Genomic DNA, 288,358 nt, shown 5'->3' on the forward strand with positions numbered 1-288,358 from the left:
CTCCATCATATATTTTTAGCTCCTTTGTCAAAGACAAGTTGGTTATAGTTGTGTGGCTTCATATCTGGGTTCTCTATTCTGTTCCACTGGTCTTCATGTCTGTTTTTGTGCCAGTACCATGCTGTTTTTATCGTTATTGCTTTGTAATATAGTTTGAAGTCAAGTATCGTGATACCTCCAGCATTGTTCTTTTGACTGAGTATTGCCTTGGCTATTCGTGACCTCTTGTGTTTCCATATAAATTTCACGGTAGATTTTTCAATCTCTTTAATGAATGTCATTGGAATTTTGATGGGAATTGCATTAAACATGTAGATTGCTTTTGAGAGTATAGACATTTTTACTATGTTGATTCTACCAATCCATGAGCATGGGAGATCTCTCCACTTTCTATAGTCTTCCTCAATCTCTTTCTTCAGAAATGTATAGTTTTCCTTGTAGAGGTCATTCAGATCTTTTGTAAGGTTTACACCTAGGTATTTGATTTTTTTTGAGGCTATTGTAAATGAAATTGTTTTCATACATTCTTTTTCAGTTTGCTCATTGTTAGTGAAGAACCTGAATTTAGATAGTACTGTTTTTAATAAAACTGTTAGTGACCTTATACCTTAAAAGACTTAGGAAGAAAATTGAGTGAAACCATCTTTTTAATAATAGCAATCTACAAGAACACATGTGTCAATAAACCTAATTATAAAAGAGTTAAATGTAAATTACACTTGTGATAGAATGCAACAGAGATTACTGTTTATAAATTTTTCTTTTCTTGTTCTAAGGCAGAGACTAGTTAGGCCTGTTTGGGATTAGAATTTTTGATAACTTTTGAGAGCGTTAGGACACAGGGCACAGGTGGCTGGGGGAGCAACTGCAAGTGCTCTGGCTTCCCACCACTTCATGAGCTGTGCCTCAAGCAGGGACTGTGTCTCCATGAATCCCTATGGGTTTTTTTATTTGTTTGTTTTTTTCCTTTCTCTTCCTGCTCCTCATCCCCTGTATGGCTTGCAAACCCTCTCCCCAGGCAATACTGGCCTGACACCGCTTTCATTTGGCTCCACCTACCAGAGGGGACCCCATCCATGCCAGCCACCCTCTGCCTGTGTGGAGGTTGCTCTCACCTGTGCCAGAGAGGCCGGCTGGCCACCCCCCACTTTCCCCCAGCCCTGCTCCCAAGCTGTTTTCTTGTCCCTCCTCTTCCCCTTAGGCTACACAAAGAGTGCCCCTAAACTTCTAGCCTCTAAGTTTTTCAAAAAGGAGTCTCTCCAAATGCTGGCTTGGTGTTTAGATGTCTTTAGGATGGTTCTTAAGCCACTTTTATAAAGTTAATTGTACAATTGTCTCTCCTTTTTTTTCATTTTCTTAATTCCTAATCTTTGTGTAGCCAAATGTGTCATTTGATAGTTTTAGAAAATAGTCATAGGCTGTAGAACTTTTTCCTCTTTGAGTATATTGTCCTGTCTTTTAGTTTTAAGATTACTAGGACTAGGGCAAATGGCAGTAAACCTTTAAGCTTTGAGGGGCTTTGTTAGTTTCCAGTTTACTCCAGGTGTTTACAGTTAGATCCTGGATTTCTTCATAAAGGGGCTTTGTTATCTAGAAATGCAACCATCCAAATCCTGTCAAACCCAGTCATTTACAGAGGTACAGTTTAGAAGAGACCTTGAACAAGTCTAGAAACTGACACACTGCATTGAGCTATAGAGAACAAAGTTTTAATTTTAAAATAAAAATAATTGTTAAGAATAAAACTTCTAATTAAATTGCCTATTTAAAATACCCACACATAAGGACCCATTCTTAAACTCTTGGCTGTAAGTAAGCCTAACTTTATCAGCAGAGCACAGTTAAACTTAGAATGTTTTCAAATGTTATTGGACATCACATTTTGAATAATAATGGTAGACAGCACTATTAATACTATTAAGTCCTCCTTATCTCAAGCATATATTTAAAACTCATATTTTAGTGTAAAAAATGACATCTTATTAGTAGAGTAGGTTTTTCTTTTTAATTTTGCTTTTAGAGTAAATGAATTTTAAGTAAGTTACAATTTTTTTTATTACTGATAAACTTTATGGGTAACCAATGTCAAATCCTTAATGACACTGTTTTTATTTAGAAAACATGCTTAAGAAAATTTAAATTCATTTAACATTTAAAGACAGTAACAATTAACATCACAGCTACACAGATGTAGGTGTGCAGTAGTAACAAAAATCAAAGCTTTTAGAACTCTTACAAGCTTATGAAGACAGTGCCAATTCCCCAAATAGTCTTGTTTTTTATTGACCAAGTGTTAGTCACTTAGTATTAAAAATATAACTTTAGCCCTAAAAACTTGTCTAGCATTTAAATGAAGTTTAATAAATTTTATAAACAATTATACTGATAAAACATAAAATCTTTCCTATAAGCCAGTTTTTAGTATTACTAAGAGCAGAATATCTTTCACCTAGAATTACATGCTAGCTTTAAGTTAGTTTAGTAAATTTTGATTTTAAGAAATTAGATAACCTTTTAAGTTATAGCCATATTAGTTTTGTTGAACATTGAGGTTTTGTCCCTTTTTAAAAGTAACTTAACCTTTTTTAAAAAACTCCATTAATCTCCTTTTAAGATCAGATAGCCAGAGCCCAGAGGCTATTACAGGGAGTTTTAAAGTTAGCTATTACCCTAAAGCCTACAGTAATCTACATTAGCACAACAAACAGAAATTTTCCATCAAGTAGAGCAGGAACTGGGTTACAGGCGTGCACCTTCCTCCTGCCACTTTCGTTGTGTGGGACTGTGGAGAGCACACATGGCATGGTCCTGGTGGGCTACCTGGTGCTCTCCCATCTTGCCCCCAGTGTCCCAAACCTCCCTGACATTCCCACTGGTGGAAGCAGAGCAAGGTGCTTTTGCGCTCTGTCCTCCAGCTGACTCAGGCACTGGGAGCCTTCCAGCTGGAGACTGCTGGGCAGAGGACCTAAGCATGTGCACGTGTGCCACCTCCCTGGTCATGGTCCCTGAGTGTTACCACTGTGGGGCTGGCTCGGTGGGGCCTGAGCGCAAACCTGCTCAGGAGTGACGTTTGTGCCCCCCTCATCACCGAGGAAGTGGCAGCTGGCACTCCCAGCTGGTAGCACTGAGGCATAAATGCCTCCCCTTTGCCCTCTTAAACTGCCAGTTGGGGAGAAAGAGAGAGAAAGAAAACGAGAGATGGGGAGGAGGGCAAGAAACTCAGCCTGAAGCATTCCTAATTGTCCCCAGTCCAAAAGAAAGGACAGGGAAAGGGTTAGGGAAGAAGGAAAAGCATTTTGCAATTTGAGACAGCCTGGCCTACCCATTCTCCACATGCCCCAAGCCATGGGGGAAGCACTCATTGGGCAGACAGACATTGCCAATTGCCTCTGCAACAAGACCTGGAGGGAGGCCCACCTGCTGAGAGAAAGATGCTGGGTCCCAACCTGGCATTTCCCAGCTACTTTCCCTGAAGGCAGAGCTCAGCCCATTCCCTTGGCAGTGGAAAAGGAAAAACAAAAAAGAATAAGAGTGACCCTCTAAAGTATAGGGTCTGGGGCTTTACCATCTCTCCTGGCTGGCTTGCCAAATGTTGAAGGCAAATGGTGTTTTCAGAAGACCTTGGTTCTTGTGTTCCAGTGTGGAAGAATCCAAGCAGAACACCTGGGTGTAAATGGGGTTTTAAAAGGAGAAGGAAAATAAAAAGGGAACATGGAAGGGCACAGGTGGAGTCTGCCAGCAGAGAGAATATACTTTTCTTTTTCAGGTGCTTTTAAAACCTCACTAACCCATGGGGACAGTATACCCAGGAGATTCCCACCTAATAATGAATGAGTGGGGAGGGAATGGGAGATTCCTGGCCAGGTGAGGGTGGTCTGGGCCATCCCTGGGCAACCTACATGAGCCCCAAACTTTTTCATCTTCTAGCCTGCCTCAGAGTACTTCTATGCTTTCTTAACTGTGCTCTGTCTACCTCTCTGCCTTCCAGCACACACACATTCACCCTGGCATGCTTTGCTAGAATCATTCTGAGCTGTTTAGCGAATGCAAATAAATAGCCCATCCCCTGCAGGCTTCTATGTGCCTTTTCCTGTGCTTGGAGCACCAACCTGGTCCCACCACTTTCTTCCTTCTAAGCATCCTTCAAAATTCACCTCAAACATCCCTTCTATCTAGAAATCTGCCTTGACTCTTCACTTTTTCCCTCTTCATTCCAGGTTGGATTAGGGCCTTTCTACAGGGCCCTTCTTGTGTCCTCCTGCCTCATCCTCTTTGCCTCTGATCACTGGTGTGTGCCACCACAACCAGCGCTTCAACTGGGCCCTTCTAACACTTTATTCTTGACTCTCAGAGCCCCAGCTACACTGATTCTTACTGTTGCTTTACTTTTCTAGAGCTTCACTAGAACTGTGAGCATCTTCCGAATGCCCTTCAGAGCATGGGAACTGAAAACTTTGTACTCCCATTGCCTAAAATGATAACCTAGATTAAGAAGACAGTTAATAGCAGTTTGGTGAATGAATAAACAGTTGAATGAAAGAAAACAAAAAGAATGGGGCGCCGTCCTGGGGTGGGGGAAGGGGAGGTATGAATTCTACTACACTCAAATGTATACTTTTTTCCTTCTATTAGACTTCCCTTATCTGAGTCTCTATGGTCCAAAACTATTAAATGAAAAACTCCAGAAATAGTTAAGTTTTGAATAGTTTTAATTATTGAAAATCATTATAATTGTTCTATTTGAGAGGGCAGACCCTCTCACTGGGAAGCCAAAAAGTAACCCGATTTATCTTGTGGAGCCCCTCCAAAGCTCAGGCGTTCTTAGCACCGGGACATTTGGAATTGGGAGCGAAGATGGGGTAGAATGATGTGCACTGGTAGAAAGTGGGTCTAAGAAGCAGTTTTCTCTCCTGGGTCTGCTAAGCCAGACCCCAGGCATTTATCTATTGTCACAGCTGTTGAAACAACCTGTACTCCACACATACACCTCCTTGCTGTATTAATGATGTTCCAGGAGGATTTGAGGGTTAACTGTGCATGACTAATTCTTCCTATTTAACCTGAGCCCATCCTATGTTTCTGTATTTTCTAAATCTCCTTGATTTGCACACATTATCTTTATAATCAAAGAAAAACAAAATGAGAAAGAGGAGATTTTGGAGGTTGATTTGAAAGACTGTGAGTGCAGGAGGTAGTATTAACTTCAGGTATTTAGAGCAGGGAGTCCCCTGATGTACAGAAAGAAAGAGACTCATGTAAGTGGAACTCAGGGGCACATGCATTTTTCTTTAGGTTAATATCCCACAAAAAGCAAGAGCCCATGTCTGACCCTAGCCAGAAAAGAGAACAAAGACAGGAAGGGTCCTAAGAGCCTAGGAACCACACAAATAAAAAAGAAAGTTATATGCTATTCATATACCCTAGTCACAAGGTACACTTCACCAAATAAGGGAACAGGAAATTAGAAAAGGGGATAGCACAGGACAGACCTTGTTGAGGACTATCTTCTGAGTTCAGGACCCAACCCCTAGGGACTGAGGTCAAACCCAATCCTAACCTCATTGACCATTCATGCTAAAGAAGGCCAATAGAAAATGTACTTTTCCCATACCTACATAACATACTTAGCTGGACAATGCCCTCTTCAACTGAATAAATATCCCCAGACTGAGTAGAGTCTCTGGTAACCTGTTTGGGACTCCTCCCTCTCCCATGGGACCTTTGTCCTTTGGCTTAAACTTCTTGCTATATGCTTACCCTCCATTGTCCATGGACTGCATTCTTTATGCTCATGAGACCAAAGATCTTGGTGCGAATTGGGAACTCTCTGCCACTGAGCTAAAAAGAGTTGTGATTTAGCCAGCATAGCAGACCTGAATTTCACAAGATTCAGATTTCAACTTGTGTCTGCCTGCAAACAGTTGTCAGAGCCAGGCAAGAGACAGCATGACTCATGGCTCCGAGAGATGGGACAAGGTGCCATCTGCAGAAATATGGAGTCAAATTCCAGAAACAGGTCAGTGGGTTCCAGCCAGAGTTCAAGTTGTCTCACTCTTCACGGAAGGAATTCATCTTCAAGCTGTGACCGGAGGGCACATGAGGAAAGACTAACCCTCTAGAGTGATCAAGTCAGTGTCACCAAGGCATAGCCCAATGCCCCCAATGTCTCTGACCTTGAAAGCTGAAGCCACTTGACACCTCTCCAAGCACTTTTTCTTCCCCAGGCTCTGCCCTTACCTATATTCTCAGATCAATTCTAGAAGCTGAGACACAGGATATTTTTGGCTATGGGGAGTTTAGTATCCTCAACTCAGCCACAGACTTTTCTCAAATTCTTCCTGAATCCTATAACCATCCACGGACAACGCCTCACCTGAAGCCCCAAATCTATACCTACTCACCTAGATAACACTGCTAAGTCCATCTGTTGTTTTGTGCCCCTGGGGTCTTCTAGCAGTGTCTGAAGTCCAAGCCAGGACCTCAAACTTTCCCTGTTGCTGCTACTTGTGCTCTCTGATATGCCTTTTTAAGTTTCTCCAGATCCCCACATACCCAAAACCAAAGTCCTGCTTTGCTTAGGCACATGTGTGATTGACAAAGGCATTTAAAATAGCCAACATCAGTCTCACCCCTGAAGACTTGTAATGTTTCAAGAGTAAGAGAAATAAATAATGTTGCATCGGAGAAAACTTCCAGATTTGCTCAAGGTTAAGCCCAGATCTGGCTTTCTGCAAGTTTGCTGGAGCACTTCAAAGCCCAATGTCAATGACCAAATGTCCTAATGTCAGTAGACAAACTTTCCTGTTTCCCAACTTAGACTTGATTGGGGAGGTCCTATCTACACATTGCTGAGCTGGTTTTGCAATACAGTTTCTGAGAAGAGGCTCCTATTAGTATGAGTCATAATAATGGGATTGCATTTTTTATGATCATATATTATTGATTCTCTAGTAGTAACTAGTAAAGTGAATGTTAAAGACAGCCGGGGATTATTGGGTCTAGTTGAAGAAACAGAGAAAGAAACCTTCCTGGCCACTGTTATTCTGTGATATTATGTCTGGATGATCCAGGTGTAATCTGCCTCCACTACTGGATAGGCATGTGGCCTTGGGAAATATTTCTGTGTTTTAGCTTCTTCATATGTAAATGGTATTACTAATGGTACCTAGCTCTAAAGTTGTTAGAAGGATTAAATAAATTAACACTTGTAAAACACTTAGAATGCTGGATGGAATATAGCAGGCACTTAGCAAATGTCAGTTACCATTATTACTGCTTTTGTTATTGTTATTGTCTTTATTTGTGATGTTATTAGTTTTCTTATTTAAGTATTAGTAAAGTTTCAGTCTGGGAAACAACTGTAAGTTGTTAATGTAGGAAACTGAATACATATACTACCATTAGAAAGTTGTGAAGTTCTGGGTCTTAGTGTAGACTGCCAGGAAATGACCACCAGGTGATTCTAACTGACTGACTGGGGAAATTAGAACCTGTGAGCTCACCAACAGGACCTACTGGAATTATTTATCACTGCTGCAGTGACCACTACTACTTCTGCCTCTGAACACTGGGAAGCTGAGGCTGTGACCACCTAGCCACAAGCCAAGCAAGCAGGCCTCATCACCCATGAATGAATGAACTCTAGAAGGCTTTATACACAAAACACATCACCACAGTCCCACTTGCCAACACAAACATCCTAAGAGAGGCAGGAAGATGACTCCCCCTTCCCTCCCACCTTTCAGATCTCCTGAAGGGCCACCTAATGGTGGAACCTAATTAGCATGCAGACTCTGATAGTCTGGAAAGAGAAATTGTTAGTTTTTCAGCTGTCCCAACTAGAAGAAGGAACTGGAATACGGTGGAAAGAGTCAATCCACACAGTCCAATGTAGGAAGTTGTGTGCAAAAGTCCTTCTAAGCAGAAGACACACCCTCTGTATAAAGAGTAGACCACCAGAAGGGGGAAGTCATTCCTGATGACCCTGGGGAAGGGATTGGTCTCTTACATCAAATGAAAATAGGGAAGGTATGAAGAGACAAAGTAATCTCATAGCTGTTTACCTTCATCATGAGATTGATGTGGGTAGAAAAATGTCACTTAAGACAATACTGGAGAATATTCTTACAATGATTTCTAAACAAAGCACAAAAATCACAAGTCACAAGAAATTTTGTATGGTAAAATAAAAATACATGCAATAGGTTGAAAGAAAACATTTGCAATTCAAACAATTAAAACCCATAATATATAAAGAGCTCCTTCAAGACAGTAAGATTGTAACATTCAGCTATAGCAGGTTAACTAAACCCTTTTTCATAGATTAGTTTATTGTGCATTCTATAACCTCTGTCAGAAGAGCCTCTTCTCCCCAGCCACCAGTAAACCTCCAAATAATACCTTAATATGCTTAGTGACATCTCTTTTCCTTGAAGCTTTGACTGATTATCTCTGTGTTGGATAATTCTCCTTTAGGATGGAGACACCAATCTACCTGGCTGCCAGGACAACTGAGTCTTGCACTGGAGATTTTCCTTTGCAGAAAGACACTGCTTTGCCCAAGATTATACCTCTTCCCTGGGGAATCACAAATGCATGGAGTCCTTGCCTCAAGGACAACCTCAGTAAAGCCAGACCAGCTGTAGAAATGCTCATAGGACTGGCTGTGGTTTTGTTCAGCTTTCCCCTTGTCCAGCCAATCCTGCCTCCCTGACCCCCTCACAAGTGTTTTCCCAAGAGCACTTCCCAGTGAACCTCCTTCATGCCAACCTCAGAGTATCACTCTTGTTTTTCTGTGAAACTGAGTTATAACATTCTCCTACTAACAGTTTATAGATTTTCCCATAGTGATAGGTGTCTACTTGTTTCATCCATCTCAATAGTGTCCTGTTGTACAAACACCATAATTTAGTTGTTCTTTCCTTTTAATAGACATGCAGATCATTTCCAATGTTTTTGATGTCACAAGTAGTGCTGTTATTAATATCTTTTTACATCTCTCCATGAGTGCGTGTGAATTTCTCTGAGACGTTTCCTGTAGGTGGAACTGCAGAGTCAAAGGTTATGCCACTCCAAGTTTATAAAATTTCTCTTCAAAATTGTATTCTTCATCGACACTCTCCCATGTGGCACTTGCATCAAACCGACACTTAGTATTGTCAGGCTTCTAAATATTTGCCAGTCTGATGGGAAGGAAATGATATTTCACTGTTTTTGTTGTTGTTGCTGTTTGTTTGTCTTATTGTAACATCTTTGTGACTGGCGAGCTTGAGCATCTTCTTGTTTTTGTGGATGGTGGTGGTATAGTCCTAGGAATTACTTGTTCATGTTTCTAGCCATTCTTATTTTAGGTTGCTTGGCTTTTCTTATTAACTTGAGGAGTTATTTCTGTTCAGAATAGAGATCTTTTGTTGATCACATGGATTGCAAAATTATCTTCATCTCTGTTAATTTATTAAGATTTTTTTGAGCAAAGCATCCCTAATCCAAAAGCAGAAATAGGAAATGTCCTATTTCTGTCTATGAAGGTCAATATTTCTGTTTATGAGCCCACAACCTCATGCCACAAATGGAAAATTCCACATCTAACCTCATATGCCAAGTTGCAGTCAAAACACAGACACACTAAAAATATTATATGAAATCGGCTTCAAACTTGTGTATAAGATGTATATGAAGCATAAATATATTTTATGTTTAGATTGGGTCCACTTCCAAGACATTTCATTATCCAAATATTTTTTTAAAAGTCAAAACCTGAAATACTTTTGGTCCTAAGCATTTCAGAGAAGGGCTACTTCAATCTGTAGAACCTTTAATTCTTGAGATAGTTGAAGATGTTTTTATAGTCTACTTTATGGTTTATAGGTTCTAGGTGGGCAGGTCCAATTTCCTATGATAAGACCATGAAAATATATTCTAATATTTTCTACAAAAATTGTTTCATGTATAGTTTTTTTTCTCCACTGATTTCTTATGGTACCTCTACCATGTATCAAATTCCCATATATGCTGCCTGTTTGAGATTCACTGTTCTGTTCTATCAGTCTGTCTATTCCTGTGACAATTCCTCACCGCCTTAGTTTCTAAAGCTTTATAGTAAGTCCTGATAGGTGATATAGCAAATCCTTTTCTCTCACCCCCTATTACAAAATTATCTTTGCTAATCTTGTCCTTTAATTAAACTATATTAATTTTGGGGGGAAAGTATTAGGGATTCATCCCAGAGCCTAGAGCATACTTGAGCCGGGTTCCCAACCTCATGTTAATTTGGGGAATCAGCTTGATAAGCTTCACCAAAGTACCAACCACCATCAGCTTTTGGGAATTTGATTGGAAATGTTTTGAATCTACAGAAAATGTTGGAGAATTGACATTTTTAGATGTCTTCTTCTCTATGAAGATTGTGTATGTCCAAGTATGTACTAAACCAATTTTAGTATCTACTTTGTTAATATCTTCCAATTAAGTTTTATGGTTTTATTCATAAAGTTTACACTTATTTTGTTAGATTTTTCTTCTTTACTTCAAATTTTGACATTTTTGTAAATTATAATAAAATATTTGATGCTAGTATGTAGAAATACAGTTGCTTTTCATATGTAGATTTAAGCCTTATTGTCTTATTAATTCTAATAATTTGTATATTTTATTGAGCCTTAGCAAATCATATCATCTTCAAATAGTGACACTTTTTCTTAAGCATCTTTTTGTTTGTTTGTTTGTTTGTTTTTTGGTACTGGGGCTTGAACTCAGGGCCTACAACTTGAGCCAGTCCACCAGCCCCTTTTGTTGTGAAGGATTTTTTTTTCCAAGATAAAGGCTGGTGAACTATTTGCCTGGGCTGACTTTAAACTACAGTCCTCCTGATCTCTGCCTCCTGAGTAACTAGGATTACAGACATGAACCACCAGTGCCCAGCTTTTCTTTAGAATCATTTTACACCTTACTATACTAGCTAAGACTTCAGTAAAATGCTACAGAAAAAAAGATGATAAAAGATAACTTTGTTTTTAAAAAGATTGGTCTTAAGTTTTCAATATAAAATATGATATTTATTGCAGGGATTTGCTTGCTTATAGATCTTTTTTGTAGTACTGGGATTTGAATCATAGCTTTGAGCTTATGAGACACTCTGCTACTTGAACCACATCTTCAGCTTTCATAGATATTTTTTGTCAAGTGAAGAAAGTTCCTTTCTATTCCTGGTTTTATAAGACTCTTTTAAAAATCACGAATAGCTTTTGAATTTCATTAAATACTTATTTTCTATAACCATTGAACCCTTCCTTGGCCTCCAGTCTCAGTCTTCAAGGTGACACAGACTTATGTGAGATATGCTGGTAAACTCTCCAGTGCAGCTCCCTATGGGTTGTTGGAGATGGGACCAAGAAAGGCCTTTTGTGAATTCATCAGAGCTTTGCTAATGGAGGTAACTAGGGAAAATTCTAGATTAGTTCTGATTGACAAGTTGAGTAGTGGGCAACTGATATTCAGAGTCAGGAACTTTTTGTAACCTGCATTATGAGAGCCTACTAGAGAGAGCAAATAATCTCAATTTTTGAGATCATTAACTAGACACAGTGTGCATACCCTTAGTCCTGGCTATCCAATAGGCTGAGGCAGGAGGATCACTGAGCTCAAGAATTCAGGGCTAGCCCGGGCAACATAGTGAGAACTTATTTCTTAAAAAAAATGAAAAAGAGTGAAAATTGATATTATTGGTATCCCTAGTTCAAAGAGCACTGGCCAAGGATGCAAGATCCAGGAAATGAAAATTAGTTCAACTTGGACCAAGCACGGGCAATGTCTGCTCTTTGTGAAATCCTCTAACTTAAGTTTAATCAGGTAGAACAGAAATTTATTTCCATTGTGAAACTGATCAAGAAATGAAAAGAAGAGCAATCTAAGGCTTGCCTCTATAAAAAAAAAAGTACAAAACATGCAACTGGGGCCCATCTGGTCAGAGCAAAATAGGGGAGCACCCATTTCATGTAAAAGAGGATACAGAACACATTGATGCTCAGACATCTGGAAAGGAATGGGAAAGGGAAGTTGAGGTGGTTCATAAATGAGGCAAATGCCCTTAAAAGAGCATACAGAAAAACTTATCAATATGGTGTAGTGCAGTTGTGGCTGACAGAACAGAAGGCAGGAGCATCCTCAAAGCATAAGTGATGATCCATCATTCCAACCTACTTGGAGCATGGAAGGAAGATAGGAAGTGAGGGTGAGTATGGGTGTGGCAAACTTAGGAGGCCAAACTCCCCAGTGTCATAGTCTTGGTTCTCACATATAACCCTACAAACCTTGTAGTGGCATCAGAGTGGGAGGCCTTGGGAAATGCTAATGAAGCCCAGATGTGAAATATCACACTGGTCTAGGCTCCCTCATACCTTCAGGAAACCTAGAAAATACTACTCAGTTTTATACACTGCTTCACATGTGAGACTTTCTTCTCTCCTGGAGAAGAAACCAGAGAAAAAGGCTATTTCCACCTTATGGAGGATGAGATTCAGTTGATTCCCATTTCCCACAGAACCTATGCTCTATAAAGTTACCATGAGCACTGAATTTAGTGAATAAGGAAAATTGTTCCTAGAAGAAATAGATAGCTAGTTTCCTATGAGCCTCTGGTCACATTTTCCTCTACTTATCAGTACATAGCCTAATCTTATATGCATATTTCTGTTTAAAGACACTTTATTTAATATATATTGTTAATTTATTAACACTGAACTCACAGCCAACAGAATTATACTTCATACCTTCACAAACCTATGTAACTTGCTTATTTTCTCTGTAAGACACATCACAGTGTTCTTGCACTTAGGAACACTAGACACACTTCAGCACTATGGTGGCCATTTTAGACAACAAAATCAGTAGCATAAAAATGCAAAACATGTGTGTTCATAACTCCATATGTTGTCGGTTCTTCCTGGAAATTTATTCCTTCTCTTTCCTTTCAACTGACTTAGTAACAACTTCTCTAACAAGCTTCCCTTGACTTCTTTTTTTCCAACACAGGACTAACTCCCATGACACATTGGACCAGTGTTTACCACTTGGATATGAAATTGTTTTGTCCCCTTTTCCCTAGAGGATGTGATGACTAAGGGCCCAAATGGTTCATCTCTATCTCCAGGGTCTAGCACAGAATCTGTTAAAAAGGAAGTGTTTTGTAAATGCTGGATGGATGAATGGATGGATGGATGGATGGATTGACAGATGGACAGATGGATGAATAAATGGCCTGTTCCAAATGGCCTGGCCAGTGGATGTGGTATCAAGGACTCAAAACCAAGCTTTCTTTTCACATACTTTATTCTATATCTCCTAGCCAACCTCCCAGGTTTCCCAGATGACACCTGCTATAGATGGTGATGTGCCTGGAGAGGTACAGTTGCTCAGATGAGAGGTTCCATCTCAGGAGTACAGGAGGTAATTTGTCCAGTGGGGTTTTTGTAACCTGGACTGATTGCTGCAGAATCAGCTAATGAAATCCACATCATAATTAGGGAAAATATTCCAGTAGCAGTTTGGAGAGATAGTCATTGCCTAATTGTATTTTTCCAAAATATTTTAACCCAATGGTCTAGAAATATAATTGAGGATTATATTTCTAAAATTGCTTTTTTTGCAGAGATCTGGTCAGAATTTCAGTAACCATTTAATAATTTTGAGAGTTTATCAGAGGTTAGGCTCTATTCTAAAGGCTTTGTATATATTATCTGATACAGTTATCATAAAACCCTGTAAGGTTGGTCCTATAATGTGCTTTATTTTATAGATGAGGAAACTGAGGCTCATCTGGTTAAGAACTTGCCTAAAATTACCCCGGAAATAGGGTTGAACTGGAATTCCATCACTCTATCATAGTTTTAGCTGTCACCAAGGAGTGTAGTCCTATCCATTTTTCTATATTGCCTCCACAATTCTCAAAGGATTCATTCAAATACTCTGACAATGTTTTGTTGTTAATTAGTGCCAGGCACTGTTTTAGGTGCTGAAGATACAATGGAGAGCAAAGCAGAGTCCCTGTTTGTGTGGAACATACATTCTGGGAAGGGAAGAATCTGGTAATGAATAAACACATAAATCTATAATGCATTAGGAATTGGTAAGCGCGCTGAACAAAGGTGGAGAGTATGATAGGAAGCACTGTTAAAACAACAGATGAAACTGGATTGCAAGTTAGTAGTAGCTCATGTGGGTCCCCTGGGATACCCTCTGAGCCCAACATGGAAGTAGAGTTATTGGAAGGTGTCCTCGGGAAAGAGAACTGTAAGGAAGTGAGGACAGCAGGACTGGGCAGAAGAAGAAAGAAAACCACAATATGATTGTAACTGAGCCCTCAGTTGATCCTATAGTGAACTCTTCAGGTGAGGGGATGCTTCAGAGTTACCCACATTGAAGCAGACAGGGTCAGGCCTTTGTATCCCTGCACCTACCAGGTGTTGGCCCCAGCTGTTGCTTGAAGAGAGTAAACCAGCTCTCTGCGGCCAAGGGCAATGCCCAGCATGGAGAGTTTTTGGAGTCATGAGTATTGTTTCTGGACAGTGGGTAGAGGCTGTCAAGGATGTCTTATAGGGCTGTTAGCTAATGCAAAAGAAATTGCCTAAACCTCCATTTTCCATCTTCACAAGCTATAATAATAATACCTCTGAAAAAGGGCTGCTATCAGGATCAGGATGATAAAATGCTGGTAAATTAGCCTTTAGAGTTATAAAAGAAATTAAATGAATGAAGGAAACCTATATCATGGTTGTATGGACAGATTGTGTGTTGGGGAAAAATGATTTTGAACAGCCCAAGCCGATGGACAGAGACAAGACATATTAGAAAAACAACAAAGAATATAGATGTGTCCCATTAGTGCCAAGATCTATTTGTATTTATCTGGAGATAAATATGAAGGGGTACACACCAAATCATTGACTGTGAGTGCAGAGCAAGGCAGGACTGTGATTTGCCTTGCTCAGATGAAAGAAGATGGACACAGACAGGTTTGCAGCCAGATAGGAAGGGCATATGGCAGTGCAGAACACCAGTTCAGACAGGATATTAGAGGTCATTTTCTATCCAGACTTGCTTTTGTTCTGGAAACAGCGGACCTGAGTTCAAATCCTTGCTCTAGTTAATGGAACAACTTGGGAAAGTCAATGACTTCGGCAAGGCAATGTCTCTGAATCCAAATTTCTCCACCTGTAAAATGGGAATAACATTTATCTTGAAGAGCTATTGCAAGATTAGACATGATTGCCACAGGCACATTCACAAGAGCTACTGTCATTAGCCCTAAGTGGCCACTTCACATTTCTGCCACCTCTCTACAAGGAGTGAGTGTCAGAAGAACAGTTTTATTGACCCAAGGTACACACACCAGGATGAACCAGCTCTCCAAATGAGTAAGACTTCTGTCTACTTCTGCATGGGTAAATGAAAAATGATCAGCCTAAAACTCCTCGTACATCAATGGCTCACTTAGTTTTAAAAAGTTTTCCATCAAACTAGTGCATGCATAGTTGTTTGTTTGTTTTTTTAAGTACTATAATGAAGTAAAGCTGGTTCTTCTCCATCCTTTGATCCCACAGTCTAACTCAATGAGCTATCTTACCTTATCTCTGTATCTCTAAGCAATGTGCTTATTTCAGTATTTCCTGCTTTATCTCCTTTAGGGGCTACCCACTATCTTTCTCTGACAATCTGAACATTTGCCATCTTGTGCTGCCCTCTTACCCTCCGTCAGTCTGACATCATTATTTTAATATTTTTTGGTGGTACTGGGTTTTGAACTGAGGGACTTGTACTTGCTAGACCAGTGCTCTACCACTTGAGCCACACCCCCAGCCCACTGTTTGTAATTTAATTGGAAATTAGTGTTTACATTATAAGAGCTGTGTAAATAAAATTCTTTCATTCTTCATCATATTTGTTGTTAACTTGTCCTATGATTATTGTTTTCCAACACTTTCCTTTATTTATCTCATTGTCTCTTTTTTTGTTTCAACATAGAGGCATCTCCAAGGAGTACTGGTCTGCTCTCTTCATCTACTACACATTGTCGTACGCAGCTGCCATCTGGGGAATTCTCTTTGTTGCTCTCCTGGGTAGAATCCTTTATTGCTTGAATTTTATGAATTTCAAATCTTTTTTCCCCTCTTAGTTTTGCCAGAGTATGTCCTTTAAGAATGAGCTTGGAGAGTGTGTGTACGTGTGTATGTGTATTCTATTTAGATTGTTCTCTGGATTCCACAGGAGTTTGCAACTGGCTAATAGTAGGATTACTTTCTTCCTGGTAATGTACTTAACACCTCTGAAGTAAAACAGGTATAGCCAAAGAATTATGTATTAATTTATTTATGTAACAAACATGGACCAGAACTAAGTCTTTGTCTAGGGATCCAAAATAAATGAGGCAGGGTCTTCATTCTTAAGATTTTTTTTTGATTGTTTTTGTTGTTCTTGTTCTTATGAGAAAAATATATTAACTGGCAACGACATCATGTGGTCAGAATTATAGCAGACACATCATAAGAAGTGTCTAAAAGAGGAAAAAGAAAAAAATCGAGGGCATAAGCTAGCTTACAGATCTCTTAGAAGACTTCCTAGAATCAGGACTATAAGTTGAGCCAAAAATAAGAATGCATGTTTATTCATCTCTATATTATATTGTTACAAAATGTAAGCACCTGTTCTGGGATACTAAAACCCTTTCAGGTCCAGCAGCTGTGCCTGGATCTTCTTGGCCTTCTGGATTTTAACACTTCTTCCAGGACTTGAACAGTGTCTGACATATAGTTGGCTCTTAATGTAAGTCTGTGTAATGTCAAATGTGGCATTATAAATCAGTTGAAAAAAGAAAATACCTTTAAAAAATTGTTCTGAGATAGCTTATTGTACACACACAAATAAATAAATAAATAAATAAATAAATAAATAAATAAATAAAATTAGTCCCCTGCTTCACCTCATTTGCAAAACTAAATTCTATATGGCCTAAGAAAAAAAACCTGAAGTGTGTGTGGAGGGGCAAGGGAATGTAATAAAGGAATAAAGGAAGTGAACATGTTCAAAGTACACTATGCATGCATCTATGGAATTATCACAATGAAATCCTCTTGTACTATTAATGTATGCTAATAAAAAATAGAAAGGAAAAAAAGAAAAACACCTTAAAAAATTTCAAGACAGTACAAGACATTTATGACATTGAAATGGGGAAAGATCATTTAAATAGGGAAATTGTATAAGTCATATAATAAAGATTGATAAAAGTAGACAATATCAAATGCAAATTTCTGTTCAATAAAAGCATCAAGGAGATTTATCACAGGTATTGCCAAAGCTTTCTTGTCCACTGGACTTTACAGGTCATGTTTGTAAATCTGGTAGATTTTGATTCTGAACTATGTGACCTTGCTCTTTACTGGCCTTGTGAGCTTGGTCCAATCATGTCATCTCTCTAGTTTGCAAGTGTCCTCTTCAATAAAATGAAGATAGTATAATTTTGGAGCATTTCAAGATATAATGAATAGGTAGTTCTTAGCAGAATGCATAGTTCACTTTAGGTGCCTGGTATGCTGAGTGTTGGGACTTTCAGGACTGATGAACTATGATCTATTTAACTCTATCTTAGAGGACCACACTAACACAAGCACTTTGTAAGAACTGACTCTTAAGAACCAGCTCACAAGCCCACTGACAGTCTCCAATTATGTCTGCATTTGTTGGGCAATGGAGAAGTTGGGCTTTTACAGTGCCAGGTCTATTCTGATATAATGAATTTTTAATGTTTTTTTCTCCTAAGTGAGATAAAAAAATCCTTTCAAACATGGAAATAATTGGGAGATAAATTCAATTTTAAAAACTGATCTGTGGTCCTATCATTTACCCTTGAGAAACTTATAGTCTATTGAATGATTAAGACATAAACAGACACTGAACAATAAGGTGACAAGTGCTATCACAGTTCTCTTTATCATGGCCTCTTGTAGACTGAGGTGCAATGGGTCCCCAGTCTGAGGGGCCATCTGCTGTCCCCTCAGACTCCTCAGCGCTCCTGGTATTCACATGTGCTTTGTTCCCCAGTGACTTCTTCTACTTCCCTGGCTATGAGTACCATATCTATCCTGAAAATTCTGAAAATTTTATCATCAGCCAAGACCTGACACATCCACTCGGATATCTAATAGACCTCTAGAACTTAGTATGTGAGAAACTAAACTCTCAATGTTTTATGCCCTCAAATGAACTTCTCCACACTAATCATTTCAAATATGGCTCTCAACTCATTCAGATATTCTAATTACTCATGACAGAAACCGAGGACCACTCTCAATAACTCCTCTCACTAGTAGAAAAAAATCATGTTTCTTCTCCCATCAAGATACCTTTTGATTCTATCCATTTCTTTCTATCTTTTAACCACACTAATCTAAATTACTGTTGTCTCTCACCTGGTCTTCTGTTATAGCCACTTAACCAAACCTCCCTGAATCTCCTTTTGCCCCTGTTCCTTCCTGGTTTTTTATTGAAATCATTTAAAATTACAAATATGATTGACATTTTCTGACATGAAATCCTCGATTAATGTCCTGCTGTGCATAAAATTTAAATTTAAATTTCTTTCAGGTGCCTGTGGCTCACACCTGAAATCCTAGTTACTCAAGAGGCAGAGATCAGGAGGATCAAAGTTCGAAGCTAGCCCAGACCCTACCTCGAAAACAACCATCTCAAAAAAGGGCTGATGGAGTGGCTCAAAGTGGAGACCCTAAGTTCAAACCCCAGGACTGCAAAGTAATAATAATAACAATAATAATAATAATAATAATAAATTTTCTTACCATGGTCCATAGGCCCTAGACTACCAAGCCTCCACCTGTGGTCCTGCCCTACCTCATCCTCTTTGTTAATGTTCCTTCATTGAAATGAGCTTTCTTTCAATGTCCAAAACACAGTAAATTCTTCCAACTGTGACCATGGCCACATAGTCTTCTCTATTGAGCATCTCAGATGCCCTCTTGGCCCATGTTATGGTTTGAATCTAAAAATGTCTCCCAAAGGCTTGGTTAAAGGCGTGGTTGACAGCTGATGGACTTTTGAGAGGTGGCTGGGCTCTAACTTTGCCAGTGGATTAATCCATTAAAGAATTCGTAGCTGAATCATGGACTATTAGGAGGTAGAGCCTGGTTGGAGGAAGTAGGTAACTGGGAGTGTTTCTTTAAAGAATATATCATGTACCTGGCCCATTCCTGTCAGTCTTTCTTTCTCTCCTTCCTGGTTGCCATGATTGAGCAATTTTCCTCTGCCATACTCTTCTGCCATGATGCTTTTACCTTGCCACGGGCCTAAAAGCAGTGGAGCCAGCTGACCGTGGACTGAAATCTCTGAAACCACAGCCAAGATAAAGTCTTCGTGTAAGTTCCTTTCTCAAGCATTTTGTCACAACAAAAAGCTAACACAGCCCAGCTAGCCCATCTCATCATTTTCTGCCCCTCTTACATGTCATTTTCTGATGGGACATTTTCCTGTTGCCTTATCTAAATTAGATAATTAAAATTTCTAATTATCGTCTTTTTATTCTCCAATACATATATGTATTATTTTAAAATATCTATTTTTTTATGATTATTGTGCTTATTTATTTTACCTTAGAGAGTAGAAGTTCCATGAGGATAAAAATGATGTCAGTTTTGTTCTTTACTATTTTGTGTCTTGCTATTGCTCTGGTATACACACCATAGTAGGGGCTCAGTTAACATTTTAGCTGCACAGGAGATTTTATAGGGCATTTAAAAATATATAGACTTGGGGGCTTCAACACCTATCGAATAAGAACCTTTTGGAGCTCATCACCCCTGGCTCATGCCTAGAATCCTAGTTACTCAGGAGGCAGAGATAGGAAGCTCAACATTTGAAGCCAGCCCAGGCAAATAGTCCTCAAGACCTTATCTCCAAAATACCCAACACACACATACACACACAAAAAAAGGGGGCTAGAGGAGTGACTCAAGTGGTAGAGCACCTGCCTAGCATGTGTGAGTGAGACCCTAAGTTCAAAGCCCAGTACTGCCCAAAAAAAAAAAGAAAAAACTCTTTGGGAGGTGGAACATGAAATGTGCATTGTTAATGAACTTCACAAATGATTCATTCCTACATAACCCAGTTCTGGTGCTGGAACCAGCCTAGAGGAAGTGGCCCAGATTAGAAACTAGAAGGCAAGGGCTTGAATTCTCTCTATAAATTACAAAATATGGAACTTGGAGGAAGTCATTAATCTCTCATCCTTAGTTTCTTTTTCTGTAAATTTGGAGTAATAAAAAATATCTCCTTCAAAGTGTGTCTGTTAGACTCCAATACACAATATACTTAAAAACACCTAATAAATGCATATTAAAGAACTGTTAGAAGATCTCTTCCATGTAGGGCTTGCCTCCTCATCTCCAACAATCTAGCTGTGCAGCCCACACGTCTCATATGAGATAGGATCCCTTTCTTTGTACTTCTGAAGGAGGCTAATGATAATAATTCACAGAGCTTTTTGCTTTCCCAAGGTTTAGGCCATCATTACTGAGATACCATCCTACACTCCCACAGCCTTCCAGCCCATTTCCTGCTGGGGAGCAAACTGAATCTGGGCAGAGGCAGTGAAGCCTGGGGGAGAAATATGGCTTCACAAGGGTTGAGAGTCTGAGCAGTGACAATCAGGAATTGGGGGCCCTCTGGGCAGTTTCTTAATTCTGATCTTCCCATGCTGAATCATTTGATAACTTTCTCAATTATTTCAAGGTATGATAAAAGCCAAGAAAAGTGGATTTCTTAGCAGATATCTAATGAAAATATAAATAAAAAACTCTCAGATTGAAGCAACTTTCAGAATAATCTGTGAAAATCCTCTCTTCTCCCTGGCTCTCAGGTACCTTATGTGCAGAACAGGTGTGGGACCAGATGAAGGTATGAAAAGCCAAGCGAATGAACTCACCTGCCTGCAAGACAGCTGCTGGGGACACCTACCTGCTTTGTTGTGTTTGTGTACAGCACCAACGAGCACCCGGTTTCCCACGCCAGGGACCTTGGTTTGATCCTTCCACCCAAGTCTTCTTAATTTCCTTTATCTTGCCTTACTTCTCCATCCCTACCTGTCTGACTTACTGTATTAGAGTTTTCCAGCGAAATGGAACCTGACACATAAAGAGAGAGATGGAGGAGGGGATTTAAGGAATTGATTCAGATATTCATGGTAACTGGCCAGCCCAAAATCTACAGGGTGCTACAGTATGCTAGAGACCCAGAGAAAAGCTGATACTTCATTTTAAGTCCAAAAGCCATCTGCTGGTAGGATTCCCTCATGAGTGGGGAGATCAGCCTTGTTCTCTTCAGGTTTTTTGCGGATTGGATGAAGTCTACCCAAATTGTAGAGGTTGTCAGCTTTACTCAAAGTCTACTGGCATAAATGTAAGTTTCATTCAAAAATCCCCTTGCAAAAAACATCAAGAAAAGAGTTTCACCACATATCTGGGCACTGTGGCCCAGTCAAGTTAATATGTAAAGAACCATCACACCTATTTCCTTCTCCCATTATTTCTCACCTGGACTGTTTCTCCAGCTCCTAACAGTTCTGCCTGCTTTCATTCTCTAATTTATTCATCCATTCATTCACTTATCTGAAAATCACTTAAGTGATTTTCTGTGTTCCAGGCACTGTTCTAGTGACAGGGGATGTGACTGTGAACAAGATAAAGACTTTCCTTTTATGAAACTTATGTTGCTGGGAAAATGGCTGAAAAACTAGTTGACAAATATAAGCGAAATATAATTTGAGGTAATAGGAAGTGCTATAAAGAGAAATAAAGTTAGGTAAAGGGATAAAGAGTGACATGGGTAGAAAACTTTCTTTTCTTTAGGAGAATTAGGCAAGAGTCCTTGAAGGAGGACATTTTAGTAGAAATCTGAAGAAGTAAGGGTTGGAGCATATGACTCTTGGGCAGAACACCTGCCTGATGTGGAAAAGAACGGGAAAACACATGTGCAAAGGTCCTGAGGAGTAGACAAGCTTGGTGTGTCCCAGGAATAGCAAAAGAAGATCAAAGTGACTGGAATGGACTGAACAAGGGGAGAAATAATAGAAAATGATTTTAAGATTAGGCCTGAGACAAGATCCTATGAGCAAAAGAGAGAGCTTAAGGATGACTGTCCAGCTTTGGGTCTGAGCAATAAGAAAATGGTAGTAATGCCATCTACTAGATGGTGAAGACTTGGGAAGAGTGGGGACAGCGTGCAACATTTTAAGAGGTCTGTTTCCACCTATTTTGATATACCTAACAGATAGCCAAGGGCTGGAGTCTGGGGCTCAAAGAAGAGGTACAGGCTGGAGATAGGAATTTGGAGTTATCAGATGTTATTAAAGCTGTGGCCCATTTCCTGTTGCTAATAGCACAGCACCACAGACTCGGTGAGTTATAAAGAAAAGAGGTTTGTTTATTTTGGTTTACAGTTCTGAAGGTTCAGAGTCCAGTGCCCGATTTGGTGACAGCCTATTTGCTAGTGAGCAAGTGTGTATGTATGTCTCTGTCTTTGTCTTTGTCTCTGTCTCTCTCTCTCTCAATCCCCTCTTTTTTCATAAAACCATGAAGATTCGGTCATGGGGCTCCTCCTCGATGACCTTACTTAATCTTAATCACCTCTGTAAAGTACCACTTCTAAACAGCATAGATTAAATTTCCACCCTCCCCTCTTAATACCTCACCATGGGGATTAAATTTCAATCCAAGAAGACGTTTGGGGCACACTCATATATGTCCAAACCACCATAGAGGGTAAAGATGAGATGGAAGAAGAGATGAGAGCATTGAGCCATGGCTAGAGAACAGGCAGAGGATAAGCATCCAGAGAAGGTGGCAGAAAAGGCCAGTGAGGTGGAAGGAAAAGCAAGAGAGGATGGTGGGCCTGGAAGCCAAGAAAGCACACCTCATAACAAAGTGGGAGCCAGGCACCTGTGGCTCACACCTGTAGTCTTACCTAGCTACTGGAGAGGTAGAGATCAGGAGGATCATGGTTCAAGACCAGCCTGGGCAAATAGTTTGTGAGACCCTATCTTGAAATTACCCAATTCAAAAAAGGGCTGAAAGAGTGACTCAAGTGGTAGAGCGCCTGCCTACCAAGGGTGAGACCCTGAGTTCAAACTCCAGTACTACCAGAAAAAAAAAAAAAGTGGGAATAGTCACTGTGTTCGTGTTGCTTCTTTTAATGTGAGACTTAAATATATTTCTTGTGAATACTGAGGTAATTGGATTTTTTTCTGACATCTTATTTTGTAATTTCTTTCCCCATTGCTTTGTTTCTTTGCTTCTTTATTTCCCTTCTAATATGAATTCAATTTGTAACTGGGTTATTGGGAATCTCAAATAGTTGAGCGTAAACATGAAATGCTTTTATGTTTCATTAATGGTTGCTTCCAAACTATGCTACGTTGATGTACTCTTCCCACTGTGGCTTTATATTGGCACTGTGGCTGGATAACTTAATTTTCAACTTTTGGTTAATAGCATAGTTTAATTGTTTTTTAAAACTTAGTTTTGCTTGAGTTTCTTAAAACAAGGTATAATTTTTATTAAAAGAGTTTTGGCTGTATGAGGGTTTGAATTCAGGACCTGGTACTTATGAGGTCTTTATTTTTCAGGTAAGATCTTGTACTTTTTGCCCAGTCTTGAACCTCAGTCCTCTTACCTATGCCTCCTATGTAGCTGGGATGACAGTTGTACACCACAACACCCAGCTTGTTTGTTGAGATGGGTCTTGACTGCTAACTTTTTGTTCAAGCTGACCTCAAACCATGATCCTCCTTATCTCTGCCTCCAGAATAGCTGGGATTATAAGCATGAATCACTGCACCAGGCCTTATTAAAAAAAATTAATAGAAACTTTCAAACATGCACAAAACCAGGAAAATTCTATTCATTTTCAACTTTGATCTCTTACGAGGTGTGAAGTTCACCTCCTCTAGGATAAGGAGGAGGGTGAAGGGGTTCTTTCCCAGCTGCCTCCTCAAGGCTCTGGTGCCCCATTCAGAGATTCCATCATGTTCCTCTCTCTCCCCTCCTTACCAATTTCTTCTCTGAATGCATCTTCCATATCAGTCAGGGACTCCAAGGCGTGCTGGGGTCAGAAATGAGACTCTGACCACATGGCAAGTATCCCACATTTCTTTCCAGTGTTCTTTCTCTATTCTTCTTACTCCATCCTCTATCCTATCTCTAATTTTATTTTATCTTATTGACTGACTCATCTATTCATTTAATGTCTATGATGAGTCAGACACTGGCTAAAAGTGACCAACAGGCAGCCATGTTTCTGCCTTTACAGTGCTCGTTGTCTAGCAGGGAAAAGACATTAAGTACACAATGATACTAGAATGTGATGCTGCATTACACATTTTACAAACAAAGGTACTCATCTTTTAAGTCAATGTAGATCTCACCTCCTTCAGGCAGTCTGTCCAGATTCTCAGGATGATCTAAACATCATCTTGTGTGCTCCATCGGTATCTCTCTCATAGCACCAAGCACACATATCCCTGCTGGTTTACATGGCTGTCTTCCCCACAGTCAACAGTAGGCTTCTGAGCAGCAGGTGTCATCTCATTTATGTCTTACTCTCTAGCTCAGTTACTGGGACACTGTAGATTCTGTTGGGACTGGAGACCTAAGGCAGATGAGTGAGTATCCCATCCCCCCATGGAGAACACTATGATTCCTGCATCCTGAGAAGGAGTTGTAATTCTGCATTCCTGCATCCTGAAGAGGAGATACAGGGTCTCATAGATCAACCACAGGGCTGATGAGCAAAATGCTCTCAAAATTGTTTCCCCTCCCCCAATAAGGGGCGAAAAGACCAGTTCATCTAAGAAAGCCCACGAATCCATGGCCAGTGAAAAGAGCCCCCCTAACCCAGAGTTAAAACATCCATAAAAGCCCCATCCTTCACCTGAGCAGCGAGCTACTGGTTTCCAGGCTCTGCTGCACTGCTCTAGCTGTAGCCTTTCCTTTCTCTCTAATAAATCCTACTTTATATACCAGCTTTGGCTCACAAGTCAATCAGCTGCCTCAAGAGCCAGTTCTCTGGCCTGTGAAGGCAAGGACCCTGGACACCAGTCTGCAATACTTCAAACCAGCATATAACAATTCCAACAAAAACAAAGTGGAAGACTGAATGAACACTTTCTTCATTCAGTCCTTCTAAGCAAGGTCCCAATAAATAACACTGCTGAACAATTTGGGAACTAAATGAACAGTAACAGCTTGGGGCAAATGTCACCTTGACTATGGAGATGCTACCTTGGAGAATGGAACTTTGTTTGAGGGCCAAACGTGCCTACTAAAGATTCATAGCATTAGGCCAGGTGCCCACCCAGGTGAGGAGATATTAAGATTAAGAATCACAGTAGAAAATATACTGACTGTAGGCAGGCTTGCTCCCAAGAGGAAGATGTGGCAGAGCCAAACTGAGAATGCCCAATTATTCCCTAGAATTTCCTAAGAGAAATCACTCCACCTCCTTCATAGGCAGAGAGTGAGGAGAGGGAGAGAGGTTCTGACTGAACCATTAATTTGGTTCCTTCATAGGAAAGAAACACCAAGCATCAGAAAGAAATATTCCCATTATCAACTCTATTGCGCCAAGCATTGTGCTAGACCCTTTCATCTATGTCAAATTGTCTAATCTTCACCAAAGCAGAGAGAGATAGGTTCAGTCTCATTTTATGGACAAGAAGCCAAGGTTCAGAATGGCTAAGTCACTTATCTTAGTTTACAAATTGAGGATCAATTATGGTTGAGATTTATTTAGGTGCTTATTATGAGCTAGGTACAGGGATAAATTCATTAATCCTCACAACAACTCTAAGAAGTAGGTCGCAGTTTTCATTCTATTTTAAAAATAAGATACTTTACACCAATATCACACACTCACAGCTGGATCTGTCCCCCAAAGCCTGGGTTTTCAAAATTTCACCTTTGCTTCCAGACTACCATTCTTGCTTCAGAACATTGGAAGCAAATGAATAAACCACAGGATGTATCTGCATCCTTCAAGACAAAGGATTTCTACAACAGAGCTAAAATCTCCAAGGCTGGATTTGAATCTTGTCACTAGTCAGCTACAGGATTTTGAGGGTGGACTTGATTTACCCACCTGCTAAGGGGAAATCTACCACCTTCAAGCACAAATGACTGTCAGGAGATAGGCAAATGTTCTTCTGCACTGGCAAAACTTGGTTAAAGGATTCCAGGCATGTTGTCTCATGTCTCAGGCAAGAAGCAGGCAGAGGCTTTTCTCTTCTTTTGGAGGGCTGGTTCCTCTCTGGGTGTTTGTTTTGGCTCAGTGAGACCGCTCTCCAGGGCCTGGTCAGAGTCTAAGACTGGAAGGGAAGTGAGGGTCCTAATCTTAGATCTGGTCCAGTGAGAGAGAACAAAAGGCAAACTGTCAGCTGGGGGCAGGGATCTAGGGGGGACTTAATTGCTTCTGAGAAATTAGGAGAGCTCACCCAATCCTCCCAACAAACCTGAAAAGCCGGTATTACTTTGCATTTCAGAGAAGTGAAGATAATGAAACCAAACAAATAACCAGGCAGTAGAAAAGAACTGGAGAAGTAGAGCAGACTGGTGAAGAGGTCCTTTCCTCCACTCTGCATGTGGCCATGCCACCCCATAAGTGTTCTATCTTCTGTCCCACATCGGAGGAGAGAGGGGAATTCTGGATGTTGACAGTCTAGGTACAAAGCTGTAATATTATGCCAGATATAATAATATTATAATATTATATATAAGGGAAAGGGCCTGAGGTTGCCTGAGGTCCAAAGGCTGGGATTCAGGTCAGTCTGACCTCTATGTCAATGGGACCTCATTTCCCTTGTCTTATCACTTAAAGTGTTAACCAGGGAAAGCACCTTCAGCATCAGCAGGAAGTTGGTTAAAAATGAGGCATCTCTGGTCCCTCCCCAGGCCTCCAGGCCAAAACCTTCATTTCAGCAATACCATTCTACATCATCCTGAAGGTCCAGCTAAGCTCCAGGTTCTGTTTCCTCCACCACTGGACCTTATGTCATTGGTGTCATTGTTCTTGCTGTCTCAGCCCTGGGACTTCCTGCAGCATGCACAATTTGCATTGGCTTCCTGACTTCCCTTGCCAGGCACCTTGGTTCTTGGCCCTTCTCTCACCTTGTCTCCACCCCTACCAGTGAGCCCCTCAAGGGTACTAGGGTGTCACATGGTGTGCCATGTGCTCCCCACACATCAGAAACAACCTCAAAAATAACCTCTTTACTATTGCCTGCAGACCCCATTTCCCTCTGATCTATTCAGCAACACTTTAAGGTAGATATTATCAAAACAAATGAAAGACTTGCCCAGGGTTTCAGAGGTGCTTTACTTCAAGGTAACTATTCCTCCCAATGTTACCCTCCCTTCACCTTCTCCCAAAAAACAAAACCTCACTGCTAGTCTGGAGATACTGAAACATGGGTGCTGTGCATATTTTACATACTAGGCTTCCTCATGAGACAAATATATATATTTGGCCTAATAAATGTGTGTTTGGCCACATATTTGATAATCTGGAGACTATCTCAAGAGTCTCTTGAATCTCCAGCATCCCTGCACCACATGGTTATGCTGTACTGATTATTGCCCAGGGAAGTCACCTGGAACACAGAAGGCTATCAAGCACAAAAGAATGAAGTGTAGAAATAAAGTTGTATCTGCCCAGAGGGAAATGGGCAACAGAAAACTCCTTTGGCAGTAGGGTTTGGGGCAGTGGAAACAGAAGAAAGTACAACCAGAGGGACATCTTCTCTGAAACAGGAGCTGTTTTGTGAGTGAGTTTTGGGGACAATAGTGAAAATTCGTGTGTTCCTTCTCAAAATTTAGTTCTGGAAAATTCCATATTCCAGATTCAGCATGGCAGCAAGTCCAGTCCACCATGGACATGGTAAGGAAGTGTTTAAACATTATGTCGCAGAGGCTGCACACTAATTTGGGTAGAGAAATATAGCATTCCTTGAAGCACCAGGTCTGGGGACAGGAACTAGAATCCATAGAGAGCAGGGACCTCACAACTAGAGGGTAAAGCAGGACTGAAGCCCTTAGCCTCAAGGATCATGGGTGGCTGGAGGGCACCCAGAGAACCTGAGGACTTATGAACTCCTCAGAGCACCCAGGGCCCAGGCAAATCCTGAAAACCCTCTAGAGCCCCTTGAGAACTCTTGTTCCCTCCCTGATCTGAACTTTTTCCCACCACTTCCAGCACTATGGGAATGCAGAAACTCACACCTGTGCCCTGACACCATCTTGGGAAAGAAGGAGTGGAAGGTTTTTTGAATAAGGAGAAAAAGAGTATTGATGAAAGCCTTGTGTTTCAATCAGCTAGCAACCTTAACATGACTGAGTTAGGCAGAATTCAGAATATCCTTTCTTTGGCAAGTTAAAGGGTTATTCCCTACCCACATTGGGAGGAGGATGCAAGACCAGTTATTGCCAAGGAAAGTTTTATTATTTTTTACCTCAGAATTATGTACAAATTTTAAATTCTGCTTTCATTCTTTCACTAATTCCTTCCTTCTTCTGTTGCACACTTATAGAGCACTTACTTTCTGCCAGGCACTGAAAAAATAGATGAACAAGATTTTTCTGTTCTTAAAAAGCCTAGAGAGGGGTGGGAGGCCCTACCCATGATGCCAGTGTAAGGTAAGAAGTGGTTTAATAGGTGAAAGCCCAGGTGATCAAGGGAGCCCAGAAGAAAGCACAGGGCCTCAGCCCCACCTTCAGAGACAGGCAGGGAGGAGATGCTCAAGAAGATGGTGCCTGACCTCAGTTTCCAGAATGAATAGGAATCAACCAGGTGGAATAGGACAGTCAGAAATGGTAGCATTAATTCCTGTGTTCATTCATACACTTAACTTATACTTATTGGGTACCCACTAAACACAGAATCTGATTTAAGAAATGGGGATACAGCAGTGAAAAAAACAGAGGAGATCCTTGCCTTTGGGGCATTTATATTCTAGTAGGAGGAGAGAGATAATAAAGAAACTGATTTAATATGTAATATAATGTCAGACAGTGATAAGTGCGATAATAGAAAAATAAAGTTGAGTAAGAGAACACAGGGAGGCAATAAGAAGATGTGAGAGAAAGGCCAGAGGGATCATTTTGCCAGTAGAGAGAAGACTCTAATGAGGTAAGGTTTAAGTGGAGTCCACATGAAATAATAGCCATACATGTGACCACCTAGAGGAATGGCATTCAAGATAGAGGAAATGGTTAGGAAAAAATTCCCAGGTCTAGAATTTCCTCAGTAAGCTTTAAAACAACCAGCAGGTTAGCTCTTAGAGGATTCTGAGGGTAAGGAAGATACTATGCATGTGTGATGCCATAGTGTTGGAGATACATCAGTATACATTTGTCTAAACCCAACAAAAGTGAGCTCTAATGTCAGTTGTGGACTTTGGGTGATAAATAAATATCATGTAGGGATGATCCAGAAAGGCAAGCTGGAGCTGAACATGAAATGCTTAGTCAAGAAAGAGCTCAGCTCAGCTGAGAAAGGTGGGATTTATCTTGAGTGCAATGGAAGCAAATGATGGCTCTGAAGGTGGATAGTACAAAATTGCTATGATTGGATAAGGTCTTTGGAAAGATGATTTGTGGGCTTCTTGGGACTAACAGAGCAGAGAGTAGGAAGGTAGAGAAAGAGAGAGCAAGATAAAGGTACTGAAAGGCAATCAGAGGCTGATGTAGTCATTGAGCTGGTAGCATGATGATTTAGTGGGTGCAGCAACACTGGGGATGAAGAAGAGGGACGGAGTCAAAAGCTTGACTGGACTTTGGGTGAGGGAGAAGGAGATCTCACCCATTTTCATGGATCTAAACATCTTCCTTATGGTAAGGACTCCCAAACGACATTTCCGCCCCAGATCTCATCTCAGTTCTCATGTCCAGCTATGTCTTTGGCTTCTCCACTGTCTCTGGCTCCCTGTATTCCAAGGCAAGTCTTGATTGGCCCCAGATGCCTCTCTCATCCAGTCTGCCGCGACTTACGGCAGTACCATCCATGTAGCTGAGAAGTCAGGAAACTTAGGAGACTGTTAGGGCATCTTCCTTCTCCACGACAACTCCACTGCAAGTCCTAAAATTTTTAATGCATTTTGCATCTGTTCACATCTTACTTAGAGCTACAGCCACCATCTTAGCCACCAACTACTGTCCTCTCTTGCCCCAACCAGAAGTCCAAGCAGGAAACACAGAAGGTCATCAATTAAAGATATCAGAACTTCTACTTATTATATACTGTATCTTATTTATAATTTATTTTTTGCCTTATAGTGTACATTCCATATTAGTACAGAAATATTGATAATAACAGTGAGCACTTAATGGGTACCTACTATGAACCAGACACTATTTTAAGCACTATTCATGAAGTCATTCATATAATTGTCCCAACAACTAGATGAGGTTGCTATTGTTATTATAATACTTATTTTGCAGATGAAAAAACTAAAGCACAGACAGCTCAAATGCCCCAAGATCACATGACTCATAGCCATCTGTGACAGGTGTGGAGTTGGGTTGCATTTGTGCCCCTATAAGAAGGGATGCTTTGCCAGATCTGAGGAGGTGGTGAATTGTTCCACTTTCTGATGTCCCTCAGCTATTCCCAGCATGGCCCCAGCATGACGAGGCAATGGCCAAGGCATTTCCACCCAGAGCAGAGTGGTTCTCCCTTAATGGTGCTTTGCTTAAGTGTATCCCTTTAGGCTGATGGAGACTTTGCTTTATCTAGTGCGCAGCCTGGCAGCTTCCTCTGCCCAGTCCTTCCCTCTTCCTGTTACAAGCTCACTCAACAGACCTCTTGGTCCTGATTAACTCAGCGTCTGCTTTCCACTAGACTTGCTGAGTGTGGCAGAGCCAGGATTGAAAGCCCAGGCAGTTGAAATGACTCTTCTGAGTACCTCACACCCTGTCTCTCCTTCTGTCTTTGCATTTCCCCATGCCAAGCTGACATTTTTGGGTTTTGAGACTGATGTGTGTGTGTGCCCATGCATGTGCACGTGTGCATATGTACGTAAAATATATAAAAAAAATTTCCACTTTAAAAGCATACAATTAGGTGATATTAATCACACTCACACTCTTGTGCAACAATCCCCACATCTATTTCCCAACTTTTTTCAGTATTCCAAACAGAAACTCTGGAACCACTAAACAATGATCTGTGAGTGCTTTTTAGCCCCAAAAGTAAACACATCTCTCTCAAGACAACAGTTCTATCTTAGTTATCTCTATTTATAGTACTTCAGTAGTACCTGGCACCTACTAGGCACTGGAGACTACTTCTGAAATTGAAGAATTAAAATTCCTACTGGAATAATCATGGACAATTTCCTAGAAGAGGTGATATTTTATTGGAATCCTAAGATTTGAAAAAGATCTCAGTAGATGGTAAGGAGGAAAGGGCCATCCCAGGCCAAAAGAACAGTTGACAGAGACCAAACTCTGCTGGTTGCCAACTCAAAGTCAAGGTTCTCTGACTACAACTACAGTTTTGTTTAAGGTAGCACTCCAGTCAACAGTCACTTGACTGTTGTAGCCAATGCAACGTAAGCAACTGACAAATGGGAATTTCTGAGACAGGTTCACATAACTTACATAAGTGCTGATCTTTTTTTCCCTTCTGCTTTTGTTTGGAAAGTAGATGTGATGACTGGAGTGACACTAGCCATTATACAACCATTAGGTAGGTGCCAAGAAAATTGTGGAGTCCTTGGTCCTGGCATGGGACTACTAACTCTAGACTTCTGTATGTGCATGTGTGAATGTGCACATAACTCCTAACTGTCGTGAGACTCCAGTGGCTCACACCTGTAATCCTAGCTACTCAGGAGGCAGAGATCAGGAGGATTGTGGTTTGAAGCCAACCCAGGTAAATAGTTCCACAAGACCCTATCTTGAAAAACCCTTCACAAAAACAGGCTGGTGGAGTGGCTCAAGGTGAAGGCCCTGAGTTCAAGCCCCAGTACCACAAAATAAATAAATAAATAAATAACTCCTAACTGTTTTTTTTGTTTTGTTTTCTTTTGTTTTTGTTTTTTTTGGCCATTTGTAGTTAAGTCCAAGGGCAGGAAGGCTTGTATGTGAAATGAAGATGTGAGGGATAGTTTGGACAAAAGAATGCCCAAACAAGGCAAGTAGGCAAAAAGTACTTACTGAATACCCACTGTTTGTAGGAAATGCCCACCTGGATATTTTAGGTATACTCTGGCTGTTATAGAAGGGAAAATGAAGGAAATCCCATTTGGATTTTATCCCATTTAGATAAAACCCCTAAAGACAGGTATTTACAAAAATAAAGAGAACTAAGTTCTTTGGGTCCAGTAGGATACTTTCTTGTCCTCCTTGGGAAAATGGGATTTGTCTATGCAGTAGCCAGGAAACTTAGGGTTGGAAATTATAAAGAGCAGTCTGATCCCAGGTTGGAAGTCATAGATGCAAGAAAGAAAGAATGACGAAAAAGATACATTTGTGGGTAATAGTTTCACTGATTAGATAATGAACATTGAAGTGAAACATTAAAATGGGAACAGAAATAATAATCCATAGATTCAATGGCAATAGTCTAAATAGTATAAAGGTGCAACAGAAGGATGCCTTCTGAAGTCCCAATACATAGGCTCATCTAGTCACCTCAAAATGAATGATTGTGCTCACCCAAAGAGCACAATCTTAGAAGAAAAAGAAGCATGTTGGATAATTAGGGAAAACTGTTTGTTGAGACCGGATCTTGCAAAGTAGCCCAGATTGACCTCTAACTCTTGATCCTCCTGCCTCAGCCTGATGGAAAGTTCTTCTTTTTGGAAAAATTCTAACTAAATAGTGCAGAAGGAAAAATAGAATTTAGAAAAAAATCACCATTTTGTAACTCCCTAGTGAAAGAATGGATCTAGTCAACAATCATCAGTGATGGAAAAAAAAAATCATTAGATGAGGAATTGTGGAGCACTTTAAAATGGATGGGTAACTCTGGAAAAATATTTGGAGGCTTCTTAAAAATCTAAACATTGATCTACCATATGATCCAGCAATCCCACTCTTGGGGATATACCCAAAAGAATGTGACACAGGTTACTCCAGAGGCACCTGCACACCCATGTTTATTGCAGCACTATTCACAATAGCCAAGTTATGGAAACAGCCAAGATGCCCCACTACTGACGAATGGATTAAGACAATGTGGTATTTATACACAGTGGAATTTTATGCAACCATGAAGAAGAATGAAATCTTATCATTCACAAGTAAATGGATGGAATTGGAGAACATCATTTTGAGTGAGGTTAGCCTGGCCCAAAAGACCAAAAATCATATGTTGTCCCTCATATGCAGACATTAGATCAAGGGCAAACACAACAAGGGGATTGGACTTTGAGCACATGATAAAGCAAGAACACATGAGGAAGGTATGAGGATAAGTAAGACACCCAAAAAATTAGATAGCATTTGTTGACCTCAACACAGAGAAACTAAAGCAGATACCTTAAAAGCAACTGAGGCCAATAGGAGAAGGGGAACAGGTACTAGAGAAAAGGTGAGATCAAAAAGAATTAACCTAGAAGGTAACACACACACACAGGAAATCAATGTGAGTCAATACCCTGTATAGCTATCCTTACCTCAACAAGCAAAACCCCTTGTTCCTTCCTATTATTGCTTATACTCTCTCTACAACAAAATTAGAGATAAGGGCAAAATAGTTTCTGCCCGTTAGCGAGGGGGTAGGGGGGATAGAGAGGGGCCGGGGGGGGGGGAAGGGGGGGGACAAATGATCCAAACATTGTATGTGCATATGAATAAAAATAAATAAATTAATTAATTAATAAATAAGATGGATGAGTAAGGCTGAAGCACCTGAACCCACAGATCAACCTTAAAGATCACTAAGTCAGACAACTGAACATTTTCTGGCTCCTAATGAGATGTTCTAGGAAGCCATACAGGCCACCTATGAAATGTCCTTGCCTCTTCTCCCTAACAAAACACTTGAATTCCAATCTCATCAAGCTTCTAAGCCTAACTACCAGCTGACAGGAAGTATGGGGGGGGTAGAGAAATGAGGCAATTGGTCAAACACAGAACAGGAAATGTCTACAAGACAAATATCCCAGTGCATTCCTCAGGGCCCTAGCAGGAAACAGGTGGTACACTCAAACTAGGTAATTTGAGAAGAGCCTAATAAAAGGATTGTTTGCAAATTTAGGCAGAATATAGGGAGGAGGGTACAAGGAGGAAGCATCGAGCCCAGAGCTAATTACAACACAGGAGACTGTGTCTCTAGGGATGAAGGGAAGAAGAAAGAGGGAAAGTTACTGTAATGGAGGGTATGTGGGGATAGACTAGGAGGAAAAGAGAAAAGACAGGGAGAGAGAACCATGTGGACAGGGCCTCATTGCCGGGGCTGCAATTGGAGGTTAAAGGACTCCAAGGTAGCCAAGGAGTATTATATAATGACCACACTCCATTTAGAATAAGACAGAGAAGGGAATAAGACATAACTAATACATACATAAATAAATTCAGAATGTCTTCATTTAAATAACGGTATTTCTCAGCATAGAATTAAGTATTGATACATGAGGCATATTTTAAATCCAGGACTAACAAAATAGATTCCTGTATCCACTCTTGAACCGCCTTTCATTCTCCACCTAGCAGGCAGTGTGTTTGAGAACTACAAATTTGGCTTTGGGGTTAAAATTGCTTGAAACGCTTTAGTTGCCCTTTCAATAGGGATTTTCAATCTAATTCATAAAGCACTCCGTGACTTAGCACTCTCTTGCCCCTCCAGTCCTTCCTCCCTAAGATGGCTCTACCTTAGCCACATTGGACATCTCAAAGTGCTGCCAGCTTTCTTCCTACTGGATACTTACATATGTCGTTCCCACCCTCCCTAAGTTGTTGGACCTCGGTTGCAGGAACTGGAATCCACTCTCCTTAGATTAAGTGGGAAGGAATGTATTATTTCAGAGGATTAAATGATTTCAGAAGCCATGGTGAGCCTGGAAAATAAGATTCTAAAGCAATCAGAAGAGCTGCAGGTAGCTCTGGCCACCATAAGGACATCTACTTATTTGCCATCAATCAGCTGGCAGTCAAATTAGGAAGCTGTTCCTATTGCTGCTATCTGCCAGGATCCAGAAATGAGCCAAATCAGCAAGTAGACACCATCTAGAGACATAAATGACCAGGAAGCCGTCACAATCAAGAAGTACCACAGGAAAGCCAGACCTTCATCCGTGTAGTACTGGCCAGCAGAAGTCACAAAATGAGGTGACTTTGTTACTCTCACCTTCCAAATCCTGCAGGAGTGCATCTGATTGATGGAACTAATTCACATCCAGAACTTGAACTACAAAGAAATGTGGAAAACACAGTTTTTACCTTTTAAGACTATACATGCTAAACGGGGTCAGAGTAGACACTGAGTGCCAAGGGACCTGTAGCAGTTACTTTTTCCTCACTGTGAACAAGTACATGAGAGAAACAAACTTATGTTGGAATTACTTTGGCTCGTAGTTTCAGATATTTCAGTCCATAGTCCTTGGCATCCTCCATTGATTCTGGGCCCATGGTAAGGCAGAACGTCATGGTGGCAAGAGCATGTGGCAGAGGCTACATAGTGGAAAGGAAATAGAGATAGTGAGAGTGTGAGAGAGGAGCCCCAGACAAGATCTATCCCTCAAGGAAACGACCCCAGAGCCCTACTTCCTCCAACGAGGCCCCACTTTCTAAAGTTTGCAGAATCTCCCAAAATAGAATTACCAGCTGAGGACTAAGCTTTCAACACATGAATCTCGGGGAGGGGAGGGATATTTTATATATTTTATATTCAAACCATAACCACTGGAAGAGAATTTGGAGTGCTCTGCTGTCCTTCCTTTGGCCCAGCATTGCTTATCCTTAGGACTTGGTTTAGACTTTGCTTGTTAAAGAAGGCATTCCTTGACCTCCATTTTTTGTTGTTGCTTGTTTTTTTGAGACAAAATCTCACAGGTAACCCAGGCTGGTCTCAAACTTGAGATCCTCCTGCTTTAGCTTCCTGAGTGCTGGCATTACAGGTGATGCATGCCACCATGTCCAGATCGTCAACATCCATTCTGCTTATATAGTTATATTACCACATCCCCAGCCCTTTCTGAGACTACCCACTATTCCCCAGCGATTTTCCATTTCAAATTGTACTCACCATTCTTTGAGAACTTGTTTGTCTTCTCTGCTAAGTTCCATGAAAGCAGGTATTATATCTATCTTTCTCATTCTTGTATCCTCAGTAGCTTGCCCAGTGCATGGTACACTTGGTCTCTGCATGTGAAATGAATGTGTAGAATGAATAAGTAAGTTAATGCACAAAGGAGAGAATGAGGGCCAGTATTGTGGGAACAGTGTGAAATAAGATAATACAGACATTACTTGGAAGAAAGTCCCTCTGACATGGGAGGGGATTACAATCCTCATGATTTGTTTTGCGGGGATTGGATATACTATTTACAAAGTATGTCAGGTCTCAAATTGCTGGTAGGCCTGGACATCAGCTGGAAAAATCTATCACTTACTAAAAAACTAAATTTCTGCAGGACACGGTGGCTCAATCCTGTAATCACTACCTACTTAGGAGGTGGAGATCTGGAGGATCACAATTCCAGCCACAGGCAAAAAGTTTGTGGGACCCCATCTTAACCGGTGGCTGGGAGAAGTGGCATATGCCTGTCAATCCAGCTACAAGAGGAAGAACAAATAGGAAGATGGGCCCAGGTATAAATCTAGACCCTATCTCCAAAAATAACCAACTCAGAAAGAGCTGTCAGAGTGGCTTAAAGGTGTAGTATGCCTGTCTAGCAAGCATGAGGCCCTGAGTTCAACCCTAGTACCACCAAAAAAAAAAAAAAAAAAAACCCAAAACACACAAACAAAAAAAATCTGTTTCCTCAGCAGGTATGAATGGAACAAAGTTCTCCTGAGGGAACAGAATTTCCATCCACTGGTGTCTGTCTCCAATCTGAAGCAGCACTCCCCAGGTACTTAACTCTGAGGACACCAGAGCATGTATGAACACTTCTTGAGATTGATGAGATGCTCAAGAGCCACAAAGAAGCAGGATTGTCTTTGTTCAGATGTTGCTCAACCCTTAGAACAGGCTGAGTCCAGAGAAGGAGCACTTGCCAGATAGCTGTTGGAAGGTCTGACTTAAATGCAGACTCACTTCTCCAGGATCTCACCTACTAAACTGTGAGAATGGTGTCTGAGAGGCAGTCAAGTCATAATACTGAAAGGTTTTGCATCTCTGAAGAAAGAATCTGAATTGCAGATGTGTGTTTGGTGCTCTATGGCTTAGGCTCTGGCACAAAATCAGATTGCCTGAAGCTCTTTCATCTGAATAGAAGGGCCAAGGGCATGGAGGAGACCAAGGCTTTGCCTTAAATCAATGCAGAACTTATTTTGGGATTCCAGTCCCTCTACTTCTTGTCCAGTGAACTGAGTTTACAATTGAAAGTGTTAACACAGTGAGCTCAGAGTTAGCCAAGAGGGGCAAAGCCCGATGGGAGAAGCCATCTGCTACAGGGCTTGATTGTGATACCTGTTGTCTAGTGTCACACTTTCCCTACAAGTACATGACCAACAAGACTAAAGCTTACAAGCTCACATAGAAAAGAGGTAACAAGAAATCCACAATATGTGTGTATTTGTAAATATATAACATGGTTATTTATAACACATCAATAAATAGTTTTTGTGTACAGGCAAGATGTTATGCCTCATGTTTGACCCATTCACTCCAAATCTACCTCACCCTTGAATCCTCCTTCTTTCCTCACAAATCTATGACATTTAACATTTCCCTTTGGTGCCCATTTTTCCTTTGTTCCTACTTTCTTAGTTAAGAGGCAGAGCTCTGGAGCCAGACTTTCTCAGTTTGAATTCTAATTCTGCCAGTCACTGCCATGAGACCTAGAAAAATCAACTTAATTTTTCCCTGTCTCAGCTTCTACATTGTAAACTGGAGATTAAAATATCTCTAATCATATAGCATTGTTTTGAGAATTAAATGAAGTGATCCATATGGCATTTAAAGCAGTTCTTGATGTGTTGGAATTCCTCAATGATATTCGTTACCCTTCTTATAATTATTGTTATTAATATTAATGTGTAGGACTCTTATTGTTAAAAGCATTGTTGTCATAGATTTTATGCAGTAAATCAAATTTATGGTTTAAATGGCAGCTGGATCAAAACTCTCATTCTGCGGTCTAGGGCTTTAGCTACAGCAAATGAGCATAGGTTGATTTCAAGATAAGCTAGAAATAAAGAAATTGAATTCGCCAAACAAATGTCTGTATTTTAGAGAAAGGAATTTTAGCATTAAGTAGGTTGCCTTGAGCAGCAAGCAACCAATCCTGCACATACTAGCTTAAGTTAGAGACAGACAAATCAGTTCACAAAGCAGCTGTCCAACCTCAGGATGGATTTCAAGGCTGGTTGATTCAACCATGCCTTTATAGCCCTGGGTTCTTTTCATCTCTCTTTTCATCCTTTAGTAGCATCAGCTTCATTCTACGTCTGGTTTCTTTTGTGTTCAGATGGTGACTGCTATGGCAATTGGGCCACATCTGTCTTCTTTCACATTAAGTAAAAGAGAGAAAGACACTGGATTCCCAGAATGGTCTTTTTCTGACATCTCCAGGAGCCTCTCTTCATGATTACTGGGCCCACGTTGTCTCAAACCTCTCCATGTTTACCGCTGTAAAGGAGTATGGTGTTACCATGTTTTTCTTAGACCAATCAGCAGGTATGGAATGGACTTTGGAGATCCAACTAAATGGCTTTGGTAGGGACTATAAACCAAGGCTTCCAAATGATGCAAGGGTTTACAACTTTGGTGTTTCTTGAGTGTCAACAAACAGAGCCACTCTGCTTATCTACTGCCGTACAGCAAACTCAAGTGGCTTGAAGATACTGATGTCATACTATATTTCCCAATGTACTGTCATGAACTCAGGCAGGCTCAACTGGGAGATACTTCAGTTTCATATGGTTTTGACTGGGGTTACCCAATGGCATTCAGATGGCAGCTAGGCTGCTCATACACATATGCTTGGCACCCTGGTTGGGGCAGAGGGTTGGATTCAGCTGGACTTCTGTTCCTCTCCACATATGTTCAAGCTAACTCTCCATGTGACCTGCCTGGCAAAGTGGTTGGACTTACCATATAGTGGCTTAGTTTGCTACCAACCTATAAGTGACAGAGAAGTTGTGAAATAAGAGATAATGCCAACTGAGTTGAGGTGTTATCTTCAGTGCATGTAATTAACATAAAGCAATGAGCATGCACATTTTAATAATAGTTTGTTTCTCTCCATGCTCACTAAATAGATGTGTCCGTAATTTTTGAAACATTGATTTGAAGAGATGCATCTTTATCAACTGTTCAGAGTACCACATCATTGACTAGCCCTGTAGGAGTGAGTTGTGGGGCTCCTTTCCTCCATCACCCTTAGTGGGTCTAGGGAACCATCACGTCTCCCTCCTGCTATCTGATCTTTCTAACTGTAATCTTAACTCCTTCCATTCACCTCCATATTGTTTTCCAGTGTGAGTTTCCTGGAACACAAATCTGGTCAGACCATGGCCTTGCCTAAAGTAACTATTAGTTTTCTCTTGTCGAACAGATAAAATTCAAACTCTTCAGTATGGATCACAAGTTCCTTCACAAGTCATTTCTGTCCCAGGCCAAATTCCCCCATTCTGAGGAGGGCTCAGATCTTATCTCTCTTGCCTGAGATGTAGTAGGTACAGGAATTTGAGGAAGGAAGGGAAGAAAGGAGAAAGGGAAAAATGGAGGGGGGGAAAAGAAAGGAAGTTAGTTTTTTTTTTTTTTTTTTTTGGAAAAGTAGATTTCATTTCAGATAGGGAAAGAAATTAAACAGGTGTTTCATTTTGTGTGTGTGCATAAATATGTATAATAACTATGCAAATACATGCAAGAGCAACATCAACTCAAACTAAATCAATGGCATGTGAATAAATAATTAAAATTTTTTTCCCTTAATTTCCCCAAATATCCCAGATTGCTTTGTGCAATCTGGACAAGCGCTCTACCTACCACTGAGCCGCATCCTCAGGGCATAACATCTTTCAGTAGCTGGTTTGATTGAACCAGGACACAAGTGAGATTTACACATACTTCATTGATATCATTTAAGTCTTAATCAATAGGCAATCAGTTTCTCCCACTTTTTTTTTTTTTTTTGTGGCACTGGGATTTGAACTTGAGGCCTCCCACTTGGTAGGCAAGCATTCTACCACAAAAGCCACTCTTCTAGCCCTTTTTGCTGAAGTTATTTTTCAGATAGGATCCCTTGCATTTTAATAATATCCCATGCTTCCCATAGCATAACACTCGGTTCTAGTTTAACGTCTAACATCCTCTTGATCGTAAGGCCTGAAGTGTTAATGAACACACCAAATTCACTCCTCCTAGCACAGTGCCTGACATAAAGTCATTGCACAAAAAATATCAGTAAAATAAATGAATTGATTAAAAGCAATGGGATACTTGTCTAAGTCAAAAGGGATAAAACCTGGAAGCAAAGTGCAGTTTGTTCTCTGATGATGGGTATGTGAAGAGCGTCCTTGGAGAGTGATCACCCTGGCTTCAGGGTGCAGACCCACGTGGGTCTGGGCAATTGCTCCCTTATAGGGTTATGGCCCGGAAAGGTGGAATACTTTGCTCAGTCTTGATAGCCCTTTTATGTATCTAGTTTCTTATTTGGTATAAGAATTCAACCCTGCTAGTATTTTTCCCAGAGAGTGAATCTACTGAGGTGATACATGGACTGCCTTGCCTCAGCCTCCTGGAATGTGACCTCATTCCTTCCCCAGGCTGAGCCCCTCATTAATCAGCCTGCCCAGTCCTGCTCCGTCAGGCAGTCTGCCAACCTTTGCTGTTTAAGAGCATGGGTTTTGGAGACAAATATACCAGGGTTTGGACTCTAAATTCATTCCTTACTAGATGTATGATCTTGGAGAAGTTACTTCTCTATCTAAGCCTTCATCACATTCTCTGTAAAATGAAGCTAATAATAACACCTAATTCATAGTGTAAGGATTAGATTAGATTACCCACCAGCCTATCCCACAAAGATTTCAATAAATGCTGAGCATTACTTTTCTACTTCAGGATTTCCCTTGCCCTTGGCTGGTTATGAATTTTTCTGGGATGGAGCTGGAATGGAAGGAGAGAAGGGGGCTCTAGCATGTGCTGAGTAACCCATGATATGTCAGATTCTTTGCTGGCATGCCTGTGAGTGCTATCTCCCCCAGCTCCCATGACAAGCCCGTGTTGTGTGTAACATTCGACCCCCTCAGCAGTGGAAGGAATGCAAGTGGTAGAACGAACAAATTGGGGTTGAAATATGGGCCCTGACACTCACTTGCTGTTTGAGTCTGGACAAGCCCCTTTTCCTCTCTGAGCCTCAGTTTCCCACCAGTTTGGTACTATTCACCTGATAATACTTGCTGTGTGGACTATATGAGCTATCTCCATGCAAAAAGGCTAAGCCAGAGGATGCTCAGTAAATGAGTTTCTTTGTTACCAAGGATGAGTTAATTGTGTATAGGGCTTGAAGGATATGGGGACTTGCAGGAAGGGGCACCCTTGGGCATCAGAATGCTGGAGGGAACACTTCTATTACTCCTACCATGAGAGACCTTCTCTTTGGGGTGGCAAGAAGACTCAGTGTCTGGCTGTCTCCCTCTCTGAACTTTCTGGGCCCACGGCATGGGAGGTGATTGTAATGACAGAACAGGAAAGAGCCCATCTAGCATTTCTAAAGGTCAGCACACCTGGCCTTTAGCTCCAGCCCTACCACTTATCATCCATGTGACTTTGAACAAGTCCTATGGATCTCTCTGAGCCTCAGTTCCCCATCTAAAATGGTGATAATATCAAGTATGTTTTGGGTGTCTGTTGTTGCCTAATCAACCATCCCCAACCTTAATGGCTTATAACAACAATTATTATCTCTTAGGGGTTCAACAGGGTTGCTCTTGTTTGGGGGTCACATGCAGTTTTAGACAGATGATGGCTGGGGCTGAAGTCATCTGAGGTGTGACAAGGCTGGATATCCGAGGTAGACTTCTCACTCACACGTCTGGCACCTGGGCTGGGAGGACTGGAATGGCTGATGGCTATTTGGATACCTCTTTGGCCTCTCCAGATGGGTAGCTGGGAATTCTTCACAGCATAGTGGTCTTAAGGTGGTCAGACTTCTCATGTACCAACTGGCTTCCCACAGAGCAAGCATACCAGCAAACCAAAACACTTATTACTTCAAACTGAGTCTTAGGAGTCTCTGTGTCACTCCTTCATTTTGTTAGTTAGTCGTGAGACACAGGGCCAGTCCAGATTCAAGGATAGTCAAAGATTTGACACCATTTTTTTGTAGGACCGTGGACTAAACTCAGAGCCTCCCACTTTATAGGCTAAATACCACCTTTTTTTCTTTTAGTTTCTTTTTGAGACAGGGTCTCACTAACATTGCTCTGGTGGGCCTCTGACCTTGGTCATCCTGCCTTTACCTCCAGAGTAACTGGTATTACAGCTATGAACCACCATGCCTGGCTGATTTACCATGATCTTTAACCCACTATACCATATATCATACTGACCACACGGGGCTGTTGTGAAGACAGGGAAGGTGGTATATGGGGTTTTCCCGTACTGTTGCAAGTCCGTCTCTTCCTCTCTGCCCTAAATCAAGCCATTTGTATTTTTCATCCTGTACCAGTAGAACAGCTGCTCAGAGCACAGCTGCTGAGCTGCCTTCTGCATCTCCCCATCAAATGTATCCTTCACAAATGCTGCCTCTGTCTGTCCCCTAGTGCAGAACTGCCATTAGCAGCCAAGGCCTGCATGACATGGCTCCCAGTTATTCATACAGGGTGGATTGCCTCATACTCCCAACTTCCAGCTACAATATTCTGTTCTAGTGTCATTGTCTCTAACCATACCACTCTGGGAAGACAACACCCTGTCTTCCCAGAGTCCCCCTCTGTTTCCATCTCTACCCTAAATTCTAACTTTCTAGTTAACTTGCTCTCATATTTTAAGATTTACCCACAGACATTATCTTCTCTGAGTAGCCCATCCTGACTCTTGTCCTCCATGACTGCCCCATATACCTGTGGGATTCAAGTTCCCCTTGTGTGCTCCCATAAAAGTATGCTTAATGTAGACTGACCTTTTGCTATTCCTCAAAGAAACCAAGTACTGTCCTGACTCCAGGGCCTTTGCACAAGCTGTTCCCTCTGCCTGTGGTGCTCATTTTCTAGATGAGCTAAATACTGGCTTCCTCACTTCATTCAGGTCTCTTTTTAAATCTCACCTCCTCTGAAAGGCCTGATGGACCATCAGTCTAAAGTAACACACCCTCCATCACTCTCCTTTCCCTTCACCCACTTCATCTCAAAGTACTTACTCCATATTACAGTGTCTATGTATGCAGTGCTGTTGTGAAAATCTCTCCCAAGTCCAAGTTCAATGATGCCATGTTGGTAGCTTCAAATTGGCAACCAGGAAAGTGTTTACACCAAGGAAATCACCAAAGGACACAGTAAAGGCCTCTCTTTTTCTGGAGAATCTAGTGTCAAACCTCATCTGCACACCAGTGTGTCTTTGCATTTGTTTATTGTTTATCCCTCCCACTAGATTGTAGTTCTCAAAAGGCAGAGAATATACTCATGCTGTGTTCCCTGCATCCAATGAAGTGCCTTGCACAAAGTGCATGCTCAATAATGTTTGTTGGGAGAGGGAGGGGGCGGGAGGAAAAAGAGGGGGGGAGGGGGAAGGGAGAAAAAATGACCCAAACATTGTATGCACATATGAATAAAAGATATAATTAAAAAAAAAGAATTTTGAAATAGAAGAGACATTCATGCAGTAAACATTATCTAAAAAATAATAATAATGTTTGTTGAATGAAAGAACAAATGTGCAAACCAACCAATGAGTAACAATAAGTCACTGAATTATGAGTAAAACTCCTGGACAACAGATATTGGCTCTTTTTCACCTTTGGCATCCAGTACAGAGCCTGGCACACAGAAGGAACTCAGGAAATGTTGATAAACAAGTGAATGCCCTCGGCAAAGGGCTGTATGTAGGTCAGATCCAGCTGTACTCTTAATGAATGTAAAACACTGCACTGGATAGCTCCTGCTCTATTTCCATTATGTGCTCAAAACAGAAAGCTGCATGAGCACAGGCAGAGAACCAGCACTGGCCTAGAACGCAGAAGTGGGTTTTCAGCCCCAGAAAGGCTATGCTTGTTGAGTGACCTCAGGCAAGTCCCTTCCCCAACCTGGGTCTTAGTTGTCCTATTGATAAAATGAGGCAATTGGGAAGTGATGGAGTCCCTTCCAACTCACAAACTGGTTGAGTTTGTGTCTGGAGCTGCTCCAGGCAGTGCTGCTCAGAAGTAGGATAGGTGTGGGTAGAAGCTGGCTGAACCAGCAGACCTGGCCTCCTACAGGTACAGGTCATTCCCAGCATGCCACAGCTGGAAAGTGGCAGGTTGCTCCAGAACCTGGAAAATTGGTAGCTGTGGGACAGGTCCCTTTCTCCTCCTCTGTCTCTACCTCTGCCTAGAAACCAAGGCTTGTGACCCTCTTTCAGCTCCTCCCACCTGCCTTGGCTTGACACCTGACTTGGGCTTCCCTGAAAATAATTACATCTCCAGCTGCTTCACCAACTTGAGCTGGACATGGATGGCAAGGTCCCAAAACAGGGTGGGGTGGGGAGATGCTGTAGACCTTGGTAACCTGGGTTTATGTTTCATTTTTTTTAAAGACAAACAAGCTGGCTATGTTATTTGGCCAGCACCTCTGTCCTGTTGTTATTTATGTTGCAAGGATCATAAGTAGTTCACAAGAGTCAAAAGAGCCCAGTTTGGATACCCAAAGCTACAATTATTGAGCACTTACTGTGTGCCTGGTTGGTGCTGCCCTAAGCTAAAGGTTGGCAAACTACAGACCATTGGTCAAATTCTGTTTTTTTGTGGTTCACAAAAACAATGCGCTTTTGTACAGTGTTAAATAATTATATATGCACCTCTGTAATCTTGTTGAATTTTGATCCTTATCCCATAAGGCTTAAACTATTTACCCTTTTATTTAAAAAAAAAAAAAACAGTTTGCTAACCCATGGTGTAAGTATTTAGTATGGATTAACTACTCATCCTCAGAATGAAATGGGCTATTGTTATTACTCCCACTTTCTAAATGACCAAGCAGAGACATGGTGAGGTTGCATGATTTATTTAGGTCAAATAAGTCATAAATGGTGAAGGCAGGATTTGAACTCAGATAGTGGTTTCTGAGTTTCTTCTCAGGACAAACTGCCTACTGTCTTCACTAACTGGCTGGCTATGTGAAATGAATGAGTCATTTCACTGTCCCTGTTAAATGAGATAAAAGTGAACTCCATCTGAGGTCTCAGGTGAGGGAGAGAAGCAGAAAGTTTGTGAGATTCTCACTGGAAACTATATAGTACAGTGTTTGTGCACAGTTGTATTAATTTGAGCAGCAAATCCATAACTTGCCTCAGAAATGGATCCCGTGACTCCAAACAGATTACTTCTACTGTTTCTCCAGCATTCTTCAAGTTTATCTGCTCGAATTTCTCCTCAAATGCTATCTGTTCAGGTTGTCTTTTCTACCTAAATGTTACTTATTTTGGATGTCTCTTAAAAATTCAAATAGTATCTATTGGATGGGTTTTTTTCCCACCCACAAAGCTCGAAATACTCATCACTGAAAAAAAATTGAGAAAAAACAAGACAAGCTTAAGAACAAGTAAGAGTTTGCTACTGATGTATTCTGCAACTCCACGTAAATAGTCCATGTTAGTGAGAAAGACGTGAACTGTGGCCTATAATCCTTTATTGTAATTATTCATGTTTTTCTATGCCAACACATATGGTGGTACTTGCTATTCAGACTGTGAACATCTCAGACTCAGGAGGTGTAATTTGTCCGTATCCTCTTGGTCTGGTACAGGCCTGGCACATGCTAGACTCTCAGTAAAGGATGTCTGACTGGCTGGCTAGAAGGATGAATGAAGAGATGGCTGAACAAATGCGCAAAGAATCAATAGAGTAGGTGGGGAACAGAGGTTCAGGGTGCCCAGCACTTTGGTTCCTGGATGCCTTCTATTGACCACTACCCATGACCTTGGAGGGGCATTTGAGGGCAGCCTCATTTTTCCATCAGTCATAGTTTGAAAGGTTATAGCTGAAGTACAACTGGCAGAGTCAGGACATCTCACAACAAATAAGTCCAATTTCTCCCTGTCCCACTTAGGCCAAAGAAACAATGGGCACTTTCTTGCCCTTTGTCTTGGGCCCATGCATCCTGGAACTAGAGAACAATGAAATCTTCTCTTTCTTGCCTGCCTCATTCTTCTAGACTTCCTAACTTTTCTTCTCTCCCACTCTTCCTCGCCTCCACTTCCAACCCCAGTGCATCTAGTGACTCAGAACTGCTGATAGTAGTTCTGATAGTGAGTGGAGTCCAGTCCCTTAGAACACTCAGCACTGGACTGAGTGGCTGGAGATGACTCAGATGCATAGCAGCAGAGGCAGGAGGAGCAGGAGGGCCACTGGGGCCAGGAAGATGGTTCAGGTGTTGGGTGTTTGTGCCAATGGAAAGGGTAACTTGGGGCTGCCCTTAGCTTGGGGCTAAGAAAAGCATCTTCTACCAGGGATACTGGAAGGGTCTGTCCTGCTCTCTTACTTTGGATAAAGCACTTGCCTATACCAGGCTGCACTTTCTTCATTTTCACAGTGCAGCTCATTTCTTGTCTGCCTTCCCTAAAGAGAGAGGTTCAGATGTCAGATAGCAAAATTGGAAGTTGTTAGGTAAAATTAGAGCCATACCATTCCTTAGCTTCAGTTGAGAGACCATTTTCCTCTCATATGTTATGTTCTGTCTTAGCAGCAGTAGAAGAAAAAGAGGTTGGGATGTAATGTGAACTTGTAGACTAGTAGGTTGGAGTTGAAAACACTTGGGGGTCAGGAAATTCACATGGTCTGTAGCAGCATGGTGGTACAGAAAGCACAGAGCCTCAGAACTGGACACAAACAAATGTGAATCCCAGCTCTACCATTGATGACCTGTGGATATTTTGGCAAGTGCCTCTTTGCCTGGGTTTTCTTACTGATGAAGGGAGGATAACAAAACCTACCTCATTTAGGTGTTGTCAGGCTGGAACTGACACATGCTGAGCTGCTGACCCGTAATAGGCTCTATAAATTTCATGTAGGCATTACCTAGGAACCACCTGTCCCTGAGAAAGAGGAAATTAGGGAGGCCAGGGGCACTTTGGGTTCCTCCTACCTTTCTGAGAAGAAGTAGAGGTGAGACAATAGGAGCCAACCTGCACAGCTACCCTAGGATCTCAGGCTTGCATCTCCCCAACCACTTGGTCATGTGATGTCATTTGCTGGACTGGCTGCTGGTAGAAACAATGCCACCCAGAACCTAGGGAGTGAGGCTGGCCCACGAGGGGTGATGAAGGGATGTTTGACTAGAGAGGGGAAGGATTTCAGAGACAGGAGAGCTGGCTTCAAATACCCGAGGAACCAAGGAGTGGAGGATAAAAATCACTTATTCTTTATTGCTCCAAGAGTAGAAATTTAGATCCGTTTTTGAAAATTACAGAGGTATAGAACACTCTTAAAGCTATTGTATACTTTCTAATAAATTGCTCAAGACTGCAATGGGCTGTGTCCTGAGGCAGGAAGGATGCTTGTCTTTTTTTTTTTTTCATATTACAGGGTTCCTAAGTCCCTGTTTAGCACTGGGGCAGAATTTCTCTTTGAGTGGGAGACATGTCCTCAAAGATCCCTTTTAATAATTTTGAGGTACAGCAGAAAGGCAGGCTAGTTGGAGGTGGCAGCAGCACATGTGAGACCTCTTGTCAACTGCCTCTTCTGCAATACACTGGAAGTGATTAGAAACAGCAAACACCTGCACACCCCCTCAATGGGGCTTCACACATCACCTGGCTGGCCCTGGGAAAGGAAGCACCATGAGTCATTTCTGTGGGTGTCAGCCATGTGGCTGCCACAGGAACACAGGGAAAAGATTTCCCAATCTTTCTTCATTTGTTGCCAGATCTTTCCAGAAATTGTTTGCCCAGTGAGATTGACAACAAAAGAAGCACAAAGGTACTGGGTATTGTACTAGCTTTCCTCCTACCGTAAAGTCCTTGGAAAAGAAGCCAGCTACCTCTAGAGGGAGAGGCCAGAATGAGTGGGGCTCTATGGATGGTATATAACTCAGCACAAGGAAATCATGTAGAAAGCATAGGAGAATCTGAAAGGAACCATGACATACTTTCAGGTGGAATCACACCAACTTCTCTTTTAAAAAATGGAGTCAGACCCCACCCATCATGGGCAAGTACAAACAGAGGTGTATTGTCTTCCAGAAAAGTGAAAAGATCAAACATTCCCTGAGCATTCAGGACCCAGACCACTCCCAGCTTCTCATCCTAACATCTTTGACCTACTCTGGCTCATTTGGAGCCTTCAGCAAGAAACTAAATCTTGTCATGGGAAAATGTCTATGTAGCTGGGTGTGGTGGTGCATACCTGTAATCTCAGCACTAAGGAGGTGGAAGCAATAGGATTGTGAATTCAAGGACAGTGTGGCCTACATATGGAGACCATGTTGAAGAAGGAGGAGGAGGAGGAGAGAAAGGAGGAGAGGGAAAGAGAGAAAGAAAAATGTTTGTGTCATCATACCAGGGTTCAAATCTCTTTTCCACTGCTCCAAACTGTGTGACCTTAAGCCTCAACTTCCTGCTCAGGTAAATGGGGACAGGAATAATTATTTTATAGAGTTGCTGGAGATTATGAGGAATTTATAACATGATAATCAACAAATGGAGTTTATATTAGTAGAGAAGCTATGGAAATGGAGAAAAAGACAAGCAGAAGCAAAACCAGTAAATTTACCCCCCCCCCCAAATACTTCCTCTAAAACTTTCTTTGTGGGAATGATATAACATGAATTTTTTTTATTATGAAAATTTTAAGCAAATAAAAAAATAGAGTGTACTTAGCCCTTGGCTCTTTTGAATTCTGATATTTCCCAGTACCTGAGTCACATGAAGATACAGTTGTGTTCACTTTGTTTATTCCATTCTCTGCACCCTAACCCCATAGGACCCTGGGTCGGCTTCCTTTTCAATGTTCTGCTTATTGGGACCTCCTTCCTTCATCCTGAGCTGGCATTCACCATAGCTGACTTCCTCTCTGCACTGTCTGCATTTCTGGCTGCATTCTGCTTCCTCCCCAGCTCCACTGCCCTCAGAAGAGGAAGGACACCCTGCCTGGCCTTGCAGCACTGTCCACTGTCTCCAAAGAGGCTCCTACTGCAGCTGACTGTGGTTAGTCCAGAAAGAAGAGTGAGGAATCTTCCCAATGCAGCACTGGGCAGCCACCTCACCACTGGGTCCTCAAGATATATCTAAGCAGTAAGAGGTTATCCCAGTCTGGATAAAAGGGAACCAAGGCAGGTGAAGAAGCCGCCCAAGGTCCATGGCTAATCAGTGGCAGTGCAGAATTCAAATGCAGGCTGTTTCTTTACAGGCAGTTTCTTCCCTTCCCTTCCCAAGGACTGTTTCCGTATGTATAAGATAGGGATAAAAATATCTTCCCTGCCTGCTTCCCAGGGGCATCGTAGGGATTCCAGCAAATAATGGAGTTAATAGGACAAAGTTGCATCTGCTTCAGATATTCTTTGTATTCCTCCATTCTGGAATCAGAGGTTCTCAGCAGCTCTCCTCCCTAGCACCCCTTTTTCTCCACCTACCCCTGGAAGAGTAGTTAATGGCAAAAGCCCTAGAGTTTTTAGGCATGGGCTCACAGCTGTGACTTACTCAGTTAGCTTACTCAGTTATGAAATCAGAACTTTCTAAAAATATTTGTACAAGGAAGGGAAAGGAGAAATAAAAGAAAACCCCAGGAACCTGAGAGATCTTAATCTCTTTCACCCAGGTGCTAATTCCATCTTTGTTAATTTCTGTACACATTTGCAGTCAGGAGACCTGGATTCCAGACATGGCCTCACCACTTAGAAGTATGTGATGATGGGCAGTTTCTTCCCTTCTCCTCCCAAGGACTGTTTCCGTGTGTATAAGATAGGGATAAAAATATCTTCCCTGCCTGCTTCCCAGGGGCATCGTAGGGATTCCAGCAAATAATGGAGTTAATAGGACAAAGTTGCATCTGCCTCAGATATTCTTTGTATTCCTCCATTCTGGAATCAGAGGTTCTCAGCAGCTCTCCTCCCTAGCACCCAATTCCTTGGACTTGATCTTCAGCTGCTCCCATAATCACTGGCTTTGTGCAAAAGCTTTTAGTGACCTCAAAACATCCTTACATTTCTGAGACAGCTGATAGTAAAGCTAGGACTATTCTACTCAGTACATGCCAAACGCCGTGTTGGGCGTTTTGTATTCTTGAATCGTTAAAATAAATTATGGATGGTAAGTACTGGATTTTTGATTAATAAAATATAGTTTGTGTGTATGTTTTGTTTTAATATCTTATGCTCTTGAATATAAAACTCCCATGTTGGTCTTAGCCTCATACCAAGGAGAATTAGATAATCACTAAGAGTTTATAAAACAGAGCACAAGAGATCCAGTGGGAGAATAGTGTGTCTTAATAAGGTGGGAATCTTTTTTCACAGACATTGGGGAAATGTAGGCATTACTACCCCCATTTTACATTTAAGGAACTGGAGGGTCTGAGTGGTAAAATAACTGCTCAGAACCACACAGCCAGTGAGTGGTGGTTTGAATCCAGAATTTGAGGTTAAGTTTCACTGGATTCAAAGCCTGTTTTCTTTCAACCATGCTACATGTTTTGTCTGCAGAATCCCATGGTGCTCTTGTCCTCATCAGAATACATCCCTTCTTCCTTTAAGCAAGGCCAGTAAAAGTTTGGGATCAAGCATAAAAGCAAAAGTAACACTCAGGGCATCATTACCCAGACTTCCTTGAAATTGGGTGCATGGAAGGCAAGCTAGAGTACGGATGGAGATTCATGGCTGGGATGGGTGGTGTGACTTAGGCTAAGAGAGAAGCGCTGAAGTGTTCCACATGCACAATCCTGGGAGAGCATGTTGATAATGTAACATTGTGGCACAGCTCGATGTGAATTAATCCAATGCACATACTTAGTGCCTCTCATATATTTGCTAGTGCTGGAGCTACTGTGTTCAGATGTGGTTCCTTCCCCTTGTAAACAGCTGGCAAGCCTGAGTTGATGGAAAGCATTTGTTAGCTGTTTAAAAATTACAATTAAAAATACAAAGACGAATAGCTAATACATAATATCTTTTGGAACTTGGTAGGAAATGGAGGAAGAGAGTATCAGGGCTGGGGCTGTGTGGGTGCGTTTACTTAATGAACTCATTCTGGTGTTTGTATGCCTGTTGGGGCAAGCTTGGCAGAACCACAGAAGTTAAGGAGGTGGTTCAGGGGGATTTGGAGGTCATTTTTTGGTTTACTCCATCTTCCCACAGAGGACAGTGAGACTGGGCTCCTTTTATTCCAATCCTTCTAGTACCTAACATAGTTGAAGCTTAGAGACCTCAGCACACCCGCCCCAATAGTGCAGCCACTTGGCCCTGTCTTAGCTAAGAACTCATTGTATCATCTACACACATTCCTCCTCCACTGGCTTTCCTCTTGCCAGCCCAGGAGCTGATAGAATGATGCCCAGGTGGCTCTGCCAGTTAGAGAAAATTGTGACTAGTCAATCACTGGAAAAGTGAGAAGACAGGATAAATATTTTAAAAATACAAATGCATCACTTCTTGGCCTTTTGGCTAAGATGAAGTATAAAAACACAATATAATGTTTTTGCAATCTGAGAATTTTCAAAGCTTTGGCATCTACTGTCTCATCGATTTAGATTTGATTCTCAGAATCAATAAGCTATGAGATAGAGACGCTAGTAGCTATTTACAGGTGGAGACAGAAACTCAGAAAAGACAGGGTGTACTAACCCTAAGAGGCACAAGAGTAAGAAAGCACAGAGAAGAGGCAGATTACTAAGCCTTCATCAGGGAAGACTTCCTGGACGTTAGCCAAAAGCTGAGTAGAAAAATACAGTTATGCACTGAATAGATGAAGAAGGGGAGACTCCAGGTGGATGACTTTGCAAACACTTGAAAGCATAAGGAAGGCTGGAGCAACCTTGCTCAGGATAATAATAACAAGAGCTATGACAATGACAGAAGGTAACGCCTATCCATTGCTTACTACACAGATACTGGCAGATACTCTACCAGATGGTTTATTGACATTAATTCTCACATTTAATCTTATAAGGTAGGTGCTTTTTTATCAATCCCATTTTACAGATGAGGAAACTAAGGCACAAAGAAGTTTAGTAGCTTGCCCATCAGGTCATAGAGGGATGATTTCACATGTTAATTTAAGAAGTATGAATTTTATCCTGAGAATCATGAGCACCCCCCCCCCCACACACACACACTCTCTAAGCTTGAAGTATTCTTAGCAGAGAGTAGATGGGCAAAGTTTTCTCTGAGGAAGAATACACAAACTGAAGAAGGGGAGAGAAACTAGAAGCTGGCTAGGCTATTTGTCCAAGACCTGAGCAGAGAGACAGTGGGGATAAGAGCACAGGGGTAGCACCACAATTCCTGGCATTTGTGGATTAGAAATTGTCCCTTGCATCTGCACTTCCTCTACCTATAAAGACAAAATAATATGTTTCCATCTACCTGCCTCAGGAATTGCTTGAAAATTAATGGGGAAGAGGCCCGGCTGGCTTTCATGTGTCAAACAACACCCTTGTTCTACTGGTGGTGTGCATTAAATGCTGAATATATAAAATGTGCTTTGATGGAGGGCCTGGGAATAATTGTAGCTTGCTAATTATTGTTAATTTTACCACAGCTTTGGAATCCTGAACTTTCTCAATGATTCAAAAAGAGATTGCAACCCCTCCATTCCATTAAAGGAGCCACAGTGGCAGACCAGCAATTTCTCACAGGCTCCATTCTTTCATTATGTTCAGTGGTTCAGCTACTTACATGGGATACAGAAAAAGAAAAGCAATAATTTGCTCCTTTAGAATAAAATTGTACAAAGAACCCCTTGTGGTCTAGCTGGCTCTTTAAGAATTTGTTCCTTTTCATCGCTACACCAAATACAGACATAAATATTGTGTATGTAAGTGTGAGTGTGTGTGTAAGAAAGAAAGGAGTGTTTAACAGAACTTTTAACATAGTGGACACCAGAACAGCTGCGTTTACCTGTGATGTAGTAACAACTGCTTTCCTAATTTTTCTTCAGATTCTGCAGCCACTTTGTTTCCACAAATATTTATTTTCAGTCTCATAACAGCCAGGCAGAGAACCAAAGACCTCTCCCAGGAATCTGAGGAAAACTGATGGCTGTATGACTTTAGGTCTCTGAACCTCAGTCCATGCCTGTGGATCCATAACTGTTGGGACTGGTATGAGGCTGAGACAATGTTTGTGATGGCACATTATGCAAATGTGTGCTATTAGGAGAAATGGCGGGGGGGGGGCGGGGAAGACAGAGAGTAAAGGAACTTGAAGGGAGAAAAACTTGGGGAAGGGAGAGAGAAAAGGAGGCGAGTCTCGGGGCGGGATGGGGAGGAGCGCGAATGTCTTGAGCTGCACTTCTCAGTAAACCTGCTAAGAATCTGCCTGGAAGAGCAACCAGGACAGATCCCAAGCCAGAGGCAGCGCGGAGGGCGGGTCCTCCCAGGGTGGGGCCGGGTCCCGGCTGCCACAGCCACAGGTGAGTATCGGTTTTCCTCTGCCGGGTTTTCGGTCGGGAGGAGGAGGGGAAATTTCCCCTGCCCTGATCCTATCGCGGGCGGCGCAGGGCCGGCTAGGCCCTCCGTGGGACGGGGATGTGTCACCCAAATACCATTGGATGAGTCGAGGCGAACCTGCCGGGCCTGTCGGACCGAGTATAAGAGCAGGAGGGAAGCGGCCGGGCGGCAGACTGTCCCAGGCGCAGGAGCCGGAGTCCGCCGAGTCCTAGAGCCTCGTCCGCCATCACCAGGTCCGCGCTTCTCCGCCCCACCATGGCCAGGGGCTCGGGCTTCGCGCCACCGCCGCTGCTGGTGTTGCTGGTGCTGGTGGTGACTCGCTGTGCGGCGGCGCAGAACAACTGCACGTGCCCCACCAACAGGATGACCGTGTGCAGCCCGGACGGCCCCGGCGGCCGCTGCCAGTGCCGCGCGCTCGGCTCCAGAGTGGTGGTCGACTGCTCCACGCTGACCTCCAAGTGCCTGCTGCTTAAGGCGCGCATGACCGCCCCGAAGACCGGCCGCACGCTGGTGCGGCCTAGCGAGCATGCGATCTTGGACAACGATGGCCTCTACGACCCCGAGTGCGACCACGAGGGCCGCTTCAAGGCGCGCCAGTGCAACCAGACGTCGGTGTGCTGGTGCGTGAACTCGGTGGGCGTGCGCCGCACAGACAAGGGTGATCAGAGCCTGCGTTGCGACGAGGTGGTGCGCACCCATCACATCCTTATCGACCTGCGCCACCGCCAGACAGACCGCGCCTTCAACCACTCGGACCTGGACACCGAGCTGCGGCGGCTCTTCCACGAGCGCTATCGCCTGCACCCCAGGTTCGTGGCGGCGGTGCACTACGAGGAGCCCACCATCCAGATCGAGCTCCGGCAGAACGCATCGCAGAAGGCCCCCGGCGACGTGGACATCGGAGACGCCGCCTACTACTTCGAGAGGGACGTCAAGGGCGAGTCGCTGTTCCAGGGCCGCCGTGATCTGGACGTGCGTGTCCGCGGGGAACCCCTGCAAGTGGAGCAGACACTCATCTACTACCTGGACGAGAAACCTCCCCAGTTCTCCATGAAGCGCCTTACCGCGGGCCTCATCGCCGTCATCGCGGTGGTCGCAGTGGCCCTTGTCGCCGGCGTAGTCGTCCTGGTGATCACCAACCGTAGGAAGTCAGGGAAGTACAAGAAGGTGGAGATCAAGGAGATGGGGGAACTGAGAAATGAACCGAGCTTGTAGGTTGCCTGGTGAGGCAGGGTGGGGTAGGGTATCGGAGTGAGTCATGCTTCTTGATTCTTGGCCTAAAGGAGGCATTAATTCTCCCCAAACCTTACCCTCTCCCTCCCCTCTCCATACACATCAAGTTTGCTAGATCCTGGTTTCGGGGTCACTTATTTCTGCCTTCTGTCTTGAAGGAAGCATTTCTAAAATGCCTTGCCTTTTGGCCCAACAAGAAACCTGATCCCTCTTCTCCCCCGCCCCGCAGAGTTAAGGAAAGGATGGCGCCCTGAAATGTGTTAGAAGCAAGTGACTGACAGCACAGAGTTGTTTTCAAGTGACTAAGGCTCAAAAGGGTTTAGATGCAAGCAGCGTATTTACTGTCTTGGTTTAAGTTACTTGGCCTTCCCGAGGAGAAGAGAAGTTTATTAATCGGGCCCGTGTAGTGTCCTCATTGCCATAGTTTGTATCATCTGCCACATCGATAGCAGGATAGAAGCCGGTTTCCGCCACCTGAACACATTTTAGATGTCTTTGTTGGAAGCAGCGTGTATTCCTCAACTCACCTTTAGGATAGCTGGAATTAGTAATGTTTTCTTTTGTAAAATGTTTGTATATAAGCCGTCTTTGATAATGCTGCTGTGATTTTTTAAAAAAATGAATTTAATAAAATATGGGAAAGCCACAAACCAAAAGATGGAGTGTGTGAAAACTCCCTCCAGAGTTACACCACTTTTGTTTCCTCTATCTAATTTCTCAAGATTTGGGTTATTTCAAACTAACACTTCTTTGCACAAGTGGCCACTCCAGTATATCCAGAGCTGACCTAACTGGCCTGTATAAGTGCTCTTCTTTCTAAGATTATTTGGAGGGTTGGAAATGTTCAGTGGTAGAGCCCTTGCCTTGGATTTCATACCCAGAGGGTGGGGGTGGGGGAGATTTGGAAACCTCTTTTAAAGATGGAGGGTGGTTTGAGGGAGGAGGCTAAAACTAGCAGCCTTAATTGTGTGTATGTGTGTGGGGGGGGTGTCAAACTTCTTTGACTATCACTGAATAAAGCTTCCCACTAGTGATTTCTTTCACAAACCCTATCTCTGAATCCCAGCCCTCCTTTGAAATAGGAGGTACTATTCTCACTTAGCCCTTGGGCAAATTTCCTAATCTCAGTGTTGTGGCTCTAAGAGGTTAAACAACTTTCCCACACACTAACTACAGCTTGTCTGTAGTGACTCTATGATCTGGCTATGTGTGTATGGGTTGTTTCCCTAAGGTTTTATTAGTAATGTACTTTGAAGATCCTTTATTTTCTATTAGCTGTAGAAAAACAGCCATTGACTCCTTCATGCTTATCTCCTTTCCACTCATTCATATTCATTTATGTGAAACCAAGTGTGTCACTGTGGGCAGCCTAGAAGGTAAACAAGTTACTGCAGTAACTGGGAAGCTGCCCAGAGCTGGTGGCTCATACTTGTAATCCTGGCTACTCAGGAGGCAGAGTACAGGAGGATCACAGTTTGAAGCCAGCCCGGGCAAATAGTTTATGAGACTCTATCTTGAAAAAAAAAAAAAAAAACCCATCACAAAAATAGGACTGGTAGAGTGGCTTGAAGCGTAGGCCCTGAGTTCAAGCCCCAGTACCTCAAAAAAAAAAAAAAATCAGGAAGCTGATGCTACAATGAGTGTTGAGTGTGTGTAAAGGAGGAAGTGACTGGTATATCAAATATTCACAACAAATAAATAGATCCAGAACTTCAGTTCCCTCCCCGACCCCAGGAAAACATGTCATGACTCTCCTCCCACCTCACCTCTGCAGTCTATGCTGACTGTCAGAACTGAAGTACCATTAGAATAGGAGACAGCGCTAGTTACTGTCTCTTCACTGTCTCTTCAGTTTGGAGCTAAAGGTTTTGAATGCTAGCGGAATGAATACATTAACATCACCAAGGATCTCAGTGTCTGCTGCCACCCCAGCAAGGAAGGAACTCTTCCAGCCTCAAATGGGACTTCACAAGGGGAGAGGGCAGATATCAGCTGGCCCCTTGCAGTGGAATGGTGGCAGAAGTGCCAGAGGTTAGAACAGGTAACAATGAGAGTGAGACTCTACTCCCAGCTTCCTAGGTGCTTTCCCCTTCCTGAGTCACCCAAGTGCCTTAGCCGATGGGACTGTGCGATCCTCTGACCTACCCTCATTTCATAGGTGAAAAGAAAACATAACTTCTCAAGATTAATGTTCCTGTAGCATAGCTGGAACAAGAAAGCCTCGCTGTTTCAAGAGTCACTTCAAAAAACCACCACTGGACTGTCTAGAAAATAAACAGATTAGGGCTGAATGGGCAGTCTTCTATCAGAATGTCTTCTCTGTGTAACACTTAAGTTTCTGCAATAGTGCTAGACTATGACTCCCTGCACTTAATAGCCCTCACAGTTCAAAAAGCACTTTTGTGTGTATGATCTTTGTGATACTGATTACTGAGAATAACTGAAGTTAGATCCTGCTCCTTTGGATGAGGCAGTCATGTAACTCCTTTGTCTGCTCAACTGGTCAGTGAAACTACCAATCCCTCTCTATGTATGTGGCAAGAGCTCAGTATATTTACATTTTTTTTTTCTAATTTTATCCATGATAAACATGAGAAAACTGAGGTCAGAAGAGGTTGACTAAACTCATGAGTTCATGTCCTTTTGCCAAAGCCAGGGTTTAGAGCCTTGGCTTTACCTTCCTGGCTCAGGTTGCTATCCCATGGTTCTACTTTGAGATTGTGCTCAGGTCTCCTGACCCAGCTACCTTCAGGGCGCAGTCTCCACCTCCAGGATTCCAACTCCTTCTCAAATTTACCATTCACTGCTTTGAGCTCAGGCCTGGGGCTGGGCTCAAAAGGAATGTGAGAAGCAGGTGCGGCTCACCCAGCAGGTTGCAGCTTGTCTTCTGAGTCTCCAGAAGGCTCACTGATGTCCTTGTCTCAATCACCAGGGCTTTCTCTACTCTTGCAGTCTCCTTAGTTAGAGGAATTTTTAAAATTATCCCCTCCTCTTACATACTTTTTGCTTCATCATTTTCTAAGTAGAATGTTGAAGCTGAAAAGCAGGTCATTTAGTCCAATACCCCCATTCTACTGAAGCCCAGAGAGAAGGGGCTTCCCAAGTCGGGTGGAGTACTACTTGACAGTTTCAAAACCCTGATTCTATCCCATCTAGGGTTCATTCTGCTTGCCTCCCTATGGCCTCCTGTTTATTTATTTTTTCTTGGTCATTTCTGTTCTTAAATTGTGGTTAAATTGTGGCTTTGAATGTCACTTAAGTGGAGAGATGTTTTGGTGAAATGTAAAATGGATGAGCTGTGAAATTACTTGGCTGCTATATTCTTATTTGTAAAGTAGAACATGCAGACAGAAGACCTGAAAAGACTATTTACTGAGGTTTCACTCCTGTTTGAACTACTGCAAGTCACCCAAAGAATGTAGGGAAAAATTTACCAGCGGTGGCTGAACTCATTCTAGTAAACTATGAATAGAATTTCCACTCCACTTTCTTATGAGAACATCTCTGTTCTTAGACTTTTGCTGTTAGGGATGCAAGCACCACCTATTTACAGAGGTAGAGCCATGGCACCTGCTTTGTATAAAACAGCTATGCCCAGCCAGATGGCACACTGATCTTCAACTATGATGTGAGGGAGAAGCAAATGTCTATCATTTCAAACCACAGGTTAGTTTTTCTAAACCCCCAAATTCCAAATGCTGCAAAATCTGAAACATTTTGAGCACTGACATGATGCCACAGTGGAAAATTCCATACCTGACCTCATGTGATGAGTCCCAATCAAAACACAGGTGCCCTAAAAATATTCTAGATGGTGGTGTGGCGGCTCATGCCTGTAATTCCAGCTACTCAGGAGGTGGAGGCAGGAACATGAGTTACAGCTCAACCCCAGGCACAGTTAGTGAAACCCTACCTCAAAAATAAAACACAAACAAAGGACTGGGAGCCTAGCACATAGACTGTCCTGGGTTTAATCTCCAGTATAGAGAAAGAGGAAGGAAAGGAGAGAGAGAGAGAACAAATTTATCTTCAGCCTATGTGTTTAAGATATATGTGAAATACAAATGAATTTCATGTTTAGAGGAGTCATATTCCAAGATATCTCATTGTGTATATACAAATATTTCAAAATCAAAATCAATCAGAAATCTTTTTTTAATTCATTTATTCACATGTGTATACATTGTTTGGGTCATTTCTCCCCCCTAACCCTGACCCCCACTCTCTCCCTCCCTCCCCCCCTCACTCCCAGGCAGAACCTGTTTTGCTCTTATCTCTAATTTTGTTGAAAAAAAGACATAAGCATAATAAGGAAGACAAAGCGTTTTGCTAGTTGAGTTAAGGATAGCTATACAGAAATATTCGTAGCATTAACTTCTATGTACAAATGTGTTACAAACCATGTTGATTCATCGCTAACTGATCTTTGCACTGGTTCCTGATCCCCTTCTCATGTTAACCTCTGTTGATTTAAGGTTTCGGTATTAGTTCCTCTGGAGTGGGGACATCAAATGCTTTCATGTTTTGGGTTTTCTACCTATTCCTATATTTCCCATCTGTGCTCTCCCCTTGTCATGTGATCCAAGTCCAACCACATTGCTGCATTTGCCCTAGATCTAAAGTCTGCATGTGAGAGAGAACATATGATTTTTGGTCTTCTGAGCCTGGCTAACCTCACTCAGAATGATGTTCTCAGTTCCATTCATTTACCTGTAAATGGTAAGATTTCATTCTTCTTCATGGCTGAGTAAAATTCCATTGTGTACAAGTACCACACTTTCTTTTTGTTTGTTTGTTTGTTTTTTCTGCTTCCAAGAGTGTAAAGATTGGGTACTCCAGAGAAGCACACATGCCATGACGATTTGGGAGGAAAACAGTCAAGTAAAAGAAATGTATCTGAGTAACTTAATAGTATTTAGCATGAGTTTAGCTGTTCGTATGCATCCAAATGATAGAAAAGGAATATGGCCTTGTGTTTCACTCAGTCAAGAGCCTAGAATCTTGATGCAAAGAAGATCATAGTAAACTACCACATTTTCCTGATCCATTTATCAGTAGTGGGGCACCCTGGTTGTTTCCATAACATGGCTATTGTGAATAGTGCTGCAATAAACATGGATGTGCAGGTGCCTCTAGAGTAACCTGTGTTGCATTCCTTTGGATAAATCCCCAGGAGTGGGATAGATGGATCATATGGCAGATCTATGTTTAGATTTTTAAGAATCCTCCAAATTTTTTTCTGGAGTTGTTGCACCAGCTTGCATTCCCACCAGCAATAGATTAGGGTTCCTTTTTCCCCACATCCTCACCAACACATGTTGGTGGTGTTTTAGATGATGGCTATTCTAACAGGGATGACGTGGAATCATAGTGGTTTTGATTTGCATTTCCTTTATGGATAGAGATGGTGAGCATTTTTTCACTTGATTTTTGGCCATTTGAATTTCTTCTTTTGAGAAAGTTCTGTTTAGTTCAGTTGCCCATTTCTTAATTGGTTCATTGATTTTAGGAGAGTTTAGTTTCTCAAGTTCCCTGTATATTCTGGTTATCAGTCCTTTGTCTGATGTATAGCTAGCAAATACTTTCTCCCACTCTGTGGGTGTTCTCTTCAGTTTAGAGACCATTTCTTTTGTTGTGCAGAAGCTTTTCAATTTTATGAAGTCCCATTTTTCCATCCTTTCTCTTAGTTGCTGGGCTGCTGGGGTTGTATGAGGAAGTCTTTGCCTATACCTATTAGTTACAGAGTGTTTCCTACTCCTTCCTGTAGTAACTTCAGAGTTTCAGGTCTGATATTTAGGTCCTTGATCTATTTTGAGTTGATACTTGTACAAGGTGATAGACATGGATCTAGTTTCAGTTTCTTGCAGACAGGTAACCACTTTTCCCAGCAACATTTGTTGACGAGGCTGTCTTTTCTCCATCGTGTATTTTTGGCATCTTTGTCAAAAATGGGTATAGTTGTGTGGATTCATATCTGGGTCCTCTGTTCTGTTCCACTGGTCTTCATGTCTGTCTTTGTGCCAGTACCATGCTGTTTTTATTGTTATTGCTTTGTAATATAGTTTGAAGTCAGGTATTGTGATACCTCCTGCATTGTTCTTTTGACTGAGTATTGCCTTAGCTAGTCATGGTCTCTTGTGTTTCCAAATGAACTTTAGGGTAGATTTTTCAATCTCTGTGATGAAAGTCATTGGGATTTTGATGGGAATTGCATTAAACATGTAGATTGCTTTCAGTAGTATAGCCATTTTTACTATGTTGATTCTACCAATCTATGAGCACGGGAGATCTTTCCATCTTCTGTAGTCTTCCTTGATCTCTTTCTTCAGGAATTTGTAATTCTCCTTGTAGAGGTCATTCACATCCTTTGTTAAATTTACTCCTAGGTATTTGATTTTTTTTGAGGCTATTGTGAATGGAATTGTTTCCATGTGTTCCTTCTCAGTTTGTTCGTTGTTGGTGTATAGGAAAGCTAATGATTTTTGTAAGTTGATTTTGTATCCTGCCACCTTGCTGTAGCTGTTTATGGTGTCTAAGAGTTTTTGAGTAGAGGTTTTTGGGTCTTTAAGGTATAGGATCATATGGTCTGCAAATAGGGATATTTTGACAGTTTCTTTACCTATTTGTATTCCTCTTATTTCTTCTTCTTGCCTAATTGCTCTGGCTAGAAATTCCAGTACTATGTTGAATAGGAGTGGGGATAGTGGGCACCCTTGTCTCATTCCTGATTTTAAGGAGACTGGTTTCAGTTTTTCACCGTTAAGTATGATGTTGGCTGTAGGTTTGTCATAAATTGCCTTTACAATGTTGAGATACATTCCTTTTATTCCTAGTTTTCTTAGAGCTTTTATCATGAAGTGGTGTTGGATCTTGTCAAATGCTTTTTCTGCATCTATTGAGATGATCAAGTGGTTTTTTTTCTTTGCTTCTATTGTACCGTATTACATTTATAGATTTGTGTGTGTTGAACCACCCCTGCATCCCTGGGATGAAGCCAACTTGGTCATGGTATATGATCTTTCTGATGTGTTGTTGGATTCAGTTTGCCATTATTTTATTGAGGATTTTTGCATTGATATTCATTAAGGAAATTGGCCTGTAGTTCTCCTTTTTGGAGGTGTCTTTGTCTGGTTTTGGGATGAGAATAATATTGGCTTCATAAAATGAGTTAGGACTTATGATCAGATTGGGCCCACCCAGACAATCTACGTTAAGGTGATTCCTCTCCAGGTCTCTGACCTTAATCACATCTGCAATGTAGATCTGTAATGTAGTCCCTTCTGCCATGTAGAGTAACACATTCACAGGTTTTGAGATGAGGACATGGACATCTTTGGTGCTTATGGCATGATTCCATCTACCATATAGAGATAGACTACCACACCCCAAACTCATACTCTGTGCTATACTGCTTCTGTAAAATTACTAGCCAGGGTACATGTTGATATTTAGTTATTGTTATAAATTTAATGTATCTCCCCAAATTTCTCACATTGTAATCTCATCTTCCATTGTAAAGGTAGGTAAAAGGTGGGATTAGGGCCCTTTTAAAGTGGCTCCAGAGAGAACCATGACTCTCTGCCATATGAGGACACAGGAAAATGATGGCTGAATATGAACCAGGAAGCAGACCCTCACCAGACATGGAATGTGCTGGCACCTTGAACTTGGACTTCCCAACTTCCTAAACTATGATAAATAAACTTCTGTTACTTATAAACCACTAAGTCTGTGATACTCTTTAGTAGCCCAACCAGACTAACACAGTTACAAAAGAGAGCTCTCTCTCCCATAGCCCTGACTTCTATTCCCATTTTTAACTCTCTTTTCCAAAGAGGAAAAAGAACCCCTGGGAGAATTGCTCCTGTATTCCCACATAGGGTCATGTAGGAGGATGCCTGCCACATAATAAGCATTTAGGAAATATGCTGAGCCCATGGAACCTTCTCCAAAAAATCATATCCTAGGGCAAAAAGCAAGCCTCAGCAAATATAAGAAAATAGAAATTATACCATGCATTCGTTCTGATCACAATGCAATAAAACTAGAACTCAACAACAAAAGTAAAGACAAAAAATATGCAAACACCTGGAAACTGAATAACTCATTGCTTAATGAACAATGGTCATTGATGAAATAAAAGAGGAAATTTAAAAGTTCCTGGAAGACAATGAAAATGAAAACACAACCTACCGGAACCTATGGGACATAGCAAAGGCAGTCCTGAGAGGAAAGTTTACAGCCATGAGTGCATATATTAAAAAGACTGAAAGATCCCAAATCAATGACCTAATGATATATCTCAAACTCCTAGAAAAACAAGAACAAGCAAATCCCAAAACAAATAGGAGAGAAATAATAAAAATAAGAGCTGAAATCAATGAAATAGAAACCAAAAAAACCATACAAAGAATTAATGAAACAAAAAGTTGCTTCTTTGAAAAAATAAATAAGATCGACAGACCGCTGGCAAACCTGAATAAAATGAGGAGAGAAAAAACTCAGATTTGTAGAATCAGGAATGCAAAAGGGGAGATAACAACAAACATGGAAGTCCATGGAAGTCCAGGAAATCATCAGAGACTACTTCAAGAACCTATATTCAAATAAATTCAAAAATCTTAAAGAAATGGACAGATTTCTAGATACATATGATCATCCAAAACTGAACCAAGAAGATATTAATCACCTGAATAGATCTATAACATAAAATGAAATTGAAGCAGCAATCAAGAGTCTCCCCAAAAAGAAAAGTCCAGGACCTTATGGATTCTCTGCTGAATTCTATCAGACCTTTAAAGAGGAACTGATACCAACCTTCCTTAAACTGTTCCATGAAATAGAAAGGGAAGGAAAGCTGCCTAACACATTTTATGAAGTCAATATTACACTTATCCCAAAACCAGGTAAAGACACCTCCATAAAGGAGAGCTATAGGCCAATCTCCTTAATGAACATTGATGCAAAAATCCTCAATAAAATAATGGCAAACCGAATTCAGCAACACATCAAAAAGATTATTCACCACGACCAAGTAGGCTTCATCCCAGGGATGCAGGGGTGGTTCAATATACGAAAATCAATAAATGTAATAAACCACATTAACAGAAGCAAAGACAAAAACCACTTGATCATCTCAATAGATGCAGAAAAAGTCTTTGATAAGATCCAACACCATTTCATGATAAAAGCTCTAAGAAAACTAGGAATAGAAGGAAAGTTCCTCAACATTATAAAAGCTATATATGACAAACCTACAGCCAGCATTATACTTAATGGAGAAAAACTGAAACCATTCCCTCTAAAATCAGGAACCAGACAAGGATGGCCACTATCTCCACTCCTATTCAACATAGTACTGGAATTCCTAGCCAGAGCAATTAGGCAAGAAGAAGAAATAAAAGGAATACAAATAGGTAAAGAAACTGTCAAAATATCCCTATTTGCAGATGACAAGATCCTATACCTTAAAGACCCAAAAAACTCTACTCAGAAGCTTCTAGACATCATCAATAACTATAGCAAGGTAGCAGGATATAAAGTCAACCTAGAAAAATCATCAGCATTTCTATACAATAATAATGAATAAACTGAGAAAGAATATATGAAAACAATTCCATTTACAATAGCCTCAAAAAAATCAAATACTTAGGTGAAAACCTAACAAAGGATGTGAACGACCTCTCCAAGAAAAACTATAAACTTCTAAAGAAAGAGATTGAGGAAGACTATAGAAAGTAGAGAGATCTCCCATGCTCATGGATTGGTAGAATCAACATAGTAAAAATGTCAATATTCTCAAAAGTAGTCTACATGTTTAATGCAATTCCCATCAAAATTCCAATGACATTCATTAAAGAGATCGAAAAATCTACCGTTAAATTTATATGGAAACACAAGAGGCCACGAATACCCAAGGCAATACTCAGTCAAAAGAACAATGCAGGAGGTATCACAATACCTGACTTCAAATTATATTACAAAGCAATAACAATAAAAACAGCATGATACTGGCACAAAAACAGACATGAAGATCAGTGGAATAGAACAGAGGACCCAGATATGAAGCCACACAACTATAACCAACTTTTCTTTGACAAAGATGCTAAAAATATACGATAGAGAAAAAGCAGCCTCTTCAACAAAAACTGCTGGGAAAACTGGTTAGCAATCTGCAAAAAACTGAAACTAGATCCATGTATATCACCCTATATCAATATTAACTCAAAATGGATCAAGGATCTTAATATCAGACCACAAACTTTAAAGTTGGTACAGGAAAGAGTAGGAAATACTCTGGAATTAATAGGTATAGGTAAGAACTTTCTCAATGGAACCCCAGCAGCACAACAACTAAGAGATAGCATAGATAAATGGGACTTCATAAAACTAAAAAGCTTCTGATCAACAAAAGAATGGTCTCTAAACTGAAGAGACCAACCACAGAGTGGGAGAAAATATTTGCCAGCTATACATCAGACAAAGGACTGATAACCAGAATATATAAGGAACTTAAAAAACTAAATTCTCCCAAAACTAATGAACCAATAAAGAAATGGGCAAGTGAACTAAACAGAACTTTCTCAAAAGAAATTCAAATGGCCAAAAAACACATGAAAAAATGCTCACCATCTCTAGCAATAAAGGAAATGCAAATTAAAGCCACACTAAGATTCCACCTCATCCCTGTAAGAATAGCCATCATTAGCAACACCACTAACAACAGGTGTTGGTGAGGATGAGGGGAAAAAGGAACTCTCTTACACTGCTGGTAGGAATGTAAACTGTACAACATCTCTGGAAAAAAACTTTGGAGGCTACTTAAAAAGCAAACATTGATCTACATATGATCCAGCAATACCACTCTTGGGGATATGCCCAAAAGAATGTGACTCAGGTTACTCCAGAGGCACCTGCACACCCATGTTTATTGCAGCACTATTCACAATAGCCAAGTTATGGAAACAGCCAAGATGCCCCAGCACTGACGAGTGGATTAAGAAAATGTGGTATTTATACACAATGGAATTTTATGCAGCCATGAAGAAGAACGAAATGTTATTATTTGCTGGTAAATGGATGGAATTGGAGAACATCATTTTGAGTGAGGTTAGCCTGGCCCAAAAGACCAAGAATTGTATGTTCTCCCTCATATGCAGACATTAGATCAAGGGCAAACACAACAAGGGGATTGGACTTTGATCACATGATGAGGCGAGAGCACACAAGGGAGGGTGAGGATAGGTAAGACACCTAAGAAACTAGATGGCATTTGTTGCCCTCAACGCAGAGAAACTAAAACAGATACTTTGGGGCAACTGAGGCCAATAGGAGAGGGGGACCAGGATCTAGAGAAAAGGTTAGTTCAAGAAGAATCAACTTAGAAGGTAACACACATGCACAGGAAATCAATGCGAGTCAACTCCCTGTATAGCTATCCTTATCTCAACTGGCAAAAAGCCTTGGTCCTTCCTATTATTGCTTATACTCTCTCTTCAACAAAATTAGAGATAAGGGCAGAATAGTTTCTGCTTGATAGCAAGGGGGTTGGGGGGAGAAGAAGGGGGCAGGAGGGTAAGGGAGGAGGTGGGGGAAGCGGGGAGAAATGACTCAAACATTGTATGCACCTATGAATAAAAAAGGAAATGTGCTGAATTGAGCTGGTAGAAAAGGCTGCCAATTATTGAGAACATAGAATGTGCCCAAGCTTTAACTTACATATTTCACAGCAATTCATGCACACGAAGTATGTTCCTGTTTGACTGACAAGGGAACCAAGGCCTTAAGTAAGAAGTCACACAGCTGGTAAGGAGTGGAACTGGAGTTCAAATCCAGGGATAGCCTTCTCCAGAATTTGTGCTCTGAATACTATACTCCATACCACAGCACAGCAAATAACTGCATCCCACAACAAATAGAGATGATGTAATAGGGAGTCATATTCTCAGGGATCTAGATGGGATCCCTCAAAAGACCATTTGGGAACTTAACAGACTTCTTTTGCAATCAAGCATGTCCATGTGGACATCTTCCCATTATAATAACCGTCCTGGAATTATCCTCAGCCACAGCTACATTCCATCAGAGATTTCATTATTGCCTTTTATAGGGGCTCAAGAAGAGGATTATTGGAGGGGAAGATAAATTATGGTGCTAGGTCCATTTACTCTTAGAGAATCATACTGAAAATAGACAGCTGTGTCCCCTGGTACCACAGCAAGTCATTATCTTCCACTTCAGTGGAAATTCCCAGGTTCATGCTGTACAAGGAGATGAAACCAAGCTAGGTGAGAAGGGAAAGGAAAACGATGCGGAGTGAGTTTCAACACATTAACCATCTGACTAATACAGGCAGCTCAACTTTTAAGGCTATCTCCTTGTGAGGAAAAGGACTTTGACTAGATCAGTGGAGCTCTTTAGAAGCCTTGTGTTGAGTCTTATCCTAGCAGTCTTACTCCCTTGTTTTCTGGTATTGATGCAGGAAATTTTTTTTTTTTTTTTTTCTTTCTTTCTTTTTTAATTTAAATTTTTTGGCAGTACTAGCGTTCAAACTCAGGCCTTTGCAATTGCTAGGCAGACACTATACTGCTTGAACCACCATGTCCCACCAAAATGCTTTGATGAAGTGCATTCAGTATGCTACTGAAAATGAGTGATACAGAAGATGAGAAGAGATAATGAACTAAGTTAGCTGAGAAGGCTTTAAGTCATGGTTCTTGATGTCTAGCTATGTGACCTTGAATATGGCAATTCACCTTGAGCCTGACATTTGCACCATAAAATTGATCTAGTGATATCCACTCACTCTAGCTCATAGACCTTTTGTCTTCTTAGCTCACTTCAGCCTCATAGGCCAAGTAGCTAGTTTGACCTGGGGTGGCTATAGCTGGTGTGCAGCAGCCTCAAGTATTGTGGGCAGTCATTCTGAAGCAGTCACAGGATGGGCCTCCTTTGTTCTTAAATGTACAGAGCATTGATCATTCATTTGTTCCTTCAAGTATTTTTGTCTTATTTAATGCAAATATTGTACTATTTGGGGAATATATGACAGAGTGAACAGATACAGTTTCACAGATACCTGTATCTGTGATAAATGATGTTCATTTATCATTTTTTTCCTTACCTTGCATCCTCACAACCTTCTCAACAGGGAAGCATCCCTAATATGTGAGTCTTGGTGGGAGGCCAAATGGTCCTGCTTCCTAGCACTTAGGACATGTACGTATGACTTGGCTCAGCCAATTGAGTTTTCTTGCCTGGGACATTGATCTAGAGGATACCAAGCCATAAATCAGTTGAGAATTACTCACATTACAATGGGCTTTGCCAAGAGCATAAGTGTTCCACAAGTGCCAAATGTCCATCAGTGGAGAATATCTGTTAGATTGCCCATAACTTGACTTTGATCATGTTGCCTGCTGCATGTCTAACCTTACTTCCTGGTCATTTTCCCTGTCTGCTTTCAACCTCGCCATTGATTCTGTGAATTTACCACAAATCCTTCAACAAGTTATGCTTAAGCATAGCCAGAATCAATTTCTGTCATTTATAACCAAGAATTCTGACTAGTAGACTCATGCCCTAATGGAATTTAAAGGGTAGAGGAAGAGACAGTTTTTAACTGCATAATCACACAAGCAAGGGCACAAGTGAAATACAAGACACGTGCTTTAAAGAAAAAGAGCAAAGATGGGATTTCTGACCCAGTCTTCGGGGCAGCCATATTCTTAAGAAATTGACGCTTGATCTGAGATGCAAGCTAGGAGTAGCTGTTATTTATGCTTGAAGAAAAGCATTTTTTAGTCGGGGAAAATAGTAAGTGCAGAGGTCCTGAAGCAAAAGGTAGTGTGATTTAGGCCAGAGGGATGATCTGAGAGTAGATTAGCAAGGTGGAATGTAGATTTCAAGAAGGTTGGGGAATTGGGCTGTGGGCAGACTATGGAAAGCTCTATAAGCCTATTAAATCTTCTGACCTTTGTGCAAATGACAAAATCATGCCCTTTGTGCAGACAAGTTACAAAAAAAAAAAAAAAAGAGGCTCTCTCTAGTCGTGCTTAGCTTGTAAGGCAGGACTTGGCAAATGGGCTGGTAGGTACCTTTGGGTAAAGAAATAGGAAACCCCCCCCCAATGACATAGCCTTGCTCACTCCCCAGTGAAGATCATAGGAATATCATTGAAAACATTTTTTTAAATCAGGGGTGACATAATCAGATTTATGTTTAAAAAAAAAAATCCCTCTGCCTGGAGAATGAAGAATAGGCTGAAAAGCAGCGAGGGTAGGAAACAGTAGAAGCCCAATAGTAGGGTATTCCAGGCGAGAGATAAAGGTGGTGTGTGCTAGGGATGACTGATTGTGACGATGATGGGAAACAGTGAGAGTCTAGGAGGGTGTTAGGATACAAGTCAATAGGAATGGATTTTAGGTGAGGATAGTGAGGAAGAGGGAAGGTCAAGCGTGGCTGTGGGGTTTTGAGGTTCATGCTGGCTGGCAGGAAGTACCATTCTCTGAGGCAGAGAACACAGAGACAAGATCGTGTTTGGTAGGAGGGAAATATTTAGCAGTTTTGTATATGCTGAGTTTGGGCTCCCACCTAGGAGTCACATATAGAAGTCTGGCATTTTATGGGCTGCCGATCAGGAATTGGGAAGCACTGGTACACAAGCAACACTTAAATCCCATGGCTAGGGATGCAATGACCTAGGAATTAGGTACAGTACCATACTCTAGATTCCAGCACTTCAGGGCCAGAAAGAGTAGAATGAGCTGCAAAGGAAACTAATAAGGGTCAACACCAGACAAGAAGAGGAAGGGTAAGCCCAGACCAACACCAGGAGATGGAGAATAAGTCAGAGTTAGGCGTCACAAGCAGATACGGGAGGGAACCAGTGAAAGTCAAGTGCCAGACCAAGAGCACTGCTTTACAATGAACTCTAGGGTGTGCCTTAAAGGTCCTTGTCCACCAGCTGCCTGCCGTGTGGGGCAACTATTTGGAGAAAAACAGAGATTTGGAGTAAGCAATCTGAACTGTCAAGGTTTCCAAACAGCTTGACTGTGATCTTGAATCAAGTTACCTAAACTCCTTGTGCCTCTGTGTTCTCACTTGTAAGATGGGAACAATAATATAATTACCCTCTTGTAGGGTTGGTGAGGGAAGTAATGACCACAGTGCATGTTAAGCTCTTAGACTAGTTCCTGGCACACAGCAAGCACTTGTAAAAGATAGCTATTGTCAAGGTTTCTGACACCTGAACACACAGTGCCCTTGCAAGCTCCATGAAGGGAGATACTGCTGCTTTTCTTATTCACCTCTGTGTTCCAACCTGCAGCACAGTGCCTGGGGCATAACTGTTACTCAATGATTAGAGCTCATTGAGTGAATAGATGGATGAAGTAGGTGTAGCTATCTCTCCCAGAAGAGAAGTTAAATAGGGCCAAATGACTCTCTGACATATGGGATCACCTGTTCTAGGAGTTAGATTTCATATGCTTCTGTATATATATATATATATATATATATATATATATATATATATATATATATATTGCCACTCAAATGAATATTCAGAAGCAAAAGGAATAGAATGAAAGCTACTTAGCACTCTATGGTAAAATTTCTGAAGGAAAAGTAAATAGAATGCATTTAGATAATTAATGAGTAGAATAAATGTAAAATAATAAGCAAGGAAAAGACAGCACAATACAATATGCAAAAAGTTAATAAAGAACTTAGACTCAAATTAATTGGAAAAAAGATTGACTAGTTTAGGCCTCAACTATGTACCTTTGTGCTGTGGAGAGACAATAGAAACAAGCACTCAGTGTATTTAGACTCAGCCTTGCCATGCAAGGAAGGTCCCTTTGTTAGAAGAAAAATGTGTCCCCCTCAGAGCAGGGTACAGAGGGAGGTGAGTGGAGTCAGGCTTGGTTTCGCCTTTGTGCAGCACAGATGTGGAACAACCTTATGGGATAGCCCTACTGGAGCAGAAGATGGACTATGATCATGAAATGGACAATTTCAGAAAAAGAACTAGAAATATTACAAAACATCTTTAGAAAATATATCTAATAGTGCCAGTAATCAAATGAACTAACAACACAAAGGGATAAAAAATTTTCATTGTGAAATTAATAAAACTGGTGTTGAGGGCAAGAGATGCTGGTGAGGAGGTGTTAATTCATATAACCTTTCTGGAAAGCAAGCTGACAATATCCAAGCACTGTAGCTGTTTCTTGGGTTGATTTTCCTTGACTTCCCAATTCCTTATCAAGGAATTTATCTTAAGGAAGTGAACAATGATGTAAACAAAGGATCGCATACAAGATACATTTGTTCCCTGCAGCACTTTTTTTTAAAACAGGAAAAGGGTGAAAACAGTGTAAATATGTAACAGGGAGATGGTTATACAGATTCATAACTGCTTGAGAATGCAGAGATTTTCAGATTGTACAAGAACAATTTGGAGCTTATGTTATTTAACCCCCTCTTCAGAGTCTGTGACAGCATCCTATTGGCACCACATTTAGATTCACTTTGTGTTTTATTTTATATTATTTAATTCATTAATTAATTTTTGAGACAGGGTCTCACTATGTAGCCCAGTTTGGCCTCAAACTCTTGATACTTTTACTTCCTTCTCCCAAGTACTGGGATTACAGATGTGAACCACTTCACCCAGCTTGCATCCAGATTTCTGTCATGAACCTTACAAATAGTCTCACTAAGTGATGTAAATAGACTATAAATAGGCAAAGTCACTTAATGTCAGCTTTGCTGATGCACCAAACTTTCAAAAGCTTTCAATTGGGTTTGTGTATAAGGTATTGTGAGTCTGTATCAATTATGATACAATTCTTGAAGATTTTTAACATGAGAAAATGCTCACAATATACCGTTGAGCTAAGTGAGTAGAGAAACAACAACAAAATTACCTAATGACTCCACTCCATGTCTTTGAAATTGGGAAGAAACTTATTTTGAATGCAAAATTCATTGTTTTAAATTCAAATTTACTGCCTTCCTTTCTCTTTTTTTTCTTTTTTTTAAACATTTGATTAAATGGAGTGATCTTTTAATGGATGGAGAAATCCATTGTTTTAGTTCTGTCAGTTTTAGTTTAGGCTTCATCCTTTGAATAGTCTGCCTAGTGCAGGAGAAAAGGAAATGGTATGTGGCTATCTCCTTTGATAAGGCAGAGTGTGAGCCTATGGATAAGCAAAGGGAGGCCCTGAGTTTGTGGGAGGGGCTAAAAAGCCTGAATTGTTTTCCTTAAAGGTGGGAGAAAATAATGTTGGCTTCCATGGGAGCTGGTGTGGGTTGGGGAGAGAAAAGCTCCCTGGGAAGGAGATTGAACTGTGTGTTATTTTTCTGAGACTGCCATGCAAGGGACCATGAACTTGGTGTCTTAAAATAACATAAATGAATTTCTTATGATTCTAGAGGCTAGAAGTCTGAATTAAGTTATCAGAAGGATTGTTTTTTCCATGAAGAGTCTAGGAAAGCACCTTCTTTGCATCTTCTTGTCTCTAGAGGTTGCTGACAGTCTTTGGTGTCCCTAACCTGGGGTAGCAGAACTGCAGTTTCTGCTCCCTTGCTCTACCTGTTCCTCCTGTGTGTATCTCTGTGTCCAAATTTTCATTTTCTTTTGAAGGCACTGATCTCTGGTATGACCTCATTTTAACTTGATGACATCTGTAAGAATCCTATTTTCAACTAAGGTCACATTCACAGGTTCTAGGTTGACAGGAATTTGGGGAGGATAGTGTTCAACCTAGTTCAGAGTCCTGGTGTGTGACCTGACAAAATGGAATTCTCATCTCTATTTATCTTATAGGTTATGGCTGCTGAATGAACAAATCCCTTTCTGCCTTTACTCCCCAGTTTTAAGTTTAAGTCAGTTATGGAAGTGTGCTGTATGACTAGTGTTGTTTTTGTGGAAATTCAAGTCATCTCTATGATTCTGTGATATAAAAAGGGACCCTCCATGAGAACAGGCATCCTGTAAAAGAGATCCTGAGGTGGTAAGGCCAGGAATTGCTAAGGTGACCCTGATACTTTCACAATATTGAGGCTTTCTATCCATGAACATGGGATATATCTTCAGTTATTACATTCTTCTTGGATGTTTTCTTTAGAATTTTGTGCTTTTCCTCATGTAGATTTTATACATTTAGAAACAATTTGTTTTGAAGCACAGAGAAGAGGGCAACTTGGCCCATATTTCTGCACATGGTGGGCCCACTTGCATCTGCTAGCACCTGGATCTCTCTCCTACTGAGACTTTCTCTGCTCACTTTACTTGCACATGTAGAAGGCTAAAAGTGCCAGGAAATTAATCACCTCAGGGTAGCCTTCACCCAAAGACTGGTGGGAGATGGTGAATAAATAGCTCAGCTTCCTTATCCCTCAATTGGAAAGACTCTGAGGCCAACCTTTCACAGTGTCCCAGACTACACTCCATTTGTCCCATTTTAAACTAGTTTATTAATATATCCTTTACTCGTGCTATGGTTTTGATGTTGAACAATCCCCATAGGCCCATGTTTTAAACGCTTTGTTCCCAAGTGGCAATATTGGGAAGTCGTAGAATCTTTGAGAGGTGAGGTCTTGTGGGAGGCCTTTAGGGCATTGGGGGAATGCCCTCGAAAGGGACTGTGGGAAGCCAGTTCCTTTTGTGTCCTGGTCATGAGGTAAATGGGCTTTTTCTGGCCAGCATTTCTACCATGATGTACTATGTTCCCACAGGTCCAATCTGTCATGGACTGAACTTCCAAAACAAAACTCTCTTCTTTTTAATTGGTCTATCTCAGGTATTTACCATATTAACAGAAAGTTGAATAACATAATTGGCTTCCTTTGCTTTTCAGTCTTACTTATCTACTCCTGAACTAATGTACCTCCCACCCATTACTTACATTTTAATCCTTGTCTTAGAGACTCCTTCTGGGAGAACTCTCTGTTAGGCAGCATTCTACCCAAAAGAGTGACATGTGAGGTATAAGCATGGAAATCTCAAACAAATTTGGACCTGTGACAAGTTTGTCTAAATTGTTTGAGAATCTGCTGCCTAGTCTAGTGACCCAATAGTTGAAGAATCACCTGGGGCCTATAAACAAATGGATGCCATGGAGTAATGGCTCATATTTTACTTTGAGAATTGTGGAAGCTGAGGAATTGGAGACTGCTAATTTTCCCCAGAGCCCTAGTTCTACAAAGTGACTGGTACAGCATATACTCTATAAGTATCATTGAATGGATAGATTCAGTTGTTGTATTGAAGTGATTTATCAAAATTATTTCTAATGTATATTGTAAACTTTGGGTGATAATGATGTGGCAGTCTTAATAAATGTATCTCTTCGGGTAACAAAGAAGGCAGGGTATATGTGAGAATAGGAATGTACAGTATATGGGAATCTTTTGTATTTTACATTAAATTTTGCAATGAACCCAGAACTGATCTAAAAATAAAGCTTATTAATTTAAAATGTTCTAATATTTACTATGGACTAGAATGTGTTTATAATACATGCTCAAAAATGTTCGTTGAACAGAACTGAAGGACACCCACCTAAAAGCCAAAGAAATGCCTGTCTTTCTACAAGGCATTGAGCCCCCTGGTGGTGATTGTTGAGGAGGAGCCTGTTGGCGGTGGTTGTATGCACTAGAATTTTGGGGAGTTTGACTTTATTTTATTTATTTATTTATTATTTCTTTTAGTCATATGTGCATACAATGTTTGCGTCATTTCTCCTCCCTTCCCCCGCCCCCTCCCTTTCTCCTGCCCCCTTCCCTCTCCCACCACCCCCTCGCTACCATGCAGAAACTATTTTGCCCTTTTCTCTAATTTTGTTGAAGAGAGCATATAAGAGATAATAGGAAGGACAAAGGGTTTTTGCTAGTTGAGATAAGGATAGCTATACAGGGAGTTTACTTGCATTGCTTTCCTGTACATATGTGTTACCTTCTAAATTAATTCTTCTTGAACTAACCTTTTCTCTAGTTCCTGGTCCCCTTCTCCTATTGGCCTCTGTGACTTTAAAGTTTCTGCATTAGTTCCTTTGCATTGGGGATGTCAAATGCTATCTTGTTTTTTTGGGTTTCTTGCCTATCCTCATACTTCCCTTGTGTGCTCTTGCTTTATCATGTGATCAAAGTCCAATCCCCTTATTGTGTTTGCCCTTGATCTAAAGTCCGCATATGAGGGAGAACATTCGATTTTTGGTCTTTTGGGCCAGGCTAACCTCACTCAGGATGATGTTCTCCAATTCCATCCATTTACTTGCAAATGATAACATTTCGTTCTTCTTCATGGTTGCATAAAATTCCATTGTGTATAAATACCACATTTTCTTTTTTTTTTTCATTTTTCTTTTATTATTCATATGTGCATACAAGGATTGGTTCATTTCTCCCCACTGTCCCCACCCCCTCCCTTACCACCCACTCCGCCCCCTCCCTCTCCCCCCCCTCAATACCCAGCAGAAACTATTTTGCCCTTATTTCTAATTTTGTTTTAGAGAGAGTATAAGCCATAATAGGAAGGAACAAGGGTTTTTGCTGGTTGAGATAAGGATAGCTATACAGGGCATTGACTCACATTGATTTCCTGTGCGTGGGTGTTACCTTCTAGGTTAATTCTTTTTGATCTAACCTTTTCTCTAGTACCTGTTCCCCTTTTCCTTTTGGCCTCAGTTGCTTTAAGGTATCTGCTTTAGTTTCTCTGCGTTAAGGGCAACAAATGCTAGCTAGTTTTTTAGGTGTCTTACCTATCCTCACCCCTCCCTTGTGTGCTCTCGCTTTTATCATGTGCTCATAGTCCAATCCCCTTGTTGTGTTTGCCCTTGATCTAATGTCCACATATGAGGGAGAACATACGATTTTTGGTTTTTTGAGCCAGGCTAACCTCACTCAGAATGATGTTCTCCAATTCCATCCATTTACCAGTGAATGATAACATTTCATTCTTCTTCATGGCTGCATAAAATTCCATTGTGTATAGATACCACATTTTCTTAATCCATTCGTCAGTGGTGGGACATCTTGGCTGTTTCCAAACTTGGCTATTGTGAATAGTGCCGCAATAAACATGGATGTGCAGGTGCCTCTGGAGTAACAGTCTTTTGGGTATATCCCCAAGAGTGGTATTGCTGGATCAAATGGTAGATCGATGTCCAGCTTTTTAAGTAGCCTCCAGATTTTTTTCCATAGTGGTTGTACTAGCGTACATTCCCACCAACAGTGTAAGAGGGTTCCTTTTTCCCCGCATCCTCGCCAACACCTGTTGTTGGTGGTGTTGCTGATGATGGCTATTCTAACAGGGGTGAGGTGGAATCTTAGTGTGGTTTTAATTTGCATTTCCTTTATTGCTAGAGATGGTGAGCATTTTTTCATGTGTTTTCTGGCCATTTGAATTTCTTCTTTTGAGAAAGTTCTATTTAGTTCACATGCCCATTTCTTTATTGGTTCATTAGTTTTGGGAGAATTTAGTTTTTTAAGTTCCCTGTATATTCTGGTTATCAGTCCTTTGTCTGATGTATAGTTGGCAAATATTTTCTCCCACTCTGTGGGTGTTCTCTCCAGTTTAGAGACCATTTCTTTTGATGAACAGAAGCTTTTTAGTTTTATGAGGTCCCATTTATCTATGCTATCTCTTAGTTGCTGTGCTGCTGGGGTTTCATTGAGAAAGTTCTTACCTATACCTACTAACTCCAGAGTATTTCCTACTCTTTCTTGTATCAACTTAAGAGTTTGGGGTCTGATATTAAGATCCTTGATCCATTTTGAGTTAATCTTGGTATAGGGTGATATACATGGATCTAGTTTCAGTTTTTTGCAGACTGCTAACCAGTTTTCCCAGCAGTTTTTGTTGAAGAGGCTGCTATTTCTCCATCGTGTATTTTTAGCTCCTTTGTCAAAGATAAGTTGCTCATAGTTGTGTGGCTTCGTATCTGGATCTTCTATTCTGTTCCACTGGTCTTCATGTCTGTTTTTGTGCCAGTACCATGCTGTTTTTATTGTAATTGCTTTGTAATATAGTTTGAAGTCAGGTATTGTGATACCTCCTGCATTGTTCTTTTGACTGAGTATTGCCTTGGCTATTCGTGGCCTCTTGTGTTTCCATATAAATTTAACAGTAGATTTTTCAATCTCTTTAATGAATGTCATTGGAATTTTGATGGGAATTGCATTAAACATGTAGATTACTTTGGGGAGTATCGACATTTTTACTATGTTGATTCTATCAATCCATGAGCATGGGAGATCTCTCCACTTTCTATAGTATTCCTCAATTTCTTTCCTCAGAAGTGTATAGTTTTCCTTGTAGAGGTCTTTCACATCTTTTGTTAGGTTTACACCTAGGTATTTGATTTTGTTTGAGGCTATTGTAAATGGAATTGTTTTCATACATTCTTTTTCCGTTTGCTCATTGTTAGTGTATAGAAATGCTAATGATTTTTCTATGTTGATTTTATATCCTGCTACCTTGCTATAGCTATTGATGAGGTCTAGAAGCTTCTGAGTAGAGTTTTTTGGGTCTTTAAGGTATAGGATCATGTCATCTGCAAATATGGATATTTTGACAGTTTCTTTACCTATTTGTATTCCTTTTATTCCTTCTTCTTGCCTAATTGCTCTGGCTAGGAATTCCAGTACTATGTTGAATAGGAGTGGAGATAGTGGGCATCCTTGTCTGGTTCCTGATTTTAGAGGGAATGGTTTTAATTTTTCTCCGTTAAGTATAATGCTGGCTGTAGGTTTGTCATATATAGCTTTTATAATGTTGAGGAACTTTCCTTCTATTCCTAGTTTTCTTAGAGCTTTTATCATGAAATGGTGTTGGATCTTATCAAAGGCTTTTTCTGCATCTATTGAGATGATCAAGTGGTTTTTGTCTTTGCTTCTGTTAATGTGGTTTATTACGTTTATTGATTTTCATATGTTGAACCACCCCTGCATCCCTGGGATGAAGCCTACTTGGTCATGGTGAATAATCTTTTTGATGTGTTGCTGAATTTGGTTTGCCATTATTTTGTTGAGGATTTTTGCATCAATGTTCATTAAGGAGATTGGCCTATAGTTCTCCTTTTTGGAGGTGTCTTTGCCTGGTTTTGGGATAAGTGTAATACTGGCTTCATAAAATGTGTTTGGCAGTTTTCCTTCCCTTTCTATTTTGTGGAACAGTTTAAGGAGGGTTGGTATCAGTTCTTCTTTAAAGGTCTGATAGAATTCAGCCGAGAGTCCATCAGATCCTGGACTTTTCTTTTTGGGGAGACTCTTGGTTGCTGCTTCAAATTCATTTTGTGTTATAGGTCTATTCAGGTGATTAATTTCCTCTTGGTTCAGTTTTGGATGATCATATGTATCTAGAACTCTGTCCATTTCTTTAAGATTTTGGAATTTATTTGAATATAGGTTCTCAAAGTAGTCTCTGATGATTTCCTGGACTTCCATGGTGTTTGTTGTTATCTCCCCTTTTGCATTCCTAATTCTACTAATTTGGGTTTTTTCTCTCCTCATTTTAGTCAGGTTTGCCAGGGGTCTATGGATCTTGTTTATTTTTTCAAAGAACCAACTTTTTGTTTCATTAATTCTTTGTATGGTTTTTTTGGTTTCTATTTCGTTGATTTCAGCTCTTATTTTTATTATTTCTCTCCTTCTATTTGTTTTGGGATTTGCTTGTTCTTGTTTTTCTAGGAGTTTGAGATGTATCATTAGGTCATTGATTTGGGATCTTTCAATCCTTTTAATATATGCACTCATGGCTATAAACTTTCCTCTCAAGACTGCCTTAGCTGTGTCCCATAGGTTCCGGTAGGTTGTGTTTTCATTTTCATTGACTTCCAGGAACTTTTTAATTTCCTCTTTTATTGCATCGATGATCCACTCTTCATTAAGTAATGAGTTATTTAGTTTCCAGCTGTTTGCATGTTTTTTGTCTTTACTTTTGTTGTTGAGTTCTACTTTTACTGCATTGAATACCACATTTTCTTAATCCATTCGTCAGTAATGGGGCATCTTGGCTGCTTCCATAACTTGGCTATTGTGAATAGTGCTGCAATAAACATGGGTGTGCAAGTGCCTTTGGAGTAACCTGTGTCACATTCCTTTGGGTATAGCCCCAAGAGTGGTATTGCTGGATCCTATGGTAGATCCATGTTTAAATTTTTAAGAAGCCTCCAAATTTTTTTCCAGAGTGGTTGTACTAGTTTGCATTCCCACCAGCAGTGTATAAGGGTTCCTTTTGGGGAGTTTGACTTTAGAATTCAATGTTATGAGTTGCGTTTTTTATAGCAGCAAAAAGACAGAAATGACTCAAATGTCCATCAATGGGAATTACAAAGCAAATGACCTCATATCCTTTCCATAAAACACCATGCAGTGATTACAGTGGATCAAGTAGATATACATACATTGATGTAGAAATTTCTCCTTATATTTTCAAGTGATAAACTGGAAGTCACAGAAAATATGTGCAGTGTGATGTCATAATGTTTAAGGAAAACACCAAACTATACCCAAGTTCTTTGGTTATATAACAGGGAGACTCAGTATCAGTTGGGGTGTGAGGAGGAATAAGGTGAATTTTAATTCCCTTCCAGCTCTCAGATTCTGTAATCTGAAGAAGTGAAAGTTTATAGTTCCTTTTAAAAATATACTGCTTTAACCCATACAAGAAAACTATAAAACTTTATGGAAAGGCATAAAAGAAGACCTGGATAAATGGAGATACAAGCCAGTTCACTGGATTGATAGTCAACACTGCAAAGATATAAATTTTCCCCAAAGTAATATAAGGTTAACAACAACAACATAACCAAAATCCCAATGTGTTTTGGCAGAGCGATGAAAAATAGTTCTAAAATTCATCTTGCAGGTAAATGTGTAAAAAGAGCCAGACAATATTTAAAAAATAAAATTTTTATTACAAAGTTAGAATCATGTAGGAAAGAAGAAAAAGTCCAGAAGGAAAAGAAAATCCAGAAACATACAAGAATTTAGCATATAACCAAAATGACACTTTAAGACAGGATTATTCAGTTATTTTTGTGGTCCTACCCAGGGGGAGGGCACAGGCACGTGTCTTTTGTACCAGGTCTACTGGCCTGGTCATTCAGAAAATGTTTTAGCTAATATTTTTCCTCATATTTCATACTGAAGTAAGTTGCTAATTGATTAAAGACTTTAAAAGGGTTAAGAAAGAATGGTCATTAAAGTTTTAGAAAAAATATTAATAAATATATAATCTTGGGATTAAGACACATTATAAATATAATCTTAGACTGGAAACCACAATGAAAAATGGATACATTTGTTTATTTCAAAAAATTTTAAATCAAGTATACAGAAGACCCTTGATATCCATGGATATATAGTTCCAAGGAGACTGACATGTTGGAAAAGATAAGCATGCTCAGATGTACTGCATTCTGTACTATACTGTGGGGGCTGTATTCAGTTTTCCCATAACACCATCCAACTTCTGCTAAAGACATGCCGCCTTGTCAACAAATCTCAAATTTTACTTTATCACTTAAATTAAGCACATTAATGTTTACTGTGCTTTTTGGAAGGCACAGTTTCACAAAATTAAGGGCAGCAAATCACTCAGGAGATCACACAATGATTTAGACACAAATGACAATAATGTGGAACTGACTGAGAGCTTCTTCACATACACTGAGAGGCATAGTGTGCCTGAGGGATTTAAAATTTTTGTTTTTGAAATTTTTTTTGATTTATTATTTTTTGACTGTGCTTGGTCCAAAACCACATGTAGTAAATCCACAGAAAAGACAGGCTTACTGTATTTGTATACATGAATTAGCAAAATTGCAAGACAAACACCAAGGGGGGAAAAGCCTATATAAATGACAGACAATTCTTAAATACATACAAAATTTTTACAAGGCAATAAAATAAAAATGAATACTTAATAGAAAAACTGGCATTTGTTAAAAAAGAAATTCAAACAGTATATAAGAATGCAAAAAAGGAATTAAAAGGAATGCACATTAAAATGACAAGCAAGAACATTTCATCCTATCAATGTTTTAAGTATTTTAAATATTTAAAGTATTACATTTCAAGAGGGCTACATAGGAAAATGTTAGAAATGGTTATTTTGGTGTAGTAGGGTTAAAGGTGACTTTCTTTTTAAAGCTTTTGTTAGTATATAATAGTTGTATAGGGGGTTTTGTTGTAACATTTCCATTTATGAGTACAATGTTCCCTGGTTAGTTCATCACCACCATTATTCTGTTCCCTCAACTTCCCCCTTCTTAAAATGACTTTGACAGGTTTCAGTGTTCCACCTTCACACATATATAGAAAGTATATTGAATATGTTCATCTTCCTTTACCTTCTTCAGTCACCCTCCCCCCTTAACCTGACTTGTTTTACATTCCTGTCCTTCATTGTTTAAGTGTATGTTCTTGTTCAAAAGGGTTTCACCTTGGTATTTTGCCTGTACATATATTGTACTTTAATCAGTCTAACTTCTTTAATTTTCTTTCTTATGTTGCTTTTCTGTGGCGTTAATATTTTACTTGTGCAATAAGGAAATGATATTTTGTACCAACACTTAGAAAAGTACTCAAGTGGAACTTCTGAAGAACCAATCCCTGGGGAATAAACAAGGACAAATTAAAGCCACAGCCTTCCCCTCTGCTCCAGTTAGCCATGTGGAATTATCCTGGCACTAAACTTCAGGAACTGGGTCTTGCTGCCTGCTGTTTATTCAAGAGTGATAGGGATGGAGGCAGGAAGACAAGTCAGAAGCTGGTGCAATAAGAATCCAAGTGACAATTATGAAAATAGCACATTGGACCTTGGTGTGATTATTCTCTTCAAGAAAAAAAGAAAAGGGTAAATCTGCTCATGCCATGTGAGAAGAATGGTTGGGATGACAGAAAGTAAAGGAAGTAAAACAGTGGATAAAGGAAATGCCAAGCTATTTTTTGTTGGAATAAAACATGCAAATGGAGATGCTGAAATTCTTTAGGTTGGGGCGATTTCAAATTCACAACAAACCTTTTTAGCTGTGTGAAGTCAAGCCCAGCATGTATTCAAGAAGAATGATGAGCTACTTAGTCTGTCATGCACTGTGGCCAACCAAATATGCCACCCTCCTCAGATCCTGTGGCCATTTCACATGGTTCACAACCTGCATCTACATCAATAGAGAACGCCTGATTATTATGCTCAACTTCAGTCTAAAGCTGATATAAAACAAGGCATGTGTCATCATTCTTCAGGATTTCTCTCATTTTTAACTCAGGATTCAGTTTCCAACACTTTCTGTACGAGGATTCAATCAAAGTCTCTGGGTACCAAAGTGGCTTTCTACTAAAGAACACTGAGTTGTATTACACTGGGTTCCCAAGGAACAGATTGAGTTCAGTATTTGTGTGCAAGATTATTGGAGAGAGTCCTCAGGAACAACTTCCAGAAGAGAGCAAGGGAAAGAGCTCTGGACAGGAGGAGAATTAAAGATTCTCAGCCAATCCCAGCGAGAGCTTTGGAGTGGCCTTGCAGGGTTATCCTCAATTGAAGCACAGAAGCCAGGAATTTATATCCCTAATTGATGAGTTGTTGGGTAGGTGCTGGTTCTTTATCCAAGGGAAATCTCCCACGAGGCAGGCAGCTGCCAGAATGAGTACCTCTTTAAATGGGGATCTGGTGTGCAGTAGAGTGTCTACTCTGATTGTTATTACCAAAGACCAAACCACAGTGATGGCGTCATAAGACACCAATCTTCAGAACCCTTCATGCAACTCTTCTACTGTTTCTGTCACTTTTTCTCATTGGGACAATACACCCAAGAGTCAGCTTAAAGGAGAAAAGATTTATTTGGCTCATAGTTTCAGAGGTTTTAGTCCATGGTCAGCTGGCTCCATTGCTTTGGGCCTGAGAAGATGAAAAATGTTACGAAGGAGAGGATATGAGGGCCAAAGCTGCCTATGTCATGGCAGCCAGGAAGCAGAGTAACAGGAAGGGGACAGGAACAAGATATACCCTTCAAAAGCAAACTCCTATGACCTACTTCCTCTAACCAGGCTCCAAACCCTAGTTTCCACCACCTCCAAATGCTGTCAAATTATGAATCTATCCATCAATGTACCAATCCATTGATCAGGTCAGAGCCCTCTTGACTCAAAATCACTTTTCAGTAATTGGATCCACCAGCTGGGGACCAAGCATTTAGCACATGAGTCTTTTGGGGGATACTCATATTCAAACCTTAACACCTACAATGAATGGTCAGTGAAGAATGCACACAAATATAGCTAAAAAATGCGCACAAAAGGTCCTCACACCTCAGTAAGCTTTGCTCAGAATGGAGCATCTTTTCCAAGGGCTTATCCAAAGGAAATTATTCTTGTCAGTTTTCTGAATCCAGATTTAGCAAATAACTTTTGAGAATTGACAAATACAAATTTTCAAGTGTAGCAAGTCAATATAAATATCTTGATTCCCAGAAAGGGATCTGATCATGTTGTGTCTTAGTCTGGGCTCTTATAACAAATTATCATAGACTGGGTACTATAAGCAGCAAACATTTATTTCTTGCAGTTCTGGAGGCTGGAAGTTTGAGATCAGGGTGCCAGCATGGTCAGATTCTAGTGAGGATCCTTTTCCTGTTTTACAGAAATTTGATTTTTTTAAAGGTGCATGACAAAGATGGTCAGGAAGAGAAGCCTGACTAAACAAAAATTCATTGATTTGGGGACACTCTTTGGGATATGGGACCTTGACAAGGCTCAAGGAGATATGACAAACTCACTGCTAGGCGATTCTTAGAATCCTGAAGGATTCCATCCTGATGCTCCTTTCCATGCTTCAAGTATCAGATTTTCCCAACCAGGTCCTACATCAGCTTTGGCTAAGCATTTATTCATCTCTGGGGCTCTGTGACTCTTACTATCAAATCCTTTGCTTGCTCCTCTGCATTCCCACTCCACCACTTGAGGAGATGAGAACCTCTTTGTTTCCTACCAAGGAAACTGTCTGACTCACACTCAACCTTAGCTGTTTACTAATGGCTTTCGGTTTCTTATTATGCCTTGTAGGTTGTCAATACAATGTAGTAATAACTAGCTGACACCACTGTTTTATCAGACACTGTTCTGTCCATAACTTTTTTTATTTTTGCCTGAGTCATCACACCTGACATGGATTCTCCTTTCACTGAATCATTTCCCCCAGGTCAGTATCACTGAAATCGTCCATAACTGGGCCCACTATCTTGTGCCAGAGATGATTCACATCTTACATCGCGTGTAGGAGGTCATCCTCCTCCGACCACACGGGGGCGCGGTTGTGCCACCGTCTCGCTGGGAGGGAGTCCGCAGAGGGCCACTCTGGGCGGAGGATATCGACTTCCTGGTGTGGGCGGAACAAAGGGCGCACTGGCCACCCGAAGGGCAGGAAGTGAGCGAGTCGGCCTTTGGGGAGGGTGTGCGCTTGCGCGAAGGTCGCCGGAGGCGTCCCGCTTTTGCTGTTGAGTCGGTCCTCACGGTGACGCCTTTGCCCTCTTTTTGGAGTTGGGCGGAAGGGAGGGGGTGGAGTGTGAGAGTTGGGGTGGGCTGGGGTCGTGAAGCCGCGGCGGCTGGGGTGGCGCGGCGGGGGTCGGGGGGCGCGAGCGTCTGGGGGGTCGGGGGGCGGGGGCGCGTGAGGTTCGGTGTCGCCCTCTGCGTCCCCGTGCGGAGCCGGGCGGCCGCTCCTCCGGGGGAGGGTCGGGTCCCTCCTCTCCCACTCCGTCCCTCGGTCCCCGCAGCCTGGCCGTCCCCGTCAGCGGCTCCCTTCCTGCGACCCCTTCGTCTGTGCGACACCGTGCATGGCTCAGTTTTTCAGTGACAAACAGAACATTTCCCGTCCAAACAAACAGTTCTAGGGAGTTCGGTAATTTCTTCACTGACGTCTGCGTAAATCGCTCTGTGCTGTGTACATGCCGCCTGGCTGTAAGACGGAGCAGCGGCGTTCTGCAGCCTTGCAGCCCTGCACCAGGAATGTGAGTCCGGGGAGCTGAAGAGCCCTCTTTTGGAATTCGGGAGTTGATCAACCCGAGCGACTCCCACCAGGGCCCTGTGACTCTCCCTGAAAGGATCTCGGCTCCATACCCGTCATTCTCAGCCAGGGAGAGGGGTGCAGCGTGACATTTGGGAGCTTAGGAACCAAGTCTTCCATCATGTGTGTACTTTGCTTGAATGACTATTTTAAAGTACGGGTCCTATTTTTGCCAAGCTGACAGTTGTTTCCATAGAAACCAGAGAAGAAATCGTCATTTTCGGCAGGAGTTGTTAAAACCGTCTTCTGGGCTTCAGCTGTGAGTGTCACTGAGTGCTATTCTTGCTCATTCTGAGATGGTACTTAAAAAGAATTAAGGGTCTGAAATGTTCAAAGAAGCTAGCAATACAAATTGTTTAATTTTCTTACATCTTTAAATTTAGTAATGCTAGAAGTCTGCCAGCTATGTTTGTTGCCCTACCACAGTTCTTTGACGAGGATGTATTTATCAGTCCTAATTCTTTCTTAGGTGTTCTAGAGTCTAGTGATTGCCCCATTGAAAACATATAAATAGATTTCTTCCCCCATTCTTTACCCTATTTTAAGAATAAGCAGGGGATTACAGTTCATCAGCTACTATTTCTGTTCTTGATGACACTTGATTCCCAGTGATATAAATAATTTTAATTATAAACATATAGTGTTTAGAGCTTATGTTAACCTTCTGTCAGTAGAATACTTAAAAATTTTTACCCATGTCCTGAGAGACGAACAGTTTCTTGTCAAACAAGCAGAGCTAAGCAGTATGAATAGCTATCATAGGAAAACTTTCTTTTCTGAGGGCTGTGATTTAACCAGAGGCCCTGGGACTTAGAAGTGGGGGAAGGAGGGTTGGGAAAGTGTCTGGAGTAGTAGAAGCAGGCAGCATTGTGAGGAAGGTTATTGAAGCCTATGGAAAACCAATGGGAGGCAGGGCTTGGCAGTACAAATTTGTAATTCCAGCTACTCACTAAACAAAGGCAGGAGGATCATTGTCAGAAGCCAGTCCTAGTAAAGTTCATGAGATCCTATCTCAGAAATAATAAAGGATTCCGGGCATAGCAGAGTGCTTGGCCTTGGGTTCAATCCCTAGTATCTCAAAGAGGGAAAAAAAACCTAAAACCCAAATCAATGGGAGTTACAAAAATAGTTGCTAGGTTTGAGGTTTACAAAAGTAATAAATTCTGTAAAAATTTAAAGTGTTCAGAAATATATAAGATGGAAATACTTAATTCTTCATAACCACCATTCTGCCACCCCAAATAATCATAAATTAGGAGCATGTATGTCTTCCCTCAAATTCATTTTTGTGTATATTAGCACATTTTACTGTTACTATTTTTATAAATTGGCCAGACATTTTTGTCTGTTTTTGTTCTCTGCAGTATCCCTACTACCCAGAGTGGTGTCTGGCATGTAGTATGTACTCTATTCATAAAATACTGAATGAAGAATGAGTAACATCCAGAGGTTTAAGCCTGAGTGAGATATATGAATGTTTGATCAAGGTGGTCAAAAATTTTATTAAGTTGGTTGCCAACATTTAAAAATTGATAAATGTCACATAAAATCTGTCTTTCCTTGAAAATTTGGAAACATTTGATAACAATAGGCTCAAATTTCATTATACTTGTTACTCCTCCTTTATTTTATTTATTTTTTTGCAGTACTGGGGTTTGAACTCAGGGCTACACCTTGAGCCACTCCACCAGCCCTTTTTTTGTGATGGATTTTCTTGAGATAGGGTCTCACAAACTGTTTGCCTGGGCTGGCTTTGTACTGCAATCCTGATCTCTGCCTCCTGAGTACCTAGGATTACAGGTGTGAGCCACTGGTGCCCAGCTGTTACGCCTCCTTTAGATGGGTATGAATCTATGTTCACATTAGTGTAGCTTTGCTGATAACTCTTCTGCCTTGACTGTACAACTCTCCACTGACCAACATGACAACCACCAGTCACATATAGTATAGCTATTTATTTAAAATTAAGCTAACTAAAAGTTGTGTTCCTCAGATAAACTAGCTACATTTCAAGAGCTCAGCAGCACATGTAGAGACTGCCATATTGGACAGCCCAAACAGAGAACATTTCCATCCCTACAGAAAGTTCTGTTGTGCAGTGCTGCTTTAAACATTTGACTTTGCCTCCTGCTACACACAGTTTTTACAAGTAGCATTTATTGCTGCTATTTTTAAATCTGTGTATCTCTTCATTGTGACACAGATCCCTGTCTTTCAAATAAATGCATAGTATTTAGTGTAGGACTTTTTTTTTTGTTTTTTGTTTTTTTGGTAGGACTGGAGTTTGAAGTCAGGGCTTTGTGCTTGCAAAGCAGGAGCTCTACCACTTGAACACCTCTGGTCCTATTTTGCTTTTTTGAGACAGGGTCTCACTTTATAGTCCCTGATGGCTTGGAATTCTCAATCCTCCTGTCCCAGCCTCTCCAGTGCCCCACCATACCCAGCTGAGAACTTTTTCTTTTTTGTTGGTACTTGGGTGCTCTACCACTTGAGCCATGCCTCCAGTCCACTGTAAGACTTTATGTAAACTGTGGGGCTAGATTTTGTTTACTTTGCATTTGGAAAGATTGTTTTGGTACTAGTTTGCTGGATGAACTGGAAGGGGAAGACTTAGGGTGAAATAATGCAAGGTGGTTAGAATACAGTAATCAACACCTCAGAGCCTAGCCCAGGAAGAGCTAGATTGAGATATTAAGAAGGTAGAATTGACTGGACTGATGTAATATAGGCATTGATCTTTTGGATGTTAAAGGCACTGTAGAGATAATCCAGTGTGGTTTGGAAGTGATTTGCTGTTGAAAATTGGGAAATTTGTAAACTATTGAAGGAAACTTCAAGTGGTTCCAATGAACAGCATTTATAATACTAAAATGTTAACAAAGTGTATCTAAGTTATGTGAAACTTTCATACCATGTAAAAGTTTTAAATATCATTTATCTGAAAGATATAGAAACTCAATCAAGAGAGGTAATTATTTTAGAGATAAAGTAAAAACCCCTGAAGTTTAAGTAAATGCAGAAAGTACAGTGATCTCTTTAGAACAAGGAAGGTCTTATTCATATTTCTTCTCTCGCGTTCTCTTTTTTCTCACTTGTCTCCTTTCCACACATATATTCATCACTTTTGCACATCTACTTCTTTTGCAAAGCTTTTTGTTTGCAGTTTTTACTTTGTTTTTTGCCATAGTGCTAACTATAGACCCAACTTCTAGGAGCCTTATATTCCTATGCTGGATATAGTTTTACATACATTTTTTTCTGTGATAGATCTACTCCTAACTCTGACTAGTAGCAGACATCACTAGGCACACATGTGGCCTTTAGGCCTATCCCCTAAGTTGAGGCTGTGATTGGGCAAGTGTCTTAACACCTACCACAGTAAATCATCAGATTTGAAGTAAAGGAAAAAAAAATGGCTTTGTGTTATTTTTGCAGCTTGATCCTAGTAGAAGAGCTTAAATACACTTTTCTGCTTGAAACAATTGTTTTAACTATATTCTCTTTCTACATCTACCAAAGTGGCAGAAAAATAATAGTTGCTCTCCTTAACTATCCACTATTTTGGATATTCTCCCCACCTCCTTTTAAAATTCATATAGCACATAGCACGTAGGAACTTTATTGTATTTTCCCCTAGTTGTCTTACTTAGATCCAGTATTGGCTCCTCAATTAAGAGTATAACCTCCATGATAGCAAGGATTGTATTATATGCTGTTTTTGTAACTCCCATGTCACTTAGTCAAAGAAGAACGTTACTGGCTTCTCCAATACACAGTATGGTCTCATAAGATTAGAATGGGCTGAAAAATTTTTCTTGCCTGGTGACATTGTATCTGTTGTAATATTGTTGTGACACAGCACATTATTCACCTGTTTATTTTGATGCTAGTGTAAATAAAACTATATTGCTTTGTCATATAAAAGTATAGCCCATACAGTTAGGTACAGTACATAACACTTGATAATGATAACAAATGTTACAGGTTAATGGATTTACTGTATTTTTTTATTGTTACTTTAGAGTGTACTCCTGCTTATTAAAAACCAGTTTACTATAAAGCAATATGCCATGTTATGCCAGCAGCAACCTCATACATCTGTTAATGCAGTTAGGTTTGTGTAAGTACACTCTGTGATGCTTGCACAATGACAAAGTCTCCTCATTCTGCAGTTCTCAGAACATATTCCCATTTTGCTAGTTTTGAAATGATTTTAGTCTTAAATTATTTCACCATTTTTTCAGCTTGGTTTGAAAACAGAAAAAAAAAACTAGAAAGCATAAGCTTGGTTCAAAAACAGAAAAAACTAGAAAGCATCTTGCTAATAATGTCAAACTATTACAGATCATGCTGGACTCTAGTAATTTAGAGTTTACCGAAACTCAAAAACAGTTAACTTGAGTTAATTTTTACTTAGCATGACCTTTATTCACTTTATACTTTAATGATGATAACCTACATGAAAATACATTTGAGTAGTTTTCAAGTAGTCTAATGTATTGGACAATCCTATGTATCAAAACTGGCATCTTCAAAGTATCTTTTTAGGTAACATTGTACTAGCCAAAGTTGAGTTAGTTTCACATGCCCTCCCCAACTTTTATTATGAAGATTTTAAAATATTCTGAAAATTGAAAAAAGATTTACATATGACCATCACTTAAATATAATGATTGTTAACATTTACAGTATTGGCTTTATGTTCTGTGTGTGTGTGTATTTGCAACAGAATGTAAAAGTAAGTTATTTGAGGATATACTTCAATCAATATCAAGAATAAGATTTTCACCTACCTTCGTACAACATCATCTAAGAAAATAATCGTTACCTAAAATAACTTAAAACCAATCCATGTTCAGATTCCCCAGCTTAGCCCAGTTGTCTTCCAAAGCTGATTTTTTTCTTCCAATCTAAGATGTGAAGTTTACACATTGCATTTTATCTTTAAAAATAGTTTGATTGATATATAATTAGTAAACAGTAATTTGTACATAATTAAATTGTAGAGTGTGAAATAGTTACAGGGTTGTCCTGTTCTTTTTTTTTTTTTTTTGGCAGTATTGAGATTCAAACTCAGGACCTCACACTTGATAGGCAAGAACTCTACCACTTGAGCCACACTCCCAGACCATTTTTGCTGTAGGTTTTTTTTTTTTTTTTTTGGCTGTACTGGTTGAACTTTGGGCCTCATGCTTAGTAGGCAGGTACTCTACAACTTGAGCCACTCTGCCATCACTTTTTTGTGTTGTGTATTTTTGAGATGGGGGTCTCACTTTCATTTTGCCTTCTCTGGCCTCAAACTGATCCTTCTGATCTCTGCCTCCTGAGTAGCTAGGATTATAGGCATGAACCACCAGCACCTGGCTTCTTTAGTTTGTTTTTGATAGGGTTTCACACTTTCTACCTTCACCTCCTACATAGCTAGGTTTACAGTTGAATACCACCATGCCTGGCTCATTTATTGAAATAGGGTCTCACTAACTTTTGTGCCTGGACTGGTCTTGAACTGTGATTTTCCTTTCTTCTAAGTAACTGGCATTATAGTCATGAGTATTTGTTTTTGAGTGTTTTGTGTTTTTAAAGGAATTTATACATTTTATCTAAGATGTCAAACTTGACATTTTCTTCATGAGTTTTAAGAAGTTATGGTGCATCTTGGAGTTGTTTCCTTTGTGTTTTTTATGTGTGGTTCATTAAACTTCATGGGCTTGTGGGTTTATAGTTTTCATCAAATTTGGCAATTTTTGACCATTATTCCTTTAAGAATTTTTTTCTGTCTACTGCCCTTCCCCTTTCTTGAGGATTCCAGCTACAAGGATATTAGGCTACTCAGAGTTATCCCAGACCTCATTGATGCTCTGTGCATTTTAAAAAATTCTGTTCCTGTCTGATATGTTTTCAAGTTCACAGGCCCTTATTTCTACAAGGTGTAAGCTGCTATAAGTTTCATGAGTGGCACATTTTTAACTTTAGAAATTTTTTGTTGTTATTTATTTGTTAAATATAGGTCTTTTGTTTTTGTTTAGATTTTTTTTTGGAATAGGCTCTCCCTACTGTGTAGACAGGCTGGCCTCAAACTCACAATCCTCTTGCCTCAGCTTCCTTAGTCATGAGATTGTAAGCATGCACCACCATGCCTGGCAAATTTAGGCCTTTTTAAGAAATACATTCCATGTATTGTTAAAATGGGCTCAGATTTTCCTTTAGTTCTTAAAGGAAACTAAAACACATTCTAAAAATGTGGAATACAGTATGCCCACCTTATTCATGGATTTATTTAAATTAAATGACCAAGCATGGTCAAAATAAATCAATAAAACAATAAAAGGAAATTTGAAAAAAATTTTAAATTCCCATACATGCATTACTCAATATACATTAATGTGGAGAAGCTCTCAGTCAGTTTTGTGGTTTTGTCAATTATGTCTAAATCATTGTGTTATCTGCTGAGTGTTTGCCTGCCCTTTTTGTGAAAATCTGCCTCTCAAAACAGCAAATGGTCTCCCCAGAGGAAGGTAAAAGTTAATGTGCTTAATTTAAGTGATAAAGTTAAAATGTTAGGTTTGTGGAAAGGAAGCATGTCTTTTGAGTAGTGTTATGGGAAGAATGAATCAAGTATCCACATTGTAGTATTGAATTCTGTGCATCCTGAGCATTTGTGTTTTTTTCTTAACAGTGATCTCTTTGAAACCATGTGCCCACAGGTTCCAACGGTCTGCTGTATAGTTGTAATAACTACTTGAATATCCTTCTCTACTAATGCTGTCATTTGTTTTATTGTTTATTATTGATATTACTTCTCATTATGGATTACATTTCCTGCCCCTTGTATTCCTGGTAATTTTTAATTGTAAATTGTACCTTGTTAAGTGCTGAAGCAGTTTGATCTTTTTGCTTGTTGTTTTTACTATAGTTGATCTTAGCCAAAATGCCAAGAAGCTGTTGGGTATTGCTTTTCATCTTATGTGGGGTCAGAACAGCTTCCCGTGTAGGACTAATTTTCCTCTAACACTTAAGACCAAACTCTTCTGTGTACTCTACCCAATGCTCATGAATTACAAGTTTTTCAACTTCAGTAGGGTACAGACATTATACCCTGACCTTTGTGAGCCCTGCATATCCTCTAATCCATTCAGATTTTTCTTTCCAAGCTTCAGGGGTTTTCCTTACACATCAGCCCTAATAGGACTCAGCTGAATACCAGAGGTAGCTTCTATGCAGATGTTAGGTGTTTTCTTGTAGCTCTGTCTTCTCTTGTCATCTTCCCTGTAAGCTCTAGCTTCTTGGTCTACTGAAACTCTCAGCTTCATCTCTTTACTTTAGAAAGACCAATAGGTGCCACCTACATTTCCTCTGTCTGGGTTGTGAACTAGAAACTGTCCAGCCAGTAAACTGGGCAGTTGTAGCGCTCACCTTACTTGTTTTCCATCTCCCAGTCCTTCACTGCCTAGACTGCCTAGTGGCCAGTGTGTTGAAACCATTGCTTTATGTATTCTGCTTTTTTTTTTTTTTAATGTAGGTAGGAAGGTGAATTTGATCCCTCTTATTATATCTTGACCCCAATTGCAAGTCCCAGGAATTTATTTGAAGAAAATACATTTGTATTTGATTGGCAGTACTCAGGGCCTCATGCTTGATAGGCAGTGCTGTACCACTTGAGCCACTCCACAAGCTACATTTGTATTTGAAAGATACATTTTATGTTAGGTTTTTCTCTCTTACTACATACTTCTTCCCCCAAGTTACTGCCAACTGATACTTTCACTGTTTTTATCTTTTTCTTATTTTCCAAATAATTTTCTGTTAAAATAGATTTCCCCAACTGAAAATAAGAAAATTAAATGAAAAAATTCAAGTTTCTAAAGCATGCCTCTGGTTTGCATTGCAAAAGGTAGTGCTATAGGGGTGATGAGTAGAAACCCAAAGCAATTTATTCTGAGATGTGTTAAAGGAAGGACACCTATAGCTATTTCATAAGCACTATATTCCCAGTTTGATAAATAAATATTGTCTATGGATACTTACAGTTTATTTTTTGTGTTCCAGATAATCAAGCAAAAGAAAGATGAGCTTTATCTATGGACTGCAGTTTGCCACTAGAAATTATTTTCTCTCCCAATTTAATTCACTGGCCATCCGGAGAAAATGGAACTTACTAGCAGTAACTCCAGTGGACTGTCATCAAGTACAAAATCTCCATGTAGTAATTAAGTATCAGGGATTTAAATCCGTCAAACACTGTAATGTGACTTTTCTGCCTAAAAACTTTCATTCCTATAGGACTTACAGTAATAAAACAACAGATTGCCTCTTACGTGCCAACAGTAAGGAAATTTGGATGAATACTCATAAATGTACTTGGTGGAATGAGACTTTTCGAAGATGGGTACTGATAAAAGAAGTTGCAGTCATTCCCACTCATGTAGCCTCGTGTCCTCTGAGCTATTCTCTGGGAAAAGCTGCCAGGAGTATCCATACTTCTCCACGGGTTCAAGCTGCTCCAGTCCCCCTCTGGTTGATCATTCTGAAACCAGTGCAGAAGCTACTTGCCATCATCGTGGGCAGGTAAAATATTAAAAAATAACCTCTTGGATTAACTTACCAATTTTTATAGTCACATTTTGTCTCAACTTACACTAACTTAAAAGTTAAACTGTGATGTTTATGCAACTACACTTCTAAAAAAACCTTGTTAATCCTCACCCACACCATATTTAGCTCAAAATTAAGTTTCCAAAAAGCAAGTCCTACCCCAATTTTATTTGTGATTTAAAAATCTTGAAATAATTATGGTACAGAAATGTGATCTTTGAAAAATTACATACTGGTCTAGTCAGTTAAAAAATATAAAAAGAATCAGAAATATTGGTTATAACTCATGTATAAAAACAGTACTTACAAATGTTGTCTCTGTGGAATTTCAGGCAGTGAATCGTGAAACTGAGGAACTTATGTATATAAAAAAGAGCTCATGCTTAGCCAAGTTAACTCTAAAAAATATTTTTTTTCTATTCTGTCTCTAAGATATCATTGTTATTTTCTCTTGGTAGTCCTTTATAAAAAATTATCATTTTTATAGGTAAATAGTTTTTTTTTAAGCCCTGTTTTCCCCTTGTTTTATGAAGATAGAAGAAAGCTAATCCTTGTCTCTTCATAAAACTTTCCTAAATTTGTTAACTACAAAGATCCTTTTAGCCCTCTTCTTTTTTCCGTATTAACAAACCAATTTACATTTACTCAAAACTCAAGAACTTGTCTTGTAACATTTTGTGTTCTTTGTGATTTGGTGTTGACACTCAGAAAATATGTAGCTACATTGTCTCACAGATTAAGTAACAACATCACACTAGTTTCTTGGAATAATTAGTAGCTTTCTGAGTTCTAATATGTTCTTATCCTTGTACATTAGTTTTACTTTTGTTGTTGGTTTTACTGCTGTAAGTTAACTAAAATTTTTTCTTAGAGTATGTTCTGTATACTTTTTTTTCTGCATACATTTCAAATAAATACTACTGCCATATAAATTTTTAAATAGGAAATAAATATACTTCATAGTTTGATTTTTGGCCCTTCTGGTTCAAACACTTTGTCTAAAGGCATTTCATGTGTATCAGTGTGTTAGTCAGCTTTCAGTCACTGGCAAAACACCTGATCTAATAACTTAAAAGGAACAAAGATTTTTTATTTTGGATAAAATATTTTCAAAGGTTTCAGTCCATGGTTGCTTGGCCTATGGTGGCACAGTATATCATGATGAGATTGTGTGGGGAAAGAGGCCTGTTTACTTCCCAGTGGCTAGGAAGCCTACAGAGAGAAATGGGATGGGATAGGGGTCCCGATATCCCCATCAGGGGTATGCCCCCAATGTCCTAACTCTTCCTCCCACTGGGCTTTACCTCTTAAAGGTTTCACCACCTCCTAGTAAGATTGGCAACCAAGTCTTTAACACAAAAGCCTTTGGGGGACACTTCCAGGCAATAGTAGTTACTTAACGAAATTATGATAACTGTAAGAAGTTATTTTGTAAAATAAATTTTTGTGAAGAGAATGTTGTATGTATGCCAAATTTTTATTAAGGTTTCACAAATGAACTCACAAGGAAAAATTTTTATCCCATTATTAAAAACATTCCTTGGTGTCAAAAATGTTTGTGAACTCTGCTAAGCAGTTAAGAGACCTGTTGCCTGTTAGAAAATGGACCTCCACAGATATTATTTATAAAATACTCCATTTCCTTATTTTCAGTGCTTCCCATCTTCTTAGTGCCTTTCCTTTCTCATGTTCTAGAGAGGACAGTGGAGTTTCTGCTTCTGAGCAATATATACTTCTGAAATCAATGCTGAGGTAGTTTCCCTTGTGCCTTGCAGAAGCACTGGCAGATTGTGCCAGAAGTCTGAGGAGCAGTGGGAAGAATAGTAGTTAAAGGTATAGATTTATTGTACCTTTACCCCTCAGATGTTTATTTGTGCAATCTATCCCTGTTAAGTGGTGAAGTGGTCAGTCTCTGGAATGTCGTTTCCTTCATTGCCTGGTTTTCCTTTTATGATCTCTGCAACCTTGGACAAGTTGCTTGAGTTCTACATCTCAGTTTTCTATAACTTGGTTATAGGAAGTTTAAATTAAATGACATATGTATAATGACTAGAAGAGAACTTTGTGATAAATAGTCAGTTAATATTTAGTGGTTGTGGTAGTGTTTTATGTTTGTCCTTAAAGTAGTTGAAGAGGAAAATTCAGATGAGCATTGGAATTTTTAATCTATAACTTTACATAATCAATTAGTTTATTCTTTAGCTAAGAATTTTATAAGTTAAAAAACCTATTTTTACAGTGAAATATAAATATTCAAATGTTTGATGTAATAAAACCTAGTATTGCATTTAAGTTTTGGTGATATGTGCTGAAATGATTATTAGAACTGTGAATTTTTCTCTTTGCTCTAGGGGCATAAGGAAATGGTGGCAGGCACTTCCTCCTAACAAGAAGGAGCTATTTAAAGAGAGTGTAAAGAAGAATAAGTGGAAGCTACTCCTTGGTTTGAGTAGTTTTGGACTGCTATTTGTAGTGTTTTATTTTACTCACCTGGAAGTAAGCCCCATCACAGGGAGGAGCAAGCTACTATTATTGGGAAAAGAGCATTTCAGACTTCTGTCAGAACTGGAGTATGAAGTAGTAAGTAGTAAGAATTGTTTTAAATTAGATTACCTAAGGTAGCACTCAAAGAGAAAAGTTTCTTAAGTGTGAAAGATGCATTGCTTTTTATTTTAGTCTTTGATATGAAATTAGTACTTTTTTCTAGAAGGCCTCAGACCTTTCACACTGAGTATTCCCACTGCCTGCATTGCTTTTTCTCCATCCACCCCGATAACTCCTGTTGAGCACATGTCACCTTGACTGTCACTTTTTCTGGAGAGCCTTCCCTGGATTGTTCATACTGGGTTAGGCAGGGTGATTAGATGAGGCACTAGGGTTTCCTTCATTCAGACTGAACTATGCAGCTCATTTGTAGTTGTGCCCTGTGCCTGGCCATACTGCGGTTGGTTTGCCTACTTTTTTCTATTCTTTTCTTACTGTACTTTCCCTTTAAAACACTTACACAAGAGTAGCTTAATAACTATTAATATTAATAACTGTTAAGACCAGCATAATTATTTACGTGCTGGTCTGTCTCTCTTGTTAGACTAAACTCTGGGGTCAAGGACCTTGTTTGTTTTATCATTTTATCTTAAGGAGTAGCATAGCATTCAAATTAATGTTTAGGGTATTTTTGTAGAAGAATTATAGTTAGAATTTTTGTACTTTGAAAGTCAGGCATAAGAGATTTTTTTTTCCCCCCAAACATCAGTTCTGAATTTTGGCAGTTTTTTTTTTTTTGAGACAGGGTTTCACTCAGTAGCCTAAGCTGGCCTGGAACTTGCTCTGTAGCCCAAGCTGACCTGGAAATCACATTCTTCCTGTCTCAGCTTCCTAAGTGCTGGGATTATAGACATGTACCACTATGCCTGAATATATTTTCTGAAGCATACTAAAAAGTTGGAATTCAGAAGTTTTAACTCCTTGGAAAGTGTAATAACTCAGGTACAGATTTGACCCTTGTGAGTTCCACAAAGATGAAGATCATCATTGTGTCTCTAGTGCCTGGCATGTGCTCAGTTACTATTGGTTCAGTTGATGTCTTAGCCTCACTGGAAAGCTTCAACATGGTTGGGTCTTTATATCTTTTTATTCCAGATGAACTTCAGAGTTTATCAAAGGAAAGTTACCACAAAAAAAATGAAATAGCAATGGCTTCTCACTATAAAATTGTTATTAAGATCAATTTCTTGTAGTAGAGTGTATACAGAGATTTGAAATGTTTCTTAGAATTTAGTTTAGTTGGAGGCAAGTTTGAGGAAAATATTCTGGAAAGATTGAGACAAACCATGTCTTATAAGTGCACCTTTTGCCATTCATACTGCTAAGAAATTTAAAAAATACATGTATTGTAGACATATTTATCTGTACATAAATGCATGTGTATATGCACCATAGATATAGTTCTCTTTTTTATTGTTTACAGTTGTGATACCTGCTTGTTATGACAATGCAAACACATGTTCTTACAGAGATACTATAAAGCACTATAGCTTTATAATAACCTTATAAATTTATAATTATTATAAATTTATAGATTTATAATAATCTTAGCTCCTTCAGTTAGTAGTTTTTTGTTTGTTTGTTTCAGACAGTTTATATTAATGAATTATGCTTTAAAAATGTTTGGTAGAGCACCTGACTAGCAAGTGTGAGGCCTTGAGTTCAAGCCCCAGTACTGCAAAAAAAAAAAAAAAGCATGAATAAAAATGTTAACTGACATGAAGATGATTTTAAATTCATGTTCTATAAAGTCCTGCAATTTTAATGATTTTCATTAATTTATTTCATTGATTCATATGTGAATGAAATTTCACTTTTTTCTTTTTGATGGAACTGGGTTTTGAACTCAGGTCTTCACACTTGCAAAGCAGGTCCTCTACTGTAGCCACATGTCCGATCCATTTTGCTCCAATTATTTTGGCAATGGGGATCTTGGAACTATTTACCATGGCTGGCCTGAACTGCGATCCTCCTGATTTCAGCTTCCAAAGTAGGTAGAATTATAGATGTGAGCCACTGTTGCCTGGCTAAATTTCTTTTTTTCTCTTTGGTGTTGATACTGGGGTTTGAACTCAGGGCCTTGTGCTTGCTAGGCAGGTACTCTACAACTTGAGCTTACTCCCCCAGCCCAAAAATTTACATTTTATGGACATCAAAGTAATATTTTTAGAACATCCTTAATTTTCTCAGTATATTTGAAAGAATTTCTTGTGACTATCAGAAAAAAGTCTTTATATCTGAAGTGGCTAGTCTTTCTTAATCAGCGTCATATGGAGAAATTACTATGCCCATTAGTTCTGAGATTTCAGTAGTTTCTTTTCATTCTGTGTAAATAAAATACTTTAAAATTAATGAAATGTCTTTTTTGAGCTAAGTTAAATTTCGTATTAAGTACAGAGTTTTGTTTTTGTCTAGTGGGTTGTAAAATAATTTTCTTTTGCATCTTACTTTTTTATATGAAATTTTAGTTCTTTAGGTAGTGCTTTCTGTAATACTTAGGAAAGTAGAGCTAATATGTAAGCATTTTACTTGTATATAGGTTAATAGAAAAGAAGAATAAAATTTTGATTTCAGCATACTTAGTGTTAAATTTATTCCTTTGTGAGAAACCATGTTGCTTTTGTATGAATAATTCAAATTTCAAAAACTTAAGTGTTTAATATATGCAACTTTTTAATATTAATTAGCTAAATAACTCTTCATGAGGTAATGTAAACATTTTGTGGAGCTACATCTCGTTTAATAAAAGAATCCTTTTACTCTTCTAGTGGCTGGAAGAATTTAAAAATGATATGTTAGCTGAGAAAGATCCACGATACCTGACTGTTAAAGAAGTGACTCATCATCTAATTGAGTGCAATAAGGATATCCCCGGGATCTCTGAGATCACCTGGGTTATTCACGTTGTTGATTCCCCTGATATAAATGCTTTCGTGCTTCCAGTAAGTGAATGTTCTCCTATGCATTTTTATTGTTAAATTTGATGTCTTTTATTTGTTATGGCTTCCTAGTCACTTACATTATTGTCTTTATGATGCAGAATGGACACATGTTTATTTTCACTGGGCTTTTAAATAGTGTAATTGATACCCATCAACTTTCCTTCCTTCTGGGCCATGAAATAGCACATGCAGTACTTGGGCATGCTGTAAGTACCTAAAATGAATGTGTAATTGTTGAAATACTGCTTTGAAGTTAGCAAACTATATCTTTTAAGTAACTGAATCTTTTCAGTTTCTTTTTTTTTTAGTGATGGAATTTTAGTTGTTAGTAATTATCTTACACTATTACCTGAAAAAATGTGATTGGCTAATTTGGAGAATTTTTATGATCGTTGGTATTTGATGCTGAACAATTAATATTTCTCTTAAATACTATTTTTAACCACTTGTCTCTATAACTAAAAAGTAATTATTCTCAACCTCTAATTAATTTCAGATTAAAATTTAAACTTTACCTGATAATTAACATACTTGTATTCTAGTCACAAAACTGTTAGAAAGTGATATTACTATTTAAGTGGGTAGATTAGTTTTCTTCTTTTTTAAAATTCATTCTCAGAGGATAGCTTGAAGCATCTCTGAAAGTGTCTAGAATGATATGTTATATGTAATTAATGTAATGATACAGTGCCATCTTACAACTTGATGAGCTCTTTAATATGTATCTTCTTGTTCATAACATTAATACCTCATGAAGTGTGCATTTACTGTCCCAACACATATGAGGAAGCTAATGTTATAAAGACAACTGAAGAGACACAGTACCTGCACTTGGACTTTAAGCCAGGTCTTCTGTATGCAATTCAGTGTTTTTTCCATTCACTATAGTTACCTGCTTGTTGGCAGCACTTTTCTTACAGATTATTGAGATCAGGTTGATTTATACTCCTTTGATTACACATTTATTGAACTTAGTGCAAGTCCAGTGAAATAACATGTATTTGTTGTACTCATTTTTAATTGTTATTCATTAAAAATATAAATAACTCTTTTGTCCACATAATTAGAAGTATATTTTCTTTAATTGCAAGCATGAAGGTAAATAGTGAAAGGATTGCAAAGTGCTAAATCAGAAATGCAAATATTATTAACTTCAAATTGTTTATAGTCCTTCTAAAAGTCATCTCAAATCTTAAATTCTGTGTATTCCTTAGAGTAATAATAAGATGAACTGGGCCAAACTTGTGCTTTTCTGAAGCATGTATAGTAATTATTTTTCTGATTTCTAGGAAAAATTTAAAAATATTTTTCTTAAATATATACAAGAATAAATCTAAGGAATTGAAATAGTGTCATTATATGTACTCTAATAGCTTTCAAGTAATGGTGTCATACCTACAAAAATATATATGTTTCAGGCATTTTAGCATTTAAAATGCATTACCATTCAGTCCACTTGATTTCTGGCATCTGGTTCAGTGCCTCAAACTTAGCATAGTGTTGTCATTTCTATCAGTGCAAGAACAATAATTAGATGCAATGCAAAATGCAAATAAAAGTCTTAATGGAAAGTGTCTTCATTATCAACACACATTTCTCTTTGGAAGTCTCAATTTTGATTAAATTTAGCATTTTGTATTCTTTACTCTGCAAATATGCAGTTTTTTTTATTTCTAGTTTTCTAAGACTGTCTTATTGCCATTATATTCTTTAATAATTGATAGCAAGGACTTTCTGTTCTATAATGACTGCATCATTTTGAGTTTCACTCTTTCATGTTAAAATAATTCCATAATTGTTTTTCACAACTAACAGTTCTTACAAAGTGTGTTTTGTGAGGATAGATTATATTGGCAAAGGATATAGTCTAAATCTTTGTTTTTAGTTTTTGGCCATGTTTTATACATTCAAGTAATAAGTATATTGTTAGTATCAGTATTACATTAACATTTACTAGTCAAATTTAATTGTGAACAATGAACAATTCAATGCATTAAATTGTATCAGACATTACTAATGCCAAACAGCTATTGTTTGTCAAACCTTTTTTGGTTACTGCTTTTAGATAAATACAAAAACTCATAGAACCCAATTCTCTGGTGAGAAATAACAAAGTTGTAAAATTAAATTCATGGACAAATGAGTCATACTTTCATATATTAGGTCATAAAGATCAAAAGATTTTTATTTAATAAATCTCTGAATTGTTCTTATCTTAACCACTTTATATGTTAGGTAGTGCTGAGTCTATCCAAAAATATAATAAACACATTTGTTTGATGTTTAAAAACATATAGTGACTATATTAAAAACTGAAACTGGATGTGCTTGATTTTTGGTCCTTTCACTAATAGCTATGTGACTTTGGTTAGTTTCATTATAAAATGGGGATAATTGTACCTGTTTCACAGAATTGTTGTGCTTGTTAATGTAGGAAACAATAGTCTGATGAACCTGTCATTGTCTCTGACTCTTAGTAAATAGCTCAGTAAATGTTAGTTAAATGCATGAATGCATATGGAAGTATGTAAGTAAGGGAAAGGAAAAACAGATGAGAAGGCTGGCAGAGTAGCTCAAGAGGTAAGAGTGCTTGCCTAACAAGTGTGAGGCTCTGAGTTCAAACCCCAGTGCTGCCAAAAAAAAAAAAAAAAAAGAAAAGCATGGGAAAAAGGATAAAGACACTGATCTTAAGTTCGTGAAGGCCAATTAAAACACATGTAATTATTTAATGTGATTTACATGATAGCTAGAAAATGTAAATATGTACCATCTCAATTCATTAAATGTGATTTTCATTATTTTGATTATTCTCAGGCAGAAAAGGCTAGCATGGTTCATTTATTGGATTTCCTAGGTATGATTTTTCTCACAATGATTTGGGCCATTTGTCCACGAGATAGCTTGGCGATTTTGGGCCAGTGGATACAGTCTAAGTTGCAGGAGGTAAGTCTGAAATAATAATTTGAATTTATAATGGCCTGTGGTGAAGACATTCTGATACTACTGTGAAACAACAAATACCAGAAATATTTTCATATTTAGTACCCACATCATGAAATATTGTACTAAATTTTAGGGTATGTTTTCTTATTTTTAGAGAGATTCTTACATATGAGTATTTAAATTAAGGAATAGTACATCTCTCAAATGATGCTTAAGTGTGGATTAGAAAGGCTGAACAACTTTAGGCTAATGTAATTTTTTTTTTTATATGTGTTGGTCTTACAGAAAGAAAACTCAGGTACTGACCCTTCCTTTCATTCTGAATGACTGCCCCCTACCCCAGATATTTGCATTTTGGTGGGGAACTGTTCCCAGATTATAATGAGCATGGGATTGGCTGAAGCTGCTTTAGCCACTTCTGCTCACTCCCATTTAAACTAACATTGACTTATATATGTGTGTGTGTGTTTCATGGTGGTACTTGAGTTTGAACTCAGGGCTTCATGCTTGCTAGGCAGGAGCTTTTTCACTTGAGCAACTCTGCCAGCCCTGCCCTAAAAATATCAAAAGGACAGTTTTACTAGTATTTGTTGACTTTTGTTCTTAGTGCTTATGTGTCATGAGAATCATCTCAAAAATTTATTAAATCCCTTGTTTTATTCAAAATATTGCATTACTGAAAGCCAGTCTTGTCATCTTCACAACTGCTTTGTTAAGTGTGATTAATTATTTTATTTTACATCTTTCTTCCAGTATTTCTTCTTGTCCTGGAAGGTCTAGTTATTTAGGAACAGCTTGTTATTTGTTTATTTAATGATTTGTTGGAGCACCCATCAGAGTGCCATCTGGGTGCTGTTCAAAGATAATGTACAAAATTCTTTGAGACAAATTGCTTTTGAGCTGGATAACTAAGTCATTTATATAGTATTGTCATATCATTTGGCCTCATTTCTTTTGCAATAAAGGTTCTCAAAGGGAAGAAGAAAAAATGGTTATGGTTTAGGTTACAGGACCTTGTATTTTGAACTTCTTTTGGTCACTAACCTGCTGAGTTAATGTAGTTTTCCCTGTCCATATATAGATGCTTCGTTTGTAATGCAATCAGAAGATTTGACCATAACAAAGATATGTTTCACTCTGGAAATACTTGTTGAGTCTTGCCTCTGTAGTGTAATTCTTCAATTAACTAATTAAGCAGAAAATAAAATAAGGATGCCTTCTGCTTGAATTCTTTTTACATAAATCAAGGCCCCTCAATAATTTTGTTGGCAAGGAGACATTTTCTTCTCTCCAATGCCCTGCTCACTGTGTTTGGAAAGTAGAAAGGAATTCTGATAGTGAAGTTGTTATGGAATGGAAATTCATTTGCCATGAATATTTGCAGTGATGATTGAATGATAAACTTAGGCAATAGGGCTTCAGAATTATGTTCATTGTGGGGAGTTTAATATGTTCATTGTGGGGAATTGTTTTGTGCAATTTAGAATGTTTTGCAGCATATCTGGTCCCTACCATTAGATGCCAATGGCTGTCTCTCCCCATGGTTGTGATAAAAATATCTCTAAGAGCTGGTTGTGGTGGCACACACTTATACATACTTCCAGCTACTTGGGTGGAGGGAGGAGGATTTCTTGAGCCTGTAAGTTCAATACTAACCTGGGTAATATGGTGAGACCCCCATCTAAAAAAAATCAGCTGGGCACTGCTGGCTCATGACTATAATCCTAGCAACTTGGGAGACTGAGATAGGGAGTTTTGTGGTTAGAGGTCAGCTCAGGCAAAAAGTTTGCAAGACCCCATCTCCACCAATAGCTGGGCACAATAGTGAGCCTGTCATTCCAAGCTATGCAGGAGGCTGAGATTGGGAGGATTATGGTTCCAAGCCAACCTGGACAAAAAAGTTTGTGAGAACCCTCTCTCAGTGGAAAAAAAAGCTACAGTGGGAAGCCTAAAATAGTAGGATTGCAGTTCAGACCTGTCTGGGCAAAAAAAAAAAGTGAGACCCTATCTCCAAACTAGCCAAAGAAAAGAGGGCTGGAAGATGTGGCTTAAGAGGTAGAGCTAGCCTGCCTTGCAAGTGTGAAGCTCTGAATTCAAAGCCCTATTCTGCCCCAAACCAAAAATAAACAAACAAAACAAAGACAAAAACCTCCAAACTTTTACAAATAAAGGGAGAGCAAAAATCACAGCAGGTTGGGAACTACTGATTTAAAGCACTTAGCACAACTTGCACAAAGGATGGGCTCAGTAAATATGAATATCAATTTCATTAGTAGTTCGTGAAATCATCTGCAGGTCTAGGAGTTTGATACTCTTACTACAGATGAGGCTATTGACTCTCCTTTTAAAAACCAGTGTTTTTGATCCTACATTAGGGAATTCAGTGGAACACATGCAGACTGCCCACTGAGAGTGACAGCACTAGTTCATCAACTTGAAACATGCGATTGAGAAGGATGAACGTCATAGCCAACGGTCACATACTGTGGAGCACATTGATTTATGTTACTTCTAGCTACCTTTGAAAAACTGCTTCCCCAATTTGTAGCTCTTTTCGCAGAAGTCCTGCCTATTGATCCATCTCCTACAAACTTTAGTACTTAGTGAAAATTAGAATTCAACTGGAAAGCATTCTCATAAATACAAGTAATTAAAAAAATTAAAGTTATATCTATTTGTATTTTTTATTTGAAGTCAGAAGAAAATTTCATTTTCCTAGCCAATCAATACTTAGAAAAAGAAAAGAAAATTAAGATAATTTTCAAGGAAAGAACATTCTGATACATGGTTAATTTTCTTACTGAAATAAATCCTTTGGTAGTGTCACTGACTATTAGATACCTACATTTTTTTAGTTTGTGTCACTGGCTATTATATACCCACTTTTTAAAATTTCCATTTAAAATAGCAAGATCACAATGTTCTTTTGCCATATTAAAAGTTTGTATCAATAAGTTTTCTTAGGGAACCCTGTATTCAGCAGAGGAGATTGTAATTGGAGAAGTACAAATGAGCTAATAATACTACAGATTGTCCAGAAATTTGTAAATAAGACTTTTTCTGCCTTTTCCATGTTTTTAAAATATTAGTCTATAATAAAAGAAAGAAAGGCTATATTTATATATTGTATCATGTTGTTCTTTCAATGTTTATCATAGTATAGAAATTTTATTCTTGATTCTCCATAAAACTAAAATTCCATTTTGTTATTCCTTTTGTCATGAAATGAATTGCTTTAATGGAGTTTTTCTGCCCTGTTTCTCCTTAGTACATGTTTGATAGACCATACAGTAGAACATTGGAGGCTGAAGCTGACAAAGTTGGACTACAGCTGGCTGCAAAGGTAGAGTGATTAGTAGTAGTTGAAAATCCAGTGTTCTTCATCTAATACAAGATAAATGTGTGTTCCTTTTTTTTTTTTTTTACAGTACTTTTTTTTTTTTTTTTTATTTTTTTATTTTTTTTTTTTTCATTTTTCTTTTATTATTCATGTGTGCATACAAGGCTTGGTTCATTTCTCCCCCCTGCCCCCACCCCCTCCCTTACCACCCACTCCGCCCCCTCCCGCTCCCCCCCTCAATACCCAGCAGAAACTATTTTGCCCTTATCTCTAATTTTGTTGTAGAGAGAGTAGAAGCAATAATAGGAAGGAACAAGGGGTTTTGCTGGTTGAGATAAGGATAGCTATACAGGGCATTGACTCACATTGATTTCCTGTGTGTGGGTGTTACCTTCTAGGTTAATTCTTTTTGATCTAACCTTTTCTCTAGTTCCTGGTCCCCTTTTCCTATTGGCCTCAGTTGCTTTAAGGTATCTGCTTTAGTTTCTCTGCGTTAAGGGCAACAAATGCTAGCTAGTTTTTTAGGTGTCTTACCTATCCTCACCCCTCCCTTGTGTGCTCTCGCTTTTATCATGTGCTCATGTGTTTCATGGGCAGAGAATGGGAATTGGACTTTTAGCCCTTCGTATCAGTCAGTTTCACATTAGTACAACAAAATACTGGAGGCAACTCTAACAAGAAAAGGTTAATTTAACTCATAGTTTGGGAAATTCGAAGGCAAGTTGACTTCATTGGCTCAGTTCTGGTGAGGGTGGAAGATAGTGGCACATTATGGCAGGAGCATGTGTAGAAACAAATTGGTCACATCTAGAACTAGAGCAGAGAAAAAAGAGAGGACAGGCAGTATCCCCAGTCCCTTTCAAGGGCACATCTCCAGTGACTTAAAGAGCTCTCTATAGACCATCTTCTAAAGGTTCTACTACCTCCCAGTAAAGCCACCCTCGGACCAAGCCTTTACCATAATCGACCCTGGGTATGGTGTGGGTTTGCTTACATGTTGCTCAATCCATGGTGGCCTTTATACTGTTTGCAGTAATCTATAAAGTTTGAAGGTTAAGGCCCTTGAAAGAATATATAATAGTGATATTTACTTAGCTCTGTTCTGTATATGAGTATGAGACTGTATTATGCCTTTGACAGAATATCTAAGATTATATTACTGTAGCTATCAGGTTGTATAAAAAAGTCTTACTCTTGCATTGGAAAGCTTTGGGGTTTTTTTTGGTGGAACTAGGGGTTGAACTCAGAGCCTACTACTTGAGAGCTATGAACCCAGCTGTTTTTGCTTTGGTTATTTTTTAGATAGGGTCTTATGTTTTTACCTGGGGCTGGCCTTAGGCCATGATCCTTCTACCTATGCCTCCCACGTAGCTGTACCTACTCATTTATTGAGATACAGTCTTACTTTTTGCCATAGCTGGCTTCAAACCATGATTCTCCTGATCTCTACCACCCTAGTCGCTGGGGTTATAGGCAAGAGTTACTACACCCAGCCTGGAAAGATTCTCTTTTTTTGTGTGTACATAAGATTTTTGGTTATACACATGAAATTTGTAAATTAAAAATCTAAAACATATGGTTAGGTAATGTTTTAACCCCCTTTTAAAATGTGTGTCCTCTGAAGGCTAATGCTGTTTTTGATTTGCTCCTCTCCCTTGTTTCTCTAATCTATGGATGATTTTTAAGTAAATAAGACTATATATAACTATTCTGTCTTACCTGGAGAAAGGTTAATCCTCTGTAACTATGATTTTGGTTGAGCAAACTTGAGATTTTACTGCTTAAATAAATGGTAGAACAGGTATTCAGGTTATTTTTGCTGTAACAGATGACTTCTTTTTTTTTTTTGCAAAAAAAATGGTAGATCGATGTCTAGATTTTTAAGTAGCCTCCAAATTTTTTTCCAGAGTGGTTGTACTAGTCTACATTCCCACCAACAGTGTAAGAGGGTTCCTTTTTCCCCGCATCCTCGCCAACACCTGTTGTTGGTGGTGTTGCTGATGATGGCTATTCTAACAGGGGTGAGGTGGAATCTTAGAGTGGTTTTAATTTGCATTTCCTTTATTGCTAGAGATGGTGAGCATTGTTTCATGTGTTTTCTGGCCATTTGAATTTCTTCTTTTGAGAAAGTTCTGTTTAGTTCACTTGCCCATTTCTTTATTGGTTCATTAGTTTTGGGAGAATTTAGTTTTTTAAGTTCCCTATATATTCTGGTTATCAGTCCTTTGTCTGATGTATAGTTAGCAAATATTTTCTCCCACTCTGTGGGTGTTCTCTTCAGTTTAGAGACCATTTCTTTTGATGAACAGAAGCTTTTTAGTTTTATGAGGTCCCATTTATCTATGCTATCTCTTAGTTGCTGTGCTGCTGGGGTTCCATTGAGAAAGTTCTTACCTATACCTACTAACTCCAGAGTATTTCCTACTTTTTCCTGTATCAACTTAAGAGTTTGGGGTCTGATATTAAGATCCTTGATCCATTTTGAGTTAATCTTGGTATAGGGTGATATACATGGATCTAGTTTCAGTTTTTTGCAGACTGCTAACCAGTTTTCCCAGCAGTTTTTGTTGAAGAGGCTGCTGTTTCTCCATCGTATATTTTTAGCTCCTTTGTCAAAGATAAGTTGGTTATAGTTGTGTGGCTTCATATCTGGGTCCTCTATTCTGTTCCATTGGTCTTCATGTCTGTTTTTGTGCCAGTACCATGCTGTTTTTATTGTTATTGCTTTGTAATATAGTTTGAAGTCAGGTACCGTGATACCTCCAGCATTGTTCTTTTGACTGAGTATTGCCTTGGCTATTTGTGGCCTCTTGTGTTTCCATATAAATTTCACAGTAGATTTTTCAATCTCTTTAATGAATGTCATTGGAATTTTGATGGGAATTGCATTAAACATGTAGATTACTTTTGGGAGTATCGACATTTTTACTATGTTGATTCTACCAATCCATGAGCATGGGAGATCTCTCCACTTTCTATAGTATTCCTCAATTTCTTTCCTCAGAAGTGTATAGTTTTCCTTGTAGAGGTCTTTCACATCTTTTGTTAGGTTTACATCTAGGTATTTGATTTTTTTTGAGGCTACTGTAAATGGAATTGTTTTCATACATTCTTTTTCCGTTTGCTCATTGTTAGTGTATAGAAATGCTAATGATTTTTCTATGTTGATTTTATATCCTGCTACCTTGCTATAGCTATTGATGAGGTCTAGAAGCTTCTGAGTAGAGTTTTTTGGGTCTTTAAGGTATAGGATCATGTCATCTGCAAATATGGATATTTTGACAGTTTCTTTACCTATTTGTATTCCTTTTATTCCTTCTTCTTGCCTAATTGCTCTGGCTAGGAATTCCAGTACTATGTTGAATAGGAGTGGAGATAGTGGGCATCTTTGTCTGGTTCCTAATTTTAGAGGGAGTGGTTTCAGTTTTTCTCTGTTAAGTATAATGCTGGCTGTAGGTTTATCATATATAGCTTTTATAATGTTGAGGAACTTTCCTTCTATTCCTAGTTTTCTTAGAGCTTTTATCATGAAATGATGTTGGATCTTATCAAAGGCTTTTTCTGCATCTATTGAGACGATCAAGTGGTTTTTATCTTTGCTTCTGTTAATGTGGTTTATTATGTTTATTGATTTTCATATGTTGAACCACCCCTGCATCCCTGGGATGAAGCCTACTTGGTCGTGGTGAATAATCTTTTTGATGTGTTGCTGAATTTGGTTTGCCATTATTTTGTTGAGGATTTTTGCATCAATGTTCATTAAGGAGATTGGCCTATAGTTCTCCTTTTTGGAGGTGTCTTTGCCTGGTTTTGGGATAAGTGTAATACTGGCTTCATAAAATATGTTTGGCAGTTTTCCTTCCCTTTCTATTTTGTGGAACAGTTTAAGGAGGGTTGGTATCAGTTCTTCTTTAAAGGTCTGATAGAATTCAGCCGAGAGTCCATCAGGTCCTGGACTTTTCTTTTTGGGGAGACTCTTGATTGCTGCTTCAATTTCATTTTGTGTTATAGGTCTATTCAGGTGATTAATCCTCTTGGTTCAGTTTTGGATGATCATATGTATCTAGAAATCTGTCCATTTCTTTTAGATTTACAAATTTATTTGAATATAGGTTCTCAAAGTAGTCTCTGATGATTTCCTGGACTTCCATGGTGTTTGTTGTTATCTCCCCTTTTGCATTCCTGATTCTACTAACTTGGGTTTTTTCTCGCCTCATTTTAATCAGGTTTGCCAGGGATCTATGGATCTTGTTTATTTTTTCAAAGAACCAACTTTTTGTTTCATTAATTCTTTGTATGGTTTTTTTGGTTTCTATTTCATTGATTTCAGCTCTTATTTTTATTTTTTCTTTCCTTCTATTTGTTTTGGGATTTGCTTGTTCTTGTTTTTCTAGGAGTTTGAGATGTATCATTAGGTCATTGATTTGGGATCTTTCAATCTTTTTAATATATGCACTCATGGCTATAAACTTTCCTCTCAAGACTGCCTTAGCTGTGTCCCCATAGGTTCCGGTAGGTTGTGTTTTCATTTTCATTGACTTCTAGGAACTTTTTAATTTCCTCTTTTATTTCATCGATGATCCATTCTTCATTAAGTAATGAGTTATTTAGTTTCCAGCTGTTTGCATGTTTTTTTTCTTACTTTTGTTGTTGAGTTCTAGTTTTATTGCATTGTGATCAGATAAAATGCATGGTATAATTTCTATTTTCTTATATTTGCTAAGGCTTGCTTTGTACCCTAGGATATGACCTATTTTGGAGAAGGTTCCATGGGCTGCTGAGTAGAATGTATATTGTGTAGAGGTTGGATGAAATGTTCTGTAGACATCTACTAGGTCCATTTGATCTATTGAATATTTTAGATCTTGGATTTCTTTATTGATTTTTTGTTTGGATGATCTATCTATTGATGATAATGGGGTGTTAAAGTCTCCCACAACCACTGTGTTGGCGTTTATATATGCTTTTAGGTCTTTCAGGGTATGTTTGATGAAATTGGGTGCGTTGACATTGGGTGCATACAGATTGATGATTATTATTTCCTTTTGGTCTATTTCCCCTTTTATTAGTATGGAATGTCCTTCTTTATCTCGTTTGATCAATGTAGGTTTGACGTCTACTTTGTCAGAGATAAGTATTGCTACTCCTGCCTGTTTTCGGGGGCCATTGGCTTGGTAAATCTTCTTCCAGCCTTTCATCCTAAGCATATGCTTATTTCTGTTGGTGAGACGAGTCTCCTGTAAGCAACAAATTGTTGGATCTTTTTTTTTTAATCCATTTTGTCAAATGGTGTCTTTTGATGGGTGAATTAAGTCCATTAACATTAAGCGTTAGTACTGACAGGTATGTGGTGATTCCTGCCATTTAGTTGTCTTAGTTGTTTGAAGGTTTGATTGTGTGTACCTAACTTGATGTTACTCTCTACTGTCTTGCTTTTTCTTTTCCTGTGGTTTGGTGCTGCCTGTCTTTTCATAGTTAAGTTGTGTTTCACTTTCTGTATGCAGAATCCCTTGAAGAATCTTTTGTAATGGTGGCTTTGTGGTCACATATTGTTTTAGTTTCTGCTTATCATGGAAGACTTTTATTGCTCCATCTATTTTGAATGGTGGTTTTGCTGGGTAGAGTATCCTGGGGTTGAAGTTATTTTCATTCAATGCCTGGAAGATCTCACCCCACACTCTTCTTGATTTTAATGTTTCTGTTGAGAAGTCTGCTGTGATTTTGATGGGTTTACCTTTGTATGTTACTTGTTTTTTCTCTCTTACAGACTTCAATATTCTTTCCTTTGTTTCTGAACTTGTTGTTTTAATGATGATATGTCGTGGGGTCGTTCTATTTTGATCTGGTCTGTTTGGTGTCCTGGAGACCTCTTGCATCTGTATGGGAATATTTTTCTCTAGATTTGGGATGTTTTCCGTTATTATTTTGTTAAATATATTACGCATTCCCTTCGCTTGCACCTCTTCTCCTTCTTCGATGCCCATGATTCTCAAGTTTGGTCTTTTGATGGAGTGGGTGAGTTCTTGCATTTTCTTTTCACAGGTCTTGAGTTGTTTATTTAATAGTTCTTCGGTTTTTCCTTTAATTTCCATTTCATCTTCAAGTTCTGAGATTCTGTCTTCTGTTTGTTTTATTCTGCTGGATTGGCCTTCCATTTTGTTTTGCAGTTCTGTTTTGTTCTTTTTTCTGAGGTTTTCCATATCCTGGGTGGTTTCCTCTTTAATGTTGTCTATTTTTGTCCTGAGTTCATTTATCTGTTTATTCATCGTGTTCTCTCTTTCACTTTGGTGTTTATACTGTGCTTCTATGGTTTCCTGTATTTCTTCTTTTGCTTTTTCAAATTCTCTATTTTTGTTGTCTTGGAATTTCTTGAGTGTCTCCTGTACATTTTGGTTGACCATATTCAGTATCATCTCTATAAAATTCTCCTTGAGTACCTGTAGTATGTCTTCTTTTAAATTATTCTTTTGGGCTTCATTGGGTCCTTTGGCATAGTTTATCTTCATTTTGTTGGAGTCTGGATCTGAGTACCTGTTTTCTTCATTCCCCTCTGGTTCCTGTACTAATTTTTTGCTGTGGCGAAACTGGTTTCTCTGTTTTTTCTGTCTTCCTGTCATTGTCTTTGGTGTTGTTACTGTCCCTGTACTGTGTGCAATTAAGTATTTTCAAGCTTGTAATAATAACAATGGTAATATTTAGAATGGAAGGGTGAGCTGAGATGGAAAGCAAGAAGTTAAAGAAATGGGAAAAACAAATACACAGACTGGAAGGAGAAAACAGAACAAGGTATCAGACAAGAAGGTTTCAAAGGTATAAACAGGGAGCTTTAGTGTACTAATCAACAGTAAGCTGAAGAGACATTAGAGAGACAGAGAGAGGATTGAAAATCAAAAATAAAGATAAGAATAAACATAAAAAATAAGTAAATGAAAGAAAAATGTATATATAAAAATGTATTAAAATAAAATGAAAAAATAGAAAATTAAAAAAAACCCAAAAAACCAAAAAACCTCCAAGTTCAAATGCAGTGAAGTTTCAGTCTTCGTAATTTGGGTTTCTGTCTCAGTCTCCAATCCTGGAGATGGTGCCTCAGATGTTGTTCTGTAGTTGTCTCATCAAAGGGGACGCATAAAGTAGAACAAAACTACACACATGCACAAAAAAACCCCCCACCAAGTGTCCCAAGTTCAAATGCAATACAGTTTCAGTAAGTTTTTCAGCTTGCAGGTGTAATTCGGTTGTTCTCTCATCAAAGGTAGGGAGACAAAGAAAAGAAAAGAGTCTGGAGACAGTTCTGAGAATGGTATCTGCAGCTGTGGCTTGCCTGCCCGCTGCTGTCAGCCTGCTGTTGCTGGTCGCATTATTTATGCAGTTTTCTGGGTGAGCTTAGCACTCACCTGGCCTTGCAGGCTTTGTTTATTCAGATTTCTCCTGTACCTGAGCCTCTGCTACAAGCTTTCCCCTTTTCAAGCACACTGGGAAAGGTGACACTGCACCCACGTTCTCAGGCCTGCATGTTTATTTACAGCTCATGTGGGAGGTGGGTCTTCCCCCCTCTCCTGTGCAGTTTTCCTCCCACCGCCACTTTCACAAGCTTTCCTGCTCCTGATTACTGGGCGGTGCTGCTGCTCCTGCTGGCCATATTTGTTTACAGTTCATGTGGGAAGTGGGTCTTCCCTCCTCTCTTGTCAAATTTTCCTCCCTCGCCACTCTCACAAGCTTTCCCGATCCTGGTTGCTGGGCGTGCGCCCCTGTTCCCGCCAGAGGCTCTCTGGCCAGGCCGGTTTGTTTATTTATAGTCCCGGGAAGGGTTCCCTTCCCCCAATCTTCAGCGCTCAGGGCGCCCCACCCTCTTTCCCGTGTGTCATTATTGTTCTTATTGCTTATTACTCAGTTTCTCTTTTTTTCCCCGGCGTGGAGGTTGGTCTGTCCAGGGGGCTATGCTGCTCTGGCCCAGGCTTGTCTGTGGGGCTACCGCAGTACCGCGAAGCTCACCTGGTCCGCGTCTTCCCAAGCCGTATGGGCGCCGGTGACTGGTGGCCTGGGGGCCCTCCTGGTTACTCCGTTTAACGTGAAGTGGAGATTCTCTGCGCCAGCTGGAGGTGTGGAGGGGTCAAAGTTATGCCTCTTTTCAGTGATTATGCCTGCAAAGTGTGTCTCCAGTGTCTCTCCAAGATTTTACTATAGGAGGCTCACTTTCTGCTTCCTCCTTCTCGCCGCCATCTTGGAATCTCCCCTTTATTTCATTTCTAATACAGATCTCCCTCAACTTAATGGTGGGTTATATCCCTATAAACCCATCATAAATTGAAGACATTTGAGTTGAAAATGCATTTATGTTATGGTTTGTAACTTGTCCTCCAAAGGTCCGTGCATTAAAAAGGCTTGGTTCCCCAGCCTGTGGTGGTGTTGGGAGGTGGTAGAACCTTCGAGTGGGGCCCAGTGGAAAGAAGTTGGTTCATTGGGTCTATGCCCTTTAAAGGGACCTCAGACCCCTCCTGTTTGTTTTTTTTCTTTTTTGCTTCCTGGCTGTTCTGAGGTAAATAGGCCTCCTTTATCATATACTCCTACTGTGCTTCCATAGGTTCAGAGTAACAGGACCAAGCAACCATGGACTGAAACCGTAAGCCAAAATAAGCCTTTCCTCCTCTTAAGTTGATTATCTCAGGTATTTTGTCACAGTGTCAGAAAGCTAACTAATGCTTAGCAGCACAGTGCCCTATAAGGTATTCATGGTTTGCCCTCATGATCATGTGACTGACTGGGAGCTCTGGTTTTCTGCTTCTGTCCAGCATTGTAAGAGTATTCTGTCAGATATTGCTAACCTATGAAGAGACTGAAATTCAAAATTTCACATGTGGTTTCTTTTGAATGCCTATCATTTTCTCACCACCATAAAGTCAAAAAATCCTAAGTTGGGAACTGTGTATATATTTAAGGCTACACTTTTTCCTTTAAGATTATCTTGTTGTGTTGCTATGTTTGTTTTTCAGAACTGGGGCTTGAACTCAGGGCCTTCACCTTGAGCTAGTCCACCAGCCCTATTTTTGTAAAGGGTTTTTTCAAGATAAGGTCTCATGAACTATTTGCCCAAACTGGCTTTGAACCACGATCCTCTTGATCTCTGCCTCCTGAATAGCTAGGATTACAGGCATGAGCCACCTGTGCCCAGCTTGCTATGTTATTTTTAAAATTTAGTTTAAAATATGCTTTTGTTTACACTGTGGTATCTTTAACTCATGGATTATTTAGAGTTGTATTGTTTAACTTTTGAACATTTCATGATTTTATGCTTACTTTTTCTTTTCTTTTTGAGGCCAGGTCTCACAATGTAGCCCAGGCTGACTTTTTTACTGGCCTCATACCCCAAGCCTCCAGAGGGATGGGTTTACAGTATGTTTTGTGTTTGATTTCTAGTTTAATTACATTCTGATTGGAGAATACACCTGTTGGTTAGAATCCTTTGAAAATTGTTTGGTCTTGCTTTGTGACTCAGCATATGTGACCAAGATTGTTAAAATGGTATGCACTTGATAGTGACTTCTGTTGTTGTGGACTCAGTGTTGCACAGAAGTCAGTTTTGTCAAGTTTGTTAATTTTGATGTTTCAGGACTTCAGTGTTCTTGCTGAAATTTTTCTCTCTTTTTCTAGTTATTGGAAATGTCACAAGGAAACTCCCTATGTAGCTACCCTAAATAAACAAAAATGTTATTTTTTTTTTCTTTTACAAAATTGGAGAACATGAGGGTGGAACAGGTCCTGTCTGGGGGATTGGTATGAGTGGGAGAGGGGAGGATGTGGGGAAAGAGTGTAGGAGGGTGAATGTAGTGCAAATACTGTGTACACATATATGTAAATGGAAAAATGAGACCTGTTGAAACTATTCCAGGAATGGGGGTGGTGGGAGGATAAAAGAGAATGGTGGAGGGGGTGAATTCAAGTAAGAAATTTTGTACATGCCACACTGTACCTCCAGCACAATTAAAAAAGGAAAAAAGGTTAGTCTCTCATTATGGCTACAGATTTTTCTTTTTTCATTTTTATTATTTTTTATTTTGTATATATTTTTTTCTCTTGTTTTTTTTTTTTTTTTTGCTGCACTGGGGCTTGAATTCAGGGCCTCATTCTTGGTAGGCAGGTGGTCTGCTACTTGAGCCACTCCATCAGCCTGCTTTGTATATGTTATTACAACGAGTTTACTGTATGTATGTGGGTTATTAGATCTTCCTGGTGATGGAATGCTGGATATTTCATATAGGTAGTTCTGTTTGCTCCAAATGATATTTTTTTCCATTAGAGTGGATGTTCCCTGTATTTGGTGGGTTTAGAGTAAAGCAGATCACTTCATTCAGTCAGGTCCCTCACTGTCTTTGTCAGGTACCCCTCTTCAGAACAGTATTTCCTTCCAGGGAAGCCTCCTGAAGGCAAGGTGTGTGTACTAAATTCCTCCCCTGTAGTGGTGCTAAATTCCATTTTTTGTTCTCATAGCACCGAGACTGTTGATGTTGAAGTTTCCACTCAGATTTTTAGTTACTTTTTCTTTAATTTCTTTACCCTGGGCAGGGTTTTGTTTTTGTTTTTCTTATAGTACTGGGGATTGGCCTCAGGGCCTTTCACATACTAGGAAGGCACTCTGTCACTTGAACCATGCCCCTACTCCATTTTGCTTTTAGTTTGATTTTCTGATAGGATCTTATGCTTTTGCCTGGGTTGGGCTTGAACCGTGATTCTTCTACCTTCTCTTCCCAAGTAGCTGGAATTACAGGTATGTACCACCATGCCTGTTTGTCTTGGCAGCTTAAGAATGGAAAGATGCCTTGGTGAACTAGCATCAAGTGTTGGCTCTATGTCTACCTTGTCTTGTCTGTTGAAGCTTTAATTCTCAAATTTGGCTGTCTTGATGAGTCCTGTTATTAAATTTTGGTTCTCTAGCACCATCAGACTTCCAAAAACTTTCCTTTGCTCTCTCTTTCTGCTTGGATCTCTGTCGAGTTTTGCCAACATTTTCAGTCTCTCATTTTTCATTATTTAGAATTCAACACTTTAGTGAGTGTTTCTTTTTTCAGGGATTTTTGCTTCTCCATCTTGGCTGATTTGGTACTCTCTAAACCTTTGAACAAATACTCTTTATTTTGTCTGGATTTTCTAATTGTATTTGGCAGGAACATTGGTTTATTACAAGCTACTTTACCACTCCTGTAAAAGGAAGTTCCTACAGTCTTTTAAATAGCTACCTAAAACTCTGTAGTAGGGAAAATAAATTTAATTATTTACCTATTTATTAACATTTGGACTATTTCCAGGATTTTTTATTGCTATAAATAATTTTGGAAAAGGCATCCTTATTCATAATGTTCTTAACCTCCATGAGGTTTTTTTGTTTGTTTGTTTTTCTTCCTTTTTTTATTTTTCTTTTTTGGAGCTGGGGATTGAACCCAGGGTTTCATGTATGCTAAGCAAACACTCTAGCACTGAGCCACATCCCAGTCCTACTACATGGGCTTTAGTACTGTATCATAGAAGTATAATTAAGATTGCTAGAATTTTCATTTTCATTTTGAAAAGATACTCCTGTTTATTCCAAAGTGTCGCTACCAAATCTCACAAACAACATGTAAGAATGCCTTTTTTTCTTATACCCACATCAGCACTGTTTTCAATTTTTAAAAAAATTTTTGTGAATTTTGAAAAAATACCTTGTTGCTTTTTGAAGTTTACATTTTCTTACTTCATGGTAAAATTAACAAAGTGTCTGTTTTTATTGGCTGTTTCATTTTACCTATTATATATTGCCTTTTATTGTGTTTTGTTGATTTTTTTTTTTTAGTAAGATTAGGGTTTGAACTCAGGGCTTCACACTTGCAAAGCAGGTGCTATTCCACTTGAGCCATACTTCCAGTCCATTTTGCTCTAGTTATTTTGGAGATGGGGTCTTGTGAACTATTTGCCTGGGCTGTGAACAATTTGCCAGGGCTATCCTTGAACTGCAGTCCTCCTGATCTCAGCCTCCCAAGTAGCTAGGATTGCAGGTATGAGCCACTGGTGCCCAACTGTTGGTTAGATTTTTAAAAATTAAGTATTCTAGGATCTATACATGGAAGTTCTGAATCAGTAGATGATGAAGCTCTGTTCTGCAAGTGTTTAAGAGCAGCCAGTGATTCAGATACCCAGGTAAATTTGGACATTACTTACTACTTTCAGTAATAAAATTCCAGTTTTGTGTTTTGGGGTGACTTAGTAGATTCAAATTTCTGCTTTATTTAAAATAATGAATTTAGAGAAGTTAGTGAAGAAATGCTGATATTTTCTTGGTTATTTATTACTTACAAGCTATTTTTTAAAAGAATGTACTTTGATAGGTAAAACTAAGAAAAAGATATTGCTACAGATGTTAAGTCATAAATGTTTAGTGATAGAGGTATTATCTTTGTTATGAAACACATAGGATAGAAAAATGCCATCTCTCAAATACAAGTATGTGTTTCCTGTCAAAAAGAAAAACAGTGTAAAAGTCTCCAACATTATATTTATATTGCTATTTTTTCTGTCATAGCACTTTTTTTTTAAGATAATAACACCATTATCTTCCATTTAATACTTACTATGTGCTGGGTGTTTCCATATACTTTACCTAATTTTATCTGTCTTATAGTAATTCCATGAAGTGGTTGTTACAATCATAATTTCCATTTTATAGACGAAGGAGCTAAAGCTCACGTTGACCACTTTCTTGTTCACAGGTATGAGTGTTAAAGCTTGTGTGATTTCAAGGTCTGCCCTGATTACTTTCTCCAGTCAACATATCTACCTCTGTGTTGTCATGTCCCAGGCCTATATATTTATCTTGTTCTACTCAGTAGCATTTGATACTACTAACCATAGTCCATTAAATATACACGCATATTTGTATGTGCAGTCAAACATTTCATGATAGTGTAGAAAGCTAGTAATTATTATAAGCTTATAATAGAAAATAATATCCATCTTTTCCTTGTCCTCAAAGGTAACCATTTTAAAGTCTTTTATCTCTTTATTTCTATATTTCTATGTAATATTTTTATTTTATAATATTGATTTGTTAAGTTTAGATATTACGTGTTGACTTTTCATTGTGGAAGATTTAGTCTTTTATATTCAGACTAATGATGTGTTTGTACCTATTTGCCATATGTTATGCCTCTTTGGTTAAGTAGCTGTTCAAGTTCTTTTTTTTTTTTTATTGGAGTAGTAATTTTCTTTAGAAGGTTATTTATGCATTCTGGTTACAGTCATTTGTTGGATATGTGATTTGGAAATAGTTTTTCTCCACCATGTTTTGTCTTTTCTTTCTCTTTACGGATTTTTTTGTTTTTGTTTTGTTTTTGCAGAGCAAACATTTTAATTTCAATGCAATCTAGTTTGAGGAATCTGAAAGGAACCTCCATGCCATTTTCCAGCACCCTGCTTCCTTATGGTTTCTTAGTCCACAAATTCCAGCCACTTGTACAACTCTCAACTCCTATCTCCTAACTCTGTAACCCAGTGAGACTTGCCATGCTTTGTTTGGCTTTTCCTTCCCCACATTGTGGTCAGGAAACTGCTGCCCAGCCAGAGAGCAGGGGTACATGTCTGAATCACCTTGAGTTTCTTCTCTCAGAGATCATTATTCTGTTAGCTTGTTATTCATTGTCTGAAAGCATTTGCTTTGCCTAGCTCCATAATTATTTATGATGGGAAGGTAAGTCTAGGACCAGTTATTCTATCAGGGCTGGAAGTCTAAATAAGTCCCCAAATTTGTGATTCATGATTATCTGTATTTAATAAGAAATATATTTCACTAAGAAATTTGTCAGAAGCTTTGTGTAGGTTGGCATAATGAACTTCACTGTCAGATTATATGACAGTGAGCTTTGGGGAATCTTCACATGGAATATATATAGGCTGTTTCTCTGGCCATTTCAGTGTCTTTGCAGATGAATCTTATAAAACTAGTTGTCATTGTTTGGGGCTTGGGAGGGGAGAAGGAAGTGAGATTTTCCCATTCACTATGGTTACTTCTATTTCTCTACTGTGAATCTTAAACCTAGACCTTTCTGGGGTTCCCAAGGTGTGTGGGATTCTTATCAACTGTCAGAGGAGCAATGTGGTATAGTGATGATGTGTGGGCTGTGCAACTAGACTCCAAGTTTGAGCATCTGCTTTGCCAGAGAGAGAATTAACCATGTGATCTTGAGCAGGTTATATTTTCTTTTATTATCTCAATTTTCCTCTCTATATGATAGGAGCAGTAAGGACTTTAATAGATCTTTGAGTTCTTTCTTCTCCACATGATGATAGGCAAATCATTTAACCTCTTCAAGTCTGTTTTCTAGTCTGAAAATGAAATAAAGATAGTATTTATCTCAGAGTTATTTTGGATATCTTGGACTTGATTTTTATATGTGGCCTTTTGGACATTGATGCGTCAGACTTGTGTGTGTGTGTGTGTGTGTGTGTGTTGCTAGAGATTGAACCCATAGCCTCGTGTGTGATAGGCAAGTACTTTACCACTGAGTTACATCCCACCCCACCTGCCATCAGGTCTCTTGACTTGTTGCCATTTAATATTCAAATCATGTAATATAAGTCTTCTTTTTCTAATTCTCTCCTCATTAGGCAACCTTCTGATTATAGCCGGGCTTCTTTTGTCACATGCTGAAAGAAAGAGAATGTGCTGACCTGAGGACACCAGTGCATTGTGCACTTGGTAGTTCTTACAGCTATAGTTACCCTTAAATTAGTAAGTTGGCATTCTGATTTTATGTCAGTCTTGTGAGCTTGGTTAATGGGAACTGTTCTGGAGAGATCTATTAGTCATGTGCTGTTTATTGAATTTATGAACTTTCAAGGCTCAAAGCCAAACAGAATATGGAAAATTGACTAAAATGAAGTTTCTCATGAGGGCTGTTTCAAAATAGGCAGCTCCCCTTCCCTAAGGTGCTCTCTGTTTTTGCTCTGCTGTTGGATGTGAATGAGTTTGAGTTTATTTTGCGTGATTACTTTTTTTGTTTTTGGTGGGATTGGGGTTTGGATTCAGGGCTTCATTCTTGCAAAGTAGGTACTCTACCACTTGAGCCACTCCTCCAGTCCATTTTGCTCTGGTTATTTTGGAACTATTTGCCCTGGCTTGCCTTGAACCATGATTCTCCCAATCTCAGCCTCCCAAGTAGCTAGGATTACAGGTGTGAGCCACTGGTACCTGGCATGTGATTACATTTGTATAGCTTTAATTTTTTTATAGTTTAAAAGTTTTATTATTTTAATTTTTAATTTTAAAGTTAGCAATAACTGGTAGGGATGAGGCATGAACTGATAGACTAGCTGTCTAGTTATCAGCTGACCAAAAGATAGGGATTTGATTTTGTTGGTTGTGCATATTCATTTGTCATTGTAAGGAAAATTTGACATTTTACAGTCATTTCAGAAATGGCTTTAAAAAATTTCACAAGCAACTGAACCATCCATTTTCATTTTTTTAAATATGTTACTTGAGTTTGAGAAGCTAGTTTTCTTTTAGTGGTTCTAAACTGGGAGCAGCCTCCTAGGAGGGCATTCTTATGATTGTTTTTGAATATTACAGTGATTGTGGGTGGATAGTTTGTTTAGTGGGTGGAGACTAGTTATGATAAATATCCTAAAGTGGCTTGGAATGCCCTCACAGGGAGGAATTGTCCAGGCGCCAGAGCTGATAATGCCCCTTCTGGGAAACTTTGCTGGTTTCTTCAAGTTTCCTGAGATAACTATGCCCATAGCACCATCTAGTGAAAGAATTAGGTAAGAAACAGAATCTATTTTCACCACAGAAATAAGAGAAAATTCAAAATTTAAACTTTATTTGAAACAGTAGATTATGGAGTTACAGACTTTTGGAGCAAAGAGGAAAAGTGGAACTAACTTAATCACCTTCTCTTTTATTGGTAACTAGAGGCCAAAGAGGTGAAGTGATTTATCTAGTATCATGTACCTAGTTAGTAGCAAGACCTCTGGCTCCTGTTTTCCCAGTTAGTACTCTGAGTTTCATCACAGTGAACAGTCTTTGTGTTTTATTTGGGTACTATATTAGTAACCCAAATAGGTTCTTGTCTTAGTTATTCACTTAACGAAGAAAATATCTCATTTAATACATGTGTAATAAAGTAAAACTTTCATGTTGTATACATTGTACTTACATCTCATTTTGGACAGAGTTTTATTACCCAGATAAATGAGTATTAATTTAATTTTTTAGCTGTTGTGATTTTATTATAAAACTCAGTATTGAGTCTTATGGTAAAAATTTACCTAAGGCAGAGAAAGAAATATACATAAAAATTTACTTAAAACTTAATTTTTGTATTTATTGATGAACCGACATGCTAAGAATCAAAAGGTGCAGAAAATTTGGTCAAAAAATTTAAAATTAAATGAACCATAAAATCATACATTTTCCATTTCTCTTCTGTGTTGGGTGCATAAAGGTGTTTGTTTTTTTTTTAACCCTGACTGTGGTACTAGGGTTTGAACTCAGGGCCTTGTACTTTACACTTGAGCTGTACTTCCAGCCCCTTAAAGTATTTTTGATAAGTCAAGTTTTCTTTTCTTTTCTTTCTTTTTTTTTTTGTGAGAAGGATTGGCAAATGCTGAGAATGGTTTAACTGAAACTATCTTGAAGTTATAGCATTCAGTTGGAAAAGCATAGTTTTAAAATACTAATTGGAAAAATGTTTAGAGAAGTGGGTTACAAAATAAAGTGAGTTTTAACAAGTGATGCCATCAGCAGCATTGGAAAATGATGAGCCTGTGAAAGCGTGTGAGCTGAAATGAACTTGTTTCCTTGTAGATGATGATGAATGCTAGTGACTGCTGGTATCAAAAGTAGTGATAACAATAATGATAAGCAATGTTTTTCCATTTGCTGGGCACTGTTCTGAGTGTGTTACATATGTTATTTCTTTTAATCTTTGTTACTGTCTTGTGAGGAATGGGTACTATTGTCCTCATTTTGGAGATGAAACAGAACAACAGACATTTGAAAACTTGGCAAAAGCCTGGTGTAGTGGCTCACATCTGTAATCCCGGCTACCATGGAGGTGAAGATCAGTAGGATTGTGGCTGGAGACTAGCGTAGGCAAAAGTTCAGCAAGATCTATCTTAACCAGTAAGTTGGGCATGGTGGCACACTACTGTCATCCTAGTTACTGTGGGAAGCATAAATAGGAGGAGCACAATCCAGGCTGGGCTGACAAAAACGTTGAAACTCTGTTCCAAAAACAACTAAAGCAAAAGGGGATGGGGATGTGGCTCAAGTGACAAAGACCTGAGTTCAAACTCCAGTACTGCCAAAAACCAAACAAAACACCTGGCAAAGATCACAGGTAGTAAGTTTTTTTCCCCTTACATCCAAAGTAGAGGTATAATCATTTCTGACATGGTACTTTATTATTTCAATTTTCTGGAAACAATTTTAGTCTTCTGCTGTATTGCCTCTATAAGATAGCCATTAAGGTGATGTTATATGGTTGATGGACTTCAAATACCTATATGAAACAGAACTAAATAACCTTTTGCAATTGCTTTAAGTGGGATGGGGAGGGGAGTTGAGGGGGAGACATGATGAGGGGCAATGTAAATAATGTACAATAGAAGTCTAATCAGAATTGTCACTATGAATCCCCTACATAATGAATATATCCTAATAAAAATTCGTACTAATAAAAAAATAAATTTGCCATTTTTACATGTATTTTGGGCCCTCTAAGTCTCATGTTATAATAATCTTTGTATATTTTTCTAAGTCTAGAAGTTCAAATACCCTTAAGCCACAGTAACTTTGTAGTAGCATCTCAGATTAGTTTTATCTACCACATGCTATGTGGAATATGGAAAAGATGTCAGAATGACTGGGGTAAGTGTAGGGTGTTAACAGCATTCAAAACAGATTCAAAACTGCTAACACTAGGATTTACCTCTTTGAGAGGGTGATGGCTGACAGTAATTTTGTTGGAGGGGCTAGTGAATAGAAATAGCAAAATTCAGAGACAAGTTTTCATCTTTCTTTTATTTATCTATTGTTTATTTATTTATTTATTTTGCTTGAGGCTTGAATTCAGGTTTGCCAGGCAGGTGCTGTTTGAGCATACCTCTAGCCTCTTTTGGTTATTTTTGATATAGGGCCTTGATTTTTGTCTGGTCTGGCCTGGATTGTGAACCTCCTAGTTTATATGCTTCCTGCTGTAGCTGGAATGTATACATGAATCACCATGCCCAACTTTTTCTATTGAGATTGAGTCTTGTGAACTTTTTGCCTGTGCTTACTTTGAACCACAATCCTTCCAAACTCAGTCTCCCAAGTGACTAGGATTATAGGAGTGAGCCACCAGTACCCACTCACCTTTTATTTCTAATGAACATTTAGGTTACAGGTAGGCTACAGGTTGGCTTTAACTTGGTTTATATCTGTCTTTATATTTTTCTCTGGTATTGTTTTAGCTTTGGGAAATGTTCAGATTATAAGAATAGCTCTTGTATTACAATATTATTTATGAATATCATATCCCACTGAATTTCCAATTAAATAGTATTGAATTCTTTGTCAATTAATACAGTCTCTTTGCATATTGTATAGGCTGTGTTAAATTTGTTCCTTCTTATAAAATGATATCATCACCTATGACCAAACATAGCATTTTATAATTATCATAGACCTTTGATTGCTTATGAAGGGAAAGGAGGAGTAGTAATACTGTTGACTATATTCTGGACTGGTTGCTTTTCAAGAGTTATATATTTTATCCTGATGATCCATTGCCATAATTTCACGATCCAAATGCATCTAAGATTCTTGGAGACTGAATTATTGGCCCAAAGGCCCAAATTCTGGCACTATACTACAGGGTTAAATTGTGGCTTTGTCGTTAGCTTGGTGATCTTCAGCAAGTTACTTAACATTTATGGGCCTTGATTTCTTCATCTGCTCAGTAAAATGAAGGAAATAATAGTACTTACCTCAGAAGGTTGTTATGAGGATTAAATGAGTTTATATAGTGAGTTAATGTTTGTAATATACTTAATATAGTGCCTGGCACATGTTGTTATCTAACCGATTATTAGCCAAGTAAAATAAGTAACCGTATTTTGAATCCAAATTTTTCTGGTTCTAAAACCTGTGCTTTTTTAACCATTTCAGTGCGCTGCCTCAAAAAGGATTCTAGGACCAATGTATTTCACTGGCATATATTTCTTGTTTTTCTGGCTAGTTGTAGTCATTACTAGATCTATTTTAAGAAGGAAAGGTTGACTAGAAAGAATCTTAACTTTCCTTTCTTCATAACTTCCAGATGGTTAATAAACACAAGTTCCTTAATGTTTGTTATTATTTTTATTGAGACAAGTGAGTTAGGCATATGACAAGCTGAATATTTAAAAAATATTTTCATTTTGGTATATAATTGCCATTCTTTTTTCTCTTCTTGAAGTCTACCTTATGAAAATTTTAAGTATATCTTACAATATTAACTATAGGAACAAGGTTGTGTCACAGATTTCTAGAACTTAGTCATTTTGCGTAGTAGAGTTTATGCCCATTGAATAGCAACTCCTACTCCAAGCCCCTGGAAACTACTCTTCCACTCTCTGTTTCTATGACATTGATTATTTTAGGTGCCTCATATGAGTTAAGTCATGAGGTATTTGTCCTTCTATGACTCATTATTTCACTTAGCTTAATGTTCTCAGTGTTCATCCATGCTGCTGCACATGGCAGGATTTCTTTTTTTTTAGACTGAATAATATTTTGTTGAATGTTTATACTGTGCCACATTTTCTTCATCTATCCTTACATCTGTCAGAATTTAGTTTTTTTTTTCCCCTACTTTTTGACTGTTGTGAATAATGTGGCAGTGAATGTGGGAGTGCATATCTCTTTGAGATCCTGTTTTTCAACTCTTAGGTAAAATACACAGAAGTGGTATTGCTGAATCATATGGCAGTTCTATTTTAATGTTTTTGGAGTAATCTCCATACTGTTTTCCATAGGGACTGCACTGTTTTACATTCCCACAGTATAAAGGGTTCCAGTTTCTTTACAACCTTGTCAGTGTTTATCATTTTTTATTCCCTTGGAATATTGGAGGTTGAACTCAGGTCTTCGTGTTTGCTAGGCAGGTGCTCTACTACTTGAGTTACTCTGCTAGCCCAACAGCGCTTATCTTCAAAGAATTTTTTTTGTAATCACCATCCTAATAGGTATGAGGTGACATCTCATTGTGGTTTTGATTTGCATTTCCCTAATGATTAATGATGATGAAAATATTTTCATATACCTGTTGGCTGTTTTTATGTTATTTTGGGAGAAATGTTTACTCAAGTCCTTTGCCCATTTTTAATTGAGTTATTATTTTTGCCCCTGAATTGTAGGTTTTCCTTACATATTTTTGTTATTAATCATGTCTGCATCATATATGTTATATGCAGATATTTTCTCCTATTTCATAGGTTGCCGTTTCACTCTGTTAATTGTTTCTTTTGCTGTGCAAAGTTTCTTAGTTTGATAATAGTTCCATTTGTTTATATTTGCTTTGGTTGTCTATGCTATTGGTATCAAATCCAAGAACTCAGTGCCAAAACCAATGCTATAAAGTTTTTCTCTTATATTTTCTCCTAGTTTTACAGTTTCAAGTGTTCCATTTAAGTCCTCAATCCATTTTCTGTATAAGTTGTGGGTTCAATTTAAATCTTTTTTCCATATGAATATCCAGTTTTCTCAGTCCATTTGTTGAAAAACTACCCTTTCTCTATTGGATATTCTCAGTACTCTTGTGGAAGATCTGAATTTGAGTGGCTTAATTTTGGGGCTTTCTATTCTTCTCTTCTATAAAGATAAATTCTTTTTCTCATTTCCTTCCCATTTGGTTTCCTTTTCTTTTTCTTGCCTAATTGCTCTGGCTAGGACTTAGTATTAAGTTGAATAGAAATGGCAAAATTGGATATTCTTGCCTTGTTCCTAATATTAGAGGAAAAACTTTAAACATTTCATTGTTGAGTTTAATGTAATACATGGCTTTTACTGTGTTAAGGTGTATTTCTTCTGAACTTAATTTGGTGAGAATATTTTTTTAAATCATGAGAGGATGTCAATTTTGTCAAATTTTTTCTGCATTTAGTGAGATCATACTTTCTGTCCTTCATTCTGTCAATCTGATCTATCACATTTACTAATTTACATGTGTTGAACCATTCTTCCATTCTAGAAATAAATCCCACTTGATTGTCATGGATGATCCTTTTGATAGATTGTTGAGTTCAGTTTGCTAGTTTTTAGTTGAGAATGTTTGCATGTATGTTCACCTGTGATATTCTTGTAGTGTCTTTTCCTGAGTTTGCTGTCAGAGTAATTTGGCTACATAAAAAGAATTTGGACATGTTCCCTTTGAATTTTTTTTTGGGGGGGAACATTTGAGAAAGATTGATATTAGTTCTTCTTTAAATGTTTGGTAGAAAAATCTTCTTACATTATTGATCTGGTTGAAAAAGATACTTCATATAATTTCAGTCTAATAAAATTTGCTGAGATTTGTTTTATGCCCTATTTGTTTTCTCTCCTATTATGGAGAATGTGTTGTGTGTGCTTGAGAAGAATGTGTATTCTGTTCCTGTGCATATCTGTTAGCTTCATTTGTTCTAAAGTGTTGAAATACAATGTTTCCTTATTAATTTTCTGTCTGGACAATCTGTTCATTGTTGAAAGTATGGGGTATTGAAGTCCCCCATTTTTGTTATAGTTCAATTTATCTCTTCCTTCAGATCCTTTAATTTTTTTATACATTTATACATATACATACAAATTTACAGTTATATCCTCTTGAAAAATTGACTTTTTTTCATTGTATAATTCTCTTCTTTTTCTCTTTTTTCACTTTTAGACTTAAAATATATTTTGCCCAATGCGAATATAGCTACCCTGCTGCTCTCTTTTGGTTTCTATTTGTTTTGAATATCTTTTTTCTGTCCCTCTACTTGTCCTTAAAAGTGACATCAGTCTCTTATAAGTAGCATACAGTTTGGATCTTGTTTTATTGATTTTTAAAAAATCTTGTTTTATTGATTTTTTTTCTTTTATTATTCATATGTGCATACAAGGCTTGGTTCATTACTCCCCCTGCCCCCATCCCCTCCCTTACCACCCACTCCACCCCCTCCCTCTCCCCCCCACCCCCTCAATACCCAGCAGAAACTATTTTTCCCTTATTTCTAATTTTGTTGTAGAGAGAGTATAAGCAATAATAGGAAGGAACAAGGGTTTTTGCTGGTTGAGATAAGGACAGCTATACAGGGAGTTGACTCACATTGATTTCCTGTGCATGGGTGTTACCTTCTAGGTTAATTCTTTTTGATCTAACCTTTTCTCTAATTCCTGTTCCCCTTTTCCTATTGGCCTCAGTTGCTTTTAAGGTATCTGCTTTAGTTTCTCTGCATTAAGGGCATCAAATGCTAGCTAGTTTTTTAGGTGTCTTACCTATCCTCACCCCTTCCTTGTGTGCTCTCGCTTTTATCATGTGCTCATAGTCTAATCCCATTGTTGTGTTTGCCCTTGATCTAATGTCCACATATGAGGGAGAACATACGATTTTTGGTCTTTTGGGCCAGGCTAACCTCACTCAGAATGATGTTCTCCAATTCCATCCATTTACCAGCGAATGATAACATTTCGTTCTTCTTCATGGCTGCATAAAATTCCATTGTGTATAGATACCACATTTTCTTAATCCATTCGTCAGTGGTGGGGCATCTTGGCTGTTTCCATAACTTGGCTATTGTGAATAGTGCTGCAATAAACATGGGTGTGCAGGTGCCTCTGGAGTAACCTGTATTGATTTTTTAAAAATCCATCCAGTGACTATCTTCCTGTTGGACATTTTAACCCATTTACAACTAAGGCAATTATTTATAGGTAAGGACTTATTATTGCTACTTTGCTAGTTGTTTTCTAGTTTGTATGCTATTTATTTCTTCCTCTCTTGCAATCTTCTTTTGTGGTTTGATGGTTTTCTGTACAGTATGCTTTGAATCCTATAAAAATAGAATCTTAATGTTTCTATTAAAGATTTTTGCTTTAGGCTTAGGTAGAACACCTTATGCTTATAACAACCTTTTTCAAGCTGATGACCACTTAACTTTGATTATATTCAGCAGCTCTACACTTTCATACCCCCTTCACAATTTGCAAGTTGATGTTAGAGTTTACATCATTTTGTAATGTGAATCCTTTGACAAATTATTTTAGCTACAATTGTTATTAATAATTGTGTCTATTAATCCTCATAGCAAGGATGAGAATGTCGTACACACCATCATTACAATTTGAGAATATTCTCAATATGGCTTTGTTTTACTGATACCACTGGCATTTGTCTTTTATATGTTTCATGTTACTAGTTAGCAGCTTTTCATTTCAGTTTAAAGAACTTCCTTTAGCAGTTCCTATAAGGCAAGACTACTGGTAATGAACTCCCTTAGCTTTTGTTTGTCTTAGAAAGTTTTTGTTTCTTCCTTATTTCTGAAAAACAGCTTTGCTGGATAACGTGTTATTGATTGGCAGGTTTTCCTTTCATCACCTTGAATATATCATCATCCCACTCTCTCCTGGAGAAGATTTCTGCTGAGAAATCTACCTAGAGTTATATTGAGACTCCTTTTTTATATGATGTGTCTTTCTTGCTGCTCTCAGGAATTTTATTATTTTTTTTTTCATTTTTCTTTTATTATTCATATGTGCATACAAGGCTTGGTTCATTTCTCCCCCCTGCCCCCACCCCCTCCCTTACCACCCACTCTGCCCCCTCCCTCTCCCCCCCCCTCATTACCCAACAGAAACTATTTTTCCCTTATTTCTAATTTTGTTGTAGAGAGAGTATAAGCCATAATAGGAAGGAACAAGGGTTTTTGCTGGTTGAGATAAGGATAGCTATACAGGGCATTGACTCACATTGATTTCCTGTGCGTGGGTGTTACCTTCTAGGTTAATTCTTTTTGATCTAACCTTTTGTCTAGTACCTGTTCCCCTTTTCCTATTGGCCTCAGTTGCTTTAAGATATCTGCTTTAGTTTCTCTGCATTAAGGGCAACAAATGCTAGCTAGTTTTTTTAGGTGTCTTACCTATCCTCACCCCTCCCTTGTGTGCTCTCGCTTTTATCATGTGCTTATAGTCCAATCCCCTTGTTGTGTTTGCTCTTGATCTAATGTCCACATATGAGGGAGAACATACGATTTTTGGTTTTTTGAGCCAGGCTAACCTCACTCAGAATGATGTTCTCCAATTCCATCCATTTACCAGCGAATGATAACATTTCGTTCTTCTTCATGGCTGCATAAAATTCCATTGTGTATAGATACCACATTTTCTTAATCCATTCGTCAGTGGTGGGGCATCTTGGCTGCTTCCATAACTTGGCTATTGTGAATAGTGCCGCAATAAACAGGGATGTGCAGGTGCCTCTGGAGTAACAGTCTTTTGGGTATATCCCCAAGAGTGGTATTGCTGGATCAAATGGTAGATCGATGTCCAGCTTTTTAAGTAGCCTCCAAATTTTTTTCCAGAGTGGTTGTACTAGTCTACATTCCCACCAACAGTGTAAGAGGGTTCCTTTTTCCCCGCATCCTCGCCAACACCTGTTGGTGGTGGTGTTGCTGATGATGGCTATTCTAACAGGGGTGAGGTGGAATCTTAGCGTGGTTTTAATTTGCATTTCCTTTATTGCTAGAGATGGTGAGCATTTTTTCATGTGTTTTCTGGCCATTTGAATTTCTTCTTTTGAGAAAGTTCTGTTTAGTTCACGTGCCCATTTCTTTATTGGTTCATTAGTTTTGGGAGAATTTAGTTTTTTAAGTTCCCTGTATATTCTGGTTATCAGTCCTTTGTCTGATGTATAGCTGGCAAATATTTTCTCCCACTCTGTGGGTGTTCTCTTCAGTTTAGAGACCATTTCTTTTGATGAACAGAAGCTTTTTAGTTTTATGAGGTCCCATTTATCTATGCTATCTCTTAGTTGCTGTGCTGCTGGGGTTTCATTGAGAAAGTTCTTACCTATACCTACTAACTCCAGAGTATTTCCTACTCTTTCTTGTATCAACTTAAGAGTTTGGGGTCTGATATTAAGATCCTTGATCCATTTTGAGTTAATCTTGGTATAGGGTGATATACATGGATCTAGTTTCAGTTTTTTGCAGACTGCTAACCAGTTTTCCCAGCAGTTTTTGTTGAAGAGGCTGCTGTTTCTCCATCGTATATTTTTAGCTCCTTTGTCAAAGATAAGTTGCTCATAGTTGTGTGGCTTCATATCTGGATCCTCTATTCTGTTCCACTGGTCTTCATGTCTGTTTTTGTGCCAGTACCATGCTGTTTTTATTGTTATTGCTTTGTAATATAGTTTGAAGTCAGGTATTGTGATACCTCCAGCATTGTTCTTTTGACTGAGTATTGCCTTGGCTATTTGTGGCCTCTTGTGTTTCCATATAAATTTCACAGTAGATTTTTCAATCTCTTTAATGAATGTCATTGGAATTTTGATGGGAATTGCATTAAACATGTAGATTACTTTTGGGAGTATCGACATTTTTACTATGTTGATTCTACCAATCCATGAGCATGGGAGATCTCTCTACTTTCTATAGTCTTCCTCAGTCTCTTCCTTCAGAAGTGTATAGTTTTCCTTGTAGAGGTCTTTCACATCTTTTGTTAGGTTTACACCTAGGTATTTGATTTTTTTTGAGGCTATTGTAAATGGAATTGTTTTCATACATTCTTTTTCCGTTTGCTCATTGTTAGTGTATAGAAATGCTAATGATTTTTCTATGTTGATTTTATATCCTGCTACCTTGCTATAGCTATTGATGATGTCTAGAAGCTTCTGAGTAGAGTTTTTTGGGTCTTTAAGGTATAGGATCATGTCGTCTGCAAATAGGGATATTTTGACAGTTTCTTTACCTATTTGTATTCCTTTTATTCCTTCTTCTTGCCTAATTACTCTGGCTAGGAATTCCAGTACTATGTTGAATAGGAGTGGAGATAGTGGGCATCCTTGTCTGGTTCCTGATTTTAGAGGGAATGGTTTTAGTTTTTCTCCGTTAAGTATAATGCTGGCTGTAGGTTTGTCATGTATAGCTTTTATAATGTTGAGGAACTTTCCTTCTATTCCTAGTTTTCTTAGAGCTTTTATCATGAAATGATGTTGGATCTTATCAAAGGCTTTTTCTGCATCTATTGAGATAATCAAGTGGTTTTTGTCTTTGCTTTTGTTAATGTGGTTTATTACGTTTATTGACTTTCGTATGTTGAACCACCCCTGCATCCCTGGGATGAAGCCTACTTGGTCATGGTGAATAATCTTTTTGATGTGTTGCTGAATTCGGTTTGCCATTATTTTGTTGAGGATTTTTGCATCAATGTTCATTAAGGAGATTGGCCTATAGTTCTCCTTTTTTGGAGGTGTCTTTGCCTGGTTTTGGGATATGTGTAATACTAGCTTCATAAAATGTGTTTGGCAGTTTTCCTTCCCTTTCTATTTCGTGGAACAGTTTAAGGAGGGTTGGTATCAGTTCTTCTTTAAAGGTCTGATAGAATTCAGCAGAGAATCCATCAGGTCCTGGACTTTTCTTTTTCGGGAGACTCTTGGTTGCTGCTTCAATTTCATTTTGTGTTATAGGTCTATTCAGGTGATTAATTTCCTCTTGGTTCAGTTTTGGATGATCATATGTATCTAGAAATCTGTCCATTTCTTTTAGATTTTCAAATTTATTTGAATATAGGTTCTCAAAGTAGTCTCTGATGATTTCCTGGACTTCCATGGTGTTTGTTGTTATCTCCCCTTTTGCATTCCTAATTCTACTAATTTGGGTTTTTTCTCTCCTCATTTTAGTCAGGTTTGCCAGGGATCTATGGATCTTGTTTATTTTTTCAAAGAACCAACTTTTTGTTTCATTAATTCTTTGTATGGTTTTTTTGGTTTCTATTTCGTTGATTTCAGCTCTTATTTTTATTATTTCTCTCCTTCTATTTGTTTTGGGATTTGCTTGTTCTTGTTTTTCTAGGAGTTTGAGATGTATCATTAGGTCATTGATTTGGGATCTTTCAATCCTTTTAATATATGCACTCATGGCTATAAACTTTCCTCTCAAGACTGCCTTAGCTGTGTCCCATAGGTTCCGGTAGGTTGTGTTTTCATTTTCATTGACTTCCAGGAACTTTTTAATTTCCTCTTTTATTGCATCGATGATCCACTCTTCATTAAGTAATGAGTTATTTAGTTTCCAGCTGTTTGCAAGTTTTTTGTCTTTACTTTTGTTGTTGAGTTCTACTTTTACTGCATTGTGGTCAGATTGTATGCACGGTATTATTTCTATTTTCTTATATTTGCTGAGGCTTGCTTTGTGCCCTAGGATATGATCTATTTTGGAGAAGGTTCCATGGGCTGCTGAGAAGAATGTATATTGTGTAGAGGTTGGATAAAATGTTCTGTAGACATCTACTAGGTCCACTTGATCTATTGCATATTTTAGATCTTGGATTTCTTTATTGATTTTTTGTTTGGATGACCTATGTATTGATGATAATGGGGTGTTAAAGTCTCCCACAACCACTGTGTTGGCGTTTATATATGCTTTTATGTCTTTCAGGGTAGGTTTGATGAAATTGGGTGTGTTGACATTGGGTGCGTACAGATTGATGATTATTATTTCCTTTTGGTCTATTTCCCCTTTTATTAGTATGGAATGTCCTTCTTTATCTCATTTGATCAATGTAGGTTTGAAGTCTACTTTGTCAGAGATAAGTATTGCTACTCCTGCTTGTTTTCGGGGGCCATTGGCTTGGTAAATCTTCTTCCAGCCTTTCATCCTAAGCATATGCTTATTTCTGTCACTGAGACGAGTCTCCTGTAAGCAACAAATTGTTGGATCTTCTTTTTAATCCATTTTGTCAAATGGTGTCTTTTCATGGGTGAATTGAGTCCATTAACATTAAGCGTTAGTACTGATAGGTATGTGGTGATTCCTGCCATTTAGTTGTCTTAGTTGTTTGAAGGTTTGATTTTGTGTACCTAACTTGATGTTACTCTCTACTGTCTTGCTTTTTCTTATCCTGTGGTTTGGTGCTGCCTGCCTTTTCATGGTTAAGTTGGGTGTCACTTTCTGTGTAGAGGATCCCTTGCAGAATCTTTTGTAATGGTGGCTTTGTGGTCACATATTGTTTTAGTTTCTGCTTATCATGGAAGACTTTTATTGCTCCATCTATTTTGAATGATAGCTTTGCTGTGTAGAGTATCCTGGGGTTGAAGTTATTTTCATTCTGTGCCCGGAAGATCTCACCCCACGCTCTTCTTGCTTTTAATGTTTCTGTTGAGAAGTCTGCTGTGATCTCAGGAATTTTAAAGTCTTTGAATCTTGATAGTTGAATTATTATGTGTCATGGTTTGCTCCTCTTTGGGTTGATTTGATTGATGACCTCGCACCTCCTGTACCTGAGTGTTGGTATTTACCCTCAGATTAGGGAGATTTTCAGTCATTATTTCTTGGTTTTTTTTTTTTTTTCCTTTTCTCCTATTTCCTTCCTTCCACTTTCCCTTTCCTTTTCCTTTTCTTTTGGATAGTAGTGGGGTTTGAATTCAGCCACATTTTTGCTAGGCAGGCACTCTACCACTTGAGCAGTGCCCGAAATCCTTTTTTAGTTTATTTATTTTTCAAATAGGATTTTGTGCTTTTTTCTGGGCTGGTATTGAACTGCAATCCTCCTGGCTCCACCTCCCAAGTAGTTAGCATTATTGGTGTGAGCCACTGTGCCCGGCCCATTATTTCTTTATACTGTCTGCTCCTTTTTCTTTCTGCAACTAAATTTATGGTCTCTTGATGGTGTCCCATAATTCAAGTGGGTTTTATTCTTTTTTATTCTTGCTCCTGTGACTGGAAAATTTCAAATGCACTGTCTTCCAGTTCACTTATTCTTCTGCCTAATAGAGTCTACTGTTCAAGATTTTCATTGAATTTCCCAGTTCAATCACTGTATTCTTCATCTTTAGTATTTTTATTTCTTTGTAAGACTCTGCTGCCCTTTTTCCTGCATTGTTTTCGAAGTTTCATTATATTCTTATGCTTCACTGAACTTTATGACTTTTTCTGAATTTGCTGTCAGTCATGTTATAGATCTCCATTTTTCTAATCCTATGCCTTACATTGTTGTCTGTGCATTAGAGGAGCACTCTGTTCTGGTGTTCATAGGTTTTCTTTGACAAGAATAGTGTTATTATTTAGTCTAGCCTGTGAATTTGTAGGGCCAGCTGGTGACAATCCCATGATGGCAAAGCTCATTGTGTGTTCTCCAGTTGACTTGGTGGCTTCCAGATGGGCTGGTTACAAAATATATTTTCTGACTGGGTAATTCCACTGTTTTGGATCTGTAATTGGGCCAGCTTATAGTCTGGACTCTAAGGTTAGATGGAGTTAATTGCTTAGTATAGGTAGGACCAAATGCTTGTGCCCCTTAAAAATGCACAATTGCGGATTGCCTCTCTGTCAAGTTGCAGTTGTGGAATGGGCTTTGGCTGAGCTCAGTGGCAGTTTGATCTTCTGGATCTACCAGGTCTCACCTTCCCTAAAATGTGCAGAGATGGGAGTTTCCCAGCCCACTCAATGTTATTGGGTAGGCTTTTGACTGCAGAACTACTGCTTGATTTCCTGTATCAAGCTAGTTTAGCCCCTGCTGCTTTGAGAGGTGCTGAGATGTAATTGTTCCATCCAGGTGGGGCCACTGGTAGTATTTTTTGGCTGGGTGGAGCCTTTGCTTGACTTTCTGGGTCAAGAGGTCTAGCCCATTCACTTCTGCCCTTCTGAAATGGGCAGAGATTGAGCATGGCCTCCAAGCCTGGGCAGGGAGACCAGTAGGCTAGGTTGTACTTCCTTCCTTGCTTCTAAAGGTGACATGCTCAGCTTTGCAGATAGGCCTTGAAGTTGGCTGATATTTTGATTAGATGCTATAACTGACAGGAACACAGAGGTACTGAGATTTTGTTGATCGTTGTGATCTCTGTCACCTTTCTTTGTTTCTACCTGACCCTGTGTACCTTCTGTGAATTGAGATAGGCGTGGGCTCCAGGGAAGCAGGATGCCAGGGAAGTTGGATGTCTGTGGACCCAGGAACATTATCTCTAGTGTTGTACAGATTTGGGGAGGGGGAAACATAGTCAGAGGGACCTTTGTAATTCAGATTTCATTTAATTTTGCAGATCACATGTATTATCTTAGGCCTTTTTTTAAGTGTTAGTGTTTAGAGAAGGATGTTCCAATATGTGTATGGTTGCTAGTTGAACTTTCTGTTGGAGGTTGCAGAGCCTGAAACTTCCTATTCTACCATCTCGTAGAGATCTCGTACTGAATGTTTTTTAAAAATAATTTTAGTTTGGAATACTTTTGTAGTCTATTGGGGTAATTATTTTCTTCTTATATTTCTGCATATTAAATGTAACTTTAAAGATTGCCTTCAATTGTGCGACTTAGAGATTGAATAGGAAAATGTTTTGTCTTTTGATAATACTTGCATGCTGAAATCACTAGAAAGGTATGCTTTTGGTTTGTATAGCAAATAAACCTTATATAATTAGATATTCATGAAACCGTAGTCTAGTGAAATGTTTTTCTTCTAGTTTTCAGTACTTTTTTTACTCTGCTACATAAGTTGTGTTAAAAATGAAAAAGATTTCAGATGGAATTTTTCATGTCATTGCATATTTATATGAATTATTTTAAATTAAATTGATTGTCTAGGCTTATGTTTATATTGCTATTAAGGAACATTTTCCTGTGGATATTTGGAATTGACACATAAATAATATTTCTATTATGTGTGGAAATATATATGTTGCACACATATTTTATACCTGTATAGATATATACCTATATTTATATTTGATGTATATGTTTGTCTTACATAGTCCTGCTTATACACACATATATATGTATGTCCATATCTGTGCAGCAGGATAAGATACATTGGTCCTTTTAAATTTGAGAATATTCACAGTTCTTAAAGAATTATACTACTTTGATTTCCGAATGGAATTTGAGTTTCAAATTATTTTTTCCCTTCATTTTCCTAGGATTTGAAATGTTTTAATGGAGTTTGATAAGATATGATATAGCATAGATGTTGACTAGCTGTGTTAGCAAGTGGATATATTGTTTTTTTGGTTGGCACAGTCATAGTGTTCTAAGGCCTTTTAATACCATATTTTGGCAGTGTAATGTAATTTTTTCTTAGTTTTAATCAAAAGTAAAATAGTTGGGAAACAAACACCATTTTTCAGTTACATCTTATAGAAAGAATAACTTAAGAAATATGAAGGAATTGAATAGACTTACAAAAATATTAAGTCTCCTTATGAAGTATTTGAAATAATTTATGTTACAAACATTTTAATGTAATTCAGAAGTAAAAATTCTATTTTCTTTCTACTTTAAATTGGTTGCACTCTTAGGGCAACTACTGCTAATAGCTTTTTGAATAGCCTTTCAGAAATGTTATTTTCATGTGTGTATGTGTAGGTATGTATATGAGGGTATGATGGAATTGTGACTGCACACATGATCCATACTTATCCTTTTAAAAAAATACTCTTATAAGATATATTGAATGTCTTAAGTATATTCTTTTTCACATACATTGAGGAAAAGTAGATAGGTTGCTATACATTAAAATATAACTATTTTTCTTTCTAAGTGTTTATTTGAAGACTTGTAGTTATTCTAGTGATACATATTAGTAAAATTTTATTAGTGCAGTTAATCACAGGTTATATATTAAAACCTTACTTTTTATGAAAACAGAAATTTAAAATTTATATGATATATCTTGCATTAATACATGTTGTTAATGTCCATCATACTGAAAATAGTGGGTTACTTTGGGTAGTAGGATTACTGTGAACGTTGTGTGGGAGGAGGAGTGAGAAGGGAGGGTTGTATTCTCTTATTTCTATAATGCAATACTTGAGTCTCTTTTTCCTTCCCACCCACTTGGGATTGAAACTAGGACCTTGCACATACTGTAATTGAGCTACATCTCCAGCTTGAAGTTACCTTTTTTTTTTTTTTAAGAGCAATGAAGACATTCTACTTTTATTAAAATGATGATACAACATGAGAAAATGTTTATTTTTAAACATACAGTATCATGCAGGTTTTTTTCTTTCCATTAGTTCTTCCTTCCTTCCTTTTTTTCCTCTTTTTTAATTTTTAAAAATTTTTATTGAGTCAGCATCTTGCTGTGTAGCCCAGTCTGGCCTTGAACTCAAGATCATCCTGCCTTATCCTCCTGAGTATTGGGATTAAAGGTATGTATCACCACTCCTGGCTGAGGTAAGTTTTTAAAAAAATGTCTTTACAACTGAACTCATTATGTGCTTTAATTAATTTTGATTTTAGGCTTGTGTGGATGTAAGAGCCAGTTCAGTATTTTGGCAACAGATGGAATTTGCAGAAAGCTTCCATGGTCATCCCAAGTTGCCGGAATGGTTATCTACACATCCTTCTCATGGAAACCGTGCTGAGCACTTGGATAGGCTTATACCACAGGTGAGCTAACACTACATGAGGCAGGATCTTAGCCTTTTGTATCATTTATTGTTAATGCTGTTATTTCTTTTCCATAGAAAAACAGTTATAGTGTGTCAGCTGTTTCAATTACTATAATTATAGACTATCAGTTTTCAAAAGATTGGGCTAAAAATATTTTCTGTACTTCTTGGGGAATAAGTTTCTATGTACACTTGACTTTTCTCAATAAAGGTAATCTGACTTTTAAACTATTTGATAAAAGTTTAACACTTGAGGCATATCTCTTCAATATATTGATAATATTTTAACCCTTTCCTTGATGATATAAGCTTTTTATTAAAAATACCAGTTAATAACTTGTACAAAAGTTTGAGTTAAATAGATATTAATTTCAATTGTTTTCTTAGAAAAACTGTTCATATTAGTTTACTTCTGGTTATTTCTTGGTAAAGACAGAGGGACATAAGGCTCTTCTTTCATAGAGTTAATGGGTCAATGTGAAGCACCACTACTAGGTAGAACCAAGTAGTTTCACTGTCCTCTGAAAATCTGTTGATTTGTTACATCATTCAAAACATTTTCTGTGGCTTTCATATCAGTATAAAATGGATGTCAGTGAGACAGACACTACATTCTCTTCTGTCTCATTTGCCTTAAGTTGATAGTTGGTTGTGAAAGCAGAATATTCTTTAGCCATTTAGGAACTAGTACTGAGTTATTTGCTTAAGGACAGCACAGTAAATCCAGTTGTATTATAGAAATATCATTCAGTGTGACTTCAAATTTAGCTCAACAGATATTGGGTACCTGTTAAAAGATACAAAGAAAAATGAGATTTGCTTCTTGATATTTGCTTGATGCTAAGATAAGTACAAAATGATTAATATAAGGAATATGATTATCATAAGGAAAGTAGAAACACTGATACGTAGTTTTAAGGAAGAAGACTCTGCATCTAGTTTGGAGGAAGAACCAAGTGCAAGATTTATTCATTCATTCATTTGATCAGTATTTATTGATATTTATTGCTTTATTGATACTTTTATTGGTAATCTACCATTCAGCTCTATTGCTGAATGAACAAGGAAAAGAGTCACAGACTTTTGGAGCTAGCATTCTAGTTAGGTAATACAAATAACAAACATATAGTATGTCAAGCATCAGTAAGCATATTGGGAAAAAATAAATTAGGTAAAAAGTTATAGAGAGGGATGGGCAACAGAGAAAGGGTGCTGTTCTATTGTCAAGGGAGACCTCATTGAACAGGATCCAGAAGAGAGTAGGAGAGCAAATCCTGTGGCTATCTGGAGAGAGTGCCTTTCAAGCTTGAAAAGCAGCTAATGCAGAGAACATGTTGGAGTGTTTAAAGAAGATATGGGTTGAATGGAGTACGTGAGGGGGGAGAACCATTCAAGATGAGGTGCAGAGGGACCAGACCATGGAGGATCTCCTAAGGTATTGTAAGGACTTGACATTTACTTCAGGCTAGTAGAGCATATTGAGCAGAGGAGTGACTTGATGGGACTTGTGTTCTGTAGGGATCACTGGGATTGTAGTGTGGAGAATGGATTATAGTGGGGAAGCGGGGGACACAGGCATTTAGGAGGCTTTTGAAACAAGGCTGGTAAGAGATGGTGGTGGTTTGGACCAAGAATATGGAAAGAGAAGAGGGGGAGAGGAGTCGGCAGATTCTGGGTATATTTTGAAAGGAGTTTTATTAAAAATTTAAGCATACTTTGTGCCTTTGATGAACATTTGGCAAAGCCAGGTATAGCTTCTCATCCCCTGCCTTGATTCATTTGGGCTGCTTAATTCATTTGGACTGAATGACTTATAAACAACAGAAATGTATTTCTTACAGTCTGAGAGACTGGTATCTGGGCCTTCCCAGTTCATAGACCACACTGGCTTCTAGATATAACTGGTGTCTGGGCCTTCCTGGTTCATAGAACTCTGGCTTCTAGTTGAAACCTTATGGCAACAGGGGCAAGGGAGTTCTCTGCTGTAAGTATGTAAGTGTTTTGGAGGTAACATCTTGTGTAGTCCAGGCTGGCCTTGAACTTATGATCCTCCTGCCTCAGCCTCCTGAGTGCTGGGATTGTAGACCTGTACTACCATGCCTAGCTTGTAGTGTGTTTTATAAAGGTACTGATTCCACTTATGAGGGTTTTACTCTCATGGTCAGATCACCTCCCAAATGCCCACTTCCTAATATCATCACTCAGGTTTAGGGTATGAACACATGAATTTTGAGGGACACAAACATTTAGTTGATAGCAACACTTAACCAAATTTTATTTGTACTCTTAATTTAAAGAAAAAGATAAGAGGAAAAAAAATAGCAGTGAAAGTTATCTGAGGTAATATGTGCCAATTATTCATCTTAAAAGGACAGTCTAGGCCTAGGAATTAGTCATCAGTAATTGATGTACTGAGGGTAACCCACTGTAAGAGCCGCCTTGGTGCTACCCAGGACCAACAGACTTTTTAGCACCTTAGGAAGGCTTAACTTATCTCTAAAGTCACAATAAACATATAATTTCTCTTAATATTTACTCAGTGAAATTCTAAAAATATGTGGCCTGTTTAAATTAGATAGTGAATCCTGCTAGCTTTAATTTGAAAACTATCCTAAATTCTGAACATGTCATTTCATCAAATTACTGAAGATTTTCAGAGAGATAAAAAGTGCTTTAGAGAAATCTCTAAAATAATAATGAATTGGTTAGTGAGTATGGAGAAAAATGGTTGGAGAAACAAATGTTACTTGGGAGCCAATGTTGAAGAAAAACAAGAGGTGTTTTTTCTTCTAAAAATAAACTATCCCTGTTTCAAACTTAATTTGAAAACCTTAGATAAATTTCTTATATTTCCCCCCCAAGTGATTAAATTCAATTTGAAAGCAATAAAAGTCTACTACAATATTGGGACTGATTCAGTGGTTGATGTGAAACTGATAGTGCAAGAATATGTTGTTAATTAGAATACAGAGTCATAATGCAAAGATTAGAATTCCCTACTATCATAGGTCTAATTTCTATAATGAAAGAAAGCAATTCCTCAGGCAGTGTGTGGAATTATATGAGTCTATATACTATTAGGAACTACATTTTAAAATTACATGTTATTTAGGATTTTTTTCTAGTCAAGTGAGTACAATGCTATATTTTACAAAAGGCTCCTGACCTTTGATGTTTTTTTGACAGATATGGCTTAAGTGATGTGCATCTCAAAGGTACTTGGGTAAGTAGCAGCGAGCACAGACAAATCTAGATCAGAGACAATAATTTCAGATGATTTCAGAGTCACTCCAAAAAGGTGATAGTTTCAGCAATGAACTTGGACAAGCGAGACAAATTCATCTAGGAATTGAGTAGAGAACAAGATGCAGGGACAGAATAACTCCAGAGAAGTTTTTTTCCACACTTAGTTGGTGGGAAGAGAGGATAAGAGTGTATTATGCATCAGTTCATAGGAGAAAAACCAAGAAAGCAAGAGTCTGTGGTTCTATAATGAGAATACAACTTTTGGTAATTTTAATTTTGAAATTTAACTTACTGAAGATTGTCAATTTCTTGTTGGATTCCTTGAATATCATTACAAAAATATATCCTTTGTTACCATAGTATATCAACATTTAAAGTATTTAAAATTTAAATTTATGCATTCAGTAGCTGTTTATTATAATTATGAGCCATTTGTAGATGTTCTAGGTGAAGTGAATTAAATAGAAATCTACACCATCATAAAACTTATTCTATAGTAAGGGGAGGTGGATAATAAATAGATGAGGTGGGAGAGATGTTGTTTCGTGTCTCTTCTTTTTTATTTTTCTTTTGGTGATACTGGAGTTGAATTCAGGGCTTCATACTTACTAGACAGACAATCTACTGCTTATTGCTTGGGCCACATACCTCTAGCCCTCTGGTTATTTTGGAGATAGGATTTTTTTTTTTTTTTTGGTCTAGGCTAGCCTGGACTGTGATCCTTCTGTTTCTTGCTGTCACTGGGATAACAAGCCTACACCACTATGGCTAGCCTTTTACCATTGAGATGAGGTCCCACAAACTTTTTGCCTAAGCTGACCTTGAACTACAACTTCAGCCTCCCAAATAGCTAGGATTATAGTCTTGAGTCAACAACACCTGGCTTGGTGTCTCTTCTTATAAGGTCATGAATCCTATAGGATCAAAACCATATGACCTCATTTGACTTCAATTACCTTCTTTAGGCTATAACTCCAAATATGTTCATATTGGGGGCTAGAGGATCAAATATGAACTTTGATAGGAAACAATTCATTCTTTAGCAGACAGGTTATATGTGAGCAGAGATGGGAGGGGTCCTGGAATAGCAGTTTCAGTGGGGTTTAGTCAGAGAAAGTGGCCCCTGTGAGGACTTTTGCTCAGAGATGGAAAACTAGTGGAGGATTCTGAGCAGAAAACTAGAGGAATGGCATGATCTGGCTTGTGCATGGAAGGATGTGATCTACTAATCCTTCAGGGTAGTACAGTTATATAATTTTGGAGTACTTTGACATAGTATATTGTTCAGAAAATAGACCAGTTTCTTTCTTGTTTTGTTTTTAAATCAAGATAGCACCCCCAAATAAGAAAAAAAAAAACCCTTGCTATTTTTTTAATATGAAATCCATGATAAAGCAAGTATAAAATGCCTGCTTAAATATAAATCCTACAATCCACTAGCATTTAAAATAGATAAATATAGGTTTGTAGTAATAATATTATTTGTTGTTAATAAGCTGATATGTTATAATTTTATTTGCCTAAAATCAGTTAAATTTAGGAAATACATCCCACATATTCTGGTTACCATAACAACTTGGGTGAAAACTTGAAGAACAGATGTTGTATCAACCTGTTGATGTTTAATAGTATGACAGTTTTAAAATTATAGTTATGCTGTTAAGACTTTAAATTCATGTGTATCATAATTTGTCCTTGAAAGATATATCATTTTTTTCAATAAAAATTTTTATAAAATATGAGTAGATGTGAATAAGGGAAATTTACTAGAAAGATTTATTTAAAAACTGAAAGTTAGATCGAATCTTTTATTCTCTTCTTCTCTCATCAGTTCCTTCTTTCTCTTTTACTTTGTCATCCTTCTTTAGGGGAGAACAGGAATAGAAAATAGATGTATAGGAAAAAAATTTAATTTGGAGATTTTAGGATTATGTTATATAATAATTTGAATAGGATGTATTTTTAAATACTTTGAGAGATGACAATGCCAGTTTTATTGTAAATTATTGTTTTTAAATCTTGATCAGATTTATTACATTAAATTTTTAGATATCTGAATCAGTGGCAGGTTATAAATGCATTCATTTTAATATCATTTTAAATTCTTTGAACTTTCAGGAAGCTGGGGGTTAGAATTCATATGTAAATTGTTCTTATGCATTTATAATTGGACAAAGTAAATGAATAAATCATTAATATTATATCTTGAGCAGAAAATATAAGTGTTTAACATTGCTGTGAAATGTCACTGTTGGCCAGGGTACACAAACATACACTGTTCACCTTACAGAATTTCATTTTGTCTGACATAGAGAGTATTGAGGAAAAGGCAAATATCATAGCAGCAACTGTAATTGAATTGGCCTCTGAATCATATAAAGCCAGGAAGCCTGACAGTAACATTGTCTAAAACCTTAAAAAAAACATTATGGTGCATATGATATGTATCTACTTGAGGCTGAAATGAATGGGCTATTAGAAAAAAATTGCTTTTTGGGGGGAAGGGAGAAAAAAGCCATGATATTTTTAGAAAAACATGTTATAAAATAGAGGTGGTTTTTTTTCCCCCTTGAAATATCTTGCTTTTTTTTTTTTTTTCAAAACAAGGTTTTAATCTAGTCACAAAGCCTCTCTGGTATTAATTTTCCTCCTTTTCCTTTTTTAAATTAGACTTAGTTATTATCATTTGTTGTATAAATAATTTCAGTTTTACTTGATGTTCAGTGCTTAGAAGAAGCCCAACATGCACCAGTGGTTGTTTCATAAATACTTCAGTTGTTACTTGAAATAAGCATAGCCAGTGCTTTTTAAAATGAAATACATGTATGTTTATTATTTGTTATGTTAACCTTTGTAAACAATTATTTTATGGGGTACAACATGATGTTTGATATTTGTATACAGTGTGGAATGGTCAGATCAAGTTAAATTAATACATGCATCACTTCATATACTTCTTGGGGGGATGACTACCCAAATATACACTCTTAGCAATTTTCAAATATACAGTATTATTAAGTATAGTCACATGCTGTACAATAGTCTCCAGAACTTACTCCTCCTACCTAACTGAAACTTTGTCCCATTTAATCAGCATTTTCTCATCCCTCCACCTCTAACCTTAATACCTGGTAGCTACCATTCTTTCAGTTCTATTTATTCCACTTTTTTTTTGGTGGCACTGGGGTTTAAACTCAGGACTTTGCACTTGCTAGACAGGTGCTCTACCACTTATGTGACACTTCCAACCCTGAACTCTACTTTTTTGGATTAGACTTGTAAGAGAGATCATTCAGTAGTTTTCTTTCTGTATCTGGATCATCCATATTCTTACAAATGACAGGATTTCACCATTCTTGTGTTAGGAGTGGTTGACTATGATATGTTTTTGTTTAAGAGCTTTAGCTAAGCATAGTGGTATTCGTCTGTAATCTCAGCAGTTGGGAGGCCGAGGCAGGAGTATTGCGAGTTTGAGGTTAGCCTGGGTCACATAATGAGACCCTGTCTCAAAAAACCCCAAACTAACCAAAAAACAAATGAACAGAAAACTTACCTGAATATTTTATCATTCTAAAGGCACTTCCTTCTATTAGGCCCCCATTCTTACGTTATTTCCTGCTGTTGTTGGAAAAATGATAGCTCAGGGAAGGAATTAGCAATGAATTCAGTTGAATAGTGTGAAAAATTTGTGGATTGGAGTCATCAATCAGCAAATGATACAATGCTACATTACCATGATTACTTACTATTAGCAGTAAATTGTGCTCAGATTCATGGGTGGCATCGTAAAGAACAAGCTACTACCTCAGAGAAGGAAACTTTGGACTCCTCATCTTTGATTCCCTTCTTCTTTCCCTTTGCATCCTATCCATTTGAGCATCTTTTGACTTCCTTCACAGTGTATTAGGTATCTGTGTCCTTCACCACTTCACTGCATCTTTACCACTGCTACAACCTGGATAAGTCACCATCATCGTTCTTCTAATTCCTTCAGCCATTGCCTATTTTAGTCTCACCATTCATGTTCCCTTCAACTCCTGCTTTCAGTAATAGCCAGAATGATTTTTTATTGCACTTTTCTTGCTTAAAAACTTCCCAAATGCCTTCTCATCTAATTTAAATAAGAACTAAGACTCCTTACGCAGTCTTCAAGTCACATAATGGGGCCACTGCCTATCTCTCCAACTTTATCACCTGTCTCTCCAGGTTTTTCTTGATTCCAGCCATTTTACATCGAACTTGTTTCTTTATATCCCTCTACTTTCCAATTTCCCAGCCTTCAGAGAATCCTTCCCTCAGTCTTCACATGAATGTCACCTCCCTCAAGAGGCTTTCTCTGATCCCTTATTGTCAAATAGCTTTTCTTCCATGCAGTCACCCTTCATTTTCTGACACAGTGCACTCAGTGCTGTTGAGTCTCTTCATGTGCTTAAATAAAATGATCTCGCTTACTGTTTCTTTTCTGTCTTCTATCCTAGAATGTAAGGTCCCTATTCTCTGCCGTATCCTGTGGGTTTCTCAGATGCCTAGTGAATATTTAAGTGACTGCATGATATGTAATAATAGGAAAAATAAGCAATATAATAGCAGGATAAAAATAGAAAAGTTGGCAATAGAATTGAATGGCACTTCCACTCCCTTAGAGAGCATTAGCTTGTAGGAAATTATAGTTAGTAATAATGGGGAAAGCATGCTCATAGGAAGTAGCAGTGTAAAAATAGTAGTGATCTTAGGAGTCTTTTAATTCTGACCCAGCCACCTAACTTTGAGAAAGAAAATTTAACCTCTGGTTTTCTTCATTTGTAAAACCAGGATAGCAATATCACTAAGGTTTTGCTTTATGTACTGTGCAGGTAAGGTCTTGTCAGCCTCTTCCTTTCCTTGCCTCCCTCCTTTATAAGACTGTTTAGTGATAAATACTCTACACTATAACATTAGTTTATATAATATCAGTTCACATCGTAACATTAATTTGGGTAACAGATGTATTACCTGGCATAGTGCAAGGCACAAAATGAACAGTCAGTGTCTATTCCTCTCATTTCTTGTTGGAATCTTTAGGCTAGCTAATTCCATATTTAATTCAAATCTTCCTCAGCTATAATTAATATATAGTAATAAAAAGATAAAGTAAAACTGCTCTGGCCGTACATCAAAAGACTGTTAATGGGATGTCTATGCATATTTTTAAATTAAAATATATTTTTGATATGTATATGTTTCTGAGTCATACATTCTTGTTCTTAGAGTACCATCTTACTTTCTCATACACTGTACATTCTTAAAGAATGTTTTCCTTATACCATTTATCATAATGACTTATAGCTAGTATTCTATAATGTTTGTTTAAACTTCAGAATGCACTTATTAAGTGTCTGTTATATGCAGTGTGTAGCATTAAACACAGGAAACAAAGTAAAGGAAATGAAAGGGAATATTCTAGCTGTACATTAAGAAAACATTGCTTACTTTTGAAGAGAGGAAGGTATATTTAATATGATAGATTTGAATTTATAAAAAGAAAAATATGTTGGTACTGTGAAATGAAAAAAATAGGGGATGGAAAGAAAAAAAACCCAGAAAAAGATGTTACCAAAGTATCACATAAAATCTTTTGCAAAGTAGATATTTTGATAGAAATGTATAACTATGTAACAGAATTTTGCTTGATAGGAAGATGAATCAGTTTACACATGAAAAATAGTGAAGAATATATAGTTCTAGCAATTAAGGAAATGTAGCTCAAACATCTCCAAACTGCATGAATTCAGTAAAAATTTATTTAAGAAATGTATCAGATGGTACAAAAAAAGTTAACATAAAAAGCATGTTGGACAAAAGCATTAAAAATTAAACAGTTTCTAATTCCAGCTTTTTTACTTCCATCCAACTTTTAAAACATTTTTAGATAATAACCTTATTTTTCAGAGCAATTTTAGGTTCACAGCAAAATCAAGAGAAGGTACAGAGATTTCCCATATACACCTGACCTCATATACAGCTTTCCATACCATCAGAATCCTGCACCGGCAGTACATTTGTTCTAATGATGAACTTACATGACCCACCCTTATCACTCAAAGTTTACAGTTTACGTTAGGGTTCCCGCTTGGTGATGCACAGTCTATGGGTTTTGACAAACGCATAACGAATGTATCTGCCTTTACAGTAAACAGAGTAGTTTCAGTGCCCTAAAAAAAAAAAAACATTCTGTGCCTACTCATCCCTCCCTCCAACACTTGGCAACCGCTGTTGTCTTCATAGTTTTGCCTTTTCTAGAGTGTCATATTGCTCTCTTAAAAAAAACCCTAAATATTAAGACTTTGTTTTTAATTTTAATGTTTTCCATGTATCCAATTTAGAGAAGTAGTTCTCTAGGGCTAGTTACTTAAAGTGACTCCACCCCCCTTACACTGGTTTGATGGTAACTATTTCCAACTCTATTGTATGATTTTTTGTTTGTTTGTTTTCCCACAATATCTAAATAACACACTTAGATTATTGTTTCCTAACTTTTCAGTTTTAAGTGTTCTCTCTTTTCCCCTACAGAGAGTCAGAGTTAAGCCCTCTCTTAACCACTATCACACACTGTACATGTAACACATGCGTCTGTCTCTCCTCAAGTGATTGTACTGTGATGTTGCTTAGATCAAGATTTGCTTCTTTAAATTGCTCACAGTAGTTATAGTCAAGTCACATAGTGTCTTGTGATTACTTTTCCTTCTCCTGCAGCATTTTATTTTTTCTGGAGCTAAAAATTGTCATGATTTTGATTTGTTTCCTTTTCTAGTTTATTAGCATCAGTTCTACCCCAGAAGGTCACAGTTGTGTTTATCCTTTCTTCAGTATGTTCTGACATGTTTTCCTTTTGTTGAAAACAATCTCTTTGAGAATCCTCAGATCTTTGCTTACCTGACTAGTCATTGTAAGGGTCAGCTCAAATTTGACTGAAGCCATTGTGCTGTCTCTAAGACTTTTATCCTCAATAGGGCATTTGGGTAGTTGTTGTAGATACAATTGCTATTGTTTTAAAAATCTTATTTGAGCAAATCATGAAAAGTAACTGTTTATCATGAATTTATCCGTGGTTCTCTTTTGTGTATTGTAATTATTTTTATTTTAAAAATACAGTTTTTTTATATTTTATTATTTTGTATAGAGAATTGTTAGGAATTGCATTGTATTCTTTTTTTGTAGGCTCTCAAAATTAGAGAGATCTGTAATTGCCCACCACTTTCTGGACCTGATCCTCGATTACTATTCAAACTGACTATGAAACAGTTTCTTGAAGAATCAAAGGAAGAAGACATAAATACCACTGTTAAGAAACAGAAAATAGATACTGTTACCATTCAAAAGCAGGAGCAAATACCAGTAACATTCATAGTTGGGAAAAGAACTGGCAGTTGAATTAAAATTCATGAGATTTAGGATATGTGAAGAATATAGTAATCATTACCGCTTTTTGTTACTTTTTAAAAAATGTTTGAAATATTTAGGGTTAGATCATGTATATTACAGATAGTATCTAAATTTTAGGTTTTTATTTTTCATAAAATATTGATGTATTTTAATGTATTTTAAAATATCTTCAGTGAGCAAAATGTCACAGAATAAATTTATATTATACATTTTACTCTGTCTCATACTTGCTTTTGGTTTGGGAGCCAGACCCCTAGTGGATGAGAAATTGGAACTGTTGTGGAGAGGGTTCTAGCCAAGCCTAAACTGGAATTTAGAGTCTGGATAGTTATGATGAACTGGGAAACTGACATTCTGAAGGTAGTCTGTTTACAGAAAATGGTTTGCATTGAGGTAGAATTATGTGGAAAAGGAGTAGAGGATTTCCTGATTGTCACCTACAGAAAACAAGGGAAATGGCTACATGAAAAGGCTGAAGAAACCATTTTCATAGAGGCACAAGAAAAGCTGTTTATGGTCCCTGTGACAAAGTGAGTAAATAAATGGGGAAGAGGGTCATTTTCATATTATGACAATGTGTTACTATGAAGTCTTAGCAGAAAGTCTTGTCATTTTGGTTTCTCAGCAGTACTCAGTATTTCATTTTGGGAATTTGTGGGGTTCTCAGAGAAGACATCCACTCTGTTTTTATTGAGGACTCCACCGGGAGAGGGAGGAACAAGGTGCTGACCCAAGTTTCTCTCCCTGATGAGCATACATCAAGTGTGCTGGAAGAAGATGATGAGAGAATAAGCACAAGACATCCCCAGTGATGCCTAAAATTCCTATATTATATAAATGTGGAAGTAATTTAAAGTATGAGTTATTATTTATACAGTATTACTTGCACTCCAAACTCAAAGTATAGTGACACTTAGGTCACATTCCTAAGGACATTTTTCTTGAGACACATATTAAATAAATACCTTCTTAGAGAATGAAAGAAGAAAGAAACGACTTTTAATTGAGTATCTACTATGAGCTAGACCCTATATTTCATAATCTTATGAAGTAAGACTTTCTATGATTTTACACTGATAAGCAGGTTTGGAGAGGTTAAATAATATACTCAGTGTCCCTCCTAGATAGGGGAGGAAACTAATGGTTGGTGGAATTAGGCAAGTTACCCAAGTATGCACTTCAAGAAAATGGCTGGACTGGGACTGGAACTAAAGGACCCACTGATTTGTAATCACCTGTCCTTTCTGCTATACTGTGTTCTTTGGAGAAGCAGGTATTACCTACATTTTTTTATCTGAAAATCAAAACTCAAAGATATTAAGCGATGTGGGTCCAGCACTACTCAGCTCTTAATGGCAGCACTGAGATTCAAGCCCTCATTTTCTAACTCAAATGTCTGCTTCTCATCCATTTACTGCCACTTCAGTTGGCAAATTTCATAAAGGTAGTGATAGTGAGGATGGAAAGTGTGTATTTCCCTTTACCCCTTCCTTGTGAACTACAGAGCCAATAACTTATCTTGCATAAAAACACTCATTTTAGTACTCTATGATGGTGTGGTTAAAAATATCCACTTAAACATGTTCATACATGTGAAGGGTAAAATTCCTGTTAATCATCTCATAATGTGTTTTTATTCTGGCCTAGAGAATTCTTTAATCTATGATGAGAAATATCCTTCATTCATTTCTGGGAAGAAAACCTCCCACAATACAGGACAGCTGTGTTCTGTCCCTCCACAGGTAGCCCTATGTTAGGCCAGCGACTTCCAGCCTTCTAATCATCAAGGCCTCCTTTTCCTAGCTCTGCATCCAAGAACTCTTACATGACTGTTTTCTGTCTCAAATGGTTGAGATGTCTGGACTCATGACCAGGGTCTCTCACTGCTCTGGCTGTTTAGGAGTGAAGACTTCTAGACAAGGGGTAGAAATCACCATGTCTTCCTTTTTCCAGCTTTCAGAACTTACATGATATCATCAGTGACAAATCAGAGCCTCTGATTACTGTGATTCTCTGGTATTATTAAATTCTAGCCAGAGGAGAAATTTGTGGTTTTAATTTGGGTGGCCTAATTGCATGAGCGAAAATGTAAAACTTTTAGTTAAGCTCTTGGAAAATATTAAGCCTTTTTGGCAGATTCCTACTGCCCATCTTCACAGACCACAACAGGCCTGGGACCTGATCTCACTACATTGGTCCCAAGTCAAATTTGCTTCCCCTTTTTCAGAATATATAAAAGCAAAATTAATATGTATTAGTTTTGAACATACTTTTGTAATTTAGAGATGGTAGTTTTGAGAGGATACTGTTGTTCTAAATTAAGAATGTATTTTCTAAACTAACTTGTTTTTTCACAGAAACAAATTCAACTTAATTTTTTCCACAATTATTTCCTTCTGATGTTGTTGTAGAGAATTAAGGGCAACATCACTGGTCTCATTTTTTTTTTCCCTTTGGGAAAATGGGATAGTAACATTTACCTTGTCCAGTTCCCAGGGTTATTACAGTTTTAAATACAGTAACATACCTATGCTTTGTACAACATCCAAAGGATTGTGCCCATGCTAATTCTTACATGCTAACATTATTGATTGAGTAAGGGAGTTTATTTTGAGAAAGACAGCCAGTTGCCTGATCTGTTCCTACTTGCCCTGGTCTGGAGAGTGCTCCTGATTCCCATCTTATTTCTTCTATTTTGATGCTTAACTTGGAGAAATAAGGCCAGACTTTAGGAATCACTAATCCATTCTCTAGATGATGGGCTGAGAGAATGGGAACTAATATTTGTTGAATGCTAATAAGGGCAAGATCCTACAACCTTTCTCTCCTTTTAATCCTCACAGCAACCCTGTGAAGCATTGTTTATTCTTCCAGTGTACAGGTAAGAAAAAGGGAATTCGCGGTACCACATAACTCAGTTTGCACAAATAGTCCAGATCTATGAGATGCAAAGACTTTAACTGTCTAACACACTTTCCTTCACATGAAATGAAGGAAATGTGAAATCAGTTGTCAGGGCAGCAAGGGAAACATTTACTGGGGGCCCTTGTTTTGTCTGGTGTCTAAAACGTTTCTTCTTGCTCCATAATCCCTGAAGCTTTCCACTGTCTCATCTCTCAACAGCAACTGTTTGCAATAAGCCGATCAGCTAACTGAAAGTCAGTCATGCAGAAGGCCCAGTAACCCTCAGCAACATCTATTGGCAAATAATAAGTGCTAATGAACTCAAACCACAAACTGAAAGAGTTAATGAATAACCATGTGAATAAATGAGTGCAAAGAAGGAAACAGTAAGAGTTACTGAATGCTTGCAATAGTTTTGAGTGAACTTTACATATTAACATAGTAAAGAGAAAGACTCACCCATGTGTACAGGGATGTCTCTACTCCACCCCATACACCCCATTAAAGCCTAATATTCCTTCAGTAAATATGAATGTGTGCATTGAATTCTGATGTTTTTATTTTTTAAACTTTTTAAAAATTCTTTTTAATTTGCACAAAGTAATAGGTTTCTTTAACATTTTCATACAGGTATATCATGAATATTGATCATTTTCGCCCCCCATTACCTTCTCCTAATGCCCTTCCTCTTCCTGAATGATCTCCTTTCTATTTTCATGGCTTTTTAAAAAAAACATCTAGATTCTTCATGTGAGAGAAAACATGTAGTATTGGTCTTTCTGAGCCTGACTTTATTTTGCTTAACATGATGATGTCTAGTTCCATCCATTATCCTACAGCTGACATAATTTCATTCTTCATGGCCAAATAATACTCCATTGTGTACCATATATAAAATGTATGGTGTGTGTATACGCATACCATGTGTGCATGTATATATAAACCACATGCATGTATGTATATATTCGTACACACACACATACACACACACATAGACACATCCCACATTTTCTTTATCATCTGTCATTGGAAATCTATGCTGATTCTTACTTGGCTGTGGTGAACAGTGCTCTGATAAATGGATATGCTATTGTTTGATGGCTTTGATTCCTTCATGTATATACCCAGGAGTGGTATAGCCAGATCATATGGTAATTCTGTTTTCAGTTCTATTTTTAGTTTTTTTGAGGAACTACCTTACTAGCTGGCTAATTTACATTGCCGCCAACAGTGCATAAGGGTTCCTTTTCTCCCCACATCCTTCCCACCATTTATTGTTATTTCTTTTCTTGATGATAGCCAGCCAGTCTGATTGAGGTGAGATAGAATCTAAATGCAATTTTGATTTGCAGTTCCCTGATGGCTAAGAATGTTGAACATTTTTTCGTGTGTTTATTGGCCATTTGTATTTTTGGGGGGAACTGTCCAACACATTTGTGAATTTATCGATTGAATTATTCTTTTGGTGTTCAATTTTTGGAGTTCTTTATATATAAGTAAATAGCTGGCGAAGATTTTCTTGCATTCTATAGGCTGCTTCTTCCCTCTGATAATTGTTTTCTTTATTGTGTAGAAACTTTTAAATTTGATGCAATTCCATTTGTCAGTTTTTTATATCGTTTCCTGAGCTATTAGAGTCCTATTCAGAAAGTTGTTACCTACATCTGTACCTTGAAGTGTTTTCTCTAGTAGTTTCAAAGTTTCAGATTTACATTAAGGTCTTTAACCTATTTTGAGTTGATTTTTATACAGATAAGTGAGAGATCTAGTTTGTCTTCTGCAAGTGGATATCCAGTTTCCCCAGCACCATTTGTTTAAGAGGCTGCCTTCAACATATATTTTTAGTACCTTTGTTGAAAATCAGGTGACTATAACTGCATGGGTTTATTTCTGGTACCTCTTTTTCTTTTCTTTTGGTTTACATGACTATTTTGTGCCAGTACCATGCAGTTTTTGTTACTATGGCTCTGTAGTATAATTTGAAACCAGGTATTGTGGTACCTCCAGCATTGCTTTATTTTACTAAGGACTGCTTTGGCTATTTTGGACCTTTTTTGCTTCCACATGAATTTTAGGATTGTTTTTTCTGGTTGAGTGAAGAATTCTATTGGAATTTTGGTGGAGGATTGCATTGAATCTATAGATTTCTTTTGGTAGTATAGTCATTTTCACAATAGTGTATGGATTCATGAACATGGGAGATTCTTCCATCTTTTAATGTCTTCTTCAGTGTTTTATAGTTTTCATTGCAGAGAACTTTTATCTCCTTGATTAGATTTATTCTTTGTTTTTTTCCTGAGGCTGTTGTGAATGGGATTATTTTTTCTGATTTCTTTCTCAGCCTATTCATTATTGGCATATAGAAAAGCTACCGATTTTTGTCTTGCTAGTTTGCTGAAGGTTGTTTATCTGAACTAAGAATTTTCTGGTGGTGTCTTTAGGGTCTTTTAACTATAGATTTGTATCTTCTGCAAATAGGAATAATTTGACATCTTTTCCTATTTGCATTCCTTTTATTTCTTTATCTTGCCTTATTTCTCTGGCTAAGAACTCAAGCACTATATTGAGTAAGAGTGGAGAGACTCTTATGTTGTTCCTGACCTTGGAATGATTTCATTTTTTTCTCCATGACTACAATGTTTGCTATAGATTTATTGTATACAGCCTTTGTTGTGTTGAGATATGATCCTTCTATTCTTTCCTCAGGGCTTTTGTTATGAAGGGATGTTGAATTTTGCTAAAGGCTTTTTCTGCATCGATTGAGATAATCATGCAATTTTTGTCCTTGAGTCTGTTTATGTGTCTTGTTAGGTTTGTTGATGTGCATATGTTCAACCATTTTTGCAGTCCTGGAATAAGGCCAACTTGATCATGGTGTATGATCTTTTTAATGTGCTGTTGAATTCAGCTTGCAGGGATTTATTGAGAATTTTTGCTAATGTATTCATTAAGAAAATTAATCCATAGTTTTCTTTTTTGTGTGTGTCCTTATCCAGTTTTGGTTATCAGGGTAATACTGATTTTGTAGAAGGAGTTTGTTTTTGTCCCTTCTCTTTCTATTGTAGTGTACTTTGAGAAGCATTGAAGTTCTTCTTTAAAGGTCTGGTAGAATTCAGCAGTGAATCCATTTGGTCCTAGGCTTTTCTTTGTTGGGAAACACTCTTCTTCAATTTATAATTGCTCACTATAGCTCTCTCTAGGTTGTTTATATCCTTTTGGTTCAATTTTGGGAGGGCACATGTGTCTAGAAATTTATTTCTTCTAGATTTTCTAATTTATTGAAATATAAGATTTCAAAATATTCCCTAAAGATCCTCTGGATTTCAGTGGTACCTGTTCTACTTCTAATTTTGATAATTTGAATCTTCTCTCTCCTTTTTAGTTCATTTTGCTAAGGGCTTTTCAATCTTGATTTACTTTTGAAGAATCAAGTCTTTGCTTCAGTGATGTTTGTATTATCCTTTTAATCTCCATTTCATTATTTCACTCAGATCTTTATTATTTCTGTCTGCTAATTTGAGGTTTGGGCTTGTTCCTACTTTTCTAAGATCTTGGAGGGGCTATCATTAGATTATTTATTTGAGATTTTTCTGATTTGGGGGGCAATACTAAGGACTGAACCCAGGGCCTCATGCTTTCTAGGCAAGAGGTCTACAACTTGAGCTATACTCACAGCCCTTGCCCTCTCCCTGATTTTTTAGTGAAGGAACTCATAAACTTTCCTTTTAGAATTGCCTCTGCTATATCCCAAAGGTTCTGGTAAGTGACATTTTCATTTTCATCTGAATCTAGAAATTTAAAGTTTTCCTCCCTGATTTTTTTTCAGTGACTCACTGATCATCCAAAAGTGTATGTTCAGTGTCCATGTATTTACATAGCTTGTTTTTTTCCCCCACAGCATGGGTTGAAAAATAAATGCTTTATCAGTTTGCATGTCTTTTCTTGCCCAGGGGCCATGTTAATCTTCTCTGTATCTTTTCAGTTTTAGTGTATGTGCTGCTGAAGTGAGCACATGTTTATATAGTTTCTTTTGCTGTTTATTTCTAATTTTATTCCATTATCTGATAAGATACAAGAAACTATTTCAATTTTCTTGTATTTGTTAAGATTTCCTTTGTGGACCAAATTGGAGAAAGTTTCATGGGCTACTAAGAAGAATGTATATTCCACAGATGTTGGATAGAATATTCTCTATGTGTCTGTTAAGTCCGTTTGCTCTATGATGTAGTTTAACTCTTAAGTTTCTTTGTTGAATTTTTGTCTGGGTGATCTATTGAGGACAGTAGGGTATTGAAGTCACCCACTATTGTAACTTAAACTACCTGTCCCTTTATGTCCAGAAGTGTTTGTTTTATGAAATTGGGTCTGCCAATGTTTGATGCATATATATTTATAATCATTATTCTTCTTGATGGATTGTTCCCTTTATTAATCTGTAGTAACCTTCTTTATTCCTTCTGACTAACTTTAGCTTAAGTGTGCTTTGTCAGATATGAGTGTAGCTACTTCTGATTGCTTTCATATTCCATTTGCTTGGAATTTCATTTTCTATTCTTTCACTTTCAGTCTGTTTATCTCTTTCCCAGTGAGGTGAGTTTCTCATAGACAGCAAACAATTAAGTCCTGTTTTTTAATCCTTTTAGCCAATTTGCATCTTTTAATTGGAGAGTTAAGACCATTTACATTTAGGGCTGTTGTTGGGATGTATATACTAACTTCTCCATGTTTCATCATAGAGTTTTGCTTGTTTACTGAGTTCATGTTTGATTTTTTTTCTACTTCTCACTTGATTATTCTCATGAGATCATTTCCTGAACTCTTGACTTGAATATATCTTTATTCCTCTTCTGTAGGCAGTATTCCCTTAGGTATCTTCTGCAATATTGGGTTAGTGGTCATAAATTGCTTCAGTTTATACTTAATATGGCAGGTCTTTATTTCTCCTTTAATTCAAAAAGATAACTTTGTTAATAATGGGAGTCTTCGTTGGCAGTTATTTTGTTTTAGGTTTGAAATCTATCATTCCATGCTTTCTTGTTCTTTACAAGGTTTCTGCTGAGAGGTCTGCTGTTACTCTGATATATTTGCCTTTATAAGTAATATGATACATCTCTTGTGGTTTTCAGCATTCAAACTGGACTTTTGAATATTTTTCTGACATTTTAATCTTTTCATTATCTTCAGGTTCATTTATTGAAGAGTCATGGACTATTAGGGGAGTTATGTTGCCTTTTTCACATTTATTGTATTTCTAATTTGCAACTTGTGCATCTATTGGGATGGATATCTCTTCTGATTTTATATGGCAGTCTCCTTAGTGAGCAGCCTTCTCTTGAGGGTTCAATCCCCAATATGACTCAGGAGAAAATAAACCACCATAACAGCAACAATACCGAAAGAAACAATGTATAAAAATATAATTAAAATCAACTAAAGCCAACTACATCATCACCAATAACCCTAGAAAAGGAAATGGCAAAAATAACATGGAATAAACTCTTAAGGTAAATGAAAAAAGCAAGGTTAAAGAAAAGAAAAGGAAAATGTGAGGAAGAGAAAAAAGCAAGAGATTAAAAATCTGATTATAAATATAGAAAAATATGTAAATAAAATTAGATAAATGTAAAAAGAGGAGTAAAATAAAAACCTAAAAGTTTTTTAATAAAATAAAAATATTAAAGATGTAGTAAAAAGTAGTAGTAAAAAAGAAAAAATAAAAAGACATGGGGAAGCTTCTTTCTGAGTTCTCTAGTATTAGAATCTGCCAGGTATGGGTGTGGTGAATTCTGGCTGGCATCTATTGTAGTTCCTATTATTTGTGCTGGTGCTATGTTTGAGCTGAGGGTTGGGCCATCAAGGGTCAGTTGTCAACATCAAGGTAGTCTTCACTTTAGAAGTGTCCCTTCTTTGTGTGCCAGGAGCTGCTGCTACCCTAAAGGGTTCTTTGTGTTCTGTGGGCAAGGTTCCCACTTGATTGACAGGCTTTCCAATTTGTGCACTGAAGGTCAGCAGATGTCTAAAGCAAGGGCTGTTCTCTGAGTGCATCAGAGTGGGAGAAGCAAATAGAGTATTGAGTTCAGCAGTGGAGGGGGAACACTGATGGAAACAGGCATTCTGCCTGCCTATTGAAGTGCTTTCAGAACTTATTCAGCAGTACACCCCCTTGCAGGAGGTTGGGGGTTATCCACCAGAAATCCAGTTATTCATTAGATATGGGCTCAGAGCTTTCAGTCCTTCCAAACTGCAAACCATATAGGGCATGGAGGCAGCTCTGAAAGCCATGCAGTCACCAACCGTGGGCTTACAGCTCTTAGACTCTGCAGTAATGCACAGGTAGTGGAGCTTGTTCCTTGCCAAAAAAAGGTGAGGCAACTGACCACCTCACTCTCCACAGCCTGAGATCCCTGCTGCCTAAACTTCTTACTGGCTCCATGTCTGACCTTCCCCCTCTCCATGACTGCCTCTCTTGGCCATCTTCCACCAAGGTGCTGTGGCAGGGTGTCTCAGTACTCCCTGACTTGTGATTGTTTATTGTTTTTGGATCCCCAGGGTAGCTCACTCTCAAACAATAGGTCCTCTCTAAAGATGGAACCTAGCTAGAGCTCTCAAAGATATGAGGAGTGAAGCAATGAATTTCCAGTATTCTACCTGCTATGTAGAAGGAATCACTGTCATACCAAATTACCCCACTGGATTTAAGGTTTACAAAAACTGTGGGCTTACTCCGGCTTCCAAGCCTGCTAGTCTGTTGTCACCAGGGCTGCTGGCTTACTTGTGGCTGCAGCTTCAGTTTTCCTATCTCACCTGCTCCCAATCCCTCACTCAGGAACCAGGTTTGGTGCTGTTGACTGTTTCCTATTCTTCATGCATCTCCTTTGTATTTCTCCATGTTTTTCAGCTGTGGTTATCACCTCTTTCAAGATTTTCAGTGCTCTTCTCTTTCTTCATAATATAGTCTGTCCTTTGCTGCCTTGCCTTTTCTCATTCATGGATTCACACAGGAAATTTCTAATCCACTATCTTACCATGGAAGGCTCTTGGTACTAATGATCCTCTGACATCAGAGACTTATTGGACTTTAATGGCTACCCAAAGACATTCAGGCCACCAGTTTTGACCTGAACTAATCACAATGAATTAACTCTTCCTCTCAGGAGAACTAATTTAGGAAACAATTGAGGATTTGAGTTTTGAAGGTATGGGTTCAAATCTCACCTTTCTTTTTGGCTGTGTGATGGAATAAGTTACACTGACTCTCAGAACATTAGTTTGTCTTCACACTGTGATACAGAGGTAGAAAGAGGTCTGCTTCTGCACCTACCAGATTGTACTGAAAACTTCTTTTGGTCACAGCCTGGGAGCACCTGTAGGGCAGCAGCTCTGTCATCCTTATCTCTTTTATCCCCACTCCCAAGCACTGCTGAGAATGTTTCTCAAATCAGTATAAAGAATAGTAACTAGTATTGCCTTCTTGTTACACTGACAGATTCTTCAGTGTGAATCTTACTAGGTCTGCTAGGTAGACTAATTCATTTTTAGCATTGCCCTGAAGATGTGCCCTTAAGAGCTCAGCCTCCATAGTCAAACAGACCTCGTTTTGGAACTGATAGATGTTAGATAGGTTACTTTACTCTCTGAGACTCAGTTTTCTTATTTTGGAAAATGAAGATAATCAGTGAGTGGTCTGTGAGGTCATGTCAGGACCTGTGTGTGCTGGGGCTCAGCACACTCCCCAGTGTGTAAGAAGTACTGTCAGGATCAGAGTCAGCATTCAGTATTGGTGTCAGGATCCTGGAGAGATCATGCCCACTACCTCTTGATTATCTCAGCTCACATCCTGCTTTTCTTCCTGAGGGATTTCTTTGGTACTGCTGGATATCACCCAGTCACAAACAGCACCAATCACAAGTGCAAGGGTTCACTCCTTAAGGACATTCCCCCATCTTGTGGGGTTGGAATCAGTGAATATGAGCCTCGGCCTTCTTATATTCTTGGAATAGTTTCGAGGTATGTTCTGTAATTTGTCCGAGGGTGCCCTGTTGAGAAGAGGTACAGGGCCCCAGAGTTTAATCCACTTGCCATGAATTCTTCATTGGCTGTTCTCTTTTCCCTATCTCACCTCCATCTCTCACAAATGCTTCCTGAGATCACTGACGAATGAATTACTTGGAGCCCATCTGCCTTACCCCCGAAGTCTTTCTTAGGGCCCATTTTTTCCCCCATTTTTTCTTTATTCATATATTCATATGTGCATACATTGTTTGGGTCATTTCTCCCCCCTTCCTCTCCCCTGCCCCTCTCCCAGACAGAACCTGTTCTGCCTTTTTCTCCAATTTTGTTGAAGAGAAGACATAAGTAATAAGAAGAAAGACAAAGCATTTTTGCTAGTTGAGATAAGGATACCTATACAGAGAGATTCCTAGCATTGCTTCCATGCACAAGTGTATTAAAACCCAAATTGATTCATCACTACCAGACCTCTTCACTACTTCCTGGTCACCTTCCCATATTGACCTCTATTGCTTTAAGGTTACTGTATTAGCTCCTCTATTGGGGACATCAAACCTGGTCAAGTTTTGGGTTTCCTACCTATCCGCGTTCCTCCCGTATGTGCTCTCCCCTTAGCGTGTGAGCCAAGTCCAACAATATTACTGCCTTTGCCCTAGATCTAAAATCCACATATGAGGGAGAAGATATGATTTTTGGTCTTCTGAGCCTAAGTAGCCTTGTTCAGGATGATGTTCTCAAGTTCCAGCCATTTACTTGCGAATGATAGGATTTCATTCTTCTTCATGGCTGAGTAAAATTCCATTGTGTATAAATACATTTTCTTAACCCATTTGTCAGTAGTGGGGCATCTTGGCTGTTTCCATAAATTGGCTATTGTGAATAGTGCTGCAATAAACATGGGTGTGCAGGTGCCTCTGTAGTAACCTGAGTTGCATTCCTTTGGGTATATTCCTAGGAATGGGATTGCTGGATCATACGGCAGATCTATGTTTAGTTTTTTTAAGAAGCCTCCATATTGTTTTCCAGAGTGGTTGCACTAGCTTGCATTCCCACCAGCAGTGTATGAGGGTTCCTTTTTCCCCACATCCTTACCAACATCTGTTGGTGGTGGTGTTTTTGATTATAGCTGTTCTAACGGATGAGGTGGAATCTTAGTGTGGTTTTGATTTGCATTTCCTTTATGGCCAGAGATGGTGAGCGTTTTTTCATGTGTTTTTTGGCCATTTGAATTTCTTCTTTTGAAAACGTTCTGTTTAGTTCAGTTGCCCATTTCTTTATTGGTTTGTTGATTTGGGGAGAGTTTAGTTTCTTTTTTTCTTTTTTATCACTGTAACCATTTTTATTTTTTCTTTTATTTCTCTTTTATTATTCATATGTGCATACAAGGCTTGGGTCATTTCTCCCCCCTGCCCCCACCCCCTCCCTTACCACCCACTCTGCCCCTTCCCTCTCCCCCTCACCTCCTCAAAACCCAGCAGAAACTATTTTGCCCTTATTTCTAATTTTGTTGTAGAGAGAGTATAAGCAATAATAGGAAGAAACAAGGATTTTTGCTGGTTGAGATAAGGATAGCTATACAGGGAGTTGGCTCACATTAATTTCCTGTGTGTGTGTGTGTTACCTTCTAGGTTAATTCTTCTTGATCTAACCTTTTCTCTAGTTCCTGGTCCCCTTCTCCTTTTGGCCTCAGTTGCTTTTAAGGTATCTGCTTTAGTTTCTCTGTGTTAAGGGCAACAAATGATAGCTAATTTTTTAGGTGTCTTACCTATCCTCACCCCTCCCTTGTGTGCTCTCGCTTTTATCATGTGCTCAAAGTCCAATCCCATTGTTGTGTTTGCTTTTGATCTAATGTCCACATATGAGGGAGAACATACGATTTTTGGTCTTTTGGGCCAGGCTAACCTCACTCAGAATGATGTTCTCCAATTCCATCCATTTACCAGCGAATGATAACATTTTGTTCTTCTTCATGGCTGCATAAAATTCCATTGTGTATAGATACCATATTTTCTTAATCCATTCATCAGTGGTGGGGCATCTTGGCTATTTCCATAACTTGGCTATTGTGAATAGTGCTGCAATAAACATGGGTGTGCAGGTGCCTCTGGAGTAACCTGTGTCACAGTCTTTTGGGTACATCCCCAAGAATGGTATTGCTGGATCAAATGGTAGATCAATGTCTAGCTTTTTAAGTAGTCTCCAAATTTTTTCCAGAGTGGTTGTACTAGTTTACATTCCCACCAACCGTATAAGAGGGTTCCTTTTTCCCTGCATTCTCGACAGCACCTGTTGTTGGTGGTGTTGCTGATGATGGCTATTCTAACAGGGGTGAGGTGGAATCTTAGTGTGGTTTTAAATTGCATTTCCTTTATTGCTAGAGATGGTGAGCATTTTTTCATGTGTTTTTTGGCCATTTGACTTTCTTCTTTTGAGAAAGTTCTGTTTAGTTCACTTGCCCATTTTTTTATTGGTTCATTAGTTTTGGGAGAATTTAGTTTTTTAAGTTCCCTATATCTTCTGGTTATCAGTCCTTTGTCTGATGTATAGCTGGCAAATATTTTCTCCCACTCTGTGGGTGTTCTCTTCAATTTAGAGACATTTCTTTTGTTGAACAGAAGCTTTTTAGCGTTATGAGGTCCCATTTATCTATGCTATCTCTTAGTTGCTGTGCTGCTGGGGTTCCACTGAGAAAGTTCTTACCTATACCTACTAACTCCAGAGTATTTCCTACTCTTTCCAGTACCAACTTTAGAGTTTGGGGTCTGATATTAAGATCCTTGATCCATTTTGAATAACATTGGTATAGGGTGATATACATGGATCTAGTTTCAATTTTTTTCAGACTGCTAACCAGTTTTCCCAGCAGTTTTTGTTGAAGAAGTTGCTATTTCTCCATTGTATATTTTTAGCACCTTTGTCAAAGACAAGTTGGTTGTAGTTGTGTGGCTTCATATGTGGGTCCTCTATTCTGTTCCACTGGTCTTCATGTCTGTTTTTGTGCCAGTACCATGCAGTTTTTATTGGTTGTTTTTGATTTGTAATATAGTTTGTAGTCGGGTTCTGTGATACCTCCTGCATTGTTCTTTTGACTGAGTATTGCCTTGGCTATTCGTGGCCTCTTATGTTTCCATATAAATTTAATGGTGGATTTTTCAATCTCTTAATGAATGTCATTGGAATTTTGATGGGAATTGCATTAAACATGTAGATTACTTTTGGGAGTATCGACATTTTTACTATGTTGATTCTACCAATCCATGAGCATGGGAGATCTCTCCACTTTCTATAGTCTTCCTCAATCTCTTCCTTCAGAAGTGTATAGTTTTCCTTGTAGAGGTCTTTCACATCTTTTGTTAGGTTTACACCTAGGTATTTGATTTTTTTTTGAGGCTATTGTAAATGGAATTGTTTTCATACATTCTTTTTCAGTTTGCTCATTGTGAGTGTATAGAAATGCTAATGATTTTTCTATGTTGATTTTATATCCTGCTACCTTGCTATAGCTATTGATGATGTCTAGAAGCTTCTGAGTAGAGTTTTTTGGGTCTTTAAGGTATAGGATCATGTCGTCTGCAAATAGGGATATTTTGACAGTTTCTTTACCTATTTGTATTCCTTTTATTCCTTCTTCTTGCCTAATTGCTCTGGCTAGGAATTCCAGTACTATGTTGAATAGGAGTGGAGATAGTGGGCATCCTTGTCCGGTTCCTGATTTTAGAGGGAATGGTTTTAGTTTTTCTCCGTTAAGTATAATGCTGGCTGTAGGTTTGTCATATATAGCTTTTATAATGTTGAGGAACGTTCCTTCTATTCCTAGTTTTCTTAGAGCTTTTATCATGAAATGATGTTGGGTCTTATCAAAGGCTTTTTCTGCATCTATTGAGATGATCAAATGGTTTTTGTTTTTGCTTCTGTTAATGTGGTTTATTACGTTTATTGATTTTCGTATGTTGAACCACCCCTGCATCCCTGGGATGAAGCCTACTTGGTCGTGGTGAATAATCTTTTTGATGTGTTGCTGAATTTGGTTTGCCATTATTTTGTTGAGGATTTTTGCATCAATGTTCATTAAGGAGATTGGCCTATAGTTCTCCTTTTTGGAGGTGTCTTTGCCTGGTTTTGGGATAAGTGTAATACTGGCTTCATAAAATGTGTTTGGCAGTTTTCCTTCCCTTTCTATTTTGTGGAACAGTTTAAGGAGGGTTGGTATCAGTTCTTCTTTAAAGGTCTGATAGAATTCAGCAGAGAATCTATCAGGTCCTGGACTTTTCTTTTTGGGGAGACTCTTGGTTGCTGCTTCAATTTCATTTTGTGTTATAGGTCTATTCAGGTGATTAATTTCCTCTTGGTTTAGTTTTGGATGATCATATGTATCTAGAACTCTGTCCATTTCTTTAAGATTTTGGAATTTATTGGAATATAGGTTCTCAAAGTAGTCTCTGATGATTTCCTGGACTGCCATGGTGTTTGTTGTTATCTCCCCTTTTGCATTCCTAATTCTACTAATTTGGGTTTTTTTCTCTCCTCATTTTAGTCAGGTTTGCCAGGGATCTATCGATCTTGTTTATTTTTTCAAAGAACCAACTTTTTGTTTCATTAATTCTTTGTATGGTTTTTTTGGTTTCTATTTCATTGATTTCAGCTCTTATTTTTATTATTTCTCTCCTTCTATTTGTTTTGGGATTTGCTTGTTCTTGTTTTTCTAGGAGTTTGAGATGTATCATTAGGTCATTGATTTGGGATCTTTCAGTCTTTTTAATATATGCACTCATGGCTATAAACTTTCCTCTCAGGACTGCCTTTGGTATGTCCCATAGGTTCTGGTAGGTTGTGTTTTCATTTCCAGGAACTTTTAAATTTCCTCTTTTATTTCATCAATGACCATTGTTCATAAAGCAATGAGTTATTCAGTTTCTAGTCGTTTGCATGTTTTTTGTCTTTACTTTTGTTGTTGAGTTCTAGTTTTATTGCATTGTGATCAGATAGAATGCATGGTATAATTTCTGTTTGGTTATATTTTCTGAGGCTTGCTTTGTGCCCTAGGTTTGATCTATTTTCGAGAAGGTTCCATGGGCTGCTGAGAAGAATGTATATTGTGTAGAGTTGGATGACATGTTCTGTAGACATCAAATAGGTCCATTTGATCTATTGTATATTTTAGAACTAGGATTTCTTTATTGATTTTTTTGTTTGGATTACCTATCTATTGATGATAATGGGTGTTATATTCTCCCACAACCACTGTGTTGGAGGTAATATATGCTTTTAGGTCCTTCAGGGTATGTTTGATGAAATTGGGTGCATTGACATTGAGTGCATATGGGTTAATAATTGTTATTTCCTTTTGTTGTATTTCCCCTTTTATTAGTTTGGAACGTCCTTTATCTTGTTTGATCAATGTAGGTTTGAGGTCTACTTTGTCAGAGATAAGAATTGCTACTCCTACCTGTTTTCGGTGGCCATAGGCTTGATAAATCTTCTTCCAGCCTTTCATCCTAAGCATATGCTTATTTCTGTCAGTGAGATTGGTCTCCTGTAAGCAATTGTTAGATCTTCCTTTTTAATCCATTTCATCAAACAGTGCCTTTTGATGGGGGAATTAAGTCCGTTAAAATTAAGTGTTAGTACTGATAGGTATGTGGTGATTCCTGTCATTTAGTTGTCTTAGTTGTTTGAAGGTTAGATTGTGTGTACCTAAGTTGAGGTTACTCTCTGCTTTCTTGCTTTTTCTTTCCCTGTGGTTTGGTACTGCCTGTCCTTTCATGGTTAAGTTGGGTTTCACTTTCTGTGTGCAGAATCCCTTGAAGATTCTTTTGTAGTGGTGGCTTTGTGGTCACATATTGTTTTAGTTTCTGCTTATCATGGAAGACTTATTGCTCCATCTATTTTGAATGATAGTTTTGCTGGGTAGAGTATCCTGGGGTTGAAGTTATTTTCATTCAGTGCTGTGAAGATCTCACCCCAAGCTCTTCTTGCTTTTAATGTTTCTGTTGAGAAGTCTGCTGTGATTTTGATGGGTTTACCTGTGTATGTTATTTGTATTGTCTCTCTTACAGCCTTCCATATTCTTTCCCTAGTTTTTGAACTTGTTGTTTTAATGATGATATGCCATGCGTTAGTTCTACTTTGATCTGGTCTGTTTGGTGTTTGGAGGCCTCTTGCATTTGTATGGGAATATCTTTCTCTAGATTTGGGAAATTTTCTGTTATGATTTTGTTGACTATATTACTCATTCACTTTGCTTGCATCTCTTCTCCTTCTTCAATGCCCATGATTCTCAGGTTTGGTCTTTTGATGGAGTCAGTGAGTTCTTGCATTTTCTTTTCACAGGTCTTGAGTTGTTTAGCTAATAGTTTTTCGGTTTTTCCTTTAATTACCATTTCATCTTCGAGTTCTGAGATTCTGTCTTCTTTTTGTTCTATTCTGCTGGATTGCCCTTCCATTTTGTTTTGCAATTCTGTTTTGTTCTTTTTTCTGAGGTTTTCCATATCCTGAGTCATTTCCTCTTTAATGTTGTCTATTTTTGTCCTGGGTTCATTTATCTCTTTATTAATCATGTTCTTTGTTTCACTTTGGTGTTTGTTTTTTCAAATTCTCTATTTTTGTTGTCTTGGAATTTCTTGAGTGTCTCCTGTACATTTTGGTTGACCATATTCAGTATCATCTCTATAAAATTCTCACTGATTACCTGTAGTATTTCTTCTTTTAGATTATTCGTCTGGTCTTCATTGGGTTCTTTGGTATATTTTATCTTCATTTTGTTGGAGTCTGGATCTGAGTATCTGTTTTCTTCATTTCCCTCTGGTTCCTGTACTAATTTTTTGCTGTGGGGAAACTGGTTTCCCTGTTTTTTTTGTCTTCCTGTCATTGCCCTTGGTGTTGTTCATGTACTGTGTGCAATTAAGTATTTTCTAGCTTGTAATAATAATAATGGTGATATTTAGAATGGAAGGGTGAGAGAAGATGGAAAGCAAAGAAGTTAAAGAAAAAGTGAAAAACAAATAAGTAGGAAAAAACAAAACAAACAAAAAAAGTTTCAAAGATATAAACAGGAGAGATTGTACTAATCGACAGTAAGCTGAACAGGCGTTAGAGAGACAGACGATTTAAAAAATAAATAACTGAAAAATTCTTCAAGTTCAAATGCAATAAAGTTTCAGTCTTAATAATTTTAGTGTTAGCCCTTCAGCCTTCAATCCTGGAGATGGTGTCTCAGAAGTAGTTCTGTTGCTGTCTCATCTTAGGGGAAAAAAATACAGAAAAAACAAAACAACACAAAACAAAACACCACAAAGTGTCTCATGTTTAAATGCAATAAAGTTTCAGTAAGTTTTTCTGCATGCAGGTATAGTTTGGTTGTTGTCTCATCAAAGGAAGAAAGAAAAAAAGAGTCTGGAGACAGTTCTGTGAATGGCTGCTGAGGCTGTGGCTCACCTGCCTGCTGCTGTCAGCCTGCTGTTGCTGGAGGAGTTATTTATGCAGATCTCAGGAGTGAGCTTAACACTCACCCAGCCCTTCAGGCTTTGTTTACTTAGAGTTCTCCTGGGCCTGACTGCCACTGGTACAAGCTTTCCCCTTTCCAAGCACACCGGGGGAGGTGACACTGCACCAGCTTTCTCAGGCCTGCGTGTTTATTTACAGTTCACATGGGAAATGGGCCTTCCCCCCTGTCCTCTGGAGTTTTCCTCCTACCCCTACTTTTACAAGCTTTCCCGCTCCTGGTTGCTGGGCGTGTGCCGCCACTCCTGCCTTCTCCAGCCAGCTTGTTGTGAGTGATTTCCCCTCCTCCCCTTCAGTGCTCAGGGTGCCCCACCCTCTTTGCTACGTGTCTTTTTTGTTGTTATTGCTTATTCAGTTTTTTTTTCCTTTTTTCCCTGGGTGGAGGTCAGTCTGTCCAGGGGGCTGTGCTGATCTGGCCGAGGGTTGTCTGTGGGAGTACCGCATGCTGCTTAGCTCACCTTGTAGTATGCGTCTTCCCAAGCCATCTGGACACTGCCATCTGGCGGCAGCACGGGGGCCCTCCTTGTTTTTCCGTTTAACATGAAGTGGAGATGCTATGCCCAGGCTGGAGGTGTGGAGGAGTCAAAGTTTTGCCTCTTCTCGCTGTTTTTTCCAGTAAGGTGTATCTCCAGTGTCTCTCCAAGATTTTACTTTATGAGGCACACTTTCTGCTTCCTCCCTCTAGTCTCCATCTTGGAATCCACACCATGACTACCATCCCATTACTCTGTTGAGAGTTCAGTTTCTTAAGTTCCCTGTATATTCTGGTTATCAGTCCTTTGTCTGATGTATAGGTGGAAAATGTTTTCTTCTACTCTGTGGGTAGTCTGTTCAGTTTAGAGACCATTTCTTTTGTTGTCAGAAGCTTTTAAGTTTTATGTAGTCCCATTTGTCCATCCTTTCTCTTAGTTGCTGGGCTGCTGGGGTCCTATTGAGGAAGTTCTTGCCTATACCTATTGCTTCCAGAGTATTCCCTGCTCTTTCCTGTGCTAACTTCAGAGTTTCAGGTCTGATATTAAGGTCCTTAATCCATTTTGAGTTAATACTAGTACAGAGTAATAAACATGGACCTAGTTTCAGTTTTTTTGCAGGCAAATAACCACTTTTCCCGGCAACATTTGTTGAAGATGCTGGCTGTTTTCCATCATATGTCTGTGGCACCTTTGTCAAAAATCAAGTGGGCAAAGCTGTGTGGATTCATATCTGGATCCTCTATTCTGTTCCACTCGTCTTCATATGTGTTTTTATGCCAGTACCGTGCTGTTTTTATTGCTATTGCTTTGTAATATAGTTTGAAGTTGGGTGTTGTGCTATCTCCAGCATTGCTCTTTTTGCTCAGTATTGACATGGCTATTCACGGTCTCTTGTGTTTCCGAATGAACTTTAAGGTAGATTTTTCAATCTTTGTGATGAATGTCATTGGGATTTTGATGGGAATTGCATTAAACATATAGATGCTTTTGGTAGTATAGCCACTTTTACTATGTTGATTCTACAAATCCATGAGCAAGGGAGGTCTTTCTACCTTCTATAGTCTTCCTCAATCTCTTTCTTCAGGGGTTTGTAGTTCCCCTTGTAGAGATCATTCACATCCTTTGTTAAGTTTACTCCTAGGTATTTGATTTTTTTGAGGCTATTGTAAATGGAATTGTTTCCATATATTCTTTCTCACTTTGTTTGTTGTTGGTGCATAGAAAAGCTAAAGATTTTTGCATGTTGATTTTGTATCCTGCCACCTTGCTGTAGCTGTTTATGGTGTCAAGGAGTTTTGGGGTAGAGGTTTTTGGGTCTTTAAGACATAGGATCATGTCATTTGCAAATAGGAATATTTTGATAGTTTCTTTATCTATTTGTATTCCTGTTATTTCTTCTTCTTGCCTAATTTCTTTGGCTAGGAATTCCAGGACTATGTTGAATAGGAGTGGGGATACTGGGCAACCTTGTCTTGTTCCTGGTTTTAGGGGAAATGATTTCAGTTTTTTTCCATTAAGTTTGATGTTGGCTGTAGGTTTGTCATATATATAGCCTTTACAATGTTGAGGTACATTCCTTCTATTCCTAGTTTTCTTAGAGCTTTTATCATGATGTGGTGTTGGATCTTATCACAGGCTTTTTCTGTGTCTATTGAGATGATAAGTAGTTTTTGTCTTTGCTTCTTTTAATGTGCTGTATTACATTTATAGATTTGCATATGTTGAACCACCCCTGCATCCCTGGGATGAAGCTGACTGGTCGTGGTGAATGATCTTTCTGATATGTTGTTGGATTTGGTACATAGGGCCCACTTTTGAGGAACCCAAATTGTGAAGTTAGCAAACATTGTTAAATCCACACAATTAACCCACTTTATGTAGGGAGAAATTAAAGTTCAGAAAGTAATTGGCACCCATTTACATAGCAAGTACCTCTAAGAAGCCTTATCTTTTGAGGTTGTTTTGAAGTAATGAGTCAACTCTATGACAAAAATGGGCTTTATAGCTGTAGTATTGTGCACATGTTGCCGTTTGCCCCTTCATACTGCCACTTCTTCTAATGATAGTCATATCATTAGAATGTGGTCCTATGTGATACCCAGAGTGGATGTAAACATGCTCAAATATAATAGCTATTCACTCCTCTTTCAAACCACACAATCTTTCCCCAGAGAAGCCTTGTAGTTTGAGCCTATTATTGGTGATTCATAGACTCGATGCAGAGTGACCCTATTAGCCACCATGAAGTGGGAGTTTTGACTCGAAAATCATAGTCTAGGCATAGTCATATTTACATGCATGTGACAGCTTGTCTTGGAGCAAGAGAAGTTTATTTAACAGCCAGAACAGATTGTAGATAACAATCTACAATGGCCTTGTCCAGAACACAGAAATCTGTTGGAAATGAATGTGAAGGAAATGTTGGTTGGGAGGACAATCCAGGCTTGGGGAGGCCTGCTTAGCAGCCCTTAAACTCACTCTCCAGAGGGCCTTTGGGTAGGTTGTTTTGTAGATGGTGTCATTGGGGCGCAGTATGATCAAGTCACTAACAAAATGAGCAACAAGAGCAATAATAATGGCTACACTTTATTACTGAGACCTCTTTCAAACCAAGTTTTAAAAGCACTTGACATACAGTAGTTTGTTGACTCCTGCCAAAATTCTGTGAGGAGGTGGTCATGAATATCCCACTTTATGAATGTGGTGCCCAGAGCCCAAATTGCCTAAATGACTTGACTCAAACCTCATAGTTAACATTACCTTGGCCTTCCAAGCTCCTGTTACCCTTTTAGAGACTCTAAGTAATGGTAAGTTGGTTCTTTGACTGGTTGGTTCATATGTAATGCATAAAAATACAGTATGTTGTGAAAAATATCTTTTGATCAGATAGGCTTTAGAAAATTACTTGTCTTTCCTGGGACTCCTTCCTTTCTTACCAAACATTCTGTGATACTTGCTCCAGGCTCCATGAGAAGGCAGTGGGTTTATACAGTAGGTGCCTGGCACATGGTTAGTGATCATTACTTGCTATCCTCTTTCCATCTCACCTACAACTTATACTCCACCTGTATTCAAAGATGATTTAAAAAAGAAGGATTAGGGCCAAAGCTTGAGGTGATTCACTTCTTGCCAGCTATCTATTTAATAGATTCTTTTGTATGAAGCACAGGAAAGTAAAATGGGTCTTGTCTTGGGGATGGTACTTGTGGGAAGGGGGAAAATATAGGGAAAGGGTGAAGGAGGGTGAATATGGTGGAAATATTGTATACTTATGTATGAAAATGGAAAAATGAGACCTGTTGAAATATTCGAAGAAGGGGGGAGGAGCTGAGAAAGGAGAATGATGGATGGGGTGAATGACTAAGATACATTATAAGCACTTTTGTGAATGCTACAATGTACCCGCAGTATAACAATAATATACTAAAATTTTTAAAAATTAAAAAAAACCCAAATAAAAACTTAAAAGTTAACCTATCTCATTAAAAAAAGAGAGATTCTTTTGTAAAGAAGAGAACTTCAAGAGTCAAATATAAGTAGGCATTTTCAACAGTTTTTGTTTTCTACCCCACTCAGCATTAAGTAACAATCAATCTTCACCCACTCTCGTCTCTGTGTCCTTTGCTGGTAAAGCCTTTCTGAATTGTTTCAAACATGCCTGCAGAGCTGGAGAGCTCCCTGCACCGTAGCCCCAGTGACATAAGAATGACAGAATTCCCATGTTCAAGCTCAGTGGCCAAAACTGGTTAATGACCCCCTCAAAAGGAACTGCTTCTCCCTCTTTTTACCCAAACTGTTGACAAGTTTCTAGGTGAAATTCATGAAGAGTTCTAATGATAAAAGTAATAAAAAACCTAGCTAAAAATAAAGTTGCATCTGGGCTAAATATTCCAAGGACAGGAGGCAACCAATTCTTGGAGAAGACGATATAGTGAAGGACTACTTTACTTCTATTCATTACTGTAGGCAGTGGTCACCCAGGTTGCACATTGCAAATCTCCATAGGGTACCACTCACCCAGACTGATGTGCATAACACCACATGGAGTTATGTAGCTAAACAGTCTGACCTATATGCCTTTATCTTTTCTGTTCGAGAGTATGCTTATCAAGAACATCATTAAGTTTGGACAGAAGTTCTAAGTTGCAGAAGAAATGACCAGAGGGAACCTGGATACTTTTATACTAACATTTATAATAATAGTAGTTAACACTTGGGAAGCAAAATATGTCAGGTAGTCTACTCAAAACAGCATGTATCATCCAATTTTGCACAATATAATGCTGTTGTTGCCCAGCCAACTATATCCTCTTCCTTTCCTGCAAGCTTCATTTTGCTTTGTTGTCAGTGTGCCCTGCCTGAGAGACTAAATTATGAGCATCTAAGTTCAGTCATGGCAGTGCTGTTCACCAACCAGTGACTGGTGTAGGAACAGGCAGTGTGACCCAATCTGAACAATGAGAAATAAAGCAAAGCAATTATTTTTCAGGGGTGGAAGCTATGGAAAAGGCTGTTATTTGGGGTCTAAGTATGAGTCTTTGTTTGTACTTATGTCTTCTTCCTATTTCTGCTTTCCCTAGAAAATTCTGGAGGTACTATCCTAGACCTCAATATTGCTGAGTTGCTCGGCCAACCTTGGTACTTCCTCCCTTGAAGGAATAATTTCTGGGGCCAGTAGTCACAGAAAGGCACTTCCATTCATTTCTTGATATCTGTGTTGTGCTGTGTTGTCAAGAATCTATAATCAAAGCTCTAAAAAGCTCCTTGGTAATACTTTCCCCTACTAATTGATTATTACTTTACTTGCACCCAGAAATATTTCTATGAATAAGATATTGGCTCCATTTTACAAATGAGAAAACCAAGACTTAGGAATACTAAATTACTCTCCATATGTCACACAGTAGGTCTGCCCAAGTTTAAGATTTTCCTCCTCCTATTCTGCCAGGGGCAGTATAAGGTCCAGGGTAGTTTTATTTCATGGGCAATATAATAATAAGAGCTCTCAACACTGGGCAGCTGGCAGAGTAAGTTGCATTGGAATTTTTCATGCAAAGACAAGACAACCATCCATCAGGGTTGCTGGAGAGGAGAGTCAGGCTCTATGTAGAAGATGAAGAAGATGGACCATGAATGAATGAATGAGAGGCAAATGTCACATGAATGTGTTCCAGAATAGAACCAATTGGATTCAAAGGATAGGTTAAAAAAAAAAAGAAATCTTAGCCAACTAGATTTTCAGTATGAAGATGAATATTCAGGCATCTGTGCTCGAGGAGAGGGGTCTGATGGCTCTGCTTCTGCACCAGTGGGCAATAGAGGGATGAATGGTAAGATCAGGCCTAGGTCTCCATCAGAGGACCAGCTGTGCTGCTTCTTAGCCGTTAAGCTCAGTCTCCCCTTCTGTCAAATGGGAGAATGAGCTCAGTGTACTCCACAGGTCAAATAATCAAATGAGATGGTGGTACACTTCCAAAACATTTGCCAAAGATGTACTATGAGCCTTACTTTCTGCTGAGTCCTCATGTCTGTGTGAGCTGGAAAAATACTTAAATTTAAAATAGTAGGTATTTATTCTTAAAAATTGTCCAAGTCCTCCCTCCCTTCTACCCTACCAAACGGGGTAAAAAGGACCCCATCCATCTATTTTGAAGTAAATTGAGCTCTTATCCAGGAAAATAGAAGAAATGGCTGCAATGGACAGAGTTTCCAGCAAGACAAATTCCCCAATGGCCTCTCTCTGCCACAGCTCAATAATGGTGTTTGCTATAAATCAGAGAGCTTCTTTATCAAGTACCTTGGAAGCGCTTGGGACCGATTTAGCCCTGGAGTGAGATTAATCACAAATGCTGCTTTAGAAAGAGTGATGGGTGTGAATAAGAACGTTTGGTGGAGATCACTCTAATTCATCCCGATTGAGATAGCTGGAGTTTGCAGAACCAAGGCTCTTAAGTTTTAAACATTTCTCATTTTGAGAAAAATTACTGGATCCCTAACAATGGCCCAGTGGAATGGGAAGGAACTAATGTTTTTTAAAGTACTGCCTACGCTTATGTCATCTCTTTTAATCCCCACAACAACTCCATGAGATAGGGCTGGTCACCCTTGTTTTGCAAATGAAAAAAATGAGACAGTGAAGTAACTTGTGTAAGGTTATGCAATGGCCAAATGGATTAGATAAGAATGAAATGCAGATTGATGTTGTTTCAAAGACTTGCCACAGAGTTTTCTAGAGCTTTGATTGTAGATTCTTGGCAGCACAGCTGAGCATAGATATCAAGAAATGAATGGAAGTGGCTTTCTGTGACTCTTGGCCCCAGAAATAATGTCTGAGACAGTCCTATAAGACCCTGCTTTAATGACACTGTATTGTGATCTTCTCTAATATCTCATTTTTTATAAGATAGAAGATGAATGAATGAATGAATGAATGTACCCCAGGCAGACTTCCTCTCTGCTCATGTACAGTGTAGCAGCCATGGAGAGGAAACATCAGCATCAGTTCATTCTTCAAGAGAACACACTATGGAAATGTGTTTAATGAATGCTCCAGCTGCCACATTTTCAGGTCCACTGTGATGTTTCACTTGGACTGCTCTTGTCCATCCACTGAGCACAGCAGGGGTGTTGGAGGGAGGCCATTCTTACCATACACAGGACACCTTTAATGGGAGGTGTTAATGGAAACTTGGAACTTCCCCATTGGTCTGGTTGAGAGTTTCTTAGAACTGCACTGCAGTCAGAAGCTCTTCCTACCCCAGCCTCTTTTTTCTTTCACACATGTCAGACCTGCATCCTGGTCTGAAGTTCATCCTACCTCTCCTGCTCCCCTCCTTTATCATTCACAGGAGTTTCTGCAATAAATCTTTTGCACACCTAATGCCATGTTGATGTCTGCTTCTTGGAAGATGCTAATGGACACAGTGATTCTGTTTCCCCAAACCAAGTGTCTGTCATCAGGAAAACAGATCAATACTATGATACTGTCATGTAACTGAAGACTACAGATCAGTGAAAATGAATGAATGAGAGACGGAGGCAGCAACACAGATGCATCTCAAAACCCATGTAAAGCATAAGCAGAAATGTTACATACATATGGTATGCAATGCTTACATAAAGTTTTAAACAAGTCAACAATGTAATACATTATTTGTAGATATAATATGTCTACAAATGTACAGAAGTACAAAAACACACCAGGGATTGATAAACACCAAATTCAGGAGAGAGGTTACCACTGGGGAGAGAACGAAAGAGGCTTTGAATTTAAAGCGACATGGTTGCTATACATTTGTTTGTCATACCTATGCTTATTATATACCTGAAGTGTTTCAGAATAAAATGATTTGAAATTGGCTGTGTTTTGGAAAGTTTTAAATACATGTCATCACATGTATCATAAAGGCCAGCTATTGTGGCCTTTACTGCACTGAGTCACAATTGATTTATTTTATACTTGTTTCTATTTTTTCTCTCCTTGACCCTCACTGGACTACCAGCTCTAAGAAGACTCTCATTTCTGAATCTTCAATGGCTATGACATCAGCAGGAGAGATTATGTGCTTACTGTGTCTTTTGTTGTATTTATGTATTTATTGTGGTACTGGGGTTTGAGCCACTCTACCAGCTCTTTTTTTGTGATGGGTTTTTTTTTTTTTTTTGAGCTAGGGTCTCATGAACTGTTTGCCTGGGCTGGCTTTGAACTATGATCCTCCTGATCTCTGCCTCTTGAGTAGCTAGGATTACAGGTGTGAGCCACCAGCACCTAGCTACTGTGTCTTTTAATATACAGGAGTTGAGAAAATGGGACACTGGGAAGAGATATGGCAGGTAGAGCAAGATGGTAGAGCACAAGAAACTGCTTTTTCAATATAGCCAGAAAGGTAAAGGTTCTGCCTTTGTTGTGTGCTGCCACATTTGGGCAATAGGTCAACAGCGGATTGACTGAGGCCAGGTCAGAGTGTCTGCCACATTTGAATTCCTGTTACTGTGCCAGATACTTTGTTATATGCAACATGTGTTTTGTTTTTATATTCACATTAATTTGAAGACTTGAACATTATCATCTCTTTTTACAGATAAGGAACTGAGGCTCAGCAAATCTGAGAATAGCCAGAGCCACCCAGCTGCTGATTAGAAGAGCCAGGTTCATACCAAAGTCTCTCTGTTCCCACTTGCTTTCTGGGAAGCACTGTATCCAGGAATGGTATCTGTATTAGAATGTGAGTGATAGATCTGCTGTGCAGTCACTCATTCATTTACCAATGTACTCATTTACTCATTACCTCCTACACTCCAGGTGCTAGAGTATATCAATAAACAGCATGGTTTGAGACCCACCCTCAAGGAACCCCCAGCTAACTGGAGGTGCAGGTGCAGAAAAGGATGCCAGTGCAGTGTGAAGAGGCCTGCAATAGGTAAAAGTCAGGGGCTGTGGCAGCACAAACAAGTGGAGTGTCTCCCCTTAAGGGATGTCTAGGCTTCCTAGAAAAAATAACCTCTGAAGACTAGTGGTGGGTTGTGAGGAGTGGATTATGAGAAACCTATGAGAATTTGACATAAGCACAGCTATGCCCAATAATTGGCAGACTGAGTTTGGTGTGGCCCCAGCCACAGAAGAGTGCAGGATGCAGTGCAGCTGCTTTTCCTAAGTTGTTTATCTTCAGAGAAGTAGGAAAGCAGGTTTCCCTTTTTTTTTTTTTTTTGATATATGAGACTTTTTTTTTCTTTATTCATTTATTCACATGTACATACATTGTTTGGGCCATTTCTCTCCCCTGCCCCCCTCCCCCTCTCTCTTACCTACACCTCCCTCGATTCTAGGCAGAACCTGTTCTGCCCTTTTCTCCAATTTTGTTGAAGAGAAGACGTAAGGAATAATAAGAAAGACAAAATATTTTTGCTAGTTGAGATAAGGATAGCTATACAGAGAGGTTCCTAGGATTGCTTCCATGCACAAATGTATCACAGCCCGAACTGATTCATCTCTACCTGATCTCTTCACTACTTCCTGGTCACCTTCCCATATTGACCTCTATTGCTTTAAGGTTACTGTATTAGCTCCTCTGCAGAAGGCACATCAAACACTTTCAAGCTTTGGGTTTCCTACTATCTGCATTCCTCCCGTATGTGCTCTCCCCTTAGCGTGTGAGCCAAGTCCAACAACATTACTGCCTTTGTCCTAGATCTAAAGTCCACATATAAGGGAGAAGATATGATTTTTGGTCTTCTGAGCCTAAGTAACCTCGCTCAGGATGATGTTCTCAAGTTCCAGACATTTACTTGCGAATGGTAGGATTTCATTCTTCTTCATGGCTGAGTAAAGTTCCATTGTATATAACGCATTTTCTTAATCCATTGTTAGTAGTGGGGCATCTTGCCTGTTTCCATAACTTGGCTATTGTGAATAGTGCTGCAATAAACATGGGTGTGCAGGTGCCTCTGGAGTAACCTGAGTTGCATTCCTTTGGGTATATCCCTAAGAGTGGGATTGCTGGATCATATGGTAGATCTATGTTTAGTTTTTTAAGAAGCCTCCATATTGTTTTCCAGAGTGGTTGCACTAGCTTGCATTCCCAACAGCAGTGTATGAGGGTTCCTTTTTCCCCACATCCTCGCCAACATCTGTTGGTGGTGTTTTTGATGATGGCTATTCTAACAAGGGAGCAGGTTTCTCTTGTTACAGTGTCACGCCTCTCCCTGAGAACTGTTGCTCCACCTCCTTGTTTCCCACTGGATATAAAAGACTGGCTGAAGCAGGCTTGAGGCTTTTGGATGGGGGATTTTGATTGGCTGCCACTGATGCTGCTGCTGGCAGCTGTGTGTCTCCATGAGAGCAGTTTTCTGCACCGAGAACTTTATACATTGGCTTTAGAAAAGGTAAGCTAAAGAGAACATGGGACAGTGCAAGTCTAAGGACTGAGACCTAAGTTATGCTAATGCAGTTTTTAGACATGGCTGTTGTTTGCAAGTCTGAGCACTGAGACTTTAAGAAAGCTGAAGAGAGAACATGGGACAGTACAAGTCTGAGAGCAAAGACTAACAGAGATTGTACTAAAGAAAAACTAAAGAAAACATGGGACCTTGTGAGTCTAAGGAAAGAGACTTTAAAGAACAGAAAAGAGGACTTTAGAAGCAAGGTTTTAAAGAATTGTAAAGGAGTAAGGACTTAAAGAATAGAGAATAATAGAGAAAAGAAGCATCAAGGCTGTTGTGCATCTCCATCTGAGCGCCCAGCACACCTGGCCCCAGCTTTATACATGTCTGTCTTCTGTCTTTTGTCCTTTCTGCATCTCCCATCGCCCCCAGTTAGCCCCAGTTAGGTCAGTAGTAACAGGAGCTGGGAAAAACTCACTTTAGTGGCTGAGGAAGATTGTCCCTTCAAAAAAGGATAGCATGCCAGGTGCTGGTGGCTCACACCTGTAATCCTAGCTATTTTGGGGGTTGAGATCAGGAGGATCGTGATTTGAGGCCAGCCCAGGCAAATAGTTCAAGAGACCCCCATATCCAAAATAATCAGACTGGAGGCATGGTTCAAGCAGTAGAATACATGCTTTGCAAGCACAAAAAAAAAAAAAAAAAAAAAAAAACTTCTCCAAGGGTTGAAAATGAGAGGGCAGGGTTCAAGGGGTCAACTGACAATTCATTCTTAATGTTCCCTACATCTGCTTTCCAGGGTCAGAATCCTTGGCTTCAGGATACCTACCCTGAGTCTGCTTCTACTCAGACCTACCTCCCAATCTGTGTTAGTTCAGGTGCTCTGAAAAAATAGAAACTAAAACAGTATTAAACCTTCAAGAATCTTTCAGGGTAAATGCCTGTGGGGAGATGTGAGGAGGAAGCCTAAGGAGGCCAAAAAAGTCATGATGCAGGTCTGACCCCTATTGAAGGAGAGAGGAAGAGAAGGAAATGTTTTAGGAATCTTAAGGAAACCTTGGTAGTGCTGTCTGGGAGTCCTTAACCCAAAGTTTACAATAAGAGAAGTCCTGTGTCTCCAGAAAGGCCCCTTCCTGTGTGTCTCTGCTTGGCTACTCCATTGGCTAGGAGTGACCAGGGGAAAGCATGGCACAAAGTTGGTGTTGGGACAGTTGGTTGTTCTTGGGATGATTGGTTAGTTATGTTCCTTGAAGGTGGGCATCCCAGAGACATCAAAACATAAAAGCTGGGCACACCTACCATTGCTGTGTGCCAAATATACCTGAACCTCACTCTGTCCTTCTCCTTACTATGAGGCTTGGTTTAGAGTCCTTCCTTTCCCATAAAACTTTACAGAATGATTGGTTGCACATTTTTTTGTTAATGCCATTTCTTCCACTAGATGGAGAGTTCCTGTGGGAGTGAGCACACTGTCCTGAATCTTCAGTGTCTGTCATGATGGTTGACCCCTGTCTTGGTAATGGCCACTGTGTAGTCTTATGCAGCGGTGTGAGACTATGGTCTGGCTGATGTGCTGGATGCTGAGCTTCTGTGCTGGGGGTGGGGGGAGGTGTGCTGAAGGAAGCAGTGATCTGATTTGTATTTACACAGTGTTACTGACAGATGGGCACCATTGAGCTATACCTACCTAGAGAATGGTTTGTTTCTTCTCTGACCAAATGTGCTTTGTTGGCTAATAGCAGCATTGCCAAAGAACTGGCTTTAAGCTATATTCAAAAGCATAGGTGCAGGGCCTCACTATTAGCTACTCCCATAAACTTCTGTAAGGGCTATGGATCAGCCCTTCTGAGTCTGTTTCTACCATAGTGACATGAAGGGATTGGATTCCCACTTCTGCCCCAACACTAAAGAGACAAGGGAGCTAGGTGTTTGGACACTGCAGGTGTGAAAACACAGGCTTCCCCATGTGGAGTTCAGGAGCATCACATCCTTGCCTGGGCTCAGGTCAGCCTTGCCATCACCCAGATCAGTGCTCACCTCCTCCTCAGACCATGTTTGTGACTTCTCATATTTCTCCATTAACTCTTTGGTTAACAAACTGGTGATATTGGTGTTATTATCTCATCTTATACAAAAGGGGAAAGCCGCTCAGAGGTAACTTGCCACACAGCTCGTAAAAGGCTCAAACACAAATCCAAACAGTGGAATTCTTACCCACCTTCATTTTTGTGGTTTATAATTTTTCTCTGCATTTCCTGTTTTCCTGTTTTTGTTCCCATATAGAATATAAGAACCTCAAAGACAGGGAACTTGATTCAACTTCATTCCAGTCCTTACCAAACACAGCATGCACACAGCAGGTGCTATCCAAATGCTGCCTAAGTAAAAGTGAACATCCTTGAGAATCAGCTGCGTCATCTGTCAAATGCTGGGAAAACCCGCATGAACTCAGACCAATCTGTATGCACAGTGACGTACACATGTATATGTCTGTGCATACACATGATGTAACTGATGTAACAGCTTTAAGAAGGCTGCTCCACGTTGAAAAAAAAAAAAGAACTACCTTGTGTGCCTGGCAATTGTGGATTTGCTGGCCCAGATTCTCTCCTTCCTGGTTTCTGCCCTGTGTTCTTTTCTGTTCTCCAGTTCCCCTCCTCCAACCCAGGCTCTGCATCCCCTGTCATTAGTACTTGATCTTCAACTCTCTCTCTGGGTGTAGGATCCACTTGCTTGGGGTTGTACGCTCAACCTCACCCATCAAAACCTTCCTGTGTCTTCCTAGCTTTGGTCTATTCACCCCTGATCTTTGAGACCCAGCCCACAGATAGTCCCAGCAGGTAGCTCCCTAGCCTGTTTGGTCTCATATTCCTGAACAATATTGAGACACATAGCAAGTATTTGTATAAACTCTCGTATATCTGTGAAGCCATGGATTTTCACAGGTGGAGCCACATGGCCATACAGATCCATGTCCTCTGGGCCACGTGCAGAAAGAGGGAGGGTAAAAGTTAAGAAGGTGAATATGATTGCTGTACTTCCTATACAAGAATGAATATAGAATTTTTAAACCTGTTGAAATCACCATAAGAAGGGGACTAAGGTAGAAAGGAGAAAAATAGAGGAGGTGAGCCAATTTGGGTTATAATACATATATACATGAATATGTCACAAGGAAACTCCCTGTATAGCTATCTGAAACAAACAAAATGTCATTTTTTTTTTCTTTTACAAAATCAGAGAACAGGAGGTCCGAATAGGTCCTGTCTGGAGGATTGGTAGCAGTGGGAGGGAGAGGATGTGGAGAAAGGGTGTAGGAGGGTGAATATGATGCAAATACTGTGTACTCATGTATGTAAATGGAGAATGAAACCTGTTAAAACTATTCCAGAAATGGGGGAGTGTAGTATAAAGAAGAATGATGAAGGGGTGAATTCAAGTATGATATATTTGATATATTGTAAGAACTATAAATGCCACAATGTACTGCAGCATTTGTGCCTTTGAGAACAGACTCAGCATTTATATGCAAACCCATTTGTGTTTTGTATTCAGGATGTGCCCACAGGTACACACACACACACACACACACACACACACACACACACACACACACACACACAGAGACTGTCAGCATGCAAATGCACCTCATGTGGGCACATGTATCTCTTAGAGTGTGGATAGCAGCACGTACAGACCCAGTACCATATGCCCTGGACAGAAACACTCACACACAGCAAACAAGGACCAGGAAGGCAGCCACAGCCAACTTCTCCCCAGGGAGCCACATTCAAATAGATCCCACCGCAGCTCTTGGCCTTTCAAAGACATGAGCTCACACTTCCTTGAGGCCAGCTCTTCCTTTGTCAAGTTGTCTGGCCTGAGCAAGGTTCCAGAGCCTGTGGTTTAGTCCTCCCTTGGTGCCCCTATGACAGCCTGTCACCTCCACACTCAGCCCCTCCTCGGGAGCTCTCTGCTCTCAGTGGGGCAGGCACTAAGGCTCAAGGTAATTAAATCTGTGTCTCCTTTCACTTCAGCAGCATTGATCTGTGCAGGGACACACTCTGACTCCAAACGAACCAAGCTTTTAATTTCCGGCTGGAACACACTGTTCTTAGACTTGTTTCATATGTGAGTCATTAAGAGTGAAAATTGCAGCATGTTTTCTCTTCAGAGTATGGTGCAGCTTTATAAAGCATTTTTGCCCCACTCACAATCATCCTGTGGAGTAGGTAGTAGATGGACTCCCCCATTTTATAGTTGAGGGAACTGAGGCAAACAGAGCTATCACTGCCTTCCTACTATGTGTCAGGCACTGTCTTTTATTTTCAGTACTGGGGTTTGAACTCAGGGCCTTGTACTTGCTAGGCAGGCACTCTACTGCTTGAGCCACAACATCAGCCCATCTGTCTTAAGTGCTTTGTGAGTTTCAATTTTTTCTTTTTTTTTTGGCAGTACTGGGATTTGAACTTAGTGCCTCATGCTTGCTGGGCAGGTGCTCTACCACTTGAGCCATTCCACCAGCCAAGTTTCAATTTCTTAGATCCCTACAGTAACATTGAGAGAGATTTGTTGACCATCATCCCTGTTTTATAAGTGAGGAAATTGAAGCACATCGGGTTAAAGTAATAGGCTAAGTTTACATAGTAAGTGGTCTAGCTGATTTTATGCTGTCTTAAGTTAAAGGGATGTGATACAGGACATTTGTCTTCTGGGTAGAAATCTAAAGCAATGGTCTGAGCAAGGTGATATGTGCCAGTAATCTCAGCCACTTGGTAAGTGGAGATCAGGAGGAGCATGGTTTAAGATCAGCCTAGGCAAAAAAGTTAGTGAGACCCTATCTTAACAAACAAGCAGACATGTGTAGTGCACACCTATAACCCCAGCACATAGAAGGCCTTAGGTAGGAGGAGTGTGGTCCAAGACTGGCCTCAGCCAAAAAGTATGAGACCCTATCTAAAATATAACTAAAGCAAAAAAGAAGGGTTGCAGGTGTGACTCAAGTTGTAGAGTGCATGCCAAGCAATTGTAAGGCCCTGATTTCAAACCCACGTACTGCCAAAATAAACAAAAGCTAAAACAATGACTTCCATATTTTTTCAAAGACAATAGAGGTTTCTCTCTTGCTATGTAGTATGTGAAAGAAGTGTGCTTCAGTGACTGGCAGTTGTTTTCTATGCAGTAACTTTGAGACGCAGGTTCTTTCCATCTTATAGCTCTACCTTCACACACCTAGCAAGCACAAAGCCCTGAGTTCAAACCCCAGTACAGCCAAAAAAAAAAAAAAAAAGAGCTCCAAGGTTACAAGGCCCATCTGTGTCAAACCACGAAAGGAGAAAGAGCTTGAGAGTTCCAGTAAAAGTTTCATGGGCCAGACCTACATGTTCCACTTCCACTCATGTCCTAGCACCTAAAACTTAGTCATGTGGACACATCTAGATACAAGCAACAACGTGAAGGTAGAAACCATGGCTTTGGGCTAGAGGTATGGCTCAAGAGTGCCTGCTTGGCAAACACAAAGCCCTGAGTTCAAACCCCAGTATGGCCCCTCCCCCAAAAAATTCATATGAAACCATGGCTTTATAGCAGCTCAGGGTTGCAGGTCTTTCCAGTTTTCCTTCTGACTCCCCATAATCTGACCACCAATGACCATATACATGGTTTTCATATCCCATTCATTCATTCTACCCTTGAAAGATTCTGTTCTATACAAGCACTGTATTCACTAAGAAATTTTGTTGTGCTATTTTAATGAGATTTTTTAAAGTTTTGAAAACATCTTGGAGTATCCTGAGCCTCCAAAAAGTTACTATGGGTTGAGTTGCCTTGGGATTAAGGGGATCCAGGTTGGAGATCCTTGGGATATAGAAGAGATCTCTTCAGATTGACCTGGGCCCAAATCCTGACTCTGCCATTTACCCCTTGGGTAAGTAACATTACTCCCTCCCCTAGCCTTGGTTTGTTTACTTGCAGTGTAAGATGGAAACAATATAATTAAAGGGATAGCAGCACAATTGTGGATGCTCCAGGATTCCTCAGAACCAGGAAGGAAATATTTGTAATTGTCAGAGGCATGATAGAGCCAGCAGAAGAATATGAAACCAGTTACATAAATTGTGAACTATATGTCAAAGTTCTATTTGTCTCCAGACAAGATGAAAATCAGCACATTTCTCATCAAGACAGAACATAAAAACAGAAAAAAAGACGGTAGGCTTTTGGAATAATTCAGACACAGAGTTCAGTCCCTTCACTGGTACTGTTTGGGACACCTACTCCATGGTTCATCTCATCCTGCTGGCCTGGATGTGTCTCTCTCTCTCTCTCCCTTCCTCCCTCTCTCCTCCCTTTCCCTCTCTTCATTTGTTTAGCAGGTGAGCTGGGGATGGTTTCAATTTCTTCCTTGGGTACTGAGATTACATGAAGTTACCTTCAGAAGTAATTCCTCACTGAAAGACTGAATGACTTCCATTCTTGAGTAGCTCTGGCTCTCCAAAGCTTCCATCTCTTGTGTGTCTCCCTTTTTGATCTCTCCTTTCTCACACATCCCTGCATTTTCCTTTCTTTTAATTGCTTCAGGAGAAGGAGCAAAAGACTCAGTCCTAGTAGGAAACCCAACAACTGGGCCCTTGAGCAGTGGTCTTCAATCTCAATCTTTTTGGTCCTGTGCCTCCACCAACAATGGAAATTTTGAGTATCCAGTACCAGCATGCGCACATTTCTTTATAAAAAATTGCATTGTTACTTCTGTAGTAACATTTTAAAACATACACAAGTGGAGATTTTTAAAATGAGTATTTTTAAAAGCATGAGATAAAAATAATTTTAAAATAATTTATTAATGAGACAAATGTTAGCTCACACTAAAATATTATGCTTTTTAAAATCTTGATTTAATACTTTCTGAAAGTTATTCAAAGGTCTAGTCCAAAGTTCAGTTTATTCCACAGGTTGAACTTAATTATTGTTTTAGCTGTGGGAAAGGACCAATAACTAATTTCATTACAAAAAAGGTCAGGAAATTATGAACCCTTGTTTTTGAAAGGTAATTGCCTTTCTCATCTTTATTTTGGGTGACTCTTTTAAGCACCAAACTAGTGAAACTCTGGTACAGAAAATTTTCATCATCTCTTCTCAACACTACTATTTTAGAGAATATAATATGTATCTGCACTTTTCCTGTGCATATATCAATTACAAAAAGAATGCAACAAAATATTGAAAGCCAAAAATCGAGTAAGGGTTCCAAGGATATCTTTTCTCCATGTGGGGCACTCACACTTTCCTGCAGGCTCTGTTCCAGAGAGCTGGCAATGAAGGGCATCAGTGTTCTTCTATGTGTCATGTCTTAGTGAACCTTAATGCTATTGAAGTTTTAAGTATGTAAATAGAAAGGCCAATACATTTCTCCCCAGCACTGTCATGAATTATTATATGCTTTCAGGGCAGACCAACAAATTTTGGAATCCAGGCAGAGAACAATGGAATTCAGGACCATAGACAGCTACTTACATGTGTGCAGGGCACCATATTTCCAATAATATGCTTTAAGACCTATCAGATAGGGTAGTTATGAGACTTAATTAAAATGACATAGAAAGTGCACAGTGATTCTTCCTTCCCTCTCTACCTTCATTTTTCCTTTCTTCCTTCTCCTTCTCTACTGTTCAACCTAAAAAGGGTTGAACAGTGCCAAGTAAAAGGAAGGAGACAGGGATTCCAAGTGGATGTTTTAGATAGAAATAAAAACAATGCAATTTTGGAAATGTTTCTAACTAGAAGAGTTTCTGCTACTTCCCTCTCCAAACACAACATCCCAGTTGGAAGAAAGGCTATGTGCACACTGAGTTTGTGTTCTATCATGATGAAGGTAATGTGCCTTCTTCCTGGCCCTGTCCCCACATACATGCTTTTGCATTGCTGTATACCCCAATGCTGCCAATGTATTCACCCGATGGGGCGTGGTCCTTGTTACCCTCTGGTATGACCAAGGCTCCTGGGTGGTAAATGGATACGTACGTGCCCAGACTTTGTGCCTTCAACTCTGGGTGAACCACCTGTGACCTCTGCTCAAAGGGAGATCTGGGTACTTTGCCTAGTTCATGTTTTTGGTAGTTTTAATATATGTCCACAAATTCTTTGATATTCCTGCTTTCAAGATGTGGAGTTTCAGTGTGGGTTGGACTGAATGACTTTCTATTTCTCATTTTTAAGATTATATCCATTTTTAGTTTTCCTTTTTAATTGTCATATAAAACTATGTTTATCATGTATAACATGATGCTTTGAAACATATGAACACATTGTGGAAGGACAAAATAAAGTGAAACTATGTATGCTTTACCTCACATAGTTGTCATTTCTGTGGTGATTATCTTCTTAAACCTACATAAGACAGGGTGCAGAGATTAGTGAATTTCTTCTAATTAATAGAATATAGCAGGACTTATGAAATGCCCTTTGGAAGATTAGATTATAAAAAGACTGTGGATCTCTCCCTCTCTCTCTCTTCTCCACAGGAAGCCAGATACCATGTCTTAAGTGTACTCTGGGTGACTTCTGAGAAAACCAGTGCCTCCTGACAACAGCTTCATCACTAAGACCTCTTTAAATCAATTCTCCTGCCCCATTAGGCCTGCAGATAGTGCAGCCCCAGCCAAAAGCTTGAAACAACCTGGTAAGAGACCATGAGCCAGAGTCACTGTGCTGAGTTGCTCCCAGATTCCTGACTCTCAGAAATTGAGATAATAAATGTTGATTATTTAAAGTACTAAGGTTGTGTTATTTTTTATGCAATAGTAATAGTTAACTAATACTGTGTTTAAAATCCCAAGCCCACTCTTTTTGTTTACCACTGATTTTAATGTTTCCCTCCTTGAGTTTTCTAAACATATGATGTGGGGAGCAGAGTAGGAGAAGTCTATGAGAACTTGACATAAGCACAGCTATGCCCAATAATCTTCAGGCTGAGTTGGCATGGCCCCAGCCACAGAAGGGGGTGAGAGCAAAATGCAGCACAGCTTCTTTTCCTAAGATGTTTATGTTCAGAGAGTAGCAGTGTCACCACCACTCCCACCGAGAACTGTTGCTCCACCTCCTTGTTTGCCATGGTAATAACTTTGCTGGAGGTGGACGAGGCTGTTGCTGCTGCTGGTTGCTGTGTGTCTCCATCCCAGCCTTCTGCACTGAGAACCCTATATATAGGCTTTAAAAAAGCTATGCTAAAGAAAGGCTAAAGAAAACATGGGACTGTGTGGGTCTAAGGACCAAGACTTTAAGAGTTATGCTGATATAGTTTTTAGATTTTATACAGGAACTCGAAAAGAAGTAAGGGAATAGAAAAGAGGTAAATGAGGCTGTTGTGTGTCTCCATCCAGGTGACCCCAACTTTCTGCTTGTTTGTCTTCTGTCTTTTGTCCTTTCTTAATCTCCCAGTTAGGTTTCTAGGAAAAGCTTGCACAGGTCGCAAGAATATGATTTCTGCATGCATTTCATATTTCTGGTTCTTAACTGCTATCATGTCTTTTCTTACAGCTCAGCTTCTTTATCCAAAACACCACCAGCTACCATATACTGAGCATCTGATTCATTATAGGGGTGCTACACACATATGCTATCTCACACTCATCTCTACCAGAACATGAAGTGACCATATCATTATCTCTAAATAATGAGTAAACTGAGGCTCAGAGAAGTTTTAAAAAACTGGCCCACATTAATATCAAAACTTTGTTATATGCAAGCTACCTGCTTCTAACCACTTTGCTAACAACAGCTTTGATCCTGGTAACTTTCACTTACTTACAGATTTTTAGGAAGGGCAAAACTGAGTTCAAATCCTGTCTCCAAAAATGGCTATACTACCAAAAGCAATCTACATGTTTAATGCAATTCCCATCAAAATCCCAATGACATTCATCAAAGACATTGAAAAATCTACCCTAAAATTTATTTGGAAACACAAGAGGCCGAAAATAGCCAAGGCAATACTCAGCAAAAAGAACAATGGTAGAGGTATCACGATACTCAACTTCAAACTATATTACAAAGCAATAACAATAAAAACAGCATGGTACTGGCACAAAAACAGACATGAAGACCAGTGGAACAGAATAGAGGACCCAGATATGAATCCACACAACTATAACCAACTTATTTTTGACAAAGGCGCTAAAAATATATGATGGAGAAAAGACAGCCTCTTCAACAAATGTTGCTGGGAAAAGTGGTATCCATCTGCAAAAAACTGAAACTAGATCCATGTTTATCACCCTGTACTAGTATCAACTCAAAATGGAACAAGGACCTTAATATCAGACCCCAAACTTTAAAGTTGGTACAGGAAAGAGTAGGAAACACTTTGGAAGTAATAGGTATAGGCAAGGACTTCCTCAATAGAACCCTAGCAGCTCAGTAAGTAAGAGAAAGTATAGACAAATGGGACTTCATAAAACTTAAAAGCTTCTGACAACAAAAGAAATGGTCTCTAAACTGAAGAGACCACCCACAGAGTGGGAAAAGATATTTGCCAGCTACACATCAGACAAAGGACAGATAACCAGAATATACAGGGAACACAAAAAACTAAACTCTCCCAAAATTAATGCACCAATAAAGAAATGGGAAACTGAACTAAACAAAACTTTCTCAAAAGAAGAAACTCAAATGGCCAAAAAAACACATTAAAAGATGCTCATCATTTCTAGCAATAAAGGAAATGCAAATCAAAACCACACTAAGATTTCACCTCACCCCTGTTAGAATAGCCATCATTAGAAACACCAACAACAACAGGTGTTGGCAAGGATGCACGGGAAAAAGAACCCTCATACACTGCTGGTGGGAATGTAAACTGGTACAACCACTCTGGAAAAAAAATTTGGAGACTACTTAAAAAGCTAGACATTGATCTACCATTTGATCCAGCAATACCACTCTTGGGGATATACCCAAAAGACTGTGACACAGGTTACTCCAGAGGCACCTGCACACCCATGTTTACTGCAGCACTCTTCACAATAGCCAAGTTATGGAAACAGTCAATATGCCCCACTACTGATGAATGGATCAAGAAAATGTGGTATCTATACACAATGGAAATCTACTCAGCCATGAAGAAGAATGAAATCTTATCATTCACAAGTAAATGGATGGAACTGGAGAACATCATCCTGAGTGAGGTTACCCAGTCTCAGAAGACCAATAATCAAATGTTTTCCCTCATATGTGGACTTTAGATTAAGGGCAAATACAGCAAGGGGATTGGACTTTGGTCACATGATAAGGCGAGAGCACACATGGGAGGTATGAGGATAGGTAAGAAACCCCAAAACCATGATAGTATTTGATGTCCTCAATGCAAAGGAACTAATACAGAAACTTTAAAGTGACAGAGGCCAATAGGAGAAGGGGATCAGGAACTAGAGAAAAGGTTAGTCCAAGAAGAATCAACTTAGAATGTAATACATATGTACAGGAAAGCAATGTGAGGAATCTCCCTGTATAGCTATCCTTATCTCAACTAGCAAAAACCCTTTGTCCTTCTTATTATTGTTTATACTCTCTCTTCAACAAAATTAGAGATAAGGGCAGAACAGTTTCTGCCTGGAAGCGAGGGGGTAAGGGAGGAGAGGGAGGGGGTCAGGGGTAGAGGGGAGAAATGACCCAAACATTGTATGCACATATGAATAAACAAAAAAAAAATCCTGTCTCCACAATTGATGAGCTGACCAGTGTCTCCTTTCTTCTAAATGGGAAAACAGCATCCACCTCAAAGGGTTCTGTGAGGGTCAGAGGAAGAGCAGATAGAAAGTGCCTGAGTGTCCCATTAGACTGGTGCTGTGATGATGGTCCTGTTCATCCAGTATGGGAGCCACTAGTCTCACATGGATACTGAATACAATGTGTGGCTAGTACAAATGTGCAACTGACTTTTTTTTTTAAATTGAAATCAACTTAAACAAGTTTAAGTTTAAGAAGCTTTGTATTAGACTGGGCAGTTCAAGACCATAATCCCCAGGAAGGCAGGGGCTAGGCCTGTTTGGTTCACAATGGCATATTCAACACTTTGCACAGTTCCTGGCTCAAAAGAGTCACCTGTAATGACTCATTGAGTGAATTTAGGAAAGAGTAAGTGATCCATCTTGGGCACTGAATAAATAGCATCTATCAGCTAGGCAGAGCATTGATCTTCAGTGGGCCTTTCTTGCCTCCTTCCTACCCCCCTCCAACAACAGCCAATTATGCTCTCCTGCAGAAATGTCATTTGAGTTCCAGAAATTGGACAGAGACTAGATTTCAGGTGACTGTGGGGGACAGAGGAAAAGAAGCCCCTACATCTTTAATGGGCCACCAGAGGACAAGTAGCACCCCCCCATCCCTCCAACACTGTCTAGAAAGTTTGTCTCTAACAGAGACAGTTAAATTAATGATGAGGCTCAGTGACAGGGAGGCCAGAGCAGTCCCTTAAATGTCACCTTCGTTATTTTTCAAGCCAACAGGACGACTGCCTTCCCCGTTGGCTTCCATGTTGTTATTGTTCTGCCTCAGGGTGGAGGGATTTTTTCCCGTAATCCCTACAACGTGAGCTGTGTAAGTTCAGCAAGGGCAGGAGGCGAGATGGCACAGGCTGCTTAATAAGGGGTTTGGCTGTCACTGAGTTGGAGCTATTGTGCAGACATGAGGAGGTAGTGGGTGAGGGTGACCTGCTGGGGCTCCCCTCCATGCTATCTCTGTGATACAGCATCTGTCTTTCTAGCCTTGGGAGTGAGGGAGTACTGTCTGACACTCAGGCAGGTCTTCTCATACTTCTTTGCTGGATCAATATTCCAGTCTACAACGAAACGTGGCCTGGCTGGGAGCAATGAATTCTGGCCTTGGGGCCAGGAGATGCAGGTTAGAGTATGAACTCTGACATTACTGTGTGGATAACTACCAACAATTCATTTCCCACCCAGGACCTCAATTTTCTACCTTGCAAATGGAAAAGGCATTGGACACAGCAATCCAGAAAACCCATGTGAGCTCTGCACTTGTCTAGTGGCTGAGAGTGTGGACTCTGCAGTCTTAAAATCTGAAATGTAGGCCCTGGCCCTGCTCCTTCTGAGCTGTCATTTAGCCCCTCTGGGACAATAATAATGTAACCCCAAAGGGATGCTGTGAGGATTAAATGAGATAATGAATTCAAGTGATCTCAACTCTGGCTGTATATTAGAATTAATTGAAATGCTTTTAAAAACTCCCAGCACCCACACCTAACCCCCAGAAATATTGACTTTGTTGTCTGTAGTGAGGCTTGAGTGCTGAGTTTTTAACAATAGGGTTTTCAGCTGCTTCCGAATCAGGTGCTTTGAGGCCTGTGGAGGGCTGTGCATATATAGCAGGAGCCTACTAGGTTTAGTTGACTGAATGGATATTTTAGACATCGTTTTTTGTTTTTGTTTTTGTTTTTTTGTCACCATCCTCCCTTAAACGTAGGCTCTTTGGGCCTAAGTTACACAGGGCAAAAAATGGTGCTAGGTTTGCAAAATATGGATCTCCATTGATCCTCTCCCTCCATCCTCCCTTACCCTTCCACAGTCTGCATGCTCCTCTGTTGTTGTCTGTGCCTCCATTCCTGTCCATCCTGCTCCTCTGCTCTGCTTTGGACCATCATTATTGCGTTTCTGGATTCTTTCAGTAGAAGGAATCTGCATCATCATCCTACCGCTGGTAGGCAACTCAGCACTCCCAGCTCTCAGCTAATTAGTGAGACATTGTGATTCTGAGTGCAGACTCGATAGCCAGACAGTCTGGGATCTAATCCCACCTAAGTCATTTACTAGTTATCTGATGATTTTCATTTTTTATGTATTTTTATTTTTAATTGACACATAGTAATTACACATATTTCTAGGGCCCAGGATGATATTTCAATACATGTGTACAATGTGCAGTGATCAGGTCAGGGTAATTGTCATATCCATCACTTTAGATATTTATCACATTTGAATGGAGAACATTCAAAATTAATTGTTGTCAACCATAGTTCTGCGACTATGCTACAGACCATTAGAAGTTATTCCTCCTATCCAACAGCTGCCCTGTACCCTCCCTCCTTCACACCCTTCCCAGGCTCTGGTAACCACCATTCCATTCACTGCTTCTGTGAGACTAACTTTTTAACTTCCATAAGCAAGAGCATGCAGTATTTGTCTTTCTGTGCCTGAATCATTTCATTTAACACAGTCCCCCAGTTCCACGGGATGATTTTCTTAACCTCTTTGTGCTTCAGTTCCCTCACATGTTTGGTGGGGATCCCAAAGACCCCATCATTTGTTTGAAGTCAGCTGTTCTTCCTCACTTGACCCTTCTTATAGTGTTACCTAGCATTAGAGGGAGGGAAAAAATGGAGGAATTAGAAGTATTGAGCACAATGGTGAATGTTTTCTGTACCTGATGTAATTTCATCTCCACAAAACTAAGTGATATAGATATTTTCATCTTACAATTGACAAAAGTCAGACATAGAAAAGTTGCTTAACCTGCCTACAGTACTGCAGTGAGGGGAGGCAGAGCCAGAGTCCAGACCTCAGGTTGGGGGTGGGTTGTGTCTCTGACTGTTGCAGAGCCATCATCCTTTGGGGACATTCTTCCGCTTTCATTGACCTTTAAGCTTTGGGAAGGATTCTGGTCACTCCAAAGTGGGTGGCATAGAAGGAGACAGAGACACCCACTTGCTTAACCACAGCTTCTGAACCAACTGCCCAACAAATGACAGATATCAAATTAGGAGACACATTTGTGGCTTTTCGTTTTTTAAGAAAAGGCAGTTAGGAGGAAACAATGCACTTAGGTAGCCAACTGGAGATTCCAAGCAGACCATGAAGAATTAAATGCAGTTGCATTCATTCCTTGTGTGTATCACTTTATGGATACCAGAGATGGACAGCTGGTTTCTGAACAGCTCTGAGTGAAGCAAATTGAGAACAATTCAGTAGATGTTTGCTAAACTATGCTATCTCTCCCCCACCTCATGATGACTTCACAAAGTTGTTCCAAGTTCTACCAGTGATGCCTACCTGCATTTGCTGAGGACTTTCTGACTGCTAAAGCCTGCTTTGCCTGTCCTGGGCTGGGCCTGGAGTCCCAGCAAATTCAGGCTCCTTAGAAGCTGCCCTTGACTGATGGCTGATGGGGTTGGCATATAACTACCCCAGCTGCCTTCCCCTCTGGGGGTGCAGAAACCCATCTTCCACACTCCTAGTGTCTACCAACAGGATACAGCTCCATTTAGCACAGTGGTGGCTGTTTTTAAGTATGCACGCTCTTGGCTGTCTCCCTGTCAGGTTCCTCTCCCCACAGGTTTTTCCTGGGCTCCTTTCCCCTTTTGAACTTTGTAAGCTTGACTCAATCTCTCAGAGTAGCTCTGAAGAACCCACAGGTAGACCCTTGCCTGATTGGTGCCAGGTGATGGAGAAACAGGTGTAAAAGACACCTTTTCTCCGAGGAGCCCATGGTCCTATGAAGGAGTGGGAGAGCGAAGTATCCGGTATTGTTCAGCATGGTAAGGTCACTGCTTAGCTGCCTGCGGCCAGAGGCAGCTCCTGGGCAGGCCAGAGAGTTCTGCTGACAGGGAGGGGAAGGAAGGACAGAAAATTCAAGTTTTACAAAATAGATAGAAGGCAGGAAAGGTGTGGGACAACCTATTTCCTTTCCTCAGATGGGAGGAAAGCATTTGACTGTTACAAACTGGAGAATTGTCAGGAGTAGGAGAAACTGACAGGATCTCTAGGAACAGCCTATGACAGAGATGCCAGGCACAGCTTCTGCTACCAGGGCTAGGAGAGGAAGGAGAACTCAGCAGCAGCAGGAGCAGGAAGCTGGCACCCTGAAGCCTGGAGGCCAGTCTCCTCTCCCCTGCCCCTGAGTGTCCTTCACAGACCCGCCCAGCATCCTCAGCCAGCCCCTTCATCTGTTGGCAAGCTGTTCTGTAAGACTGTGCTGCCTCCTGCTAAAGGTGAACTTTGAGTCTAGTCAGTCCTCCTCCAGGCATCTGGCAGCAGGCTTCCTTCCCCTGCCTTGGAAGGCTCCTCTTGCTCTGGCTGGTCCTAGTGTGTCTTCCTGCTGAGGCTCCTGTGGCTACCCCCAATTGCAGCTGGCCCTACAGTGGGATATGTGGTCTTGACTTTGTTCCTGACAGGGAGCTATGTATCAGTAACCTGGCTGACCTGACAATGAGTTCCACCAGTGCCTACCCTTGCTACAGCTCTGGCGGCAGCAGCTCGTTAGGCCTCATTTGGTCCAGTTGTTGAATAGCGCAGAAGTAAATACCTAATCCCAAGCTAGAATTGTGATGCTGAAAAAGTTGAGCCAGGCCTATTGATTTATCTCCCCTAGATTTGAAATTAGAAACTTGAAGATACTGCTGCTAGTGTTCAATAGCCTTGAGAGCTCAAAACTTACATAGGTCACAGTTGGAGGGTGTGGGAATCATGAACAAATTGATACGGAGAGCAGAGTAGAAGGAGGCAGGCCTGTGAGATAAAGGCTGGTTCTCAGTTCCCCTGAGACCTGGCTCTCCTGGAATTTCTATCACAGTTTCTGTGAGAGCTTTGTGAACCCCACTTTAGCTGGCTCAAGAGGGATTCTCCTCCCTACAATCCCTATGAAGCAGAACCCATAGCAACCTCTTGGAACACACCATTCCCCACTCCCTGCAATGAGCTACAGGTCTGTGGAGGTAAAAATGGAGTCCCAGGACACATAAGAATCTCACTCCAGGGTGGCTATGATGTCAGGTTTCAAAGTCTTTGCAGCATGCCTTTGGTTATAAGAGCAGGGGAGATGCAAAAGAAGAGGAAACTTGAGAAGTGGGATTCCATGAAGTAGTGGAGATTGCGATAGATTCTGCTTAGGGTGGAAGTGGGAACACGTTCATTCCCTGTTATTATTACTGCTCTTATTATTTGTAACTGTTGTACGAGTTTCTATACAGTCAAATTGACTTTCTTGTTCTGGATGAACAGGTATAACTTTATGTAACCACTGTCACAGTCGGAACACAACGGCCCATGGCCTCCAAACTCCCTGTGCCCTCTGCCTTGAAAGCAGCTCTCTCCACATCCTTATGCCTGGCAACCACTAACTGTTCTTTGTCCCTGTGGTTCTGCTTTCTCAGAATGTTATGTAACTTTTGACTGTCTTCTTTCACTTAGCATAATGCCTTCCAGATCTGCCCATGCTCTTGTTGTTTAAGTGTGGATATACCATATTTTAAAATTCAGTCTATATTGTTTCCAAAATTTGTTAATTGCAAAAAGAACAGTTACACTCTTTTTGCCGTGGCTTTTATGTGAACATAAGTTTTTATTTCTCTGAGTTAAATGTTTAGCGATGTGACTACTGGGTCATATGGACAGTGTGTGCTTACACTTGTGTGAAACTGTTAGGCTGGTTTGCAGACTGGCTCTATGACTTCGCATCTCCACCAGCAATGGGTGATCGTGCCAGTTGGTTCTTATCTTTGTGAGTGCCAATTTTTTTCAAAGCCATTTTAATAGGGATGTAGTGATACCTCATTGGGGTTTTTATTTGTGTTTTTCTAAAGACTGATAATGTTGACTATCTTTTCATGTGCATATTTGCCATATGAATAACTTTTGGGGAATTGTCTGATCAAATCTTTTGCCCATTTAAAAAATTTCATGTTTGTTTCTTACTGTTGAGACTTGAGACTTCTTGAATACAAGTCCTATGTATGTGAGTTGCAAATATTTTCTTCTACTCTAACTTATCTTTTTTTTTTTATTACCCTATTTATCAGTAATTGTCTCTGTCTCTGGTCTTTTTCTCATTAGGATGTGTACTTTTATAATATTTGAATCCCTTTAACTTTCTTATGTTTAGTATTTTTACGATTATGTCTTTTTTCTAATCCTTTTATACTTTGCAGTACTTTTTTTGGTGGTATAGGGGTTTGAACACAGGGCTTTGTGCTTGCTAGGTAAGCACTCTATTGCTTGAGCCATGCCTCTAGTTCTTTTACTCTTTTGTTTATTTCATTTTAATTTTTAGTGCTGCAGATTGAACCTAAGGCCTCATACATGCTAAGCAGATGCTCTACCACTGAGCTATAACACCAGCTTTTCTTTTACGTAAAAATTAAAACTTTTTATTTTGGAATATTTTTAGATATTCAGAGAGTTTCATATATCCTCACCCAGCTTCCCCTGTTGTTAACATCTTACATTTTCATGGTACACTTGTCAAAACTAAGGAATTAACACTGGTACAATACTATTAACTAAATTACAGACTATATTTGGATTCATCAGATTCTCCACCAATATTTTTCTTTGTCTATTCTAGGATCCAGTACAAGATTTCACATTGCATTTAGCTATCATGTCTCCATGGTCTCTTCTTTCTCAGGTTTTCCTCATTTTTTCTGACCTTGACAATTTGATGAGTACTGGTCAGGTTTTTTTTCTAAAATTTCCTCCAATTTGGGCTTGTCTAATGCTTTCTCATGTTTGAGTGAGGTTGCATCGGTGATATGTCTCCCTCATTGTGTCATTTCAAGAAGAACATGGTGTCAACATGACTTGCCACTGCTGGCTTTGACCTTGATTACTTGGTTAAGACTTGTCTACTGCATTTTTCCACTGTCAAACTAGTATATTTTTATTTTCCATACTCTGTTCTTTGCAAGTTCAGGCCACACTCAGGAGGGAAAAATATATGTGCATTGATACACTTGATTTGACTTACTGTTAGTTAGGTTTATGCTAGCCATCGAAGATACAGACATGAAGTACGTAGAGCTCCTGCCTCCCAATTCTTGGGTTTGACAGAAAGCAAATGAATTTTCAAATAAATATTAAGATAGTAGAATGAGTGCTACACAGCAGAAGCAACCAACTGCTTTAAAGCAGTTTTTTCTATTTTCTGTTGCTATAACAAAATACCTAAGGCTATATAATTGATAAAGAACAAAGCTTTGTTCATGAGATAAGAAATCCAAGAGCATGGTGCTGGCATCTCTGAGGGCCTTCTTGCTGCATTGTAACAAGGGATAGGACTCCACATAGTAAGACAAGCAAGCATGTTAGCATGTGCCCTCTTCTTTCCTTATAAGGCCACTAATGGCATCATGGGGACCCAACCTGGTGACCTCATCTAATCTTAATTACTTCTCAAGGCATCAACTCCAAATTCCATTAACATATGACTTTAGGAATTACTATGTCAACACACGGGCTTCTGGCAGACACATTCAAACCATAGCACAGGCTTTCTGTACGAAGGCATCCTGGTTTCAGGAAGTTGTCTCTATGGGGGCATGTAGATTTGGGGTAAGCAAAAAAATCCTCACCTTTGAAAGGACATCATACACTGAGAAGCTGGGTTGGGAAGTCAAAGGTGCATGTCTGAAGGAGCATTGATGGTTTTTTTTGTCTCTGATCTTGGTACCCCTGTGATTTCAGGATAATGGTGTGACTGACAAACACTTCTCAAAATAATCTTTTAAGTTTAGGGAATTCATATTTGGTGATCTATCTTGTCCTCACCCATGGGATGGATTCCATCTGCCTGATAGTCTATCATTTGCAAAACTGTAGGCTTTTGTCTAAGGACCCTTTGCAGCCACATCTAGGATGGGGTGGGGATAAGCTAGCTCCTACCGATGTTCAGGTCCAAGATGAGTCAGGTCCTGAGATTTACCAGTCATCTTCGAGAACTTTTTATCTGCCTCTTTTTTTCTGGATTCTAATTCTTGGGGGGAGGAGGGGCTCCAGAGTCTCCCTATTCATTCCCCTAACACATTATACATAGCTTGTATATATATATATATATATATATATATATATATATATATATACATATATAGCCTCTCCCTACACATTCAATCATTTATTTATTCATGTACCTGTGAAGGCAATGCAGAAGCTGTCAGATTCAAAATGGAGTTGCTCTTGTCAAACCAAACGATAACAAAAAATAAATTAACCTAGGAGGTTATGAAGGAAGGGTTCTTACACGTGGCTGCCTGGTAGTAACCATCACAAAAGAGTGGCAGAACCACAAGCTTACATAGAAACCTTCACAACTTTATACAACAGTACTTCTGTAAGGACATCTGCCCAGCAATTGTCTGTTCAACTTTGGTGTAATGGTACTCATTATTAATCATTGTGGTAAAGGATTATTGTTTCAAAATATCCAAAGTAATCCTCCTTTTTACCTTAAGAACTTCTCCTTGCCTCAGTCTCTTTCCAGGCATATAGTTTACTGTGGTGTAGGAACTCCCATTGCAATTCTATCTCTTTCCTTTGCAGTGCTCTGGTTCTTCCCAATAAACATCATGATCCTTTGGAGAATCTCTCTCTGATTGTTTATTTTTAGATTGATATATGCATGGATGCATCCAAGTGTATTTCAGCTGAATTCTACAGCAGACCTTGGCTTCACTATTCCTTGCCTCTGAAAATCTTGTTTTGTCCATGCTAGTCTCATTCCTCTACTTCCCTGACTGCACCTTCTATTTCTTTTGCTCACCTCTTTTTCTCTACCCTGTAAGCATGGATGGCTCACCTTTGAACTGTTTTCACAATCTGCCCATCTCCTGCTTCCTTTACTCTCTTGTCCACTCCTGAGATGGAGGAGGAATGCCAGGTTTTATTCTGCCCCTTAGCCTTGCTATTGGTACCTCAATTCTAGTAGCTGGCATTTTTGCCTCATTTTTGAGACTCTAGTAGGATTCTTAGTTATAGTCATTTATTCTGCTTATGTTCCTTATCTTTAAATTTCTCCCTTGAAAATGAGTTGGGGCTTCTCTGTTCCCATTCTCTTTTCTCCTCTCATATTTGGTGCTTCTTCACCTGTAGACTCAGAACCAGGACCAGCCTTGTCTCTTGGGGCACAGCAACACCCTCACCCTGAATCTGGTCCAGTCCTCATTGTATGTTTCAGATTGAGAAAAATTTGGAGTCAGATTCATCTGTGCTCTGGCCTAAAATAGTATGAGACAAATTGTGCAATGCTCTGACCTCAACTTTCTAATGGCAAAATTGATTCTGGCTAAAATGTTTGTCTTCTACCTTGTTAAAACCATCCTGTTTTGTTTAGATATTAACATTCACAAACTCCTGGAGAGGAGGATTGAAGCTCCTACTGGGTTAATCTTGATTAATCTGTTCTCTTGCTAATGAGTAGTTTAGGAGTAGGCATGTGATGAAATTCTAGCCAATGAGGTGAGAGGGGGCTATCTGCTGAGCGGCATTAGGAAAGGACTTCTTCAATGAAAAAAGGAGACTCTAGGGGAAGAAACACACTTTACTCGCTCAAAACATTGTCCCCTCTTGTAATGCCTGGAGCTGTGACAGCAATTGCATGAGGCTGCACAGTGCAGATCAAAAGGAAAAGCCCACACCCTGAGGGGGACATCAGGGCAGAAAGGTGGGAAAATCTAGTTCTAGGTAACATTGCTAAGCCACTTAACCAACCCTGAAACTGTGCCTCCTTTGGCTTTCTTATTGCACAAGATCAATTTCCTTTTGTATAAGTTATCTTCAGTTAAGTTTGCTACTACACACAATGAAAGCATCAGATATGTGGCATAGTGTAATGTCTATCTTGAAACACTCAAATGAAAGAGTTTCTGCTCCTCCTATGGCTCTCAGCCCAAATATCACCCCATCAATGGAGCCTTCCCCGATTGCCCATACTAGCTCATATTATCCTGCAATGTAGTTGTCACTAGCACCAGGTATTTTTATCTTTCCTTCTTTTCTTTCATAGCACTTGTCAAGAGTTTGCTTACCTGATTATTCACCCCCTCTTTTGCTAATCTATAAGCTTTGTGGAGGCCATTGTGTCTTTCATGGCTAGCACAGTGTGCGACATGTAACTGATCCTCAGAAGACGTTGGTTGAATGAGAGAATGAATTAATACATGAATATAGACTGATGTCTATATCACTTAACACTGGGAACACATTCTGAGAAATGCCTGTTAGGTGGTTTAGTCACCATTAGAACATCACTGAAGGTGCTGACACAAACCTAGACAATATGGTCCATGCACACCTAGGCTATGTGGTAGAGACTATTGTTCTCCCATCAGATATGCAGCCTTTTGTTGACTGGAATATTGTTTTATGGCACATGACTGACTGGATGTAGAAAAAATAGGGTGCATAGCAGGAAAGTTTACTTTCGTTTCTCTCCCAAGACTGAAAAGTTGATCAACTCTCCTGTTTTTTTCATTTTGACAAATGACTTTGTACCCAATCACTGGCTGATGTATTTCAAAACAATTTTAAATTTACTTTGAAAGGCACCATTATTTCCTCCCTCAGGAGCAGGCACTATTCCAATACCCCACCCCTTGCTGCTATTCTTTTAGCCTCTATGACAGCTAAGCAAGCCCCTTCTTTGATTTTTCTTCCTCTGTAGGCTCCAGGTGACTGATCAGTCATTACCTGTGACTAATGACCAGGAAGGCTGCTGAACCCAGTAGGAATCTGGCTCTCTCACCACTGAGCACTCAGCACTTGGCTAATGAAATGAGGGAGATTTCACTCCCAGAGCCATTCTCACGGGATGTCCAAAGAGTTGCCCACCATTCAGTAGGGCTCATGGGAGTCAGGAACCAGAATGCAATGGGGCTTGGGAAGAACAAACTGGAACAGCTTGCCATGCCTCAGGAGTGTTTTGGAAACAAGCCAGAACACCATGGTGATTTACTTTTATGAAGCATTAGTTTGCATAGAGGGTGAAAGCATGGGAGTTTAGAGAGCCACAGTGAGAGGCAGAGCTTACCCTTGGCTCTCTCTTACCCACTGACAATGATAGCATCAATAACGATAGCATCAATAACAACAGCAGTGAAAACAGGCTCAGAGGCACTGGAAGTGGACTTGTCAGCAAGTACCCAGCTCTAGTTACCTAGAGCAGCCTTTCTCTGATGGTGTTTTGCAGAGCTTAAATCTCCCAGATGCTCTTTGCTGAATGGTGGTTCCTGGATAAATGTCAGAAAACAGTGTACACTATCTGCCCATCCTTCCATCTCCAGCCCTTTTCAATGCACTTTGCTCAGCAAATGTAAAGATCCTTGAATTTTTAAAAAATCTCATTGACATTGTTTAACCCAGTGTACTGATACTCATTTCACCAAGGGAACTCTTTTTTTTTTTTTTTGTAACTAATTTTCAAAACTGGAAGAAAGATATTTTGGAAAATGCTGATCTGAGCAAAGCTTGTACTAAGTATTGTTGTACATAAAACATTCATATACATATGCATTTACTGAACAATTCATGCATTCATTTATTCATGAAAGATTTATCATGAGACTACTTTTATAATTTAATCAGCTAGAAGCAGGGGATACAGATTTGGTCGAAAACTCCATGAAGTTTGTAGTATAGTAAATAAAAAAAAATCAAATAACAAATTTCCCAATTGATATCTTAATTACAACTGTGCTAAGAGCTAAAATAAAGAATCATGAGATACATGTAAATATGAGTGTAAGGGAGGCCAGGCATGGTAGTACATATCTGTAATCACAGCTACATGGGAGACAGAGATGGGAAGACCACAATTCAAAGCAGCCCAGGCCAAAAAAAAAAAAAAAAAGTTAGTAATCCTATCTCAACAAACAAGCTAGGCATGAAATACCAGCTACACAGGAAGCAGAGGTAGGAGGATGGCAGTCTGAGGCCAGCCCTGGGCAAAAAATGTGAGGCTGTATCTGAAAAATAAAAATAAGTAAAGCAAAAAGGGCTGGGGGTGTGGCTCAAGTGATAGAGCACCTGCCTCTAGCAAATGTGGGGCCCTGAGTTCAAACCCCAGTACCACAACCAACAAAACAAGAAAGAAAGAAAGAAATCCAAAAAGAATGTAAAGGAGGCCATTTGGGAGCAGTGGGGGAAGCTTTGTCTAGGACTGAGCATGTCCTGTGATGAGTGGTTGTCACTAGGCAAATCAAGATGGTTAGTCACTCTGGGGCACCATCTAAGGGAACCCTGGCAGATAGTAAAGTCTGATTGCTGGAACTGCTCACACCAACTTGAGCCTGACTGTCACTACTGGAGAGTGGAGGGGAGAAAAAGGGAGATGGCTCCTTAGCTGGGACTGACGAGAGGAGTGATTGCCCTGGCAGCCTTTGCCAGGTGTATGTGCTTGCTAAGTTCAAAGGATTTCATTTCTGTAGGGGAGCTGGAATTCATCACTCTCTGAAGGAAGGTTTCTAGAAGACAGGAACTCTTTTTCTGGGATGATCTTTGGGCACAACCAGGTTTCCCAAACCGCCAGCAACAGTGACTTTCCACAGATGTAGAACAGGAGAGTATACCCAAGCTAAGCTTGGAGACAAAGCACAGATGGGCACATCTGATGCTGCAAGACAGTTCTTTCTCCAGCGTAAGGACTTCAGCCCAGTGGTGTCTCCTGCTGTCCGGCCCTGACATGGCAGGGCCAGACAACCTGGTGCTTGGTCTCTGCAGCCCCAAAGAGCAGGCTTGGGCAGGTTTGTGCACCTTGAGTGAGCCTCATTACCTGCTGGGGTTTCAATGTCTTCATCTGTAAAGTGGGAATATTGATATTCATTCCATCCAGTTGTTGGGAGTTTGATAGTAATGATATTTACAGAATTTAATGAATTTACCATACACAAGGAAAGGGGCCATGTGTTTACATGTATATTCAATCCTCACAAAGGCTGATTTTATCTTCTATTTTACAGATGTAAAAACTTGGGGCTTAGAGAGGTTGAGAGACTTGGCCAGGGTAGGGTGACCAACTCTCCTGGTTTAACCTGGACTGAAAACTCCACATCAAGAGCAATCCTTAGCCCAGGAAACTCGTGATTGAGTAATGTAATGTAATATATAACATACATATGCTATATATTATTTAATTATATACTATATAATTGTATATTATATAATATGTAAGATACATCACATTTTATGTATAACAATGCTCATTACTGCCTCAACTTCCATTTAAATATAAACCAAGTTCTTCTAGCCATCTAAGAAAACCCCTTTCCACTAATGACATTCAACTGACATTAGTGCTGCTCACAAGTATTTGATAGTTTTCTTTATTCTGCTCAAGTATGAGCAGGTGACTTGTTTTGACCAATGAAATGTGAGTGGAAGAGCTAACAACTCACAGCTGTCTCTGCTCTGCAGTTATTTGATAAGAGCACAAAATCTGGAGCTAAACCATCAGGTTCAAGTTTCTGTCTTGAAGGGCTGTGTACTCTTGGGTGAGTTACTTAATGTCTCTGCCTTAGTTTCCTGAGCATGAAAAGGGATACTCCCTTTCTCACACTGTTGATGTGAGGATGACACGAGTAATGCACGGAAGGTTCTTACAACAGTCTGGCACAAACTCTAAGATTGGCTATTCTCATTTCTCCTGCTTACTTTGTCTCTAAAGTGGTATGATGACACATAACCGAGATACTAAAGTTGTCACAAAAGATGACTTTAAGTAACATATGAACAACTAAAGTCCAGGCATGCTGAACAATTTTTTCAGTGTCACGTGAGGCTTTTTTTTATATATATATTTTTGCCCTTTATCTAATGTCCGCATGTCACATGAGGCTTAATGTTGGTGTTGGAATAAGAATTAAGATGGAGAATTAAGAATTAAGTCTCCTCTTACTATTTGCTGGGCGCTGCATTATTTCATTTAATCTTCACAACAAATTAATAAAATCCTGATATTCCCAATATGGAAACAGAGTGAAGAAAGGTGAAATGAAGTTGTACAACAAGTAAGCAGTGGTAGAGTTAGAAGACAAAGAGAAATTAGGGACAAGGATGTAGTTCAGGGGTAGAGCATGTGCTCAGCATGCCTGAGGGCCTGAGTTCCATGCCAGCATTGAAGGAAAAAAAGAAAGAAAGAGAAAAGAGGACTTAGATATTTTAGGATGAACAATTATTTAGCAGCAAAATAGTAGCTATGTTTACCATATGGGAACAATGAAAAGAGCTGGTCATTAATTTCTCTTTAGGAGAGTAAACATGGTCATTCATTTATTCATACAAGTGTTACATACAGCATACGCCATTTTCTACTTTGCTTTTTAATAAAATGAACTTTTAATTTTAGAATAACTAGACTTTCAGCAAAGTGCAAAGGTGGGTTACCTCTGATAACCCTTTGCCCAACTTTCCATAGTGTTAATGTTTCATGTTGCCATGGCACATTTGTCAAAACCAGGAAATTGATATTGGTACAGTCTTGTTAACTCCAGACTCTATTCAAATTTCACCAGTTTTCCACTAATGTCCTTCCTTTATTCCAGATCCAATCCAGGAGGTACCAAATTTAAGTGAAAAATGTCTTGGCAATGATGTATGCTAGTGAATAAAGATTTGACAGGGTGGTATAATTATAGATGGTATTTTTCTTTCTGTGTTCAAAATTATATTCCTCCTATCACACTGACTCCCTGGGAAACACTACCATAAGAAGGCTCCTGTGCTGTCGGAAGCTGGCATCATCCCACGCAAAACAGGTTGGGAATTAGGAAAGTCCTGATATCACCTCCTGGACCATGGGGCAAGGATGAGGCATGTATGTGAGTGTTGGAGAGACAGGTGATGTGGAAAGTAGAGCTACCACCATTGTCACTGAGGGGAAACAGGTAGGAGATACATGAATTTAAATTCCGTCTTGTGAGTCCAGTGGATGATAAATCTAAATGTAACTTCAAATGCTTTTATCCAAATCTGGGCTTCTATGATTCTTAAAACAAGCATTGACGAAATATGCCAGGCCCTCTCTTGGTTGCCTTATTATATGCTAGCTCCTGCAATCCTCAAAATAAGGAGTCCCATTTTAAAGACCTCAATTCTTATTTTAAATCTCAAAAGAGTGAGAACAGAGAGGCTCAGTGACTTGCTCACAGACACACAGCTTGTCAGTGGCAGAGCAAGGATTAAAACAGATTTTTCTGAATTCATTGTTCTTTTATTTCTCCAAGTTGTACTCTATTGACATCCTCTCAATAAAAGCCTCTTTGGAACTTGGCATCAGAAGGAGGTCTTGCTATTCTGCTGAGCAGTTAGCTAAGGGGCTAAAGAGGTACATTTGGAGGGAACAGGAAGGCTTCAGGAAGTACAGTGGGGTTTTGTAGGTGGATGTTTGTCACCATGATTGTTGTAGTAAATCTTTTGCCTCAAGTGGATATTTTGATCTCTCCCTCAGTTGAGCCCTATGGATGAACCTCATGTCATGTCTTGGTTAGAACTAGCATTCTGGAGGCTTTGGAGGGGGCCAACATTTGCATGAGTGAGCTGGGCCCAGTCAGCCTCTACATCTGTCGGGGGGGTCCACTGGGGACTGGCCAAGATGAGTTTTTAGGGACAGATACTTGAGAATCCTCCAACTTGGCTTTGGGTGCACACATACCAAAACAAAATAAATAAAGTGAGATACAAAGACTGGAGGCACCACAGCGTGCCCTGTTTACAAACTGCTTTAGCTCCTTCTGGGTTTATTTGATTTTCTCCTTCACTGAGAAATGGGGAGACATCAGAATGACTTACATGCCAAAGGAGAACTCCGGGCCATCCTTCAGCCTCTGTCACCCTCCCAGTCCCTTTCGTGTGACAGGATGCCCTCAATTACTCTCTCTGGAGGGGTCCCAGTCAGAAAGAAGATGGAGCCAACCATCTGTTACCAACTCCAGTGAGCAATTTAATTTCCTCTTGTTTCCAACGAGGAGGATTTTGTGAGTACATAAACTCCCTTCAGTCCTAGTTAATCAGGAGCTTGCTGTCTGAGGAGGTGGAGACCATCAAGGCAGAGACGCCCACTGGCCAGGGCCCACCAGGAGGGCACCTTGCATGGTGATGGAATAACCATGTGAGAGAAGTTAAGAATGTCAGAGAAACTTTCTTAGAGATCATCCAATCTGACAGCTGCTTTTATAAAAGAGTGGACTATGCCGGAGAGGTAAAATGATCTGTGTAGCTGAGCAGATCAGTTAGGACTTGAACTAAGGCACCCAAGTCCCCAGTCTCCCTCTTTTCAACATTACACAAGGTAGAATGAATGAATTGACCACTTGCCCTGGGGATTAATCTCTAGAGGTAGGACCAGCGAATGGCAATCATGATGACAATAAAAACCACAGCAAAACTATGCTTTATGTGACCAGCACTGTAGGATAGTGTGTAGTTAATAGAGTGGGTTCTAGAGACAGGTTGCCTGGGTTTGAATTCCCATTTTGCCATTTATTAGCTGTGTGACCTTGGGCAAGTTCCTTGATTTATGGAACCTGACACTGTCAGATCTCTGCAGGTGCCCATCCCTGCAGAACCTCTTAGCATTAGCATCCAATCCAGTCCACCTTTCTATGGCCAGCAACTGCAACTTTTTTGGAGTGTTGCTAATAAGCCTTCTAGAACCTACTTTGTCAGTGTGCATTGTGGGGTCAGTCTCCTGGGGGCTGCCTTTGGCCAATAAATGACAGATGTGGGGGTATCAACGCCCCAGTTCCCTTACCTCTGGACTGGGATAATTCCCAATCAGGTGCACCCTTTCTAGTTCCCCTGCAGGCTTAAGCAGTTACCCTTGGCAGTAGTAGCTTGTTTAACAATGCAGTCATTGGCTGCCTTTCCTCTTCCCAATGTTACCTGTGCTCTTTGCACCTCTCCATAAACTATTTGCACTTAAGTCCTTGCCATATGATCTGTCTCTATTGGGTTAGTCCAAGCTAATACAGTATCTCAGCTCTCTCTTCTATAAAATGGCAATAATAATTGGGCTAAAAATGCAGCAAACAATGCCTGACCCTTAGTGAGAATGCAACAAATGTTCACTATGTGTCTGGATAAGTACTTATCTCATTGATTATCTCATTAAATTCATGCTATACACATGCTTATCTCATTGTACAAATAAGATAATACAAGCTCTGAGAGATTAAATAATTTCCTCAAAGCCATGAAGCTTAATAAGGATCCAAAAGACAAATCCGTCTTCAAAGTTTCTTTTATTTTTGCTGCTGCCAGGCAGGAGGTTTTCTTCCATACTCTCAATCAGGGTCAAGGGTTCCCCCTCTGTACTCCTAAAACCTGTCACAGCACTGGTCCTTGTATTGAAAGGGCTGCCATGCTGCTTGTACTTTTCCCTTAGGCCATGAACTTTTTGGAGCCTGTGACCTTGCCTTGGACATCTATGTAATTTCAATTTGTACCATGGTGCTCAGCACATAGTAGGCTTCTGGTGAGTGCTGAATACCAAAGTCCCCCTTTATCCATAGTTCCACTTTCATTTTCAGTAACCCAAAACGAATTAAAACAGTAAATGGAAAATTTCAGAAATAAACAATTGATGTTTTAAATCATGCACCATTCTGAGTAGCATGATAAAGACTCTTGCCGTCCCTCTCCTTCTCACCAAGGACATGAATCATCTTACCAAGGACATGAATCTATACTACATATGCTTCCTTCCCATTAGGCACTAGTAACTGTGTTGGTCACCATACACATGTGTGTCATGATATCACAGTGCTTGTGTTCAAATAACCCTTTTTTTTTCATTTTTCTTTTATTATTCATATGTGCATACAAGGCTTGGTTCATTTCTCCCCCCTGCCCCCACCCCCTCCCTTACCACCCACTCCACCCCCTCCCGCTCCCCCCCCTCAATACCCAGCAGAAACTATTTTGCCCTTATCTCTAATTTTGTTGTAGAGAGAGTATAAGCAATAATAGGAAGGAACAAGGGTTTTTGCTGGTTGAGATAAGGATAGCTATACAGGGCATTGACTCTCATTGATTTCCTGTACGTGGGTGTTACCTTCTAGGTTAATTCTTTTTGATCTAACCTTTTCTCTAGTTCCTGGTCCCCTTTTCCTATTGGCCTCAGTTGCTTTAAGGTATCTGCTTTAGTTTCTCTGCATTAAGGGCAACAAATGCTAGCTAGTTTTTTAGGTGTCTTACCTATCCTCACCCCTTCCTTGTGTGCTCTCGCTTTTATCATGTGCTCATAGTCCAATCCCCTTGTTGTGTTTGCCCTTGATCTAATGTCCACATATGAGGGAGAACATACGATTTTTGGTCTTTTGAGCCAGGCTAACCTCACTCAGAATGATGTTCTCCAATTCCATCCATTTACCAGTGAATGATAACATTTCGTTCTTCTTCATGGCTGCATAAAATTCCATTGTGTATAGATACCACATTTTCTTAATCCATTCATCAGTTCTGGGGCATCTTGGCTGTTTCCATAACTTGGCTATTGTGAATAGTGCTGCAATAAACATGGATGTGCAGGTGCCTCTGGAGTAACAGTCTTTTGGGTATATCCCCAAGAGTGGTATTGCTGGATCAAATGGTAGATCGATGTCCAGCTTTTTAAGTAGCCTCCAAATTTTTTTCCAGAGTGGTTGGACTAGTCTACATTCCCACCAACAGTGTAAGAGGGTTCCTTTTTCCCCGCATCCTCGCCAACACCTGTTGTTGGTGGTGTTGCTGATGATGGCTATTCTAACAGGGGTGAGGTGGAATCTTAGTGTGGTTTTAATTTGCATTTCCTTTATTGCTAGAGATGGTGAGCATTTTTTCATGTGTTTTCTGGCCATTTGAATTTCTTCTTTTGAGAAAGTTCTGTTTAGTTCACATGCCCATTTCTTTATTGGTTCATTAGTTTTGGGAGAATTTAGTTTTTTAAGTTCCCTGTATATTCTGGTTATCAGTCCTTTGTCTGATGTATAATTGGCAAATATTTTCTCCCACTCTGTGGGTGTTCTCTTCAGTTTAGAGACCATTTCTTTTGATGAACAGAAGCTTTTTAGTTTTATGAGGTCCCATTTATCTATGCTATCTCTTAGTTGCTGTGCTGCTGGGGTTCCACTGAGAAAGTTCTTACCTATACCTACTAACTCCAGAGTATTTCCTACTCTTTCTTGTATCAACTTAAGAGTTTGGGGTCTGATATTAAGATCCTTGATCCATTTTGAGTTAATCTTGGTATAGGGTGATATACATGGATCTAGTTTCAGTTTTTTGCAGACTGCTAACCAGTTTTCCCAGCAGTTTTTGTTGAAGAGGCTGCTATTTCTCCATCGTGTATTTTTAGCTCCTTTGTCAAAGATAAGTTAGTTATAGTTGTGTGGCTTCATATCTGGGTCCTCTATTCTGTTCCACTGGTCTTCATGTCTGTTTTTGTGCCAGTACCATGCTGTTTTTATTGTTATTGCTTTGTAATATAGTTTGAAGTCAGGTATTGTGATACCTCCTGCATTGTTCTTTTGACTGAGTATTGCCTTGGCTATTCGTGGCCTCTTGTGTTTCCATATAAATTTCACAGTAGATTTTTTAATCTACTTTAATGAATGTCATTGGAATTTTGATGGGAATTGCATTAAACATGTAGATTACTTTGGGGAGTATCGACATTTTTACTATGTTGATTCTACCAATCCATGAGCATGGGAGATCTCTCCACTTTCTATAGTCTTCCTCAATCTCTTTCTTCAGAGGTGTATAGTTTTCCTTGTAGAGGTCTTTCACATCTTTTGTTAGGTTTACACCTAGGTATTTGATTTTTTTTGAGGCTATTGTAAATGGAATTGTTTTCATACATTCTTTTTCCGTTTGCTCATTGTTAGTGTATAGAAATGCTAATGATTTTTCTATGTTGATTTTATATCCTGCTACCTTGCTATAGCTATTGATGATGTCTAGAAGCTTCTGAGTAGAGTTTTTTGGGTCTTTAAGGTATAGGATCATGTCGTCTGCAAATAGGGATATTTTGACAGTTTCTTTACCTATTTGTATTCCTTTTATTCCTTCTTCTTGCCTAATTGCTCTGGCTAGGAATTCCAGTACTATGTTGAATAGGAGTGGAGATAGTGGGCATCCTTGTCTGGTTCCTGATTTTAGAGGGAATGGTTTTAATTTTTCTCCGTTAAGTATAATGCTGGCTGTAGGTTTGTCATATATAGCTTTTATAATGTTGAGGAACTTTCCTTCTATTCCTAGTTTTCTTAGAGCTTTTATCATGAAATGATGTTGGATCTTATCAAAGGCTTTTTCTGCATCTATTGAGATGATCAAGTGGTTTTTGTCTTTGCTTCTGTTAATGTGGTTTATTACGTTTATTGATTTTCGTATGTTGAACCACCCCTGCATCCCTGGGATGAAGCCTACCTGGTCGTGGTGAATAATCTTTTTGATGTGTTGCTGAATTCGATTTGCCATTATTTTGTTGAGGATTTTTGCGTCAATGTTCATTAAGGAGATTGGCCTATAGTTCTCCTTTTTGGAGGTGTCTTTGCCTGGTTTTGGGATAAGTGTAATACTGGCTTCATAAAATGTGTTGGGCAGTTTTCCTTCCCTTTCTATTTCATGGAACAGTTTAAGGAGGGTTGGTATCAGTTCTTCTTTAAAGGTCTGATAGAATTCAGTAGAGAATCCATCAGGTCCTGGACTTTTCTTTTTGGGGAGACTCTTGATTGCTGCTTCAATTTCATTTTGTGTTATAGGTCTATTCAGGTGATTAATTTCCTCTTGGTTCAGTTTTGGATGATCATATGTATCTAGAAATCTGTCCATTTCTTTTAGATTTTCAAATTTATTTGAATATAGGTTCTCAAAGTAGTCTCTGATGATTTCCTGGACTTCCATGGTGTTTGTTGTTATCTCCCCTTTTGCATTCCTAATTCTACTAATTTGGGTTTTTTCTCTCCTCATTTTAGTCAGGTTTGCCAGGGGTCTATCGATCTTGTTTATTTTTTCAAAGAACCAACTTTTTGTTTCATTAATTCTTTGTATGGTTTTTTTGGTTTCTATTTCGTTGATTTCAGCTCTTATTTTTATTATTTCTCTCCTTCTATTTGTTTTGGGATTGGCTTGTTCTTGTTTTTCTAGGAGTTTGAGATGTACCATTAGGTCATTGATTTGGGATCTTTCAATCTTTTTAATATATGCACTCATGGCTATAAACTTTCCTCTCAAGACTGCCTTAGCTGTGTCCCATAGGTTCCGGTAGGTTGTGTTTTCATTTTCATTGACTTCTAGGAACTTTTTAATTTCCTCTTTTATTGCATCGATGATCCATTCTTCATTAAGTAATGAGTTATTTAGTTTCCAGCTGTTTGCATGTTTTTTGTCTTTACTTTTGTTGTTGAGTTCTACTTTTACTGCATTGTGGTCAGATAGTATGCATGGTATTATTTCTGTTTTCTTATATTTGCTGAGGCTTGCTTTGTGCCCTAGGATATGATCTATTTTGGAGAAGGTTCCATGGGCTGCTGAGACAAATGTATATTGTGTAGAGGTTGGATGAAATGTTCTGTAGACATCTACTAGGTCCACTTGATCTATTGCATATTTTAGATCTTGGATTTCTTTATTGAGTTTTTGTTTGGATGACCTATGTATTGATGATAATGGGGTGTTAAAGTCTCCCACAACCACTGTGTTGGCGTTTATATATGCTTTTAGGTCTTTCAGGGTATGTTTGATGAAATTGGGTGCGTTGACATTGGGTGCGTACAGATTGATGATTATTATTTCCTTTTGGTCTATTTCCCCTTTTATTAGTATGGAATGTCCTTCTTTATCTTGTTTGATCAATGTAGGTTTGAAGTCTACTTTGTCAGAGATAAGTATTGCTACTCCTGCTTGTTTTCGGGGGCCATTGGCTTGGTAAATCTTCTTCCAGCCTTTCATCCTCAAATAACCCTTATTTTATTTAATAGTGACCCCCAAATGAACAGTGATGCAAAGGAGGCATCAGAGCACAAAACCTGGGAGGACAGGTTAACTGTGGTTTTGTGTGTCAACATTGCAGTGTATACAGGAAGAAACATAGTGTGTGGTATATGGGGCTTGGTAATATCCTAAGTTGCATGTCCATGTCCCTTGCAGAAAAGGGGAGCACTATAAATGAGAACACAAACCCAGGCAGCAGTAAGCAAACTAGAGAGGCTGGCTGAGGGTAAATCCCAGGACAAAAGTCAGTCTGCATGTGGATCTCATGATGTTCAGGTTCTACCAGGGAGTACCGTGGAAATGTCCCCCCAAAATACTCATCTCCCTGCATCCTGCTGCAGAGAGGATTTGTAAATGTGGCTAATGAGCCTCTTGGAGGTTCCAAAATTCCATCAAGGAATCTTGTCCTTGCTAAAACCTTGTCAGGAAGACAAGGATCTCCCAGGTTACCACATAGAGATAAGTGTTAATCCAATCATAGCAATTGCTCCATTGTTTGGTGTGCTGCAGTGACATAAGCAGCTTTCAAGGACTGGTAAAGATTGTGGGAGAAGTTGGCAGGAGACAAGAGGGGAATGAAGCTAGAAATGCAGAGACCATCTACTGAGATTGGTAGTCAAAATTGTACCCAGATCTTTTGGGTGCTTACATTATAGACTGGCCTCAGCAGATTGCTTAAGATTCCAGGGTCTGAGTCAATACCGCCAGAGGTTTTTTTATTTTATTTTTTTCCTTTGTGGTGCTGGGGATTAAATCCAGGGCCTTGCACATGCTACTTAAGGGCCCAACCACTAACCTACACCTACAGTCATTATGCCTGAGTTGACTCCTGCTCTGCACTAGCTGTATGATCTAAAGCAAATTATTCATTCAGTACTTCAGTTGTCAACTTTATAGATTGGGGATAATATCTAGCTTCTTCCCAGGATTATCATAACTATTAGGATGCAAAGTACTTGAGACAGTGGCTTACTGTGCAGTAAGCAAGTAGTCAATTGCTAGTTTCTAGCAGATGTTGAATAAGACTGAAAGGAATAAAGAGTGGACAGTCTTTGCTCAAGAAGCCAAGAATCTAGGCCTGAGGTCACTAAACTTTTTTGCTTACATACCTGATCTATACCAAAACATCTGGGCACATTACCCCAATAACTGTTCCTTTGGAAGGGAAACAAATGATAAAACTGGAAGATGCTGAGAGCTCCAAAAAGCAGTGTGTAGTCTAGCTCTGGTGGGAGTGGAGGCCAGAAAAGTCAGAAAGTCTTCCTGAAAGCATAATACTGAAGTGAGTCTCCTGGGGTACATCAGAGGTAATTGAGTAGAGAAAGTAGGCGGGGGCTTTCTGGGCTGAGAAAAACCTGGGAGAGCTGTTAGAGAGTTACTGAGAGGTGTGGTAAGGCTACAAAATTGGGCACATGAGTGGGTAGCAGTGGCTCTGTTGCTTAAAGCCATCAGTACTTCCCCCATCGCTCTTAGAACAGAGACCAGAATCTCATACACACCACACTGAAGTCCCAGGTCCTGGGCATTACCTCCTTTAGTCTCTGCACCCTACTCTGCTCTGGACATGTGGGCTATCTCAGGCTGGCTTCTCCCAGCTCTAACGCTGAACCAAAAATCTCAGGTCCAGGTGGTTTCTTCTTCAGGTGTCCTCAGAGTGAAATCAGGGGAAGCAAGAGGGAGGACAGAAAGAAGTCAAGCAAGAGTGTGATTTAGGTGACATTCCAGACTCAGCTTGACCCATGGGAGGCCCAGTCTGAAAATGGTACCTGGAATTTGTCCTGCTTTATTCTTCCATGCCAGTTACTGGCCGTAGGCACCTGAGGAAGATGTAGTCCTCCAGGCACTGCTGGCAAGCCCTACAGGTGAGGAGCCTCTTGTGCCCAGGGCAGGTCTCAAGGGTACAGGTATAAGGTAAGCTCCCAGCAGCAAATGATATGGGAAAAGAAGGGAACCTAGAGCACGTGTGTGTGTGTGTGTGTGTGTGTGTGTGTGTGATGGGGCAGTGCCCTACACTGGCTTTCATTTGGTGTACTCCTACCTGAGTGTCTTTGGCTTGCTGCTTCACTCCAGAGATCCACCCTCCCTTATTCTTTCCTGGTACTTCATAATGGCTGTAATTATGTAGATAATTAACCTCTATATTGGAGGCAGAACTCTCATTCACAAATGATGGAAACAACTCCAACTAGCTAAAGTGAAACAAGGGAAGGTTCAGTAGCTGCTGGAAGGGATGTGGGGTGTGGCAGAAGAAATGGAAGGACTGCAGCCACCATTACCTCCACAGACCATTACCTCCACACAACAGGCCCTTTCCCTCTTTGCCTCCTCTTTAACTCTGTTTGATTTCCTTTTCTGCTACTGCCCAAGTGGAGAGGACATTGTCACCGACATCTCTATCTAGGTCCATATCCCCACAGCTACCGCAAAAGGGTGACTCGCCAGTATGAGCCACAGCCTTCCCTCAGACTCACTCCATTTTGGGGAGGAGGTAGTCTACTTTGATTGGCACTCAGCAGAAGGTGGAGCACCACCATTTGCAGGGCCCCAAAGTCACATTATAGAAGGGACAGTGCTACTCCTTCAAGCAGGGGATGGGGATGGGCACACAACCTTTTTGTGTCTTTGATGCTGTATCCCCCACTAATACTTACAGATATGTCCTTATCAAGTGTCAGTCACAGACCTAGGTAATAAGGATTGTCAAGTAACAAAATGCTAATTTCTGCTTACGTTAGAGCCTGTACTATAATGGGAGAAGACAAGCATATTACTAATTGTGAATGCGTCAGGTGGTAACGTGTTCTGGAGAAAAAGCAGGAGACAGAGCCTTGAGGATGCTAAGGGAACACTATGTTCTATGCAGGGGTGTGGGCAGGTCAGAGATGGCATCTTAGAAGGTAGTGTGAGCAGATGCCACAGGGTGAGGGCTCTCCTCTGCCACTCTGAGAAGTTAAAACTGAATCCTCCTGACCCACTTTGTCACTCTCTCCATCCCTTCTTTCTTTCCTTCCCAGTTTTTCCTTAAATATGATTTTTAGACTATATCAGAATGCCCAATGGGGACAGATAATTGTTAAAAATGCAGGTCCCCAGGCCTCTCCCAGGACCCACAGACTCAGAATCTCTAGGTTAAGGTCCATGAATCTGTACTGTTAATGAGCTCTCCAAAGACTGATGAGCACTCAAGGTTGAAAACTACTATCTGATTCATAGGAGGATCTGAAGAGAGTTGATCTCATTTGTGTTTTAGAAAGATAGCTTGGAAGTCTATGTTGAGACAGGCTGGAGACTCAGAGACAGAGAGAGAAACTGTAGTTGCAGGTGGTGGAGCAGAAGAGAATGCATAGGTGGCAGGACAACAGGAATTGGTGATGAGCTGGGTGGAGGTCAAGGGGAATGAGCAGTATAAAGGCTCCCTGTGCTCTGACTTCGGTGATACCATTTTCCCAAATAGGAATGAAGGGCATTTCTTACTTTGAACACTCTACATCCAAGCAGTGATTTTAGAACCACATATTGCAATGGTGTCATTTGATTACATTCAAGAGATGAATTAAGAAAACTTTTTTCTTCCATTCCTACTCTTCCTATCGTTTCCTTTTTTTTTTTTTTTCAGTTTCTTGACCTTTCTCTGAAAGAGATTGGTATACTACTTGGCTCCCTAATTTCTGTCTCTAGGGTGATTCATTTGCTAGGGGGAGGCAGGCACAAAGAAGGTTCCAGCTTCATCTAGCATGAAGTGAGAGGTGGGGAATGATACTGAAGAGCTACAAGAGTCAAAGGATTACAAATATGGCGGTCAGAACTTCTGGTTGTTCCCACTGGGAATCTTAGATAAAGTTTGCTGCTCTGATATGGGATAGTTCCCATTCCCTTATACTTGTGCAGAATCCTATATGATAAGGGGTAATATGTTCTTGTCTCCCTTCACTATCCCCCCAAACTCCAGTGACCTAATTATGTCCTGTGTATAACTAGCTAATAATTGGTACAAGGATTATATAAGATAATGTTTGTAAAATTCTTGGCACTCAATATAGTCTATGCATTTTCTTAATAAAAGAGGCTGGACAGGCATTTTTAGCCTCATTCTGCATGCTCAGAGAAGTGAAGTGACTTGCCTGATATTGCACAGACAAGATGAAGGTCTGGCTTCAGCCTATGGCCAGTTGGATTCTAAAGTTTGTGTGTGTTTTACCACTGGGAAGGCGAAGGCTGGGCACATTGTCAGGACCTCAGTTAAATAGGCAGGAGTCAGGGGTGACTTCTGTTCTAGGGAGGGAGACCATAGCTAGTTTGAACAGCGGAGGGAGAAGTCCAATGCCCTCCCCCCACCCCAAGATGGCCCTCCACAGACCATAGATTGCATATCCTGTGCTGGTCAGTGACCAGATTTAAATTCTCTCTGATATTTGTTCAATACCTCAGACGTGCTAAGGTTAACTGTCTTATAAATCATGGAACAGATTAACTGAGTTAGGCCTGAGGCATAAATAACAGAGACTCTCCTCCCAGTGACAGGACACAAGGCTGGAGGCAGCAAAATCAGAATAGTGATAGAAAAAAGAAAGCTTACAGGGAGGAGGACCAGGAAGAAAGTGGATGGGAAAGGAAACAAGCAGGAGGAAATTCCAGGAAGAGGGGATGACAGAGCAAAGGGAACAGATCCCTGGGAAGAGGAGGGGCCTTGTGGAGGCAGAAAGCTTGACCTACCAGTAGACACAATGATTTGGAGGTGTCTCTGGGATGTGCAGTGAGGGTGTTTGGTGAGTACACAAACACATGGGTTACCATACTACTGTTAAGGTGTGGGAAAAAGCTATCACTTCCATGTCGAATAATGTGTAGGACACCAGTGGAAAATCATGGATAAAACAAGGCCAGGGATACCATGTAGAGTGAGGAAAGAAGAGAAATATGGTGAGGATGGGAGACCTGTAGTTATTAGTATACAAAAGTAGGAAATGAGCTAGCCACAGAGAGACAGAAAGGTTAGAACCAGGAGAGGAAAGTGCTTCTCCAGAACTTTGAAAGAGGAGGATACAGCAATCCCCAGATGTGGGGAAGGGAATATGGGAAAGAGAAGTAAAAAAATTACCTGACTTCTCACTCCATTTGTCAATAATCTCTATTGTGTGAATCCAATCCAAAGTCAAGCAGCTGGGACTCCACGTGGGGCAATCCATAGGCTCTAACTCTCAAGGATGCAAGTTCCTGTGGTCCTCTGTTATTCCTGTATGGTGCAAATGAGAGTTTTGAGAAGATAGGAATGCCCTGAACAGTGTCAACTCATACTGGGGATCCACCATGGGAGTCTTTGATAATTCTAAGGCAAGAAATTTTAGTGAAATGTTGGGAGTCAAAGCTAGATTGCTGAATAGGGAAGAAGTAGAGATTGTGGAATTGGATTCTTTTTCAAGAAGTTTGAGAAAAGAGTGAGCAAGGACATGCAGAGAATGTAATTTGTTGAATTTCCAAGAGGGTCTAATGTCTTTGGAGTATGAAAGTAACCTCATAATGTTAGAGTGTACCAGGCTAAGGATTGCTTCTTTTTTCTACCTACACTCACTATTTTGGGAACTCATCCATTCTAATAGCATTAAATGCATCTATATGGTGATAAATGCCAAATTTATAACTCCCATTCAGATTTGTCTGCTAAACTCCAGACTCATAGACATCCAAGTCCAGCAAATCAAAATGGAATACTTGTTTTTCCCTCCTCTTGAATTTGCTCCGTCTGCAACCTCTTTTATCTCAGTGGGTAGCAAAGTCACCCTATCTTCTTCACTGCTGTTTTGATGTGAAATTGTTCTTGGTTTCTCTTTTTCTGTCATGTCCCACATCCAAGGTGTCAGGAAGTCCTGCTGGCTCTACTTTTTACACTATGAGTCCACCATCCATCCTTACTATACTTGCTCAGATGAGTTCAGTAGCCTCTCACCCTACCTTTGTTCAACTCCTTATACTTTAATTCTCAAGACAGCAGTGTGAGCGATCCTTCAGAAATCCAAGTCAGATTACATTGCTCCTCTGCAGAAAGCCCCTTCCCCGGACCCTATTTAATTGGACCTTTAAGGTTTACATGACCTGTCAACATCTTTTTCTCTCCAATATCACCACCTACTGCCCTTATCCATACTCACTCTACCGTGACTGTCTTCTTTGCTGCTCTTCAAAAATTCCTAGAAGTTCCCATCTGGGGACTTTTTCATCTGCTCTCCCTCCTGTCTAGAATGTTCTTCCATCAGATACCCATGTGGTTAACCAATCTCTTCTTGAAATCTCTCTTCAGCTGTCTCCTTTCAGGGAAACTTACCCTGACCATGCCATTTAGAATCCCAACTGCCCATCTCAGTCCCTACAGTTCTGACTGGATTTATCTCCCTCCTGTTTACCCTAAGTTTTATTGTTAAGAGTGGCTGAGATCACCTGTGTGAAGCACCCATCAAATGTACTATCTTGCCACCTTCCAAAGAGAAGCCCCACCATCTGGCTGGGGCCTGGGTGGGAGGGAAAATGCAGATGGTAGAGGTTCCTCTTGGCTACTCAGAGTCTGCTTTTCTGCACAGCTTACAAACTCACTCATTATCCAGAGCAGGAGCACAGGCACCTGCCTTGGGAGTACAGTCAGTTTACAAAAAAGAGTGCCTGGGAGGCAGCCAGCAGGTTGAAGCCAAGCTGGTGGCCAGCAGAAGAGCCCTTACCTTCCTGATGTCACTGTTATGAAGAGAGGTGGGAGCTGTGCCATGGAGCTGGAACCCCACCCAGGCCCCCAGATGATGCCCACTTTACCAAGGCCCTTCATCCTGTGTGTTGGGGTGGGGAGATTAGAGCCTGCTCCTACCCCCAGCAGACCAGTCCTGCTCCTGGGGCTGAGAGTCAGTTCAACAAGTAACCACTGGGTGGTGAGAGCGAGGTGGCCTCTGCCTTTCCAGAGCTCCTGTCTCTGGAACCCCTGAACACCAGCACTGTGGAAAGACACAGGAAAGGGACCCTGGTTTCCGACTTGGAGGGAAGACTGGATGGAAAGGATATTTTCTAGTCAGTGTCCACTCATTTGTTCATGCATGCATGCATTTATTCATTCATTCATTCACTCATTCAGCCCACATTTGTGGAGGACTAGCCATGTGTGAGAAGGTCTGTGTCAGGGGCTGTGGATACAATCACAGGTCCAAAAAGTTTTCTCAGATTTCAAGAAACTTAGGGTATAGGAGAGAAAATGACTCTAGCAAGTAAACTAAAATAAACACATGTATAAAATAAAAAAAAAATTGATTAAATGAAAAACTTGGTCCATGAAGAACAACAGCAGGAACTATAGGTGGAGTGTTTAGGGGAAGCTTAGTTCCATCCCCAGGAAAGGGACATGTGAGGCAAGAGTTGCAGGATGTCAGTGAAGCAGCCATGGAGGGGAGCTTCCTAGGCAGAGGTCCTGAGGCAGGAGGACGAGCAGGGAGCAGTCTGGAGGAGGCCTTCTTGGTGTGACTGGGTTCTGAATATGGAACCCAGGGCCGTCCTTATGCCTTCCAAACTCTAGAGCCTCTAAGCAATCTAAGAACAAGTGCCCCTGCCCACCTTCATGCTGCTCCCCAGCCTTTTAGCCATGGTTCCACATGGCAAATTCCAGTCCTTCCAGTCTGTCCCCCTCTGAGAGCCTCCTCTAAAGCTTGCTGACTCTCTCTGGGTTTCCAGCCTGGACTTGCATTCATCTGTTCACACGTCTGTCCCCCCAGCCAGGCTGTCAGGCTTCTGTATGCATTCTTGGCTTCAACTAAGCAGATGCTCCGTGAATGTATTCAAATCAGGGAGGCGTGGGTTGGGGGGGTGGGGGATGAGAAAGAAAGAAAAGAAGGAAGGAGCTAACTTTTAAAAATAATGTAGATAGATATTTAGTACCAGCAAAGGATATATTTAGAATCCTATAAATCCAGTTTTTTGCAAATGTCAATGTAAAATATATGATTTTTATCACAGAACTTTTCCCTTCTAAGAGTCATTGCTTTCCTAATCTTTATTACTTTTCCTTCCCTTCCATCACCAGCATTAGCTCTTGGCTTCTTTTTTTTTTTTTTTTTTTTACATAGAGAAACCGTTTTCAGTACATTTTTAGTCATCACTTCATAAGCAAGCGTTTCCTTGTAAACCTCAAAGGCCATGCTGAGATCTGAGTACTGGTTTCACAAACCCACTCACTAGCAAAGCAAATGGCTCTCCCAAACCAAATTAATGATGCTGCAAAATGACAAATTACTACCTGACATAGACCTCAGGGACCCCTGGAGAATGGTGCCAGTGCAGAACAGTGTAGCCAGGAATGCTAATGACGTCTGCCCTCACCTGTAAGGTGTGGGGGGCCTCTGGGAACAACTTGGCAACTAGTTCCTCTCTCCAGATGCTGCCTGCTCTCGCTCACACTGGGCCACAGGTTTAGCTAAGTACTCCGTTACTAAGGAAACCCAAGTTGTCAGTCCTGAGCCATATGGGAATAATGGTGATTTATTTAGAAAAAGCAAGGTTTGTCACTTTAAGCTTACTGCTACAAAATTGCTTTTTGATTACCTCCCTCCTTATTGCATTGTCTTGTCACAATAAACTACAGAAACAAGAGGCAAGGTTAATAATTATGGGCTCCATTCTTGTCACTCTCAGGGCCCAGCAAGGTCACGGCTGCAGTCTGAGTGTAGCTGGCAGGCTGCTTCCAACCCTTGCTCAGAAGAGGGCTTCACAGAGGGCAGTAGAGCTGTGGACTCCTACTGTCTGTGACTCTTTACTCCCGACTTTCCACTGCCCCCAGGATTTTCTGGAGCCAGGGTTCTAAAAGTCAGCCCTCTTAGTTCTTTTTTACTTTTTTTAACCTGAGAAAATCTACTTTATTTCAATTCCCCCTCTAGTCCTCCTGATTCCTTTTTGAAAAAAAGAGTGAATGCATATTTTGTCTTTTTCCTTTTATTGCCATATACCAAGTTATATATAGTAAAGCATTTCATCATGACACTTCCATACGTGCACATGATATACCTGGACTGTATTCATCCCCTTTATTACTCTTTCTTTTCTGCCTGTTCTAAGGCAAATCATCCTCCAAACCCCATCAAATTTCATCTCCTTTGTGGCTGAGATCATCCACTCCTTTCTGGTTCATTCAAACTCAAGTTTGTACCTTTGGTCAAACTCCTGTGGGACCACTACATGATATCACAAACCGTGCTAGACCTTCCTCACAGGTCACCTTAGTTTCCCCTCCCAATCATGGTCTGAAGCTGAGTGAACACTTGCTTTGTGTCCTTCCACTTCTCAAAATTCATATGTTGAAATCCTAACTCCCAAGGTGATAGTGTTAGGAGGTGGGAACTTGGGAGGTGTTTGGGTCATGAGGATGGAGCCGCAATCAATGAGATTAGCACTCTTACAAGAGGCCACAGACAGACCCCCTTATCTCCCTCTACCCATGTTAGGAGACCATGAGTGACTTCAGGGTTCCTTAGTATGATCTATGAACTAGAAAGTAGACCCACATCATACTCAAATCTGCTGGGCTTGCCTTGAAATAAGATTTCTGAGCCTCCAGACTGTAAAAAATAAACTGCTATGGATTTTAAGCCACCCAGTCTATACAATAGTATAGTAGACCAAACAGACTAACACAAAAGCATTATTATACATGCTTTATACCTGAGGAGTGCAATGCTCAGGAAATGGGACCACTTGCCCTGGGCTACAGATTCACAGGTGGAGATTCCTAGATTAAAGCATCCAACACCTTGAGGCTCTGTCCACTCCTCTGTGCTGCCTTCTCTTAGCATCTTTGAATGGCCTCCATACAAGTCATTTCTGTGGTTGGTCCTCTCTGTGCTGGGAGCTCCTGGAGGGTATTCTCAAGACAGGACTCAGTCCATCATGACCTCTGACCTGGGGCCAAACTTCCTTCAGTTGCTTCCGTCCCCTTACAGGCTGCTGTCCTCTCACCCCACTGACAATCCTCTGCTGCCTCTATTGGGTTCTTTGCATCTCCTGGGCTCTTGGAGGTTGAACATAGTCCTTGGCCCTCTTTCTGGTCTCCATTTCCTCTTTGACAATCTCATTCAGTCTTATAACTTTGGGAACTATTTCCTTGTTGGTAATTCTCTAGCTCTCAACCCCGTGGGTTTTTTTTTTTTTTGGCATAATTTTATATAAATATGTCAGTCTCGTAGTTTTATGACTAGATGATTGCAAACACATACAAAAGTACCAGATCAAGATACAGAACATTTCTGTCACTCCAGGAAGTTTCCTGGCATCCCTTTGTTGTCAATTGCACCCCTCCCATTTAGAGCCCTTGCAGTAGATGACTTTGCCTGACGCTGAATTTCTTATATACACACCATTGTGGCTGGTTTATTATGTAGAATTCTAGGTATATAATTTATTATGCTGATAACTTTTTTATTAAACCTTTTTAAAAATTATAATTTTAGACATATACAAAAGTGTTAAATCAATGTTTGTGTTCCATCTCTCTGCTTTCCCATCTCTTCAAAAAATTTTGGACGCAAATCTCAGGCATAACACTGAACTGTGAGTATTTTAACATATATATTTTAACACATTAGCATGTTACTTGATCAGGGTGGTTCATGCCTGTAATTTCAGGAGGAGGCAGAGGCAGGAGGATCCAGAGTTTGAGGTTAGCCCAGGCAAAGTCAGCAAGAGCCTGCCACAAAAATAAAATAAAACTAAAGGGCTCAAGTGATAGAGCACTTGCCTACCAAGCTCAAGGCCCTGGGTTCAATACCCAGTATTGAAAAAATGAAAGATTAGGATGTTTTTCTTAAACATAATCACATACTATATTACCATACCTGAAAAAACTGTTATCAAGTATCTGGTCAGTGGTTTATTTGGGATTTAGTGATGTTCACATATAACATTTAATTGACATATAAATTGCTGGTCTCTTAATTCATGAACACGTCTGTCTTCTGATTTTATGGCAATTTATTTTTTGAAGAAATTGGGTTGTTCCTTCTGTGAGTTTTTCACATTCTAGACTTGGCAGATTGAATCCACTTAATATTGAATCCACTTAGTATCTTTAAACATGTCCTTCTGTTACCCATGTATCCTATAAGTGAGTAAATAGATCTGGAGGCCCAATTGGAGCCTGTTTCCATTTTTTGGCAAGAATGCTTCATAGCCTGTGTCTGACAGGAGGCCTATTATGTCCAGTTAGTGGCTTTGTAACACTATAGATGGTATTCTCTGGGATCAATATTTCCAAGGGGTTATAAAGAGGTGAGTATTTAACTCTATTTTTCATTCTTAATTTATTAGAATACTTCTAGAAAGAAAAACCTTCCCTCATCAACCATTTGATTATCTGGGTTATAAAGAAAAGGCAATTTAAATGTTTAATTATTTTTCTTTTATTTACCAGGTTTTGAAAAATGAGTTTGTTCTTTAACATCCTTGAAGGGGGCCAGTGAGTTTTTTTTTTAGTATCACTATGTGTTCATGGACTTTTAAGCATGTGTTGGCTGAGCTGATGATCTTTAAGTTTTACCTTTATTTCAGACCTCTCCAGTGAACTCCAGACTTATATAACCAATTTCTTATATAACACTTTGGGAAGCAGCATCTCAGACTTAACATTTCCCAAGGCAAACAGCAGTCCTCGTCACTTCTTGCCCTGAAGACTTCCCAATAATATTAATGGTGACTGTGTTGTTCTTGTTGGTCATCCAGAAACTTGAAGTTGTCCTTGACTCTGTTTCTACTCTCACACCCAAGATCCAACAAGCAGATGGCTATATTTTTAAAACATACCCACAACTGAATAATTTTTTTACCACCTTGGTTCAAGTTTATCCCCTCTCTCCTGAACAAATCCATAATTTCCTAACTGGTCTCCTTAGTTCCACCTTTTCTCCCTACAGCCCATTCTCAGTATGGTAACCATGATGATGCTATTAACAGATAAATGAGATCATGGCTCTGGGCAGATCAGCCCTGTAGACTCCCACTTCCCTGGGAACAAAAGCTGAAGTGCTTTGTACTGATGTCTAAAAGGCTAATGTTCTACCCAACTCTACCCGCCGACTCCACTACCTTGGTTGTGATTGTACCTTGGTTGTGGGACACTAAAGTACCCCACCCCATCACAACCCAATTCTTCCTCATCTACTACACTCATTCCCATCTCACTTAAGTCTGCTCCACGCTACCCCATCCCATCCACTCCAGCTCACCCACCATATTCCTAATTGTACTTCCTCCCATGCCACCTTACTCTCCCTGCCCCTCCCAACCCCACTGCCCCCTTCCACCCAACATTTCATTTCATTTCGCTCTATACCAATCTCCTCTACCTCACCTTACTTCATCTAACCTCACTCTACCCTAGAACCCTACTCCACCCCAATCCATTGTACACTTCCTCACTTTTCCCACTCCACCCTACCCCACCACATTCCATGCTCACTATCTTCCCTTGTGCTCATGGACACACCTAGATGTGCTCACCTTCAGGCCTCTGTTTCCTCTTCCCACCTCTTGTACAGTCTTGCTCAAGCATTTCTTCTGAATGAGAACTTTTCTTACCACCCTTTTGAAAAATTACAGACCCCCATCCAGAAGTCCTGATTCCTCCCAAATAAGGGAAAATGAAATAACATTTCTTCATAGTATTTGTCACCGTATACATCTTATTTATTTTATTTTATTTTTATTCTTTTGTTTTCTTCCCTTTCTCCTTTATTTCCCTGGCATGAAACGAATAATTTGGCTCTACCAACCACTCCCCATCATGATATGCTACCTTACCACACAGGCCCAAAAGCAGTGAGGCCAACTGGCCATGGACTCAAACTTCCAAAAGTATGAGTTAAAATAAACCACTCCTCTGTATAAATTGATCTCAGGTGTTTGTTATAGTAAAGGAAAGCTGACTAACATACTAAGAGAAGGCACTATCTTATAAAACCAGTCTATGGAAGGTGAAGGATACAGCTGGATAGAGCTAGACTCAGGTATGTGAGCACTGTCAGGCCATTGCTTGCTCTTTGATGTTGGCTCTGTTCTCTTTAGTCCATGATTTTCAAGAAGCCCATATATCTAAGCTCATTATCCTTATAAAAAGAAAGGAAAGAAATCCCCTTGCATTGGTTAGAAAATTCCAGTGAAGAATGCAGATTGGCTTGCTTTGGTTTAAAGCAATGGATTAAATTAGTCTTTGTCCATGAATTAAATTAGTCAGGAAAGCAGAATCTTAGGCAAGATACCAATCAACTTCCATTCAGATCTCTTATTTAGAACAACAGAGGGGCTCCTATACTTAGCAGGAAGAGGTTCTGGAATACAGCATGATAAATGTCCATTACAGAGCCATAAGCTTAAATGTCTACTAGGCATCCTGCTGCAGACACCTCCACATGGTACTCACCACCCCATTGCCTCACTGACGAGTCATGGAGGGCTCTTCAGGCCCAGGGCTCTGTGTAGATGCCTTTCCCCTTAGGTTTAACATGTGATCACCAAGTCCTATTGTTATGATTCCCAAATATGTCTTGATTCCTGTCTTTCTCCTTCATTCTTGTGCTACTATCAGACTCTGTAACTTCATCCCCAAACAATTGGCACAGCCCCTCTACAGGGCCATGGAAAACACAAACTACTCTAGGTTTTTCTCTAAGGGTATTTAGACTGAGGGAATGAAATTCAGGGACTAAATATACAAATAAATTATGGGAAATTTTCAAGAAAAGATTGTGTGTTTGCCTTATAGCATCACTTTTCAGTTTTCTGGAGGCTTGCACTATGTGGGAGACAGCTGGAAAGGAGGATATGGGTTACAATAGAAAAGAGAGAATCCCAGAAGTGGGTGGGCTGGTGGTTAATTGTTGTGTCAATTTGACTGGGCTGTGAGGTGTCCAGGTAATTGGTTAAACATAACTCTGTGTGTTTTTGTGCTGGTAGTTTGGATGACATTAGCATTTGCACTGGTAGGCTGAGGAAAGCAGATTGCCCTCCCTAATGTGGATAGGCCTCACCCAATTAGTTGGAGACCTGAGTAGGATAAGAGTGAAAGAATGAACCCTTTCTGCCTGACTGCCTTTGAACTGGGGCCCTAGCTTTTTCCTGCCTTTGGATTTGAGCTGAAATATCAATTATATCTGGATCTTGAGCCTGTTGGCTTTGGGACTAGAACTGCACCATTGGCTCTCCTGGGTCTCTGGCTGCCTGCCCACCCTGAGGGTCTTGGAATTTATCAACCTCTATAATCATGTGAGTTAATTCCTTTTGATGAGCTCCCCTATAGACACATGCATGTACAAACACACACACACACCCTACTAGTTCTGTTTTCTGGAGAACTCTAATACAGTTGGCTGTTCTACTTTGGACTGCTCAGCCTCCCTTCAACATCTTTCTATGGAACATGGTGTTGGTCTGTGCTGATTTTGCAGCTATGCTCACTAATGTTCCAGCTTTTTTGTTCAATAACAATGCATAACAAAGAGCAATAACAAAGAGTTTGTCATTGGGCTGCTATGCATAGATTCTGTATTATGTCAAGTAAGAAGGATCTATTCCTCGTAAAATGGAGAGTAAAAAGTCACTTTCACCAAGACTGACAATACTGATGGTGTGGGAAGAATGCAGCATTACAAAGGAACAAAGACTTGGGTCCTGAAGTCATAGAGACAATGAACAGCCTGTTGGCAGTAGCCAATCCCCAAAGAGCTGAGTGGTAATTGTACCTGGAGTGAGACCAAGGCAAAGTCTAGTCACTGGGGTGGGGGATTTGGAAGGAAATACAGGATAGGTGATCTTCATGAGTTTCACAGTGGTTTTGTTTCTGGTTCTTATATCTGAGATGGATCTCAGGATCCATCTTTTTCTTTCAAAGATGAGAAATCCAAGGTTACAGGTAGGTTGCCTAGGCTACCAAGTAGCAGAGTGAAGTTTAAACCCAGGTCATCCTTGACCATTTCCTTATTAAAAGAAGATGTGGAAACCCATGCTGGAGTCTACTCTATCTCCCTTTATACACAGGTATACAATTCTCATTTTGGATTTTTTGTCTCAACTTATTCTTGAACTTATCATCTCTTAAAAGTTCTAGATTAAATAACTTCTCTAAGAATTGTTCAATAATAAGCTCTTGGACAGAGTGGGCCCTAGCTGTCCATTAAAGATAAAATTGTATCTCAGGAGTGCAAAACCTGATAAGCACCCTGCCCTTCCTCAGATGAGGCTTCAAGGTATCTTTTTCAGTTTCAACATGTGATGTGTTTAAATTAAAATAGCAACAATTCATTAAGCACTTACTATGTGCCAAGTACAGTATGAATACTTTCATTCATTTAATTCCTGCAATAATTTCATGAGGTAGATATTAGCATTTATCACCATTACTTTCAGATGGATAAACTGAGGCACAGAGTGCTTAAGTTAAGCCCCATATAACAGACCATATTTTGGTTTTAGACCTTGCAGTTTATTTACAGAGATCAATCACCATACCAGTCTGATTACTGATTATAGGGACCAGAGAAGAAGAAAAGGAAGCAGAGAGCTGTCATGCATTGGGTACTTACTTGTGCCAGTGCTGCAAAAATGCCACCAATACCATATCATTTCATCCTCCTATCCCCTTGTTGCCTGCAACTTTCAAGGGAAGCTAAGGAGCCTCCCTACCCCTTACCTCTCTGAAGAGAGGAGATTCTGAGGTGGCCCAAAAACATGGTGGCCCTCCGTTAAGAGGTGATGGACAGCTTAGGGGGAGGAGTGAAGGGGATGCAAATGACATACTTCTTGAGACAGGGGAAATGCTCTATCTTAGATATCTTGTCCTTGGGGTTGGTATTAGTCAGGAGCTCTGCAAGAAACAGTGTTTAACTGAAGAGAATTATTTAATACTGGAGTTGACTAGTGCTGTGGGCAAGGTTAAATGAGCCAGCAAGTGGTGTTGATGCACTCATGGTTAGCAACAGTGAAAACCATTACTTCCCCTAGACCTCAAGGCAAAAGGGAAGACAGTGACACTGCTGGAGCCCAGGAAGAAGGACCACGTGGCAGGAGTTATACCACAGAAAGATGTACACACTGCCAGAACTCCAGGGCTGAATATGGAAAAAGCAGGAAGGAGTAGTTCCTTCTCTTTTCTTGCTTCAGATCTGCTGCTAATGCCATTGACTGAACCCATCTAGGAGCTAAAGAGTAGAGAGCCTGGTGATGCTACCTTCAGGGTCAGCATCATTGCAGAGAAAGGCGTACAGTGAATTTGGGTGGATGCCATTGGCAAATGGAGACTGTCCATGCAGAGCTGGGGCTGTGAGCCAGCCTGAGTCTGCCTCTGGCTAGAGATCCTCTTCCCCTCACCTTCTCTTTGGGAGCACAAACAGGGACATGAAAGGAAGAACTGACCTTCTGCTTAGGTGATCAGTTCTTTGCCATCAGGAGATAGGCTAGACTTTGCAAGTTTCTTCTTCAGGTGAAAAAAAAAAAGATCTTGAGATCTTAGATTGGCAATGGACCAAGGAACAGGCTGTTTGCCTAAAGTCCAGTCCTGGCCCTTAAGCCAAAGGAGCAAAAGAGGTTGTTCTGACTTAGTATGGACAACCGCATAGGGCTCTGGGGCTGAAGGCCTGGCTGGTATTAGCCTTACCACTAAGTTCTCCTAGGAGGCTCTCTAGTCACTTGGAACAGGGCAGAGGGATATAGTCAGTGAGAAGAACCCACTCTACCCTCTTTACATATGCTTTTCTATACTACAGCATCTCAATGGGTGAAATTACCTTTCTCAGATTCCCTGGAAACTGGGTTTTGAGCTGTCTTTGAGTTTGGCCAACCGGACTTGTTTGTGTTGGTGTTAGATGTGAGGAAAGCATGCTTCTCGTGCTTCTGCTGGAAACCATGGTTGCGAAGTTTGGCATAACAGAGGCTGCACTGTCCATGAATCAGAACTGTGGGTGTTGAGATACAAGTGGGCTGGTGTGGACTGCAATAGGCACGTGACTGGTATGGGCAAAACAGTAGCAGCAACCTCAGAGTGGCATTTCCTGACCACTGCTACTTCCTAATTATGGCTATGAAGATGAATTTGAAGCTGGTGGCTTCCAAATGGTAGAAAGTGGCCTATGTCATGGCATTGGGAATTTACTCCTGAAAATCCAAACTTATTATTGTCCTCCACACTCAATAACCCTTTGGTCATTTAACCAGTCTAATCAATTCCATTGCTGCCTCAGCTAGCTAGCAACCTTGACAGTAATAATAACATAAGTAAACATCAAGTGCTTACTATGTGCCAGGTGCTCTGAGCATTTTACATGAATTACTTCTTCATTCAAATCTCATGATGACTCTATGAGGTAGGTGTGATATTACACCTCACTTTATAAGTAAAAAAACTGAAGTCCACAGAGATTCAATAACTTGCCTTACATTACCAGATTTTTAATGGTGGGAATAGGTGTGAAATGCAGTCTTGTTCCACAGGGCAGGCAGGCTGAGGATTCTGGAATTCCAGATCTCAGATATCATCTTATTTTGGCCATCTAATTAAAATAATCCAAAGGGGAAATAGAGGCCTAGAGACACTGCATATTTGGCCCAAGGTCATGTGGTTAGTAGGTGGCTGAGCTGGAATTCAAACATGTCTCCTTGACTTCAAAATTTATATTGATGCTTACTTCACAGTCAGCTCCTGCTGCCAACATGACAACTTTTCAAGTCTGAGAGGACAGCGCTCCCATCCCAGGGACACCTCTCCTCTGTAAGTTCAGCCTGCAGAACACTTTCAAGGCACCTCTGTGAGCCCTCTCTCCAGCTGGGTCACCCTCCTGCAGTTTGTGCGTCTTCAAGTCTGTCACATAGGACAGATCGTGGAACTCTGTGTGTCTGACAAACACAGAAAATCCCCAGCATGAAAGTGCTGCATCTCAGTCACACTCTTGGAGTTGAGAGGAACAAATCTCTCTCCTTCTGCTACCTTTGCCCTCTCCCCCATAGGACCTGTCACTTCGCCTTTAAGGAAGACGTGACATATATATTTCTGCACAAATTAAGAGCTTTTATTTGCCAGGCCATTTTAAACAGGAGGGTGTGTATAGTCCCTCTTCTCCTCCAGAGCTGGAGTGGACTTTTGAGGAGTTATTTATGGGCGGAATGCTAATTACTTAACTACAAATATGTAAATACTTTGAGAATAAATTCATCACAATATATTAAGCATCACATTGTAATTAAGCTCAATTAGGTATTATTAGCAGTATTAATGTCATGTTGCTTGTGCCTGTTCCTAATGAATATATTAACCCAGCCTTGCTGCCACCATCTATGTGGGTGCATTATGATGATGACAATAATAGACACATAATTAGAGCATTATTGCTTTGCTTGCAAATTGTGCAGAGAAATATGTCAGTGTCTTTGGAATCTGAATGCCTGGCCTGACTGTGGGCATGTAGACATGGCTTGGGGATTGTGTGATCTGGAAATAAGAGTTCAAATCACAGCACCTCAGTTCATAGCCCTCTGAAAGAAAATGGTTCCTTGTTTTCTTTCATGGATTAAGGTAAATATAGTGGGAATGGGGCATGGGACAGGGAGCTACCAGAAAGATGCTTCGTATACCTGAGTGGCTAGTTTGTTGCTTCAAATCACTACAGAGGAAAGGAACTAAGTTTCTACCATGGAAACTAGAAGGGTCAGACTTTGACCAGATACAAGCTTGCAAGGAGATCAAGGTCTAAGGAAGGGGAAAGAAAATGGACCTCTATTTCTTCTATCCTTATAACCACCCACGAGCTAGGTACTAGTACCCAATTTTGTCTCACAGCCATTCACTGAATGTGCCCAGGTTGCACAGTCATGAATGGCAATGCCAGGATTTGTTTCAGTTGGACAATAGGCTATGAAAGAGTACCAGGGCACTCTAAAAGTTTAAGGCCAAGCAGACCTGTGAAGTGCAAGTATTTATTCACTAAATTTATAGCAAGGATTTTCTGTGAACCTTTGCCCTGGGCTAGACAATTTCAAGACTCATTAACACACCTCTCCAAGATTATGTATACCATCTGCCTTTAGAAGGATGAGAGAAAGATCAGATGAGCCAGTGAAGAACAAAGAGAATGATTCAGCTAAATCTTTTACCTAGGACTTGGGGCTGGGTTAGGAAAAAACTGTTGTTGGAGAAGTAAGTTTTAAGTATTGGTGGTAAGGCTGGTTTTGACTCTAATTTGGAGCAAATCGATGGAGCCAGACAGTAGCTATGGCTAGAGAGGGGAAGAGCCTAGCAGGAAAGGTAGATGGGGTCAGTTGTGAAATTTCCTTACCAATGACAACAAAAAGTCCTTGACTGTAAACAGTGGAAAATATTACCACCCATTGTCTTCCTTTGATCAGGGAAATAACTCATCCAGGGTGTTGGTCTGGAGGTCCAGAAGATAAAACTACTCTAGGAATGTCTCTCAAGTCAGTGAATGGCTACATGGGAAGCAGAGAGCAGGGAAGCCCAATGGAATCGAGAGGCTACCCAGAGGCTGTGACAGTTAGGTAGCTTATACTTTTCTTAGGGCAAGAGGCCCAATAAGAGGAGGCAGTTTTCAGGGGCAAAAGCCAGGCCCATCTGGTGCTATGGTAGATACACAGCAGCTGAGGTAGGTCAAGAGAAGAAGAAATACCCTGGCTCCCCCTCTTTTCCCAAGTCCACTCTTCTGCTATACCTCATGGGAAGCCAGTAGGCAAAGAAACCTAGAGAATGTAGCTCCTGACACATAAAAAGAGCAGAGGAGGGATTTGAGAGATGCTGGTCATAAAGTGGCAAAGCTAGAAATAGAATCTAGTTCTCCTGATTTCTAACACAGCGTGCTCCACATTGAAGAGGGTTTATTCATTATGAAAGATTGTCATTAGAAGACATAAGGAAAACATGGTAATGATGAGGAAGACAATTTTCACTTATATTTGCAGATTTCCTTACAATTTACAAAGGGTTTTTCTCTGAAGAATATCACTTAATCCTTACAAATCCTGCAAGAGAAACAATGTTAGTCCTATTTTATAGACAAAAAGGAAGCTAGGAGAGGCTTAGAGTCTAACAGTTTCATACTTGTTAAGTAGGAGAGCCAGGATTTGACTTACTCCAAATACAAGGAGCTTATGGAAAGGTTGGAGGAGATGCTAAAATCCAGAGGTCCCTGTGGTTTCATAAGCATGGGACTGGAAGCTGAGCAGATAAAGACACAGGCACTCTGCTGTTCAGTCAAGGGCAGTCTCCCAGCCCCTCCCCCAACACACCTGACTTAGTCCTCATTTACACAGGGCCATTCAAGTGCCAGGGGCCCCTGAGCCAATGTGCTAACTCTTGAGAACTTACCTTAACTCCTGTCTCTACATTGCACTGCAATTTTCCAAGAATGATTGCAAAGAATTACATTTGGTTTTTCTCTCCACCACAGGGAGTTTGGGGGATAATTGTCCCTTTTTGACAGATGAAACAGGCTCAGAAAGATGAAATGACTTATTCTGGTGCTCATCACTTGACATCTCTCATTCAATTTATGCTTCAGGTAAATTTACTTCTACTCTGCAAATAAATAACGCCCATCATAACTTTGCTGCTGTTTCCTCTGCCTAGAATGATTTTTCAACCTAAAGGACTTCCCTATAGGCTGAGTGCAGTGACTTGGGAGGTGGAGAAAGAAGGATCAAGGTTAGAGACCAGTCTGAGCAAAAAGTTAGCAAGAACCTATTTAAAAAAATAATCCTAGCTACTTGGAAGGAGGAGGTATGAGGATTGTGGTCTGAAGCTGACCCAGGCAAAAGTGTGAGACCCTATCTGAAAAACAAGCTAAGGTAAAAAGGGCTGGGAGTGGGACTCAAGTGTGAAGTGTTTGCCTAGGAAGTGGGAAGCCCTGAGTTCAGCCCTCAGTACCCTTAAAACAAAACAAAACAAACAAGCAAACAAACAACTTTCCCTGACTTGCTGAAGTGGTTCCTTCCCCAGCCCATATAATGGTTTGCTCTTGTCTCTGTATTGCCATGTGAGTATATACTCACCTGTCAATCTCTTCTAGTAGACTGTGAAATCCTTGATGACAGAGAGCACATCTTAACTGCATTGGACTGAAGAAGTGAATGGTGTATGCACACATGCACGCAAAACAGAGACTCAATGTCAGCTCTTTTGAGTCCTTCTTGCCACTGGTCTCTGTACTAAATAACACATTTGCAAGCAGAGGAGAAAGTTGATGATCAACAAGTGTAATTGAGACTGACATGATGGGTTGTATAAAGCTGGAAGCCATCTTTTCTTTCTCTTTCAACAGGAGAGAGCATGCAGGGAATTAAGCTCTCCTCCTGAGATTTTAGTTTTCCTGAATTAGCAATTCCTGATCAATTAGACTAAAGGGTTCTCTCTGAACATACCAACTCTTGATTTTTTTCATTTTGTAGCAAAGCTGTGAAAGACAGTGAGAGAGCAAGGAGACTATCGAGGGTCTCAAGCATGCAGGAGAGTTGCAGAATTGCCTGGTACCCATGGTGGGGAGTATGTGTGGCTGAGCTCAGCCAGCGCTGAGTCTTGTCCTTCCAACAGAGCCCACCTTGTCTTTCCAATTGGGGTCCAGACCCCAGAAAGGCAAGAGTAAGAGTGAGAGCGATTGTGATAGCTTTGTAGTGGGAAGGAATCTGGCACTACATGCTTTTTCCATTTTCTAGTGGAGGAAACTGCAGTCTATGGAGGCAGAGCCTTTGCTCCCTGGCACCATGTGTGAGAGCAGGACTCTCCCATTCCTTATTACACCATGAAACATTTACCTGTGTCCAGGTGTTTGTGGCTCTTGCCTGCCCAAGATCCACTTTCTCATTTCTTGTAAAAGTAGCTCAGTTGATTCTTCTCTGAAGAGCTGAGTCCTATGCACTAGAGACTGACTTGCTGGGTCTACCTGGCAACCAATGTGCCCCCCTTCCCTCTCCTGCAACCTCTTCTATCCATGGGCAGCCTATTGAGCCAAGCTAGGCAACCAGACTCTCTCACTCTGGAGTCTGGAGTCATGTGTCATGGAGATTGAAAATCATTAGTGACCATGCATCAGGGAGGAAGGAGCTGACTTTGAATCCTGTTCCCTAGGTCCCACTTGGGTCTTTCCCAGGCCTGCCACTGCAACTTACCCTCAGAGCCTGTGAGTATTGGCATGTCCTCCTTCACTTAGCTAAGAGAACAAGAGCTGAGATTTACTGGTTATAACCCAACCACTCTTTCAGCCAGATAGGACAGCTCTTCTTCCTTTAGAAGGGGCAGAAGGCAAGAAGGAGGATGACCTCTTTTGTGTGTTTGCCCGTAACTGGGGCTGTTCAATAACTCATTAAGTCAACAGGAAAATATAAATGTACTTGTAGTAGCTGCACTTAAAAAAGTAAAAAGAAACAGTGACATTTATATTACAAACATATTTAAGTTTAATATGTAACCAGTATAAAAATTGTTAAATGAGATACCTTACACACTTTTTTATACTGAGTCTTCAAGATCCTGTATGTTTTTTACACTTTTACATTTCAATTTGGATGCGATATTTTCATCAGAAACACTTGATCTGTATTAAGATTTCATAAATTAGAGACAGCTAAAAAAATATACTCACGCACCCAAATTATAAATACTTGGAAGTTTTCCAATAGCTGCATTGAATATTCATTTTAAAATTTGCATTTCACTTAGCTGAAGTTAACTAAAGCTAGATTCAGTCCTCATTGGCACTAGCCACATGTCAACTGCTCAAAGCAACTATAGTTAGTGACTAGTGTATTAGACAGCTAAGCCTTTTACAGTCATTACCCGCTTACCACATCCCACCTCTCATGCAAGCCTCCCAAATGAAAGGGAAGAACTATTAAAATTACCAAGGCTATAATTATCCCCATTTTCAAAATCATTCCCATTCTCTAGATGGAAAATGGGTATAAAGAAATGAAATAACATTCAGGGTAACACAGCCAGCAAGGGGGAAGTTTAGAGGTTGACTTAGTTCTGTGTGATCAGTAGTGCCAGGGTCTCTCGGGTCACACACACACACACATGGCCACATGGCCTTGGATCGTAGTACAGGTAAAGCTCCGACATGAACATACTGTGTCCAGGACACATTGCTTGCCTTTTCTGAGGTGCATTTCCTTGTCTGTAAAACAAGAGGACAGGTGGCCCATTCTTGTCGCTTTAGCATCTATCACTGTCTACAGGGATTTGAGTGGATTGCAGAATTGTAGAATGCTACTCCTTCTAGTTCATTGAGACTCTGACTTCTGACTTGAGGGCAGGAATTCTGTTCTGTCCACTGCTGTGATCCTAATGGCTGACTCCCAGTTTATATCTGATAACTGCTGAATGAATAAATAAGTGAATAGGTGTGGAGAAAGAGACTCCAATGTGATATAAATTTTGTTCTCAAAGCATCTGGTCTCTGGGGTATTTCCCAAGTCCAAGTATGTATTTTGCATTCTAAATAAATAAGTTTTTGAATGCATCCATATTTTTGGATGAAGTGGAGATATTATTTCAGAGTCTGCTCCATTTGCTTTTGTCTCCTGTCTAGCATAGTCATTGTCCCCAAGGGCAGTCAGTGACTGAAGAAGGCCAGTGGAGCTCTCACCTCAGTGGAAATGGATTTCTTTTCCTTTACAAACCTAGAGAAGAAAATCATAAAAGTTATAATGCCAAGTGTCTTACTCTACTTGAGCTGCTGTAACAAACTGCCATTGACTGGGTGGCTTACAAGCAGAAATTTGCTTATCACAGTTCTGGAGGCTGGAATTCTAAGGTTAGGATGACAGTCTGGTTGCATAGTGAGGTTCTGGTGAGGTCCTCTTCCTGGCTCATTGGAGGGCTACCTTCTCTTTGTTCTCACATGGCATTTCCTGATGTGTGTCAACAGAGGGAGGGAGGAGGAAAAGGAGGGGAGACAGAGAGAGAGAAGACAGAGAGTTCTTTCTGTTTTCATACACTGATGCTACCAGGAAGACCCCACCTTCATGACCTCATCTAACCCTAATTACCTCCCAAATGCTCCATCATTAAATATCATCACATAGCAGGTTAGAGTATCAACATGTGAAGTTTGGGGGACACAAACATTCAGTTCTAATACCAAACACTAAAATCCATACAATGTTATAGCAAATTTGTTACCAGAATACTTTCTTACCTTCTATGATTAACATTTTTCATTTCTCCAAGCACCTCTTTCCCTTAGCATAGATATTTGGGAATAAATAGCCAAATATTTTAGCTTTTATGGAAAAACACTAAACTTTGAATGAAAAGACCTTTTCTTCGCCATATGCTTGCTGTGTGATCTTGACACATTTCTTCATTTTCTCTGGTTTTCCTTTTTTTCTCATCTTAAAATTAAATGAATGTGTAAAAGGCTTCATCTATGACCCTCAGAAATTCTATATTTTCTTTTATACCAAGTCACAGAAAGAAAACATTACTGCTTGCATACGATGTGAATATATTTCTCTTTCATTTATTTAAAAATATGGAACACTCACTTTATACCAGGCATCACTGGGAAAACAAAAGCAAATCAATACAGAGTCCCTGCCCTCTGGTTGCTCCTGGTCTAGAAGGAGAGGCTGAGAAGAAAATGGACAATTGAAGCACAATGGGGTGAGTTCTCTGCCAGAAGACATTGAAGGAGCCAGTGGGGTGGAACCTTGCCAATCTAGGGGTGAGAGAAGTCTTTTAGGGATAGTAGCCTAAGTTGCTCCTGAAGAATGTCTGTGAGTCAGTCAAAGATGTGAGAGGAAGGCATTGCAGGTGGAGGATCAAGAGATCCAGACTCCTCACAAAGAATTCAGAATGATGGAACCCAAGCACTGGGAGGTGTGGCTGGGAAGGGAAGTAGAGGCTGGATCACTGAAGGCTCTGTGTGCCATGTCAAAGTGTTGGGACTCAGCCATGTGCAGCTGCTGAAGGAGTCAAGCGGGGAGGAATGTGGTCAGTTTTTCACCTTGGAATAGCTCCCTTATCTGCCGTGTGCAGGATGGCCCACAGGGCATCTCTGGAAGCAAAGGACTAACATCAAAGCTGCAAAAATAGTGTAGCAGAGAGATGGTGGAAGAAGGGAAGAGGCAGAGGATTTGGAGGATCCAGGGTGAACCTGGGAGGTAAGATCTAATGGGGTGTAGGCACACAGGCCAGTGAGTATCCAGCAATTGGGCCACTGGGTGGACAAAAGTCTTTCCACTGGAAAGGGGAATGAATACAGAGGTCCCGTGATTCCACATGGTGGAGAGAACAGGTTCTTAGCTGCTCTGACTCTGTTCTGTTTGGGGCGTGTTTCCATTCCATTTAGCATCAGAATATGTTCTATATTAAACACCATCAGTGTAATTACAGAATACGATACACTGTAATTATGCTCTATAATTACATTTTCTTCCATTAGCAGCATGGCATACCCGCTCAGCACAGGCCCCCAGCACCCTGGACCGTTAGCACAGTTGGGACTACACAGGCCATGGGGAGCAGACACTTGCTGCTGTCAGGTGACATGGGCACTCAGGGAGGCAGTGCAGTTCAGTGGTTAAAATGTGGACTTCGGAAGCAGACACTCAGTTTTTAATGACGTTACTGATTATTAGCTGTGGGGCTTGGGTGTGTTACTTACTGTTTGTGTGCCTCAGTTTCTCTGTGTTCAGAAAGGGGATATAGAGCTTACCTCAGGAGTTATTCTGAAAAATAAACCAGATAATAAATACTAATTACCTGGCATGGGCCTGTCAAATTTAAGCCATCAATAAAAGATAGGAAGAGATGACAAAGGAGGGCCCCGTTTCTCTTCAGATTCCTGAACTCGCTTCTTGCTTTCAGTGATGGGAGTGGGGGAATAGAGTGCACCAAGTGCTCAGATCCTAAGAACGAGGCCATAGACTCCCAAAGTGTTCCTGAAACTCACATTCTGTCCTCCCTGCCCTCATTTTATGAATAGTAACCAGAGGTCTATGGAGTGTCACCAACTTGCTATGTAGATCATTACCTGCCGAGATGTCTTAAGTCCAGAAATCCAGGACCTCTTATGCCTTGACCAGTGCTGGAGATGGAAGCTTCAGCTTGCATAAATAGGACTCTATTTTACAAAGTATATAACATTTATGTTTTAGTCTATCCTGGAGTGACTTTTATACATATTATCCTTATTACACAGCTGAAGTAAAGAAGTGTAGAAGCTGTGACTGGGGGGGAGAAGTGGCTTTCTGAAGGACACCCATCTAAGTAATGTTAAAGTGGGAGTTTCACTCCTGTACAACACTCTTCCTTCACGTTTCTTTACTTTAATTCCACGTAAATTTATTGAGTAACTGCCCTATAGTAGATACTGTCAAACACACCGTGAGGGACAGGCTCAAGGCTGCCTGCCTACCAGGGCCTTTCCCCTCAGATTCTAGATAAGAGATGTACCAAATGCCAACATGGAAGGTAGGCTGTGATAAAAAACATTGGGCTATTGCAAACCCAAGTTTCCACCAGCAAAAAGGTGGTGAGGACAGTGCTTCTGGCTGAGATGATCAAGGAATAGTTGGTAATGGGACTGAGAGAGAGGATAAAGGGCCAGGAGGGGTTTCCTCACAACCCCTTGCTTTGGTTTGATGCAATAAAATCCTAAATTAAAGAAGTTTAAAAATAGAACAAAAGAGAACTTACTGGCTCACATAACTGAGAAGTCCAGGACTTAGGCAGGCCTCTGTCCAAGGGCTTACATGAGTTTCTCTTACCTCTGTCTTTCATGCTATGTGTGCCTCTGCTTTTCCCTACTTGACATAATTCCTCAGAAGTACCCTTGCAGGACAGGAAAGATAATCTGGCAGCCCAGACTCATATCTTCCCAGCTGAGCAACACCAAGGGAATATGGTATCACTGGAACACCAGAAGGACTCTGGGCTACTCATGTGAATTATGTACTCATCCCTGAGCCTTCTCTAAGGGCAGGGAGTGGGTCATCCTCTGTAGACATGGCATGGGATGGGTAGACCAGGGTGAGCTCACCTAGTCACATATGCCCCACAGCAGGTAGGATTTTGGTATGAAAAGATGGTATGCAGGGTCCTGAGGAAATCCGAACCCTAAATGCCCACTATGAGAAACATCTCTTGGCGGTGGGAGTGAGGGGAGAGGAACAGCATAAGTAAAAGCCTGGATATGAAAAAAAATAATCTTGTTGATAAGACAGGTGGCTGGTACAGAACCAAGGAATACATTTGCAAAACCAAGTTGGGGCCAAATTGTGGAAGACTGTAAATGCTGAGCTGTGAGTCCAGTCAGAAAGGACTTTCCCATAATTGAGCTTTCTGCAAAGGAAGTGACTACCTTAGATCTCTCCTGGGCCCTCTCTGCACTAGCTAACCTCAACTCTTATAATTCTTTAACACTCCATGCTGTCTCTTGATTTCAGCACTGAGTCTGCTGTTTCATGTCCTCCCACTGAAACTGTTTTCTCCTGCTTTATGTCTCATGAACAGATCACTGCCTCCAGGAAGCCTTCTCTGACCCCCACCCCAAATGGATAGATGCTTATACAGCGTGTGTCCTGCTGATGCCTATTCACTTCTCTGTATCAGTAGCTCCCATGCATTCAGTACTTCCAGTGGGCTAACTTGGCAAGATCTTTGTTTTTCTGGTAGGAAACTGAGCCACTGAGGACTAAAGTGCTTGCACATGGTGAAGGTGCTGGACCTCAGGCAGTCTAATTTCAGAACTTTCTCTTAGCAACTACTGTTTGACCATGTGATATCCAGGACTGGATTCCAGGTGCCTAGCAATAAATATCTGTTGTTAGATAAAAGAGAGAAAGTGAATGAAAGAATGAGTGGAATAAGAAGGGTGATGAGATCCCCATCACTGGACTTATTCAAGCAGAGGCCTGAGGGCTCCCAGTGTGGCAATGCACATAGTTTAGGGTATTGGGCTAGATGGTCTCCAAATTTCCTACCAACTGTAATTTTCTTTCTTTATTGCTTTTGAGCAACAAAGAGACCTAGTCACATTTGTCCTTGGGGGAAATAACTCTGGGAGTGTTGTGTAAGGTGGATCAAAGAGGCTTGCCAATATTTGACTAATGGGTTTACCATCTACATCTACTCGTAGGTGTGGATTGAGAAGAAGGAAAGAACTTCTCCATTAGCACGAGAAAATGATCTTTTCACTCTGGGGGTAAAAAGTGAGAAGTTTAGTCCTTCCAACCTGGGTTATGTCTGAGCTGGGGAATATAAATGAGGCCACATAGTAATTAAAGGAACATCGGGGTGGGTTGGGAGGGGCCTTGGACTTGTAATCAGGAGATGTGCATTTGCATCCATCTTTATTAGGAGCCTCAGTTTCCTTATCTGGATTATGGAATTATTATTACCTTCTCAGACTATTTCCAGCCTCATTGTGAGGATAAAATTCCACGGTGAACATTAGTGTTTTTGAAGATACAGAGCCCATTTTTGGAGGAACTATTTGCATTAGATGGTGGTGGAGGTAACCAGTTCAGCTCTGTGTCCTCTTGTCCCCTTTCCTGAATCCTCAGAAAGGGATAACAGGGGAAAGGCAGAAGGAAGGGCCACATTAGGAAGAGGGAGCAATTCCTCAGAATCATAAATTCTCTCTCAGGGCCTCAACAGACTGTAAAATTGTTATCTGAAGGTGGGAAGTGATTTATCGAAAAATAAAAAGTCCCCCTCCACTGCAGAAAGCATCCTTAAAGATCTTATATATGATTTCATAAAGCTGCGTGGCATCTTTTCAATTCCTTCACGGGCCAGGTGGGCCCAGAGCCCAGCATGCTGATGAAGTGGAGGGGTGGCTGAGGCTTAGAGGGACAAAAATCCAATTATTCTGGTTCTGGGATAAAGGAATTCCAGGGATTCAAAATCACTGGAGCATAATTGGAATTACAATAAAACAGGATTTTTTTGGGGAGTGTGTTGTCGGGGAGTTGGGGGCTAGAGGTGGTGTGTGGGGAAGGGCAGTTTCTCAAGACGGCTGTGGGAATGGCTCCAAAACTCTTCATCATCTAAGCAGTATTTTGCTGTGTGAAATTTTCCATGGGTTTTTTTGTGGCCAACTGGAGACAAAATCAGGAAGGAAGTAAGGTTTCAAAGCTCCCAGGTCTTTTGACTGAGCAGGACCCTTACTGAGATTTGCCAAAACTCTGGCAAATGCTCAGCACCCCTTGCCTCCACGTCTGCCCTTTAAAACTGAGACTGTGGGCTGGGCACCATAGCTCACAATCCTAGCTACTTGGGAGGCAGAGATTGGGAGGATCAGGATTTGAGGCCAGCCCAGGCAAAAAGTTAGTGAGACCTCCATCTCAACCAATGAGACAGGCATGGTGATACACATCTGTAATCCCACCTATGCAGGAGGCATAGGTAGGAGAATCACAGTCCCAGGCTGGCCCATGCAAAAATGTGAAAGCTTATCTGAAAAATAACCTAAAGGAAAAAGGGCTAGGGGTGTGTCTCAAGTGGAAGAAGTTCTGCCTAGCAAGTGCAAGGCCCTGAGTTCAAATCCCAGCACCTACCCCCTTCAAAAAAAGGAAAAACAAAACAAAAACAAAAAACCCAAGACCTGAGACCCTTTGAATGTGAGAACTGGGAGGAATCTTGGTCACCATATAATCTCATGAAGTGAAAATGAGGTCTACGTCCAGATAAGTAGGATCAGAGACCCAGGATCTCATAGTCAGTGACTGGGAAGTCATCAGTTGAATCTCTAAGGAAATCATGCTGTTATCCCAGACAAACAATGATTTGGTCTCCATTTGCACGCATGCGGCCAGCAACAGAGGGCATGTATCCCAAGAGATGGCATTGTGGTGTCGGGCAGCCCTGGGGCTGGGGAGCCTTTCCCTCCATGCAGCTGAGCTGGTCTCTGCATAGCATCCCATGGGGAGGGTGGCTTAACAGAAAGAACCAGGATGCTCAGCTTTGCTTTTTAACTTTTGAGTACAGCGGCCATGCCACCTTGCGTGAATCACTTCACTTCTCTGAGGCTCAATTTTCTCACCTTGCAGAGGGGCTTATGACTGTAAACACCACCAAGGGATGATGTGAGAATTCTTGGAAAGCATTTAGCTTAACACAGACCAAATGCGGAACAAATGGTATTATTTTATTATCAACTTAAATGGAGATACATGCTGCTATGGTTGGCTAAGGTTGGAGTGTGTTCTGCAAAGGTTCAGTGTAATGGTATGGAGAGATGATGGATCTCTAAGAGGTGGGACCTAGTGGAAGGTGATTGGGCTATAGGGGTTCTCCTCTCAGAATGGATTAATGTAGGTCTCACAGGGCTGAAGGAGTTCTTATAAGAGTGGGTTGTCCCTTCCGTACATGGCTATTTTCCTTTCTGCTTCTGTGCCATGGTGTAACACATCCAGGAGTTCTTACCAGATGTCAGTGCCATGATATTTGGACTTTCCAGCCACCAGAATCACAAGCAGAATCTGTCCTTCTTCTTATAAAGTATGCAGCCATGGGGGTTTTGCTACAGCACACTTAGCAGAGTTTTGGGGTGTCACCTGAGCTGCTTCATGTAAAGCACCAAGGAGATGTTCCCTGCAGAGGCGGTACCTGTTGACTATGGTTCCTCTCTTAGCTGTGGGTATCTTTTCACAGGCTTATCTCTGTGTGAGTCTCAGCTCCTGTATTGGATGTGAAGCTTCCTAAGGACAGGTTTCTGTCTAATTTACCTCCACGTTCCTCCCAAGACTTGGCTTTTCCAGGGACTCTACAAGCCGCTTACTTGTAAACCTCTTCAGTCCCAGGGACCCTAGCACCTTTGCACAAGGTCGCCTTGCATACAGCGTGGGTGAGCAGTGCCGTGGGAACTGTCTTGTGTCTTGAGGCACCAAAAGTAACACCCTTCTCAAAGCCCCCTCTCCTCTTTCCTAAGCATCTTCTTTCATCCTCCAGAGCTAAAATTCTTAACTATCCCATTTAAGTACTTTCTTTTATTCCCTGCCCTTACTCCACAGTACAATGTAAATGGTCACTTCTCTCTCTCTCTCTCTCTCTCTCTCTCTCTCTCTCTTTCTCTCTCTTTCCAGTATTGGGGTTTGATTTCAGGGCCTCACATTTGCTAGGCGGGTGCCCTACCACTTGAGCCACACCCCCAGCCCTTTGGTTTCTCTCCTGCTTCCCCACTAACCAGATATTCCACTTCCATATTCGTTCAGTTAATAAACATTTTGAGAGATACTTTTCTGTGTATTACAGACAGTGATGAGCACAGTAGAGAAGTTTCCAATGGCACTTACATTGTAGTTGAGGAGAGAGGATAAATACTAGTAAATGGTCTATAACAAAATAAAATGACACCTGTAATGAAGCAGTGTGATATTAACTGGGGTCAGAGGACAAGTTTAGTGGTCAAGAAAGTCTCGTGTGAGAAAGTATCGATTGAAACTTGAATAAATATTTCAGGAAGATCTGGGTGATGAGCAAAGAGAAGAGCAAGTACAAAGGTCCTGAGGTAGAGACGAGTCTCCCCTTAGGCCATTGGTTCTCAAGCTTGTGTGCATCAGAATCACCTAGAGGACTTGATAAGCCATAGGTCTCTAGCATTTCCTCTGAGTTTCTTTTCTGGTCTGAGGTGGGGCTTGTAAATTTGCAGTTCTAACAATTTTCAGGTGCTGCTGATGCTGCTAGTCCAAGGACCACACTTGGAGAACCATCATGTCAGAGAAACAAAAAGGCAGTGTGGTTGGAGCTAAGTACATGAAGAAGCAAGGCAATAGGAACTGAGGAATGAGAAGGAAGTAGAGGTCAGAGTGCATGCAGTTTTGCAAGACAAAATGTAGTTAGGATTTTCTGAGAAGGTCGATGGGAAGTCACAAGCCTGGGGAAAGTTTGTAGTAGAAAACTGGCTTGATTTTTAAAATGCTGCTTTGGCTGCTCCATGGAAAGTGGATCTCAAGGGATGAGAGTTGAAGCAGGAGAGTGTTGCGGGGTGACAAGTGAGAAATTACAGCATCTTAGCCCAGGACAGTGACAAGATCGAGAACTTCTCTCTTGTATTAAACTTTAGCTCCCTGAGGAGCAAATGAAAGTGAAGAGGTGCAGTTTCTCAAGTCCTGCCACTGTGGACACTCAGGGACAGATGGCTGTGGAGGGCCACCTGTGCATTGTAGGGTGCTCAGCATAGCCCTGACCTCTGCCCACTCAATGCCAGGAGCACCCCTCCAGGTGTGATATCCAAAGATCTTTTCAGACATCACCAAGTATCTCCTGGGGAAGGGGGCAAAATTACTGCTGGTGGAGAACCAGAGGTGGTGGGACTCGATGCTTCTTTCACTTATTCAACACACTTTCATAAATGTTGACAAATAGGGTATGGCTATGATGAATAAAACAGACCAAGTGCCCACCATCATGGTGGCACTTTCACTTACTCAACACACTTTCATAAATGTTGACAAATAGGGCATGGCTATGATGAATAAAACAGACCAAGTGCCCACCATCATGGAGCCTGCAATTCTAGTGGAGACACAGAACAGGTGGGCAGTGACAAAAGGCCTCAGGGATGCAGCATGCTGGAGCTCTAACCATTCTCTCAGATCTGCAGCCCAGAAATCTAACGAAGACGAAGTGTCCCTGGAGGGTGTGACTGGGAGAAGTAGCTCATACAAAGACAAAATCTTCTTTAGCAGGGAGGGGATGCAGGGAGGAGGAGAAGGGAACACTTCCATATTAATCACTTGTCACACAGGCAGAACAGACTGCTGGGAGATGAGAAATAGATAATAGATCATAACACCAGGTCAAAATGTCCACCTCCATTTCTCTGTTACTGGCAGTGATAATCCCTGTGCTAAGACTGACATTCTAGAAGGTCCACCAGACAGGTGAAAAAAAATTGATATCTTTTCTTCAGCTGCGAAAGTGGGTCCAGAAAGACTAAGTAAGTAACTTGTTTAAGGTCACACAGCCAGCAAGGAGCATGGACAAGCTCCCCACTGGAACACCTGTAAAATTTTCATTAAACTCAGCCACTATAAATCATTCTTTGCTGCACCCTCCCCCCCCCGGGTGAGATAGTGGTTTGGAGACATGGTGGGTGAGTGTGTGGGAGAGAAATGACATTGTCTTTCATTCATAATTATCATGGGGCAGAGAGTTGGAGGGAATCAGAGCAGGTGCCAGAGGAGGTGACCTTGAAGGTCACATGGTCTGAAGAGCCCGAGCCCACAGGCCGTTGTCATAGTGGCATACATTTCTAGTGCAATTATCCCATCCTCCTCTTGTGGCTCTCTCAGACGTTCTTCTGGCTCTGGGCTGTGGCTCTGAAAGCGGCCAAAATGCCCAGGGCTCGATCATGTCCTCGTTAAGCTGGGACTGCCTTCCAGGGACTTCAACGGGATCTCTCTGCTCTGTTACAAATTGAGGGAGATGCGACTGGACCACTCCAATTATTGGTGTGGGTACCTCTAAAAAGAAGTTGTTCTCTTTGCTCTCAGAGATTTTAGGATTTCTGGCTCTATTTAGACTCAAAGGCAGTCTTGTTTTCCCATGTTCTGTCGTGGGCCTGAGGGTCCCAAAAGTAGTCGCTGAGACAGCAAAAGAGAGGGGCCTGCAGGAGGAGAGGAGAAGAAGTGCACTGTGGATTGCCTGCCCACTGAGCGCCCAGATCATTTGGGATTCATAGGCCTCCTCTGTCACGATCTTACACAAGGTACCTGAATTCTCAGTGTCTCAGTTTCCTTCAGAGACAAATGCAGGGTTACTGTGGAGGGCTAAATAAGATCCTGTATAATGCATGTAGCATAGTGCCTGGCACTCGGCAGAACTCAGAAATCCTGTGTGCTCTTGTGGTTCCCAGCCAGGGATGCTCCCTGAGATTTCCCCTGAAACATGGCCAGCCCTCAACGTCCTAGAGGTCCATGGAAAAGAGCCATGTAGTCACTGTGAAAGATGGAGAAAGTGTCCTCTGAGCCTCAGTTTCTTCATCCATAAAATGGGACCACAATACCCGTTTGTTCATCTGTGCACTCACTCACTTATCCTGCTTGAGTGCTCTTCCTCTGCCACACGCTAGGATAAAACAACAAACATGAGCGAAGAGAGCCCTTCCCTCCGAAAGAGTAGCTTTACAAGAAACAACTAAGCTAGTCTATCACAGACTAGCTGTATAGATTATTGTGATCAGTGTTCTGGAGAACTGAAGACGATGTGATAAAAAGTAAGTGGGAGGAACTTGCTTTCAGTAAGGTGATCAAGGGAGGCCTCTGAGGTGTGAACATCTGAGAGTCCCCATGATGAGGGGCCAACTGTGAGAAGAAAGGATTGCGGGTGGCTAGCATTCCAGGCCAGGGAAGGCAAGTGCAAAGGTCGGTGGGGTGGGTGCGGTGGGGGGGTGGTGAGAAAGCATTTGGTATTCCAGGAATAGATTGTGGGTTTGTGGGTGTGTGATGCGTGAGGGGGAGGGGCAGTCATGTGACCTGGGGATCCAGGAGAATTAAAGTCAGTGGCACGTGAGAAGGATGTTTTTTAAACTGATTGCTGGAGTTTGATGACCCACACAGCTGCACAACCTCATAGGGCCCTGCTGACCTCGGCCCACCCAGAGCTGATCCGGGCTGAATGGTCTTGGGGCCTGGAGGAGGGGCAGGCAGGGAGAAGGAAGGGGTGGTGGACACCACTTACTGCACAGCGTGGTTCCTGGGTGTGGATACACAGCGCTCCTCTCCTTTCCTCATCCCAACCCCTCTGGGTGCTGCAGACCAGGATCTTAGCAGGGGGTGGGGAGGCGTGGTGACTGGCTCAGGTCATAGTGAAGTTCAGTTGGAATCTAGGTACTTATAATCCCTGACAGGGGACTTGTGGCCCCTACAACCTGCTGCCCCCACTTCAACACCAAGGTCTGGCTTTGCCTGGCATTCTGTGTGAAGCCAGATGCTGTTCACAGGAAGCTCTGTAGGAGACAAACCTCATCCCTACAGCTGCCCTGGGGCTGAGGAGGGGCCCTGGGCCTGCAGCTTCCCAGGTGCCTCGTGGGGCTGGGCAATAATTATGTGATTGGCTGCAGAGATTGGAGGCGAGGTGAGGTATCTGGGGCTCACATCAAATATGAGAAATTGCCCTGCTTCTCCATTTTCCTTTCTCGCTGTATGTTAAGGCCTTGGCCTTTCATGAGGAAGTTACTGAGTATGAAATCTGACCCTAATGTATGATTCTTATCAAGTAACCTCAGAGCCAAAGAAGTTCTGAGAATCACAGAGTCTGCAGGGACTTGGGCCTCATACCTGCACTCTTTTCGTGCACCCCTGAGCTAGAAGAAAGTCAGTTTACTCAGTGCTGGTGATGTGGTTCTCACCATCTCACTGCTCCCAGTGAGCTGCACATGTTTTTCCTGAGGATGTCCATTATAATAAACTTGTTGGCACTACTTCAACCTCTGTTATTTGTCAGTTTCCATTACTGTAATGTAATACCTGAGACAATTATAAACAGAAAAGTTTTATTTAGCTCATGGTTCTGGAGGTTACTGTCCCAGATCATTGCTTCGAGCCTCTAGCTATGACACCAGATGGAGATGGCAGGGAGTATATGTGGTGTGAGCAAACTGCTTACATAATGAGCCAGGAAGCAGAGAGAGGATGAAAGAGCAGGATTCCACACTCCACTCTGAGGGGGTGCCTCCAATGACCTAATGACCTCTGACTAGGCACTGCCTTCTGAAGTTTCCACCATCAGCCATATAGCCACCTTGGGGACCAAGCCTTTCACATGGCTTTAACATGGACTTTTGGCCAACAATCTTCCAAGCCAGAGAAAACTCTGGGAACTCAGAGTTAGGCTGGTCTCTATTCCTTGAGATAACCCTTCAAATGGTCCTTGGAATCTTCTCCAAACCAAATAAGGCCAAGCTTTTCCACAATATAGACTTGAGTCTTCCTATAATCCTATTAGCAGCTTGAGGACAATAAAAAGAATGAAGATTCTAGAATCAGGAGACCAAGGTTCAAGCTCTGCTTAGGCTCATACAAGAACTCAAATGTTTGTGTGAGTGTGAGTGGGTGAGTGTGAGAGTGAGTGTGAGTGTGCGTGTGTGAGTATGTGCATGGTCAGGCATGTGTACTCAAATTTGAAAGCACATATGGGGGCTGGGAAGATAGTGGCAAGGGATCCTGAGCAGCTGGGAGGCCATCTAGGATTAAGTCTGTAGCTTCATGTCTAAGATCAAATTTCATCCTCACAACCTTATGAAAGTTTCCTAACTCCCCTCTCTTATTTTATACATGAGGAAATTGAGGCTCAGAGAGGTTAAACAACTTGCCCAAATCACACAGCTAGTAAGCGACAGTAACTGGATTTAAAATGAGGCCTTTCTGATCTCAAAGCTCTGAAATACAGGAACACTAAACATTGCTGAGGTCAGATTCTACATTTACAGGTGAGACTAAACAATGATGCTGACTTTCTAATTATCCTTTGTACAAGAATTTTTTGGGTTTTGGCAGTACTGGACTTTGAACTCAAGGCTTCACACTTGCTAGGCAGTCACTCTGCCACTTGAGCCAGCCCCTAGTGATTCTTACTGAAGCCTAAAGCAACTGCCTGATCTTGGACGAGGACCTCCAGATGAAGCTGGGTGTTGAAAGGAAGTGGTGCAGGGGAGAATCTTATGAAAGTCCCAAAGTGCTCTAGAAATTTTACTTCCTTTCTGTTTATCTCCATTCTCCAAAGAGTTGAAGCGATGATGGCAATGAGTACATTCCTATCTGAGTTAGCGTAAACAAAAAGGGAATTTACTTAGAGGTTATAAATAAGCTCAGAGACTCCAACAGAAGCAACCAAGTAAGCTTCTGGGTGGGCGAGGACCATGGCCCATCTTTGGACCTCATCAACAGCAGTTCTAAAGGTTTGTTCTAAAAGCTTGCTTTAACACGACTCAACTGAAATAAATACTAGTCATGTCTCCCAGGTCAAAAATCCCATTTCCTGCTAGAGACTGACAGGCCTAGATAATCACATGTATTGACATCACCACTGGACACGTGTCCAAGGACTAGAAGCAGATTGAGGGATGGGAGTTATTGTGAGTGAGGCAGCTCACAAGACAGGTCCAGAAAGTGGGCGGTACCCTGGCCTTTGGTAGCAGCCATCATGGAGTATTTGACTTAAGTACTCTACTTGGTTATTTTCCTTAGTTATAGTCCATCAGAACGTGAATTCCCCTAAGGCAGAAAGTATGTCTACATCTATCTGTTTACTGCTGTGGCATTAGCTCCTAGCATATGATACCTACCCCTTAAACAAGTGCAGGAATGGTGTTTGGATCTGTGTACAAATAACTACCTGTTCCCTCTCTCCTGCTCTGCAACAATTCATGCAACAAGTATTTAGTAAGTGCCCACTGTGTGTCAGCAACTGTTCCAAGGATTGGGATGTAGCAGATCCCCTCACCCCCCAACCCCTCTTTTTTTCTTTTCATTCTGTGTTGCTCTCTTTTTTTCTCTTGCAGGCAGACTTCCTCCACAGGAGAGGTGGTCTTCTGTGGCCATCGATGTAAATCTTTCCATCTTCCTTACTGAGAAGAGGTAAGACCCTTACTCTGCTAGTTACATGTTTGCAGGGTGGGGTGGGGGAGAAGACCTTGATTGGGACACTGTAGGAATAATCATTGGGTCAAGGGAAAGGGATATTGGCCTGGGTTCCATAGTGGAGGATAGGGGGCAGGGCCCGTGCTCAGATTGGCTGCTCTGCTACATGCTGTGGCTAGCATGGAGAGCGGTGGCTTTTCTAAGGCAGACAAAAGCAGCAGCTGTCCACTCCAGGAACATATGAATATGGGCCTCTTGCACTCTTGCTGTTGGAGCATAGTCCCATCTTCACTCTTTCTAAGTGTGCGGTTCCCTCAGCACAATCAAGAGTCTATCAAGAATTGACCATTACACGTGTTGCAGCTGTGGGCATGGCACTTATTTTATTTCCTTTCCTGAGACTTGGATAATTAAGTCAATTCAATAAATATTTATGGAGCACTTCTCTGTATAACATGTATAATAAAGCAAGGACAGAAATAAAGAGGAGGGAAAATTCATGACGTAAGAGTAAGCCGAATATGGCACAGCTATGTATTTTTAAAAGACATTGTTACAACTAATATGTACCTTAGACTGGAGGAAAAGCAGAAGAAATGGAAGGAGAATGATATTGAGTGTACTGAGCTTTGTTCTAGAAGTTTCACATATTCATGGTTCCAATAAATATCTCTTTATTTGTTTTTACGGGCAGGAAAGAAGCTTTATTGATATGGGAAAAGCTGAATGGAGAGACACAGAGTGGGGTCTGGAAACTGGGAGCCCCTGAATGTGGAAGGGTTGAGTTATTTATATATATGTAGGGCTTCTGCCTTAACACAAGGAAAGGGACATGGTGTAGTCTTATAGGTCCATTCTTGGCACGCATGGAGTTTCCTGTATTTGCAGCTTTCTCTCACCTGGGCCAGTTCCTCCACTTTTCTCAGGTGGTGGGACTTCCACATTCCCAAGATGTCGTGGGGCTGATTATGTTATGGGATGGCCACATAGCTTACTTTTTTTTATTCATATGTGCATACAATGCTTGGGTCAATTCTCCCCCTGCCCCCACCCCTCCCTCACCATCCACCCCACCCCCTCCATCTCCCCCCACCCCCTCGATACCCAGCAGAAACTATTTTGCCCTTATCTCTAATTTTGTTGTAGAGAGAGTATAAGCAATAGTAGGAAGGAACAAGGGGTTTTGCTGGTTGAGATAAGGATAGCTATACAGGGCATTGACTCACATTGATTTCCTGTGCGTGGGTGTTACCTTCTAGGTTAATTCTTTTTGATCTAACCTTTTCTCTAGTACCTGTTCCCCTTTTCCTATTGGCCTCAGTTGCTTTTAAGGTATCTGCTTTAGTTTCTCTGCGTTAAGGGCAACAAATGCTAGCTAGTTTTTTAGGTGTCTTACCTACCCTCACCCCTCCCTTGTGTGCTCTCGCTTTTATCATGTGCTCAAAGTCCAATCCCCTTGTTGTGTTTGCCCTTGACCTAATGTCCACATATGATGGAGAACATACGATTTTTGGTCTTTTGGGCCAGGCTAACCTCACTCAGAATGATATTCTCCAGTTCCATCCATTTACCAGGGAATGATAACATTTCATTCTTCTTCATGGCTGCATAAGATTCCATTGTGTATAAATACCACATTTTCTTAATCCATTCATCAGTGGTGGGGCATCTTGGCTGTTTCCATAACTTGGCTATTGTGAATAGTGCTGCAATAAACATTGGTGTGCAGGTGCCTCTGGAGTAACCTGTGTCGCAGTCTTTTGGGTATGTCCCCAAGAGTGGTATTGCTGGATCAAATAGTAGATCAATGTTTGAGCTCCCAGGTCTTTTGACTGAGCAGGACCCTTACTGAGATTTGCCAAAACTCTGGCCAGTGCTCAGCACCCCTTGCCTCCATGTCTGCCCTTTAAAACTGAGACTGTGGGCTGAGCACCATAGCTCACAATCCTAGCTACTTGGGAGGCAGAGATTGGGAGGATCAGGATTTGAGGCCAGCCCAGAAAAAAATTAGTGAGACCTCCATCTCAACCAATGAGACAGGCATGGTGATACAAATCTGTAATCCCACCTATGCAGGAGGCATAGGTAGGAGAATCACAGTCCCAGGCTGGCCCGTGCAAAAATGTGAAAGATTATCTGAAAAACAACCTAAAGGAAAAAGGGCAGGGGGTGTGTCTCAAGTGGAATTAGTTCTGCCTAGCAATGCAAGGCCCTGAGTTCAAATCCCAGCACCTATCCCCTTCAAAAAAAGGAAAAACAAAACAAAAACAAAAAACCCAAGACCTGAGACCCCTTGAATTTGAGAACTGGGAGGAATCTTGGTATTGCTGGATCAAATGTAGATCAATGTTTAGCTTTTTAAGTAGCATCCAAATTTTTTTCCAGAGTGGTTGTACTAGTTTACATTCCCACCAACAGTGTAAGAGGGTTTCTTTTTTCCCACATCCTCGCCAACACCTGTTGTTGGTGGTGTTGCTGATGATGGCTATTCTAACAGGGGTGAGGTGGAATCTTAGCGTGGTTTTAATTTGCATTTCCTTTATTGCTAGAGATGGTGAGCATTGTTTCATGTGTTTTTTGTCCATTTGAATTTATTCTTTTGAGAAAGTTCTGTTTAGTTCACTTGCCCATTTCTTTATTGGTTCATTAGTTTTGGGAGAATTTAGTTTTTTAAGTTCCCTATATATTCTGGTTATCAGTCCTTTGTCTGATGTGTAGCTGGCAAATATTTTCTCCCACTCTGTGGGTGTTCTCTTCGGTTTAGAGACCATTTCTTTTGATGAACAGAAGCTTTTTAGCTTTATGAGGTCCCATTTATCTATGCTATCTCTTAATTGCTGTGCTGCTGGGGTTTCATTGAGAAAGTTCTTACCTATGCCTACTAACTCCAGAGTATTTCCTACTCTTTCCTGTATCAACTTTAGAGTTTGGGGTCTGATATTAAGATCCTTGATCCATTTTGAGTTAATCTTGGTATAGGGTGATATACATGGATCTAGTTTCAGTTTTTTGCAGACTGCTAACCAGTTTTCCCAGCAGTTTTTGTTGAAGAGGCTGCTATTTCTCCATCGTATATTTTTAGTTCCTTTGTCAAAGACAGGTTGGTTATAGTTGTTTGGCTTCATATCTGGGTCCTCTATTCTGTTCCACTGGTCTTCATGTCTGTTTTTGTGCCAGTACCATGCTGTTTTTATTGTTATTGCTTTGTAATATAGTTTGAAGTCAGGTACTGTGATACCTCTAGCATTGTTCTTTTGACTTAGTATTGCCTTGGCTATGTGTGGCCTCTTGTGTTTCCATGTAAATTTCACAGTAGATTTTCAATCTCTTTAATGAATGTCATTGGAATTTTGATGGGAATTGCATTAAACATGTAGATTACTTTGGGGAGTATCGACATTTTTACTATGTTGATTCTACCAATCCATGAGCATGGGAGATCTCTCCACTTTCTATAGTCTTCCTCAGTCTCTTTCTTCAGAAGCTTATAGTTTTCCTTGTAGAGGTCATTCACTTCTTTTGTTAGGTTTACACCTAGGTATTTGATTTTTTTTGAGGCTATTGTAAATGGAATTGTTTTCATACATTCTTTTTCCGTTTGCTCATTGTTAGTGTATAGAAATGCTAATGATTTTTCTATGTTGATTTTATATCCTGCTACCTTGCTATAGCTATTGATGATGTCTAGAAGCTTCTGAGTAGAGTTTTGGGGTCTTTAAGGTATAGGATCATGTCGTCTGCAAGTAGGGATATTTTGACAGCTTCTTTACCTATTTGTATTCCTTTTATTCCTTCTTCTTGCCTAATTGCTCTGGCTAGGAATTCCAGTACTATGTTGAATAGGAGTGGAGATAGTGGGCATCCTTTTCTAGTTCCTGATTTTAGAGGGAATGCTTTCAGTTTTTCTCCATTAAGTATAACGCTGGCTGTAGGTTTGTCATATATAGCTTTTATAATGTTGAGGTACTTTCCTTCTATTCCTAGTTTTCTTAGAGCTTCTATCATGAAATGGTGTTGGATCTTTTCAAAGGCTTTTTCTGCATCTATTGAGATGATCAAGTAGTTTTTGTCTTTGCTTCTGTTAATGTGGTTTATTACGTTTGTTGAACCACCCCTGCATTCCTGGGATGAAGCCTACTTGGTCGTGGTGAATAATCTTTTTGATGTGTTGTTGAATTCGATTTGCCATTATTTTGTTGAGGATTTTTGCGTCAATGTTCATTAAGGAGATTGGCCTATAGTTCTCCTTTATGGAGGTGTCTTGGCCTGGTTTTGGGATAATTGTAATACTGGCTTCATAAAATGTGTTTGGCAGTTTTCCTTCCCTTTCTATTTCATGGAACAGTTTAAGGAATGTTGGTATCAGTTCTTCTTTAAAGGTCTGATAGAATTCAGCAGAGGTCTGAATTTCGTTGATTTCAGCCCTTATTTTTATTATTTCTTTCCTTCTTTTTTGTTTTGGGATTTGCTTGTTCTTGTTTTTCTAGGAGTTTGAGATGTATCATTAGGTCATTGATTTGGGATCTTTCAGTCTTTTTAATATATGCACTCATGGCTATAAACTTTCCTCTCAGGACTGCCTTTGCTATGTCCCATAGGTTCCGGTAGGTTGTGTTTTCATTTTCATTGACTTCCAGGAACTTTTTAATTTCCTCTTTTATTTCATCAATGACCCATTGTTCATTAAGCAATGAGTTATTCAGTTTCCAGCTGTTTGCATATTTTTTATCTTTACTTTGTTGTTGAGTTCTAGTTTTATTGCATTGTGATCAGATAAAATGCATGGTATTATTTCTATTTTCTTATATTTGCTGAGACTTGCTTTGTGCCCTAGGATATGATCTATTTTGGAGAAGGTTCCATGGGCTGCAGAGAAGAGTGTATATTGTGTAGAAGTTGGATGAAGTGTTCTGTAAACATCAAGTAGGTCCATTTGATCTATTGTGTATTTTAGATCTTGAATTTCTTTACTGGCTTGTTTATTTACAGTTCCGGGAGGGATTCCCCTCCCCCCCCTTCACGAGGGATTCCCCTCCCCCCCCCTTCAGCACTCAGGGCGCCCCACCCTCTTTGCTTCTGTCTTTATTGTTCTTACTGCTTATTACTCAGTTTCTGTTTTTTCCCTGGGTGGGGGTCGGTCTGTCCAGGGGTCTATGCTGATCTGGTCCAGGGTTGTCTGTGGGAGTACCACATACCGCTTAGCTCACCTTGTGGTCCGTGTCTTCCCAAGCTGTCTGGGCGCTGGTGTCTGGTGGTGGCCCCGGGGCCATCCTCTCCGTTTAATGTGCAGTGGAGATGCTATGTGCAGGCTGGAGGTGTGGAGGGGTCAAAGTTTTGCCTCTTCTCGGTGGTTTTTCCTGTAACGTGTATCTCCAGCATTTCTCCAAGATTTTACTTTAGGAGGCACACTTTCTGCTTCCTCCCTCTAGCTGCCATCTTGGAATCCACCTCCAATAAATATCTCTTACAGTACCCAGTATGTGCCAGGCATTGCTTTGGTTGCTACTATAGAGCAGAAAAAGTCCGCATCTTTTTCAAGACTATATTCTGGTGGGGGAAAAAAGACAATAAATTTGTCTTTTTTGCATAACAGAGGAAAAGCAGGAGAGGAGGAAGATGTGTGGAGAGGTCAAGGTTTTAGATAAGGAGGTCAGAGACAATATTTGAGCAAAGACTTAAAGAAAGAGAGAGAAGAGCCTTAAAGATGGCAGAATAAAGAGCTTCCAGAGTTGAGTGATGTCTGCTGTTCCTTCAGCCCAGAAGCTCTTCCCCTGACATCTTTAAAAGGAACATCTGAGAGACATTAAGGAAGCCCATGTGACTGGAGGGAAGGGGGAGTCAGCAGGAATGTGAGAAGTAGAAGATGAGTCAGATACATTCTGCATGGGTGAGGGTCATGGGAAGATCATGCTGTGCCCCATAGGACCTGGGAAGGACTTTGGCCTTTCTTTGGAGGCTTCAAACAGAGGAGTGACATGAGTTGACTCAGAAGTTATATCATTCAGGATTCTCAAGAGCCCCACGATTCTGGTATTATTGGCTCTAGTTTGTGATGAGAAATTAGAATCATAACTTCTCCTGTATCACACCATCAGTCATATTTAGAGTTGGGCTTCAAATGCAGATGTTTTTGATGACAGTGATCTTCCCATTAGACCACACAGCTTCCCTCAGTCCATGCACCTTTATTTTGTCATGGTTAAATAGTAAAAGACCTAACCTTGTCTGTTTCATTTTAAATTATACAGTTTTTTTTTTTTTTTGGTGGTACTGTAAAGTGGAGCGGACAATGCCTATCTTGGGAAGATTAGAAATCATGTAAGAAATGTAATATAGGTACGTAGCTGAGCAGGCAGGATTTCAGGAAAAATAGTGGGGAGGTTGAGAACAGCCTGGTGTGCACAGCTGTGTCTTGAGGTGAGAAGAAAAGCAGCAGGAATAATGAGACATGGAAGGGACATGAAGGGTATGGAAAATTCTGGGTCATGGGGGGCTCTGTAGCAGCAGCTGGGACTCACTGAATGCTTCCGTGTGGGGCAGGTGGGACCAGAGTTGCCCTGTTGGGCAATCACCCTGATAGTCATGGAGAGTAGACAGGAATCTGTGTGCCCAGCACAAGGGCTCAGTTAGGGGAGTTATAGGCAGAGGTGACAGCAACCTAAAGGAGGGCCACAGCTGTGGGATGGAGAGAAGGGAAGGGAATAGCTTCTGTGAGAACTAACAACTGGGTAATATTTATTGTATACCTGGAACTCACTGTTCTAATTGTTTTGCAATACCAACTCATTTAATTATCTTAACAACCTAATGAGTGGGTACTATGAACATCCCTTATTCAGAGATAAGGCTCAGAGAACTTAAGAAATGTGAAGAAGTCAGGCATACCTGTAGTTCTAGCCACTTGAGAGGCTGAGATCGGGAGGATTATGGTTTGAGGCTAGTACAGGCAAAAAGTTCATAAGACTCCCCCTCCCCTTCTCAACCACTGGCTGGGAACAGTGATGCACATGTTATACTAGCTACATGAGGAAGCACAAATAGGAGGAACATGGTCCAGACCAGTTCGGGTGTAAAACAAGACCTTATCTCAAAAGTAACCAATGCAAAAGGGGATGGCAGGGTGGCTTAAGTGGTAGAACAGCTTCTTAGCAAGCATGAGGTCCTAAGGCCCTGAGTTAATCCCCAAGTACTTCCAAAAAGAAAAAGAAAAGAAAGAAATGCGAAGACCAAATCCACAGGATGTAGTGAGTGATTCTATGTGGGATGGAAGAGAAGGAGGCCCAGGCTTCTGGTTGAGAAAACTGGCATAGAACTCACGTGCCCATGAAAGGAGCAGGTTGGGAGAGGGTGTGGGTGGGAGATGTTGAGTTTAGATGTGTGTGTTGAAGGTGTCAGGGGCTGTGAGAGGCTGCAGGCTACCAGGCATTGGATGAGAAGGTGTAGGGCTCAGAGGTGCCCTAGGCCTGGAGGTTTGAGCCTCCTCATTATTTTGGGAACCACGAATCAAAGAGAGACAAAAACTTCCCAGGGACATCTGAGGAGTGGTGAGGGGATGGCCTGGGCCCTGGAACACAAGGATCTTCACAGACATATCTGTCCTCCAGGTCCAAGGCCTGTTCTGGTTCCAGCGCCCTCATGGTGGGTGGAGGTGCAGGGAGGAGGGTGCCACAGGTGCCATGCCTCTCAGGACTCCTACTGTGGGAGATTAGCAAGGTTCACACATGAAATAGTAGCACAGCAAATTCTGTGCATCTGGGGATGGGAACACTGTGGCTGGGCTGCATCTGGCTGGATCTACATTCCTCAATGAATCCCCTGGCACCTGGATCTGGAGGAGACGGGGCCAGAGGACTCTACCACTGCCTCTATCTCTCTCTGTGTCTCTATTTTTCTCTCTCCTCTCTTTATCTGCATTAGTCTCTCTCCCTTTCCCTGTCTCTGCTTCTCTTTTGTCTTTATTTGCTTCCCTCTGTCTCTCTCAGTCTCTGAGCATTTCTGCTGCTTCTCTGTCTGGGCATGCTGCATTATCTCTGTTTCTGTCTCCCCCTTGGTCTCTCTCTATCTTCTGTCTTTGTGTTTATGTTTACCCCCCACTCCATGTTTTCTTCATCTTCTTTCCCTCCTCCCTTTCCCTCTCCTGCCTCTAGGAAGAGGGCAGAGATCACTGGGTAGGATTGGATGTCATTAAATGCACAAAAAGAGAAAGGACTCCTTCTCTCCTGCTTGCCCCTGGGGAATGCCTAACAATGAGAGACACTTTGGTGGGTAATCGATAGGAACAAGATGCAAGGAGACATCTTTGTTGGGCAGCAGCTGCCGGCAGTTCCTTTTGACTGGAGCCCCTGGGAACAGCTGCCCTCTCGACCAGGCTCAAACGGAGTGTATCACAGTGCCAAGGCCTTGAAGTGTGAGCCCAGTGCATCTGACCTGGGGGTGCTTCATTTCCATCACCTCCGCTTCCCTCCACTGCCCTCCTCCCCCTTGGTACTTCTTCAGGAATATCATGAATAGAAAAAGACACTGTAATGGACAGAGCTTAGATTGTAGTTTGCGTTGGCTGAAACCAGGGTCTCTAGCTGGATCAATATCGTTAATCTTCCTGAGTCTCCGTTTCCTTATGTGTAAATCATGGAGACTCATACCTACGATCCATTCCAGGCGAAGCAGCCAGTTTTATTGTTGTTGCTGTTTTGTTTGAGTAATAAACCAGATCAGGGCCCCCCCCGCTTAGACTCTTATAGAAAGGATTATATTTGTCTGTTTCTCTGCCAAATTCCAGCACCAAGATCACAAGAAGTGCTTAAGAAGTGTATGGGATCATACACAGTAGGTGCTCCACAAATGTTTGTCCAGTGAATGGGCTTTCCTGCTTCTAGACCTGTAGAACAAAATTCACTTCTTATTTCAGTTTTTGACTTCCCAAGACTTGAGCTGCAGGCTGGACTCTAGATCTTTGTCTGTGGCCAGCTCTGTCCTTTTGTTCTCTGAGTTCCTACTCCCTGCATATGGCTCTCTAATGTTCTGAGGATGTAGAGAGAAGGCCATGAGTCACACAGAGAGGAATTCAGAATGTCTGACTCTTGCATATAACCAAGCCAGCAGAAGAGGGCTGATACAGTTTGGATATGAAGTGTCCACCAAAAGGCTCATGTGTTAAAGGCTTGGTCTCCAGCTGGTGGTGCTCTTGAGAGGTTAGTGGATCAAGAGGTGCTAACTTCATCAATGGGTTAATCCATTGATGGATTCATAATTTGTTGGGGTTATTGGGAGGTGGTAGTACTTATAAGTAGGAGGTGGGACCTATTTATAAGAAGTAGGTCAGTGGAAGCATGCCCTGAAAGGGTATACCTTGCCATTGGTCCCTCTGCCTTCTATCTGCCGTGAGTTTAGCCACTTTGCTCCACCATGAGGTTTGTTCTCTGCCATGAGTTTCTGCCTCACTGTGCTTGGGCTTTGAAGCAATGGAGCCAAGTGACCATGAATTGAAGCCTTTGAAACCGTGAGCAAAAAATAAATCCTTCTCTTAAATTTTTTCCTCATATATTTTGCCACAATGAAAAAATGACTAACACAAGAGCATACATGGTACCATGGACAGTTAAAGAAAGAAGGGACCTTAGTGATCAAGTCTACTCAGTCTTCTTCCATTTTATAGATGATCAAACTGTGCCCAGAGAAAGGGAGTGACTTGCATAAAGTATGGTGACCAGTCCTTGTGGCAGAGATGGACAGAAGACAAGAGTTCTGCAGTCCCTCAAAGTTCTTCAAAAATTTTCCTTCGTCTTCATTTCCACATACCCTTATGTGGAACCCTGTTCTCCTGCTGAACCCCATTCTCCTGCTGAACCCCATTCTCCCGCTGAACACCATTCTCCCATTTTCCATTTTAACTTCAGGATCGAAACTCATCAAACCTTCCCAATCTTCCCAGATGCACTCCAAGGATGGGACACATCTCCAGTCCTCAGGCAAGCAGAACCAGGTTTTTGGCTGGCCCATGCCTAAAAGTCAGCTGACTGTCAGAGCCTTTCTAGGACTCCTCCATTCTGAGTAAGGTGAGTCTTCTTTTCTCCCTCTGTAGCTTGTGCATATCTTTGCTTTCAACTTCCCGTATTGGCTTTTACATATACTTTTTGATATGTAATTACTATTTAATAAAATTCACCTTTATATATTGTAGTTCAATAAGTTTTGAGAAATAAGTACAGTATGGGACTCTACCAAAATCAAGATGGAGAACACTTTCATTTCCCCAACAGTTACCTCACATTCCCTTACAGACAATTCCCCATAGTCAGTCCAAGGCAGCTATTGATCCAAATTCAGCTGCTATAGTTTGGCCTTTTTAGAAGTTAATTTAATCAGAATTATTTTGTATAAGATGGCTGCTTTCACTAATCATTATGATTTTGTGATTCATCAATGTTGCTACATGAATCAACATTATTCCCTTTTTAGTACATTACAATGATTATCCAATTATTCTAGCACCATTTAATTAAGAGATAATTCTTTCCCATTGTGTAGATACCCTGAGATTTATTTAACTATTTACCAGATGATGGGCATTTGGATCATTTCCACTTTTGGCTATTCTAAATAAAGCTATGAGCATTCATGTACAGCTCTTGTTTTATTTTCATATGCTTTCATTTCTTTTGAGTAAATACTTAGGACTAGGATTGCTACATCATATCCCAAATACATGTTGAGCATCTGAAGAAATGGAAATACAGTTTCCAAAGTATTATACTATTTTGCATTAGCACTAGCAATGCATGGAAATGATAATTGTCTCTCATCTTTGCCAACACTTGGCATTATCAGTCTTTTTATTTTTAATTATGCTAGGGTACAGTGGTATCTCATTGCAATTTTAATTTGCATTTCTCTAATGACTACACATGTTGACCATCTTTTCTTTTGTCATGTATTTGTTAAAATATTTTGAATTTTTTTATCATGTTGGTTACATTCTTATTATTGACTCAGAAGTATTTTCATATTTTCTTTCTTTTTTTTCTTTGTACCCACTAGCACAATAATAAAAAAAGGAAGAAGAAATAAAAAGCAAAAGAAATTTTTTTCTTTTTAATTGACAAATGTAATTATATATGTTTATAGGTTATGGTATGATGACTTCATATGTGTTTATATTGTGAAATGGTTAAATTAAGCTAATTAATAAATCCATCACCTCACATACTTATGTTATTTGGGTGGTAGTGAAAAATCTACAATCTACTCTTTTGGCAATTTTGAAATATACAGTGCATTACTACTTATTATAGTAACCAGCCTTTGTCACAGATCACTAAAGTTTAGGTCTCCTGTTTACAGAAAACTTGTATCCCTTGATTAATATTTTCCTTTTCCCTGATTACTATTTCTCTCTCCCAGTGTCTAGTAATCACCACTCTTTTCTTCTCTTCTATACATCAGCCTTTCTATATTCCACATTTAAGTGAGATCACATACATCTTCAGATCTGCAATATAACTCCTTTATGATGAATACGTTTCACAAATATTTCTCCCAGTCTATGACTTGCCCTTTCAAGACAAGTCCAATACTATTTATTCATCATGGCCAGATCTGAGGTTTGTTTATCATCCCTCTTGACTTTGCTTTTCTCATTTGTAGGATGCCCAAAAATATATCCATTTCCTAGGAGTTAGTGAAGATTCAAAGTGATAGTGCATGTAAGACTCTCAGCATAATGTCTAGAACTTAATAAGGACTTGGAAATCATCAACATATTGTTATTGCTTGTTTTTTATTAATTCTGTTTCTACTCACACAAGAAGAGTCCTCTTTGGACATCACTTCCTATTATCTGCAGCTGGTAGCTGAAAATAACTGAAGCTCAGGAAAACAGTCTGGACTAGAACTAAGGATTTGGGAGTAATCATCTTTCAGTTATCATCTGAGGTCTGAGCCTGGGTGAACTCAGTGAACCAGGGTATATAATGTGGGATGAGACAGCCATGACTGGAACCTTGAGCAGTTCTAACCTTTCAGGGATGGGCCAAGTACAGAGGCTTGTAGAGGAGAATGACATTATGTGGCATGGGAGAAGGAGGAAAGCCAGGAAAGAAAAGAGTCATAGAAGACAAAGAAGGAGTAAAGACCAAGATGGAAGGAATTATTAACAACGTGGTTAGAATTTGGATCTGAAGTATCCTCTAGGGTGGGTAGAATACCTCAAGCCATAAGAACACCTGTTTAGCAAGCATGAGGCCCTGAGTTCAAACTCCAGGGCCACCAAAAAAAAAAGAAAGAAAAAAAGTTGAAAAACTGAAGTATCCTCCAGAGGCCAAGTTACCCCAGCCCATGGAGCTATTGTTAGGTAGTGGAACCTGCAGACATTGGGACCTAGTGGAAGGAAGTTAGGGCATTGGAGATGTGCCCTTGAAGAGATATTGGGGCCTTAACTCTTTCCCATCTCTCTTTTACTTCCTGACTGCCATGGGGTAACTTCCTCTGCTACACACTCCCATGATGTACTGCCTCACCACAAGCCCCAACACAAATCGAGACAACTAACCATGGACTGAAACCTCTGAAATCATGAGTAAATCTTTCCTCATTATAAATTGAGTATCTCAGGTATTTTGTCACAGTAATGGAAAGCCTAATAACACAAATGTCAATACTGTAGTTGAGGTAAACCCTAAAGAGTGCACCTGTGCATCAGTTCCGAGCAGAGACATCATTACCTGCTGAGCAGGTGCTTTCAGTGGAGAGAATGGAAGTCCAATGACAGGAATTAAGAAGCAAATGGGTGGTCAGGTTCGGGGAATATCGATTACATGCTCCATCCTCCCCTTCCCATTTTTTGGTGGAAATAGGGAAAGGAAGGAGTAGTTGGTAAATTTCTTTAGAGAGTAGCAGTCGTAGAGGGGAAGTTTCTGTATATAGTATGAGAGAGACTGAGATGTATTCCTGGACAGAGCCAAAGGAGAATGAATGCTTGAAAGGGCAGAAAAGTATCCACAATTGAGAATGTAAGACCCCTGAAGAGGTAGAAGGGGATGGTTTCTAGGGTGTAGGATCAGTCTAAAGTGGGGAAGTATAGTGGTTTTATACTGCGTCATACAAATGAACAGTCAGGAAAATAAAATCTACTCTAGTATTCAAACAGAGGGAATTTAATTCAGGGATTTTATGGCTCAGGTAATGGGAGAGCTGACATGGAAATGTTTTACTTCCTAAGCAAGGGTAAGAGTGGACCAAAAGAAAAGTGTGTATAGAGTTGGAAGGTTGAAGTGAAGCAGTAGCCATTATTCAGTCTCAAGGTCTTTGTGGTTAACCATGGTGAAGGACATATGCAGAGGTGCAGGCAGACTGCAGCTGGTCTTTAGTTTTTTTGCAGTGAAAGTTAGATGCAGAAATGCCACCAAATTCCAACTTGTCTTTATTGTTCTCGGTTCTGTGCTTAGCTCTTCCTTCTGTGCTGCTATCTAGCACCAATCAGATCACAATGAGATACAGTCACAACAGTCTTGCAAAGACTCTTCCACCAGCTTTGTTTTGCAGATCCACTCCAGCAACTGAATGTGCCTGGCTACCCATATTCCTTGTGAGCTCCAACTTGCCCACCCATTCCAATATTTTAGAAGGGCTGGTTGGTGATTCTTATTTGATTTTTCCAATTCTCTCTTTGGACTCCTAATTCCTCCATTTCTACCACATTATAGAATGTGTCATTTCTATCCCTTAATCCAAAATACTCACAGAGATTCAGCTTTCCTGAGTAAGCCCTGATTGATATGGGGTGGAGGGGCATTCTTATTCACACTGGGAAAAGACATGAAGAGTAGGTATAGGAAAAGAGGCAGAGCATAGATATCAAAGGAATTTAGGCCACATGGTCTTGAGGTCCTTGAAGATACCGGGAACCAGGTAAAATGCAGAAAGAGGTTATGGTTAGGGTAAGGTTTGAGAATTGGAAAATCTCCAAAAAACATGGAAAAGATCTAGAAAACATGGTGTAATAGGGGGGTAAAGAGTTTAGAGAATCATTTGCTGGGAAAGCCAAAGGGTTGGGTAGTAACTTGTAGAATTTGAATTCAAGTCCTGCCTCTAGTCTCCTTAGTGATGTCGCTTTGGAGAAGCACATATTTTCTTCAAACAGAACAAATACACATTCTTTGTCTATTTGTTCTCATCTTCCTCTGCTCTGCTCCATATTTCAGGAAACTACATTTCCCAAGCTCCCAGCTCAAGTGGCTTCCAAATAGGCCTAGTCAATGCATAGTAGTCATAGAAGACTAGAGGAGGGGAAGGGAGGAGGTCAGGGTGTCTGCCATTTGTGGTCCCACTGTATGTTCTCCATGGCTCTGACTCTGAGGCCCTACCTCAGGGGCCTATCTTCCAGCTGGCTAGCAACTCCCTTCATGGTTCTTGCTCTAGTCAGAAGGCTGCTGTTATTACCTTTGTTACTATGTCAGCTCTCCCATTACCTGAGTCATAAAGTCCCTGAATTAAATTCCCTCTGTTTGAATACTAGAGTAGATTTTATTTTCCTGACTGTTCATTTGTATGATAGGACTGACATGCCACCCTCTCAGGCTCATTGTGAGATGACAGGTGTGTCCTTAGAGAATATGGGGAAAAGAAAGGAAGGGAAGAGCTGCTGTATGTATTAACTTAGGCACTTGCAGCTGTGAGAACTGCTACTGAGTGAATTCCATGGCATGCCAGACAACTTCCTTACGATGCGCATTCTTTTCACTATCTGCGTGATCCTGGGTGGTTTACTTCACCTCTATGTGCTTCAATTTCTTCATCTGTAAAATAGGGACAGTGCAATGCCCACCTCATACAGTTACTGGGAGGATGAGCTGAGATGCTAGACACCTGGCACATATTAAAATACTCAGTGTGAGCTCTAACTATTATATCTTTTAGCTATTACTGCTTTTTCATTGTTATTTCATAAAAGGTTTGAGGACACTGAGGCTCAGTGAGGTTATATGACATGCTCATTCTCAGAGATGGTAACTTATTAAGACTTGATCCCCAAAATTCCTGTTTCCCAAACTTTTCCCTTGCATGGCTCCCTTCTCACCAATGTGGTTACAGTGAGTTATGCTGACATGGGTCTCTAGTAGCAGTATTAGCTTTTTTGTCCCCTTTCCCTTCTTTCTAGAGCTTATTTATGTAAATCCAAGTGAAACCTGCGCAGGGCCCTAGGAAAAGGATGGGCTTGATTCTGGTAATAAGTCCCCTGAGAGATTTGGACTGGTGGAGGGGCTGTTGGAATTTCACAGAGGGGGACAGCTGCTGGCTAGAAGGTGAGTGTGGAGTGGTGGTTCTGGTGGTGTGTGTGTGTGTCCTGTCTAAGCAGATGACCTCCACATCTGCCTTAAGAGAAACTATGTAAATTCTGGGATCTTTTTATTACCAATAGATAGTACTCAGTTCAGCTCTCCCTTTCCCCGCCACTCCTCAGTTCAAAATACATTGAACAACGTTGAAAGCAAAGGATATTTTCAGCCCTTCTCGGGCCTCAAGGGAAATGGTTACTTTGGAGAAGAACCTGGGAGCTACATAGTACTTTGAATCCCTCTTTTGGCGCCTGCCCCCATCCACCCAAGTGCTGATGCCTGGCAGGCAGTTATGACTTCACACACTTAGAGCCCAGGTCAGCTTCAAGGCTGGCAATGACCTTAGCAACCTCTTCGCTGATTCTTTGCAGATCAGTAATCCCGTATCTTTGGAATTCAATTTATAGCTGTAACAACTCTTTCCTTCTCCCGCCATCTCCTCCCTTCCCTGCCAGCACTGGGCTTCCTGTCCTACCAGACAGACTGAGGAAGACAAATAACCCCTCTATATAGTCATTGGAGATTGAGCATGCTCACATCTGCTATATTATTTGAGCCTCCTAACAACCTCTGTGAGGTAAGTGCACCAAGCAATGAAGCAACCCACACTAGATTTTGTCAGTAAAAGCAGAAAGCAGTGCAGCTAGGATGCAAACCCAGAGATTCTGGCTCCAAAGGCAGAACTCTTAATCCTATACCACACTGTCTCTCAAATGTCTGATGCTAATTTGGATGCTCAAGTGTTGGCCTGTTGGCTTGTTAGGCAGTTCTTGTTGTTTTACAACACTGCATCAAAACAAGATTTGGCTAAATCATTAGCAAACACATGGTTTCATTAAGGAGTGATGACCTCTTAGCCTGGATCAGAACCTTAAATTGCTGTCAGAATCTCCTCTGCCCCCACCAAAGGCAGCATCAACATTTGTTGAGTGCTTAATTTCATTCAGAACTCATTGTGACGGGGATATTGCTACAGTCATTTTATAGTGAAGATTGTATATAAGATGCCTGAGCTCTCAAAGATCAGTTATAGAATACATACTTGGGCTTCTTCACGTCTATAGGTTCCTGCACAAGTATCTGTCTCTTCCTGCTCTGCAAAACTGTATCGCATGCTTTAATGATGCTTGGGCTACAAAAATGTAGCAAAGAGCCTGAGAATGCATTGGTACATTTCTCTTGTTGCTATGATTAACACCTATTGCCAAGTAAAATTGTCCTTGGCTTATTGTGATAGAAATCTGAACACAGTGACTTAACTAAATTAAGGTTGGTTTGTTGGTTTGTTTGCTTATTTTACTAAGGAAACTCGGGTAGATGGGCTTGAACTAGTGCAATTGCTAGAGCAAATAGTCACGGACATTGGTTCTTCTGGCTTCTTGTTTTGATATTCCAAACATAGGAGTTTTGTCTTTATTGTTGCAAGATGGCTGTCTTACTGTAAAGCCTCAAGTCTGTAGTCAAAGTAGGAAGAAGGGTGAAGGACAAAAGCCACATGACAATGGACTCTGTCTGTTTATCAGAGAAACAAGAGCTTTCTGAAAACACCACACAATAGGCTTTCACTTATATCTAAATGGCTGAAAATGGTCACATGGCTACTCCTGGCTGTAAGGGAATCTGGGATGTGAGTAAAGATGTCCCTGATTAACCATGGGTTAATGTATGTTTTGTTGACTTTCCTATTGTTTGAAAGCAATATGCATTCAGTAGAAACTATACTTCCAATTCTGAATTTTGATCTCTCTCCAGGCTAGTAATATGTGGTCTGATACTTGTTCATGAAGCTGACAGTGGCAGTGAGCTGCAGCTCCCAGTAAGCCACACTATCACAAGGGGAAACTGGTAATACTTTACAATGTGCTGTGTTCACACTAGGCTAGGGTATTTGGTAGGTTAAGTTTATTGATTTAATTTTCAACTTACGACATTTTCAACTTATGATGGGCTTGTTAGGATACAACCCCATCTGAAGTTAGGAACATCTGTAGTTTTAAACAGGTACATGATCTCTGGAAACAGAGGCAGTGACCTGTTAATATAAAGAGAGGAGGGTGGATATACAGCAGGAGCCAACAGTGTTTGCTACCAATTTGCACTGGACTGTGCAGTAATGACCTCAATAGTCCCTCACATTGATCCAGGCTTTTAATTTTCAAAAACACTTTCATATGCATTATTCCTTTTAATCTCCATGACAACCTTTTAAAGTAGGTAGGGTATGGATTACCCAGGAGTCATGCAGGTCTGCCATCATATTTCCTGTTTTAGAAAAGAGGAAACTGAGGCTCAAAGGGTTAAGCGACTGGCTCAAAGACATAAAACTAGTCAGCAGTAAAACCTGAAATGGAGATTAGTTTCCCAACTGTGACTTTATATAAGTCACTTACTCTCTTTGCCTATTACTTCACCTATTGAATAGCAAAAAGTAATTCTACCAAGGTGGTTGAGAGGACTCAGTGACCCCACCCCCATTAGGGCCTGCACAACTTAAGTACTCAGTGCATATGACAATGAACAATGAACATTTAACAGACTCAAATACATTTTCCTGATCCTCTCTAAAACAGGTTAGTTCCTTTTCTCATTAATCTTGAGTATAGAACTCAACCCATTTACACATTTTCCCTATGCACAAAGTAACATAATTCTCATTGAGCTGAGAGTTCTCTGCGGGTATATTTTGGAGGAACTTTTTAGGGTTCAAATTCACCAAGGGACATCCACTCACTTCTTAAGAGGAAGGAATATAACCTCTCCCTCCTTCCCTTCCTGTCTCCCTTCCTTCCTTCTTTCTTCAATTTTCTTTTGGCGGTATTGAGGTTTGAACTCAGGTCCTCACACTTGTAAAGCAGGTACTCTATCACTTGAGTCACATTCCCAACCCTTCTTTCTTTTCTTGATTGGAGAGAGTTGATATGTTGTGAACCTTATTTCTTTTCAGCTTTATTGAGGTATAAGAGGAACTTAAAACTTTAGATAAGAATGTACACAATTTGGTAAGCTTGGGCAGATGTATACACTCACCCTACCCTTACCACAGTAAAGATCACATGGACATCCATCACCTTCAAGAGTTACTTTTTATCTTTACATGGCTTTGTTGGTTTTGTTTGTTTTTGTGTAAGAACACTTAACTGTATCAACCAAATTGTAAGGCACAATACCTTACTGTTAACCACAGGCTATGCTGTAGAGCAGATCTTTGGAACTTACTTAGTTTGTAGATTCATATCCATTGAACACACTTCCCATATGACCCCAATGTTCTGGTAACCACTAGCTATTGTTTGCTTATATGTGTTTAACTACTTTAGATACCTTATATAAGAGCAGTTATGCAGTATCTAACCTTCTGTGACTGACATTTTACTTAGAATGTGTTGGAGGTCCATCCATATAATAAATGGTACGAGTCTCTTCCTTTTTAAGGTCAAATAATATTCCTTTGTGTGTATCTGGGAAATACATATATGAAAAGATGTTCAACATTGTTACTAATCATGGAAAGGCAAATCAAAGCTGCAATAAGATACCATATCTTACCTGTGAGGATAGCTGCTATAAAAAAGCTAACAAGTATTATAGAGGTTTTAGAGAACCCTTGAACACTGTTAGTGGGAATGCAAAATGTTGCATCTGTTATGGAAAGCAGTATGGAGGTACCTCAAAAAATAAAAAGGAACTGCTCTATGATGGGTTTGTAGTCAAAAGAATTGATGTCAGGATCTCAAATATATGTCTGTATGCCCATGTTCATTGCAATATTATTTATAATAGTCAAAATATGGGAAAAGTCCAAATGAACATTGACAGATGAATGAGAAGATTGATTTCATTGAGGAGGTGGATGTTAGCATGAGGTAAGGGAAGGCTTAGAAAAGGCAGAAATATTTGAGCGAGATTTAAAAATAGTCACTTTGAAGGTAATACTCGTTAACAACAATAACATTATTGAGCACCATGCCTCTGGCATTGTAGTAAAAAAAGTGTGCATGAAACTCAGGTAATGCTCCCAACAACACTATGTGATAAGGTACTATTTTTATCACCATTTTTCAGATGAAAAAATGGAAGTGCCAGAGAACATTCAAAAAGGAAGGACAACTTCATCAAAGGCATACCAGCCAGAAAAGGGTGTAATTCTTACACAAGGCCAGGGATACCCACTGTATGTTCACTTTTTGGGGTCTGTTAGGACTCCAATGTGAATGCTGGGAAAGATTTGTGGAGATGCAGCACTTCTGATAGTGGGAACCACCTGAGCATCTGCTTTCTAGAGTCGGAAGGCCAGAATTTAAATTGTAACTCTGTCATGTGCTTACTATATGTGACCTTTGTAAGTTACCTAACCTCTCCATACCCTAGTCTGTTTATCTATACAAAAAGGGCGTGCTGCTCTGCTCACTAACAGGGCTAATATGGATTAAATGAAAAAAGGTCCATGAATACTCCTTTGCATGTAGTAAAATATTTCTGTCTCATTTCTGTTCTTATGCTCTTTGGTCTCTGTTAAATATCTCCTAGGTACTCAATAAGGCTTCAATATATATTAGCACTAATTCTGAGAACAGATCCAGCAGATAGGAATGATCTTTACCTCCTCACTTTATAGATGAAGATTTAAGTGTTGGGAGTGGGGTATGATCACTCAGGTGACATGTGACTGAACTGACTAGGACTGAAGTCTGTGTGGTCCTAATCCCTGTGTCCTTTCTACATACTAGACCCCAACCTAGATAAGAGGGAAAGTATGAATAATATACAGCACATAGCTTAAGGTCATTTTGCAGAGGACAATCTGCTAAATAGCTTACCTACCAATGAGCAACAACAAAATTTATATGTCTCTTGACTTGCACACCCATGTTTATTGCAGCGCTATTCACAATAACCAAATTATGTAAAAAGCCAAGATGCCCCACTACTGACAAATGGATTAAGAAAATGTGGCATTTATACACAATGGAATTTTACTTAGCCATGAAGAAGAATGAAATCTTATCATTTGCAAGTAAATGGACGAAACTGGAGAATATCATTCTGAGCAAGGTTCGCCAGGCTCAGAAGACCAAAAATCGTATGTTTTCCCTCATATGCAGACTTTAGACCTAGGAAAATTACAGCAATGTGGTTGGACTTGGATACTTGGATCACATGATAAGGGGAGAGCACACACAGGAAGTATGGGGATAGGTAAGAAACCCAAAACATGATAGTATTTGATGTCCCTGCTATAGAGGAAATAATACAGGAACCTTAAAGTGACAGAGGTCAATATGAGAAGGGGATCAGGAACTAGTGAAAAGGTCAGTTAGAGATGAGTCAACTTGGGATGTAACACATTTGTGCATGGAAGCAATGCTAGGAATCTCTTTGTATACCTATCCTTAGCTCAACTAGCAAAATCACTTTGTCTTTCTTATTACTGCTTTTACTTTCTCTTCAACAAAATTAGAGATAAGGGCAGAACAGATTCTGCCTGCAAGTGAGGGGGGGTGGAGGAGAAGGAGGGGGCAGGGGGCAGGGGGGAGAAATGACCCAAACAATTTATGCACCAGGATATTAGTTGAAAGCAGCATCTAACCCTGGAAAAATACCGCAGATTAGTGTTACGTTTAGACTTGAAAGGTGCACCACCTCCCCCATTTAATTTGCCTGCCAATAAATGTGGCTCTACCCACATTTCCGAGTTGGATTCTGCAGAGACAGAGGCGAAGTCACAGACTCAAGTGTGAGTAGTCATGAACCTTTTTGGTTATCTAGCTGCTTTCCCTTCTTGGGTGGTCTTATTTGATAGCAATCCCATGGCCGAATTCTATTGAAATGCTGGTAACTTCTAAATTGATATTCCCAGCTTTCATATTTCTTTCATAAGTGTTATCCAATGACCAGTTTAACAACTCCATTTCACTGCTGTTAGCCTATACCTAACATATCCCAAAAAGAACTATGAACTGCAATACCTCCCAATTTACCCCTCCCCACTTAGTAATCACCAACTTTATCAGACCAAAAACCTTGGGCCTGTCCTTAATTCCTGTGGTTTGGTCTTCAGAATGTATCCAGAATCTTCCTACATCATATCTATGTCTGCCAGTCTACTGGAGGACACTGTAGTCTTTCCTCTGAACTATTTACCATAGCTTCTACCTAGTTCTCGCCTTCCATTTTATTGCCCAACCATTTACTCTCTATACAGCATCTGAATGACCCTTTAAAAGTTCATATCAGGTATTATCATCCCCATGTTCAAAACTCTTCTGTAACTTTTCATAATAGAGCAAAATCCGAATCCTTACCATAATCTTCAAAGTCTCACTTGGCTGATTCTTGCCTACCATTCTATTTTATTTCCTAACTGTTGTTCTTCTAACTCACCCCATGTCAGTCACAGCAGCCTTTACAGCGTTTCTCAAATCTGCTGAGCTCATTGCAGCTTTAGAAACTTGAACTTCCAGGCCTTCTGCCTAAGATGGTTTCCTCCTATGTCTGTGTAACTCTCTTCTTTGTTTTAATGAGTGCTCTGCTCTAATGCCAAAGTGTCTCACAGAAGCCTGCCCTAATGACTCAAACTCTCTGTTCTCTCAGTTAAGGGATACAATAACCTACTTAATCAAAGAGATACAACATATGCCTTAAGCACAATATATGTGTATCTCTTTCTCATTTAACAATTCAGGGCTTATAGGGGGTGTCCTTCCCAGGTAGCTTCTGAGTATGCCCTCATTGCTGCCACTCCTCAGTGATCAGGGGAGGAGAAATCCAAGGCAAGTGGTTTTGTCTCTAGGGAAGTGAGTGTAATTCACTGTCTGTTACACTCCATTAGCTCAAACATTGGTATATAAATACACCTAGCTGCAAGAGAGGCTGGGAAATACCATCTCTAGCTGGGTGGCTTAGTTAATTAAACTCAGAGGTTTTGTAGTAAAAGGAAGATGAGAAGAATGGATCCTGCAAGACAATCACTGGTCTCTGCCTCACCTACCTACTTCAGTTTCTCTCTATTCTCTTCTCTTACTTCATAGTACTCATCAAAACTTGACTCTTTATGCATTTGTTTGCTTCTTTGTTAGTTTCCTATTGTTCTTACTTATGAATTTCTGCCTCAGTGGGGCAGACTGTATTTCTCACCAATATATCCTGAGAAACTAGGAAAGTGGCATGAATAGGTGTTCAAAATATATTTGTTAAGTGAATGAACAATAAAGGATTTGGCTAATTTTCAGCTAATTTGTCATTGTAGGTAGTTATTAGATATAATATTAACTCTGGATTTTAGCTCAAACTATTATACTAACATGAAAGGCTGTCTAATCAAAGTTCCCTGTGGGAACACCTCCAATAGATATTAATAGATTTTAGTGGGCTGTAGTTCATGGTGAGAGGGTATAGAATGTGGGCATTTATACCATATGAATTTTATATTTCATAGAGCCTTTAGTACAGTGTTTTATATTGTTACATATTCCAGATGATTTAAAATTTATTGATATAAACAACCTAAGTATCTATTACTCTTCATGCATAATATAACAACTCACTACTGCTTCCAAGATGACCACAAAATAATTGGATACTTTTGGTTAGAAAAACATTAGCAAGATTTATTAATTTTTATAATTTTAAGACACTTAGGAGACTTGGAACTATTTTATAACAAATACTCCTATTCCTTCTGTAGAGAATTAAGAATTAACATCTTTCCACATTTGTTTTCAGGGTTTTCCTTGTTGCATGTGTGTGTTTATGCAAATAATATCTGAATAGATTTTCATTAGAAAAAAGAGAGAAACCATTAAATGCCACTCTTACAACCCATTTGGCTTTCCCCATGACTCTATTCTCTCCCACTGCTCTCCTGAGGTAGCCACTGTCATGAGATTGGTTTAGATTCTTCAAATATGTTTCTTAAAACATGTATGTATGTTTACATGCATGCATATGTTCATAAGTAATGGACAGCATCTTTCTATATTGTAAAGTTTTTCTTTAAGTCGTACTTAGCTATCCTCATCATGCTATAACTTTCTTTTCTCTCTCCTTATGTTTTGGGAAATTATAAGATTGTCTGTGATGATTTAATCATTTTTAAGCTTGCTACACTGCTCTTCTATAAGAATGACCCACATTTCAAACATCCATTCCCCTACCCTTGGACGTTTAAAGGTTCTCAAGTGCTCGTAGGCAATGCTGCAGGGAGCATCCGTATTGTTCACATATGATAATATTTGCCTGGAATATACTCCTAAATATGGCATCCCTGGGTCTCAGAGTATACACATTAAAACAATTTCTTTTTAACTAAATGCTGTCAAGTAAAAGGATTTTAACAACCTGTACTTTGCTAGCAATATATGATAGTATCTGACATCTGATTTCTTACATTCTAGTTCTTTTTTTTTTTTTGAAGTCAGGGCTTCATGCTTGAGTCATCCTTCCAGCTCATTTTGCTCTGGTTATTTTGAAAATAGGGTCTTGGTTTTTTTTGCCCAGGCTGCCCTGGGTTGTAATCCTTCTATTTTACACTTCTTTTAGTAGCTGGGATGACAGGCATATGCCACCACACCCAGCTTTTTTTCCATTGATATGGGGTGTCACTGGCCTTGTACGGTGATCCTCCCAATCTCGGCCTCCCACATAGCCATGAGCAACTGGGCTTCTCCCCTAACAGCAATTTCTCACATTCTTGTTATGATCATATTTTAACATTTTTTGCCCGTTTGATATTAATATTATTATTTATGCTTAACTCAAGGGAAAAGAAAACCAAGAAACTTCTCTAATCCTTTTCAGTAATGCATTTTGCATGAAAATTTTTTTTGCTAAATAGTTTAAGAAAGTAAAGTGTAGTGGAAAGACTTTGAGATCATCAAATCTTTGGGTAAGTAACTAAATTCATTTCACCTAAGTTTTTTACTCTGTAAAATAGAAATGTTCATATTGCAATGAATATTGAAGATTAAATAGAGTATAAAAGTTCCTAGCCTGTGCTTGGCCTGTGGCAGAATAAATAAACATTTGTCTGCTTTACATAAATTGTCTGAATAATAGTGGAAGTTTGTGGAACATATAATAGTATATGTAATTCATTGACTAGAACATGTCACTGATTGTAAGCTGTATCATTATTTTTTGTACCATTTAGAAGGAATAATTCTGTCCATTAGGCTATGAAATATCATCAGTTATAAGGTTCATCAGAATTTCCAAATTGTTAAAATATGATTCAAAAATCTGTGTCTTATAACCAATCAAATATGGTATTATCTATTTTGGTTCTCCTAGAAGTAAACCCTGACATAAAGATTAAGTGCTAATCCTTTATTTGTCAGGTAATAGAGGATACATTAGTAGGAGAGAGGGAATATGAAACAGGAAAGGAAGGAAAGCCAATAACAGGTGCTTTATCAAGTAAATTACTTTTGTGAGGAAATAGACCATAATTCCACTGAGAAATTCTAGAAACCAGTATTGAGTGCAAGAGAGCTAGTATATTTATGCATTAATTCCTGTTAGTCTTTGGTTGAGAGCTAATTTGGGGGCTGCTCATTTCCTGGGTTTCTGCCTGCCCCAGGTGTGGGCAAAGAAGTTTCTAACAGCCATTCTAAACTTCATTTACCCTTACCTGGCATTTCTGATAGTCAAGGTTTCTTGCCCAGTGGGGTGACCCAGATTCTCAACTATGAGATGTCTGAATTCTTGATTACCATACTTCTTTTGCAGGCTGGGGTTGCTACAATTGCTAATTCGTTGATATCAGTGAGCATGAAAATACTAAGAGATGTTCCATTATGTCTTTGAATTCCAGACCTACTCTTCCATGCCCCTATTATGTGGCATCAACCCCATTATCATATAATAATCATAATCAACCATCATCACCCTTTTAAAAGTCACTTATTTATGGGCATGAGGAGTTAAAAATACTCAGAAACAAACATTTTTCACAAGTTCCCAAGTGTGGCACTGGGAGTGATGGTGAAAGAAGCCACTCCTTTTGTCCTTTTGTTCTTGGATCTATGTATACTCCCTGTCAGGCAAATAACGCCATGTAATAGGCATCGGTTCATTTATGGAACTGAAACCCTGCAAGGTGTCATCCTGAACTGGTACCTTGTTTACTCCTTTTAGAGCCATCCCAACACTATTATCAAGCCAGCCTCTTTGGACGGTGTGATGTGTGGTAGTGGAGCTCATGGCCATGTGACACACCATTGTCTTACTTCTATTGATATAAAATGGGTGCCTGGTTTTAAGAAAACATTGTGAAGGATTTCATGCACCCCTTACATTAAGGTGCTGCAGAGATACTGTGGGAAAGAAAGGCAAACACATGCCTGGAATGTGTTTGTGGGGATGGAAACAGAAAGTCCTCCAGTGAGACACTGGGAATAAAGGAAAGCACAGCCACTCCTGTTCCATCCTTGGATTCCTAGGCCCATATATTCTTCCTATTGGAGAAAAGGAGCCATATAAAAGTCTTTGATTGATACCCATTCTATAGTCCATAGGATGTATCCTATACTCACAGAGTATTGCCTCTGAGCTAGTGTTTAACTATGTTGTTAATGGTTCATCCTAATCCTCCATAAAGCTAAGAGGTTCTGGATTGTGAAAGCATTAGTGTATTAGTTAAGGGCCCTCTCCTATACCTGCTTTATTCTAAAATGGGCCCTCTGGCTTGACATAAAAATTTCAACAAATTGAACCTAGTTTTCACCTATGCTGGTGGGAAAAATACCCACTCGGCTCTTATATAACAAGTATGGCTGAGGTTCTGCAGAATGCAAAAACAAACCCATATCCAGAACCAGTTGTCTAATACTGTGAGGATGAAACCCCAGGTCTTCCAGGAAGTGTAGTCAACTTGCCACCAAGTGGATGACTGACTTCCTTAAGGGCTAGCACTGTATTGAGAGCCCAGTATAGATCTCTGTCCATAGAAAATTAGACATCTGTTGGTGGTAGTCACTGCCTTTGCCAGAGGCTGGCTGCTGTACCTATCCCCAGTGATGGGGCCCTGGGGACCAGCCAGCCAGTGAACAATCTGGTTCCACGAACCAATCTTATCTCCTGCACTCTTGGACACTCTCCATACCAACTTACCAGCTGTCTCAAGTTGCACGATCAGGACTAGAGTCAGGCAAGAAAGGAGACTGGGGCACAAGATTTAAGGAGGTACTTGGTCTCAGGTTTGTGCAAGTGCAGGGTCAGTACTTCAAAGTGAACACCTCAAATTTTGTGTCCTGTGTGGTTCCCTTCCTTCATCCTAGTCCTGGTCCTAACAAGCTGGATTTCTTAGATGTTAATTCTGAGATGAGGTTTGGGTTTATCAGATCAATACCTTGTAAGGAAGGAGGAGGAGCTAGGATTGGGCAGAGGGAGAATTCCAACTGTAGTATAGACTTGAAAAAAGTCATAGCCAACTAAGCAGGGAATTCTGAAGCAAATATTGTCCATTACAATTGTTCTGCATTTGACCAAGATCTTCATAGCCCTGCCTCACTAGTCCATTCCCAACCAGCTGCAGCCCAAGAAGTGTGCAACTTTGCTAAAGTGGTTCTTTGCAGCTGGTGTGGACCTGAGAGCTGACAACTCCAGAGTCTCTGCAAACCACATTCCTCACACTGGCCAGAAAGCTTTCCTCGAAGGCAGTCCAGAAGACAGCTCCAGAGCTACTCAGACTTTCTTGTGGGCTCTTTTTATCCCTGTAACTTTCAGTTCTGTTGATTTGCATGTATTTGTTCCCTTTAGAGAAATGCTTCCACCAAAGGGACAAACCAATAATCTCATTGATTTGGAAGTTGAGACTACCCCTTGGCTATTTTAGTCTCCTCATGCCACTGCACCAAAAAAAATAAGGGGTTCATACACTGATTAAAGTAATTGAACCTAATTTCCAAAGAGAAATTGAGAGTTTATTGCACAATGAGGGCAGAGAGGACTGAATCCAGGGACTAGAAGTCAGGGAATTTTCTGTAACATCTCATGATAATTAAATAGCCAATGGTAAAAGTTAATAGAAAATGACATCAACCGAAGTAAGATCAGAAAAATGATCCAGATTCCTCAAGAATGAAGTTTTATGTCATATAATCAAGTAAAGATCACAACCAAGGGAGATACTGGCTGAGAACAAGGGAAACAAGGCATAACAGAAAAAAGTTATAAATACCAAATGTGGCCTTTGACCAGTAACAGAAACAAGGGTGGTAGAAGCTATGAGGATTCCTTCCTTGTTTTTTTCTTTTTTACAAATTCCTAATTCCTATGTATATAATTACAGACAGTTTTCTTTTCTTCTCCTCTTTTCCTTCTATTATCCTCTGTAAGAATGAATGTTGCTGATTAACATTACAATGTACTGTTGAATTTATAGAATATTCAGGAGCAATTGTAGCCAACTTTGATAGGTAAGTTCAAATGTATGAGGAAAAGTGGGGATGGATGCTGTCTAATCAAAGGGATAGGTTGTGCTAGTTTTTAAGCTATTATTGCCTCTCATTCTTCTGTGTGTTTTGCCAGGCAATGGCCAGGAGTATGAAAATGCATTTTTGTCATTAGCTGACTTCCTGCTGGTATCTGCCACCCTAGAATGCTGAGGGACTTTCTGCTCCAAGTTCTCTGCCATTCCGTCTGTGTTCCCCCAGCAATAGTACATTAACCCAGAAGTCAGGAGTCAGTTCCAGGAGCAGCTGGTCTCAGTATCCAGCTTTTCTTCATACTCCCAGAAGACAATCTCTTCACATGTCCTCAGAGGTACCAGCTACAGATAGTAAAGAAGCACCTTCTCCCTCAGAGAATCAAGGCTCCCAGAAATCTCAGTTCCAGGGTAACGGAACAGTATTCTAAAGGTGTGCCTGGAGTGGGGTGGCAATGGCTTAACAACTTGTACATTCCATTTTGGCCAACATTCTGTTTTGTTCTTCAGAAATAACTCCTTTCTCCTAGGTCATTAAGTGAGTCTGCTGACTCCAGAAGAAGGTGAACTTCTGCCTCTAGGCATAGAGTCACACCTCTGCTCTTATTTGAGGCAGAAAATACTCAGTCCCAGCATGTTCTGCGGAAAGCCCCAGGGTCTCTCTAGGCCTAGGAAGGAAACAAGGGGTCCCCCAGAGACTCCCCAGTGCAGCCAACAGAAGAGGACAAACGGGTAAGTTAAGAGGCCTGCATTATCTTCAACCCACAGTCTGAGACAAGAAGAGGAGGTAGTAATCCATGCTGACCTTTCTTTCCTGCTGTCTGGCAGCCTTTCCCTTGGAAAATGAAACTTTCCACAGTGTCTGTCTTAATTATGCATGGACACAGTTGATTTGCATATCCAAATACTCAGGTCCACAAAGTGAATAAGTAATTGCTGCCTGAAGGTTGGCTACAGAAGGAAGAAAAAAAGGGTGGCAAAAGTTTGCATTGTTCTCTAACCCGTATACAGTTGGTCCTCTGTATCTGTGGGGTCCACATCCATGAACAAAACCAATCAGAGATCAAAAATATGTGGAAAAAATTGCATCTGTGCTGAATAGGTATACTTGTTTTTCTTGTCATTATTTCCTAAACAATACAGCATAACAATTATTTACATAGCATCGACATTGTATTAGGTGTTATAAGTAGTCTAAAGATGCTTTACAGTGGACAGGAGGATATATGCAGGTTACATGCAAATACTATGTTGTTTTATTATTTTCCTTATAAAAAAGCAATCTCCTCTAGATGGATACCAAAGGATGACTACACCAACTTGTGTTGATCAAGTTTCCCCTAACAAAACTGTAATTTTGGAGAAATGTCTGAGTTCAGCTGTCTTTACTTCTTTCCTGTTGTTGCCTCTCCATTACCAGACTATTCCAGGAGCCTCCCTGCTGCTTCACAGACTTCTTACTGCCCCTAGACATTTTTAGCTTATTAGAGATAATCTGGCAGATCAAATCTCCTAAGAAGTCAATGTAGTAAGTCTATTAAGGCTTGGACATTAATTTCCCTATCACTTGCAAATAGGAATTTGGACTAAATTGTTGTTAAAGATATATCCAGTCCTTTAAATTCTAAAACTATATGCTATAGAAAAAAATGTGCCTACCTATTCATACATGGCAGTCCTAACCTTCAATGGATAATATTTGAAGATTGGGCTTTTTGGGAGGTATTACAGTTAGATAAGGTCATGACATGGGTTCTGATCTGATGGGATCAGACAGTTTGTTCTCTTTGTACTCATGATGCAAGGACACAGCAACAAGGTGGCTGTATACAAACCAAGAAGAGAGCCCTGATCAGAAGCCAAACCCTATAGCATCTTGATCTTGGACTTCTTATTTCCAGATCTATGAGAAAATAAATTTCTATATTTTAAACCATCCAATCTTTTGCTATGACAATCTGAGCTAGTTATACACTGTCAATCTGCCTTTTCCCAAGCTCCATTCTTTCCTTAGATTGCTACATTCTCAATGGTAAATGAGGACTTTGGATTAGATAAGATTAGATGAGAGGTCCTTTCCATATTAGAAGTTTTTTGATTCTAATTTATTCTAAAGATGTCTCTGATGGAATACCTACTGGTATTTTCAATTAAAAGATTGAATTAATAGTCTCTCTCTTTCTTTCTGTGCAACAAGTGATAAAAAGCAAACTTGAACATAAGCAAAGAGAGAATACATTGACACAGAGAGAGCAAGGAATGGTCTAACTACTTCAAGAACACAGATGCAACTGAATCTTAGGGACGTCTAGAGCATGGGCACAGAAAGCTGGGATAATCTACCTCTCACTTTTGTTCTTTTTCACATATTAATGTCATTCACTCTCTCACTGTAGGGCAGTATCTCTTCTATAGGATGGGAAACTGTGTTAGTCAATTTTTCATTACTGTACCTGAGGTTGGGTAACTTTTTAAATAAAAGTTTATTTAGCTCACAGTTTTGGAGTTTTAAGGGCATGATGATGTCTTCTGTTTGGCTCTGGTAAAGACCTCATGGCAAATGGTATCATGGTGGTAAGAGTGTGTATGGGAGGAAGAGATCATATCACCCGACAGGAAGTCAGAGAGCGGTTTAAGGAGGGACTTGCTCTTTCATTACAATCTTCTCTCTAGAACTAAATTGGTGATCCCACAGGAACAACCTCAATTCCTCCCAAGAGGAACCTAGGCCCCACCTTTTAACATCATCACACTGAGGACCAAGTTGCCAGCACTTGAACTGTTGGGGGGCAGACTCAAATGGTATCCAAACCATAGCAGGGACATATGGAAAACTTCTTGAGTTTTACATCTTTGAGCATTTGCTACTAGGAGGCATCAATCCTGGCATTCTAAGTTTTTTAAATTCCAGAGAAGAGACTCATTAACCTGACTTGGCTCAGAGGCTACCTTTGAAGCAATCAACTATGGTTGAGGCTCAGGGAAAATTAGACATCAAATCTCAGTATCCATGGAGACCTGGTGAGACTGGTTCTACATCACACAGGAATGTGAATATTGAAGAAGGATGGGTGTTTAACAATTGAATTTTAGGCCACAATGAAGAGCCACAAGAATGGGACCTCTAAGACTGAGAATAGCAAAGAAGGCAGGTAGGCTAGGGTTATCCTCATTTTATTAATGAAACAACTGAGATTTAGAGAGTTAAATAGTTAGTATATGGTAGAAATGGGACTGAGACCCAGTGTCTGATGTTAGAACTTATATTCATGCTCACCACACTTTCCTCATAATCACTTACCAGTCACCGTGATAGCTGCTGGGATGAACAGGAGACAAGGTCCTTGTCCTGAAAAAAAAAAAAAAAACAGTCCAAAAGAGGCATAGACAATCATATGCTTCATAGCACCTCAGTGGGAGTTTGCAAGGATGAGAGCCTTTTGATGGAGGACCAACATGTAGGAGAACAGAAAGCACACGGTAGGCGTATCCCTAGACTTAGCTTGATGGGATGTGCCATAAGCTATTCTCTATAACCATACATCGTGACTAAGCCAATATGGAAGCCTTCCTAGGCAGACCCAGGAGGCTACAAGGAGGGCTGTGGTCCCACAGATTGCCTCCTTGCAATTCAGCAGCCACATCATGGCCAAACAGGGTGTCAGGGTTTGGGTGCATCTCTTCTTAGTCTGGGAGGAGGTGGGAACATGGGCCACATTGTTATTTTATAAATCTTTTAGAGCTGAAATATTTCAAAATAAAAAAAATCATGTCATAGCAAATGTTATGACATGGAGAAATGCTTATGCAATAGTCTTATTAACATATATTAATTGTACAAAGGGTTTTCATTATGTACTTCTGTACATGCATATGTGTCTTGATCAAATTTACCCCCTCTATTACTCTTTCTTAACTCCCACTCTCTTTGCATAATTTTAATAAGCTTCATAATTCTATTTTCATACATGCATATGAAAAGTACTTTGATCACACTCATCCTTCATCACCCTCTTCTTTTACTCCTTCAGTACTGGTTCTTCCCACAAAACAGTCCCCCTTTTATATTCATGTCAGTTTTTTTTAGGTCTAGATTCCACATATGAGAGAAAACGTGCTATTTGTCTTTCTGACTCTGGCTTGTTTCTCTTAACACAATGATCTGTACATTTTCCTATAAATGACATACTTTCATTTTCATTCTTTATGGCTGAGTAATATTCCCTTATTCATATATACCACATTTTCTTTATCCATTCATCAGCTGATAGACATCGAGACTGATTCCATAGTGTGGTTATTGTGAATAGTGCTGCAATAAACTTGAGTGTGCTGGTATCTCTGTTTATGCTACTTACATTCTTTTGGCTATGTACCTAGGACTATACACAATAGTTATAGTTGAAGTAAAGCTGGTTACAAAGAAATTTATTTAGAATAATTCCCATTTTGAACAACCATGGAGTAAAAATTTCAGTTATTTATTTGATGAGATTGTGAGTATTCTTTTTATTTTGCTGTATTTCCAAATATCCTATCAGGAATGTGCATTACTTTATATGAGCTAATGAGTTATGATAGGTCCTAATGTGATTACACCTGAGCTTAAAGCCCTCTCATCAGCACAGCATTTGACTTTTTGCAAATGCACTTGATTGCTCGTGTGGCAACTTGAGCAGCCTGCCTTCTTGCAGTGTGTCCCTGAGTGATTTGTCTACATCCTTTCCCAGAATCTTGTTTTCTGTCTTCTTTGCTTGAAAGAGTTTAGTCCCATGACTGTGGAGGGAAGCTGTGTTTTTCCAGTTACTGCAGCAGAAAGCAGGTAACATACAGGCAGATATAAAGATGACAAAGGTTTAAGACAGGACTTAGTCTTAGTGCTTCATGTTGGTCATGGATCCATATAACTGTAATGTGCCCTTAAGTGTGCAGAGATGGGGCTTTATGGCTTCCAGAATGCCTTCATATCTACAAACAAGCTTTATAGTCACAGCAGCTGACTGGTCCCACAATCTGCCATGATTTCCTATGCTTTTGCATTCACTGTTCCTTGTTCTACTTGAAAAAATTCTCCATGACTCACCTCAAGCACCTCCCCTTTGAAGCTATCCCTTAAATTCAGGCAGAATTAATCACACCTTCCGCTGTGCTCTCTGAATTGTACATACCTGCCATTTTATGTAGGTAGTTTATAGCAACTATTGGAAGACAGCTCTGTCTTCTCCATTAGAGCATGACTTTCTCAAGGCACAGGGATGGAGTCTTACTCATCTCTATGCACTCAGTATTTAGCACCATGGTTGGTGCAGGTCAAGTGCTTAATTTGGTTGCCTCAGTGGTGAGGGCAAGCAAGATAGTTGATGTCATCTCCATTTAAAGAAGGAGTAGACTGAAGCTCAATAAAGGATGAAGTACCTTACCTAAAAATTCCTCAGCTAGTAAGTGATGAGGCTGGAATTTGAGCCCAGGTCAATTTAACTTCTAAACTTGTATTCTTTCAGCCCTGTGATTTGTAGTCACCTCCATCATCACCACCGCCATCATCTTCATCATTGTTGTTGTCTTCCCAGCGCCAGCGTTGGCTCAGGAACATAAGAGATGCTAGTTACATGAATGAATTCACCACTGTCATTATTAGTATTACCACTCTCTTCCTCTTCCTACCTATCATAAATCCTCTCTCATACTTCCTTCCGTAAGTCAACATGTGTTGACCACTGAAGCACGCTGGGCCATGTGTTGAATACACATGAGTTTTGTGTCTCCTGTGGTAGCTGGCAATAGTTCTGGCATATTAACACTGAGTAACAGGCTCATTGTCTTGACTTGGTGATCTCCAAGTTCTAGAATGAGGAAAAGTCCCACAGCAGAGAACTCATTACATTTTGGAGAAGTGGATGCACAAGTTTGACCACACCCTGAGGGCAAAACTCCTGGGCTTCACATTTTCAATCAAAACGCTAGAGTGAATGTGGCCAAGTGAGAAGAACCTGAATGTGAGCACCAATGCCTTTGGTTCATGTCATGCCTTTTTCGTTGTCTTGCAAAATAATTTTAGATAAATTCCACTATATCTTAGAGTCTCTTCATATATGAAAACAAGAGGAGTTTTATTTATGACTTCATTCACAAGAGTTGCATGAAGGCTTGCATAGGATCATGTATGTGAAACTACTTTGCACTCCAGGAAGTCCTCTACGTGGACAAGACATTCATGTTATTAAAAGTGGAAGGAAGGAAGCATGGTTGATGAAATGACCTATTCTCTTCTCTCTTTACTCAATATTTTTCTAAATCATAGACTTTATGTTTACTTTCCTTTTTCCATACCTATCCTAGATCCCACTATGCTTTGTGTGAGTACGTATGTGTGTCTGAGAGAGAAAAGACAGCCATCTCACATTCTTCTGGCATTCTAGAAGTCATGTCCAAAACAGATCTTAAGATCTGACTTGCATGTACACAGCTTTTATTTGATGGCACTATTTTAAATAGTTCTCAGTCGGAAGACTGGCAGCTCTGATTGCTTTGCAAAGCCCTGTCTTTTATCACCACCATTTTCTTCAAACATAAATAAAGCCAGTCTGCATCCCTACCTTCTGTTTCCTTTCTTCTTTGAGCTGAGGAGTAAGCAAGATGCAATTTAGTAGCTGGGCTAGAGGGAGACCGGATTGCTTCAGAAGCTTGGTTGGTTTAATTGACTTGTTTGCTTTTGGATGAGTCATGTTCACTTTGAGTTGTTTTTTTCTTAACTAGATGTGGTGGGGCTTTGTTTCCCTTGTTCTTTTTCTTTTTTTCATTTTTTTCCCTTTGTCAAGTGCACTTAGAATGTGTCCTGAAGGAACATAGATCTGGTGTTGGAGGAAACAATCCTTCTCTTTCCTGAAATTAGAAGGGGCTACTCCACACTTGGCTGTATTTGGAAAATGGTTGAACTTCTACATTCCCAGCTGTTTTCATCTTCAAGGTCAAGCTTGGTCAAAGCCTCCTATCCCCACATTTTCCTGCTCCCTTTCCACCGTCTGCATAGAAGTAGTTAAGGCTCCTGAGGAGATCCTATCAAACAGGTGTTTACATTCTTAGATTTCTAATCTGGGTATTACTAGAAACAGGTAAACAGCCTTTGAGTTCAAAAGAAAGGTCTCAGCAGCAGGGAGTGGGAAATTTACCTGCAGAGCAAGAGACTGAAGTTAGGTTTGGCAACCTTTAGTCAATACAGGAACATAAGAAACTGTTTGGCACAGCTCCTGACAAGTATTTGGACTCATAAATGTTTATGGGAGGGAGGAAGGAAGGGTGGAAGGAATAGAAGCAGGGAAGGAGAGGCATCTCTGCTGCAGGTTCCTCCTTTGTCTGCTAGAGATGTTGGATTTCACAGTGCCTGTCCTGAGTCAAGGTCTCTATCTAGACTCATTCTCTCTTGACTGCTGCTATGCAAATGAAGCCTACAGACTACTGGCAGCTGTGACATCAGGAGCTTGTTAGCTTATGCCCATTATCAGCCCCTAACCCAGACCCACCACTTCAGAATTCGAATTTTAACTAGATCCTCAGGTGAGTCAAACGCTTGCTAATCCCCATTTTAGAAAATACGTACTCAAACAAGCTTTGGTGCCATCTAAACACTGAGGGCTCCTAAAATGTTTCTTTAACTCTGAAATTCTCAGGCACTTTAGACTCAGGAATATAAATGTCATTACCTATTGGCCTTTCTCATCTGGAAATCAAGAGATCATTTCAATTTTTATATGACGAAAAGATAATGCCTGAGCATCCAAACTGCTTCTCTGCTTCTCCTCTTCCAGGAATGACATAGTCATCCACAAAGTTTCAAAAGAATGTGCACGTAAGTTTTAATTTCTCCTTACTTCCAGCATTCACTTTATCAGACAGTGTCACGCATTATTACGCTAAGCATAACTATTCTCTCACTTACCTTTTTTCACTGCTCGATACCTAGCTCAAGCCACCCATCAGACACACCGAACATTGTGTTTGAATTACTATTCACTTCCACTTTTGTTTCATATGATTCATTTGCCAAAAAGCTGATGGATAAATCTTTTCAAAACATGCACCATGTTTTGCTTAAAATCTTCCAGTGGCTTCACATTTCAACTCGAGTATGATAATCTTTACTTTAGGGAAAAATCTTCATGAGATCTCTCCCTGACTTACCTCTCTGAGCCAAACTTGCATCTCTTGCTCCCTTTACACCACCATGATCACTGATTAGGGCCTTCACCCCAGGGCCATTGTCTGAGCTGTTCTCACTGTCTGGAATGTGCCTTCTGATTTAACATGCTGGTACTTTTCTTGTCATTCAAATCATAACCTAAATGCTGATTTTGCAGTGCTTGTTTATTGGGGTGTATGTATGCATGCAGGTTTATCTCTCTCCTAGAATGTAAAATCCTTGTGAGCACACTGACTGCTTATGTCAGATATGGTACACAAACAGGCAAGGTTCTCATAATTTTCAGATAATATATAGAACAATAATATCATTTTACAAATAGCTTTTTGAATAGAACTTTCCCAGTAGGCAATTAGAATTCAGAGCTGAGGATGAACAGAAATGAAGTACCAAATAAATGAGGAATCTAGCACTCTCAGGCATTATCTGTCATTTCCCCACCTCATCTATTTAGACAAAGCTGGTATAAATATATGGCTAAAGAGGTAAGGAGGATGGCCAGGGACAGAAGTTGTTGACTTGGGAGGAATATTGTGTGTTTTTTTTTCCTCTCTTCAGTGTATGCTCCTCCCAGCCAATTTGAGGGGATTCTCAAGAGACTAGAGTACTTTCAAGATAGGGAGAATGGATCTCCATTTTCAGGTAGGCTGTCTATTAATACAGTGGACTGGCTGATCAGAATGCCCTTAAGATTTTGCCTTTGCCTGTGATAGAGATATTCCCTGAGTTTCTTACAATATAGGCAGTATGAATGGCAGCTAGAATTAATCAAGAAAAGAGGGAAACAGCTGAGACAAGAGATAATTAGCTCATACCATCTTTCCTTGTACCCTACTCTTCCAGAGGAAGAAGGGGAAGACACAGAAAAGAAGGTATCTGGGGAGCAGACATAACCTTCTCTTTACCAGTAAGTCCCTCAAACCTAGGTCTGCACTGGATATTTTTATTCATGAAAATGACATGAAAGCTGAGAGGTCTGCCAGCCATGTTATTGGGGGCTAGACTCATCAGAGGCCGAGAGAAGAAGAAATGTGAGAAAACTAAACTCTTCTATGGTTGCTTCTCTTTAAGTTCAATGTGGTCAATATACCAGCTACAAATTTCCACTGATATGCTGCAAAATATATAATCTATCCATAGATAAGAATTAAACACCATAGACTTCTAATCCACATTTGTCATTGCATGAAAACTCTGAGGTGGGACTGTTTGCCTTAATGGGTGGAGACTGGCTGGTGAGTTTACACAGAAAGACTCATGGAGGGTTGTATTAAGGAGAGCTGAGTTGTGTGTTCACTTCCCTCCTTGGCATTTTTAAGTTTTGAAGTTCGTACTACATTTGAACAAATCTGTGAACTCTCTAGGTCTTAAACCACTTATTATTTTTTCTGTAACACCTAGAACAGCAGACATTCAGTAACTACCCATGGGTTATTCAGAAAATGAATTTATAGATTCAGTATATCTGTTATAGGTAGACCTTGGCCAGGTGAATTTTAGCTGAAAAAGCAACCAACTTAAGGTTAGGAAAATTAGAGCTCAAGTCTAATATGCTATTTACCAGTTTTATAATTTGGGCATGTCACACACACTCTGAACCTTGGTGATCTCACCTATAGAGTAGGAATGTCTGTCTGTACATGTGTGCCATGGTATTGTATGGATGAAATGAAAGGATAATTAATTACCCTGTCCTCTATGAGCACACTGACCACCCAGCAGTTATCCCAAAGGTGCTCTCCAAGTCATAGACACAGGCCCAGTCTTCCTGGGCTCTACTTTCTATGATTGTTTAGCACACTTTCCCCACCCCCTCTTTCTTCTTCCTCCCTTATGTCCTCCTAGATTATAAATGCAGGCTGAATTCACCCTCCCAGACACAGAAGAGACACGTGTGAGTAGGCCGAAAGACCTTTAAGAAAAGACCAATATTTGCATATCTATTATAACTACTCACTGTTCGACTTGTTTCATTACAATTTCTATTTGGATAATATGTAAGGTCAATACTGTCACTGTTCTGGAAAATTCATTTTTTATTAAAGCAAAATGCACTGTATTTATAGAGATAACACCTTAAATGCTATGAGAGAAGGCACACCAATTACAAGGACTCCCTTGATGGGGTAAGTTTACGTGCTCCATGTTTTATGATACATTACAAGCAGAGGGATCTTTGCCTATGTTGATATGTCTCAAGTGTCATCCCTTGGCTAAACTTGAATATTACTGAGGCCTCGACCATCTGTTCTTATAGACCTGGGAGCACTGAGATAACCATATTGAGGGGGAAAAAGAAGTAAGAGAGCTATCTTTCCTGCATCCCTGTATCACCTTGTTCCTGCTGCCACTGCTGTGGCTCTGTAAGCAGCATACCTGCCTTTCCCATTAGACCACAAGCTACTACATGACATGCACAGGGCCTGGGAAGTACAAGAGGCTCAATAAATATTTGTTGAAGAGTGAAGAGAAATGCTCAACACAAGAGCTTGGAAATTGTTCATTGAGCTGTTCTCTTTGGAAGGTAGAATAGCATATTGAAGACAAAATACACATAGAATTCATGCCAAGAAATATTGAATTCAAATCTTGATTTTATTACTTACCAGATAGGTGGCAGTTTATTCAGATGAACTTTAATTTCCTTGTTTTAAGTTGTGATAATTATCCTTTTACAGTTCTTGGCATAGATAAAATATGTCATAATTCCATTTCCCTTCATGTGGTCCTCTCTGATTAACAGAGAAGAAAGCAGAATTGTTGGTATTTTTCTACTTTTCATTCTATTCCATACGTCTTAAATCTAATTAAAACATGGGATATGGTCAGGTACTGGTGGCTTATGCCTGTAATCCTAGCTGCTTGGGAGGCTGAGATCAACAGGATTGTGTGTGGTTCTAGGCCAGCCTGAGCTAAAAGAATAGTTCTTGAGACCCCATCTTACTCAATAGCTGGGCACAGTGGTGTGAGCCCGTCATCCCAAGCTATGCAGGAGACTGAAATTGAAAGGGTGTGGTTCTAGGCCATCCTGGGCAAAAAAGAAAACAAGTGTGCAAGACTCCCTCTCAATGGAAAAAAGCTGAGTGTGGTGGCAAGTGCCTGTTTTCCCCTTCTGTGGAAGCCTAAAGAAGGAGAGTGATGGTCTAAGTCAGCCTTGATGAAAAGCGAGACCCTATCTAAAAAATAACCAGAAGAAAATGGGCTGGAGGTGTGAGTCAAGCAGGCACCGAAGCTCTGAGTTCAAACCCAAGTATTATGACAAGGGAAATCTTTTTGAGTATATGAGATTTTCTACAAAGACTTTGCCTTGTGTTTTTCTCCCTCTCCCCCACACAGTAATTTTATTCTCAAT

The 288,358-nt window shown here is 40.0% G+C and overlaps 2 protein-coding genes, 2 long non-coding RNA genes and 1 other non-coding gene across 18 annotated transcripts; 3 read left to right on the plus strand and 2 right to left on the minus strand.

Moving 5' to 3' along the window:
- Positions 1–14,691: 14,691 nt before the first annotated feature.
- LOC141424667 (uncharacterized) lies at positions 14,692–26,444 on the minus strand. Its single transcript, XR_012449532.1, has 5 exons — positions 26,194–26,444; positions 24,482–24,705; positions 21,019–21,185; positions 19,246–19,391; positions 14,692–15,207 (listed from the first exon to the last, which is right to left on the minus strand). It is a non-coding gene; the product is annotated as an uncharacterized lncRNA (long non-coding RNA).
- Positions 26,445–52,185: 25,741 nt separating this feature from the next.
- On the plus strand, positions 52,186–53,303 carry LOC141424932 (uncharacterized). Its single transcript, XR_012449898.1, has 2 exons — positions 52,186–52,515; positions 53,107–53,303. It is a non-coding gene; the product is annotated as an uncharacterized lncRNA (long non-coding RNA).
- A 563-nt stretch (positions 53,304–53,866) lies between these two features.
- Positions 53,867–187,385, plus strand: Oma1 (OMA1 zinc metallopeptidase). 14 transcript variants are annotated; one of them, XR_012449896.1, is made up of 11 exons: positions 84,625–84,770; positions 93,366–93,884; positions 96,263–96,491; positions 99,224–99,397; positions 99,496–99,603; positions 102,212–102,340; positions 105,609–105,683; positions 138,141–138,290; positions 149,404–149,490; positions 151,804–151,841; positions 152,084–152,385. XR_012449896.1 is itself a non-coding variant. In XM_074079992.1 (10 exons), the coding sequence occupies exons 2-9, from the start codon at positions 93,385–93,387 to the stop codon at positions 141,491–141,493; spliced, it is 1,380 nt and encodes a 459-aa protein (XP_073936093.1). In that variant the 5' UTR covers positions 84,625–84,770; positions 93,366–93,384; the 3' UTR covers positions 141,494–141,515; positions 148,736–148,862. The 14 variants fall into 14 exon arrangements, 11 of the variants coding, with proteins under 11 accessions (XP_073936090.1, XP_073936093.1, XP_073936091.1 ...); XR_012449895.1 differs by lacking the exons at positions 149,404–149,490; positions 151,804–151,841; positions 152,084–152,385 and adding exons at positions 186,246–186,403; positions 187,261–187,385; XM_074079992.1 differs by lacking the exons at positions 149,404–149,490; positions 151,804–151,841; positions 152,084–152,385 and adding exons at positions 141,479–141,515; positions 148,736–148,862.
- Tacstd2 (tumor associated calcium signal transducer 2) lies at positions 54,023–55,905 on the plus strand. Its single transcript, XM_020185084.2, has one exon. The coding sequence runs from the start codon at positions 54,272–54,274 to the stop codon at positions 55,229–55,231; it is 960 nt and encodes a 319-aa protein (XP_020040673.1). The 5' UTR covers positions 54,023–54,271; the 3' UTR covers positions 55,232–55,905.
- Positions 155,772–155,876, minus strand: LOC141425207 (U6 spliceosomal RNA). The gene has a single exon (XR_012450296.1). It is a non-coding gene; the product is annotated as a U6 spliceosomal RNA (small nuclear RNA).
- Positions 187,386–288,358: the final 100,973 nt, after the last annotated feature.

This window comes from Castor canadensis, chromosome 7 (assembly GCF_047511655.1).
Source record: "Castor canadensis chromosome 7, mCasCan1.hap1v2, whole genome shotgun sequence".
Classification (NCBI taxonomy): domain Eukaryota; kingdom Metazoa; phylum Chordata; class Mammalia; order Rodentia; family Castoridae; genus Castor; species Castor canadensis.

Excerpts from the sequence above, each read along its gene's own strand:
- Tacstd2 (XM_020185084.2), top strand. The coding sequence starts at position 54,272 with ATGGCCAGGGGCTCGGGCTTCGCGCCACCGCCGCTGCTGGTGTTGCTG.
- Oma1 (XM_074079989.1), top strand. The coding sequence starts at position 93,385 with ATGAGCTTTATCTATGGACTGCAGTTTGCCACTAGAAATTATTTTCTC. Across the intron at positions 96,492-99,223 it reads CAGAACTGGAGTATGAAGTA|TGGCTGGAAGAATTTAAAAA; the intron begins GTAAGTAGTAAG and ends TTACTCTTCTAG. Across the intron at positions 102,341-105,608 it reads TACAGTCTAAGTTGCAGGAG|TACATGTTTGATAGACCATA; the intron begins GTAAGTCTGAAA and ends GTTTCTCCTTAG.